Source organism: Sciurus vulgaris (genome assembly GCF_902686455.1).
Source record: "Sciurus vulgaris genome assembly, chromosome: 5".
Lineage (NCBI taxonomy): Eukaryota > Metazoa > Chordata > Mammalia > Rodentia > Sciuridae > Sciurus > Sciurus vulgaris.
The window spans coordinates 156446777-156690569 of NC_136465.1; the positions used below are offsets into that span (position 1 = coordinate 156446777).

Sequence of the window (243793 nt, forward strand, 5' to 3'; positions counted from 1 at the left end):
TGGACTTCATAAAAATTAAAAACTTTTGTGCTTCAGTGGACACCATCAAGGAAATGAGACAGTCCACAGAGGGGAAGAAAATACTTGCCAATCACGTATCTGATAAGGGTCTAGTCTACACACTGTATAAAGAACCTTAAGACTCAACAACAGAAGAAAAACAACCCGCCTTCAAAACAGGCAAAGGATCTGGATAGACATTGCTCCAAACAATGTCCAAAGGTCCAATGAGCACAAGAAAATAAGGGCAACTTTGGGGAGATTCCAATCAAAATGCAAGCAGATACCATTTCACACCCACTAGCATAACTCTAATTAAAACAACAGGTATTGGACTGGGGATATAGCTCAGTTGGTAGAGTGCTTGCCTCACATGCCCAAGGCCCTGGGTTCAATCCCCAGCAACACACACACACACACACACACACACACACACACACACATACAAACAAGTATATGAGTTTTAACCAGCATATAGACAAAACCGGAACCCTCACATGTGGGTGGGGACATAAAATGGAGCAACCACTTTGAGAAAGAGTCCAGCAGTCCCTGAAAATGTTTGGATTATCATATGATCCAGAAATTCTACTCCTAAATATTTACCAAGGAGAACTGAAAACACGTGTCTACTCAAAAACTTAGGCAGAGATGTTCATAGCAACATTATTCGTAAAAATCACAAGTGGAAACAATCCAAAGGCCTACCAGCTGGTGGATGGATCAACAGGTAGTACCATAAGATGAAATATTATTGAGCTATGAAAAGGAAAAATGTACTGATATAGGCTATAACATGAATGAGCTATAAAAACAGCATGCTAAGTAAAAGAAGTTAGACATCAAAGACCATATATACTGTATGGTTCCCTTTATGAGGAATATCCAGAATAAGCAAACCTGTAAAGATAGGAAGCGGATCCCTGGGAAGGGTTGGGGGTGAATACAGTGACTATCAATGGGCACAGACTTTCTTTTCAGAGTGGTGGGAAGGTTCTAAAGTTGATGGTGGCACACTGGCTGCACAACTATGAGTGTACTAAAACCCACTGCCTTGCACACGAGACTCGTGTGAATTAAATGGGATGCGAGTGAAACCTCAATAAAGCTAATAAAGAAAGGAAGATGGGGGAGCCAGGGTGGGCAGGAAGGTAAGAAGGGGCGGGAAGGACCAAGAGAGGGAGAAGAGGAGGCTCAAGTGTGAGCAGGCCTGGGACACGGGTCCCAGGGGACCAAGCTAACCCAAGCCGTGGTCCTGCTGTGGAAGGCCACAACGGCTCTGGTTTTCGTTCTTTTTCTCTTTATTGTAGTACTGGGATTGAACCCAGGGGCGCTCTACCTTTCAGCTACTTTTCACTTTTTTCACGCCGGGATCTCTTCATTTTGAGACAGAGTCTCGCTAAATTGCGGAGTCTGACCTCAAGTTGGCGATCCTTCTGCCTCAGCCTCCTGAGTGGCTGGAATCACACGTGTGCGTCTCCATGCGGCCTTTGATTTTCACTTTGATGGCAAAGGGCAGCCATTGGAGTGTTCTAAGCGAAGGGTGATGGGATCTGCTTATCAGAAAGGACTGTGGCTCTGTGAGGAGACTAGCCTGATGCAGGAGCAGGCCTGGGCCGGAGAAACTCAAGTTGTCCTGAATTTCCAGTGAGAGGCTCTGGGGCCTGGGCCCGCGCAGCAGGCATGGCCACCCCAGCAGGTTCATGTTCTCCCCGCCTGTGGCCCAGTCTCCCCTCCTCCACCCTCTCCAGCTTCTTTTCTAAGGGAAGGAGATGTGATCAGGTTAGCCCGGATCGCACCCGATACACAGCCTGCCCTCCTGGCTTGGTTAGAAGCCCGGCTGCTCTGCGCCTTCCGTCCACCCGGGCGTGGGGCGCAGCGAGAAGGGCACTCCCGGGAGGGGATCGCGACGCCCCAGCGAGTCTCTGCCTCCAGCTGAGGCTTTGAGGCCAGAAAGGCCCAAAGTGAAAGGTTTCTGTCCTGACTTGGGAGTCACAGTTAGGCAGGAAGGAACGGGGCGGCTCCATGATATTTAGAAAGGGAACTGCCAGGGAACCGAAGGAAGAGCCAGTTCCCTCCAGCACTTCTCGGAGATGAATCTTGAAACTCGCCGGGCACCTTCGGTCCTGCGCGCACAGGCTGCTGCTCCCCCGACCGACAGATCTCCTGGTTCTGGGGGCTGGTTAATGACCTTACCTAGGAACGGCCACTGGCCACCAGCAGCCCATCTTCATCTAACATGCCAACAGAGAGGCCTCCTCACCCAAGGAGGCTCGACTCTTTTCTGGGGGAAGATGCAGGTATTGTGGGTCCTGAGGCTGACACCATTTTGGAGAAGCTCTTTCAGGAAAAGAGTGCAAAATTACAAGTGTACGTGTGGAACAAACACGTAAAAAGTAGACAGAAACTGCACTATCCATTCTAATAATAATATTTTATTTGCTAATTACCTACCTGCAAGCCCTCAAGAAAACGACTTTCCCCTATAATTTTGATAATCCTGACTTTCCCCTTGCAAGGTTTTTATTTTCATTTTTTTCTGCTAACATCGGTGGATTAGAAAAGTTTCTTTGTACTTTAGAACCCTTTCATGGCACAGCTTCTCCTTCAATGCCCGCTATGATTTCTTGCTCCAATGATGTCTGGACAGCAGCTGGTGCACCTTGGTCAGCTCCTTGTTGTTCCCATGTTCCTGCCAGTCCTGGGGTAGCTGCCGGAGCCTGGGTGTAACCTCTGAGAAGGCAGCAGAGCAGCATCTCATTTAAATCTTTCTCTTTGGGATCAAAGGTAGCATTGGAATGTTCCATGAGGTTCCCCAGGCTGGGTGGATGTGAACATGGTATGTGCAGCCTGCCCACCCGGCCCAACTGGCTGCATGCCACTCCCAGCAGGCTCTGCAACTCTGGAGGGAACCCTTGGAACTTTAGAAGGAGCCCAAGTAAATGGGGGGTGGTCTTCAGCTTCCTTGTCATCCATTAAACCCCCCTCTCCAAGCCCCCATCACCATAAGTAGAGAGGACAGTGGCCAGGAGAGAGGATAATTGAAACCCATTACAGCCTTGTCCACAGCAAAGAGAACCCAGAGAGGAAGGTTCTAGGGAGAGAGACAGAGGGCCTCAACTATTTCTAGAATTTTATTGTCATGCAAACTTCCTTTAGAAATCACTTTACAGAAATACAATAATGAAGTACATCAGATACCACTTGGAGTGTGCACATAGACCAAGAAGAGGAGTCACCAGTAAGGGACTCCAGACAAGCAGACAATTTTGATTAGGCATTTTGAATAAGATCGTGTATGGTGCATCCAAGCAGATGAGAAGCAGCCTAGATGATCCCATTGGCCACAGTTCTACAGCCTCACCCCAGTTAGTAAAGAGAAACCCGTAACAGTGACAGGAGCTAATATTTCTCTGGTGCTGAGCACGTGCCAGGCTCTGAGGCCGGCTTCTAATCACCTTACCCGTATGATCTCACGTCACCCTCACGACATCCAGTGAGGCAGGAACGGTCATTGCCCCTTACACAGAGCGGGCGTGCGGACCCTTGGAGGTTGAGCACCTGGATCCGGGCCCTTTGGTGGTCTGCTGGCTCCAAAGCCTGTGCTCCCACCACCTCCCAGAGCTCAGCACTCTTGATTCTGCCTCCTTAGGCTCATTACATCTGAAACATGAAATGAGTGGTTTATCCTTCCCATTCCAGAGAGTGAGAGAGCAACTGGTTCTGCAGTGATCTTCCCTGAGTCCCCAGTCAACAAATCTCCAGGACAACAAATACCTATTTTACTGAATGAAAAGCATCTAAGGTTCTGGTGCCCCAGGGGCTAATTTGCATTTATTTTTTATTGTTGTGGTTCTTGAACTCAGGTCCTTGAGCATGCTAGGCAAGTGCTCTACAACTGAGTCACATCCCAACCCTGAGGCCTAAAAGGTTAAGATCTTAGTCAGGATGCCAGTCTGGCTACTGTTCTGAAGGTCAAAATAATCATAGCTTAAGAAAATAGAAGTTTGTTTTTCTGTCTGTTAACAGTCAAAACATGAATAGTCCAAGGTCAATGTAGTGGCTCCACAATAACAGAAATCCAAATTTCTCCCATCTTGATTCTCCATGATCCTCAACAAAAGTTTTCCACCTCAGGATAGAAGAATGCTGCTCAGGTCCTGCCATCATGTCTGCATCCCAAACTGCAGGAAGAGGAGAAGGAAGAAGAAGTGCAAGGTGTTATCCTTTCCCTTCAAGGTCATCACCCAGAAAAGGCATTGCTTTTTCCTAAATCATTTCTGCCCACATTCCATCGTTCAAAATTTTGTCCTCATGTCTCCAAAGTGCAAGGAAGGCTGGAGAGCACAGTCTTCAGTGGGTCAATCTTGAGACTGGCTAAGCATCAGAGGCTCTATTACCAAAGGAAGAAGTGGAGACTGGCTGTTAGGGGACAGGCAGCTCTAGTGGCACAGGGACAAAGCCAGGTAAGGTCAGGTATAGCATTCTGCCTTGATGAGGTCTCTTTACCTCTGAATGTGTGCCGTTTCCTTTCCCTATTAGTGACTTTACTAAATTTATGTACCTTTTAAGAACTCCAGGGAATCAGTGGCTGCTGGTGCTTTAACATGAACATTTGCAGAGGAACATTTTTTTTTTTAAACCAAAATAGTTCAACCAACACTTGATGGATGGCGAAGTCCATCTATGCTTCTTCTCCCATTTGGGGTGAGAGCAGAGAAGTTCAGGCGTACACACAACAGAGTCTGCAACACACAGAAGCTGGGTGTGCATACAGTATAGGACTTGAGGTTCCAAGGGCTTGGTCCTTTCCTGTCAGCAATTCTCTAAATTCACCTGAAAATGGAACGGATCTATTACTGTGCAACACTTAAAATTCCTTTCCCAACCCCCACTTCCATATTCAAACTCAGATGTTTGGCTTCAATATTAACATCATAATGCACTCAATACAAAGAGCACACCCTAGGAGCCAATTGAATGCCTGGGACCATTTCCTCGAGTTGTTTACTCTGGTCTGAATGACTGGTTCATATGACATCAAGGGTGTACTGCTATCAATCAGCTCATAAAAGTGAGCTGTTTCACAGTGTGATCAATACAGGCCTACTCAATGACCCACACGCATAATATAATTTATAGGTTCATGTCCATGCTCCATGGAGTGAAATGTCATAAAATGACAGGTTATGTCAACATGACCCTAAAACACCAGTCAATTTAATAAACCAATAGATGCAAATTCATCCAATGGGTTGTTTAGAAAACTAGCTGACATAGGCCATACTGCAGAACAACTGGAGTTTCCATTCATCAGCTAATTAACCAGGCCTTGTGAAGACATTGGCAAAAAGAATTTTAAAATGAGGGGGACCAAGAAGTCATCACATCCAGTCCCCGGTGTGTGGTCAGGTCAATACTTTGTGTATTTTTAACAAACTTGAGTAACAGGAATTGAACTATCTTTCTCTGAAGTCTGTTCTAGGGTCCAATTAGGATTGCTTTTGTGTTCATAATCACCCTTACACTGCAATCTCAGTCGATTTTCTGTAATTTGCTCTTCCATGGAGATGGAAAACAGCTGGCCATTTTTCTACTTGTGATAATCTTTCTAATGTTCAAATCCGGGCACTCTCAAACTTCTCTTTTTCATGTTAAATAACCCAAGCTCATTTTGCCTGTTTTCAGTACATCTTTTTTATTTTCCAACTATTATTGTGGCTTTTCTGTGACCTTTTCCATATCTTCTTTTTAAGTGCAAAACTCAACATTGAATAGTTCGAAAATGACCAGCTCAGTCTGAGGGATGCTGTAAGATTTCCTTCTGTACACTCCCTCATCTTGACCACCGACCATGTTCATCCGTGGTGGCCTTCAGGCTATTTCCATGACCCTTAACTCTTACCAGTTTCTCCCCAATGAAGATTTCATTCTGTTTTTGGAAAACTACTTCTCTTGTTGGTCAAGGGGTTTTAGGACATGATTTCCCTTCTCCAATATGTTAATACAGCCACCAACCTTTGCATCCTCCAGGACCAATAAACATAAGAAGCAATTACTCCAATCTCAGATAAAGATTGTTAATAGCCTAAACTAACACTTGGGTCACCAACTAGCATTTCTCCTCACTGTCTGCTTCAGAACATGAGCCCTTTCCCCCTTGCAGTTGGGTGAACTTGACTTATACATACTGTGTAAAGAACAACAGAGAACAGATCTGGGCCAGATCAGGGTTTCTCAACTTCGTCACTGTTCAGAGTTGGAGCCTGGTAATTCTGTGTTGTAGGAGGTTGCTCTGTGCATCGTAGAACATTTGGCAGCATCCGTGAACTCTACCCTCTCAACACAGTAGGACCTGCCCCCAAATGTGACAGATAAAACTGTTTCCAGACATTGTCAAATGTCCCCTGGGGGACAAGATCACCCCAGCCTAGAACTTCTGCTCCAGATAGATGACTGCCCTCTGATCTTGTTTTTTCAAAGAAAAATTAGATTGTTCAGAAAACATGTGCTCATCCCGCCTCTATCTTCCCTACCCAGCATCCCAAGAACGTTGGTCTGAGCACTCATTACCCTGAGGAACTTCGTTCCTTCGAGATCAACAGGATCACTGCCATTTTACAGGTTTAGAGCGGTGAGCTGTGACTTCAGTCCCACAGAGCCACTGAGGGGTACATTCAAGGGTACATTCGAAGCCAGACCATCCAGGATCCAAAGCCTGTGTTCCTTCCCTCTTCTGTGTAGCCTCTTCTCTAGACCGGCAGACCACCAGTACTTACCTGATCCACCCTCCCCCTTGACAAGAAGTAAGAACTCTGTAAGCTTTAAATAAAATCTAACATTGGTTGGAAAGCCCCGGTGGAGAGCCCCTGCCAGGCTTAACCCTGAAAACTCTGGGTTGACATTATTAAAGCAGTTGACAGCTGTTTCCTGCATCTTTTTTTTTTTTTTTTTTTTTTTTTTTTGTGGTGCTGGGGATTGAACCCAGAACCCAGGATCTTGCGCTTGCAAGGCAAGCGCTCTACCCACTGAGCCATCTCCCCAGCCCTGTCTCCTGCATCTTTAAAAAGCTGTTCCTTTTTTCTCCCTCTGCCTTCGGACTTTCACTTCCCCTTGGTGTCATCTCTGCTTGCCTGGTCCTCATACCCAGGCCCACGTGGCCCTGTGGAATCCAGTGCAGAAGCTCCCCTTCCCCGGTCCACTGCCAGCAGCGGGGGTGACGGTCATTTCCAAAGCACTTTCCCAGGCGCTGTCACATCTGATTTCTGCCACAAGAAGGGAGCCTGGGAGGAAAGATTATGGAAATGAAGAAGTGGGTGGGGCGTGGGGAAGCTCCAGAGTGCCCAGGAGGGAGATGCCCAGGAAGGCCTGTGAGAAGGGCGAAGCCTGCCAGACTCACCTCCAGAACCTTTCAAGAGGGACACCTGCTCAGCTCTTCACGTGAAGTCCTGTGGTTGTTCACACGGTCCTTCTGTTGCAATCTTTCTCTGAGAGCCCTGGTTCCCTGGCTCCTCTCTTTTAATCTGATAGTCTGAAGACTGCTTTTTCCCTTGGTTGTCACACAAATTGTTTGCAAATAGCATCCCTTCTTCCTCCAGTGCTCCTCATCCTTGAGCTGAGTCCACGTCCACAGACATTCCCCGTCTGCAGAAACCTGCGTGGGCTGCATTCTGTCCTGGCAAATCATCTCTCCCGGCGGCAGCAACAGCAGCCGCCCACTGGCTGCAGTCATTAGGGGCTTTTCTTCCCCTTCTTTCTTGGGGTGCATGTCAAACTCAGCCTAGCTTGGTGCCACACTACCTGGAGCCCCCCAAGCCTCTCCTTACCCACCTAGTCTCACCCAGACCAACTCGCTGGGCTTGACGGGAAATGGAAGCGAGGTTACAGTGAGCTGCGAAGTTCTGTGTACAAGAAGGGCCTCGTGAGGAATTCAGACTGGATGTGAAAGGGCATCCTGTTCGCTGAGATCCTTTGTCCCTCGGATTTGGTTCCCATTGGCTTTTTCTTGCCAAGATCCTGAGCTCATGGAAATGTACCTTCCTGCAGCTCATTTTCTTTATCTTGCTGATTTCTCTCCTTCCTTCCCGAAAACTCTGAATGTTATCATTTTGTGGTCATTTCCATTGAAATTCTTGGGCACTTTTCTTCAAAGATGGGAGAGATGTGGATTTGTTCAGGGTCTGAGTAGTACTTGAGCGAGCCGGCAACGTTGAAGATGCAGGAGGCAGAAAGGATTATTGAAAGAGCAAAATCCCAGAAGAGACTGTGGAAGTCTATGGTTCCCAAGACTAGGAGCAAGGATCTTCTGAGATGAGACAGGCAGACATAAGATGCGTGTGTTGTAGGCAAGTTGGAGACAAGATAGAGGGAGCATTGTAGGGTCCTAATGGGATTGCAGAGGGACGCTGAGGGACCCTGGATGTTGAGTCAGACCTTCGTTGGCTTAGCCACACTCAGTGACCCAGTTGTTGGTTGGGTGGAGGCTGGAGGCTGGGAGGGCAGGTGTCAGGGGAGAGACTGTAGGAGCGGAGAACACACATTCACCTATTAACTGTCAAAGCAAAGGAATTTGGTAGACATGGGTCACGGCTTCAGAAAGAAAGCAGAAAGGCTAGACATTTGTGGTCTGAAACCTCGAGATTAAGATTCCTGACTGTCACATGAGCAAAGCCTTCCTTGCAAGCTGTCCCGGGAATAAATCTTGAATGACTTATTCTTCAGGTTTCTTTTCTTCTTGGAACCAGGGATTGAACCCAGGGGTGCTTAATCCCCAGCCCTTTTGCATATTTTATTTAGAGACAGTGTCTCCCTGAGTTGCTTAGGTCCTCACTAAACTGCTGAGGCTGACATTGAACTTGCAGTTCTCCTGTCTCAGCCTCCTGAGCTGTTGGGATTGCAAGCGTGTGCCACTGTGCCCGGTGCTTCTTGGGTTTCTTACATGTTTCTTCTGCTCCACTTCCAAGTAATGGCTTTCACTGTTCCCAACAATGATCCCCCCTGAGATGACCGACATTGTAAGATTCCTCAGATATCCCTTCTTCCCAAGCACCTTTCTTCCTGGACATCACCCCAAGTAGACTGCTCTTACCCTGCTGACCTTGGCAGGTGGGAGAAGACAAACCTTATGGAGAGGAAACCACTAGAAGGTGGTGGCCATCAGGGCGGGGAGCAAGATAGGGAGGCAGAGAGTGTGGGGAGCTGATAGCATAGAACTTGTTTCTTCATTTGGAACACAATTCCTGCAGGACCCAGCAGGTGTAATAAGTGAGGCCACCCAATGCCATATGCTAGAGACCAGTGGAGCCAAGGCTTCCTGGTGGACAGATGACCCACATACGTGGGGCAAAACCTGCTCAGCTCCAAAATTATTGCCATACGGGACTGTGGCTCAGTGTTGACAGAGCTCTTCATCACCCAGGAAAAGTTAGAAGTGTACATCAAACCCCCTGGATCTTAAATGATGACACCTTACTGGCCAAACCACTGCTCATGGGTAAATTTTGCCTCAAGTTTGCCAGTTTGCCTGATGGTGTGGACACAGTCAAGCAAAACTAGGGAAAGCTTGTTGTCTAGCCAGGTGATGGGCAGGAGGTTGACTGGGATCTGCCTGCAAAGGGACGTCCTGTTGGGGAAGGGTGTACCTTCTCACCCACCCACTTGGATTCAAACTGAGTTAACAACACATTTTAAGGGATTTTTGTTGTTGTTGTTTTCCCACACACCCCAACACACAATATTTTAATTCTCTTATTTTTAACTCTTTGGAAATCCTGTTAAACACACACAGCCCTGGTTGATACTGTTTTGCAAAATGGGGAGACAGGCAATTAAAGGAAGTTACGTTTCCCTGCCTGAGCCCTCCTCGGGGTCAGGGCAGTGTGGCTCACCACTGAGGGGTCTGTAGGCCTAGAGAAATAGGAAGAGGGCAGCAGAGGGCAGCCACTGAGCTCTGGTCTTCCTCTGCTGAGGCCCAGGCAAGCCCTCAGAGAGGACGACCATGACCCCTGAAGTTGGCAGAGGCTGATGAATGGGAAGATCTTCACCGTGTGCTGCTAGGTGGAAGAGCAGATCATAAGCAAAGGTTAGGCTAATCCCTTTTAAATTCTGGTATACATACACAATGGAATACTATTCAGCTATAAAGAAGGATAATATTATGGCATTTGCAAATAAATGGATGGAAATGGAGAATATCATGTGAAGTGAAATAAGCCAAGCCCAAAAAACCAAAGGCTGAATATTTTCCCTGATAAGTGGAGAATGATATATAATGGGGGTGAGGGGATTGGGAATGAGAGAATAGTGGGGGAACTTTAGAATATGTAGAAGGAAATGAGAGGGAGGGGGTATGAAAAATGGTGGAATGAGACAGACATCATTACCCTATGTACATGTATGATTATACAAATGGTATTAATCGACATCATGCACAACCACAGAAATGAAATGATGTACCCCATTTGTGTACAATGAATCAAAATTCATCTATAAAAAATTAAAAGCTAAATAAAAAAATAATAAAAAAAAGAAAAGAAAGAAGTGAAGAAAGTAAACATTTATATGACTACACTGCAGTCCCACCTTATCTGGTTTTTTTCTTTCCACAGTTTTAGTGACCCACAGCCAGTCATGGTCTGAAAATGCTAACTGGGACATTAGAGAAATCAGCAATTCATAGTTTTGAATTGCCCACCACTCTTTGTAGTGTGAGGAAATCTTGTACCATCCCCATCTGTACCGCCCAGAATACAAATCATCCCTTTATATAGAGTATCCACACTGTATATGCTACCTGCCTGTTAACCACTTAGTAGCTGTCTCGGTTATCAGACTGACTATTATGGTATTTATGTTCAAGGAACTCTTTTGTAGAAGCCTAACACTCCATCACAATACCTACAGCATTCACCTCACTTCATCTTATCATTTAGGTTCTATGTCACATCACATGGTCATCATATCATCTTACATCATCACAAGAAAAAATAAGGGAAGAGTTCAACATTTTAAAAAATGTTTTTATTAGTTGCTGATTTGTATGCTATGCTGAAAATCAAGCCCAGTGCTTTGCACATGCTAAGCAAGTGCTCTACCACTGAGCCACAACCCCAGCCTAAGAACAACACAACATTTTGAAAGAGAAACCACATTCACATACCTTTTATTATAATATGTTGTTATAATTATTCTATATTATTATTGCTATTAATCTCTTACTGTGCTTAATTTATAAATGAAAGTTTATCATATATATACGGAAAAAATAATATATATATATATATATATTTTCTAGTACTGTCTACATTTTCAGCATCCATTGGGGGGCCAGGAATATATACCCTGCAGGGAGACCTCTCCAGCTGCAGATGGAGACCTTAGGCAGGGCCTCCCAGGGTGCCTTAGCCAGGGGAACACACTGGTGACAAGGGCCCAGGCTCAGATGACCTGGTCACCTTTCTGCGTTCTGAATCTGCCTACACTGAATCTCTGCTGCATGCTCCCCCTTTTGCTTTGATGTCTCAGTGTCCTCACCCTGTCCCCCTCCTCCTGCCTGGGAGACGATGGGAAGAACATATACGAAGTATCAAAGGTGCCTGTTACGAGGTAAGAAGGTATTGGGTAATATTTGCAAAATCCATAGAGATTGCTTTGTGACATTGTGTAAAAGAAGTTATCCCTCTGTGCTTGCCACTTTTCTAAGAGCTTTATACATATTGATACATAATCAATTATGAAAAAATTCAACCTTAGGAAGTTGGTATGATTATTGACCTCCATTTTTTTTCTTCTTTTTTTTTTTCTTTTGGGTGCTGGGGATCAAACCCAGGGCCTTATGCTTACAAAGCAAGCACTCTACCGACTGAGGTATCTCCCCAGCCCCTTGACCTCCATTTTTATTATCCATGAGGAAGAGACGTGAAGAACATCAATAACTTGCCTCAGATCACACGGTAAGTGGCATAGCCCTTTCTGGAGTCCTATTTTAAACGTTACTTTTTTTTTTTTTTTTTTTTTTTTTTTTTTTTTTTTTTTTTTTAGTTTTACAGACTGCATTTTGATTCATTGTACACAAATGGGGTATATCTTTTCATTTCTGCGGTTGTTACATTTTGCTTTTTAAAAATGATCTCAAGCCTGTATTTGGAAGTCTGTGTTACATGGTGTCTTTATTTTATTATTTTTTTTCAGGTAGTAGTTTTTTTTGTTGTTGTTTTGTTTTTTGTTTTTTTTTTTTTAATGCATCAAACACATTCACTTTTCTCTTTTTTTTTTTTTTTTTTCTTAAAGCAAATGACAAAGACCCAGTTTACCAGCTTTTCAAACCTAAGTTTAACGTTACATATTTAACAATTGCAAAACTTTACTAAGTTGCCTGCAGGTAGTAGTTTAGAGGTTCAACATTTCTCACCTGAAATCTGACTTAACACAAATCAAACACTCCCTTTATGAAATTATTCAAGAAAGCTCCTTCTGCTTCCTCTGACTGGTGGTCTAGCTCCACTCCCTAGTCCTTATGTCTTTCTCATTCACTCACTCAACACAATTTTTTTTTATTGTACATAAAAATGTGTTGACTACTCTCCTATTTCTATTAGTTTTTTTTCCTGCTTTGTCCCGTTATTTACTTTAATATAAAAAAGAAGAGGCAAAGATTGTGCTCTAGGTGTGTCCTGGGCATTAGGTTAAGCACCCTTTAGATCATGTCTCACTTAGTTCTCACAACCATCTTATCATTGGGTGCTATGATCAGCCTACAGATGAAATTTATGAGGTACAGAGAGGTTAAGTTCCTTGCTCACTGTCACACAGCAAGTAAGTGGTGGAGCCAGGATTTGAATTCCAGTCTGTCTGACTCCAGATCTTGTGTGCTCAAGTGCTGCTAGCTCTATTCATTGACCAACACCATAAGGGAATGAACAAGACTCCTTTGTCCTGGGCCTCAGAGTATGCATTGACACCCTTGAGGCACACGGCTGCCTCTTTCCTTGCCGGCCCTATTACTTTTGGCTGAAAACCATGGCAACCTGGAATAACCCAGGCCCCTCCGGCCCACATTCTTGGCATGCTTGCCCGACCACTGTGTCTCACTTACGCTGATTACATCATCGCCCTGGTCCTGAGCGGAGCTGTCAGAATCACCTTCTCTTCACATTTCTGTATGAACCTTTCAGTCCGTCAGTCTGTCAACACAAGCTTTCCTTTTGTTTCTTTGCCCTCCTCCATTCCATTCTGACTCTCCATGAATCTTCTGAAGCTGGGTTCCCCGTTGGGCTTGGAAGACCTCGGGCTGCCTTTGACTTGACAACCTCTGCCTGCTGGGTCTTCCAGACTCTGGCTGAAGACACTCTTCCTTCCCTTTGGGACCCAAGACCCTTTTTCTGAGATCGGCTGCCACCTGAGGCCTTGGAAACATTCTCCAAACCACACATACAGGGAGACATGAAGGATGCCTACCTCTTCTCCTTTCTACTCAAAGATCCAAAGTCCTTGGAGGGGTTAAGTCTGATCACCATCACTTAGTCAAACACGGAACATCCGACAGTGAGTATTCTGGACAAATACAAGGTCAGTCCATGGAGTTGGACCCTGGTAGCCACCTTCCAGATCCACCCATTTATTCCACAAACCCTTGTTTTCCATTCTTCTTCTCTGGTGGCAAATGACTTATGTGCTCCAAAAGCAGTTTTTAATGGAGGAATGGCCCTTCTTAGCTACGCTGTTCTAGATCTTAAAGACCTTATCTTTAGACTGAGAACCACTTAATGCAGGGGAGAGAGTAATTGTCAAGAGGCCAGGGTAGTAGAGCTGACTCTGTCCCTTAGCTGTGTGTTTTGTGCAGTCTCTTAAACCCTCTGAGCCCAAATTCTTGTTTTTGTTACATGTTAGTGAGAATCCAGTGTTGTGAGGTCGAGTGATTTGGAGTACCTCAGTGACGATGCTCTCGAATGTCATATTATTCTCTCAAGTTTCCAGTCCTGGAGACCCATGCTATAAACCCCCAAAATGGATACCTTGGCTTCCAGGAGGGATGTTACAAAGCTTAGTTAGAAGCAGTGAAGGTGACCAGGTCGGGGTAGGGGCCCCTGGGCTGCCACGGCTCCTCCCCCATCCCACCACAAGGGCAGTAGCAGGCCTCTCAATCTCAGAAGAATCATGCAAATGCAGTTTCGACCCCTGGTTTCCGCTTCCCACTGAATTGCCATTTTTAACTCTCTTCCGTATAGAAATTCTAAAATCACACCAGACCAGCCTATAAGCTTGTACCATGAATATTTTTTTAATTAGATTATATGTTAATTACTATATATATGACATTTGTAGGATTAGTCATAGTATTTTTTCTCATAATGATCACTTTGTTAGAAGCAGACATCAGTAGTGAAGGGCTGTTAGAATGGAGCACAGTGAATTTCCAGATTCTCTCTCAGAACTACTCTCACTGAACACTTATTACCAGGCAACAGAAGCATCTCCAGCATGCTAAAGGCAAGGAGTGAGACTTAAGATCAAGGAGTTGCTCTTCACAGGGCACCTCCCCTCCCCAGCAGGACCCCTTGTGACTAGAACACAGAGTAAAACTGACAGAGAGCAGGCCGCATGGACTCCCCTCATTTCCTTAGGACAATCCAGAGTTGCTTTACACTTCAAAATATCATCAGGAACCTGGATCTTTATATTCTTACACGCAACCACCTTCTGAATGTTGACTTTTGTCCTTATATTTATCACCTCATATTTGCAAGATGACTGCCACAATTCCAATGCAGTACCTTCTGACACTGGCAGCTCACCAACAAGGAAAAAAGGAGGACAAAACCCCTCTCCCCCAACTCTCTAATCAGTGAGGAAAGTCCTTCCAGAAGCTCTAAGTAGACTCTGCATTATTTTTTATAACCTAGGACCAGGTTACATGTCACCTCTACTCCAATCATAAGCAAAGAAGGAAGAGTTCCCATAAGGATTCATCTCCAGGGCCAAGTGAACTGCAGTCCTGAGTGGCTGCTGGATAGAAAACCAACAGTGTTAGCCACAACAAAGTAATCCAAACGTGGGTTTACAGAAAACAAGGAATTTGGGTTAAGTGAAAACACACATTCTTCAAATGTAAAGTAGATGTATGTTTTATTCATAAGTTAGAAAATAAGAAACAAATGTATAAAAAGATGTACAAGAATTTGCTAGGCAGGGAGCACATGAATCACCTCTGCAGACCCTGAGTGTGTCTGTCTTACTTTGAGTAGGTGAGAGGTAGGTGAAGCCCACTCTGCCAATTGGTGGAAAGTTTTATGGAGATTTTACCATAGAGCAGAATTGTTGTGTCCGAATGACAGGTCTCTAGGAAAAGCAGCAACTATGGTGGGATGCAGGAGGGGTGTGCCTGGGAGTCTTTTTTGATGATCCACCTACTCTCCTTTCTTCCATATGAGGCTCAGCCCTACAGCAATCCAAAATCATGGTCTCCAGCGTGGGCACATGATCCTCATTTGAGCCAACTTTTTCTCTCCTCTAAGCATGTGAACCTGGAGCAGAAACAAACAGGGACAAATCAGTTAAAGTCATGATGTGGCAATGCCTAAAAAGGAGGTTTAGAAGTTCCTGCTACTGGAACGTTGAGAGAGTGAGGAGGAAGGAGAGAAAATGGCGACCATGGATTACAGTACCTACAGCCAAGCTGCAGCCCAGCAGGGCCACAGTGCTTACACCGCCCAGCCAACTCAAGGATATGCACAGACCACCAGGCATGTGGGCAACAAAGCTATGGAACTTATGGACAGCCTACTGATGTCAGCTATACCCAGGCTCAGACCAGGGTCACCTATGGGCACAACGCATATTCAACTCCTATGGACAGCCTCCCACTGGTTATACTACCCCAAGTGCTCCCCAGGCATACAGCCAGCCTGTCCAAGGGTATGGTACTGGTGCTTATGTCACCACCACTGTTATGGTCACCACCACCCAAGCCTCCTATGCAGCCCAGACTGCATGTGGCAATCAGCCTGCTTACCTGGCTATGGGCAGCAGCCAGCAGCCACCACACCTGCAAGACCACAGGAAGGTAACAAGCCTACTGAGACTAGTCAACCTCAGTCTCACACAGGGGGTGATTACCAGCCCAGCCTAGGATACGGACAGAGTAACTACAGTTATCCCCAGGTTCCTGGGAGCTACCCCATGCAGCTAGTTACCATGCCTCCATCCTATCCTCCTACCAGTTATTCCTCCACACAGCGGACTAGTCATGATCAGAACAGTTACTCTCAGCAGAACACCTATGGGCAACCGAGCAGCTATGGACAGCAGAGTAGCTATGGTCAACAAAGCAGCTATGGGCAGCAGCCTCCCACTAGTTACCCTCCCCCAGACTGGATCCTACAGCCAGACTCCAAGTCAACATAGCCAACAGAGCAGCAGCTACAGGCAGGTCTGAGGGGACCACCCAGTAGCATGGGTGTTTATGGGCAGGAGTGGCCCGGATAACTGGGGCAGGAGAAGAGGGAGACTTGATTGTGGAGGCATGAGCAGGGGTGGGCGGGGAGGAAGACAAGGTGGAATAGGCAGCACTGGGGAGCTAGGTGGCTTCAATAAGCCTGGTGGACCCACAAGTGAAGGACCAGAGCTTGATCCAGCCCTCCAGTAGATCCTAAGATTCTGACAACAGTGCAGTTTGTATGCAAGGATTAAATGACAATGTGACCTTTGATGATCTGGCAGACTTCTTTAAGCAGTGTGGGATTGTTCAGATGAACTGGGCAACCCATGATCCACATCTACTTGGACAAGGAAACAGGAAAACCCAAAAGTGATGCCGCAGTGTCTTATGAAGACCCGCCCACTGCCAAGGCTGCTGTGGAGTGGTTTGATGGAAAAGATTGTCAAGGAAGCAAACTAAAATTCTCTCTTGCTGGAAAGAAGCCACCAACGAACAGCATGTGGGGTGGCAAGCCACCCCGTGAGGGCAGAGGTATGCTATCACCACTCCATGGAGGTCCAGGTGGCCCAGGAGGTCCTGGGAGACCCATGAGTCGCATGGGAGGCCTTGGAGGAGACAGAGGAGGCTTCCCCCCAAGAGGGCCACGGGTTCCTGAGGGAATCCCCCTGGAGGAGGAATCCTCCAGCACCGATTGGGGGACTAGCAAATGTCCCAATCTGGGTTGTGGAAACCAGAACTTCTCCTGGGGAACAGAATGCAGCCAGTGTGAGGCCCTGAAAATCGAGGACTTTCTCCCACCACCTTCCCACCACAGGTGGCGACTGTGGCAGAGGTGGCCCTGTTGGCATGCGGGGAGGAAGAGGTGGCCTCATGGACTGCGGCCGTCCTGGTGGAATGTTCAGAGGTGACCATGGTGGAGACGTAGGTGGCTTCTGTGGTGGCATGGACCAGTGTGGCTTTGTGAGGAAGACGAGGTGATCCACGGGGACCCCTGGACATTTGATGGAATAGATGGGAGGAAGAAGAGGTGGACGTGGAGGACCTGGAGAAACGGATGAAGGCAAGCACTTTCAGGAGCTCAGAGATGGGCCTGCTAGACACACAGGCCCCGCAAGAGCTGCATTGACTAACAGATTTTTTTTTTAAATAGTGTTGAGAACTTTATTTTATGTATTTGATTTTTTTTAATATTATACAATACATTTTGACAAAGTAGGTATATTGTAAATCTGTAAATATTTGCATCCAAATCAAATATAATTTTTTAACTTACATTCATGAACACTTGGACAAAAATATCTTATATTTTTTCTGAATCATTGGTAATGAGTGTTTAAAGCACATATTGAGACTCTTATCACAATGAGAAACTAGAAGGAAGTCTGAAAAACAATCACATAAAGGCAGCAGATTATGTAGCGACACTGCGAGTATTATTTAACTTGTAATTACTATCTATATTTATGAGTTAAAAGCTAGTTTATCTCAAGTGCAGAGGACAAGAATTTGAGTCAGTCATCTTTTGGATTTCTTTGTAAATCTTTCGCCGGCATTAGTTTTCTATGTAATCACCTACGTGGAAAGGGATGGTTGTAAATTATGTTTACACATCCTACGGTTGGCAGCCAACATCAAAGCCAACAAGGGAAGATGGTAAATGTTCACAGATGATATGGTAACACACACATTTTTTTATTTTGGTTTTTCTTTGCTCTGGAAAGGGGTTGTGTCCTGACTATCCTATTATTTTTATCTCATTGTCTAACATGATTAAATACATAAACAATTTCATTCTTTGTTTGCACATTTGTGAACAACTTTCGGGAGTCCAGAAAAATAAGAGTTTCAGACAACCAAAAATTAATAGCTCCCTAAAAAAACACTTGGATGACCTATAGATGGGTTGAAGATATTACAGACTTGAGTTTTCAATTTATAGCAGCAATTAGCCTTGCTTTTCTCTAAAACTTGAACTAGGTGTTGACAAACCTTACCTTGCTTACACAACCTTGACAGTGTAAGGTGCCTGTATCCTCCATTTTCATCCAGTAAGACAAGTACGCATCTTACAAGGAAAGCTTTTGGTTCCTAACTTTACATTTGGGTGCTTTTCTCCGCTTTCAGAACATTTACCATCTTCCCTTGTTGTCTGATGTTGGCTGCCAACCATAGGACATGCAAACATAATTTACAACCAGATTTGTTTTTTAAACCAGAAAATGTTTTAAATTTATAACTCTATATTTATAATGTTGGCCACAACAATACGATTATTCCTTGTCTGTACTTTAGTATTTTTCACCATTTGTGAAGAAACAGTAAAACAAATTAAATGGTAGTATGCTATGCTGGGTTTTTTTTTTTTTCCCTTCCTCCTTTTAAAAATGGATGTTTAAGATTTAACAATGGGAACCCCTGTGAGCATGCTCAGTATTAGCTTGGATAACCAAGAGGGCCTCTAACTGCAACAAATGTTCATGGTTGTGATTTTTTTTTTCTTAAATAAAATTCCAAATGTTTATAAACAGTAAAATAAATAAATAAAATTAAAAAAAGAAATTCCTGCCACGGATCCTCCCTATCTCCCATCATTCCCTGGGCTTAAATTTTCAGCTTTTTTTTTTCTATTCGTTTGTTCATTCCATAAATATCTTTGAGCACACCCTGTGATCTGGGCATTGTCCTAAGTTCCAGAGATAGAGTGACAATCCAGAATGACAATGTCGTTGGCCCCATGGAGTGTGTGGTCTGATGAGGAAGATTGATGGCACACCAGTAAACAAGGCCATGACAGACGGCTCAAGTGCTACGTAAGAAACAAGCAGGAGGTGAGATGGAGCCCAGCGGGGGAGGCCACTTCAGACAGAGCTACCTGCCATCCTTCAGGTAGTCCTCCCTCCTTGCTCTATGCAGCCAGGGTTGGTTTCTGTTGTTTTTAACCCCATCCTCCTAAAAGACATATGGAACAAAGGAAAATCCATCAGACCCTATCCACGGCCTGGAAACAATAACCTCTGGATCCTGAGACCCTACTTGTTTTGAATCCATTTGCCCAGCTCTCTCTGGATAACAATTTAATTTGCCAAGAAGAACATCTAGAGAATGTATTAACATGGCTAGACCACTAATCTAGAGAAAAGGTATTCTGGAGAGCAGATGGAAGTTTGCTTGCTACTGCCTACTAATAAAAGAGCTTTCCGGTACAAACCAGGCTTGTCTGAGTCTGGGCGGTATGAGTCAGTTCTCCCAGGGTCTGATGTCATCCTGGATGAGATGATGGCTCCAGACAGACACGACGGAGAGGCCAGAGCTCACACTGGGATGATGCAGCAAGGTACCACAGCCTATGACAGATGGCTTGGGGATTCTGTACATCTTATTCATCATCTTCTAATGCTGAGGCAAATTCTGAAGTCATTGAAACCTCGTGGTATTAATGAAGAAAACTAGGCTTGAAGAACTGAAGTGACCCCAGAGGCTGGCCAGAGGTCACACAGCTAGCTGGTATCTGATACCTGTCTAGGACTCTGTTGACAACTCAGAAGACACAGCCTGGGCCAATAACCTGTGTATTTTCAATTGGGGATCATGGTGACAAACCCCAGCTACTAAAACCACAGAACAAAACATCTTCAGACCAAGCATTTGTTTGTTCCATGCATGGTGGCTGAGAACCTAACACGTAGTGGGGCAGGAGAAGTAGGTCTGAGCAGAATGGTGAAGAGCCTGGCCTGTCTTGCTGTGGGGTGTGGACTTGCTCTTAGGAACTTGGAGTCCTTTAGGGTTTGGAAGCAAGGGAAGTGAGGCAATCGGATCAGTGTTCAAGAGAGCCACGTCTGGTGGGAGAGAGAGGAACCAAAGGCACTAGAGCATGGGCAGGAGGTATAAAAACAGTCCCAGGTGAGAAATGATAAGAATCTGAACTAGGGCAATGGGGAGAGAAGTGCAGAAAAGCATTTAAAAGACTTCCAGGGACTGGGCTTGAGGCTCAGTGGTGGAGCACTTGCCTAGCACATGTGAGGCCCTGGGTTCGATCCTCAGCACCACCTAAAAATAAATAAGTAAAAATCAAGTTATTGTGTCCATCTATGAATAAAAAAAAATTAAAGAAAAAAAGACTTCCAGTGGTATCAATAGGTCTGGGGGAAGAAGAAGGAGGAAAAATCTAGTTGGGGGGTAACCAGGTGGATGAAGAAAAGGAGGACCACAGAAGCCACAGTGGGAGGGAGAGGAATTGGGGATGAAGGTGATGCATGTAATTTAGCCTAGTTTAGTCCTAGGTGTCAGTGGGACATTCACCTAGATGGGTAACACTGGGACCTATTAAACCACAACTGGTAAGGCCACCTCTAACACCACACACCAGAAAGAAATGCCGGTTCTCAAAATCCTACTGCGAATCAATTATAGAAATGAAAGAAGTGGGAAGAGGTGGTCTAATTAAAGAGGAGTTGATCATTTGAGGGATGCCTGATGGGGCAGAGCAGAAGGAGGAAGGAGGCCACAAGAATTGCAGGAGGCAGTGGGTCAAAGTTAGCCAGAAATATGTGGTGGGTAGGAGCAACCAGACAGGAAGAGGGGGAAAGGCATGTGGAGGAGGAAGACAAGAGGGAAGACCTGAGTGTGGAAGGACAGAACTCTTCCATGTCGTCCCTCACCTCTGTCTTGAAAGGACTCGCCTTACTTATGTCTGTGTGCAGAAGGGATCTTATAGACAAGGAGGCTGCCTGGTTGGGGGTGATGGGGGTCTCCCAGCTCGCTGGTGCTCCCCCACAGGTTTTCAAAAGACGGCTTCCATCTGCAAATGTGGACATCTGTGGGGGAAATGTGGAAGGTGTATAAGAGGCACACAAACCTCCTCCTGGTATTTTTCTTTATCATCTTCCTCCTCACCTTCCTTTTGGTTTTCCGGGTCAAAAGGTCAGAACTTCCTGTCTGAATTTTAAAGCCTCTGTCGCCTTGATTTTGTTCCTGGCTCAACGGAGATGAATTCTGAGTTGAAAACAAACAGTCACAGAGTGTTGAAAAGACCCTGAGTGCTTTTACGGAAACCTATCTTGGGGAAAATTCCCAGTGGGGGAGGAAAAGAGGGTCAACTGCATCTTGGAAGGAGGAATTCCCATTGCTCTAAAAAATCTCATGTTCTAAGTGCATTCATAAGAGTGAAAACATGTCTAACAAGATGGGGAAGCAAAGGTGATTGCCAAGGGAGAAATAGCACACTACAACAGATTCCCTAAGCAGCAAAAAAAATTTTTTTTATATTAGAAAAGCTGCTCACATATACTCTCAGCCTCCTGGCTGTCAATTTGCACCTGTGATTACTGAGTTCGTCTGAATCCTGAAAGCTGGAAACTGAGAACTTCCTGGAAATCTGATGTACAATACTGCCCAGGTGTGCTATGTGTCTTGTCTTAGATGTGTCGCCTGGGTGAAAAAAACACTTCTATTCCCCCTCTCCTGATTCTTAAATTACTATGGAAAAGCACAGGTTCTAAATCTGAGAAAGGAAAACAAAGATCTCTTGAAATTCCATTTCAGGACAGCATTTATCTCTCCTAACAGAAGGATCGATGCACAACAAGAAACATCCAGACAGCGTCAGTCATGTTGGACCCACCCCCCCACCTTGCCTTTGGTTGGCTCTGGAGAAATATTTTGTGGACATTGAGATGCTCTCTTCCCCTTGGTTCCTGCCCCCAAACAGACACAAAATATTGTATTCAGCATCAACAACAAATATTTTCAGAGCACCTGTTGTATGCCATTCAATTGGGCTAGCCACTGGCCGGAAATTATTTTTTCCAAGCCACTTAACTTTTGGAGACTCAGTTTTCTCATCTCTAGGTTGAGAATAACACCCCTAATATGAAGTACATATGAGCTGGTGTGTGTGAATTTGTGGACTCTGAGACCCTGCCCACCTCAGGGATTGTGTCATTAATTGCTTCTGTGCACAAGGTTGACCCACAAGGCTGCCTGCCTCCCAGCCTGAATGAGCTGCCATTGTTTTGGCAAATCTCCTCAAGGGATTACAGAGGCCAGAGCAGTCCAGCTCTGTGCGAGGCCAGGCTGAGACCCTCCAGTCCCCTTCATTTGAGCTATGGCGGGGAGGCTATAGGAGATTCATCAGAGGCAATATTCTGCTCACACAGAAACACTTTTCCATGGAAAGAGGAGCTATATTCAAAGACGTTCAAAATGCAAAATAATTAAAGTTGAACTGTCTGCTTTCCCCTAGTGAATACTCACATTTTAACAAATGGTCCACAGATTAGTACAAATCAGAGGAAGTTTTTCGACAGCATCCATATGGAACTGAGAAGTGTTTTTGTCAATCTTAACAGCATGACATTCATCGGAGATGACAGGAATAACCCTGGTAACCTATTAAGGACCTAGAGGGCAGAGAACTTTCTCCCCCACTCAAATCTCTATGCATTTTAATAAAACCAGTCATACACTGAAAATTGGAATTCACATCAAAAAGTGTTTTGCCATTCTTCTATGGTCTTAAAAATCATTTCGATGCCAAGAAAAGATGAAAAAGTATAATTGTCTAAGTTGAGCAGACTGGGTTTGAATCCTCGTTCTCCATTTTCTAGCTGTGTGTGACAGACAAGTTGCACACCTCCCTGAGCCTCAGCTTCCTCATCTGTGAAATGGAGAAACAATATTTACATTGCAAAGTTGTCAAGAGGATTTGAGATGAAATATGTAAAGAACTCAGAGCCGTGACTAATGAGTGTTCAATAAACAATAACTATTTCCAGCTTTAATTTCCCCCTCTAGATACACCAAATTAGGTCTGGGCTGTTTCTGTCGGGTTCCAGCTGCCTGCAGCTCATACCAAGTTTTGTAGCACAGTACAAGTTTTTCTGCACTTGAGTAAAGTCTGGGCATATTTAAAAGGAAAAAAATAGAAACATTTAGAGACTGATTTAAATTATATGTTATCCCTATGTAAGCATACAATTACATCCGAACTCCTATGCAACAATGAAACCAAACTGAATTTTAAAAACAAAACAAAACCCTCTGCATAACTAGTAAGACTGAGAATAGCAGCAAATATGTGAACAACGGTGTTTGGATGAACGCTGACCACAGCAACACTATGTTGCTGACCTCCCTGGTGCCATCTCTTCTGCGTGTGGCCCCCCACTTTCTTGGTATATCCAGCATTTCACGATGTCACTTGGCCTTCACAGGCATCGCTTGTGAATTACGGCCACTCTTATTCATTTCTCATTAGCCTGAAATGATGGCAGTAGCACTGTTTTGGGCCAATGGAATGATAAATGCGAACACAGACTTGGGCCTGGAAATCTTGCCCTCTCCCTGTCTATGGAATGGGTGATGATACGTGATCCAGAACAGGCTAGTGGCAACTTTTTAGGACTATCACTGACATGTCTACACAAAAATCACCAAATTTAAGGTTTCATTTTGTTTCACAATGTTGGGGGTCAAACACATGATAGGCAAAAACATTCTACCACTGAACTGCATCCCTGGCCCCTAAATCACCAAATTTCAGAATGATTTTGCCAAACTCTAAGAACTCAGCTTAGGAATACCGGCGCAAGCAGGCCCGTGAGCTTTGCCGTCACACAGTCTGGGTTTGAATCTGGTACCACGCTGTGTACCTGTGTGATCTTGGAGGAGTTCACTCATTCACCAATCAACAAAGTCAGAGTGAGCACCTACTGTGTTCCAGGTGCCATTCTAGGCACCGGGGATGTAACTGGGATACAAGATAAACAAGGTGACAGCCCTCATGGAGCTCATATTCTAGAATGTAGTGAGAAATCCCTTAAATCTCCTCCCCAAAACTTTGCTTCCCTACCTATTAAATGGGGATAGTATTTGACCTGACTAGAGGAAGCTGGGAGACTGGATGAAAGGATCCATGTTTAGAAGGAGTGCTGGAATGTCCTGCTTGCTCTCCACTCTTCTCACCCTGCTGTGGTCTGGGAGGCTGATTTGTGTGGATGGCATGACCCAGGCTTGCCGCCTTCTGGCTTTTGCTTGGTTCAGCTGTTAGACTCTCATGGTAGACATCAGAAGGTGGGAGAGCAGGATTGGGGCAGGGCCTCCCCAGGCTCCTAGACTTCTGGGGAACACTTCACTCCTCCAGTGGTCACAGCTCCTGCCATGCAACCATCTCCTGCAGCTGCAGCTCTTCCTGGAAGCCTTTGGATAGAGGGGTGTCACCATGCCTGCTGCTGCTGGCCCTGAGTTTCCTCATCATCTCTTCCTGGGTACTCTTCACCCCACCCACATCTTTGCAAATAGTCACCTTCATCTCTCTCCAGTTCCATTTGAATCCATCACTGATTTGCTGCTGAAACTCTGCTCCTGAATGACACATAAAACACTTATCTCATTTCAAAAACTTAAATGTGCAAGAAAGGTCATAGCATCTGTTTTAGTCAGCTATTTTGCTGCTGCAACTGAAAGACCCAATCAGAACAACTGTAAAGGAGGAAAAGTTTATTTAGGGGCTCACAGTGTTGGAAGTTTCAATCCATAGACAGTTGTCTCCATTCCTTAGGGCTCAAGGTGAGGCAGGACATCATGGCGGAACAGTGCTGCAGAGGGAAGCAGCTCACACGATGATCAGCAAGCAGAGAGAGAGGTCTCCACTTGCCAGATGCAAGCATGTACCCAAAGCCATGCCCCAATGCCCACCTCCTCCAGCCACACCTCACCACTTCAGTTACCACTCAGTTAATCCCAATCAGGGGATTAATTTACTGATTGGTTAAGACTCTCACAACCCAATCATTTCTCCTCTGAACCTTCTTGCACTGTCTAATATGTGAGCTTTGAGGTTCAAATCATAACAGAATCTGGTTTTGTTGAACAAAACTAGATTTGCCCCATCTTCCAGCCCATTGGATTGGCAGGAAATCCTGAGCCCATTTTCTTCTCTGGGGTCTTGCTAGACTATGGACCTGTGCTCTTTTCCTCTATGACTCACTGCTGCTGACTCTTTCATCTTTGTTCAAGTTCATCTGAGGTCAGGTTGTGCTATCACACAACGGTCTCCTCTAAAGGAGTGACATTCACTTAGGCTAAGGTTTATGGGAGTGTGTGGGTGAGCACAAAAATTCCAGGCTTCTCGGCCAAGTCCTGTACGAAGAGCAATACAAAACTCTGTACGCTCACAGTAGAATTGACACTTGCTCACCAATGGGACCAGGCCCTGGCCACCCTACTCCAGTGGTTGCTTTCTTCCCCCATTCACAGCTCTGGAGGCCTCATTCCCATGTGTCGCACCTTCTAAACCTGACACGGTCTCCTTACCTACCAGTACTACATGGCCAGGTAGAAAGTGCGTCTTGACGTGTGAGCATGCAGTCAGGCTGCAGCCAGTCAAAGGCTCTGGAAAGATCAACCAGGGAGAGCTGATCAGATCAAACAGCAAGTGCATCAGGCTTCTCTGGCCACTACAACAAAGACCAGGGGGCTTCAACAACAGAAACTTATTTTCTCACAGTTCCAGAGGTTACAAGTCCAAGATCAAGGTGTTACTGAGGTTGGTTTCTCCCCCACCCCTCCTCCTTCTTCTCCTTCTTCTTTCTTCTTCTTCCTCTTTGTTTTTTTTCTGGGTGTGTTACTGGAAATTGAGCTACCACTGAGCTACATTCCCAGTCCTTTTTAGTTTTTATTTTGAGACAGGGTCTTGCTAAATTGCACAGGCTGGCCTTGAACTTGTGATCCCCTGCCTCAGCCTCCTGAGAAGCTGGGATCATAGGTAAACAACATCACGCCTGGACAGGTGGGTCTATCCTAAGGTCTCTGTCCTTGGTTTGTAGTGGCTGCTGGTTTGCCTCCTCCTCAGATGGTCTTTCCTCTACACATGCCACCCCTTGATGTCTCTCTATGCAGTTCTTCCTCTTAGAAGAACATCAGTCAGATTGAATTAGGGCCCACTCTATTAATTGGTTTCATTTTAACTTAATTTTCTCTTTAAAGGTCCTACCTCCAAAACTAGTCACATTCTAAGGAACCAGGGGCTAGAGCTTCAACATATTAATTTGGGGAAAATAAACTAGAGCCCCTCTCCAGTGTTGGGAGGTGGGCCCAATGGGTTGTATTTACATCATGAGGGCTCTCTCTTCATTTATGACTGAATGTCATTATCATGGGAGTGGGTCAGTTACCATGGGAAAGATGTGCTATCAAGCAGGCCAGTCCCTTGTGTTTTTCTTGTCACACATGCTTGCTTGTCCTTCATCTTTCCAAATGGGCTAATGCAGCCGGAAGGCTCCCATAAGATGATGGTACCATGCTCTTGCCCTTCTTAACCTCCAGACTTGTAAGTGATAAGCTTTTTTTTTTTTCATTAAAAATTACATAATTGCAGGTATTTTGTTATAGTAACAGAAACCAGACTAAGCCATCAACAAACATCCCCTTCTGGGAATTTCATTGGGAGTCTAACTGTCAGAGATCAGGAAACAGGGCCTTATTTCCTCTCATATTTACATTCTGTATGAATCTACCCCAAAGTCTTTCTGACCTTGGCCTCTTCTTTGGTGTGGAGGACTTGCCTAGTTCTCCCTTTCTCCTGCTTTTTCCTTCCATGTCCCCTTCATGAGACCAGAACAATCTCATCCACAAGCTTAACTTTTGTACAGAAAACAGGCAGATAGGTTGCCTTCATCGACTTTGACTTTTGACTCTGCAACACCAACCTCTCCTCACACAAGGACTGAGGCCATCTCCCTCCTGGCTTTTGGGCTGGGCAGGAAGGAAATGCAATGGGAAAATCAAGTTCTTGATGCATTAACCCGCCGGACACAAGAAGACGGTAGCACAGTGCCAGAAGGGGTGAGAGCTCAAGGGTGCGGGTTGTCATCACGATCTTCATTTTAATTATCACTGGCATTGCAATCATATAAGAAGCAGCATCAGAGTCTTTGGTCTGAGGAAAAGCACTGAGGAGCCAGTGGGTAAAATACCCTGTCCCACAGAACAGTGAACCATGATGGAGTTGTTCTGAGTGTGTTGTCCAACAGGAGAGCCAACAGTCAGAGCTAGCCATTGACCAATTCTAAAAGAGCTACAACACTTCACAGCAGGCCAGTGGGCACTTGCAATGTGGCAAAGTGTGAAACAGAATTTTAAGTTTCATTTAACTTTACTTCACTTACATTGAAATAAAAATGCCTTTTTACAAGATCATTGGGCAACACGGAGTTATAGAATGTCTGTAACAGCTGGCAATAGTGATGAGGAGTTTTCATTCCAAATAGTAAAGAAATTCCCACTTAGTTTTCTAGCCCTGACCCAGGCCTGGTTTTGCTTGTCTACCCATGGCAAAGGCCAGGGATGCACCTTTACAGCGTCTACACACAATTCAGAGGCAACAGCACAACTCCAAAGGCTTGGGTGGATATTTACTTCAATATTCCTGGTTCATTCTGCACAGGAGAATCATCCCACAGTGATGCCATTCTCTCTCTTATGACATTAGTTTGCAATAGTCTCTTTACTGACTTCTATGTGGTAAATATAATTCACATATATTCATATATGTATTCATATATATTTATAAATAAATCATGCAAATATGAGTGAGAATTAGCACTGCTTTTTTACATTGGTGCAGACTTTCATGCCATCCCCACCCCACCCCCACACCAGACCCTCTGAGACACAGCCAGCCTGGGAACTGCACATTCCACTCCGTGTCCAAGCTGCCAAGCCCTATGAAAGTCCTCTGAGCACAATTAGGATTTTTTTTACTGGATGCCTTAATGTGTGCCCACTGGAAATGTATACCTTGGCACAACTGGGCCTCCAGGCTCCTGTCACCTTCTTACTGCAACTGGAATTGGCATTGCAGCTCCTGGAAAATGGGCACCTCTCATCTTTACATTCTGCATGAATCGCCCGTTCTGTGGAGGCGTAGGGCTTGCCTCAGACGCCTTGCAGACATAACAGACAGGCTGCTTTTCCCCTGTTGGACTTTTCCCAGGGGCTGGAAGGGGGCCGAGAATCCCTCCTTGAGCTGCTGTAATTTTTCCTCTCCTCATCCTCTGCCTATTCCAAATTATGCAATTTCTTTGGACTCGGGTGTTTTTAAAGTCTCTTATTCTCACACCTTCCCAAATATTCCCAAGTTACCTGTGTGTGTTTTAAAGGTATGCCTGGCAAATGCTGAGAGTTGATGAAACCTGATGGTCTCTCTGTTTTAAACACTTCTGTGACTCCCTGTCTCTCCCAGGATCCAGCAGAGGCTCATTCATAATAATCAAGGAGGCCTTTGTGGTCCAGGACCCGCTGACAGTGACAGGCTCATCCTCTTCCCTGTTCCATCCCTCCAGCAATACTGAGCAGCCTGCTGTCCCTCAAATACTCCAGGCCCTTCACTCCTCCATATATATGCCTGTGTGGTTCCTGTCCAGAAGGCCCTTCCCTGCCTTGTCCATCAGGGAACTGTTCCTTCCCGGACACCCAGGCCAGCAGGTGCTCAGGGTAGCTTCCTCCTCTGCTCTCTCTGAGAGCTACTCTCTTTCCAGAGCTCCTTAGGTGTCTTCTATCTTACATACTTCTTGGATTTCATGAGTCTTCCTATATTCCATTTTGTTTCCCTGCTCATTTTTCTCCATTGTTGGTCCTTGACATCGTTGAGAAATGGGGCTGTGTCTTTTTCATCCAAACTTCCAGAACCAGCCATAGTGCTGGGCTCAGAACCACCAGTCAAAACTCATTAAATTTAATTTGTTAAATTAAATTGAACCCAGTAGAAAGAGTATCTGACATGGAAGGTTGGACATTTCCCATCCTACATATTCTCTTCTCAACAAAGTTCTGTGGTGCTCACCTGCCACAGGCACTGACAAGGCACAGGTCTGTGGCTTTGGATAAAATTAAGAAAACATGTAGATTACCTAAGAAATACCTTATGCCAACAATAAAGCTCAGCAAATAAAGCATGGAGGTAGCAAGGGAGGACAGGATGAAAGGAAGAGAAGTAAACATGTGAAAAAGTTTACAGGGGGCCTGTTCTACAGCCTCTGAATCCAAAGGACAACCTGGAGCAGCCTGTCTCTCCACTGAGTTACATCCAGCCTGGTCTTTCATCTGGGCCTCTGCAGCACCTCCTCTCCCTGTTCCCACCTGCCTTGTTAACAGACTGAATGTTTGTGTCCCCTCAAAATTCATAGGTCGAGGGGCTAGGGATGTAGCAGTGTGGTAGATTGATTGCCTAGCATGTGTGAGGCCCTGGGTTTGATTCCCAGCACAAAAAAAAAAAAAAAAAAAAAAAAAAAAAAATCATTGGTTGAATCCCTAATCTCAGTGAGATGGTATTAGGAGGTGGGGCCTTCCTGAGGTAATTAGGTTTCCATGAGGTCATAAGGGCAGGGCCTGCATGATGAAATTAGTGTCTTTATAAGAAAAGGAAGAGACACCACAGTTCTCAAGTGCTCTCTCTCTTTTCTTCTGTCTCTTTCTCTGAGCTCATGTGCACAACAGAGAAGTCAAGTTGAACATGCAACAACATGGCGGCTTGCTTCAAACCCGGAAGAGAACCCTCACCAAGAACAGAGTCTGCCAGCACCCTGATCTTGAATTTCCCAGCCTGCAGAACTATGAGAGTTAAATAATTGCTGTTCAAGCCACCCATGCTAAAGCAGCATGCTGTAGCCAACCAAGCCGACTGGGACATGCTCCCCTACACTATACTCCCCACCCAGCAACCAGTCATCTGTTACAACAGTTGCATCTAGCTGTTTTGCCTTAACCTTCCTACTGAGTTCCCATCATAGTTAACTATAACCCAGCCTTCTTTCCTGCCTACAAAGACCTTCTGTGATCTGACTGCCACCTCCTTTCTAGAAATCTGTCTTAACCCTCTCCCACTTAGTCACGTTCCAGTCACATTACCTTTTTCAGTCTCTAATAAGCTAAGTGTGCTGTTGCCCAAATGACTTTCCTGCATCTCTTTATATGGCTGACCCTTCAATGATGCCTCCTTGAGACATTCCTTGACCACCATGTCTGAAGTCACTCCACAGTCACTGCCTATCATGTCACCTGTTTTGTCTTCTTCATAGCACTGTTCGGAACCTGATACAACTTCTTGTCTATTTACTCATGTATTCTCTGTCTCCTTGCTCTTGACTGGACACGCTGGACACTGGCTAGACATGTTCACAAACAGTGTTTTCATGCAATCATGTCCATTCAGTTGCAATCGGTAGGGAATTGTCAATGATTTCCAGGATTTTGACATACCTGGGGTGAGATCATAGTTTCTTTGAAGTAGAAGTGAGTCAGAGAGCATGTGACTTCATACCCAAGTCCACATCAAAGTGTTTATGGATGAACGCAAGGGCAGCAAAATATAATGCAGCCTTAAAATGGAAGGTGACAGCATCCCATGGGGTCTACACTCCGGCTCTTGTTGACTTCACTCTGACACACTGATAAACTGTGCTAAGGTTAAACACCTGAAAAGCAGGGTCAAACCTGCCTGCCTACCCACTTATAATCTGAAAAGATGGGTGGAATTTCTGAAATACTGAGTTTCTCAAAAACAATGTTGAACACAAAGGTTAGATTGTGCTTGTGGGAGAATATTGTCTTAGGAAATCTGGAATTTTCTCCAGCTTTAGAAAGAACATCAGACTTGGAATCAGAAACCTGGGCTTAAGCCCAGATTTGAGAGCTCAGGACATTTAACCTCACTTTATGGGTTTTCTCCTCTGAAAAAATAATGCTGTTCTACCTACTGTAGAAGGTCGTTTAAAAGTCAGAATTGGAATGGCTCTGTGGAAAGCATAAAATTGTAAGTGCCATACATTGTAGTTTGTTACTATAAATGTCATGATCCACTACCTATGGAATTGGAAAAAGAAAGAACATTAGGAATTATTAATTCAAACCCTTTTACCTGCTATGTGTGGGGGGTGGAGAGAGAGAGAGAGAGAGAGAGAGAATCCTGATTTGATCCTTTCTCATCCTCTTAGGAGAGAACACAAATAACACAAATACACAGTGAAAAGCTAAGAGTCAAACGAAGGATCAAATGAGTTCTTTGGAGAAAACGCTGTGGGAGGTTGGCACGGTCACCTGGAGTATTACAATAGCCTTAAGACATAGCTCCAACAAAAGGTAGTGTAGCTCAGTGGGTTAAGAGGCAGACCTTGGAGACAGACTGCTTGGGATCAGACTCATCTGTGCTACCCAGCTAGCAGTTATTTCAGCTCTTTGTTGACTTAGGGACATGCCGTTTCCTCCCTTATACTTGTTGTGAGGATTGAGCAGGTTAGTATATAGATAAAAGTGCTTCGTGTCCTGAATGGAACCTTTTGTGTCTTTCCTATTGGTATTAAGTTGCTTTTCTGCTCCTATCACTGGTCTACTCAGTAATTTTTCATGGAGCCTCACTTCCCACCAGAGTAGGAAAGACCTCAGCAGGTTGCCCAGCCCTTCCCCACCCCTCCTGGCAGCTGTGTCTGCGACTCCCTTTGCTCCCGCCTAACGGAGTGATGGGCCGCCCTGAAGGCTCCCGTGCTTCAAAGCTTGACTCCGCTACGCAGGGCTGGAAGTACCTTCTCTCTTCTCTGAACCCTTATCAGATTTTGTCACCATCTTTGGGCACATTCTGGGTTTGGAGGTCACTTAGTTCTCCCCTGCTAGACTGTCCACCAGCTCTTGGATGGTGATGATGGTGAGCTACTTGACTAGTATTCATTGTAATAGCCACCCCCCCAAAAAAAGCCTTTTGCCCATATTTAAGTTTAAGTAAATGTTTTTTGTTTTTTTTTTTTTAATGAATGATATGGTCAGAAATAGCATCATAGGAACGAGAGTTGAGCTGTGTTGTGAAAGAAAAATGTTTTTAAAAATCATTATTTATTTTGATTATACTCCAATGATTAAGTGCTTGCGTCCTGTAGCTAAACAACCTGGGTTCAAATTCCAGTTCTCACATTTACTAGTTCTATGACTTTGGGCACATGACCTGACCTCTGTCCCTCAGTCCTCCTACCCATTGAATAGGGATCATAAAATCTTTCTTCACAGCATTATATTGTGAAGATTATTACATGAACTTCAGGACATCCTTGGTACTTAGGAAGTACTAAGTGAACAGTAACCATCATTACTATTATCACAGAGGTAATAAATGCTTCCTGCATGAAGTTCAACAAAATGGTACAAGTGGAAGAGCCCCCCGACTGGACCCCCAGCAATCTTACCCGCAGACAGAGCTGCTGCTTTTGGCTTAGTAAATATATGCCTGGAAGTTTTATAAATACAAAATATTTTATGTAACATCAATTAAATCATATCACATATGCTATTTTGCAAGTCCTTTTTGTTTCACACAACCATATATTACACTTAACTATTGGTGTCGACACATGTCATTCTACTTCATCCCTTTTATCACCTGCCTAGTAACTGTAGTGTAAAGATTCATGATAATTGATTTACTCTGTACCATATTGGGGTTGACTTAGATTTTTCCAGTTGTCCATTATAAACACTGTGCAGTGTCTGTCTCAGACATGCAATGTTACACACTTGTGATAGTGATGCCACAGGATGAGTCCTGCATGGGACCCTGAGACCACATCTATGAAAAACATTCATCTCCAAGTGCAAGGACCTCAGTTACACATCATAACCTTTGGTCCTTCCCATGCTGTTGCTATTGGTCCCATATGGCTCTCTTATATTTCATTTATCTGTGTATCAATTAATGAGCACAACAATCATGTTGTAAGGTTTCATAGATGTTTCTTTTTTTTTAAATACTTTTAGTTATAGAGGGACACAATACTTTATTTATTTATTTTTATGTGGTGCTGAGGATCAAACCCAGTGCCTTACATATGCTAGGTATTTGCTCTACCATTGAGTTATGACCCCGGCCCTCAAAGATGTTTCTTAGTTGTCCTCTGAAAAGATAGTAATTGTTACACTCAAATGATATGATTTAAGTGGACAGGAATAGTATAAAGAACTGAAGAACTGCTCTTGTTAGGAAACAGTTGGAGCACTGTGGAAGGTGATAATAAGCTTGTTGAGGTCCATGGTAAAGAGCCCAGTTTAACTTGCAAAGAGGGTTTTGCTACTCAAATTGTGGGTGTGATAGAAAGCCAAGTTTGAGCAAAACTAAGGAGCTGGGATCTTACAACAGACCATATTATAATCATGTTGCACAAAAAGTATTTCATAAAGACTTACCCATGGACAGTAGAATTACCCTGTGATTCACTGCTTCCATTTGCAAGTAGCATCTTACACTAGAGATACCACATATCAGTTAGGAGAGGCCAACTTGTGCTACAATAACCAATGACTCTCCTCCCCCCCGAATGGTGACTTTAACCAATAAAAGTTTATTTCTCATTCATGCTGCCTATCTATTGGAGATTGATTGGAAAAGGGTCTGGAAATGAAGTGGTTCTGCTTATAATTTATGAGAATCATTGAGGGACGCAAGCTGATGGAAGAGTTTTCATATCCAGTGTCGCTGGCTTCCATGCCAGAAGGAAGGATAGCATTGTTAGGTCTTGCTTAACTAGTAAATGTGTCAGCCTGCAAGTGACACTCTTCATGCACACAACTAGTATGAATGAGCAAGTACTTCATTGGCCAGAATGATTTAATTTTTATTTTATTATTTTATTTTTATTGATTTTTGACTCCATTTAATCGGGGCAGAAAAGTAATCTTATCTGCCAAAAGGAAGAGAGCTAAAAATAATTGGCAAGTATCAATACAATCCATCTCCTTTTATCTAAAATCTGTTTCTCAGAAAATCCCATGGAGACAGAAGGGCCTGATGACATTCTTGTGGCCAATACCACTTCAAAATACTGGGCTAAGGCAGGGCTCGGATATGCTTAGAAGCTGCAAGTTCAATCATTAAATCTTATTTTGATAATGGCTTTAGGTTGGGTGGAATGAGGTGGAGTATTGGGAAGAAGCTTTTGGAACAGGTGAAAACCTGTGCAAGAAAATCTTTGTAATAGCTCCACTTTCCTTCCACCTCTTCTCAGTGTCCCATTCCCTGAATTCCTAGACCTGCCGTGGTACTTGGGCAGGGCTCATTCAGGTGCCAGAGCATTTCCTGTTCAAAAAGTCTCCAAAGACAGAATAAAATGCTAATTATGACGATAACAGTAATAATGATACTGAACCCTTGAATAGTACTTTCCATTGACAGTGCTTTTCACTTATTTATGAACTCCTTTATCTTTATACCAACCCCATAAGGTTGGCAGGTTCACTATTTACGTTGACAAATGAAGAAACTGAGGCACAAATGGTTAGATACCTTACCCCAAGTTTACTTGGGATTAGAAGCCAGGCAGTGATTTAGCAAAGATGGATGTCTCTGCTCAGGCAATCTATAGAATAAATGGTCTAGAATATGCCTTTCCCCAGCCTGAACCCCCTGGCTACCATCATTTACCACAGAATTCTCTGTATTCTAATAAACACTTCCCAGCCTTATTAATTAATGCATATTAATTAAGGCATAACCCATGCCTCATTAATTTTAGCCAGTCTTCAATTCAGAGAAATGGCATCACAGTGAAAGCTCATAGACCCAACAGTTCTTTAAAAGACTTGACCTGAAAACATTCCATAAAAATCAGTCATGCTGTCACCTGGTTGCGGGCCTGCTTTGTTTCTGCTAACTAGTATGCTTTCATTGTCACTTATAATCCCTTGATGTTTGCTTTTTTTTTTTTTTTTTTTTAACTCTGAATACTTTTGTAATTTCGCCATGAAAAAAAGAAAAAAGAAAAATCTCCTTTCGTGGTACATTCCTTTCCCCAGGTAGTGGCCACCTTTGAAACACACACCAACATTCCTGTACCTGTATATAGTTAATACGCACTTCAAGCAGAACAGAATTTCTCATCAAATTAGGGTTCTGTGATGATGATCACTCTTGTCCTGTTGTAGTAACTTCTTTCTGAGACCTGCAGAACACTTTGTAAACATTAATTAAGCCTCACGAGGTCTCTGCAAAACAGAGAAGGGCAAGGAGAAGGGGAAAAGATGAAAATAAGCAATAGGTCAAGTATGGGACAGAAGCCAGATGTGACACTTCTACTGGATGCTTCCCATCTTTGTCTTTTCAGTGCAGACTAGATCAGAGAACATGAGTATTGGAGCGCAATCTGGTTTCTCTGCACCCTTTCATCTCAGTTGAAAGCCTCAGCTCCTGTTCCCATAACTCTCTTGAGCCTCCTTTGAATCCATGCCCCATCCACCACCTTCTGCTATTGAGGAGGAGGGCCAGCATGTCCCCTGGGACAGTCTAACTGCACCAGTCACATGGGAGGAAAGAGAATAAAGAGTCTCCCCGTGTATGAGAAGGGATCTCAGCCAGCCATGGACCCGAGCTGCTTCTCTTACAGGATCAGAATCCCCAGTCCAACAAACCAAAATCTGAAAAGCTCCAAAACCATAAGTTTTTTGGAGTGCCAACATGATACCATGTTGGGAAATTTCACGCCTGCCCCCAAGTGACAAATTACAATCAAAACGTGATGATCAGTGCAAGCATATGATGGCTTATTAGTAGCCTCAGGAATGACGGCGATGCCCAAGAACCACCATCATCCTGTGGGTGGCTGAGATGGTGGTGCTTTTGTTTTCTGATGGTTCAATTATACAAACTTGGTTGCAGGTACAAAATCACCAAAAATATTGAATAAAATTGCCTTCAGGATATGTGTATAAGAGGTGTATGAGACATTTTGAATAAGGGTTACTCCATCTGTCAAATAATGTGCTGACCCAGCCCAGGTAGAAGATTCTCCTTCTGGTATTTATGGTGTGGCCCCTGAGGACGTCATTTAATCTGTAACACAATTCATCTCAGTAAAATGGGTGGTGCAATTTGAGAATTCCTTGAAGGTTAGGAACTTTAAATATGGGACTTGGCAAGTCCATGAGAAGGAGGGTGACTGAGACTGGGACTGACAGCCCAGTGAAGGAGAGGTGAAGTTACTACACACTCTGGCCTGGGAGCTGGAGACATCAGGGTTCTCTGGTGAGGGACATGAGAATCTGGAAAACCAGGCAAGAACCCAAGATGAGGGCCAAGGTTAAGGTTAGGTCAGAGGCTAGAAGTTCAACATGGGCCACTGGAAAGGCTCTGTGGGAAACAGTCTAAGTCTTCTCAACATGGAAGGGCAATATGGCTCCCTGCAGAAGGCCAAAGAGTCATATAATCAGGAGGGATTATGGGAGGATGAGGCTTAATCACTGTGGTATGGGGAACATCTCAAGTGGGTTCCATTCAGCCTTCAACTGTGGACACAAAGGACTTTTCCTTCCATGGCACTTGCCAGGTGCCCTGCCACCCTTCTGGGGCTTAGAAGCTCCATGAGATATTGCATCTTGGGTGGACTACATATGAAGGAAATCCAACCATAACATACCAAGTCTGGGGTCATGGATAGTTGTCATTTCTGCTAAATGGCCAGCAAGAAAAATGCCAACTGCTGTAGGAAGTCCCCTCCAGATGCCAATAGACAAAGGAGCACTGCAGCCCCTGGCACAGGTGGTGTGTGGGCTCTCTAAGCAAGTCACAAGTGGTCTGTGGGTGCCGACTATGCCTGTGCCCGTGGAGGCCCCTTAGATCTCACCTTCCACCAATTTTTCTTTCCTTTTGATTCTTCCTAATTCTTGAAGCTCAGGGTGTGACTGATAAGAGATTTTGCTCTTACTCTTGATATTTCTGCCAAATGTTTTGTCCCTTCTGTGGGTCTTTTCCATTTCCCTGAAGGACTAAGCTTTTGAAACTCAAAGTCAGGAAAAGACTCTTCCTGGCTATGTTTTCTATTGTAACATCCTTTCTCGGAGTCAGTCAGCACAGAAGAACCCAATGGGTGGGGACAGGGGAGCCACCAGAGAAAGGAAATGCTGGGTTTGGGGAAAGCATTAGCTAACATGCTGTAGGAATGTTAAAATGGCCTGCTCTCAAGGATCTAACTCCAAGAGGCTGCCCAGGTTGCTTGTCTTGCTGCAGTGGGGACTCTCTAACCAGGTGACTTTTGGCAGGTCTATTGGGCTCAAGTATATGGAACATCATCTGGGTACTTGAGGGTGAACACCAGGGTGGAGGTGGCTCTCATTAAATATAGCTTGGCGGGTGGAGTTTCAGGGAGGTCTGGGAGCATCAACCACCCCTGAGGATGCCCACTGCGGAGGGAGGCTGAGGAGTTTCTCCCGGTCTGCAAATATTCTCTGAAGCAGAAAAGCACAAAGAGGCAAACAGGTGGAGCCATACCAAGTTGAGGCACAAGGACCACCTCTTTGGTCCTAGGCAGGGTCCTGGATTGAGCATGATGGCCTAGGGAAACCAGGATCCCCATGGAGTTGGTTCCATTCAGACTTCAAAAGGTTTTTTCGAATTCTTGTACTCTTGAGGGTAGTTAGAAATTGTGTCATGACTCTGTCTAGTAACTTCCCAGGTTCTGAATCTAAGCTCTAAGATGGAGCATTAACACAGAATAGAAAGGTCCCTCTGCTTATGGAGAACTGTGGTTTACACAATTCCTTTATCTAGGCTTTGTCTGAAAGCAGAAAACAGCTGCCTCCCTCAAACCATAATCATCTGGATTGCTTTAATATGCAATGAAGCATCTAGACCCTGATTCTCGTCCAAATGCACTGAACTGGCTTGATCAGGTGAAGTGGAAAATACGGGTTGACCACAGACACACTAGGATTCTGGAGACGTTGACTTAGCTTCCATCATAGCCTACACACCACCTCAAATGTATGCTCTCAGGCAGCTGTGAGTGGGAACTGTTTTGATTTCTGTGAAATCTTAGGTGAAGCATTTTAATTCAGAGTGTCTATGTCATTGAACACACATGCATGCACTTTTTCTATCACACACACACACACACACACATACACAAATTTGTTGGAACTGGTCAAGGTCCCACAGTCTCAATATGCACTCTACAAAGGGTGAATGAGATTTTGTGAGACAACATACAGCAGTTGCCGATCCCAAAGATCTCCATTTAGGTTTGATTTATTTCCAATTCTGAAAGATGTCATTTGTGTAAATGCAGGACACACTCGTTGGGGGTGAGCGGAAATGTCCCCAACTTCTGGTGGTAGCGGATACATCTGAAAAATGGAACCGAATCAATTTTGTTCCCAAGAGGGACAGGTGGAGGACTCCCATTTCCTGCCAATTCAGTTGGAAACAATGAGGAGAGAGAGAGAAAAAAATGGAGCCCTCCCTTCTCTTTCTGGCCTTAGACATGAACTCCTGATAAGATCCTGGAAAACAAGCAGCATTTTTAACAGCCATTTGCCCTCTTCAGCTGAGAAAACAGCAAGAGCCAAAACTAGGAACTGGGGCCACCGCTATTGTAAATGTGGCCAGGCGAACTTATTGTCACCGAACTGCAAAGCCCAAAATGACTGAGATAAGGAATATAATAACATTTTCACATGAACCTTGCATTCTTACCTCTTCTATAGGAAAGGATATCCCTGCAGGAAAGAGGAAGGTGGGGCCCCGCCCATGTCCTACGGCAGTGCTGGGACTGCATTGTCCAGGCCTTTGTGGGACTCAGGAAGAGGGTACGGAAGTTTCTACAGGAAAAAAGAGAAAAGTTCAAACGTAAACAGCATCCAAAAAAAATTTACCAATAGCAAACTAGATTTCCTCTTTGGGCCTTCCATGCTTCCACGCATCACTGGGCTGGCAGATTTTAATCTCGGGTTCTGTTCACCTTGGTAACCTCCAGCGGGTGTGATCATGCTGTTTCCCTCCTTAATAAGTTGAGAGGATGTGTTTTCTATGGCAATGGAGACAAAAACAACCTCTTTCCAGAGACTGTATCCTGGCTTGGCCAGAGTCTGCTCTGTCTTTTCCATTTGTCATTTCTGGGGAGGGTACGAGCTTCTCTGAGGTCCTCTGTGGGGCAGGGCGGCTCCCTTTTAGGAGGATTTGAACAAAAGCTGAAAGCAGCTAAAGCAAGGGTTTAGTTTGACTGCCTAGTTTTGGCCAGAGATGCACTCTGAGAATCTCATTCCTAAGGATGGGGGGAGAGTTGCCCCCCATTACTCCCAACTAACTAGTGAGGACTGGGTTCCCCTCCTAACTAATCTTCCCCTGCTGTGTGGGCTCCTCTCACCCCACCTACCACCCAGGGCTCAGGAAGGGCTTCCTTAAGAATCTCTGCTACCCACCCTGAGGCCTGGTAGCTCTGATTTTAGGGATGAGAAGACCATGGCTCTAACAGGGAGAGACAATTCCATGTTGGAATTTGAAAGAAAAAAAGGCCAAGATGAGAAAAGTGATCCCCTTTGGGCAGCTTTGGGGGCGAGCTCTTCCCCTGTCTAATCTTTGTGTACAATGTCAAAATGGCTGCCTTTGGGGACCTGCAAAGATGGGTGGCAAAAAATGGTAGAAAAATGTGGAAAAATGGCAGAAAAATGTGATCAGCTTCCCTGCTGGGGGGCTTGAAGGGCCAAGTCTTCTCAAGGGCAACCTCTGAAATGTAAGGAGCTGCTCTCCATGTTTCGCACTGATTGAAAGCTGTATGGCTCTGGCTAAGAATTGCAGAAGCCACTTCCACACTGGGTCTAATGGGGGCGGCCAGGCACTGAAAGGAGCATCCCTTACTTCTCAGATGGGGCCAATCACACATTTCAGGAGCGAACAGTTACAGCTAAGAGACAGACTTCCTAGATGCTGCTGCCATTATGGGAAATCAAAGCCCTCCCTGCCCCGCTCAGATCAGCTCTTAAACCCAAGTATCTTTCTCAGCCCATCTGAGGAGGGAGCTCCGAGTGGACTGCTCGAGCTTTTTAGGGGGTATCTTTTTTGAATTGCTATTTCCAGAACAAATGACTTCCATTATGTTCAGCCAGGGACCAATTCTTCACTTAAGCATGTAGAGCAAAATATGGCTTGTTCTCCGGATGTGTTACTCACAACAGAAAGCTTTTGTGCTGACTGCCCCAGACGGGTGATTGAAACATGTTATAGAAAAGTCCAGGTACAATTAAGAGGGCTACCTTGAATTCAAAACCAGTTTAAATTGCTGTTCAAGATGCATCCAGAAAGTTCTGCTGTATGTAAGGCAGATCTGCATTTTCAGAAAATAGGAGATGAAGAACTCATTCATGTGATTTTTGTGTTTCAAACAACTGTTGTTTCCATCCACACATTCCTCCATTTATATATTCATTCACTCATAATAGGTATCAGGTCCCATTTTAAGGACAATCAAAGGCGGGGGGCGGCTTGAATGTACTCACAGCAAGGCATGGTCCTAACTTATCAAGAAGGACACTTCTGGGGCTGGGGAGATAGCTCAGTGGGTAAAATGCTTGCCTTGCAAGCACAAGGCTGTGGGTTCAATTCCCAGCACCACAAAAAAAAACAAAACAAAAAAAAAAAAAAAAAAAACAAAACACTTCTGCTGGAGGTTGCCCACTCCTGTGACCCTTGAGTCACCTGGTGTATTTTAATACTTTAGTAACCACTACATGTGTGCAGAGCATCCAGGTAGCCAGCAGCCCTGAATACAGTGATATGCAAAACATAGTCCCCCTTCCCCAGAAGCCAACCATCTAGAGCCTGCTGCTCTTAATTAGGAGCTACTTCCGGAGAGATATACATCTCTGAGTATCCAGCTGACTTGAGCCTAAAGTCCTGCCTAGGCCCCAGGAGATTCTCAGCTCCCACAAAAGGGAAGCTGGGAAGACAGGTGTAGTGATGCAGGCCTGTAATCCCAGTGACTGAGGCAGGAGAATCACAAGTTCAAGGTCAGCCTCTGCAACTTAGTAAGATCCTTCTCAAAATAAAAGATAAAAAGGACTGAAGGACTTGGGATGCAGGGCAGAGTTCAGTCCCCAGTATCAGAAAAATAAAGGTTAGGGGAGCAGCCAGTGAGTGAGGAACGTGCAAAGACTGAGTGTTGGATGGAGCTTGAACAAGAAGGTGAGTCAAGAGTTATGTTAAGGATGAAGAACCAGGCAAGATGAGCTCTTCTTGCCAGCAGAGGTGTCCCTCAGCAGGTTGACTCAGGCCTGCCAAACACACTGAGACCAGCAGGTCCAGCAGTCTTCTTAGTTCTAAGCTCCCAGTCCAATGCTCCTTGGGCATCTCACCCAAGGAGAGGTCCTGTTCTCTTTTGTCTCCATGGAGACTCCTGGACTTGACTGTCCATCTTTCTTCCCCACTTTGCCTTCCCAGAAGTCCTGGAACCATGGTACCTTCCAGTCAGCTCCTGGGTGCTGCACACCCAGCTCCAGTCTTGGGCACTAACATTCTGCACCTGCTTTCGCCCCAGCCTTTATTGTCATCATTCATTCAGTAAGTACTTAGTAAACACCATAACCAGGCACTGCGCCAGATCCTGAGAATACAGCAGTACCCAAGAGGAATATGACTCTGCCTTCAGGGAGATAATGGTCTGACCAAATGACAGAAAGACATCAAATTGTTCTTGATTCACTTGAAAGTTCCTTCTTAAATACTCATATTTTAAAATGATAGTTAGAAGCTGAAATAGAATATAACTTAATTGTTTTTTTTTTTTTTTTTTTTTTTTTTTGGTACCAGGGATTGAACCCAAGGGCACTTAACCACTGAGCCACATTTCCAGCCCTTTTAACTTTTTATTTTGAGACAGGGTCTCACTAGGTTGCTTCCAGCCCTGCTAAGTTGCTAAGGCCAAGCTTCAAACATGTGATCCCCCTGTCTCAGCCTCCCAAGCCTCTGGGATTATAGGGTTGTACCACCATGCCCAACTAACTTTATTGATTTTTAAATATTTATTTAATGAAGTTTTATGGTTAAAAAATGTAAACATATATAGTTATAAGTTCACAGACCTTGAATAATAAGCATCTGAGGCAGATTAAGTCTTCCTGAGGATAAAAGATAATCAAGACACATATCCTTCACCCATGGCAGAATATCCAAATTAATATCCATACTATTATTTATGGGGACAGGTAGGAGAAGTCACGGTGATTCAGGCACTGTGCTAAGTATTTCACATGGATTCTCTCACTTGCCACAACTTAAAAGGTAGTTATTAATATTATCCCCACTTTACAGAGATGGAAATGAAGGCTTAGAAAGGTAACAAGTTTAGGAAACCAAATCTTTTTGTGGTTGAATCTGCCACTTATTTGGCTTTGTTGCCCCTAAGTGCAGGAATGGTAAACAAAATATTTAACACTTGGCACGTTGTGGGAACTAACCAATCAGAGCAGATGCCAGACCAGGGAGCTGATGCAGGATCCAAGCTCAGGGCTCTCAGGGAGACTGGGGTGGCTGAGTCACGGATGGGGCTGGCTAAGTCTGCATCTATTTATGGACCAGTACAGAAAATTTCAATCTGTTAACAGACAGTCATGCCTGTGCAGCCCTGTACAGATGAACTGAAAAAGCCACCTTCCTGTTGGCTTAATGAGTGACAAGGTGCCCAGTCATGTTCATGATGAAATTGAAGAGTTACTAAGGGATGGCTTGACCCTTTACAGACTATTACAAGTCTTAGTGTGCATTGGAATAAGCTGAGATGAATTTAATTTTACACCAACTATCTTAGGTTACTGTATTAGTCAGGTTTTCATTGCTGTGACCAAAATACTTCAGAGAAGGAAAAGCTTATTTTGGCTCATGGTTTCAGGGGTTCAGCCCATGGTTGGCTAACTCCATTGCTCTGGGCCCAAGATGAAGCAGCACGTCATAGCTGAAGGGCATGGCAGAGGAAAGCTGCTCAGTTCATGACAGCTAGGGAGCAAAGAGAGGGGAGGAAGGGGCCGCAGGGCATGCACCCTTTCAGGGCATGCCCCAGTGACCCACCTTCTCCAACCATGCCCCACCTGCCTTTAGTTACCAACCAGTTAGTACATTCAAACTCATATGAACTGATAAAGGTTATGGCTGTCATAATCTAATTATCTTATCTCTTGCATTAACCTAGCAGCTTTTTGGAGATAGCTCATATCCAAATTATAACAGTTATTAAAAGTTTTCTTTCCTGATTCTATTCTAGAGTACTGCTATTGTGTTTTATTTAGCCCATATAATGATTTCTCATTTTAAATCATAACAAGTCAAACAAACATATGCTGAATATACATTCACTTGCCTAATCTTCATGCCAAACCTATGAGGCAGGTACTATTATGTCCATCTCCATTTTACAGATGAGAAAGCAAAGGCACAGGGAAGTTGAGTAACTGACCCTAAAATAACAATGTTAATTAATAAATGGCACAGGCAGAATTTGAACCTACCAGTCTGGCTCCAGAGTACTAGCTCTTAGCCATAAGTCCTCTTTGTCTTTCTTGTATGTTTGAATTATTTCCTGATATTTAAAAATCAAGAGAGGTAGGATAAAAACCTAATTGCCATCTTATCAGAATAAAAAATCACAAGCTCTCATAACAATGAGCCTGCACTGCCCATGGCAAAAGTCAGCCACCTTTACGTGAGTGTGTGTTCTTTGACTTACCCCAGTCCCCACCCCACCCCACCTGACCCTCGTTGTCCTGCTGTTTTTCTAAAAGCCAGCTCTTTTCACTTATGTATGCTACTGCCTGGCCCCTGGAGACATTTGCAATTTCTCAACAAGACTTTTTCTAAAAACAGGATGCACTTAGGGCCAAAAGTCAGAAGTTACACATGTAGGTCTGAGACCATCTAATTTTTTTTCCCTTAAATGAGTATGGATGGTCATCACTGATATCCTGACAACACTTATATACGAGGGGCTCACTTCTCTAAAAAATTGTTACTAAGAACCAGATCAAAGAACAGTGAGAAGATAAATAAAGCAATGGTGGGTAAATTCAAAGCAACTCCTGGAGAAAGTTTGTAACAATTGTGGAGAAAGATCCTTGATCCGACAAACCCAAATCATATAAGACCTCAAATTTCTACTTGAAAACAGAATGATCTGATCGTTAGATGACATTCCTTACGATAACAAATAGTTTCCGATAAAAGTCCAACATTGAACAATTACTGTACCCAAAATGATTGTCTTTGTTGGAACTTGCGCAGTTGCTGCTCTCTGAGTAGTCCCCTCAGAAGACCTGCCCCCTTTCCTGGGATTCCCTTGCCGGAAACAGGTGGCACTCGTTGTGGGAGCCCATCTTCAAAGCCAGTTTGTGAATTATTTAGGAAAATTTTTTCACGTTATTTTATATTCACATCTTGGTTTCGATCAAGAATCTAACAGCCATCTTTCCAAACAATATTCCTGTTGAAAAATAAAACCAACCAAAGGAGGAATATTTGTTCTTACTGAGAAAATAATTAGCAACAGTCTCAGAAGACAATTCCACAAGTGCAGTAGCAGTGATAAATCTTGGCAATAAGGACACAGCTTCTCAACAGGGGTCTCCTTCAGCGAGCCATAACTTGTTTGGACATTTCAATGTGCTTGTTTAAAGAATTTGGAAAGAGAATAATAAGTATATAATCCTCTTTTTAAAAGAATTGTGTGTGTGTGCACGCATGCGCATATGCATGTGGTGTGTGTGTGTGTGTGTGTGTGTGCACATTGAAAGCATATGCACTGAAGCCTGAGTTATAGTTGTTTCCAGATAGTACGATACCATATGATTTTTATTTTCTTCATTAATATTTATTCAATGAGAATTCAGTGCTTACTGGTACTGTGCTGAGTGCCAAGAAGACAGTATAAGGATTTCTTCACGGTTTTGTTTTACAGTGAGAAGGTGTAATTTTTGTAATCATAAAAATTAAGCTGTTTCCATTCTGAAAAGGGCATTTCTATGTATCTATCTGTCAGGTGAAGAAAATGAGAAGGGAGGGGGAGTCTATCTCACATGGATCAATCTACTGAGGCAACCAGTTTTCTATGAAAGGACATCATTTGGCTTAGAAAACAGGCTAATGAGATCCCACACGAACTGCACTTCACAGCCTGGGTGAATCAGGAAACTAATAAAAAAAATTATGGGTAGAAAGATTTGGGGGTTTTGTTTTTAATATTTTAAGAAGTTAATGGACACAATATCTTTGTTTATTTTTTTATGTGGTGCTGAGAATGGAACCCAATGCCTCACATGCTAGGCAAGTGCTCTACCACTGAGCCCCAGCCCAAAGGATGGGATATCTTTAAGATAACCTGTGAGATAAGGGTATTTAGGTAAACTGGGTTTGAGTGTGTCTGAGAATGGTTCAGAATGATTAGAGCTAAGGGTAAGTAGTTACCTAGAACTATCATTGAACCTCTACTGGAACCTTGGTAGGATGCACTCATTGTTGAAAAGATGTTTGAAGAGCTATTAAAACAGGTCAGAAAGATTTTACATGTTGGATTGTATGTTGCAAAGTGTTATAATTTGAATAAATGAAAATTAATTTTACAAAGTTATTGGTAAGTAGTTTTAGGCTACTGAACTGTAAACAGTACTTTACATGTGATCTTATTCGGTTTGAGAGTGTGGTTAAACCTTTCATTGAAAATACCTGGTAAGCCAGGCACAGTGGTGCATGCCTGCAATCTCAGTGACAGGAGGATTGCAAGTTCAAAACCAGCCTCAGTAATTTAGTAAGATCCTAAAAATTTAGTGAGACCTGTCTCAAAAAGGACTAGGGATATGGCTCAGCAGTTAAGCACTTAGTCAATTTTGTGCTGCTATAACAGAGTACCATGGATTGGGTAATTTATAAACCATAGAAGTCTATTTTTCATGGTTCTGCAAGCTGGGAAAACCAATACCTAGGTGCCAGCATCTGGGGGACTCTCCGCACTGCTCCATCCCATAGTGGAAGGTGGAAGGGAAAAAGAGAGGGAGGGAGGGAGGGTACGAGAGAGAGAGAGGCAGAAAGAGATATGAACTCATCCTTTTATCTGGAACCCACTCCTGCGATCCTGAGATAAGGGCATTAATCCGTCTGTGAAGGCACAATCCTCACCACCCAGTCACGCCTTAAAGGTCTCACCTCAGCACTTGCTTTGAGGTCTTAACAGGTGAACTTTAAGGAACACATTAGAACCATAGCAGGTTCTGTCTCCTAAAATAAAGGAATTGGACAAAGCGGTCCCTGGCAGTTTTGACATTTTATGATTATAAAATGACCATCTACTTAAATCTTGAGACAAAATATACATGTTAGTCACAAAGTATAAAATCCTGAGCAAAGGAGATCTATGGGTAGACCTGATGTGAAGAGTCATACAAATTGCTTAATAGGAAGCTACTTTTAAAAACATTAAGCGAAGGTGTTTTTTTGTTTTCCCCTTTGTTTCCTGACAACCACATAGTCCCTGCTCACTGAAGGGGTAGGTTCAGAGAGGGTGTGCATGCCAGGTAGGAAGAAGAGGTCATTACTCAGCTTGGGTGGGGGCGGGGGTCGATCTTAAAAGGCATCCCCAGGAAGGGGGGAGATGGTGTGTGTGTGTGTGTGTGTGTGTGTGTGTTGTGTGTAGGTGGCAGTGGCTAATTTCCAGAAGCTTGCCTTTATTTGGGGACAGGCAAACTAGGACTTGGCTTCATGCAACACTGGGAGCCAGAGAGGGCGACAGAGGGAGAGAAAGGCTGGGGGAAGGAGTATCTCCTGTCCAGCTCTCCACCCTGAGCAAGCAAGAGGACGGGGATGGTGAAGAGTCCCGGTGGTGGAGGAGAGATTCAGCTCAGAGGAGACTGAGATCTTCTTTCTGTTGGAACTCAGAGGAAATTCTCTCTCAGGGCACCCCACAAACCACAGGACAGCCACAGCAGAGTCAGTGTTTCCACTGAAAGGAATCTGAGATGTCTTCTGCTTCCTCTGGCCTATGTGTAGACTGTAGGGGACAAAGAAGTTCCCCCAAGACATTCTCCCAAGACAGCTGACAATGCAGGATTGTTAGCTGGTGGGGCAGTGGTTGGGGCCACAGCAAGGTCAGGTATAACCTTGTAGCCACGGGTTGGTGGGAGGAGGTGTCCCTCACATCCAGGGAGAAATAATGGTGGCTTCGGGTGGCCACAGGTGGTTCCCAGGGTCAGCAAGTTCTGGGCTGCATAGAGGTGAGCAGGAGGATTTGCTGGGCTCTCCCAGAGCAAAGGCTGTACAGGCCAGCATTGGAGGTGATGCTCAGGTAGCGAGGAAGTGTGGTTAATTCACCTGAGCCCTGCCCAATGCCCTGAGGGCCCCTGACCCTATAGCCAATGTTCCTTCCCTGCACTCAGCCGCCATATTGAGAGGAAGGACCAGCAGGGAAAGCACACTGAAGAGAGAAGGAAGTCCTGGCATTCATGAGGTCCTGGGTTCGATCCCCAGCACTGAAGAAAAAAAAAAAAAGGAAGGAAACAACCCTGATAGGGAATTTCAGCTTTGACTTAGCCGATTATTTGGGGGGAAACAGATTGTTTTAAACCGGAAGAGGCTGTTACCCTTCAAAAGGAAGTTTAAGTTCCCCCCACCACATTATCAGCTGGAATGGAAGCAGATGAGGCCCAATTATAAAAAAATTAGTCTATCTTTTAAAAAGCTTAATTGTAAACTTTTCTACCCTGCTGGGTAGGTATGTAATGATGGTTATCCTGAGCCCTATGTAGAAAAAGGCCCTAGTGCTTTGAATGCATTTAATCAGGGCACAGAACATAGACTGGCAGGTAGCCTCAGGACAGCCTCTAGGAGGAAGTGATATTAGAGCTGAGTTGAAGGAGGGAATAGATAAGCAGGTGAGGGTACAACAAGGCCCTCAGGAGGAAGAAGGCTGGTTCACTAAAGGAGCAGGGAGAAGGTTAGCTGGTTGGAGGAGCAGGAAGGGCCAGAGAGTGGTTGCAGGTGAAGAGGGAGACAGAGGCCAGGTGCCACAGGGCACAATTTGATTCCTGTTAACAGAATCTACTTCATTCACCTCAGTTTAATCGATTTGAAAACAATAATAATAACAGCATGTATAATAATAACAGGTCAGGGCCACAATGAAGCATTCAGAGATGTCTGAGGATAAATAAAGACAGAGACAACTGACCTAGAGAAATAGGGTGGGGTCCTGCTACTGGTGGTCAGGTAGGAGCCTGACCACCACCATCAGTGCCCAGAGCTCCCACCCCCTGCAGCCCTCTTGGTTTTTAGACTCTCCTGTGCTGAACCAATCTCCCTGCACATCTAGAGGGCTGGCCCAGAGGCTGGGCTCTACTTGTGAGGCTGAGCCAAGAGAAAAGGGACAAGGAGACAGTGAGAGATAAGAGGATGGCTGGCTCCTGTCCAATGCTGGGGATCTCTCATTGGTGACAACTGAATTTCTGATGGGCGCCCGACATGCAATGGCATCTCTGAGGGCTTGCCTTGCGGGACTGATGGATGGAATGGTATCCAGAGGGGACAGAATGTAGAACAGCCATGACTTCTCTCTGCAGTCAGCACCTTGCTCTGAGTCCCAGTACACTTGCCCAGACTATTATAACAATCTTTTAACTAGTCTTTCTGCTCCCACTTCAGCCTCCCTACATTGTTGTGTTGTGTTTGTTTGTTTGTTTGTTTTGTTTTTTGTACCAGGGATTAAACCCAGGGGTGCTTAACCACTGAGCCATATCCCCAACCCTTTTTTATCTTTTATTTGGAGAAAGGGTCTCACTAGGTTGCTGAGGGCTTGCTAAATTGCTGAGTCCAGCACTGAACTTTCCATCCTCCTGCCTCAGCCCCCTGAGCCATTGGGATTACAGGTGTGTGCCACTGAACCTGGCCCTACATACTTTTTAAAGAGCTATATTTACCAAAGAAATCAGCTTGTGTCTCTCCTCTGCATAAACTCTTTAATGGATCTCTGTTTTGCTTTTAATAAAATCAAAAGCCCTTACATGGCCACATGCACCCTCAACCAGGTCCCTGCTTACTTCTTCAAGGTCATCTTGCCCCATGTGTTCATTGCAGTCAATGTGTGTCACCCTCCTCTGATGTTTTACATGTGTCCCCTTTTCCCCTGGAGTCTCGTCTGGGCTTTCTTGTGTTTGGTTCCTTCTGTTTCTCAGGCCTCCGCCAAAATGTTGCTTCCCCAGGGAGCCCTAACCTGAAATTCCAGCTACAATGGCAGCCCTCCCAGTCACATTCTATCCTACCAACCTGTTTTTCCTTCCACAGTTCTTATTCAGTCAGATATTTTCTTGTGCATACATTTATTTTTTGCTTATTGTCCATGTTCTTCTCTTGAATTTTAAATTCCTTCAGGGCAGGGACTTTGTCTTGAATGATGCCTGTCAAAAAGAAAGCACCCAGTTAACACCTGTGGAATAAGTACACGAACACATGATGAAAGAACAGATCGCTTTCTTCCCAGGGATGGACCAACCTCACAGAGTGACGGCAGACTATGAGAATTTCCATTACAGGATGGGTGTTGGGGGTGTCGCTAAATAAAAAGAATGTGAGAGAAGGTATTTTGCCCCCAAGGAGGTTATTTGCCTACAGTCATGTGACTAACACAATCAGTTATCTTTAATAGAAACTCTAAAAGAAGCATCACAATCTCATTAAAACACACTCCTTTTGACTGGGAAAATGAAAATGTTTCCTAGACCCAAATGGAGTCCAGTGGATTTTGAGTATACCCCAAAAGCTCATGTGGTTAAGTCGTGGTCAACTAGGTGGCTGATGCTGGGGGACAGTAGAACTTTTAAGAGATGGAACCTAGCAGCAGGTCTTTAGGTCATTGGGGCTATACCCTCAAAGGGGAATTGGGACACCAACCTCCACCTCTTCCTCTCTTTTGCATCCTGGTCATGAGGTAAGCTGTTTTGCTTGGCCACATGATCCTACCATAATGTGGTGCCTATTGCCACATGCCCAAAAGCAATAGGGCCAATTGATTATGGACTAGATCCTCCAAAACTGTGAGCCCAAATAAACCTTTCCTCTTTATAATGTGATTATCTCAGGTATTTTGTTATAATGACATAAAGCTGACTAATGCAAGTTCAATGAATAATAAACTTGAGCATTTACTGTTGTGCAACACATGGGGAATACAAAGATGAACATCACTTGGTCCTTGCCCTCAGAGCATTCAGTCTAGCAGAGCCAACCACAGAAAAATTTGATTAGTCAATACAGTGATTAAGTACGGGAGAAGCCAGAAGGCAATGTGCAGAAGAGTTCAGAGGAGGAAGGTACTAACTTCACCTGAAGAGGGTGAGGCAGACTTTTCTGAGGAGCTGAAATATCAACTGTGCCCGGAAGGTGAAGAGGATTTTATCAGGATGAAAAGGCTGGGGTAAAGGGCAGAAATAAAATTATCATCCAGGAGATTTGAATGGCCAAAATGTGATTCTCTCTATATATATTGATTATAATATCTTATATGAAATTGGAAATATGGACTAGAGAGCAAGTTTGGGAATCCTCAGCAGGTGTTGAAGCCATGGAGCAGGGAAGGGCTCCCAGGTAAAGCTTATCAAGCCAGAAGAAAGAAGACAAGATGCACACACTGGGTGGAGACAAGGGTGATGGCCCAAGCTGGAGGACTGGCTGAGTTCACCAACAGGAAGAGAAGAGAGAAGATAGAGCTTTGAGCACAAATCCTTGGGAATTCCAGGATTTAAAGGGCATATGAAGGAAAAGGAATAAGCAAAGGAGTACTCAGAGAAACAGGAGCTAGCATCTAAAAGGATTCAACTCCCAGAAACCAGGGGAAGAGGAACTGGCCTTTTCAGAGGGCTTCCCCAGTTCCCTTCATTATTCCCACCCTGTTGGCTCTTACGGACTGGACACCTGTCTGTCCCACTATACAGGAAGGCCCACAGGGACAAGAAATGTTTCTGGTTTGTTTTTGCTATATTCCCCACTCCTAGAACAGGTCTTGCCACCTAGTACAATGAATGTGTAAACAAATGAATAAATATGTATTTTCAAATGATGCAGAGTTGAAAAGGTCAAAGGTGGTGAAAAATCTTTGGCTCTTGCAATTGGACACAAAGGTCATGTGTGAGAGATCCCTTTTAGGAATGGTGATATCTTACCTGTGTCACATGGTTGTTTTATAGGATTGAATGAGCTACTATATGTAAACGTACCCAGTGCCTGGATGTAGTTTAAGCTTAATAAATATTTAGGTAACTATTATTATTCCCTCTAGCATTCCCTTCCTGAAGATAGTATGATAAAATAATTCTTTAGGGTGGTACTGTGTCTAATGGATTTACTTAAAACCTGCTCAAGATGTACTAGAGACATATTACCTCAAAAACAATCACAGCTACAAAAGCACTATTTGATGAAATGGCTTTTATAGAACCCAGTAAAATGAGATTTGTCTGTCAGGTGTAGATATAGCTTGGTAGGTTTCCAAGGAATGAGAAGATGGAGTGGAATCTCCTTTCCATTAAGGACACTCAGAACGAAGGCGGCTATACCCAGCCTTGGGAACAGGGCTCTGGTGTTCTGTTCCTAAATCTGTAAGTGTATCAGCTGCCTACGAAGAGGAAGACTGAGAAGTAGGTGTCAGGGAAGGTCAGAGAGACCTTGAGACTGTTCCTTCAGTTCAGCATGTCATAGTGCTACACTTCAGGGTACCATTTTCTGAACCCCTTTATTCTTGATCCTATTTCTCTCCCAAAGCACAAGAAGCGGCTTTCCTTGAAGTTCCCTTATCCATCAAATGACCAGGTCCGCCAAAGAGGAACATAATTGTCTTCAGTCTTTTTACTGAAATTTCATTCACCAAGGAAGATTAAACTCAAATCATAAAGGAAGAAACTGAGTGAATATCACCCAGAGCCACTTTGTCCTGGGACATTTTCTGTTTTCCAGGTACATTCATTACTTCAAAAAATCACTTACTACCCCCCTAAAATTACCTACAGATCTTCACTTTCTTCTCTCCTATGTAGAAAGGTATTTAAACCTTGACTACCTGGCTCCTTGAGTTTTGCATTTTGTGTGGCTCTAGTGAGTACACACATTAATACACTTATTATGTTTTTCCTCTTAATTGTTCTATTGTCAGTTTCATTTCATAGACTATAATTTTCACACCTTTGAAGGAAAAGTCTGAACTTCCCATAGTGAGTGGGAAGGTGGCAATGGGTCCATACAACAGTGTCATGAGGAGATGCCCTCTAGGTAGAGGCACTTAACCTTCCTTCCATTCCCTGCAACAAACCCTCACACTCAATGAAAAGGTCATACAGTCCGATTTCTTAAGAGTAATAAAATTGGTTTTTAGAATGTCAGCTATAAAAGGTGCTGTATCAGCTATTTCTGTGTGATGAATCACCACTGGGGGGGTTAAAGCAATAACCATTTTCTTTGTTCACAATTCTACCTGTCAGCACTTTGGGCGGGGCTCAGCTGAGTGGTTCTTCTGCTGATCCTGTGGGGATCACTCATGTAACTGTTCATCTGGCAATGTGACTGGGCTGGAGGACCCAAGATGGCTTCGCTCACATGTCTAGTGGTTTTTACTGGATGCTGGCTGAAACTCTTTCCCCACAGGCTTTCCTATCCCTGGAGACCAGTTCCGGTTTGCTCACATGGCCACATTGCTCTTAAAAAGGGATGAAACTGTGTGATCACTTAGTTGGGCATTGGGGCAGCTGTTGTGTGCCAGCCTCTGCTTAGGATGTGATGTGAGGGTGGGAGGTCTGTCCGTGGAGTGGATGATAACAGGTCAGAGAGGCTCATTCATTGGTCCCTTCTCAGCAGCTTTCCTGTGGCATCTCACACACATACTTCAACTCACACACATACTTCATCTCACACACATACTTCATACCCAGAGGTGGCTCCATTTTAAAATTATGGAATTTCAGAGATGAGGTCACCTTTTTCTCTACCTCAGTGGTGTCTTTACAAATGGCAGAGGAGGACACCATTCCCCATGCAGACAGAAGCCCACAAGTGACACCAGTCCTTCTGTCCTCACCTTGTTCTTGGCCCATATCTTATTCAAGCCCTTCTTTTTGTGCTTCTTAGCAGAATGCATATTCTTCAGAAACTTGGAGTCACCCCCATAGGCAGTTCAGATCTGTGTGATAGGGACTTCTTACTACCATTCTGTGTCATTTTCAGGGCTGGTTGTGTGTGGAGTGATCCTTAGACTTGGCCATGTCTGCACCATAACCCATGCTCCCGAAACACCTGAAATCAGAAGAGGAGTGAGGGAACATTTAAGGCGTGGTTTGTTTAACCTTTTAAAAATTGTATGTATGAGAAACTAAGGTTGGAGAAACTAAGAAACAGCTACCTCTTGGTAAAATTAGGCCCAGAATTCAGACCTCTTTGCTCCAAATCTGGAACTCTTTCTACTGTAATTTTCTCTAGATCCCCAAACTTGTCCACATCCTTCCATATTTGTTTATACTTCAGGCATGAACCAGTTTCCTCTTCTGGTTCAAGGTTCATACATCACCTGAGAACTAGACCCTCAGATACATTTCAACCACTGATTGGCAATGGTACTTATATCAACACTACACATTCAAAAATATTTATCAAGCACCTATCATATGCCAGGCTTTGCTTCCGTTTTGAGGGGAAATAGTGAATAAGAGAGACAAAGAATTGACCTATGAAGGGCAGATAATAAAATATATAAGAAAACATATATAATATATAAATAAGAAAACACATAACACCAGGTTTTAGAAAGCAAGGAGGATAATGGGATAGAGATTACTGGGCTGGTGATGCCTTGACATTTGAGCTGAATCCTGATTGGCAGGTAACCAATAACTCTTCAGGAAGAGAGTGTGTTAGTCATATTTCCATCACTATAACAAAATACCCAAGAAAAATGGCTTAAAGAAGGAAAAATTGATTCTAGCTGTTTCAGAAGTTTCAGTCCATGTTCAACTGACTCCATTGCTCTGGGCCTGAGTGAGGCAAAACATCTTGATGGAAGTCAAGGCAGCCAGGCAGTAAGGGGTGAGGAAGGGTCAGGGACAAGATAAACTCTTCAAGGACACACACCTAGTGATCTACCTTCTCCATCCAGGTCCCACCTCCCAAAGTTTCCACCACCTCCCAATTGTGCCACAGTCTTGCCAGCAAGCTTTTAGCACATGGCCTTTGGGGGACATTTTAGATTCAAACCATAACAGAGTACAATGGCCCCAAAGAAGGGACAAATGTATTCAAGAAAGAGAGGGAAGGAACAACAGAGAGAATGGAGACAGGACAGGGGGAAACGGAGACTAACTACCTCACCTTGTATTAGAAGACCCCAAGGAATCCACACATCTGAGGGGGTACGTGGGAGAGTTCTAAGCAATATGACAGATTTTACATTTTCTTAAAAGAGCAATCTGGCTGCATGGCTAGAGCATGGATATGGAAGGCTGAGAAGATGATTTACTGAATGCTAACCATCTGTGGGGTATTTTAACTATAAGCCTCTCAGCATTTCATAGTAGATCTTATTTTGCCCTTGCTATGGACAAGGAAATGGAGATTGGAAGGGATGAGGGAACTTGGCCAAGTCACAGAACTGAATTTGAAGCCAGGATCATTGACTCCATTGATGGCAGTCTTTTCCATGTACTACGTGGTCGCCCCATCCCTGTGCCAATAACATTTTCTGATTATCATCATATTTTGAAGCATAAAATATTAGAACTGGAAGCTTTAGATGAGAAATTCCTTGAAAGCAGAAATCACATCTTATTCATCTTGCCTTTTAGTTGTGGCAGAGGCCCTAATGCATAGTAGGCACTCATACAATTTCTGTAGAAGAGAGAGAGGGACAGGCTCTGGTCATGAGAGATTTTCTAAATCCTTACCTCAGGGATACCATTTTCAAGGCAATAGTTAAGTGTCTTTCTCAAAATCACAGACAGGGCTGAAGAGACAGATTGGCTGTTGAATCTGTGGTTCTCACCGCCTTATTACCCTGCCTTAAGCTTATGTGTATATAGGGTAGATTTCTCCTTTAAACTTCCCTTTTAGTTTGGTAAACTTCTCAAGATCAGAGTTAGTGTCTGTTTTGTACTATGTCATGTTGGGATGGTTTGGCCTTGTGTGTTAGGCAGTTTTCCATAACTGTAACAAATACCAGAAATAAATCAATTTAATAAGATAAAAGGTTTATTTTGGCTCACAGTTTCAGAGATTTTGGTCCACATTTGGTGGTTCAATTGCTTTAGGGCCTGTAGTAAGGTGATAAATCATGGCAGCAGTGCAAGGTGAAAGAAGCTGCTCACTTCATGACAAACAGGAAACAAAGAGAGAGAGACAGAAAGGTTCCAGGGTCCCAATATTTCCTTCAGGGGCCTGCTCCCAGTGACCTAACTTCCTCCCACTAGCCCTACCATTTAAAGGTTCAATCACCTCTCAATAGTGCCACAGGCTGGTGACAAGGCCTTTAGCATGGGGGCCATTGGGGATCACCTATTCAAACTATATCAGCTTGTAAGTTTTCTCTTCAAAAATGAAATGAAACATGTTAAATCTGCATGTGATGGGGGTGAATATCTGACACCTTCCAGGACTCCTGGAATAGTTCCTCGAAGAGTTTAATGTTTAAAGAAAGAACAGGGTGTGGTTAGGAAAGGACCACAAAGAGAAAAGTCATCTTTTCTTGACTGTTCACAGATGTAGAGGGGGGACATGGTAAGTGGGGAATGGGCTTTTCTGGTTTGCAGAGAGGACCCTCTAATGGGGCAGAACAGTTGATTCATTAAACCTCACCATGGTCTGCAGGAAATGGCCCTCACCATAATCCCATCATGGCACTTGCATTGTTGATGCCTGAGATACAAACTCAGATGTAAAGTCGGCTTCCTGGTTACACTGGAGGTCCACTGGACGGGACAGGAGCTGCAAGCATTTCAGTCACTTTGTGAATAGTCTCTTCTTATTTCTGAGTGAATTCACTCATTGCTGATGTTCCCAGAAAACTCTGTCTCCAAGAACCTGGTCTTCTCTGAGGACGCGGCCTCTTAAAGTGGCTCAGACCACTGTCATTTTAAAGTCGTGAAAATAGTAAGAGTTGACCAAAAATAAAGAACAAGTATATGATATGTGATGTATTTTACATGTTTATGTTGAATCAATCGATGCTCTTAGTATACAAAATACAATGTAGTATTATTGTGCTAGTGACAATATAATTAGAGGAGCTACAAAAATATTAGTCCTGATGCACTTTACGCAGTGTGTTAGAGGATGGTAATACAAGCTTAAAAATGTGTGATGAACGCCTTCTATTTCCAATCTCCCCAACTACAGCTACTATGCAACTGCATGAATAAGATCATTTGGAGATAATTTTAGAGATGAATAGGAGGCCTTGTGTGATGAGGACCAAGGCCAAATGGGCATGCTCAGTGTAAATCAATCCACCTTCTGAATCTGTCAGCTAAGCCTCTACAATCATCAGGGTAATGCTATCCACAGGCCCCCAGTCAAACTGAGCTTCCTCTGCTTATACCTTGACATTGTCATGTGACCCCCCCTTAAACAAACCCTGCTCATCTTGTTGTATATACCAGCCCACTAGGGACATATTGAGTGCTTCTCAAGAAACCTGTGGGCTGACTGGCTGATAAATCAAGCCAGTGACTAACAAAGCTCAAGTTCAAGGTATCATCCAAACACTTCAGTTTAGAAGATACTTACAGGACAGATGTGGGGACTTGCTTGGTGAGATGGCAGGCCATGAGAGAGTGGGGGCCATGGTAAGAAGGACCCTGAATCATACACACACAGCTATATACTCTACTTTGTCTAGCTTTAGGGATCTCAGGTCTTCCCAGGCCTGTCCCTTCACAACCTTAATTGCCAGCTTTTCAAACGATGCATCTCAAATCATTCATGGGTGATGAAATCAAATTGGGGGGGGGGTTATTTTCTAAACAAATAAAACAGAGTAGGAAATATCCAAATATATCACACATCATAAATGTAAAATAAAAGTAAAAAAAGCTATTGTTTTGTGAAATTTCAATTGCATATATGTGTGTATTGAGTTTTGATGTACATTTCCAACTGTAGGTTAAAAGATAAAGTTTTAAATCCCAGTGCTCTGGGTGTCTGGTTAAAATGTCCCAGTCTTTTGCAGTCTTTTGTGACCATGTGTTTTTAAGCAGAATTGCTGTGAATAATGTCACAGGAGTTACTACTATGTTCGGAAGATTCAGTGTGGAAATGCTAGCCCACAGGTGATGGTGTTAGGAAGTGAGGCCTCTGGGAGGTGATTCGGTCATGAGATTAGAGCCCTCACGATGGCATTAGTGCCCTTACAAAAGATGCCTTAGGAAGACCACTCTCAACATCTTCCATGCGAGGACATATTCAGCCATCACCAAACACCAAATCTACCAGCAAGGCCTTGATCAGCCTTCACAACCGTAAGAAAACTTCTGCATTTTATAAGCTACCCAGTTTATGGCGTTTTATGACAGCATCCTGTATGGAGTAAGACGCTGACCTAACGCTGAGAACCATCCTGGACCTTCTCAGCACCTCAGCATCTTAGGCATTCTCTAAAGACCTCGGTTTACAATTTTACAAGTGAAAAAGCTAAATTGAGAAAGGCAATGTGACAAATTCATAATAGAACTGGCACCCTGATTATACAGTTTCCCTGACTCCCCTTTCCTGGGCTCTTTCTCTTAATAATTTTGTGGTCCTTGATGATTATATAGCAAAGGACTTCAGGAAAAATTTAAATCAGAAAATTGAGAATTTAGTGCCAACCTCATCCTTGTTCACTAAGTAAACATGAGCTAAAAAATCTTGATGTCTGCTCTTCAGCTGAATGAAATGAAAAGCAGAGTTCATAATATTAGCGATCAATGGAGTTCATCTATTTAATGGAACTTTTTAGAATGGGAGGCATGGTACATATTTTCTAGTAATGCTTACCTTTGCTCCTTGAGTATCAATAGCATTTATTGAAGAAATATGTATTGCAAAGGGTAGAAAGAGGTTTGGATATATTATCAATCTCACCCTCGAAGAGTATTTTCTGACATTTTTCAGGAGGAGGATGTCTCTCCCCTTCATTTCATCTCGGCTGCTCCTTCTGTCCCCAGAGCCCTCACAGTGGCCTATAGAGGTTGGTTAATTTAAACTAATTCAATAGCATGTCATCGCCCAGCATCCTGTACCTCAAACCACAGTGGACAGCTCCTAAAAGCAGCTGGCAGAAGGGTGTTTCTCTTTTGCTCCCTCTAGCTTACACCAGGCTACTTGGGTACGCAGTGTGCCCTAAGACAACGATGACCCAATTATGCTATCAACTTCTACCTGCTTGTGTGGGGACTCAGTGCCTGCTATCCACCCCAACATAGTCTTCTCCAGTTATTTCTGAGTTCTGAGGAATACCAGGTTCCATGCCAGTGTGGGGAAATCCCCTCTCCTCTGCGTGCTGGGCCCCAAAGTGAGGAAGTGCTTGGGTTCGGAATATCCTAAAGTTTCACAGGAAACAACTTCTTTCTCTTCTGATTTTACACCAAAATTCCCCCTTAGCTTCAGCCTGCACAAACAAAGCCAATCAACCTGCACAAATAGATCATTGAGGAGGAATTTAATCATCACTCATGTGCTTGGGAGCTCTGAAGACCCTACTCTGTGGTCATCCCTGTCGTGGCCCCAGGCCTTCCTAGGCTGCTCTCAGATGACTATTCTTATTTGAGCATCAGGGATTTTTTTTTAATGTGACAATCGAACTCCATTCCTTAGGCTTTTCCCACCATTAAGGTGTTGGTATTGAAACCCCTATCACACCTTCCCCATCTTTACCATTAACGGACAGCATGACATCCTGCCCTTCGTGGTATTTTCTGAGCTTCTGCTTATTGTCAGATCCTGTCTGGTTAAGAGAAAGACTACAGCTTCCTCCCAAGCCTTGTTCAACACCTTCTACGATCAAACAAAAGATAAAATTCTCCATTTTCTTGATCTACACATTTAAAATCCAAAGCAGTTGTGTGCCCAGGAACTCAGGGCATGACTGAAAAGGCCCAGGACCATTGGTACTTAGCTGGACTTACAAACGTGTATCATGCAGGAAGCGATTTCACCAGTGACTGGCTGGTCAGCGCAGGTTTTCAATTGTACTCGTCCTGGAAGTCTCAGTGACTTCCAGTGTTTGGAGTTATGACACCCTGTCACCATTCATTCCTCTCTCTTCCCTTCTAATGGTGCAATGTGGATTGGGGACGGCTCTGACAGTACAGGGTGTTAATGAATTTCAATCAATTCTTTGATCTGAATTTTGGAATTGGTTCCAATTCTCCAAAATATTTATTAATATTCTCCCTCCTGGCAATTGTTCATGTCTCAATTATTTCCATACAAGATCATTCACTTTGTTGCACATCATTCCTTTAATAGATGACTGACTAATCCAACGAAAATTTTTAGCATTTTTTGGGCAGGTGATTTGGGATTCATGGAAGAGTAACTCATATAAATAAATCCAAGTCATAAAGGGATCAGTTGAACAATTTGTCCCTCAGATGTAGTCAATTGAAGAATATACCCCTGGATATTTGTACTAAAATATACTAAAAGTCAACATATCATAATAGTTAACAGAAATTGTTCTCATATATGTAGTCAGAGGAAGCCTTGAGGAGTTAACATAAAATTGTTCTAATAAGTACAGTAAAATGTAATTGAGACTATTATTTCCAAAATCAATCATGCCACATAAGTTTGGCCAAATATGAATCCAACATATTGTGATATGATGACTCCTCTCATGGTCTTGCACTTGGCTTTATGTTTGTTTCAACAGGATTCTACGCAACAGGAGGTGACCTGCAATGAAGGTTGGGGTCATCATGGTTAACCTGAGCATGGTGGAAACAAAGGAAAGGCTGATTGTTATTATTCACGGGCCACAAATCAGAGTGAATGGTAGGACCAGGCTGAATTATGCATTGCAAAACAGGCAGCAAAATTTGAGCCGAATCTTTTCCAACAATTTCAAAATAACTGATGGCCGGTTGATGGGTAATATCTAAAGTACCAAAAAACCATATACCCTCTCCAAGAATTTGACCGATAAGACAGAGACAAATTGTTTAATTGGGGAACATCAAATGGAGAGAATTTGACCTGTAAGAACAGAGTGTTCAATTTATCCCCATAAAGTTCAAACACAATATTGTAAGGATAAGGAGAAAATGTGTCACGCAGTCTATCAGACAGATCTCAGAAGACTCTCAGCAGGAAGCCAGGGCTTAAGGGAGTCTAAAAGATGGGCAAGATATTTATAAGGGCTTCATGAGAAGAGAGGTCATCTGGATGGAACTTGGGAGATTTCTGGGGTCAGCATGACTCCCAGGGATGAGGCACTGGTACACGTGGTTCTTATGTGCAAACAGAATTGGGAACCATCAGGAATAAGGGTCCAGGTCTGTTCAGAGACCAGAAGCAAAGAAAGTACTGAGAGGCCATCTTTGGGGCTCAGACTGTGAGAGCCAACTACTTCTCATCTTTTCAGGAGACCAAATAAGATGAATTAGAGGGGAAAAAAAGAGGGCTTGGTTTTCTTTGAAGATGAAATTCCTGAATGTAAAATTTTTTCACAAACATTAAAGTCTTCACCCAACGTGACAAGAAAGGGTCTTCTCTGGAACAAGGAAGAAAATGCAGTTAAAAATTCACACCAAAAAAATAAGTGTGGAATCTCATTTGTCTATGCCAGAAGTTGACAAACTTTTTCTGTAAAGAGCCAGAAAGCAAATATTTTCAGCTTTAAAGACCATATGGTCTCTATCACAACTATTCAACCATGCCATTATAGGACAAAAGCAGCATTAGACAATATGTAAATGAATGAGCATGGCTGTGTTCCAATAAAACTTTATGGACTCTGAAATTTGAATCTCACATGTTACAAAATATCTTCTTTTGATTTGTTTTTAACTTTGAAAAATGTAAATTCTTTTTTTTTTTTTTTTTTTTCTGGTACCAGTGATTGAGCCCAGGAGTGCTTAACCACTGAGTCACATCCCCAGCCCTTTTTTATATTTTATTTGGAGACAGGGTCTTGCTAAATTGCTGAGGTTGGGTTTGAATTTGCGATCCTCCTACCTTAGCCTCCTGAGTCACTGGGATTACGGGTGGGCACCACCGCACCCAGCTAAAAATGTAAATGATTATTATTCACAAAAGCCAAGAAGTAGCAACAATCCAAATGTCCATCAATGTGGCATGTACATGGAATATTATTCAGCTTTAAACCTCAAGGTCATTATGCTAAGTGAATTAAACCAGTCACAAAAAGAGAAATATTGTCTGACTCCACTTAAAATGAAATATCCAGTCAAATTCATAGTAGAATGAGGAGCACCAGAGGTTGGGGGTGAGGAAACAGGCTGTGAGTTTAATGGGTTTCAGTTTTACAAGATGAATAAGTTCTGAAGATGAGTTTCATGAGGCGAATACACCCAACACCACCAACCCATACACTCAAAACTGGTTAAGATGGTAATTTTTTTTTAAACTACAATTACAAATAAAAAGAGAACAGTAAACCCTTGTTCAATCTAGAGCCATGTGGAAATAGGCAGTGGACCTGGGGTAGTTGTGCCTACCTCTAGTTTATTGGTGGCCAGTCTCAGGGCAAAAAAAGATGGCCCAAATCAATGTTCTTGAACGTTCCCAGTGAAATACCTCTAATGACATTAAGAGGAGACCTCCCACAGGGGGCTGCCTGCAAGTCTTTAAAATACTTTTAAATGCTCCTTGGCATGAAATTCATGAACATTTTAAAATCCCAGTCCATAATGCATGTCGTTTTAATATAACATTGGCATTCACAGGAAACACCGGTAAAAACTGTGCTCATTCGGGCTCCTTGAGGGTGAATGAATTAGTAAAGGCCACGTAGCTACAACAAGGCAGGTGTGAGACCGGATCCCCAAATTCCTGATTTTAGACATGCACTTTCCACCAGCCAGGGCTACCTTCCCGTCAGACTCCGGCTGTCCATTCCCAAGCCCCAACTACTATTGAAAGCAGTCTCCAAAGTAACGATGGCAAGTCACTTTTGAGTTTCTACCCCAAATCATCAATTCATAAGTTTCAAATATTAATATTTGGCAGTGTTCTAGAATATTTTTTAAATGAATCTTAGTCTAAAACTCATTTTCTTCTCCTGTTCTAACTATGCTTTCTCATCTATCTACTCTTTCTAAAAAAATAATGCATTGTTTTACATTACAGGATATTAAATTATGAGGCTCCCGAAAGATCTGTGGTTTTTGAAATCCCCCCCTCACATCCATTTTCTCTTGTGGTAGACTGTATTGTTCAGAATTCTTCCTTCAGAATTCTCCCTCTCCTCCTTCCTGTCCTGTGACTTTAGACTCGGCCATATGATTTGCTTTTCCCAGTGGAATGTGAGTAGAATGAGAGTGTGTGAGTCCTAAGCTGAGGGTTTAATAAGCATCACGTGCTAACAGGTGTCACTTCTCTTGAGCTCCTTATTCCCCTGGAGAACCGCGTGTCCCCAGTAGAGCCTGTTCCTTTAGCCTGGGTCCCACAATGAGAAGACATGGGAAGCAGACATGCACTTATTCTGCAGACTGGAGCAAAGCCCAGCCAAGCTGGACTCACGTGTTACTATAAACTACTGTCAACCAGAATCCACTAAGAAAGAGTTCAAGAGAAAAAAGAAGACTTTTGTTAAAGAAAAAAAAAAAACAAAAAACAAAAAAACTGTTTGCAAACTCACAGCTGCTCTGAAGAACAAAGAGAGGGCCTAGCTTGTAGAGAGGAATTTCCCACCCAGGTTCTCACTCTGGTCTGCTCATGCAAATGTGGGTTGCAACCATGCCCATTCCTGACAGGCTGATATTTACATATGGCTTTAGGTCATAGTTCCTTGGTCAGGTTCAGGGAGCAAAATGAGACTTTCGAGAAATGTTCATCTTGGCACAAGAACTTCCAGGGCCCAAAGGTTCAGGTTTTGGCCCCTCCAGGTACACAGACTACATGTATGACTCCCAGCCAGCAAGTGGCTACCAGACTTCATTCTGAATTGAGTTCCAATTAACCACCTGGGACTCTCCTGAGAGATTCAGATTTTCTTCAAGCTCACACTACTAAGTCTTGGAGTTGTTTGTCACACAGTGTTATCCCAGCATAAGCTCACTAATACATTCCTTCTTTTGTCACCAGGGTTTCGATTTTCTTTTGAGAACCAACCCTCTAAAACTCTTCATCCTCAGGATTAGTATGTATGCCCTGTGTATACCAACTCCGACTTCTCATACTCTCAGATCTTGTGGATCATCTCTGGTGAACTCAGCTGTTCTCATCAAAGCTGAGAGAGCATCTCTCTGGGCCAGCAGAAATGTATGACTTTAGGCTCTGCCACCAGCTATAAAGGGCTCCGAAGAAATCTCATAACCCATATAATCCTAACCCTCACTGTTCTACAACAAAGGAGCATGGATCATGCACTACAAGTTTCCACACTTCTTGTCTACTTTTTGATTGTGAGAAGGAAATCATGGGAACGAACAGCAGTTTTCTCGTAGAATTCAGAGGACAGAAACTGCAGACACCTGGAAGCACAAGCTATTCCTTGGGCTTCGAGAAAGACTGGAATAGGCTCTGAATTATTCATTTATATGAAGAGCTGGGAGTAATGGTGCAAATTATCCAAAGAATCAGAGAAAATTAAGTCTTCCTATGGGCAGGGAAGCTCTAGGGCTGCCCCAAAAGTGTTTCGGAAATGCTTTAGCCCCAGAGGTAATTTGTTCACAACTAAATTGCTTGATGAAAACATTGCTTGATGAAAACCCTGCTTCCTTACATATTAGGGTTCCAAAGATTTATTGGGGAAAAAATAAAATAAAAAGCATAAAAGCCACCAACTTAAGATATATTTTGACTATGGCATATACTTTCAAAAATTCAGACTTTTATTATTTCTTTCTTTATTTTTCTGGCACTGGGGATTGAACCTAGGGGCACTTTACCACTGAACTTACATGCCCAGCCCTTCTTAATTTTTTGTCTCAACAGGATCTTGCTAAATTGCTGTGACTGGTCTTGAACTTGCAATATTCCTGAGACCTCCAAAGTCTTGATTTTTTTTTTTTTAACACTATTAGGTTCACAACAAATCTCAGCAGAAAGCACAAAGATTTCCATATACCTACTGCCCCACAAATGAACAGTCTCCCCCATTACTAACATTCCCCACCGTTTGTTACCAATGATAAACTTACATTGGCACGTTATCACCTGAAATCCACCAAATCCATCTTAGGGTTTGCTCCGATATACATTCTGTGAATTCTGACAAATGCATAATAACATGTATCCATCATTACGGCATCCCATGGAGTAGTTTTACTGCCCTAAGAATCCTGTACCCAGCCTATTCCTCTCTTCCCATCCCACCCCTGGCAACCACTGATCTTTCTACTGTCTCCATGGATTTTGCCTTTCCCAGACGACCATATAGTTAGAATCATATAAGTAGTTGTTTCAGACTGGTTTCTTTCAGGCATTTACTTTCTAAAATAAAGCAACATGGGTTCTTAATTGTGTGTGTGTATGTGTTTCTGAGAAGGATAATAAGTTTACATTCTCTCAGTCCACAGACAGCTGGATCATATAGGAACACAGTACGAGTTCTGCTGAGTGACAGGAGAAGCCAACTAGGGATTTAAAACGATAATCCCCAAAGTGGAAAATTAGCTGTGGAGAATCAGGGGTTGATAAACAGTCCTCTTTCCCATACCTTCTCTTCCCCGCTCTACTCTTCTATCCTAACCTCCCACCCCAACACACCAAAATTTTCTCCTGCCTTTTAGAGGTCTGGGGAACTTTGTCCCACCCAAGAGGGTCTATCTGCATTAGTGACAAAGCAAAAATGCTGGACCGGCTGGTACTCTGATAGGCACTTTGGGGTGGGGGTAGTAATAACTTCCACAAAAATACAGGACTGTCATTTAGAAGCTCACACTTAGTAGTGAGAGCTCTGTAAACAAGTAATTTTTCAGAGAAGTTGCAAAAATAGAAACAAATAAAGTGGAGGAAATGTTAGAATGTGGTCCTTTTGAAAGGACTCAAGCCCTGCCCTCAGAACATTTGGTTTAATTGGTCTGGGTTGAGTACCTTGTTGGATAGTTTTCAAAGCGCTCCCCAGGTGACTCGAATGTTAGCCAGGACTGAGAAACACCCCAGACACAGAATCAGGGACTCCCAGGGTGAGGCCCAGCAACCAGTGTTTTAACGAGACCCCAGGTCAAGCTGTTGCACAGTGGTGCTTGGAAATCATGGCTCTGCACTGCTAAGGAGCACAGGCACGGGACTGGAAGGTTCTGGAAGGTTTGCAGTTGGAGCACAAGGGTGGGAGTAAGGGGCTCTTCAACAGGCATCCTTCTTCCTTGTCATAGACTCAGGGCAGTGTAAAAGCTTTCTCAGAGCTTAGCCTGGGCCCTCACGGGTGGGAGTCTAGTCCGGGGCCACAGAGGCTCCTCAGATGCTTCAGTCACTGGGGCCTGGTGGTCACTGCTCTTTACCACCTGGAGCAGGCTGGAAAGTTGGGGCCTGCATCAGGCTACAGTGAATAGCCAGAAAGTTCTCTGACTGGAGAATTGTGGCTTCCTTCAACTTTTTCCCCAAGTTGGGCCCCCCACTTAGAGGCTGGCTTGGTTTTTTCTCTTTTAAAAAATTAAACCCCAGACAAGAACACTGTCCACCCCCAGACAAGATCTGCCTCCCTTTCTGTACACCCTACATCTTCTCATACTAAACAATCATGTCCCGCCCACAATAAAAGCAGCCCTTTGCCCAGAGCAACAAACCCTGAACCCCACTCCTCATGCCCTACTGTACCCCGCCATCTCTTCTAGCTGACATAAAATAGCGAGTCCAGCGGCCTCCCCACTTTGGGCCTCCACTCCCTGGCCAACAGGACAGGACCTCACAGTGCTGCCCCACGCTGCCACAGCACAGGGACCCCCCCATCCCTCGGGAGAGGAGGGATCCCCGTTCCTGCCGCTGCCCAGAGTCACTGCTCCGTGCGCCCGGGGTAGCTTCTCCGGGTCGCTGGCCGAGCCCCCACTGGCCCGTGGGGAGGGGCTGCGGCCACTCGGAGTCGCGGCGGGTCTGCAGGCTCCTCCCCTGGGGTGGCCGAGCAGGAAGCGGGAGGGCGGCGGGCGGGGGCGCGGCGCGGGGGCGCGCGGGGCGTGCGGGCGTGCGGGCGGGCGCGCGGGGCCCGGCGGCGGAGTATGCGCGGGTCTCGGCGGGCAGCCCCGGCTCACAGCCGCGGCCGGGGCGCGCGGCGCGGGGCGGAAAAGCCTGTTTACACAGACTGCACACCGCCTGGGGAATAATGCAGTAAAGGAAGTGAGCCGGCTCGGCCTGACTGCTCCAACTTCCTGCTCTCACACACACCAGAGGGGGAAAAAAAAAGAAAGAGGAGCGAGAGAAAGAAAAAAAAGGGGGAAAAATCAGGATCTCATTACAGGAGCAACAGACCGTCTGCAGACGCCTGTCAGCATGGAAAGTCGGGGGCTTTCGCCCGGGTCCTCCTAGAAATTCCCCCGGAGAAGGATCTTGAAAGCTCCCCCACATCTGGGTAGGTAACAGGGCTTCTGCCTGTTGCTGGGACACTTGCAAAGTTTCATTTGGGGTGTTTTTTCCACCCTTTTCTTTGACGTGGTGGGGGTGGGGCGGTGGGCGCCACGGAGTGGCTGCGGGCCAGGGTGGGTAGGTGGTGGGAGTGTGTCCGCGCGGGAGGGGGCGCAGCCGGGATGCTGCTGCGCCCGCGCCGCCGCCACTGCCACCGCGGGAGCTTGCGCGCCGGGCCAGGGGCTGCGGGGACCCTCCGTCGGTGTCTCCCAGCCCTGGGGCTGCGCTGCGAGCTCAGAGGAGTGGGCGCCGGGTGTGCAAGCTAGGGCACCGGCGCAGGCGGCGGGCGGAGTTGGGGACGGCGAGACTTCAGGTCCTTGAAATGAAGGAACCGTGACTGGAGGAGGCTGCGAGCCTGTAGGCTGGACCGTCGTTGACCTTCCAGCTGGAGCTGCGGTCGGGCTCCCCTCGGGGTGGGCAGAGGGCACCAGTGCTCGGATCCAGGGAGGGAGACTCGAGTGGAGAGGGAGGTGGAGGACATATGCAGCGAGGATGTGGGGCTGGGGGCTGCGTCCACTCTCGCTGGCCAGGTGACCCCCGCCCAGGTCACCGCCCCAGGCACACACCCCATCAATCGGACATTTAAAAGCCGGTGGAGTCTGCTGGGCCGGGTCTGGGAGATGGACCCGACAAGAGATGATCTGGGCGCTCCCAGCTCTTTAGCGTCGTACCGAATGCTGGCCTGTGATGTTACTGTAACTTTTCTTTTGGAGGGTGGATTAAAATTTGGAGGGTTAAAAAAGAAAAATAAAAGGTCTCGGTTTTGTTGTTTTCTGAACCCGACTGGGGACAAGCTGCAGTTAGGCTGCGGGTGGGGGTGGGAGCAAGAAATGCTATTTCAGAAACTGCAAAACTGCAAAAGGGGCTTTAAAAAAAAAAAAAAAAAAAAAAAAAAACGAGTGTCGGGAGAGTTTCTGGCTTGTCTGGAAACGGCAAGACTAATTGCCATGCGCTTCCGCTTTGAAACTGGCAGCAGACAGCATCTTGAAAATGACTCACTAGAGGAGCTCACAAAGAAACTGTGGTTTGCTCCTTCTCAGGTTTATGTATTTGTGCCTTTTACAGTTTCCTTTGTAGTGTTGGAGGGTCCCCCGCCCCTTCCCCGCCAGCCCCCTCCGGCCCTCGCGTCTTTGAAAGCCCCTGGCGGGTCTTTAACTCGCCCCCAGTCTCCCAGCCCAGGGTGGGGGCAGACAGGGGGAGGCCGAGTTGTTTTTGGAGTTGGCTAGGGAGAGGGTTAAAGGGATTCTGCTGCTGCAGGGGGAAAAAGTTCCCTGAATTTTCCACTGGCTGCTGCAGGAAGAGAGAGCCCCTTTAGTCATTGCTAAGTAATGTCTGCACACACACCAACTAATCTCATTAGGAGTTTCCGCTGCTCGACACAGGACGGGTTTTGTGCAGCCACTGTGAGCCTGGGGAGCCCAGCGCTGGAGACAGAGACAAGTTACTGCCTTATTTACTTAGAGGTGCCTTTTCTGCCCCGTGAGCCTTTCAGGGCAGTGTCTGAAAAACTGTGAAGTCACTTTGGCCATTTTGGATCTTAGACTTACAGGTTTTTCTTGTGTGTGTGTGTGTGTGTGTGCGTGTGTGTGTGTGTGTGTGTGTTGTTGTTGTTGTTGTTGCCCAAGCAGCTCACACACACACACCCATCCTCTCCAATCTATGCTTGGTCTTTGTTGGGGGCTGAGGTGGGGGGAGTCTGAGAAACCCAGCATGTTCCGGGCATCTATTAATGAGCTTAAATGGATTTCTGAGCCTTATTGCCCAACAAAATACCCTCTGATCTCTCTCTTTTTCTCTCTGTCTCTGTGGCACACATTTATTTGGAAAAGGTCAGTATGAGTTTGAATTTATGAGGATTATAAAATTACAAATTGTGTTAGGAGGGCATGTGGGTCAGTTAAGGAAAGTGTCCATAAGTGTTCTTAGAGTTTCCAGTAAGGATCTTGCCTGCAAAACCCCTTGAGTATGAAAAGCAGTGGCCTTTCTGTGCCAAATATAGCACAGGCCTTCTGGCCTTTTTTCTTTTTTAAGCCTGTACATGTTGCCTAGAAATGGGTAGAGTTACTAAAAAGGGCAAAGAATTTTAAGGAACCCCATTGGAGCCATGGCACCCCTATATTGACAAGGACACATTGCCCTGTCTTGAGGATTTTTAAGGTGTTGGTGTTTCTGTTACCCAGCAAAGCCTGCCCTAAAAACAGCCCAGCCAGCCAGACCAGGCTGTGAGTCAGTGGCCATCAGTACAGGATGTCCCTCATACCATGCCTGGCACAGAGTAGGTGCTCCATAAATTGTTGTATTGCAGCTGTGAGTAGGGTGACAACATTTATCATAGGTGAAAAATATATAATATATTATCATAGATTAAAAAAAGTCTTTCAAGAGCTCACATCGTTCTGCAGGAGAGTGCCCTAAGGTCGGAGGTTGTGGATACTTCTCCTAGACCTCTCCTTTGAATAAAAAGGAGGCACTTAGATCTCCTCATTCCAGCAAATTGTTATTGGGGATGTGTAAGGTTCATTTATATCTGTGGTTCTCAACCAGGACTCATTTTGCCTCCCAGGAGACATTTTGGGTTGTCATAACCAGAGGGGGTGCTACTGGCATCTAGTGGGCAGAGGCCAGGGATGCTACCAGTCATCTAGCAATGCCCAGAAAAGCCCCTGCAAAGGATTTTCTCGCCCCAAATGTCAGTAATGCCCTGATTGAGAAACTCTTGTTTCCCTTAAAAAATAATGACGGTGATAAAAAACTCACATGCATTCATTCAACAACTAGGGCTTTTGAAAGTGGTCAGTTAGTTTTTCGGTTTTTTTTTTTTTTTTTCTGTTCATGAATTTCCTCTCAGGTGAAGTAGAATGACTTGCACATGGTGACATTGTGATTATGTACACATTGTGAGCTGAATCGGATCATTTCTGAGCCTCCATGAGCATAGCCTCTCCACACACTTGGTACCAGGCTTTTTAGAACAGTATCAGCCCAGATGGGCAGAGCAGCAGTTTTTTAGCCCAGTTTGAATTTCAAAGTTACCTAAACATTTATTTAAAACCTCTTTTTTCTTATATAAGAAATTAAATAATTCACAATTGCTAATATACAGTAAATGTAACTCTGAGATCATATATTACAATTTATATTTGTAATAACTTTTTGGAACTTGAATCTTTTCCTGAAATTGGTTTTATAGGACTTCCAGGCAGTGTAGATAAATTAAAATATTCCTGCTTAGCTGTCAGATATTGGATTTTCTGTGTTCTGTGCCACCCAATTACATTTATATCACTGATTCAGAAGACTGATAAAGTTGTAAAACGTGACCTATTGACAAACTCAAAATATTTAATGAACATTTATCTGAGGATGTGGCTTCCTGGAGTCGTCTTCTTTCTTGAGTGAGGTACTGGTTACTCATTGCTAGCTTTGTTTCCTTTCAGGCCTGGGGAATGACAGAGTCATCTCCGTGTTTCCTAGATCTGAGGTTCCTCATCACATCTTAAAAGAAATGGGCTCTCAGTCCATTTTGCTTTTGCCCTGGCGACTGACTCCTCACGCCCTCCTGAGGGTCTGCCTTTATACCTGCACCTGAGTGGCATGGGTGATCGCATGAGGGACTCCACTCTTGGCAGGTTTTCTTGTTTGTTTTAGGCAAAAGGTTTTCAAGTCTCAGATATTCATAACTCCTCTTTGCCTTTATAGATTGATTTATAGCATACTTGGGACAGCATGCTAGCCTAAAGGTATTTTCTAAAGGTTAGTTATTTTTTCCTGTTGTGAAAAATATTAGCACAAATTACCTTAGGAAAATATGGAAAACCACAACGAGAAAAAAAAAAAAATCTAACATAATCCCACTGTTAACATTTTGCTGTGTATTTTCCAGTCTTTAAAATGTGTGTGTATGTGTGTACACACAAACATGTGCCCACATAAAATTTTTTATTTGAAATCACACTGTACTTACTGTTTTGTAACTTATTTTCACTTAACATATCATGTAACACATTTCAGTAAGGAGTACTGAGACTGAAATTACCGCACATAAAGCTTGTATTTATTGATCTCATAAATGTGTTGACTCAGTGATGAATTTACATAATTTCTACATGGTCTTGTCCAGTGTCTTTGTCCTCTGTGGCTCCAGTAATGTCCTAAGAATGCTGTCCTCTTGAAAGACTGAGTTCCTGTGTGCTGTGAAATTTGGGATTTTGATGAGTTTCTCTATGATTTAAGAGTGAGTCATGATTTGCAGGAGAATATCAAGATGTAGTAACAGGAAGTACAGGGCACTACACATTAAAATAGAATGTTAAGTGAGGAAAGAAGAAAAACGAGGTTAGACCAAAGTGCACCTTGAAACTACCTAGTTATGAAGGGGCGGAGGCTGCATTTTGTACATTAGACACCTCTTTTTCATTACTGTTTGGTTTTATATCAGTAGAATTTCCAAACTTTGAAATTGTTTTAAATTGATTTTTAGCTCAAGGTTACTCTTGCCCCTGGCCAGTTCAAATTGAGGTTATTTAGCTTTGTGATCAAACCATGGTAGAGAGTCTGTGAAAACTGTTTTTGCCATGTATAACGCACCCTGTTAAATTGAATTCTCTCTGTGTGTATGTTTAACCTCTGTTTAACGAATCCTAAAGGGCTTCAAATAGAGCATTCCATTTTTGAAGTAACTACTCTTTGCAGAAATGTGAATCTCCATGATTCGCACTCACAACTGGCTTCCATTATACATGTCAGCAGTTTTCAAATAAACTTTGAACTGGTCATTTTAATAAGTTGTGATAAGTTGTGATTTGGTTTGAATTGCCACTAGAAATGGACTCTTTGACTACTTTATTGATGTCTATCAATTTACATTTCCTGGAAAGTAATTACTAAATCATTCTAAGGATTATTTTACAATTTGACTGAGAGATTTATTTATATATATTTAAAGAAATGAAGATGATAGTTCTCTTAGTGTATTCTAATTTGGACTGAGATGTCCAGCCTAAAAAGAAGATCAAAATTTCCTAGTATCATACGTTTCTCTGCCCCCTCTGGAACTTGGGATGAACCTAGGAAGAGGAACCCCTCTTCCTCTGAGCTGCATCCCCAACCCTTTTTATTTGAGGCAGGTTCTTACTGAGTGGTTCCTGCTGACCTGTAACTTGCAATCCTCCTGCCTCAGCCTCCTGAGTTAATGGGATAATAGGTGTGTATCACCATGCCTGGCCATCATAGTATTTTAAAAACTCTTATATCTAAGAACAGTTCCTAATTATCCAAGCAGAATGCGGAAGTGATGAGGTTTAAAACACACATATCTGATATCTTTTCTAAAGCCTGATGAGATTAGGGCTTCAAGCAACAGAATAAAAAAAAAAAAAAAAAAAAAAAGACTCGACAGCTTTCATCCTTTTTATTAAAAAATTTAGGCATAATTACATATATTAGAATAACAGATCTTAAGTGTTATTGTATGTATCCATATGTCCCTAAGCTATTTTTAAATATATTCCTTGTCTACTTTTTATTCCATTATGGTAATTTCATGATTCCACCAAGTATATTCTTAAACCCCAGAACACCTTCTTAAACACCAGAAACCTTTAATCTGTGTGGTTCAAAATAAATCACCAGGCTAGGCATGGTGGTGCATGCCTGTAATCCGAGCAGCTCAGGAGGCAGAGGCAGAAGGATCACAAGTTCAAAGTCAGCCTCAGCAACTTAGTGAGGCCCCCAAGCAACTTAGACCCTATCTCTACATAAAATATTTAAAAGGGCTGGGGATGGGGCTCAGTGGTTAAGTGCCCCTAGGTTTAATCCCCAGTACCAAAAATTTAAAAATTAAAAAAAATTAAAAATCACCAGAATGTGTGGATTTCTTCATCATACAGTGAAATGAAAAACCTCTTCCACATCTTAACATCCAGGATACATTTAACCAAAAGTCATCTGTATGCTGTAAATAACAACAGATTCCCTTAAAACTAACTGGGTGGAGAAGGTGTCATTTAATCTTCCCAGGCCTCTGTTTCCTGGGCTAGATGGGGATGTATTGAAGTGGAGGCTCTCAAGTCAGAAGTCTGTTTGTATAACACTTTTTTGGAGCAAAACTTGACTTCTACAAATTGTGAAAGTGTGAAGTGAATCCCCAAACAACCGACTTGGAAACACACAGGAGTTTGAACACACTGTGATTTCACAGTGGGAAAGAAGCTCCCCTGGCAGTGTCCCCTTGGATTCCCTGTTGGCCCTTTATTGAATAGGGAAGACCCCAAGGACCACCTGCTGTCCTTGCTTGTGACAGGCAGCACTATTCCTAGTGACCCTTGGCACCGTCATTCTTGAGACAGCAGTGACTGCCTCTGGGTTGGGTGCTGAGTGGGCCCAGGTAGGGTTTGGATCACCAGATGGAGTTCCGGCTCCTTCCCACTGGTGGTCTTTGAGGATGCTCTCCCTCTGCCACCCAGTGTCTTGAGGGCTCCCACATTCCCTCTCACCCCTTCTTCTTAGGAGCTGGAGCACTGGCCCTGTCCCTCCCCTCCCGAAATTCCTTCAGTGGCTTTAGTGTAGCTTGAAGACCTGAACGCTTACCCGGAGCTGCAGGCTGTGACTTGGGCCAGCCACCCTGGCCTGTCCTCAATTCCTCAAACGCTCACTGTGCCCCCCTGGCCTCTGGGCCTTCCTACGTGCCCTCCTCTCTCCTGAGAATCCCTCCCTTCACCACGTCTAGCCAATGAGTAGTCACCCCTTAGCTCCCTCTCAGCTCAGCCATCACTTTGTGGGGGAGGCCTCTGCTGTCCCCCCCCACCCCCGTCCACAACTCCCTCCCTCGTCCCCTCCTGGCCTTCAGAGCCCTTGCCACAGGACAGTTTTAGATACATATTTCTGGAGACAGGGCTGTGATCCCTCTTTCTTCATTAACTGTTCTCTCTCCAACCCTCACGAACCAAGTGCGTGTGGTGGCACGGTGGCCCTGTTTTCTGAGGTCACTGTCCAAACCCTGAACCCGTTCACTTCATATAGCAGGGGATCCCTGGATACCTACTGATGAGTCCCACACCTGGGTGCCGGTCAGGCTGTGTGACCCTCCGGCCTGTGTCCATTTTGGTCCTCCTGTCCATCCCAGCACTTTGTGCCATAGCTGGCCCTCAGTGGAGGGGACGCTTGTCTGGGCAGTCACCCTCCTTTTGCCGTCGGACATGGTAAGGCACTTTGTTTCTCTGCGTGACTCTAATGCTTCCCTAGACAGTGAACTTCCTGGATTAACAACAGGCAAATCTCTTGGTGAACCATAGACAGTCCCGAAGACCTTCTGTGCTTCTTCCATCATGTTGAAGAATGGGAGATGTCGGGCCATTGGGTTAGTTTGTTGATATCTAAGGGGACACAGTTCTGTGGTTGGAGCCAGGGTTGTGGTGCCAAGAAGGGCTGGTGAGCAGCAAGTAATTCACAGGACGGCACAGCCTGGAAGAATCTCAGTGGGAAGTTCTGTCCGTGTCACTGAATCATTCTGAAGTAACCCTTACTCCTTCACAGAAGGCTTCAGTGAGGCAAGTTCTCCTCCTGAGTTTGGATGATCAGGTTTGAGTTCCAGAATATTCATAGTTCTTTTCTTCACTTATGAAAAAAAAATGTGTAGCTTTTGTCCTTCACTGTTTGAGGTTAATGATGTTTCTGATTCAGTTTTAAAATAAAGTCTCTGCTTGTGTGATGATGGGAAGATCAAGGACTAATACCCCAATTGGTTTTGGTGGAAGAGTGCTAGTTCTGCTGATTAATTTCACCAGGGTTTTGCCAAGGAGTGGTCACACCTCAATTAACCGGAATGTATTGGGCAGCAGATTTCTCCCCCTACACAGAACTAGAAGAAAGTGACCAACACAGCAGAAACAGCAAGATAAGCCCAGGGATTCACTCCAAGGCTCCTGGCTGAGTCAGGGATTCTGCATCATCCTCAGAGTGATAAAACCGGGCCCAGAACCATGGAACCCTGTTAAGAGTACCCTAAGCAAGAAAAGGGGGTGTTGATTTGAGGATCGTTTCCTAACACTAGGAAAGTACATCCAAAAGCTGGAGAGTGTGAAAAAGTGAAAGACATTGGCGTGGAAGGAGTGTGTGTGTGCACATGGGGGGCCTGTGTTTGCCTGAGGATAAAGGCTGCAGAAGGGTCTGAATATGGACAGCATGTGGCCTTGGTCTCTGCTGCTGCTCTGTGCAGAGCCACTCTGCCCATGTAGATCTGAGCCCTAGTTCAGAGGTGGGTGCCTATGAGTGTTTACTGAGCTTCTCCACCCGGAAGGATCATTGTTTCATTGTGAGAAGTCAGGCGAGAACCTGGATTTACTATATAATTTTCAGGAAAGGAGAAAGTTTAGATTCCTGATAATTTCAACAAGTCCTATTATGAACATACAAAGAAGAGACTTAAAGCCATTTGGCACTATTCCGAAGACTATGAGTTGCCCTGCCTTGGTTTTCTTGTGTGATCTTGAACTTGAAATCCCCTGGAATCCAGAATTCATGAGCATTAGTAGGAAAGTGATTTCTCCCAGTATCCCTGCCTCTTTTCCAAGCCAAGACCCAGATACCCATCATTTAGACCAGAAGGCATTGGATGGCATCTTTTTCTATTTAAAAACACCTTAGAAGAGTGCCTCTAAACCTCTGCTCCAAGGCAGAGGTGTGTTCGCATCTGTGCTGGATGCCTGGTCTGTGCACAGCTGGATGGACTGCATCTTTAATGGTGAAGGTAAAAAACAGACGCCAGCCTCTTAACATACTTGCTAAGTTCACTTAATTAGTTGACTTACTGTTAATCCTTAGCTCTGCAGTTTTGATAGGTGGGTAAATGGAAAAATGTTAAAAATTTCTTAAAATAAAGATGATATTTGAGGATATCACGAATCAAACAAAATGACTCAAGTGTACGGTGGTTCTCAAAAGCTCTCAATGAAGGCCATTGCCTTGCTTTGATTTAAATCAGAGCTGAACCGCAAGAGCAGTATCCTTTGGCCTTTGCCACTTCCTGTGTTGTTTTTAACCTAAATATTAAGACCTAGTAATTTGTCTTGAAGAAAGTAGAAACTTTAAGACCTTGGTGTAGAATATCATACATGCACTTCATGATTTGAATACTTTACCTAATATTTGCTTTAACAAGCTGGAGAGGAAGTCCTCTAAATCAAAATATCTGGTTGTTATTTTGTGAATGTAGTCATGCTGAATAATTAGGAAAGAGGGAAGAAAGTTGTATGTGGCATTTCAAAAAGGGCCTGGCCAAGTCAGTAGATGGCAGATTCCTGTGTAAGGGCAGTGAGGTCGCTAGGGCCCGGGCCTGATGTTCCACACTCATGCGTTCTTCTCTCAGCTGTTTTGTGTGACTGCATTCATCTCACATGTGTGAAGGAACCACTGGCAACCACTTGGAAATAGTTTTAACATTCTTTCCTTCACTTATTCCATGCATCTTGGTGATTCATGAAAAAGGAGATTTTAAGTAAGAAGCACTGGAGAAGATAGTTTAGTTTTGAAATCATTCACTGTGTATTTTTGCAGCAGATTTCTTAGAAATAACAGCATCTACCAGAACACCAAGAAATTTTAAACGTGTTCCACTCACTGTGATTTGTCTACAAGTCAGGCGTGGTTTCAAATAGACATTCAGTGAAACACGAGAGGTCTTTTGCCTGCTCTCTTATCTTAACCATTGTATTTTCACTTCATGTGCAAAAGGACTTAATGAGAAGTTACTTAGATTTAGAAGGAAGAGCCCTCTGCATTTGGCACCAGAGCTGTCATCTGTAGCTAGACCTCATATTGATGTATGAAAATGTGAGGAGCATCTGCATCTGGGGAGAGCAGCACTAACGAGGGCAGTTGCCACCTTGTGACTTCAGATGCAGCAGAGATCCCCACACGTGTCTTCCACATGAGCAGGTGATGATACATTGAAGACTGCAGACTCTGTTTTTTTATAGATCTCTCCCAAAGTGAATATATTATCATACCAGATTTATGGATACATGTTCGTGCCTAGAATTTGCATTACCTAAATCACACAAGTTTTGCTGTGAGAACACCAAAGAAAAGGCACAGACTTCTATGGCACAGAAGTGACCACAGCCTTGGGCTCAAAAGAGCCCAGTTCCTGGCATAGGTAACCACCTCTGCCACAGGTTCTTTGTGCCTCTCAAAAATCTCTAAATGTGATGTCACTGGTGGCCCCTTGTTCACAAATACCAGTAGTCATAATTTTTCTGAGAATACTATATGTAGCAGTATCCAAAGACCAGTAAATATCCGTATTAACCAGCGAAATCTTGACATTATCAGGAACCAGGATCATGTTTTGGCAAATGTCTAGTTTCAGAAAAAGAAACATTTATAATTCTAATAGCCCTTTGTAAATTATCGGCATTGAAATACACCATATTATGAATTTTTAACCCTGATCAGACACCTCTATACCATGTTAAGATCAACTAATGGACATCCTTTTCTCTATCTCTGTACCATTTTAAAAAATAAATTTAAAATGGGTTCAGGAAATTTACTCCAGGAAGAGGGAAAGATGTAAATTTTCCAGGAGGGTTGATTTCCTAGTGATTTGGCCATCCAGAAATGATTGAAGAAGTGAAACTATTATTTTAAGTTCTATGGAGAAGCAAGAAAGTTCCAGGTTTCTCTGGGAGGAATGTGTCTTTTCTCCCTTGCCAGGACTTTCTGTGAAGCAAAGCTGGAAGGAGAAGGTCAGGGGTTCCTATTGCTCCATCCATTCCCCTAGAAATTGTAGCCTAATGTGTCATGTAGGCATTTGGTGAAGAGAGATGTGTTTTGGTGGTGACAGTAAATGAAGAGGAGGCAAACAGCCAACCTGTGGGTTGACCCACAGTGGCCTTGGAAGGACAGGGGCAGAAGTGATTCTCATACTGGAGGGAAGCTTGGGGGCAACTGGAGGTCTGGGCCATGGGGATGGAGTTGGGGGAGTTCTGTAATTCTCCCTCCTGGGGTAGTCTACAGTCACTGTGCAGATGTTGGAGGTGGCCCAGACCAGGTGCAGCTGGACCAGGGGAAGAGGAAGGCGCACAGATGTTTGGGTACCTCTGCCAGGAAACCCTCGCCTATTGCTGCAGCAGGACTCGGGTGCTGAGCACAGCTGTGCAGACTTCCCGGTCCCCAGGGTCCCTCGGGGATCCTGAGAGGAAGGGATGGTGTCACAGCTCACACCTGACCCCACCTGGGACTTCCTCCCCCCAGGGTGGCACCATCCTTCCCGACCCAGGTGTGGCCTGGCGTGTGTCCACATGTAGGCAAAACACTCACAGCTCACCAGGAATGCAGAGCAGCCGTGACCCACTCCACAAGAGGAGCAAAGACATGACTTTCCTTTCTTGAAACATACTTTATCTTTTTTTTTTCCCCTTTCTTCTAATGTTTCCACTGGGTGGTGCTGCAGGAATTCCTACCTTTTGCCTTGGATCTACCCTTCCCAGAAAGACGCCTCTGAAGCATAATAGGAGGAAGTCCTGATTTAGAAAGATTTTACAGTTTCCACACAATAGAGAGTTTGGAGGATGCTCTGGCAGGAAATGTCTCAGTTGCTGAATGTGGAAAAACCACCATCATTCTGTATCCTACAAAAGTATTCTGGTTGCACTGCGTGTGTATTTTGAGCTTTACCAGCTTCTTTAGTACAGAAAAGCTTTCAAGTTTATCTAAAAGATTATGATTTCCTTCTTGTGGAAGTGGGTCTTGAGATTGCCTTTATTTTGATTTTTGTAAAGCCATCTTAAAATATCTAAGTAAATACCTTTTCAATGGTAAGATAACCATAGATGTTAAGAAAATCTCTGTGAAGGCTTTATTGGAGCTGAAGACAGTATTCCACTCTTATTTCAAATATCCGTTCCACAATGTGTAGATCAAAAGGATTCCTGTTTATCTGCTTTGTGGAACCCAGGGTATCATGCTAGGCCAGCCCACTACCAGTCCTACGTCCCTAGCTTAGATTACATATTTTAACTTTCAAAATACTTTTAATCTTAAAAACTATTTGTTTGCTAGCACTCACGTAAGGAGAGGATTGGGGCTGGCCTACTCGACCTTTCACAAGCGAGAAGACCGGAGGAGAAGAGTTGACCTCCCTGCTTCAGATCCCTCAAATGCCAAGGCTTGGGCTCCATGAGCATTTGTATGTCCTGGCTTCCCGCTTTACCCCTGAGCGCACAGGATTCAGTTTTATTAATTACTAGTAGAGAAAATTGGGCGAAAGATTTTCCATTCAAGCAAAGGCCTCCAAAACATAGGAGTCAAGAGTATTATGGGGTGGGAGGAGCAGTGCTGGAGATTGGGGAGCTCATTAAATTAAAGCTCAGATTTCAGGACAGTAGGCAAGATTTTAATAAGTCTCACTGGCTGCCAGGCAGCCTGGTTTCTTGGGATAAATCCTGGTCTTCAGTGCAATCCCAGAGACCACTTTCTTAGAACCTGGGACATGCCTTTGTTCTAGGTGTTTCTTTTCCCAGGAAAGTTGCCTTGGTTCCGCTGGTGACTGGGTACTATCCAGGTGCCCTTGCCGATTCAGCGAGGTTCCCAGCATGGCCTTCTTCACACGTGGGGTGGTTGCCATGGTTCATTTCAGAGTGGCAGGAGATGCACATGTGTTTCAGGCCCTTCTCTGGGGTCAGGCTCACTCACTTAGGTGTCCTGCGACTTCCATGCTGATTCTACTGTCCTGTGTGCACACGCCCCATGAAAGGACCACTCTCCCTGTGTCTGAGGAGGAACTGAGTTCTAGAATCCATAGCACCTCTTGTCCTCCTTTGTCCTCAAGAGCCAACATCGCTCATTTCATGTGGGGTGCACCTGGCCTGTCTAAACCGGTATACACATCTTTTAACAGAGGAAATTGGTTAGAAAGAAATGGCGGGGGATGAGTTCAAAGCTTCTTTCTTGAAACAACTTAGCCAGAATAATTGGAGTCACAGATGAGGCAAACCTAGAAAGGAACAAGGATACTTCCTGTCTTGATCCCTAGTGGGAATGTTGCATTGGCCTTGAAATTAGCAGGAGACTTCTCCAAGTAGCAGTGGGTGTGCATATAGGAAGGGAATCCTCCACAGGGGTCTGTGTAGTGATCATTAACCTGAACTTGGGAGTCAGATGCTCCTGGATGTGTGTCTGTCTGTCCTCGTTCCTGGGGCCCAGTGTCTGCTTTTACATTTTAAGTCCTGCTTCTCATGGCATAGTGAACTAAGAGCATGAAATTTAGGTGGCATGTATAAAGCATTCAGCACCATGCCTGGTACATACATGGTCATTACATGTTAGCCTTACAAGGAAAAGCATGTATGGGAGTGGGGTTTTTTGTTTGTTTGTTTGTTTCGTCTGAGCCTTACTCTTGAGAATTCCACAAAATCTCAGTATTGGATGGTGGTGGAGGATATAACTAACATTTCCTTAGAACAAGGCTCTTGATTGATAAATTAATTGTGTTTGTGTGTATACACACATTTTCTTATTTTCTCCCCCCTCTTAGTCTTACATTCTCAAAAGGATCCATGAACCAAATACATGAAGAAGACCCTGCTCTGGGTTTGTGACTGTGAATGCACACACACATCTGTTTTATGTGTGTGATTATACATTTTAGGTTAAGTGGGTCAAAAAGAGTTGAATACCAACTCTTTTTGACCCATTAAAAACTATAATTTCATATAGTTCAACTTAATTGTTGTGATAGGAAACAATTTGAAATAGTATCATAATGAGATTGATGATAATGATGAATGATCCCAGCTTATTTTCATGTTATTTATCCAAGTGTAGCAAATTAGAATTCATCAGGCAACCTTGGACAACTAGTAGTTTTATATTTATATATATAATGCTTTCTAAAGTAACATTTTTAGATACATTTAACTATGTGTAATAACACATCTAATGAATCCTTTTTCTAGTTCCATCCTCTCTTGATCCAAGTGACTTTAGGAGAATCTGCTTAGGATTTTTTCCCCCCATTGAATTCATGTGGTTAATTCCTTTGAGGAGGCCACAAATTCTCAGGGCGTTTTCTCGGGTGGTAAGCACATCAGTGTTCTTTCAGAAAGCAGAGTTTGGCCGTCATGTTGAGGGTTAAAACAGCTGACACACAAGACCAGATGAAACCAGAGCTGCAGTTACAAAGTGGGACAGATGTGGGAGGCCAGGTTTCCTGTGGCCCATTTTCCAGTTTCCTGCCTGCAACCTGCAGAAGAAGAGGAAGCTGAATGTTACCAAGTACGAGAACTGGAGGGGGATGTGCTGCAGGCCAGAAAAGATTCATGCCAACAACACGGACAACAAAAGCCACTGCAAAGAAAGTGAATGTTCAGGATTTCGTCCAAAAAACAGCTGGGAAGTTACAGCCCATCTGTTTAAAGACAAAGCCTGATCCACAGGCCTGCTCTTCCACGTGAGACCCCAGAACAGGGCTGACCCAGCTTTTTACAGCCCGACTCATCTTTCAAGACAGGGTCTGCTATTTTAATACAGTTGGTCACCTGAAGAGATTTTCCCTGCATTGCCCAGTGCTTCTAAATCTGTTTCCTGGGCATGATGGTGAATGGGGGCAGTGGGTGTGGTTACCCACGTGGCTATAATGGACTGCGGGTCCACTGGCAAAGTCTGGGTGACCTGTAGGCTGCTTTGATCTGGCAGGCTTGTGTTCCTTTAACTGCCCAATAAAATTTTTGTCTGATATTTTCAAATAAGAGATTAAATGGAGGTGTGTATGTTCAAGGCAACACCTGTCATGTTCTGTGTGACTACCTCGCAAGCCAAGTGGGGACATGCAGGGCCCCAGCCTTCAGAGCTGGTGGAGATGTGGGCGAGTTCATCTTTGTTCTGGAGAGGGGAAATTATTAAGCTCTTTAGTTCATTTTAGGAGTCAGATAGTACAGTCCCACCATAAGAGTAAAGAAGTTGAGATCCCAAGTAGCTGCCTCATTGAACACCTTTTAATTGGGTACATGCTGGATGTTAGGTATCATGTTGGAATTGCTGATGGATAAAAATAAATAGCTCCGGCTGTGGAACCTAGTTGGAGGCTGCCCTGAGGCAGATAAGAAGGCAACATGATGGTACATGTTGTCTGCGGCACTGTTCTCACTTTTCCCATACACCATCTCATTTAAATGGCTTCTTTGAGGCACAGAGAATAGGTGTAGGATTTGAGGACAACCAGTTGTTTATTGGTTCTGTAGGTGGAGTATCTCTTCTTCTCCAAGCCCAGAAAGAATAAACTCTATACCAGGAACCTGAAGAAGTTTGGGGAACCTGCCAAATTAGAGATAAAGAGGTGCCCGGTGAGGCAGCCTGGACTGAGAATAGGCCCCTTCCCATCCTGATGTGAGCCTTCTCTGAAGATGTGGGATAAGATAGGGTTGGGTCGTGCAGGGGTGGGGAGGGAAATGGCATGAATTTAAGGATGTGGGAGGAAGTCAGAATGGCCCAGAGATACTTTCCCAGCAGGAATCAGTGTAACCATCCATTTACTTTTCCAGAGAAAACTCACCCATATGAAAGTCAGCAGTGAACCAACTGAGCTAATTCTAATTTATCCAGAAAGAACCCAGTTTCAGAAGGAAAGAGAGGTGGTTCATACACAAAGTAAATTATATATTTGGGGGAATGCTGTTGTGGCTCAGTCGTAGAGTGCTCACCTAACATGCATGAGGCCCTGGAATTAATCCTCAGCACCACATAAAAAATAAAATAAAATAAATATATTGTGTCCTCCTATAACTAAAACAAAATATTTTTTTAATTATTTATTTTGTTAAGACAGTTGTTGTCAGTGATTCTTCTAAGAAGTCTCTCTTTCCTCAGTTGGAAGTGTTATTTAAAAGACAATGCAAATTGTAAAGGGTAAGTCAATAGAATGAGCAGCATCTACCTCTCTTTTCCTATTTAAAAATGAACAATCTTAGATATTTATGGAACAGATGAGAATACAAACATTTTTTAATCAATGGAAAGCTTCCGTGGACTTGAACTTGGTCTCGTGCATTTTTTTACATGTGATCATTGACAATAATTAAAATGCTTTTTGAAAATAAATTTTAATATCAGCTTCACCTCATAAAAATAACAAAAAGATATCAGAATTTATAAGGGCTGCATATTTATTGAGTTATCCTTATTGACTTAATGCCTTAAGGTTTTTCTGTGCTCAGTTATTGCAGATTCCACATAATACAGAATATTGTCTTCCAGTTCTATAGCTTCAGTGTGGTTTGTTTTATATAATGAAGTGGTTTCTGCCCTTTTTCTTGGACAGTGATAATGTAGTGGGACTGAGACATGCAGATGATACTCTAAACACATTTTCAGGGGGAGAGCTCAGACTCCCTCATTTTACTAACTGAGCAAGTTTTCCTTTTTTTTCCCCCCTCCCATCTGACGGGCCAGGGATTCGAACTGGGGTCCTTGTGCATGCTAGGCAAGCGCTCTCCAACACGAGCTATTTCTTCAGCTCCTAACTGTGCAAGTTTTAACAAAGAGAAACACACATTCTTACTGAGCACCTACACTGTGTATTTGTGCAGGAATATTCTTCCTTTCTGAGGGTTTGCATTCCTAATTTTTTAATTAGTTGATTAGTTTAGTTTTCACAGCATAAAAGTTTAAGAAAATCAAAGATGATCATTCTGCCCCTTTAGCTCCCTAGTGCAACACGAAACACGAAACCCAGAACATGCAAAGAGAAGTGCTAGGTTGCCATCAATAGAAAAACAAATAGGTGGGTATTTCGATGTCTGAGAATGGAAGCAAAACCTGACTTCGCCTGAGGAAACTGCGTCCCGCTCACGTTAGGACGTCTGGCGCCACCTTGTGGCCGACTGGAGGCAGACCCGCCTCCATGGAGAGCATCGCGGCTCTGAGCGGGAGGCGGCGGCGGAGGCCGGCCACCGAGGATGAGCAGTGTCAGGTGACCCGGCAGCGCTCCGGTGCGCCGAGGGGCACTGGGACCAAACAGTAGGTTCCATCTATAGCATCTTGCACTCTGATACTCTGTCCAGATTAACGAATGAATCCAGGAGCTTTTCTTTTTTAAAAGCAAGAGAAAGGACTAAGGGATACAAAGCTTTTGTTTTGTTTTGTTTTCATATTAGTTGCATTTTAAAAACAAAGAAGTTTAAACACAGAACGGAGACAGAAAACAATCACTTAGAAGCTGCTGAAGTGCCCCCCTCAGGGGCCAGCTCCTGACCAGGGGCCACCTCTGTCCTCTTCTGCTGCCCTGACAGCTGGCGTATTGGGCCCTGTCCCCCATCATCCCTGGCCCTTGTCATCGCAGAATGTTTACCATTTTCTGCCCCCACAGTCTCAGCCACGTGGCTCCCTGGCCCCCTCTAGGGAGCGAGATGGATGGGAGCAGAGTGTGCCCACCCCCACCCCGGGCCTGCTGCCCCACCCTCACCAGCGCTTCCTGGGCCGGTGTCAGAACAGGCGCTCAGGGATCTGTGTTACCTGCAGGGATGTGCAACTGTTTGTGTTTCCGTTTCTGTTGACAGTCTGAAAAAATAAACACAAGCGCGTGCCAAGGCCCCTTATACACAAACGGCAGGCACCGTGCTGCTCAAAGTTCTCGTGGGCGTTTGGTGCCTGTAGCGGGGTCATTGCCCAGTGAACAAAGAACCACACTGGATACAGTTTCTGAATAATGCTTGCAAGGCAAGTGAAGGCCCGGTGATGTCACAGCCGGCTCTAGGAAGAGGTCCCCTTGTTTCTTAAAAAGTAGTAGCACTTAACATCTCAGTAGCACTTGCCGTGTACCAGGTACAGAATATCAGTAACTCCTGTGATCCCTACAGCAACATTGTAAGGGAGATACTTTCTTCGTCATTCCCATTTGCTCTTGGCACATCCCCATTGGCTACTGAGGCACAGAGAGGTTAAGTACCTTACCCAAAGACCCACAGCCAGATAGGGCTAGCGCTTGCATCTGAGCCATACAGTCTGGCTCCAGAACCTGTTCTTACCTACTAAGTAGCCTTTCAAATAGGTGAAAGTAGTTCCTTCTCTCACCTTCCAGGTATAGAAAATAATCATATTTTAGTTTAAAAGAGGAAAAAAACCTATGCATTGTCTAGACTCTAGAGAAGACCCCTGATATAATTCTGATTTTATGGAAGCTATTTTACAAACCTTGTTAATTATAGAGAACTGGGAGCAAAATAGTTCTTGTCTATAGATATGCAAATTCTGTTCTGTCTCCCAGTGTTTCATTGACTCTCCTCCCAGCCTCCGTTTTGTCTCCATTTGCATATTTTTCAGTAATTCTAATCTATAAATGCCTCTATTATTCAAATTCTTTCCTGAATCCATTATAACATCTGCCTGGTTCTCTTGTTGGTTAATGGGTAAAATACCATTTTTGACATGTGTTCATTTTTCTATCTGTACAGCAGTCGTGCTTTTACAACCTTTTGAAAAAAATTTTTTAACACAGGGAATGTTTCCTCTCTCACCTTCTCCGAGGGCCTTTGATGACCATCTTGATACCCCTGCCACCCCCTGCAGGCATGCCCTGGTCTCCTGGCCCCTTACCTGGCTCTGGTTTCATTTCTCCATAACTGTTATCTTCCAACACATGGAGTTTAGTTCATCAGGTTTGCTGCTCATGGCCTGTTTCCTTTCACCAGACTGTGAACACTAGAGGGACAGAAGCCCTTGTCCTTTCTATTCACTGATGTGCCCCAAATACTCAGTATTGGTATACAATATGAACTCAAAAAAAGGAAGAAAGAAAAAGCAGCAGAGGGAATTGCTCTTGAACTGGGTACAGTGTATAATACACTGACTCCAAAAGAATCTGCATTGGATTAGTCATTGCTATTACTTTTTGTTGAGAAGCGATTGGGTTTCAGCAAAATCTCATCTCTCATATGTAAAGTTAGTCATTAATTTGGGACAGCGGAGGAATGTGTTTTATTGCATAAGAATCATACAGTCGGACATGGTGGCACACACCTATAATCCCAGTGGTTGGGGAGGCTGAGGCAGGAGGATTGCAAGTTCAAGGCCCGCTTCGGCAGCTTAGCAAGGCCCTAAGCAACTTAGTGAGACCCTGTCTCAAAATTACAAAACAAAAAGGCCTGGGGATGTGGCTCAGTGGTTTAGTGCTCTTGAGTTCAATCCCTGATGCCAAAAAAAAAAAAACCAAAAAACAAACAAACAAACAAAAAAAAGCAATCACACATTTTGAGAAGCTTCATATCTAGTTTGTTGCTTATCTTTAAGGGAGTTTATAATAAAAATTATAATAAGGAGAACTTGTCAGCACTGTAAATCTATTCATCTTTTCCCTGCTCTTTTAAAGGTGGTATGTATATGATTCAAATTTGGCAAGTTACTTTATTATTTTAATTATTTAATTGACATCATAATTGTCCATATTTATGAGGTACAACATGATGTTTTGATACAGGTGTCCCTGCGTGATGATCAAATCAGGATAATTAGTATATGCATCACATCAAACATTTACCATTTCTTTGTGGTAAAACATTCAACATCCCCTCCCAGCTACTTGGAAATATACAATGCATTGCTATTGGCTGTAGTCCCCCTGCTGGGTAGTAGAGCACCAGAATTTGTCCCTCCTGTCTAACTGAAACTGAGCGACCCTCCCTGCCCCTGTTCTCCCCAGCTTCTGCTCCCCACCATGCTACGTCACCTCTGTGAGACGGACTGTGCTTAGGTTTCTCATATGAATAGGATCATGCAGTGTTGGTCCTTCTGCACCTGGCTTATTTCACCGGACAGGATGTGCTCCAGGTCTGTCCTTGATGTCACACATGACAGGGTTTCACTTTTTTAGGATTGCATAATACTCTGTTGTGTACATATACCACACTGTCTCTGTCTGTTCATCTGCAGACTGGCATTTAGGGTGATTGCAAATCTTGGCTGTCACAGTGCTGCAATAAGCCAGCAAGTGCAGATGTCCTTTTGACACATTCATTCCATTTCCCTCGGGTCTGTGCCCAGTGGTGGGGCTGCTGGGTCATACGTAGTACTATTTTAATTTTTTGAGGATCCTCCATAGGACCCCCATGGCAGTTGTGCTCATTTGCATTCCCACCAACAGTGTGTCAAGGTCCCCATGTTTCCGTACTTTGTCCAGCACTGGACAAGCCATGTGAAATTATGTAAGGTCCACCACCACAGCTGTGGGGGCGGGTGACTGGATCGTGGGCCTTTACCTCATCAGTGGATTAATCCATTGAAAGCTGAACGGAGGAGACTTGCTAGGTGGGGCATGGTTGGGGAAGTAGGTCACTGCGGATATGCCCTTAGGAACCATATCTTGTCCCTGGCCTGCCACTCTGCACCCCACCCCCTTTCTCTTTGTCTCCATGCTTCCCAGCTGTCCTTAGCTGAGCTCCTTCCTCCACCATGTCTTTCCATCATGAGGTGTCTGCCTTGGAACCAGGCTCAAACCACTGAAATCATGGGCCAAAATTAATTTTTCCTCCTCTAAGTCGTTTTCCTCTGGCATTTGTCATAGTGACGGAAAGCCAACTGACACAAAGGAAAAGGAACAGTGAGGCCTATAGCAGCAGCTTTGCTCTTTGGGGAGGGCAGTGGCAGGGAGAGGGGGGTCCAAGCCAAGTGCTGTGCCCGTCTGTCATCTCTGGTCAGCTCCAGCAGAAATGGTGAGAGACCATCCAGAGATGGGAAGGCCCTGCAGGAAACAAGGTGGAGGTGGGGCCAGAGGAAGAGGGAGAGTGGAGGGCTTCTCTTCCTGTAAGAGCTGTGAGCCTTTAAAAGTGGACCGATGCTCCCTAATAGGAAAGCACAGTGCTCAAGGTCCCGTAAAGAATGGCATTAGGACACTGAATAAAATTTCACGCACTCCAAGTAAGGTCCGGACAGGGGAAGGGGAAAGAAAAACATTTTCTAATTAGAAAGGAAGATTGATTTGGACGGGGGGTGTGGATCAGGGAGGCTGGAAACATGGATGGAGGGAGGGAATAAATTTGGGTGCTCTGCAGCCCAGAGGTGACCATCGTCCACAGCAACCTAGCGTGTGTTTTATGAAGACCTACGCAAGAGGTGCCCAAACTCTGCCCCCATAAAAAGAGATAAGGAGGGGGAAACACCAGTGACCCCGTTGATCAGTGCGTGCTGTGTGCATGTGGTGAAATGTACTGCACCCCTTTAATGTGCAAGTTAAACAGGTTAATTTTAAAAAATGATTTGGGAAACATTTTTAAGAGCTTTCTGGCATTTCTTTCGTGTGTTCTACAGATTTTAAGCTGGGCATTGTGGGTAGTGAACTAAATGAATTTAAGCTGATGAAATCTCTTAACTTCAGGCCTCCGTTGACATAATAATGTGTCACATGGAAATCTCAAGTATCAACAGCTTTCTTGGACGGTTTATTCATCAGCGCCACAGGGGGCCGTCTGAATTATGGTGGCTTCCAGATAAATGCGACTTTATTCTACTCGTGTGTTAAGGTATCAGAGTTCGTTAAGGATTCTAGGTGTCGAGGAATTAATTTAGGAAAAACATCCTTTTATTCAGAAGGATTTGCTCACGTGGACAGCCGTCAGCTGAGGAGAAGGGCATCCTCTCCCGTCACGATGTCGAAACTTTTTTCTTCTCCAACAACCCAGAGGGCAGAATTTGCAGCTGGCAGAGGTGTGATAGAACATAATGCCTGATTATGTATGAAAACAACAGTAAATTATGAAACTCGATTTCATCATAATTAGGATAAACAGTGGAACTAAACTAAACATCAAAGAAACACAGTCCACGCCCTCAAAGGGAGGGACAGGAGTCAGGTAGTCAGCTGGTGGCCCACTGCCCGCTATGCCCTGTCCTGCTAGCACCCATTTTTAATCACAGGTGGCTCCGGCCAGGGGCATGTAGGGGCAGAGCTGCCCAGGGCCACCGCGGCCTCCCAGAATCACTTCTGCTGAGAGGAAGAAGGAGTGCCCCATCTTTGCAGAGAGGATTATGAGCTTGAGGGGAACGCTGGAGATTCATCGCTGAGCAATGCGTGGCTGGATTTTCCGCAGTGGAGCTTTATGTGACCGCAGTCATCGCATCTGGCAGGCTCAAGGAGAGGCGGAAGATAGTGCAGGAGGAGAACGGGCCCAGAACGGGCCCTGCGCACTTGAGGCCTGATCCCTGAGTCAGCTCCTCTGAATAATCCTCCCGCGCACCCCCAGGCCCCCAGCCACGGCACCAGCCCTGCTGGGCCTCAGAGTTGTCAGGGCAGCTCCGTGACTCCTGGTTCCCACTCCTTGCCTCCTCTGGGCCCACTTCCTCTCTTGCAGAAAACAGGGAGCCCCTGAAGCAGGGGGTCCTCATGCCCACCATTCCCTCCCCTCTCTGTCCCTCTTCTGCTCGTTGCCATCTCCTTTTTCCTTCCCCACTTCCCTTCTTCTGTCTTTGCCTCAGGTCGTGGCCTTAGCATCCATGGATGCCACCCAGCCCACTTGTGGCCTCTGAGTCACAAGACAGAGTCACAGTGCCCCCCACATCCGGTAGCCTGCTTTTTTGAGTCTAGACACACTTCAGCATTATGAACGTGCCCCAGTGAAGAGAGAAACAAATACGCCAGGTATTGTAACAGTCAGCTTTTGCTCTCACAGTACTGGGTAACAAACTGTCCCAAGAATCATTGGCTTATGGTGACATTGACTTTTCTCACAAGTCAGCTTCAGGGGTACAGCTTTAGTTGGTGGAACTTGGCTCCAGGCTTTGGGTTGAGCTCAGGCTGGCTCCTGGTCTCATTCTGGGATAGCTGCTTCACAGCAGTAATAGAAACTCAGGAGAAAAAGTGTAGATGAGACACTTTCAGACCATGGTTCAGAATAAACACATCTACCCAGCAGTCCACTGGCCAAATGAAGGCATGTGGCCAAGTCCAGATGTCAGCGTGGTGAGAATAAAGTATCGTGTCCACTGTCCTGTGGTACTGCACAGCCACTTGACCCCAGGGAGGAGGGGAGAGTTGAGGACATTCGGGGCCTCTAATACACAGTGTTGGAATACCATGAAAGATTATTCCCAGGAGCTCCGAGGAGGCCTGGTGGGTAGAAGCACAGTGTAAAACATTTGCATGGATGTTTCTGTTGCCTCTGTCCCATTGGGAACAGGATGATCCTTGTCAGTTAAAGGTGGAGAGGGAGGTGGTGGCTGACCACTTTCCCACCTGGCTTGTGAGCCAGAGGCCTAGAACCTCCTTCCCCACAGACCCCAAGCTCACTGGCAGCCTTCTGCCCTTTCAGGCAAGTTCCTCTGAACATCCCCTAAATGTGTTTGGCCAAGACGACACCAGGAATTTGACACAATGGTTAGCGGTTCTTAGTACCAGTGACGGACGGTTTGTCGCTCCCTTGCACATCATCAGGAGGGTGACCCGCACGGGCAGTTGGGCCCACGAGGTGCCACGGAGCCCGGCAGTCAGCCTGACGGGCCGTTGTATGGACTGCATGACCATCATGGTGAACACTGACTTGTGTAAGGAATGTCCCCTTTAAAGAACCATGAGTGAAACGCCCCTGGGTACTTGGAGTGCGTTCCTGACTCTTTCCTTCCACTGTGTTGCACCCTCACCCTGGGAGACAATGAGATGCTTTCTTCTGGCGAGACACATAAGAGGAAGTAAGGAAATGCATCCTTGTGGGATGGCTGGATATTGTCACATCCATCCCTGTGTGCGAAGGGAGAAGGATGACTGTCGTCAGGGTCTGACGGCCGCTCCAGCAAGAGCTGGCAGGTGGGGGGTTGTGAAGTGACGATGGATGTAAGTAACCCTCCCCGTGCTGGGGGATGGAAGGGACCCCATTTTATTGTGAGCACGTGCAAACATGTCACACTGCATCTCACTATTATGTATAATTATAATGCACCTGTAAAAATCAATTAGAACAAACAACCCTTCCAGGGCCAATTTTCTGGCTTCCAGAGTTGTGCATCTTTGTTTCCGCTGCCCGTTACTGTCCCCTGGGCTGTCCCAAGGACTTCACTGTCTCCTTGCTGTGGGAGAGGACGATCCCTTGTTCTATCAGGCTTGACTCCCTCTCTGGTGCATTTTCCATACCAGAAGCTAGATTTCTGCCCTCTGGTCTTGTCCTGGCTTCCTTGGCCCAGCGTCCAAACCTCAATCCATCCTTCCCAGATCCAAAGTGAGGGCTCTTGAGGAATCCGCTCAGGACAGCTGATCTACATACAGCAAGTCCTTGAGGCCAGCCCAGCCATTTCCTACTTCTTAATTAAGCAAACAATGATCAAACAAATGGGTAATTATTATTGTTGTTGTTACTGTTTTAGAATCAGCGCTCGTTAACGAATATCCTCCAGTGACTAAAGTAGAGAGACTAGCAGGTTCTGCAGGAGCTGGGTTGGGATGGACAAGTAGGATCTCACCAGGCTCTCAAGCAAGGGAATAGCATCTTAGGAAGAAGGAACAGCACTTACAAACTCTACTCCATAGTCAAAGGAAAGCCTTCTGTAGTATCTCCTCTCCCAGTGGGAGAAAGTGCTTCTTCCCTGGGTGCACCTGCCATGGGATAAGTGCCTGGGAAGGGCTTCTGCTGGCCATGACTGGTCCTTTGGTTCCCGTGGGATCTACTGATGGCCCCTGCCACACTCGGGCCTTGTGCTACGTCAGGTTACTGCTGGCAATGCAAGGAGTAGCCTGACTGAGTCCCTTCCCCCTCTCAAAGCTCAGCATGCTGTGGGAAGGGACAGTCATGCCCAGGGACGTGACAGAGGACCCGGAGACCCCTGTATAAATGCACTTAGCACGTGCACCGCATTTGTTGGTTCGAGACTGACCAACAAAGGATTGGGCAGTGTGTGCGGGAATAGCCACTGGCGTTCAATCAGGAAGACTTGGGGATGGATTCCATGAGTGGTCATGTCATTCATCCTTTTCCCAGTGCCGGGCTAGCCCTTGCTGAGATGTGCGTAGTGAATTCCAGGATCACAGGGTTTCCCTGTACTTCTGGATCGAAGTCGCTTACAAAAAATGCAGAGATGATATTCCATGTTTGTAGAAATATATCGAAAGTGATTCTACTCTTGTGTATAACTAAAAAGAACAACAAAAAGAATTTCCCAGTTCCGAGTGGCCCGCCGAGATGGGAGCCTTGTGGGAGGAGCAGGCATCCTGCAGCCCCCTCCCCGGCAGGCTGGGCGGCTCCTGACCTGGCTCCTCTCCCTCCAGGTATGGAGAGTGCAATCACGCTGTGGCAGTTCCTGTTGCAGTTGCTGCTGGACCAGAAACACGAGCATCTGATCTGCTGGACCTCGAACGATGGTGAATTCAAGCTCCTCAAAGCAGAAGAAGTGGCCAAGCTGTGGGGACTCCGCAAAAACAAGACAAATATGAACTATGACAAGCTGAGCAGAGCGTTGCGATACTACTATGACAAGGTAAGCCTTGACCTTGTGGGAGCCTGCCTGGGGAGGGTCCCCTTCCCTATTCCTAGCAAAACCCCCTGGGAGGATCGTTCTTCCTCCTCTGGAACCCCGTGGATGTCACTGTGGATTTTGTTTTCTCCGTTTCATCTGCAGTTTGCCGAAGGACAAGTCAGGAGGTGGCGGGGCTTTCCTAATGCTGACTTGCTCCAGGGACAGGAGCGTTCAAGTCTAGAAAGTCTGTCGCTCCTTTCTGGTTTACAGTTGAGTCAGGAGGGCCTTTCCTGAGCGGTGGAGGCATGGACACCTGATTTTTAAGGCTCCATTGTTTCAGCGTCCCCACTTACAAAATAGGGATCCCTCGAGTGCCCATCTCAGGCCAGGTGTGGAGACCGACCGAGCCACTTCAGGTCAGGTCCTTTGAACAGTGCTCGGTACGTGGTGTTTGCAGTGTGGTGGGAAACTTCCCTAATTCCAAGAAAGTTCATTTCCATTTCTGAGTCACCGAGATGAAACAGGACGCTTGGTTAAGTGACAATCTAGTGTAATTGCCGAGACACTTGGGGTGAGTTTTAGTGCATTCCTGGACAAGTAGTTGATATGCTGCTGGGGCAGAACCACTCAGGCCCGTAATTGTTGACCATTTCTATGCCAGTGTTCTGTTGCCGAGTATTTAGTCACATAGATGTAAAAACTTACAATCATAGTAACGATAGGCTTTTGTTCTGGTTTTACTGTTCATATTGAAAGGTGAATTAAAAACTGATTTAAATATTAGATCCTGATCTATATTTAGTGCTTTCTGTCTGCCAACCTCTTTGGAATTAAAGACATAAGGATTACACATTTCAGGAAGTGAAGACATCTTTAATTATAAAGTGTTCCTTTATGTGATCGTAATTGCATATGATTATGTCATTGAAATGCTAAAGGTGCTTTCCTTTAATGCGGCAATTAATTAACCCTGACTTAATGCAGAGTCCCACTAAGAGGGAAGACACTTCTTGCTAATTGCACCGTCTGAAGGCGGCAGATGGTGTGTTGCTTCGCATTTTCCCTGGGTTCTAAGTCGTACCCTGGGAATCGCGGCGCCCTGAAAGGAAAAGAGTCCAGCTTGCATGCTGGCCGCGTGCCTAAAAGCTTGGCGTTCTCTTTGTTTTAAATCAAGGTGTCAAAGAAAAGAAGATCTCTGCCTGGGACTCCCTTCACCTCTTCCTGAGTGTGGGGCCGAGGTGTGTCTCTGCAGCCGGCAGGGATCTCCTGGCTGGAAACGACTGCTCGCAGTTGGCAAAGCCACCGTCGTTTCCACTGTCCCCATCCCTGTGGCAGATTTTCTCATCTGGAGAGAAAGCGTTTATTGTGGTCTTCGAGTACATTTGGTACTTTCTGTTAGGTGTACAAGGCTCCGTGCTGAGCACTTCCTTCCCCTGTCGCTTTAAACCAGGCAACACCCCGTGAGACCCGTGCTGCCGAAGCCTCCTGCTTGTACAGATGAGAACCTGGGGCTTTGATTGAAAAACCTGCCCCCGCTCAGGCAGCCTGTGCGAGGCAGGGCCCAGATCTGAGCCCAGCTGGTGTTCGAGGGTTCCTCGCCAAAGGCGCAGGCACGTGATGCCTTCTGGGACATTCTCTTCCTTTGTACATGTGAATTCCAGGTAGGCAGTCAGGCTGCCCAGGGCTTATTATAACCTAGAAATTACAAGAACATTTGCTTTGTCGTCAAGATCTCCAGTATTTAAAATCCCAGCAGATGCTGTGTAGAATGTTGAGCCCAAGGTTTGGGGCCCAGGTGGCCACTGGGGGTTGCTTGCCAGCCTTGTCTATTTCCTCTCCTGCTGGGGCAGAGCAGGGGTCTGGCCATGGGACTTTGGAGCAGCCTCTGAGCAGCATCTGGACCTCATGGTGTGGGCAGGAGAAGCCTGTTGTCCTACTGTGTCATTGTGGGCTTGGTCACCAGAAGAGGATGCAGCATGTCTTTCCTTCCACATCCCACATGCATCCACACAAGCATGCTGACATGGCAGTTTGACTCTTCCACAGGAAGTGCTTTCAAGGGATGGGTAAGATGGAAAGTTAGATTTTTATTAGTCCATTTTGTATTGCTGTAACAAAATACCTGAGACTGATGCCTTGTAAAGAAAAAGTTTATTTAGTTCATAGTTTTAGAGAGCATGGTACTTGCTCTGGTGAGGGGCCCCCTGACTGCATCCCAACATGGAGGATGACACTGTGGTGGGAGCGCGAGTGAGAGAAAGAGATGACATGATGAGACGGGAAGCCTAAAATATTTGGGTTCAGTCTCACTCTTCTGTAACAGCCCACTCTCACAGGACCGAGGTCCCACAAGAAGATTGACCTCCCCTGAGGGCAGTCTTCCCAGTTACCTGGTACCTCACACTGAGCCAAAGCTCTTAAAGTTCCTCTGACCCAACATCGCCACACTGAGGACCGAGCTTGCAACTCACGAACTCGTGGGGGACACCTCAAGCCATAGCAGACTCTTAAAGCAGTTTAAAAAAAAGAAGAAGCAGCAGAGGGAGGAGAGGGGAAGGAAGATGAAAGGGAAGAAAGGAGGCGAGTGAAAGGGGGTGGGAGGGAGAAGTAAAGAGGGCAGGGCGAGATAGGAAAAAAGAAGGTGACGTTAGTGATGCTTTATTTTACATTTTATGGTGAACGCTTTCAATTTTGCCAGCAAGACTGATGATCTGTGTGAACTCAACTGGAGCAAACTGACATTTTCCACCTGCAGTAACGGCAGTCTTAAATGGTTCCCCCTCCAACCTGAGGGACATGATGGTGCAGGGTCCTTGTGAATGTGAAGCCCGGGCCGTGTGGGCACCCTTGGTGTCCTCAGGCTGACGCTGTCAGCTTGTCAGTGTGGTGGTCATTCTCCTCCCCCTCCCCCTCCCCCTCTTCCCCCTCCTCTCCCTCCTCCCCCTCCTCTCCCTCCTCTCCCTCCTCCTCCCCCCTTCCCTTCTTTTCCCTCCCCTCCCCATCTCCCCTTCCCCTTCCCACCTCCTCCTTCCCCACCTCCCCCTCCCCCTCTCCACTCCTCCATTTCCTCCTCCCCTCTTTCCTCCTCTCCATCATCCCTTCTCCCCTCCCCTTTCTCCTCTTTCTTCTCCCCTCCCCCTCTCTCTCCTTCCCCCTCTTTCCTCCTTTTCCTCATCTCCCTTCTCCTCCCTACTCCCCTTTCTCCTGTCCCTCCTACCCCTCCTCTTCCTCCTCCTTCCCTCTTCCTCCTCTCCCTCCTCCTCTTCCTGCCCCTCCGTTCCCCCTTCTCCTCTTCCTCCTCCTCCCCCTCCTCCTCCTTCCTCCTCTCTCTCATCCCCCTCCTCTCTCCTCTTCCCCCTCCTCCTCCTCCATCTCCCTCACACTTCCCAGAGCCTGCAAGGGACACAGGGGGTGACTCCCTAGCCCGGCAGCCAGTTCTCTTTCCCTGTCTTCTCCTTCTGTCCTTTGCTAGCTCTCATCTTTTCACTCTTGGCTGAAATGGCAATGCCTTGGTTTGTCCTAATAGGGAAGTTTCCCTGCCAGAGTTGACAAGCATGAGAATATCATTATTTTTATATGTTATATGTTATATTTTTAGCTCATTCCAGAATATTAAAAATGGGCAGAGGAGAAAACAGTGCAAGTGTGTACAGAACTGTGCCAGGTCACTGGAGGACACACGCACGCGCTCCCGAGTCGCGCTGGCCGAGCCCTTTAATCATGGTTCCAGTAACTCGCATCAGCACCCAGGTTATTATGGCGAGGTGCTCCCAGCTCAGGGCTGGCGGGCCGGGCTTGAGTCCAGCTCTGGTGGAGGTAGTTTGTCCATCTCTCTGGGTCTCAGTGAAGACTACCCCCTGGGTGGCAGGGGATTAGCTGCATTGACACCTGGGCAGTGATGAGAACAGTGACCTGGACACCCTCGGGTGACTGGCGGGTGGACAAAGCCTTAGCCGGGGTAACAAGGTGGATGATATTTTCTATCAGTAATTTGCGAAATTCAGACGAGCGTAGAGAAGAAAGTGAAAACCTTTCCGCCACCTTCCTGCACAGGTGCGCAGAGGTGGGTGCCGGGTCCTGGAACAGCGGCCATGTTCGCTTTAGAGCTTTCGGGAGCTCCTTCGTGCTTGATGCCTGCTGATGGGCACAGGTGGTTTCTCTATCGGTCGCCTCTGTTTTTATGTCAAGACTGCTGCGGAAACTCCAGAGGCATCTTCGAATTTAGCTGACCCTTCCTGCCCTCTGCATCAAGCTTCTGTGCACCTGAGCTGTCAAAGGCTCCCTGTGCCCTTAGTGCCTTTGTGGGCTGTGAATTTGGTGCCCTGGTTAGAGCCCAGCCTTCTCTGTTCCCCCAGGGGAAGTGGGGGCAGTCTCAGTGCCTCCCCCATTGCCTGGCTTGTGGGTTAAGAGAGAGGATGTGTGCAAGGCGCTCAGCACAGCGTCAGACACCCAGTAGGTCCACGCTCCACAAGAGCATGCCTGTAAGCCTGCTGCTTTATGTCACAGTCTTGTTTACACAGGTGTCCTTCTCGCAGCACCTCTCTTGTTGCCCCAGTACCTTACACAGCCTCTGGCACATATTAGCTGCTCAGTAAATGCTAAACAAAGGTGCCTATGTGTCCTACTCAGATACAGATCACTCACATCATAGAAGTTGCATCAATTTAAAAAAAAAACAAACTTGCTTCCTTTGGATGATTGGGCTGCATTAGTCAGCTCAGGCTGCTGTAACAGACTACCACAAGCTCTGGGTAGATTCAGACACCAGAAATGAATTCTCCCACAGTTCTAGAGGCTAGATGTCCAAAGTCAAGGTGTCAGCAGCAGGCTGGGCTGCTCTGACTGTCTGGAGGCTCCTTCCTTGCCTCTTCTTTGCTTCTGTGTGCCCGTCAGACTTGGACACGCCTTGGCTCGTAGCCTCCTTACTCTTTCCTCCTCTGTTGTCACATGGTGTTCTCCTTCTGTGTCTCCGTGTCTCTCCTTGTAAGGACACAGTCAATGGATGAAGACCCATCCTAATGCAGTACGAATGCATCTTAACTTGGTCACATCTGCAAAGATCCTGTTTCTAAATAGGGACACAGCCACAGGTACCAGCAGTCAGGATCTTTGGGGGCAACACACTTCCTATAACATGTACCTATTTTTCAGACACTACTGGACTTTTATTCAGATTTTCAAAATTACATAATAAAGGGAAAGCCTTAGAGATGAGGGTTCAGATTCAGGAAATTCTAAAAACTGCTTCCCAGGGTGTGAACAGCTGCTCGGCCCAACAGCAGGTGTAATGGTAGACTCAGTGACAGGTGTGACACTCAGTTCAACAGCAGGTGCATCACACTGCGCCAGCACCTGCTGTAGGTGCCCCGGGCGAGGACATGGTAGAGGAGACCAGTCCCACCTTGGAGGGAGTCAGAGTCTCTGGGAATTTGGCTGATCTGGAGCAGCAGAAGACCTTAAGAGAAGGCTGAAATGGGAAGAAAAGCCAGCTCTGCGGGATTCTGTCCTGGGTCAGCAGTGGCTGAGATCTAGTGCCAGCCTCTGCAGCTCCTCCCTCCGCCCGTGACTCTGTGGACTCCCTAACACATGCAGGTTTTGCTGCCAAAGATGACCTTCCCCAAGTGCAGCTTTTGACAAGTCCATTGGACAAACCCAGCTAGCACCGCAGAGTAGAGATGCCCGGGCCAGGAGCAGCATGCTGTATCCCCTGGGGCTGGGGACTGAAGGACCCCTGGCCAGCTGGAGGGACAGGCGGGCACAGAGGCACCTGTGGCTGTGCATTGAGGTGCAGAAGCCCGAGCTGGTGGAGAGTGAACTGAGCGTTTACTTGGAGCCTGAGCATTTCACGGTCACCACTACCACACAGCCTGATTTCCTCAGTGTCACTTTAAGTCCTGGGAGATGGGTTTGTTCATGTAGCCATGATGATTGGCAGTTTGGGGTGGGGTTGTTCTTTCCCCCTCTTAGGTTTAAACTGAGTTTTCCGGGAGGTAAACTTACTGATGTAATTATAAGAATTTCTTCCAGAGATTGTATTTATTAACAGGCTAACAACTCTATTTTTGTTGCTTAACAACAATGGGCAGGATCAGTTTTTCTATCTTTCATTTCCGGGTGAGATGGGAGACTGCCTGTAAGTGGCCCTCACAACCACCACGCACCTGTGGGCCAGATCCAAGGGGCAGGAGGGACTGCGGGGATTCATGGCATCTCTGCACTCCTTAAATAAGTTCTGGGTGGCTTTTAGCTTGCTTCTGCCTCCAGTTGGTGGACAGGGCTCTTTGTTCAGTGATTCCTTTGACAAAATCTCTCGCTCCCCTGGGGTTGTTCAGAAGCTGATGGGGGATACAGACATGCAAATCAAAAATTTCCCCTGGTGCTGGGGATGTGGCTCAGTGGTAGAGTGCTTGCCTTGCCTGGTGAGGAACTGGGTTCCATCCTCAGCACCACATAAAAATAAATAAATAAAATAAAGGTATTGCGTCCCTCTATAACTAAAAATATTTAAAGAAAAAAATTTCCCCCCCAAATCATGGGAAGTGCTATGGATATGATACCCAATCCTCCCGGGATAGGGGACAAAGCAGATGAAGGCTTCCTGAGGTTAGGACACTTGGCCTGTCTCCAGGTCTGAGAATGAATTTACCCAGCTGGGAAAAGTTGGGAAGGAATATACCCAAAGGGACAGCCTATGCCAAGGCAGGGAGTGTGAACAAGTGTGACTTTTCCAAGCGCGGAGTTTTTATTTAGGGACCCAGGAAGAAAGGAGGTTGGAATGTGAGTGGGGAGTGGAACAGGGGGTACCGCCTGCTACAGTTGGTGCTTTCCCCAGAGACCCAATGGAGGGGTGAAAGCAAGAGAGTGCCCCACGATCACATTACATATTTTAGAAATAAAAAGCTCTTCCTCTTCTTGGCATTGGCCATTGCACATCAGATCCCACTGTTCTGATCTTTTTGGCCAGTTGTCATGAATCTGTTTGTCCCCACTGGGTGAGTTGGCCCCACCTGCAGTGCCAGGGTCCTTGGGCCCTGCTCCAGAAACCCCAGGGGGGAGAGGAAGATGGTGGAGTCTGGCATCACATGAGGTGAGCAGCTGTCTTCTGTTCATGAGGAGCCAGAGACAGGCTCTCTAGGTTGCTGCAGAAAGACCTGGAAACTTAGACAATCCCACATCCTTTTCTGTCCAACAGACCATTTGTCCTGGTTGTCGGTGGTGAATGCCCCTCCCGGGGGGCGGGGGTGCTGGATGATCTGTCAGTTCCCTTCTTATCAGCAGAGGAAAGTGGTGACAGAATGAGAAATCCTGTGTCCGCGGCAGCACCAGCTTAGCCTCACAGTGTACTGGGTCTCCTTTATTAATTGGAAGAGGTTTAGAGAGAGCCGTGGAGACAAAGTCGTTGGCAACATCCTCCTGGAAGTAGAACTCCTCGCCTTCTTAACGTAATCGGGTAATTCATTATACATTGGGTGTGCGACCAGGATGAAGAACATTCGTACTAATGATAACACGTCTGAGGTCCACTGCCAAGAAGCCCAGCCCTGGTGGAATTCTTAAATCCCCAAAATAAATTTTGTGAAGATAAAAAGATATATTGTCACAGCAGAGGAAGCACAGAAGTCCAGAAAATGTTCATAGCACAGAACTTTCTAGAACACCTTTGTTAGCTGTGGAATTCCACGGAAGACCCATCTCCTGACTCCATTGTGGTGTCCTGTGCCTGTGCATGGAAGGAACTTTCTTGCCTAGCCATGGGACCAAGTGTTGAGAGCCTGTGTGTTTTGTTGGGTATCTTTTTTTTTTTTCCCCTTCATCCCATTTCAGTTGCTCAGATGGTTCAGGGAACAACAGATGGCAACTGGGCTTTTGTCTGGGGGCCAGGGGGATAGCCAGGGCCTCTCTGCAGCATTTGGCCCCAGAAGCTGCCTGAGACCTGTGGAGTGGCTGAACTGCCTCCTGGAGGTCTTCCAATCTGGTCACCTTGCCCCGGGAGATAGCAGCCGGCAGAAGGGGACCGGGCTGCAGGGGGAGGGGACCAACACTGCATGTACCTGGGGGTGCTTCCTGTCTTGCCCAGGCTTCCAAGCCAGCTTCCTGTGGCACTAAGCATTCCCCCAAATAGGGCAGTTGCTAAGGAACAAGGATGAGCCAGAGTCTTGGGAGCACCGTCAACACCGCATTGATGAGGATGCTCCTGCGCTCGGCGCTCGCTGCCAGAGCTCCTGCAGCCTGCCAAATCCACTTGCGTCAGGCTGTTGCCCAAGCCCACACCGAGTCTGCATGTGCCAGCACCAACGGTCCTGCTTCTAGGCTTTTAGCTGCAGGAAAATTGAGGGGTTGTGTAGACAAACCGACAGAACCCTCACATTCCCATCCCACCACCCCCTAGCCGCCATCTGCCAGCGGCTCCTCTGCGCAGCCTCTTCCCACCTCCTGCCTGTGCTCAGTTCCTACCCCAAATTGGTGACATAAGAAGGGAAGCTCACGTGTGTTGAGCACTCTGTTTTTGGTCAGGCACTGCGCTAGGTATTTTTACTTTTATTAACTCATTTTCTAAATCCTAACGTACCTGTCCTCATGGTCAGTAGTGGATCATGAGAGTGGGGAATCTGAGTCTCCAGGAGTTTTATAATGAATCCATGATGAAGCAGCTGACCACCAACAGCTCTCGGCCTATGAGTCTTTTTTTGTGGGGGAGGGGGTTACTGGGGATTGAACCTAGGGGCGTTTTACCACTGAGCCACAACCCCTTTTTATGTTTTATTTTGAGATAGGGTCTCACTCAGTGCTTAGGGCCTTGCTCATTTGCTGAGTCTGTCCTCGAACTTGCGAACCTCCTGCCTCAGCCTCCCAAACCGATGGGATTACAGGTCTGTGCCACTGTGCCCAGCGGCCTAGGAGTCTTACCCCTAAATTCCACACTTAGGATTATGATGCTGCAGGATCATGTTACAGGTCCCTGGGCCCAGACTGGAATGTATGCTCCTCACATTGCTGGTTTACCACCCCAAGACCCACAGAAGGGAGAGACGCCCCTCCCACATGTTTTGACTAAGACAGAGGAAGGACTGCTGGCAGGATTCTGAGCCAGCTGAGCCCTGGAGGTGCTGGTTCAAGTGGCCCCCCCCATCACCCCTGCCTCCAGGAGATGCCTCCTAAAGAAAGCCAGATTGGCACTGGGCACACTGCTGCTTGTACACCACCCCCCAGCACCCTATGTTCCCCCAATAGACTCCAAAGTCCCTTTACCCTCCAGCCCCAGTCCCACTGCCTCGGATCCTCTCCCAGCTGCCTGCCCAGCATGGCCTCTTCATCCCTTCTGCCTTTTCTGCCTGCTCCTCTCCAGGTTGCCTGTACCTCTCCAGGTTGCCTGTACTCAGTGACCACCCTGCCTGCTCTGTGTCCCCTTCCTTCTCCTGCTGTCACTCTGTCTACCTCGCTGGACCAGATACAGGTAGAATGGGTGAGGAGCCAGCAGCTGCCTGTCCTTCTGTCACAGGAATCTGTCATCTCAAGAGCAGGAAAGGACCCAGGAAACCACTCCACACTCCCTATTGCCTCTTCCTCTTGAGCGAGTGAGGACCCTAGAGGGCAGGCGATTTTTCTTTCGTTTTATTTTTATTCTTTACTTTTTGTATGTGGTGCTGGTGATTGAATCCGGAGCTTTACCACTGAGCACCATCTCTAGCCTGGGAGGCGATTTTTAAGTGAACAGGTGGCAGAGCCAGGAGAGCATACACCCAGAACACCTGTGGGCCCTCAAGCTCCCACAGGGGCTGCCAGGACCGGAGGAGGGCAGTGCAGCCACAGAGGAAGGTCACCGCAGCAACCCCCTCACCCAGCGGGGGCAATGGGAATATTTCCACGATTTACCGATGCAGACACCGTTGAGTGTTAGGAGCCAGCAGAGTCAGGGCTCGGGTCTGGTGAGAAGCAGCATCTAGCCAAAAAGTGGGAAGGGGTAGACCAGTGTCCAGTCGGAGGCTTCAGGTCCAGTGTCAGGCCAGCAAGATGGCTCTTCTCACTGGCAGCGCCTTGGGGACCACGGATGCCCAGGCAGCAAGACCAAGGAGCCCTCCCACCCACAACCTCAGGCCCACCGAATTTGGTGAGACAGTTCACACTGCAGCTCACCAGTGCCGGGAAAGAAAGAAATCTCAACCGAAACCCCCAGAAAACCTCCCCCAGGAGGCGGCGGAGTTGGCCACTTCAGAGGTGGAGTTAGAGCCCTTTATTGGCAGCACTGTATTCTTAGAAGTTCGAAGCAGGGTGTGGGTGGGTGGGTGTGAGTGTACGTGTTCCAAACTTGAGCTTTCGACAAAGGGCAGCCAGGCCCCGCCTAGCCCAGGGCCTAGGACAGCCACGTGCTTCCTTAGCATGGAGCTGGTTTCCAGGCGCTCCCAGGTCTGAGCTGCGGAGCTCCGGGCACAGGGTGGATTCACTTCAGCTGCAGCCTGTGGGCCTTCTGGAAGAGGGTGAGCTGATGGAACAGCAGCGGCTCAGGGCTCTGCTCTGGAACAGCTGGGTTCAGGCTTCAGCCCCGCTGCTTACCAGCTGTACGATCCTGGGCTGTCTTCATTTGCCAAGTGATACATAATACAGAGTAGTGTTTTTTAAACGTGAAAATGCAGCCAAGCCAAAAGAAATAGGAAAGTCATTTAAATCCTATATACATCTTATAAGATTAATTTTTTTCTTTCTTTTTTCATTTAAACATATATCTATAAAGAAAATAATTTCATTAAAATCACAGGGTCCTTCCACACAGGCTATCCTTTTTCACCTAATGTATATTTAAAGACACGAGGAAATGTGAACACTGTGCGTTTCTCTGAGATGGCGAGAAGTTTCCATTATATGGCTCTTCCTCCCTGCATCTAACTCAACCCTCTGTGGTAGAAAATGGGTTTAACCTCACTGGCCAAGAAAGAGCAGTGACCCTTGACCGCTTCATCTTTAGAACAGGGCAGCAGGGTGCATCTTGCAAGGTGTGTGCGCAGCCAGAGGAGGGTCGTTGGGAGTGCTTGCCATTTTCCTCTGTCCTTCCCACCCGTGGGCTCCCTTCTCAGAGGAGATCTATCATGATAGAGGTGGACCTGCCCTGGTGAATCCAGGGTCTGCTAGTTCAAACTCCTGGTTCTCTGTGCAGGGACCTTAGTGGCAGCATTTAGGGCTAGAGGTCTCTAGTGGCCTCCGCCAGAAGCCATAGCAGAGTCCCTGACCGCAGCTGACACCGTGAAGCCAGGCTGCTCCTCAGAGGCAGTGGACAACAGTTGTGATCAGCTGGTGTCTGATTAGTGTCTGGGCCACCTTCTAGGTCCTGGTATTACCTCTCTGCTGTAGGATGACATTGGCATCAGCGTGACTCACCTGGATAAAGCGGTTGCCCCCTGTGGGCTGCCCTCTCCTCCCCCATCCTGGAATTAGTTGGATTGTGCGACATTTTCTCCCTGGTGAATATCCAGTGCTGGCCATGTTAGGCATGAGGTACTGTAAGCCTTGCATCTATTTCTTGTCTGAACCCAATAAATAAGGCATCATGTTTCCTCAGTGTGGTTGAGGGACGTGAAGCACATGTAACTGCCTGCCCTGCCATGGATCATGTTGCCCAGAACTGTGGATAAAGCAAGTAGAATGTTCGCAGCCGCCTAAGAGGGTTCATGTTGACTATTACATTGTCATCAGGGCTGACAGAGGGTGGTGTTTGTTTTGTTTTTGCTTAAATGGAAGAGTAAAAATAATAGCAATAACAGTAATAGCTAAATGTACGTTATGAACTTAGGACGCGTGGATATATTAGGCATTCTGATACAACTTTAGGTAGATAGATTTGTTCCCATTTTACAGGTGAGGAAACTGAGGCACATGGCTAGTATGAGACAGGAGTGGTGTTTGAACTTAATCCTAGCAGCAGCCCTTGTGATATGGTCTACTGGGTGTTTATTGGAAAGGTCTCTTTCACTGTCCCTGTTACCCATCTCTACTATCAGTGTGGAGTAACAGGCCCAGGTGGCATTCGGAAGAGTTTTCTAAACAGTTTTTCCTACTTGCTGAGTGAGCTGCTGGCTTTTTTCACTTTTGAGTACAAGGTGGCAAACTTGCAAAGCTCTCAGTGTGGCCCAGCAGGGTCGTCAGAGCATGTCTAGGGGAAGCCCATCATGGGTCTGAATCTCCCTGGGGAGGAAATGGGAGACTGGGTGACAAGTCAGAGCACGAGACAGACAGATGCATGACCTTAGATCAAGATCAGGGAGCTAGGTCGGCACAGATGGACTGGCACATCCAGCAGGTATTTGCAGAGTCGATGGATGGATGAAATTACAGTTTATTAAGCTCTCAAGGGAGATGTGAGGTTGTAGGTGTGCATATGGCCTCAGCGCCTGGGAGTTTCCAGCTTTAAAACATAGTCAAAAATCATGCAGAGGTGGGGCACGGCAACCAGCCTGGTGGTGGGCCTCAGAAGGTCGCGTCTGATCTGGGGTTTTGAGCCTCTGGCTTCAGCCTTTTTTCATTTCTCCTACAGAGTTAAGGAGCCCTGTATCCAATAAACATTAGTCAACCTATTTTAATATTATCCTAACAACATCATAATTAAGCAGGTAAGTTCAATTCCAAAAGCATCTCTTCATTACTGTCTTCGGAATATAATTTTTTTTAATTACAAAACTTAATAGAAATATTCCTTATCTATCCACTATGATTGTGGAAAATATTTGAGGAAAAAATTACATCTGCACTGAACATAGACAGACTTTTATTCCTTGTTATTATTCCCTAAACCATACAGTGTAACAGCTCTGTATGCAGCATTTACATTGTATCAGGGATTGTCTAGAGATGTCTCATAATACAAGGAGCAGTGCACAGGTGATATGCAAACACCATGCTGTTGTATGTGCAGGACTTTGAGCATCTGAGGAACGGGACGACTCTATTTGGGATTATTTACATGGGCTCCTTTTTCCTCTTTGAGGGGAGGAGAAGGCCGAGTATGCTTGTGTGTTTATGTGCCTGTGCATATTTAAGCACACCCATGGACACACCTGTTCCTGCAGGTGAGCCTGTAACCTGTCAGGGCAGCAGGCAGCGCTGAGGGGAGCCAACTCTGTCTTCTGCCCTGGTAGGGCAAGATGACAGAGATCCTGTCACCGGAAGTGAGCTGGGAAGCGTTCCCTGGGGTGCCAGGGCCCCACCCCTTGAACTCTAGGCTCCTGCTTTGCCTGATGACGCTGTGGCTACCGGGATGGTGGCAGTCATTCCCCGTCTGCTTTTCTTTCACTCCTGTTGTAGAGACTGCTGCTTCGCCCTTTCCGAACCGGCCCGCCCTTGCTGCCTTTGGCTGACCTGCGGCGGGCGGGGAGACTTGGCCCTGGTAGCCAGTGCACACTTCATGGGAGATTACCAAGAGGCTGGTCCCACGCGTAAAGGAGGCAGATGTGCAGCCCTCTCTCTCAAACCGCACTGAGAGTCCCTTGGTCTAGCTGGACACACACCAGATCTGTCAAGTTGCTAGGCAGCCAGAAGCAACAAATACTTGTGAGGCTGGGATGGAAGGGGTGAAAACCAGACTTTTTCTAAAGGTCTTCATCACTTGACATAATAAGAACCCTACCCAAGCACTTTGGCATCCTGGGCTAACTTGCGTCACCCTCCGTCGTGGCCAAGTGCTCAGGAATCAGGATGCCTGGGTGCCCTCTGTCTTCCCCAAGTGGCTGCTTGTAACCATGCATAATTTATACTCCTGCAGCCTTGGTTTGCTCATCTCTCAAATGGGCATAATAAGGTTCCAGTCTCCCAGAGAGTTAAATGAAATGTTGGACATCAGCTTCTTAGAGCAGAGCCTGGCAGATAATCCGTGCTTAGCAGCTGCTAGCTGTTGTTATTGCTTGTGCTGTGAGCTTTCTCAGCAGGCTGTCTGTCTTGGAAAGACACTTCCCTTTGGAAACCACAGAGGCCTTCCAACATACATGCCCCACCTTCCCTACATTCCCAGGGTCTGTCCAGGAAGATAAGTAAAAAGAAGCTATCATTTCAGCTGCCAGGACACACACCTCCGCCCACCTCCTTCCTCATTCCCCAGCCACAGGCATCCTCACTGATGTGACAGGACTTTCCTTACCAGCTGCTGTCATGGGAGCAGACATCCCTGGGGCTGCGCGACCTCTGTAGTCTGTCTGAGCCTACTGTCCTCCTACCCAGGTCCAATCTCAGCCTTCAGCCCCTGCGGAGGCTTTCAAGTGTTTTGGGAGCCACCCGCCCTGCTTATTTCCAAAGGCCATGCTTCTTCCTTCTGGCCAGCTCATTACATCGGCTCCACGCCCATCGCCACATGAACTTGCTCTGGAAACCCTCCCTGCAGAGCAGTAGCTCCTGACGTGGACCCTTCCCTTCCCTTGTCTCATCTCCTTATCTGCAGAGTCAGGGTGAGCTCATGGCAGCAGTCACCATCCAGCTGGAGAAGGCTCACTGCCTTCCACTTAAGTGTGTAAAATTCTTTGTGTTCTTTCTTAAAAACAACTTTATTGAGATATAATTCATCTGCCATACAGTTCACTCATTTCAAGTATAGAGTTCAGTGGTTTTGACTGTTGTGAATTGTGCATCCATCACCATAATCAATTTAGAACATCTTCATCACCCCAAACAAAAACCCCCATGCCCTTTAAGCCATACTCCCCCATTCCTTCATTCCTCTGAGCCCTAGGTAATCATGATCTACTTTATGACTATGGATTTTGCTATTCTGAGCATTTAAGTAGAATTGTAATATATGACCTTTATAATTATTTAGTATCTTCTTTCATTTAGCATAATGAATCCTCAGTCATATAACATGCATTGATACTCTGTTCCTTTTTGTGACTGAATAATATTCCATAGATATACCACATTCATTTATTCAGTTGGCAGTCATGTGGGATATTTGTCATATCCTTTAACTTGGATTTCTAACTTTTTTCAGTACTGGGGATTGAATCCAGGGGTGTTTACCACTGAGCTACATCCCCAGCCCTTTTATTTTTTGTTTTGAGATTGGGGCTCACTAAGTTGCTGAGAGTCTCACTGAATAGTTGAAGCTGGCCTCAAACTTGCAAATCCTCCTGTTTCAGCCTCCAGAGTCACTGGTATTACAGGTGTGCACCACCACACTCAGCTTCCTACCATTTTTTGACAAGGAGAGACTTTAAAATCATTCTTATCATAGCCCTTAATTATCTCTTAGTTTGCTCATGAATATAATCCCTCCTCCAGACATGTTCTGAGCCTGTAAGAAAATGAAAGTGTTTTTGTTTTAAACAATTATATTCGCTAAAAGAAAGAATTCAGATGTATAGTTTCTCTTTTGCTTTCTTCTGTATAATTATTTAGGCTCAAAAAACTCAATTTAGATGAGGGTTCAAACTGGCTGAGGAAAAAATAGAGTGTTTCCCTAGAGAGGAAAATATTATGAGTAAAACAAAAAATACCCCAGAATTCTTGCAGAGGAAGCCACTCCAGGCCCGCATGCCTACTTTATAATAGGAAGCGACTCTGGGTCAGGTGGGGTCTGGGTCGCCCGTGTCTAATCTCTTCCTGCTGGGAGCCGGTGTTCCTGGCACGTTCTCTCCCCAGGCTGCTGCTGAGCTCTGCAGAGCTGCCAGCTGGGCCCAGGTGGAACTTCTCAGTTCCCTGGTTCTCTGACGGTGTCCCAGTCTGAGTGTGAGCTTGAGGTCAGCTGGAACTGTGGGATCGAGTGGGGTAGGTAGCAGGCCAGGGCCAGGATGCGGGGACCACGCAGCTTCGAATTCTGTCCCGTGTGTCCCTTGAAGAGGACAAACCTCCTGCGTGCTGGTGCTGGGCCAGGCGTCATGGGACGCAAGGGAGTGGGATTTCCTGTCCCTCCCTTAGACACCTGCCCCAAGGAGTTCTTCCTTGAAAATCTCGGTGGAGTGGTAAATGCGCCTTTCTCTCTTTCACTCAAGGGAGGGAAAGGCAGATCAGATGCCACAATGTAGCAAGAGGGCAGGCGAGACCCCAGCAGGCTTATATCAAACCATATTTGGGAAAGAAATAAACTTAATTCAATCTCATTTCTCCATGAGGATTGAACCCAGGGCCTCACACGTGCTAGGCAAGCGCTCTGCCACTGAGCCCCAACCCCAGCCCCTCCTTGGGGCTGTTCGATGCTCTCCTCCATATTTGTAGGGAATGTGAAGACTCAGGCTTTAGAACCAGTAGATCTTAGTGGTTTGGGGCAGATGAGTCCCTGTCTGGGAGCTTGTGATGTCTTGGAGGTGGAAGGGTGATACCTCACACCCTCCAAGAAGGCTGTGACCCTAGTGGCCTGCACATGGGATGGCTGGCACAGCAGGGCAGTCCATAGGAGCTGCTTCTAAAGCTCTTTTTCCCCAGATGATTTTATTTTTTCTCAAACTGGTACCCAAGTTTCAGGAGGAACAGTTTATAAGAAAACATTCAGAGTCCTTTCCCCATAGAATTGCACTAGCTCTTTGTGCTGGAGGGACGCCATCTTTGTCCCCCCGACCCCCAGCACCAGGATCCCTTGAGTGAACCACAGAGTGGGGCACACAGCAAGCATCTGATAAGATGTGAAATCTGGGAAGTCTGCAGGGAATTCACCTGTCGATTTAATGAATCTCAAACAGTACAGCCTTTACTACTAATAGCTCTAAACTTCGCAGCAATTGTTGTTTTATGTTTATATCCTAATGTTTGAGGGTTCATAAACAGAAGAGCCAGAAGCAGATACGAGAAACTTAGAACACTATAGGAATGTCACAGATATCCAAGTAGGCGATTGGTGTTTCCTCCAGGGGCAACAATGGCTCTGACTTAAGAAAGCATGGCAGCGTTTGGTGATGCCTTCCCTTCCCGTACAGCTCTTTTCTCCATTACCATCTCACCCCATTCTCTCGACTTCCAGTAAGATAGTGCCACATCACAGCTCTGCAGAGGTGCCTCCCACCTCCCTGCTGGGTGGCTGTGCAGTTAAGTGGGCTAAGCTTATTTCCTAATTATTTGGGGGGGGTACCAGGGATTGAACCCAGGGGCACCTGACCACTGAGCCACATCCCTGCCCTGTTTTGTATTTTATTTAGAGACAGGGTCTCACTGAGTTGCTTAGCACCTCACTGTTACTGAGGCTGGCTTTGAACTCACGATCCTCCGGCCTCAGCCTCCCGGGCGGCTGGGATTACAGGTGTGCGCCACCTTGCCTGGCTCATCTCCTGATTTTTCATCCATTTACTTTTCACAGTGCTGGAGTGGAACCCGGGGTCTCACACGTGCTAGGCAAGCACTCCCACACGGGCACATCCCCAGCCCTCCTAGAGTTTAAAACGGGGATACTAACGCCTTCCTCTGGGATCGCTCTTTGTATTATATGAGATTAGGTATGAACAGTCCTGTAGTAAGTGCCTATTAAATAGCCACTGTTACTGTATTATTGGGAATAGTCATCCTCACTTTCGAGACGAGGAACCACACATGGTGGTTTGGAGAGGTTGGCAGAACGGGAAAGATGGTCCAGTCCTTCGGCCTCTGACGTCTCCTGTCCTCCTCCTTAGCCGACATGTGCTCATCAGGGGTGTCTGGGTGTGTCCGTGGGCAACATTGGCCACGACAGTGTGCCCCTGTGCCGTGTCTCAGGTGCACTCAGGTTTTAAATGTCTACTTTTATATTCGCAGAACATCATCAAGAAGGTGATTGGGCAGAAGTTTGTGTACAAGTTCGTCTCTTTCCCAGAGATCCTGAAAATGGATCCTCACGCGGTGGAGATCAGCCGGGAGAGCCTTTTGCTGCAGGACAGTGACTGTAAGGTCCCTCCCGAGGGCCGCGAGGCCCACAAGCACGGCTTGTCCGCCCTCAAAAGCACAAGCCGCAACGAATACATCCACTCAGGCCTGTACTCGTCCTTCACCATTAACTCCCTGCAGAACCCCCCAGAGACCTTCAAGGCCATCAAGACAGAGAAGCTGGAGGATTCGCCCGAGGACAGTCCCCCGGTGGAAGAAGTCAGGACTGTGATCAGGTTTGTGACCAATAAAACCGAGAAGCACATCACCAGGCCGGTGGTGTCCCTGCCTTCCACGCCCGAGGCTGCGGCAGCGTCCGCCTTCCTGGCCTCCTCTGTCTCAGCCAAGATCTCCTCTTTAATGTTGCCAAATGCTGCCAGCATCTCATCAGCCTCGCCCTCCTCCTCTCGGTCCCCATCCCTGTCTCCCAACTCACCGCTCCCGTCTGAACACAGAAGCCTCTTCCTGGAGGCTGCCTGCCATGACTCGGATTCCCTGGAGCCCTTGAACCTGTCGTCAGGCTCCAAGACCAAGTCTCCATCTCTTCCCCCAAAGGGCAAAAAGCCCAAAGGCTTGGAAATCTCTGCGCCCCCACTGGTGCTCTCAGGCACCGATCTTGGCTCCATCGCCCTCAACAGCCCAGCCCTGCCCTCGGGATCCCTCACCCCAGCCTTCTTCACTGCACAGGTAAGAGCTTTTCCTGAGGTCCCGGCCACACACAGACTCACGGCTTAGCAAATGGAGAAAGGGCAAGCAAAGCCACTTCCCTCCCTCCTTTGAGAGAGAATCCCAGAGCCGGTGTCTGGGAGCCACTGTGTAATGGGAAGGGAAGGTGCTTTTCTACCCTGAGGCTGAGGCTCACACACTAGAAAAGGAGTAGTATATGGACGACAGAGGGATGCCTGATTGGGTTCTTGCTTTTAGTAGTCTAAAGTGTCCAACAGGTGGAACATGCACACTGGCCGTCAAGGCAGATGTACGGAATGATTTCCCATGGAAAATTGAGGGGGCAGATTTCTACTTCAGGAGCCTTTGGGCCTGGGGGACTTAGTAGCCATTTTTCCTGTTAATAAGAAAGTCCGTGTTCACGGATACCATCGTTGCATTTGTGAGTGTTGATCTCTCTCATGTTGGTCTCTAATAAGAAACGCAAGGCCTACCTTGAGCAGGAGTCGATTGTTGGAAGCACTGGGGAGAGGAGTGCACAGTGGGGCACGGACATCCTGGTTGCAGTTAACCTGGGAGAAGGCAGCCTTTTCCTTTAAAGAAAACATCAGCCAACTGGATTTCTACTTCCCCTTGAACACTGGCAGTTTGGTGGCTGAGTTTGAGTACTGCTTTGGGGGTCACCAACCCTGGATCCCCATGGATTCGGTTCCTGGCCTCCCGGCTTCCTAGGAGTGGGACCCTACACGATTTTTCTCTAAGTGAAATGGATTACCATGAGGAGGAGCTGGTAGTGGCCCTGCTTCGTGAGCTAGCTCCCGCTAACCCGTGGATGCTCCTGTCCTGGCGCTCTGTGGCCCGTGGTGGGGGCCTGTGTGAGCTGAGTAGTTGTCCACAGGTCGTCCCTGGTGGCAGCAGCAGCGGATGTGGCGTCTGCCCAGGCCCTCTCCTGCACACTTGTCTCACGTTGCTGGCTTCCCTAGCAGCCCCATGGTGTAGATGCCACCGCCGGGCTGAGGTGAGCGGAAGTGGTGACGCCCTTGTCCAGCATCACCCACTAGGAGGTGGAAGTGTATGTGTGTGCCCTGAAGTGAAATGCTCTTCCGACCCTGGGGGCGAAGCCAGCTGTCCCATCCCGGCAATCTATGGGAGTCTGCAGAGCAGCTTGAAAGCACCTCCTGGCCACTTCCCTCCTGGCTCCCCACAGCTTTGCTCATAACTCAAGCTTATACGAGAGCTGGAAATACTGGTTCTGCCCTGAGGCGGGGTCCTGGCCTCACTGGCAGGTTGGAGGGCGTGGTCCTAAACCAGGCCTCCTTCAACAAAGTGAGAGCCCTGGCAGGGAGGGCCTGCTGCTTACCTGCTCCCGTGGCAGCTCAGGGAAGGAACTAGGGAAGCAGCCCAGGTGGACCACCCAGCCGACTCCTTCCCTGGCCTTTGTGTTTGCAGCTGTAAGGCTGAGAGGGTCTAGAGCCAGGCCAGGCCATGGATTCCAGTGTCTCATTCTCTCAGCCTGTACCACCATGCCCGCCCCGTCTGAGGAGGTCAGCTGAGGTTCGCCCTGGGGTTTTAGACTTGTGTGCTGTGAACACAGGGATAGCTCCCCATGGTGGGGCTGGCTGTGGAGAGGAGGGAGAGGGGGATCTCAGGGGTGCAGGCACATTAATGGACACAGCGCAGTTTGAAGGGACAGCACTCACTGTTGCGGCCCAAGCAGGGAGGAGAGTGTGTGAAAGGCAGACTGTCATGAAGGACCCTGGCAGCTGCAGCTGGGAGCCAGCGCTGGGTCAGGAATGTTGAGTTAGTGCCAGGAAGTCCAGAAATTAGGCCAGGGCTTCCCAAGGAATGGAGGCAAAGGTGGGGAGAGTGGAAGCAGGACCCAGGCTGAGGCTGGGCCTCCAATTCCCAGGGGAGGCATGAGGTAGTGTTGGAAACCACGTAGAACTAAAGGAGTCACCTGCTGCTTTGAGGAGGGTGCAGGTAGCAGAGCCGCTGGACCCCAACCCCACCTTGAAGTTCCTTGAGGCTCTGCACCTGGTGAGGCTGTGGGTGGCCGACAGGGAGGGAGAGAGGCAGAGACAGGGCAGGACCCAGCCATGTGGTATCCAAAGCTGAACTCTGCCTGGTTACCTGAGATCAGAAAGGCTGTTCATGGGTTTTCTTTTGACTTGATGAGCTTGGGTCCTTTATATAATTAGGGCAGCTTGAAGTCAGTGTAAGTCCTGGATCCTTAGAGGAGCCCTCCCGACACACTGCTCCCAGGGGTATCCCAGAAACTGGTCCCGCTGCCCTTAGCTCTCCCTCTGGGGGGCAGTCAGAAGCAACAGGACAGTCGCAAAGCTGGGCATCCTGTTCATCCCCCTGGGCCTCGGCCTGAAGTCCGTTCCCCAATGGCTTACCTCCAACCTTAGCACCTTCTGCCCATCACAAAAACTCTCCTTTCTTCCGGGGCTCATGCTGGGTGCAGTCTGTGGGCACGTGGCATTTGGTGATCCATGGGAACCTCCTGTAAACTTTTCCCAAGAGTTAGCTTTTGAAGAGAAGAAACTTGATGCCATTCAGGGTTGATCATGTCCAGCTAGAAACATGGCTGGAAGAAGGGTGGAGGAGCCTAGGCCTCGCTGTGGCATGTGGGTACAGTTCTCTGCAGGGACCTTATGGAACCACATGCCTCGTGTCGGCCCAAATACAGATGTGAAACTGGGATTCAGCACAGTGTGCGTAAGGAATCAGCCTCATTCCGCTGCTCCCCCAACCACGGCTTGCTTCAGAAATATCTGGTGCATCATCTGGTAGCTATTCAAAGTGCAGTCGAGATTACTCTTGGTTTTGAGTTTGTAATGAAGATTATTAATGTAGATAGGGCAATCAGCCAAAGCCTCTTCAAACATGGGATTACCAAAGGCTGAAAAACTTAAACACAAAAGCCAACTAGGTACCATGGAGCAATGACCTCAGAGCTCAGCTACCGAGGTCATAGTTGAGGGTTGGTGAAAAGCAAGGCTGATGTCTCTGTTGGCACAGGTCCTGAAACTGAGACGGGGGATGAGCCAGGATGTGAAGCCCTCCTGGTCCCTGGCCAGGCACCCTGGTAGCCAAAGAGGTGCCAGCTGGAACTTCTGATTCAGTCTTTTGTATCATCCCTCCCTCTTCTTACCGTCTGCCTTTTTGTTCAGTTTCTCCCACATCATATCTTAACAAGGTGAAGTTAACTCAGAACCCAAGGCTGGTACGTTTCATTTCCCCTCATGTATGCCAAGAGCCGTGTTAATCTCACTTGTGCTGTGTTAAGATGCTGAACTCAGATATGTGGGGCAGCGGCATGCCTTCACCATCGGGCATGCCCCGGGATGTTTTATTAGCAGTGGCCCAGGATTAGCACTAATGGAGTAGAGACAGTCTACTGAGGTCTGAAATGCTAAAACCCCCTTCCTTTGCTACTGGTGGGCAAAACAACTGTGAGCCAAAGTCAGCAAGTGGGAATTTGGAGCAGCATGGATGTGGGTGGTGAGGAGCAGTCAGGGAAAAGGGCAGCCTGTCCCTGGGTAGGGGCCTCCCCTCCCTAGCCTACGGATCTGGGCTTTGCTGCTCATCTTACTGTCTCTTTTGCCACTGTTATCAAAAGGGGAAAGTTGGTTTTTCCCTCCCCAGGGGACCGCGTTCTTCCTACCCTACAGCACTTCCCCAGCTCAGCCTGAGCTCTCTCCACAGCCAGAGGGCGGAGGAGGTCCCTGCAGGAAGGAGCTCTCTGCAGGGCCGGTGTCGCTCCAGGAGAAGGGTCTTGACGTCTCCAGCTCTGGATTGCATGGACAACCTTTGATTGATTGATTGATTGATTGATTGATTGATTGATTGATTGATTTTTTAATTCCTGAGGTGGAAGTCATGGATTCTCTTGGCATCTGTTATGTTTAATAAGACATCAATAGACATCTCGATTTCTTTTTTCCACCCTGGGCTCTGGGCTCTGCCTCCTCGCCCCTCTCCTTGCCTCTTCTGTCCGTCCTTCCTGATTCTACTGCCTTATCCTGTTTTTTCTCCTCCAACTTTCTATTATCTACTCTAGACCCGTATGAGCTTCTCCATTTGTCCCCTTTTTCTTAAGATCAGTGCCTCACAAACTTCTGTGGGAAGTTTGGATAAAGTTCTTAAAACCATGTTTTAATTTGAATCAAGTAGGTTTCTAGAGACTCACAGTCCCCTTTGAGATTTTGTTTTTTAATACTGAGGTGGTGGTCATGGATTCTCTTGGCATCAGTGTTAATATAAGATTCGAGATGTTTGTGCAGCCTGCTCAATAGACATTTTTTTCTCCTTCAGTTTCCCACAACCTGATTTACTAGTTTCCTAAATTACCAATCATCAGCAAATAGTTCTTGCTTAGCAGCTCATCCATATCCTCTTTAGTTGATCAGGTTAACAGATGCCTACCATTTTTATTTAATTCATTTGGGAGATAATCCCTGAAGCCCTAGGCACTTGTAACTACCTGAGGATACGGAGGACAGCAAGATAGACACAGGTCTGTTCTCAGGGGCTTACTGTCCAACAGGTAAAGAATATGGGACAATATATAATTTAGGGTGGTGTAAATTTATGGGGACCCTGAAAACTGAGGAATTCAGATTTGTTTCGACAGGAAATTAACAGTTTCAAATGAATCAAAAATTCCTTATCAGAATTGATCAACAAATAATTGTTGAGTGTCCATTTTTTGCAAGACATAGAAAAGACACCAGAAGTACAAGAGTCTGTTTTGATGGCCTTAGGACCTATCATAACGAGGCACGTACATGCAAGATAGCACATGGCAAGAATCAAATATACCATGCAGAGAAGCGCCTCGGCTCAAAGACACGGATCAATAGTCCCTGGTAGGCACCCATAACTTAGCTCAAGTAGCTTAATATAGCATCTCAGATGCAACACAGAGGCATACCGAGGCACACAAGGAACACTAAGAAGAAGGCATTAACTTCACTGGAGGAAGGACTTTGTGGAGGGGTGTGATTGCGCCTGGACTAGGATCAGGAGGAATTTTTCTGGTAGACAGGGTGAGGAGAGCCTGTGGGCAGGAGCAGCTAGGGGCAAGGCACACGGATGTGAACTAGCTTTGTGCATGGGGGAGGTGCAGCAGCTCAGTAAGATGAGAGAATAAATCAAAAGGGAAGGGGAGTGGCGGGAAATAAGGAGGTGGCCAATGCCGAGGGGGCACACGCCGACACTGTTTTAGAAATCACCTGATGGCATGGACCGGGAAGGGGGAGGCCGGATCCAGTTAGGGTGCTAGAGTATTACTGCAGGTGAGAGGCAGCGAGGACGTGAGGCTGTGCACAGGGGGACAGGGTCAGAGGAGATGGGTCTGAGAGACTCAGGGAATGCTATGGACAGGACATGGGGCCTAACTTGGGGGTGGGAGAAAGCCGGAAGTTGAGTATGAAGACGGTGAGGGACAGAGTCAGCTCCTGGGTAAAGAGTCAAGAGTTCATTTGGAGCCATGTTGGGTTTGAGGAGGCTGTAGGACATTTGGGTGGAAATATCCAGCTGGAGCCGGAGCGAAGGAGAGTTTGGGGCTGAAGAGAAATTAGGGAGTCATCAATATGTGAGGGGCGGTTAAAACGATGGAAATGGGTAAGGTCACTCTTGGAGAGGGTCTGGAGCCCAGGGAACTAGGGGCTGGGTGGCCAGGAAGCTGCGGGATGAGTGTTGAGAGACTAGTAGGTCGGAACTCCGTGGCTCTCGGTATGTTAGTGGGCTCAGGATACATCAGGCAAAGCGATGCTCACACAGGGACGTTAGGGAGTATCTGAAACCAGATTAAGGGGGAACCTAGAACTGATGCTAAGCATGCTGCCTTTTTTTCTCCCCGAAACTGTGACTTTTGAATGAATATGCCATTTTAAGGTAACAATTTGGTGGCAGTGTGCAGAACCGATGGGGAAGGGGGACCTGAGACAGGTGGCCTGGGTTAGGTAGTCGCGTAGGATACCTTCTGTAGAGTGATAGGACTGAACGCAGAAGGAATGGAAAGGAGGGGTACCTGGGAGTGTGGATTCCAGGAAGGCTCCAGAGGCCCTGGGGTTATGCATCTTGGCAACTGGGACATGGGGTAGTGGACGGGGCCATGAGTGGAGCGACCTTGTTTCTGGCACCTGAAACATACTTGTACTCTCAGCCAGTGTTCGAGGAGGGGATAAATGGTACAGTTGACAGAAAACAAAGAGTTTTAAGAAGCAGTGGATGTAGAAAGATGATGATGAGCTCAGGTTTGAAGATGGGCATTGCAAGCGGAGGTGGCAGTGAAGAGTGAAAGGACGGGATGGGACACGGCCAGGGTTGCAGATGGCTTCAACCCATCAAGTATCGAGGGGCTGAACACTTCAGGAGGAAGAAAGATGAGCAAATACCTTTTAAAGACTACAGAAAGAGGGAGCAGAAAGATATGCAAATTACCAGAAGATGAGGCAGCACATGCTAAATGTTAAGGAAAAAAGTGGTTACGCTGTGTTCTAAAGATACAACAGGGAGAGAGAGCCCATCTGGTCGAGGGAAGATGAGGAAAGTCTCCTTTGAGGAGGTGGCATTTTGATAGGCAAAGGGAGGGAGGAGTAGAAAAGAGGGCATTGGAGGGCATGATCCAGGCAAAGGGCTGTGGGCAAGGGCCCAGCTGGCACAGGCCCAGGTGGGCATCTCTGGACAAGGCCAACTCACCTTGTTTGGCGAACGTGTGGGCTTTTTAGTTGACTCAGTTATGCTAAGTAGAAAATTGAGTGGAGACAAAAAGGGAGATCTTGGCAGGAGGGTCCTTCCCCTTGCAAGTTAATGCCCAGGCGCTTCCGTCCCTGGCAGCCTAGGGGATCAGGAGCTCCCTGTGGCCACTTGTTAAAAGAAGCATTTGGGGTGGAGGAAGAGAAAGCATAGGTTTTGCTTGTGGCTTCTTTCTTTAGTGCTTTCCCTCAGTCACCTGTGCCTGCCCGGCTCCGCAAGCATGCAGAGAGATGGTAAAGGCTCACGCTGCTCCAGAGATTACTTAGGGCAGGATTTACAGGAACTTTCCTTTAAAAAAAAAAAAAAGCCAAATAGCTCTTTAAGGCCACAGGGTCTTTAGGGAGAATAGGGATGCGTGGGAGGAGTGGGTGATGTCATTTCACAGTGTTTATTTGCATACATTATAGAAGGCATTTCAAACCTATCCAACAAGGCAGTGGATTCCCTTGGAAACCAATGTGCAAATATCTTACGTCCAGACAGTTATGAGTACCCATTTTAGACTACAGAAATATAAATTCTAAATCTTAAGTATCACCTAAAGGATTAGAAAGTAATAGGTCTGTATTTCTGACCTTGAGAGAAATGTAGCTGTTTTGTGCTTTTTTAAAAACTGTCCCCCCTTTTTTTTTTTGTACTGGGCATTGAACCCAGGGGCACTTTACCACTGAGAGCTACATTCCTTGTTCATTATTATAATAATTATTATCATTATTATTAGTATTGAGACAGGGTCTCATTAAATTGCTTAGGGCCCTTGTAAATTTCTGAGGTTGGCCTCAATCTTGTGATCCTCCTGTCTCAGCCTCCCAGGTCACTGAGATTACAGTCATGTGTACCACCCTGCCAGGCTGAAGACTGTCTTTTTAGGCTTTGAGAAGCTTTCATTGATGGATAAACCAGGAGGCCCTAAATACTCTGGTTATTAAATGTTAATGTAATATACTGTGGTTGGCACCTGGCTCTGGAGTAAAATGCAAATACTAGTTCTCTGGTCACCTGAGCCTGTGGATTTGAGCCTGAAAGCACAGCTAACTCAGTTTTGTCCGTCTGTTTCAGAGCATTAAGTACTTTTCAATGTACAGTTGAGAATTTCACCCACAGATGAAATACATTTAGTAAGGTCCACTTTTAATTACTGATCCATTTATTCATTCATACACATTTACTAAGCCCTGGGTGTGATTATAGTCACTACAGCTTGCTCAACGTTCCTGTGTGCTGGACACATACTAAGAGGTTCAGATGGATCATCTTATTTAATCTTCCCAGCAACCTTGTAATGTAGGTATTTTTTATTCTCCCCTCCCCTTTTTACAGATGTGGAAGTTGAGGCACAGAGAGGTTAGGTAGCTTGCCTGAGGTTTCCTAGCTGGTATGGTTCTGAGATTGGAACCCTGGCAGAGCTCACGCTGAGCTGTTAATTCTCAGCAGTTTGGCCAGATGGTCCTGGCATACTTGCAAAACTGCCTTGACTAAAACAAATGAGGAGCTTATTCAAAACATGTATTTATCCTAGTAACCTCGTAGGTCATTGAATATGTAGGAAATGCCAGAGTCAAATAATTTGGTATAAACTTGTTTACCTTTCAGCACCGCATGGTTTGAAGACCTTTAGATGTTTGTCTCTGTTCCACTGAACAGAGCAGACCTTTCAATTCAGGTTTAAGCCCGAATGCTCTTGATAATTAATGAAGCTGCCGAGGCCAATTCTAGGGAAAAATAACACGTTAGCGTCCAGTGTGATGCAGTCTGAAACGCTGGCGCCTTTGCTGTGGTTCTTACACAAAGCACTGTATTGACACCACAGATCCACAGAGGGACTTCTAGTCACCAGAGGTGCAAAACCACCCTGGGCTGGGGAGTTTGCCGCTGCTGAGAATAAAAGCCCTGCAGATTTACCAGCCAGAGAAGGCTGTTTCTTGTCCTCTTTCTGGCTTGTGGGCCAGGACTCCTGCTGCCCATGTGAAAGCAGATGCCAGCGTGGCTCTCCTGAGAGACTCAAGAGTGTTGGCTCTACATCCAACCTGACAAGAATCGCCCCGCACGCCCTCACCATTGCCAGGGTAATGGATTCTCACCAATTCCACTTCCAGAGTGAAATCTGGAAAACCCAGCTCAGAGCTTTTTAAGCAGTCACAGGGTATTTTAACAGCAGATTCTAAGCTATTAAAGGGCTGGTCAATAATGGAAGGTGTGAGGAAATAATTTTAAAATGACTGTGTGTACTTGTGTGTTTATAACCTAGGTAGAGTGTCCACTATAAAAAAATAATTCGAAAAAAAAAAATTAAGCCCCTTCCTAGGACCCTATTTTGCCTGTACACTTCATTTTCTTTAATTTAGGAGGGGGAGCAAATTGAAGAGACCTTTTGGGCAGAAGTTGCTACAAGCTTTTGAGTTTTCCACCAGAATATCAATACCTCTTTCCTTTATAAATTGCTAATAACATTAGCCTGGTTGAATTTATTGAAGAAAAACTGTTCATGGCCTTGCAGAAATCAAGTTTCCTAAGGTTTCCTAAGATGATGAGGACTGCTTCTTGGTCCATGGGAGTGAACCTAACCACTGTGCTGCTGTTGATCACCCTAGAGTCAGGTGGACTGCTATCAAGGACTATCTATGTGCTCTATTTCCCAGACACCAAATGGACTGCTTCTGACCCCGAGTCCACTGCTCTCCAGCATACACTTCTGGAGCAGCCTTAGTCCAGTTGCTCCACTGAGTCCTGCCAGGCTGCAAGGGCCAAACACGCTGTTCCAGGTGAGTGTTTGGAAATGAACTTGTAAGCATCGAACTTCTAAGGGACGTCCTTTCTCTCAATCCTGCAGAGGCTTAAGATGGTGGTTTCTACTTCATATTTGGTAAATATGTTGTTTACAAAGGTGTTTACAGGCACTGGGCTGCACACCCTTTTAGAGGTAGGCATTTTTATTGAGGCAGAAATGGTGTTCTTATGTCAGCTGTCCATAAGTGCACCAATTAGTTCTTGAAGTGTTTTGTATATTTTGACTACAAAAACTGGACATTTTTTTAGGGAAGTATAAAACTTTAAAAAAATGATAATACAGTTTTTCATGCACTGATTTACTTGAAATAAATTAAAAACTAAAAATATCAAAGAGTTTCCCCCTACTGGGATAGAAAAGTTACCTGCATACTTCTGAATCATAATCAAGTTCTTCTTGTTCTGTGATTTAAAAAAAAAAGAGTATCCAGGGCATTGGGTTAAAAAACAATTAGTTGTTTTATCTTGCAGAACACTCTGGATTAGGAAAGCATTATTTATTATTCACTTACATGCTAGAATCTTGCAGTAGTATCACTTTCTATCATCTGGATATTGGTAATTTTTTTCTTTGATACCAAAAGATTGTTACTCACCCACCCAGGTTGTTATTATTTGGATGTTTGAGTATAGGTAGACAGATCCTAGGGACAGGAATGAAGCAGGGGTAGACACAGTGCAAACTCCCCCTACCTAATTCTAGCCTTGTCTCATCCGCCCTGCATCCCGTGTCCCCCACTGTGGTTCCTTTCAAGCAGTTCTTTGGCGCCCACGCCATTTAGCACTCAGCATTTTGCCTGTTGATGTGGCAAACTTCAGAAGACTGTGGGCCCTCAAGACTGGAACTGTCCTGTTCCCTATGTGTCTCCCAGCATCTAGCATGTTGCTTGGTATACAAATGATGTCGGTAATTATCAGTGACTGTCTAAATGAAAAGATGACAAGGAATTCATAAAGAGAGTCAACAAAAGGTAAGTGTTAACAAAAAGATCAGGTCTCTTTACCTTCAGAGTTGGTCATTTTTCTTGTCAAATCAATATATGCCAAGTACCTTCTCTGTGCCAGAAGCATGATGTACAAAATGAGATTTAGGGTCTCATTGGAAGAATGGTGAGCTAAAGAGATTCTAATTGCTATCTTGCTTCTTTGGCTTACTACTGGAGTTAAGATTGGGTATCATGATGTGACCACATCCTGGAAGCAACTGGGTTTCTTCTTACCCTGGCTTTTATTCCTATCACATGAAATCAAGCTTCGGTCATGCACAGCAATACATTGATTTTTTTTTTAACCATTTTAACTTAGGGAAGCAAAAACTAGTAATTTTAAGTAAAATTAGCAGTGAGGAAATCTAGTACTTTAAAAAAAGCTTTAGCCTGGGCATCCTAATCTTTTGATAGGGAGATAAAAGTCCTCATTGTCTGAAGGCTTAAGGTTAGAACAGCAGTATTCTGGGAATGAATAGAGCAGAAAGGAGTTATGTGGCTACAGTGAGCTCCTGGGGGCAGGACCCAGAGTTTCTGTGGAGTTTAGCAAGTATTTGTAAACAATGAATGGCCTCTCTTTTCCCTCCTTATTGGGAATTCTGCCAGGATTGGAATACGGCTTGGTGACATCATAGGAAAGCCTTGGGGAATGACTGGAACTATGCTAATTTTCTAGTCCAGTATTCCCAACAAGTACTGCTCATGTCCATGGTGATTTGATACATTATCAGGACCTCTGGGAGTTGGGATGTATATATATGATGGTTCTCAAAATTAGCATCCAGTCACCTGGATAGTGTGTTGAAGTAAAGATTGCTGAGTCCTCAAGTCTTGGATAGGGTTTGACATAAACGTATCATTCAAGTTCCTAATAATGCTCTTGGTCCAGGGGTGATACTTTGAGAACCACTGGAGGCTAGTGGAGATTCCTAGGTTACATTTGGAAATCTGAAGAATAAATTGCATTGTGTGTGGCGAGGGGTAGTACTGATGATTGGCTCAGGGGCACTCTACCACTGAGCTGCATCCTCAGCCCTTTTTGAGACAGAGTCTTGTTAAATTGCTGAGGCTGGCCTTGAACCTGTGATCCTCTTGCCTCAGCCCTGAGTTACTAGGATTACAGCCCAGGTCCACTGTACTTGGCTTTATTACTGCATTTAAAGGCTACTTGCATAATAGTTCCAATTTTAATTTCACCAAATAGACCCCTAGGTGCCATTGAAAAGGCAGCCGCCCCCCAAATAATACAGTCCAGTCTGGTTGGGCCCTCTTTTTTTGGTTGGATCCATGAAACTAAGGGAAAACAATTTTGCATCTTTTAAAATATTATTATGCTTCCTATGAAAACAGTAGCTGAACATAGCAATTTTTAAAATGGTAAACAACAAAACATGGTAAGAGGAAGATTTTCTGAAACCAGACATTACAATTGATGGATATTCAGCATTCATATTATGATTATGTCCCTTCTAAACTAATGAAAATAATCTCCTTTTAAAATAACAAACTTCTTTCACATATGCTGTTAATGTATTGGCAAAGGAAAAAAAATACTCAGCCTACAACAAAGTTTAAGTGATGCTGGCAGGTTTCCTGTTGTGATCTTTGCAAACGTAGGCTGGAATCCTGAGGGTGACAGCTGACACAGCTGAGGAGTTTCTGCACACGATCGTTCTTGCACATTCATTGTTCATTCATGTACAATCATTATAGCTAAAGAATTTCAAAGAAGGAGAAAGGCACTAACCATTCTGGAAGAGGTAGGCTTTCTAACTGAGAAACAATTTTTAGTAAAGAGATAGATGCCAAAGACACTGTGCTAAGTGTTGAATGTCAAGGACCTGGATTTACAAATAAAGTAAAATGTCTCTTTCAATTGGATAGTTTGCATTTTAAGCTTACTTGTCTGTTCCACTCCAACTTTTTAAACAGATTTTTATCAAATTTGAAATGCACCCAGTAGGTACAGATACATGTTGAAACCAGGTGGAGCTAGTTAAATTTGCATTTGAGACTCTGCTGAAATTTTTAGTTCAACAAATCTAACCCAGCAAATATTTGCAATGCTCTGCAGCAGGGACTGTAAGAGATGAATAACAGGAGAGTAAACAAAGTGTTGCAGGGACAGAGGGACTGAGTGGTTCTTTGCTTCCAAGGACCAGAGAAACTCTGAGGAAGAAGTACTGTCTGAGCTGAGCTGGGAGAAGGGACAGGATTTTGATAGAGAGGCAAAGCATAGTTTAGCACTTAATAGATCTGCCTGGTTTGGATATAGACAGTTTATTCAGGAAGAGACTTGGTGATAGATGAAGTCTGAAAGGAGGCATGGGCCTTGAACAGTTCCACCTTAATCTGTTGTTATACCTTCACGCGTGATATCCATGTGAAGGAAGAATTCAATAGGAAGTGGAAGAACAGGAAGATAGGAGAAAATTACACTACTTCAAATACTGAAGGGGCAGTCATCTTTTAGGGTAGAACAGTGGACATAGTAATCAATTTGGAAGACATTTCAGAGGCAAGATTGAAAGGACCTTGAGTTTGGTTTGAGGAGTAAGTAGGTAGTAATAATGAGGAAGAGGCAATGTTTTAGCAACAATAGCTAAAATGTATTGAAGGCTTCCTGTGTGCCAGTTTGGGCCATTCTTCATGGCTTCTCATTTAATGCTATCAGTAGTTCTATTTTAAAGATGAGGAAACTAAGGCACAGAGATGCTGCCCTGTTTACCAGATCATACACTATTAAGTGGCAGAACCCCGATTCAAATTTAGTTTGTATTCTTAACCACTACTCTCACTGACTTAGAGCACCAGAGCAGAGCAGCTTTCTCAGAAAAGAAGCATTGGCTGACTTCTAAAATGGAAATGGTTGTCAAGTTCAGGTAGGGCTATGGAGAAAAGTAGGCTGAGGATAAAAGATTGGCATATGCTGCAACTTAAGGACTGTGATCTGCCCCCAGGCCCTCTCCCCAACACACTGTCCTCAGGCAGGAACTGATCTGCCTATCTATCAAGCACATTTTCCTTTTGATTCTTTAAAGCTGCCCCAGGTTATCTCAGGTCAGCCATCCCAAACATCCTTCTGATGCTACAGGGCTGATCTGTCCATTCCTACTCTACAGATTAGATGCTGAAGGACAGGAAATGGAAGGGAATAAAAGTAGAGGGACAAATGGGGTCCAGACATGGGAGTACTGGGCTCCAGCTTTGCTGTCAGCTTCTGCCAGATGTGTCCCCAACATTAGCTACTTTCTGGACCACCTGTAGGATCTCTTATATTCAATATAATTTGTGCTTTTATTACTCCCATTTCTATTAAATACTCATTCTGTGAAGGAAAAGGGGGGCTGTAATAAAGACCTAATAAAAAGAACTAAGAAACATGTCAGTAAAGCCAGGCTAATTGAGAACTGTGACAATTGAGTGTACAGAAATAAAGAGGGGCAGAAATCAGTGATCTCTTTTTAAAACAACAGACAAGACTAATAAAACCAAAGGGGATTCTTTTGAAAATATCAACAAGATGGACAAAAACCCAAAACACAAGATTAAAAAAATACCAACAATGAAAATTCAAGACCTGCTCTTCTTTCAGTGTTCACTCCAAGTCAATGAGAACAGTGGTTAGGAGCATAAATAGAAGAGTATAAAGTATATGTGAAGAGTTTGAAAAAACAGTTGAAGTGGACAACATTTTAGGAAAAAATTAAAAATTCAAAGCACCGGGAAAGAAACAGAACCTTGAATATACCAATATCCATTGAAGAAACTGAAACAGTAATTAGACACCTCCTAACCCCTACCAAATAAGAAGTTGGACAATTTAGTACAAATTCCAATCAGAGCTTAAAATTAGGTGTTGCTGCTTATTAGCTGTGACCTTTAGGTAATAAGAACTTTAATTGTTGTTCTCATTTGTAAAATGGAGATAATAAAACTTACTTCATATCCCCTAGATATTAAATCAAATGACAGCACTTGATAAGCAAGAAGGCACAGACGTAAATAAGTTACTGAAATAGTCTGAAAATTGCAAAAATATATTTACTTGTTCTACAAATATTTATTGTACTCTAACAGATGCCAGGCTCTGTGTTTGATATTTAGTGCTGAAGTTTAATATTTAAACTTACTCTGGACTAAATAGGAATTAAGCTACAAGACAGTATAGGAGATCATTTTGACACAAATCATCCTAGGCAATAAAATATCTAGGTGCAGACAATCAAGTATTAACAGGAGACCTTTACTTCTGCTTGTTCAGTTGGGAGCACAGATGATGCATTTGCTTCAAACCTGACACTTGCCACTAAAACATATACCTTTGTACCCTATTTATCATCTTAGTTGCTAGCAATACAGAAATTTTTAGGTTTTTTTTTTAACATGTCATCTTTCTAATAAGTTTGACATTATTTATTAGGGAAAATACTTTTTCAGGGGCTGGGGTTAGAGCTCAGTGGTAGAGGGCTTGCCTAGCATGTGTGGGGCACTGGGTTTGATTCTCAGCACCACATTTAAAGGTCCATTGACAACTAAAACAAAAAAATAAACTCCCATTTGTGTTCAATGAACTGAAATGCATTCTGCTGTCATGTATAACTAGATAGAAAAAATAAAATTTAAAAAAAGAAAATACTTTTTCAACTCTAAAAGAGATACTTCTAAATCTTTCAAGATAAACAATCTTCATTTTTTGGTTACTGAGAAACATCTTTGAAGTACTCAGGAAAAATGATGACAAATTCCAAAATATAGTATTAGAAATTACTGATTTATAGAGTCTGGTTGAAAAAAAATTTTTTTCTCAATATTTAAAGCAGATCAGTATTCCTAGATAGCTTAGAATCTTTTAAATAAAACTATTTGAATATGCTTTTGGAACATCTAAATTATGAATTTTTTTCTAGTAGCCTATCATATAGAACAATTAAGGACATTTTATGGGCCTTATTCTTCTTTGGCTCTAGGTAATTTTGCAATTGTCATCTTTAAATTACTCTATAAAATAGATTGGCAATTGTTCCATCTCAGGGGTGATGAGAGAACCAAACTACTATGGTCTGTTTAGGAATGTAAGGAACCCAAGTTTTTCCCAGTGGATTTGTAATAATTATTTAAAATGTTTTTGTCCCCTGCAGTTCCCCACACTGCTTAACAGCCACATGCCAGTGCCAATCCCCAGTCTGGACAGAGCTGCTTCTCCAGTACTGCTTTCTTCAAGCTCTCAGAAATCCTGATGACGTCTGGCTGCAATTAAGGACTCATTAACTGATCAAATTTGTCCCCATGGGCTAGTTTACCTGTGTCATGAGAAGGACATTGTGAAACCCTCTGTCAATTTGGTTTGCACTTTTCATAACATGGACAGTCTACATTTATGTTAGCATTTTAAAAACTGTTTTTTATATATTCAAGTATATATGAAAATCCGTTTTGCATTAAGTGACTTTTAATGTTTTGTTTTTATATCCTCTTAGCTCTTAAGTGTTGAACACTGTTGACAGTGAAGAACTTTTCTTAATGTTTTCAATATAACTAATAAGGATGTGAACCTTTTTTCTCTTTAATTCTGCATATGCTGTGCTTGTATACACACTATAACCAGCTGTGCCTTCCTTTGCATTTAGTTTTATGTAAATGATTTATATATTTTTAGTATTAAGAGAAAATGTTTGAAAGACAAAAATTAGTATCAAACAGTTCTCTAATAGAATTTCATTATTTTTCACAAGTAGGCAAAATATGAAAGCATATTCATATCACTTTTTCCTTTTTGCTTTCAATTGTATAAGAACTGCCTTAGAATCTTTTGAATTGAAATCCAGTAAATGTAATGTCCAAGTAACATTTTTATAAGAATAAGCCATATTTAGACAATAAACATTCATAAAAGAAAATGTTCTAAAGTGCATTTTTTAAACTGAAGCCTCTTAGATGTTCATCTTTTCTCCTCCCTAACAAAAATCTGAAATGGAAAGTTACCAGTCCATACCAACAAACTGCTATACTTTCTAGATGAGTATATTCTTATTTCAAAAGATTAGACCTGGTTCTTTCTATGGAAAAAAATCACACCCACCTGACATATTTACTGTATTAATAGGAATTGGGCTTCTCTAAATACCTGGAACCATGTTTAACATTTAAAAATCTAATGTTTTTAAAGCTCACTGGTGATGAACTCAAACAGCAAAGAAGCAATTTTGTAGCACTTTTGTGAGAATAGTCACAATTTTTGATGGATCAAAAAATGTACTGTAATGCAAATATAGAACTGTAGGTATTGAAGGCATTGCTTAAGGAAACTGAGACATAGGATAAACTGCTTTATATTTTACTAAATTTATGGTGACAATGGAAGAAAACAAAAATTCTTCAGGAATCTCATCACTGTGGAACTAACTGCACACACAACAAAGAAATTCTTTTGTGTAGTATAGTTTAGAACAGTGATAAAAGAAACATTTTCTGTTCTGTTTAAAAAAAAAAAAAAATCAGTAGGCACCATTCCAGTGGCACCACACCTATACACGAAGTAGGAATGTTCCAAAGTAGATAAAGAGAACTAGAAAGTTTAAGATTAGGTTAGCTGTAATCCTTAACTACAAAGTAACAGAAACCAACTTGAAATGTGACTAAACAGCTGATCCAAACCAGGCATTATATGGCAGGGATTGTGAAAAGGTTAAAAAATTAACTTTATAAAAACATATTTCTTGAATTTTCAAAAACTGAAATTATGTTTAGTTAGAAATTCAGATTTTCAATTGGAATCAAGTTTCTCTATAATGTGAGGCGATACGTGCTTTTAGGGAAAAAAAAAAATTCAACCACTTCAATAGGCCTCTAACTACAAAGTAATGGGACTGGCTCCAAAATCCACAAATAGACACTACTGTTACTCTCTCATAGGCTAATTCTTTACTAAAATAAAAGGAGCTGGTTCAGGGAACTGACAATTACTGAAAGTAAAATGTGTGAGCTAGAAAAGCTGAAAGGGGCCTTTGAGAATGCTTCTAGATCGGACAGGTATACAGAAGAAGCTGAGAGTTGCCTGGGGCCACTGAACTCATTGAAGATAGAACAGTGATTGGCGTTCCAATTTCTTTTCCCCAAGGTCTAGCTGTACTACTGGTCCAAAACTGGGAAGTAAAGAAATAGCATTAAAAATTGTAGGATAAGGGCTGGGGTTATAGCTCAGTGGTAGAGCACTTGCCTAGCATGTGTGAGGCACTGGGTTTGATTCTCAGTATCACATATAACTAAACTGCTAAAACTATTTTTTAAATTGTAGGATAAAAGAACACAAAATGCAAAGATTCTTATAGAGAAACTAATCGAAGTCAATGGGCAAGTATGTCAACTAAAAAAATTTAATATACTTTTAAAATTAAATGCTGATTGGAAATATTCAAACGACCAGCAATCTGATTCTTGATATTTTTCCTCCTCAAAATACTGCATTTAACTATACTCTAGATCAACTTACTAGAAATGGAAAGATACCATTTTTGATGGATCAAGTGCTCTAATGCAGGGAAAACTGTAGTTATGAAGAATAACTGTCAGAGCACTGCCTCATGCTGTGTGTTCTTAAAATACTTTAGTCAGAAAACATGTTCCAAAGAACAGCAAACCCCCTACTCTTTTTTAATGTTTGCTTAATCAGTGTTAACTGCTATGGCTAAAGTTTGTTAGACTATACAACCTGAACATTGGTCTGTTTGTACACATCTTTTCTATGATTGCAAATCTTCATTCACCTTCATATATGTATCATTTTTACTGCAATATTATTTTTGTTGAATAAATACTTTGTGATAAAAGGTGTTTATAGAGGTAGTGGGCTGGTTTTCTTCCATTTACTTGCAATAACCCAAACTTCACTTTTTCCCTAGGAAAACCAAGTTGGGAAATTATCTTACTTACCCTTAAATATGGAACATCAAGAAACACCTTACATACAGATATATAAAGTACATATAATTGAAGTTGAATTCAGGAGAGTGGAATGGGTTTGAAAAATGGTCCCTTGATCTTTTAAATCTTAAATTCTACAATTGCTCTATACGGAGAAGGGAGAAGTGATGAAGGAGGAAAAAACCCAAACCACTGCTCTTCCTTTAGGCTACTTTATTGATAAAGGAGAATGTGAACTGCTAGGTTTGGTGATAGAGGTTATTATTCTACCCAGCCTTCCTTCCAGACTGAGCTAGCTCTGGCGTTCATGGGTGAGTTCAAACAAGTCTCCATCTGTATCTGATATAGGAAGATTGGTGTGCATGTAGGAGGGGAGGAGAGAAAGGAGAAAATGATAAATTCATGGAGACCCAGACCAACACGTTTAGTACCTCTACTGTGCAAAAGGGTCACAGAGAACTGCTAGCCCTACATTTTATAACATTCTTGCCCGTAGAGAAGGAACTCATTCACATTTGAAAATAACCGTGTTACAGGCACCTCTTCTCAAGAAGGGAACAGATTTGTTTAGTCCAGTTTATACATAAAATAGTTCACCTCAATCATCAGATTTACAAAATGCCCTTTTATGCTTAAATACAGACACCTTTCCCCCACATGCACACTCCCTTTCTTAACATTACCTAGGACTGTAGGACTCTGCCCACAGCGTTGACACTGGAGAGCACACCATATTCAACTACCCTCTCCCAGATGAGTCAGGTCCCTAAGACTGACTTTTATTTCACTAGATAACATGATTTCAGTTAGGGACAGCAACTATAAGCTACTTATGATGCACAAGCATTGTTTTAAGCTTTTTACAGGGCTTACTTTATTCTGTCCTCCCAATAACCCTAGGAGGGAGGGAACTACCATCATACAGCATTATGTAGATAATTGGAGGCCCAGAGTGGCTGCCTGATTGGTTCAAGGACACTGAGTTGGTTGGATTTCAAAATCTGCCTTTTGATTACGTACTTCAATTTAAACTTACAATCTATATCTTTGCACAGAACTGTGCCTGACATAAATAAATCTTAAACACGTTTGTTATATCATTGTTTTCTGGGAGAGCAGATTACTGGTCCTTATAAAGCTGGCCCTACCTAGACTTCTCCCATACTGACTTATTCCCAGTCCTGCACCCCCAGTGGTGAGTGTGTGCTGAGAATATCTTGATCATGGGTTAGTTCTTAAGTTTCTGAAGTCACATGTTTCAGCCCGTTAGGAAGAAGTTTATCTTCTAGTTCTACAGGGTTAAGCATGAGAATTCTAATGGAAATGAAGGTAGTAAAATGGCATATAACTCAGTCTATGATAAAGTATAGAGTCAGGGAAGGCTTTCTGGAATAAATGATTAAATTAAGACCTGAGGAATGCGAGAGTAGTAAAGAAAAGGACAGAAAAGACCAAGCAGAAAAAAGAGAAAGGTTAAAGAACAGGTAAGACAAGAAACATTTTAAGAACACAAAAATCAGTATGGTTGGATTTACCTTCACCCAGAACACAGCCTATAAATCACCACCACATGGGACAGTAATGTAGAGATAGTGTCAACAAAGTATAAATTCAAAGGAATTAGGGAGCTTCCAGATAATGGAAGAAAGAAGGAGTGACCAGGGCTAGGAGTCTTAAAAGAGCAAGATGGCTGTAGTGGGCCCAAAGCAATCTTTTGCTGATTTTCAGTGTTTCTACAAAAATGATGTACAAACATCATCCAGAGATGGAATATAGGGTCTACCTTGACATATCATCCACTCATTATTTGACAACCTCAGCTGCATATATACCCAGGGAAGGATATAGGATGAAAACTAGACAAATGGAACTAGTGTCAATACAGCAGGGGGAAATGACTGAAGCGTTTGTGGCTCTTTTAATTAGCACTGTTCTAGGAAAGCCTCAAGAGTCTTGTACAAGTCTCAAGTCTGTAGTCACTAGAATTTCATGTTCCAACCAGAGCTCAATGGAGCCATCCTTTTCTAAACATCCAAAACTGTTGACAGATGCCAAGCTTTCCTTAGCACCTCCAAAGTGCCACATTATCATCCAGTCACCAGATACATCTTCATGCCCCTCTTCATCTGTCCAAGCATCTTAACTGCAGTAGGGCTAAGGTGGAAGTAGTGGGAGCAGCCATCATTATTCCTATCCCAGTCCTTCCTATTTCTCTCTGCCTCCCTCTCACAAATGTGTATCTGTACACCTACCTCCTACATATAGTGTCTGAAGTAGTAACATGCCAGAAATTTTTTCCAGTAAGTTAATTTTCCCACTTCTCTTAGAAGCCACCAATGAAAGTTTTCCCTAACATCAAAGATCAAAAATTCAGCCAGGCACGGTGGCACATGCCCCAAATCCCAGCAGCTCAGGAGGCTGAGGCAATAGGATTTTGAGTTGAAAGCCAGCCTCAGCAAAGCAAGGCACAAAGCAACTCAGTGAGACCCTGTCTCTAAATAAAATACAAAAAAAAGTGGGGGGGAGGGGTGGCGCTGGGGATGTGGCTCAGTGGTCAAGTGCCCCTGAGTTCAATTCCCAGTACCCAAAAGTAAAAAATAAGTAAATTTAAAAAGATAAAAAATTCAAGCAGCTTTATAATCACTAAGATGGTTATTAGTCTTTGTGAGGGAAATTCCTATCTAACTAAACCCAGAATTTAAACTTAATATAATAAGTTCCAATTGTAAACTGAATAGGAAAGAGGGGAAAACACTGTAATGTTCCTTAAGTCTAAAGTAATGCACTAAAAACTTTGGAGATTTCAAGTTTGCTATATATATTTGCTAATATATATTGCAAACAAACTCATATATACATAATTTTCTCGTAGCCTGCTCATGGGCTTCTATTGCCTCTTACCGTTTTGATATGGATGATCTTGTTAATGAAAAAGAAAATTAATTTAAGAATCTATGTTAAAATATTTAAAAAACAGAACTAATATATTAGAACTAATAAATTAACATAAATCTTTTAAAACCACGGAAACTGAAAATAACTACAAAATAAACAGAAAAGAAGCAGAGAATCAAAATGGTTCACTACAAAAAAACTAACTACAGGGCAGTATCGGGGGATTCAAAGCACAAAAGCCATCTGAGACAAAACAAATAGCTAATTGGCAGAACTAAGTCCTTCCTTATCAGTAATTATTTTAAACTGGAATCATGCAAATGTCTTTCCTATCACAATGGAACAGAACTAGAAATCAATAAAGAAGGAAAAGGAAAACTCACAAATATACAGAACTCAGGGACATTTGACCACTGAGTGACACATCCCAAGCCCTATTTTTGTATTTGACTTAGAGACAGGGTCTCACTGAGTTGCTTTGTGCGTCACTTTTGCTGAGGCTGGCTTTGAACTCACAATCCTCCTGCCTCAGTCTCCCGAGCCACTGGGATTATAGGCATTAGGCATGTACCACCTTGCCTGGCTGCAACATACTCTTAACCAAGAGTTACAGAAGAAATCATAGCAGGCATTAGAAAATTCTTTGAGTAAAAAAAAAAAAAAAAAAAAAAAACCCACAATATATTTACACCAATGCAATAGTCAGAAAACAGTGGTGGGAGAGACAATTATAGCTTCAAATGCCTACATTGAAAGAGAAAGATATCAAATCAACCACCTAACTGTACATTTCAAGGAACACAAAAAAAAAACTAAACCCAAAGCTAGCAGAAGGAAGAAAATAATAAAGATTACTGATAAAGAAGACTCAACAAAACCAAAAGTTGGTTCTTTTTATTAGATTAAAAACAAAAGTGATAAAACTAAGTTGGACTGAAGAGATTCAAATTACTAAAATCAGAAATGAAAGAGAAATGTTACTATTGAATGTACAGAAATTAAAGAATTATGGAAGAATACCATGAACAACTGTTTGCCAACAAACAGTTTAACAAAGATAAAATGGTAAATTCTTAGAAATACAAGCTACCAAAACTGATTCAAGAAGAAAAAAAAATCTGAAAAGAACTATTACAAGAAAGGGGATTATATTATTAACAGAACACACCAACAAAAAAATGCCTAGGACCAGATCACTTCACTGGTATTCTAACAAACATTTAAAGAAGAATTAACGTAAACCCTCAAACTATTCCAAATAATTGGAGAAAACACTTCCTTAATTCATTCTATAATGCCTGCAATACCCTGATACCAAAGCTAGACAGATTCTAAAAGAAAAGAAAACTACAGGTCATAATCCTTATAAAGAAAGGCAAAAATCCTTAATAAAATAACAGCAAAGTGAATTTAACAGCATTTCAAAATTAGGGATGGTCAACTAGTAAAGCTTACAAAAATATTACAAAATTCAAACAGCTCTGAAATCTGAAACACTTCCATCATGAGCATTTTGGGATATTCAACCTGTATATATCATAAACAAGTGGGATTTTCTTCATGAATGCAAGAGTGACAACATATGAAAATCAATCAAGGTAATACACATCAATAATTAAGAAAACATGACCACTTCAACTGATGGAGAAAAGCATTTGAAAAAGCTCAATACTCTTTGACAATAAAAGTATCCAGTACATTAGGAACAGAAGGAAACTTCCTCAACATGTTAAAGGCCATATATAGAAAGCCACAGCTAATGGCATAATCAATGATGAAAAGTGAAAGCTCTTTCCCTAAGATCAGGAACAAGTCAAGGAAAACCTCTTTTTTAAGTCCTAGACAGAGTAATTAGGCAAGAAAAAGAAAAGGAATCCATATTAGAACATAAGAAGTTACCTATCTCTCCTTGCAGATGACATAATCTTCAATGTACCAAATCCTAAAGAATCCACAAAAAGTCTGTTAAAGCTGTTAAAGCTAACAAACAAATACAGCAAAACTGGAAGATATAAAGTCAAAACACAAAAACATTTGCTTTTTTTTTTTTTTTTTTTTTGGCGGTGCTGGGGATCGAACCCAGGGCCTTAGTGCTTGCAAGGCAAGCCCTCTACCATCTGAGCTATCTCCCCAGCCCTAAAAACATTTGCATTTCTATATGCAAGCAATAAAAAATTCCAAAAACAAATTAAGAAAACAATTCCACCTACAATAGCAACGAAACCAATAACATACTTAGGAATAAATTCAATGAGGCAGAAAATGTGTTCACTGAAAATTGTAAAATGTTGCTGAAAGAAATAATACTAAAATGGAAAGACAGACAGGTCAAGTTCATGGCCTGGAAAACTTAGTATTGTTAAGATAATAATACTACCCAAAGTGATCTACAGATTCAAATTCAGTGCAATTCTTATCAAAATCTCAATGGTATTTTCTGTCATTTTTACTTTTTGAGGAATAGAAAAATTCATTCCAATATTCTCATGAAATTTCAAGGGACCCAGAATAACTGAAACCCTGAAAAGAACAAATTTGGAGAACCCATACTTTCTGATTTCAAAACTTGATACAAAGCTGCTGTAATCAACACACTGGTACTATCTGTATAGACAGACATACAGGCACATAAGACTAATGCAATAGAAGTGAGAGCCCATAAATAAACCCTTACAACTGTGGTCAACTATTTTTGACAAATACTTGACTTATATCCATGGTCAACTATTTTTGACAAGAATGTTAACATTATTCAATGGAAAAGGACAGTCTTTTCAACAAATGGTTCTTAAAAAAATGGATATTCATGTGCAAAATAATGAAGCTGGGCTGGTCACAATGGTGCATGCCTGTAATCCCAGTAGCTAGGGAAGCTGAGGCAGGATTGTGAATTTAAAGCCAGCCTCAGCAGCTTAGCAAGGCCCTCAGCAATTCAGTGAGACCCTGTCTCTGTATAAAAGATTTTTTTTAAAAAAAAGGGCTCAGCTGGGGATGAGGCTCAGTGGTGAAGCACCCCCGGGTTCGATTCCTAGTACAAAAATAAATGAATAAATAAAAAAGAATGAAGCTGGACTCTAACTTTACACCACAAACAAAAATTAACTCAAAATGGATTAAGACCCTAAATATGAGCTAAAACTATAAACACCTTAAAAGAAAATACAGGGACAACTATTTATGATCTGGGGAAACTGGCAATAATTTCTTAAATATGACACCAAAATCACGCCAAAAAAAAAAAAAAAAAAAGATAAATTAGACTTCTTTAAAGTTTGTAACTTTTGTGCATCACAAGGATACCTTCAAAAAAGTGAAAGAAAACCCAAAGAATAAGAGGAAATATACCAGTTTCTTTATCCATTCATCTGTTGAAGGGCATCTAGGTTGGTTCCACAATCTAGCTATTGTGAACTAAGCTGTTATAAACAATGATGTAGCTGTGTTATTGTAGTATGCTAATTTTAAGTCCTTTGGGTAAACGGAGGAGATAACTGGGTCAAATGGTGGGTCCTTTCCAAATGTTCTGTGGAATCTCCATACTGCTTTCCAGAGTGGCTGCACCAATTTGCAACTCCACCAGCAATGCACACAAAGGAATATTATTCAGCCATAAAGAAGAATAAAATTATGGCATATGCAGGAAAATGGATGGAATTGGAGAATATCATGCTAAGTGAAATAAGCCAATCCCAAAATATCAAAGGTTGAATGTTTTCCCTGATAAGTGGATGACAATACATAATGGGGGTTGGGAGTGGGGGGGGTGAGAGAAAAATGGAGAAACTTTAGACTGAGTAGAGGGAAATGAGAGGGGGGAGAGGTGGGGGTATGAAAGATGGTGGAATGAGACAGACATCATTACCCTATGTACATCTTTCATAATACATGAATGGTGTGAATCTATATCGTGTACAACCACAGAAATGAAAAACTGTATCCCATTTGTGTACAATAAATCAAAATGCAATCTGTAAAAATTAAAATTAAAAAGAGTAAATAATTACAAATAATATCCCTTATAATGATGTGTGATGTCCAGAATTCATAAAGAATTCTAACAACTCAACAACAAAAAGACAACCTTACTTTTAAAACAGGCAAAGTACTTAAACATACTTCTTTAAAGCAGATATACGAATGGCCAAAAACCACATGAAAAGATGCTCAACATCATTAGTCATTAGGTGAATGTATACCAAAGTTACAATGAGATACCATTTCACACCTATTTGGATGAATTTAATAATAAAGGGACAATTACGAGTATAGTGAGGATGAAGAGAAACTGAAAACCTTATACATTACAACTGGGAATGTAAAACAGTACAGGTTCTATAGAAAACAGTTTGGTGACTCCACAAAAAGTTAAACATAGAATGGTATTCCACTTCTGGGTGTATATATTATACACCAAAGAATTTAAAACAGGGACTTAAATAGATATTTAAGTCATATCAGCATTATGCAGAACAGCTAAAAGGCAGAAATGATCCAGTGTCCATCAACAGATGAATGGATAAAGAAAATGTATATATTCATAACAGAGCATTATTCAGTCACAAAAAGAAAGGAAGTCTGGATTTATGCTAAACATGAATGAGTTACAAAAATATGCCAAATAAAATAAGCCAGACATGGAAGATAAATATGGTATGATTTCTCTTACATGAACTACACCAAGAATAAGCAAAGTCATAGAAATAGAAAGTAGATTAAAGTTATCAGGACTGGAGAATTTTTAAAAATGACTTCAATTTCTGTTTGGAATGATGAAAAATTGTGGAAATAGTGGCAAATGTTGTACAACTTCATGAATGTAATTAATGCCACTGAACTGTATACTTGCTAGCTGTTAAAATATTGTCACTTAAACATCATAAGAAAGTAAAGAAAAATACCCATATGAATTGTTCCAATTCTGAAAGATAGATAATTATGACATAATAAGTAATCTTTCAAACCTAAGTTGATAAAGCATCAGAGTACAGCCACTGTATTCACCTAGAGTGACACATTTAGTGTGTGTTACCACCACTTGGAAAGAAAACAGAGGAGACTTCTTCTCTTACCTTTAAGAACCTTGTCAGTTTAAGAGGATTCGTAAGTATTCAAGGTTCAATATTTCTGAGTTTGAATTCTCTTCACTGCAGTTTTCAGGACCTGAATGATGCTCAAGTATCAATAAATGAATAAAAACAACTCCACAAACACTTGTTTGACTGCCAAATTCCTCAACAAAATGAAGAAACATCCCTAGAACTTCCTAGGAACAAGAATTTTATGTAACAACTGGATGTATTTCTTCACCTTTAGTATGTAAGGATCAAACTTACAGATAACTATAGGTCAAAATTGCAACAAACCAAATACATATCCTATGAAATGGCAAATTTTAGAGTGCTGCTATATAAAATTACAGTAGATATTACTAAACAAATGGTCAGCTTTCGACACAGTGAAACTTCATGATCGTACAAAGGAACAATAAAAGAAAATTTATCCCACTTTGTACAATCTTCTTCCCCCCAAAAGAACTATGACTCAACAAAATCACATTTTATACAACATGGAGATTTTGTTATTACAAATTTCAAAACAAAATGGAGGAATTTCCACATAATATTTATAACCTGCAAAGTACAATATTAATACATGTCTGTCAGTTAGAAATAACAGCAGTTTGTTAGGCTACAGGGTTTAACATAAAACCAATTTACAAATGTGAAAAGCAGTAGTGGTCCAATATTCACCATTACACATGAATCTGTTTCTTCCAGAAATTTTTTTAAATGAAAATTTCAGTATCATAAAATATTAAAATAACAACCCCAAACATGCCACAATCACTATTCACAAATAAAGTTAAAATGAAATATACAAAACTCACTTAATACTGTTAAATAACAACAATAAACTACAAGATTTCCTGAACAGAAATGGTAGGACCCCTGAATGTTTTACAGTGAATGTCAGGAAAAAATTAAGTTATGACTATTTTCATGATCTATAAGGCAAAAATTTACATGACCATTTCAAAATATAACAATTAAGATTTAGTTTGTAAGATGCACTAAACAATAGTCCTTAAAAGTGAACACAAAGATTTAAAAACACTGTTACCAACACCAAAGTGTGTTTATGATGTTCAAGGAGATGCATAATTAAAACTGTGGTATCTCTGATAAACAGATAATTCCTTAACAATGCTTTTTAATGCAATCCTCTAATGCAAGTTCTCATTTCTCTCATTTGTAGTTTCTCATTGCTCATTTCAAAGACAAAACAATTTTCAGCTGATTCCAAGTGAATGTTATTGAAACACACAGCCCCCAAATGAAACAAATTGTTTCCCAATGAAGTATCATCCTAGTTTCTAATAAATGTATTTTTAAGACAAGCAAGACCTTTCATCTTTAAATGGACTCATATGGTTAAGTTTTAACTAAATTGAAGCACAATGTAAAGTAGTTAATTGTATTAGTATACAAATATCCAGTAAAATGTAGCAGACATTTCTAAAATGAGAAATAGGTAAAAATAAATAATTTTGGTGCTTTATTTATTGGTGTTTAATGTGAGAACCCAAAAATGTCAGGTATTCACTTGATTGAATCAACTTCTGTCACATGCTCTCCTAAACATAATGTGCTTATCAATCTCTTAGCTACTCTATTTGCCAATGTTCAGTAAGAAATTATGTAGCACGAACTTAAGAGTGTTCAACATGGCTCACTTATTTTACTGTTAAGCAAAGCTAAATATACATTCCAGGAAACACTGCAGTTTAATTTTAAAAACAAACAAACAAAAAATGCAGCAGTAAAACAACTTGTGAGGAGAAACAGATGCATTCACATATAATAAAGCCACTGCAACTTCTTCAGGCATTCAACTGTTGTGTTAAATAAACAGACAGTAGTTATTTAGCAGCAATGATTCCGCAATAAATAATGCACTGTGTTTCTCAGTCCTGCACAAAAATTGCAGCTACAGTTACATCAATAGCTGTAACCTACTGGCTCTAATGGCAGAGAAGACCTTAAAACCAACTGTACAAAAAAATTGTCACACTGTGACAACAAATATAAAAACAATCTGTAGGTCTGAAATAAAAAGACTCCACTGTGAAGACGACAGTGTAGACAAACGGAGATTCCAAGTCCACCAAAAGAAATAACTGCCTTCAGATCTGAGTCCTTGATTGGTAAGAAAGGCTGGGGGCTGGGCTTGAAACCATGTTATCAGACTTAAAAGAGCATGCTCTGTCTTCTGTTCTTCCCATGTCCTAAAATATAAATTCATTTTATGAGGCAGTTCAAGGTTCAGTTTTATCCCACATACAGTATTTGGTGACTCTAGGAAGCTAATGTTCCCACCAGCAAAAGCTAATATTCCATGGTAAGAGTGATCAGCACTGTCTTAAATGACCCTTTTGTTGATGGGGTCAGTCTACAGCTTCTATGCTTCGAAGCGATGAACCTGATGACTAAGGAAGCACAAGATGTGTCTTCTGCCTCAGGTACCAGGATGGCGTGTGCAGTGATCAAGCCAGGTCACTTGTAAAAGGTCTTGTGCCATCTGCAGCTTTCAGGATCCCTGACTTGAGTGAGTCAGATTTCTCTCTGAAGATTTACTGAGCTGCCCACATCATACAGAAAAGTGAGTACGTGCAATGCTAAACATACACAGTTGTGGAATGCACTGTACATTGGTTTTTACATCAATAATTTTACTGATCAATTTATAAACCAAAAGCTTGGTTCCACGCAAAAATTCATGATCGACACGTGAAATGGTTTATGACAAACACACCTGTCTCTGGGTAAGAAGAATTTCGAAAACCCGGGTCCTTTTGCAACTGAATCTCTTTCAAACTGAATATTGACACGCCTAAAATGCACAGACAAAAGTCATTAGGTGAAGGTCAACATTATTAAAAACATACAATCCAACTATAGAAAAGCACTTAAAAAGTATATAGTGATTCAACATAAATATTTATACTGCACTGACAAGGTATATAGCCCTGCTCAAAGATTTGCCTTTTTTGTCCATTTTCAGGAGGAAACAAAAGGAAGTAATCCCTTTTCAGAACCCTTTCCCCAACCCTGCTTTAAAGCACCATCCAAGCAGATGTCTCTGAGAAAAACATATGCTGTTTGTTCCAGAACTTACTGAGTTGGAAGACCTCATCAAATGCCTAACCAGGTTCTTATTCTCTCTGTCCTTTATCGCTATCTCATGATGGCATAAAGGTATCAGGTCCTCAAACTACCATCAGATTTTTAGTAAAGAACACGGAACAGGTTTGTACTACCTATCTCAAACTGAAATTTGGTATTAATAAGGAAATGTAAGTATTTTTTTAAAAAGCACCTGTAATTCATATCTCATTTCCAATCTCCGTCAGAAGGTAGTCTTATGTTAAAAAATATCTTAAGGATTTCTTATTCAACTAGCTTGTTACTGATTGCTATATAAATCTCAATGAATCACTCTTGTCAGTAAGTGAAAATGGGAATTAATGAAAGCTTTTCATAGCTCAGTTCCCAAATATTCTCCTAATTCCTCACTTACCTTATTATATTTTAAAGTAAAATACTAGGCTAATTTTTAAAAAGAATGTCACAAATAAAATTGAGTTACTTCGGGCTTGGAAATGTGTTATTTTAATGACTCTGATAATACACTGACTCCTGTCACAGGGACAGTAAAGTCAGAGTGATCCCCAGAAAGGAAAATCATCTTTATCTTAAGGTAAGGTACTTCCACAAGGAAACTATCTTATGTTTCAACTGTGCCTCATTAATCTTTATAGAGATCCACCCTTCACAACTGAATTGAAGCTACATTAGGCCTATGGATGCCATCACAGATGGTATATTTCAAATTAAATTCAGTGAGATTGATGACCCATACTTAAGTATTATTGGTTTCTTACAAAGTAGTGGCAATATATATTAAAAATGTATACAGAAAGGAAAATTATGATTGATTTGAAAAACTGTACAGTGGTTCCTTCTTTAAGAAATGTTGATCTAATTATGAAAATGACCAATGTTTCAGATTTGAAAATCAGAATCATGTCTTTCTAAACCTCTAATCCATCTCATTCCCCAACACTGGACAAATGAATATAAAGGGGGGGGGGGCACTTTGGATTTTCTTACTTTCTGGTAAAGCATGTATTCTTGGACCCAGACTTCGAAAGTATACATGCTTCATGGCCTCTTCTGCTGAAACCCTTTTCTTAGATTCATACTGTGAAAAAGCAAAGAACTGCTTCATTAACTTTTACTCTTAATTACTGCAAAAGTTGGAAAAGGACAAATTAGTATTTAGAGTTTTTTTTATAATTTTGGTTGTTTAATATGGTGACTATTTTCAAGTACTGATTTGGAGTACTCCAGATATACTCAAATTTGAATTGCTGTTGAGATTATATAGTAATAATTATATCTTAGTTCCACATTTTCAAGATAAGTCTGGATCTTAAATAAAACTTTAGATTCCTATATTTTCTTAAGTGATAAAAAGTTATTCAACTTTTTGCTTTCATTTTTCTTCATGAATAACCAAGGACTGGGGAATATACTCAATGTCTTTATGGCAGACATTCTTAATAACCTATCCAATACCCACTGTCCCTTTTTCCTTGTTACACATGGATCATGAATCATGACTGTTTCTAAGTTTAGGCTAAGTATGACATTCCCCAATTCCCAGCCTCTCTTACAATTAATGTTCTGGCCAATGAGACTTGGGAAGAAGCCTTTCAGGAGTTTCTACTTGAAAGCCTTTGCTTTCAAGATATAAGAGGGTAAATGTGGCTGGTACCACCCTTATCCTCTTCTTCCTGCTTTGGAGGAAATATGAATGGTATCTGGAGCTGCAGCATCCTGAAAGGCAGTTAAGTATAAGGCAAAAGAGAACATAAGAGATCATAAATTTTTAAGAACATGGCCTTGACATAGTTGATCAATGCCAGCAGCTGTTCTTGGTCACAATGAGAGACCCAGATCATTAAGAAAAACTATGTAATAAATATAATATATATTGTATTATATATTGTATATAATATATATGTAAATATACACACAAATATATATGTTTAACTTAAGCATGCTCCTAAAACATGCTAGACACTACCACAAATAATCATTATATCATTCTACATATGAGGAAACTGAAGCTCAACTACTCATTATCAATTACAAAACAAGATGTAACTTACCTGTAGAAATTTTGTTATCAACTCAATTCCTTCAGAGTCTAACCTAGATAGAACAATAAAAAACGTGGTAATTTTTTTATCTTAACTGATAGAAACCTTTCAGCTAAAACTATTTCCTAAGTGTCTTTGTTTGCTAAGTTTAAGTGCCCTAAAACGGATACTCTTGTTGAGTTCAAAAAGACTCAAACCTATTTTAGTCTAAAGAGGCTTATCTTGTCATTTGCTTAGGAAGAAACCATAAATAACTTCAATTCAAATTTTCGATGTTCAAGAAAAAATTATTAAAGCTGTTGAATTATTTTAGTCATCATTCTGTCTAAAAGCAAAGTAGCCTCATTATATAATAAGGACAGTTTAAGGACTATATCAATTTTCACAGTATTGAAATGAAGGCAAGTGTACAAAAACATCATTTTCCTATCATATGGTGTGGGAAGCTGCCTTATTTAGCAGAATCAGACTAGGATGAGCCATGGGACGCAGAGGCCTGGCTTCTAGGAACTGCTGGGAAGCATATGGTGCTGCATGGGAGTGGTTCTCTGTCTCCTTCTAGAATTTTCCCCTCTAAGAGAATGGCTTCCCTAACTCCACCCTATCCTGTCCATCACAGAAGAAGCTCCTCACGATCCTGGCCCCCTTTACCTGTATATTTTAAATAAAGCAGAGTTGGGTGATTCCATGTTGTTTAAGAGGCCAGAATTGGTATGGCCAGACCCACCACACCTGCTTCTCATATGAAGAGTAGTGGCTCTTGTGTGTTCATTGAGTAGACATGTTTCTGGATAATAGATAGAAAAACCAACAACATCCTCCTCCTGCAGTTAACCCTTTACTCCTCCACGCAGGATGTGGCAGAGAGGACCCCCACAATATGGGTAAAAACACATACCCAAACACAGAAACAGGGACCTCCGAATATATCAGTGTGGTTCAAGATAAACACAGAGACAATCCATCCAATAAATTTTCACAGCAATGGGTACTAGAATTATTAAGCTCAACTTAAATGTGCCATAATAACTTTATAAGACTTCATTAATCAAGACCACCAAGCTAACAGTCAATAAAGAAAGCTAATTGTAGTTATGAGATTAATATAACCGGGATTAGTAGATTAGGGATTTTTTAATGGGATTATCTCTTGATAAGAAATCACAGGTTCTAGCTTTCACTACCTTTCACTGACAAAACTACCATTACAAGTAAAGAAATATTCTTCCCTTAGTGTTCTAAGTGGGTCCTATGGATACTGCAAGCCTCAACATTCTCCAGACTCTTACAGTCCTCAGCAGTTTGCCATTCTGGCACATATCCAGAGGACCCTAAGCACAGACAAGCTAGGTGCTAAGTTCATGAACAATCTGCTTCACAGGACTTCAGCCTTCTACACTGAACATTACCATAGGCTAGGTATACATAACAAAAATAGGATTTATACTACTTTGGAGAGACACGAAAAAGCCCAGCATATATTGTTATTCTTCCTAAGAAAGTGTAGCTGAAAATATCAGGTGCTATATCAACAATAAGAATATCAGTACATATAAATACTTAAAAATATTTCTGGTATCAGAAATGTTTTGCTATTGCTTCCCTAGTTTGAGAAGAAATGGAAGTAACAAGAAGTGTTTTATGTTATAAGCAATGTGAATTTTTTTTATTAAAATAGACAATGTCCTTATTTGATATTTTGATGACAAAAATTTTTCAATGGAAAATGAAGTGAAGGGGTTATTCTATGTTACTGCAAATATAATACATTCCACAAGTCAAAATATTCAAATAAATTTTAATAGGAGTTCTGGACTAATCTGGAGGTTGGTGTGAGAAGAAACTTGAACTGAACTGCTGACATTCAGGACATTACATCTTGCTGATGAGTCAGAAACAGTTTATATTCTTCAAATACAAATTATGCCACTAATACTGAACAAAATACTGATAGGTTATCTGATGTAAGCATCAGAGTCAAGATTTTACTTATAACACTTAGGTGTTTTGTGAGTAGAGAACAATTCTGTAGAAAGCAAAACATAAATTTTATCATGATCTTTACAGTACCAAAAAAGGCATTAATCAATGATTTCTTTCTGGGAAAAGGAACTATCCAGATAAACTCTAGAATTGTAATACATATATTCTACACTCATTTTATTTATAGCTCAATGCTACTTCATACTTTACTAATTTTTGGTTACTGATTTATAAAATTAACATGGCAAAGAAAGAGAAAAATTTAATTAAATTAGATCCCAAAATATTTAAGAATTGTGTGTATTATTATTGTATGGAATCTTTATTATGGCAAATACTTTAAGAGATTAAAAAGAATCATATAGTTCCTCCCCTTTTCACTAAAAATGTACCTGGGTGCATGATTAATTAGAGGCTGTGGTTTATATTTTGGAAAGTTGTAGTTCTTGAATTCATCACTTGAAGAAACACCTGGCCAAGTTTCCTGAGATGGAGTTCCTGAATTAAAAAAAAAATAAATAAATATACATAGAAATTTATACATATAAATTATACTAGGCATATATATATGTGTGTGTACACACAAACACACACACACACACACACAAACATAGGCAAAACTAAGAAAGTACCTTAGAGAACATTTTATATTTATTAGAAAATTTATTTCAAATGAAATTAAAATGATGGAAATAGTAAATACTTAGGGGCTTATTTTTGGACTGTGTAATGATGCTATGAATATGAGGTCTTGCCCTTTTTCTATCCAGATGACACCACCTAAGCTAGAAGTATTCCTTAATAATACACTGAAGGTCAATTTCCAATAATATTTTTCTTCTCTTCTTTCATAAAATCTTTATTGCAAAGATGAAACTCTGTAAATGTAAAGAAGTTACCAAGATTTCTTTATAATAATTAAGCTAACTGTAATTCTTAAACATAACAGCTATTTACATGAGTTTCAGAAATAAATTTTTAAAAATACTTTTTAAGAGATATAGCTTAATCCAGCTAGTCAACTGCAGGTATAAACCACTGGAAAAAGATTTTTCCTGTTACCTAGTAGTCGGAAAATTAAGTGCAATTCATCTTCCACAGTTGATCCTGGAAACAGAGGTCTTCCAGAAGCCATTTCAAAGAAAATGCATCCAACACCCCTTTAAAATACATCACAGGGGGAAAAAAATGAACGATCCATTTACATACTATGAAGCACAAGATTTTTTCCTTAAAGAGTGTGTCTCTAGAGGATTTTGTATTAGGCTCCTAGAAAAACCTCCTGCAGAGATATTTTTAGATCCAATTAATTTGTTAACTTTTACCCTATTCATCTCAAATTCCATATGGCTCATAAGGCTAATACGTTTTTTCCACTTTTTGTCTAGCTCTCCTGTGCCAGGAAGGAATAATAAAATAGCTAATAATGAATGAATGCTTACTATGTGTTTTAAACTTTAAGTGCTTGAACTATTTTCTCATTGAATCCTTGTAAGTGTGACCATGCACTGAAAGGGGAGAGAATGAAAGAAGGAAAAACAAAGAGATTGTTATGGTAATCTGGGTGATGATGGTGGCCTGAGCTAAGGCATAAGGTAATAGGAATAAAGGGAAGCAAATAATTCAAGATTTTTTAATGCAGAAAGCAGAGACAAGATATGTAGATACAGAGTGGTATGTGTATGTGTGTAGGAGAAGAAAAAGAGGGAGGCTCAATGTACAGACACTATTGCAGGGGTTGTGTGAATACACATGAGCTTATGGCAACACAGTCCTTCCATTAAAATCTCACAATCTAGTAAATAATAAAAGTATGTAAAATTTAATTTTAAATATTAAAATATTATACAGAATAAAATGATTGCTATATAGAAAACTGTACAGAGATTCCTCAAAAAGTTAAAAACAGAATTACTATATGATCCAGCAATTTCACTCCCAGATGTATACCCAAAAGTAAAAGCAGGATCTTGAACAGATACTTGTACACCCACATTCATAGTGGCATTTTTTTACAGAAGTTAAAATATGGAAGCAACTATGTCCTTTGATGGATGAATCAGATAAACAAAATGTGGCACATATGTACACTGTTTGAAAAGAAAGTGCTTGACACATGCTGCAACATGGATGAACTTTAAAGACATTATACTAAATGAAATAAGTTGAAATAAGTCAGTCACAAAAAGACAAATATTATATAATTCCATTCCTATGAGGTACTCAGTCAATTTTTTTCAGACAAAGAATGGTAATTTTCAGGAACTGGAGAAAGGGATGGAATAGGAAGTTGCTTAATGGGTACAGAGTTTCAGTTTTGCAAGACAGGTAAAAGTTCTGGAGACAGGGATAGTTGGACAACGATGTGAACGTATTTAATGTCTAAAAACTGTACACTTAAAACTGATTAAAATGGAAAATTTTATGTTATGTACATTTTACTAGAATTTTAAAAAGAGAAAAATGTTATACGAAACAAGATTTTATAAACTTGCTCAAGATGACGACAGATGTACATGACCTAGTACATAAAGAATACAGAAAATAAATGCAACCACGAGTCAGAGGAAGGAATTGAACCAAAAGACTAGGTTGTATTCAGGAAAGGATTTATGAAAAGCTGTGGTTTGAAGGTTACAAGGCACAGGCCCCCGTTAGAGCAGCAGAGTTGGCAATTGGGATGGGTGAACAGATATGAACACAAAGAGCAAAGATGGGGAAACCCAAGTTATTTTGAGGTATAGTGAGTAGGCCATTTAGCTAAAAGGGAATATCTGCATTGAGAAACAGTTTGAAATAGTTGGAATAGGTAGTTTACAGACATCTTATGGAAATCCCTAAGTACCGGGTCAGCTTAATCAGTGCCCAGGCCACAAAGGTACTTGAATAGAGAAGTGTCATGATCAAGGTGATCACGTAAGAAAGATGACTACAATATTTTGATTATTGCATTTAGAACAACTTAAAACTGGTAGACTTTGATGAATATTAGATGATGGTTAAAAACAATTTTGTATTAAATTACTATGTGTCAATCAATACTCTTCTGAATTTTTTTAAATGTGCTAATTTGGCCTTAACATTATGTACAGAACTTAAAAGTAGTTATGGTTAACTATTCCCATTTACTTAAATGTGGAATCTAAGGCATAAGTCAGTAATTTAGATAAGGTTATATAGTTGTAAGTGGAAACATTGGTATTTAGACTTAGATACTATCTTGCTACCATGTCAGAACTTTTATTCACTGCTTATGCTATGGCTCTTTAAAATAATACCTCTTTTAAAATCACTACTAGTATGCCCTGTGTTATCAGCTACATGATTTCAAAATTATAAATGGCAATAATTTTTTATCTGTATATATTTACCACATGTCAATCTGTGTTGAGTACTCTGAGGAGCCAAGAAGCACATCAGGTGGCCGATACCATAGTGTGACAACTTCATTTGAGTAGGTCTTTGTGGGAACTGACTTGGCTCTGGCTAGTCCTTCACACGGAAAAGAAAACAAAGAATTAAATATACTGAAACTCATTAAAAATATATAATAGATTTCTTAGTCCCTATCCTCACCATGACTCCATTCATAGGGACATTGAGATGGCTATTCTATAGCTTCTTGAAGCTTCAACAAAATTGGTTTTATGAATTCTGCTGAGTACATGTGGTCTTGAGCCAGTATATCATTATATAATTAGACGAAATATAATAATTTTGAGACCACACATTTTTACTTACTTTTATGTGCTGAATGTACTTGGTATAATGTCTAGATGTTTAGCTTATCTTAATATAAGCTAAAGATGTTTTCCTTTTATCCATGAGTCATGGTGCCAAAATATATTTTCTAGTTGAAATTAAATTAATCCAAAATAGGTCAATGACACTGAGATACCCAATTTTACTTGCCACAATTATAAGCTTTTATCACCTTTTAACCTAATTCTAACATTCATTTGCGATACCATTGTTTATTAAAAATCCTGAAGTCATTACTCTATAATCTAGTTGAGTTTTACTGACAATTTCCTTAAAGAAATACATTCAGAAAAGGTTTCCATGGAATAAATTACAATGCATTCTGTACTCATTATGTTATATGGATAATTTTAGACTAAGAGAGACCTCATTGCTTTTGTGTATTACTAACTGCTGTAAATGATGCAAAACATTTGCCACTCCTTTGCCAATTTAATACAGAATACTCTAATTATCCAGAAATGAAGACTAGAGTTCCCAATTTTATCTGTCATTAGCACTAGAGTTATTTCATCTCTAAGCCTCTAAATTCTGATCACTTGAAGAAGCAGCAATTTTGAAAGGTAGCTTAAGAAAATAAATTTATTTTTACCATATATTTTATGTCAAAAAACAAGAGAGAATTCTATTTAGGCTGAGATTACTATTACATATAACTTTATATATCTGCTTAAAATATCAAATATGAAAAATATCAAAAAGGTTAATTCAATACTTTATTAAATTGGATAAAAATCACATCAGTAATATTAGAAATTTAAGTAACTAGGCAACACACTGTTTTGGTTTAGAATAATGGCTAACAGGTATAACTGGAACAATGCTGACGCCATTTTATTTATTATAAATTTTACTATTAATCTCCCAACTTTGAGAAATAAGTCCAACAAATAATTTTTCTATAATTTTGGTAATTAATAAGATGGAGGGCAGCTCTCTGATTTATCTTTCATATGCTTAGACTGTGTTATTAAGGAGGAAAAGGACAGAGCTATAAATTTTATCCTATAGCATACCAATTTGGCAAGTTGCCATTCTCCCAATACTTTACTCGCCTGCTCCTAAGAAGATCATGAACTAGCATGCTTGTCCAAACAGGTTCCCTGGTTTACCATAAAATTTCAATATTGGTATGAAATGAAATGAAATAAATCTCTCAAACTCAACTAACTAAATGTCCAATTATATTACACAAGCCACTTTTTGTCATTATTGAAAATGACTATATTATAATTCCTAGACCTCTGAATTGCACTGGTCATAAAAAACGGGAAGAATTTTCAGAAGAATCAAGAACAACTTATGGTAAAAATATTCAAACTTAATTGGCCCTCCCTTACTTGAAGCCCCAAGTGTATTTACTATGCAATAAAATAAATAAATAACAAAAAGAACAAAGTTGATTGTATTATCTCATGGAATAATCAGAACTTCTTCCCTCTCTCTCTCTCTCTCTCTCTCTCTCTCTCTCTCTCTCTCTCTCTCTCTCTCTTTCTGTCTCTTTTTGTTTCTTTCTTTTCTTCTTCTCTTTTTGGTATTAGAGATTTAACCCAGGGGCACTTTACAACTCAGCTATTATTTTGAGACAGGGTCTTGCTAAATACTTAAGGGCTTCGCTAACTTGCTGAGGCTAGTCTTGAACTTGCAATCTTCCTGTCTCAGTCTCCCAAACCAGTGGGATTACAGGCATGCATCACTGTGCCTGGCAATAATCAGAATTTCTTACTGGCCTGTGAGAAGATAAAATTTGCAGTTGCTTGCTTTGAAGAAGTCTCTGAGGCAATATTTAAAGCACTCAGAGTATTCCCAGATAAAAGTAGATTTTTGATGGTCCTTCACATTCCTTTTGCATTTCAAATATTCAAGCATGGTTTCTCTGTCACTGCCATTCATTTTGGGATTAAGGACAAAGAGCATAAGGGCAGTTTGCCAAAGAGAGAAGGAGGAAGGAGGGGTGGGAACAATTAAAAGGGAAAAAGCAACACAAACTGTTCAAAAAGAGACTATGCAAGTATATGCAAATAACGCAATTTTTTGTTTAAACATAGGACACTGTCCCACTCATTTCCTTTTTAAGGAAGGAAATACAAATAGAAATTTACCTTTCAAACAAATAGATAAATACTAAGTAAGTAAAAGTACAGAAATTGCCAAAAAAAATTTCATCATTTAAAAAGTAAATTCTTAATCTGTTAACTGAGTAAGAATCTGAAATATTCATACTTATAAAATTTAATGAAATTTTCCAAAACTGAAACTATTGTAATAATGTATGAAAAATTAAAAATGCAATTTTGGAAAACTGCACAGGTTTTTAAAAACTAAGTTCTAGCAAAGTATTCTGAGAGTAACAAAAATTTCAAAGCTACTCTACAAAATTCTTTTTTCTTCTAGTAGAAACAATTTACTCAAAGCAAAAAGAACATGTAATTTTGTTTTACTTTCAAATCCCTTAAAATCAGATTAGCTAAAATGATATAAGTAAATAACTACCAATTAAATTACTAAGCATATAATAAATGCAGTCATAGTGGCAGGCTTATAAAGGGACTCCCCTTCAGAGGTAGTTCTTAGTTCTTGGAACTCATTCTATACTCTTAAAAATTATTAAGGACCCCAAGTATTTTTACTTATATGGATTACTGCTGGTATTTGCCATAAAAGATGAGAAAAATTAAAACACTTATTTACCCATTAAAAATACCTCTGTTAGCAAAATAACGTTTTTATGAAAATTTTTTCCATAACAAAAATTAGTTAAGAATCTTTTTTCCACATTTCTATAAATCTCTTCAGTCTATTTTGATAGAAGACAACTGGATTCTATATTTGCTTTCTATCTGTTGTGATGTTGCTTTACTATGTATCGTAATATATCATAATATATATAGCTATATGAAGAAAATCAAATCTCACACAGATATGAAATTGGAAAAGAGGAGGAACATTTTAATAGTCTTTTCTGGTCATTGTGGATATTGTTCTTTGACACATTAGAATTAGATTGCTTCTTCAAGGTTATATAGTAACTGAAATTATATCAATAAACTATTCATACTTTGTTAAAATTCACTGATCTATCTTGTACTTTAAATGAATCTTTTACTATGCATTATTCTATAACATGAGGTGCTGATAACTGGAAAAAAATGATTCTTGAGTTATAGATTAAGATGTTTATATATTTCTTCAAAATAAAAAAATCCTATTTGTTAATATCACCACTGATCTCATCAGAAAAGTTTCTAAGTAGTGGGAAGCTATTAAGCTTAAAGTAGCAGAACCAAATTTTCAAAATCTAATTTTTATTTGAAAACCTGAATTTTACTATTGGCAAGAAATACATGCAGTTTATTTCCTTGAAGTGTTAGGCTTACTTCATTAATCTTCAAGAAAAAGTCTGCCAAATATCTAAGTCTGAATAACCACAGTTTGTTGGTCATTTTTCCAAGTAAAAATGATGTTCCTTGAAAACAAGAGCTAGTTCAGCTTGTACCCAAATAATCACACAAAAACTTTTCCTTGAGATAACTATAGTATTTCTGTGTGCAGTACATGTTTTTTTTATATAATTCCTATTTCATCATACATATACAACACAAAAAAATAGTCATGTACTCAAGGATGGAAATTTAATAAAATTAATGAATTTTACTGCTTGGCAAAATATTTTAAGTGTAACTGATACTTTTTCTCTAAGAATGTGCAGTGGTAAAAAATACAATGATATACTTTGATGGCACTGCCTGAAAGGAAACAGCAGTTTTATCCTTATTGCTTCTGGATCAAAAGTACAAATATTAACCCAAGGGAAAAAAGCAAATAACATTTAGTGTACTTTTGATAATATATTTTACCTTTGGATATCCCAAAGGGTTTCAGGAACCTGGGGTCCATGGGTCAGACCTGAGAACCCACTCCTTTAAATGTTGCTAACAACCACTGTAAACCACCCACAAAATTCTGTCAAATATCGTTCAGTGGGTTTCAGAGGAAAATTTCCAAACTCACATGAAAGTGATAATACATTGTGACAATGGCTGTTCTAACCACCTGGAAGTATTTATAAATATTTCATCATTCCATACCAAAATCTGCTAGCTTTAATTCTCCTTTTTCATTAATGAGAAGGTTCTGTGGTTTCAAGTCTCGATGCAACACCTTTCTTCTGTGGCAATATGCTAACCCACGTAGAATTTGGTATAGGAACAGCTACAAAAGCAAATAAGTAAACATTAGTCTTACAGATATTGAGACATACTTTGGTATTAGCATAGGCTATGGTAAGTAGAAAAGCAACTGGTCTAGAATAGTAAAAGAAAAAAACAAGAAATTATATCATTTTAAGGACAATGCCTTTTCCATTGATTTGTTTTCTGAATTTTAGTTTATTGTTCAATTTGAAGCATCTATCATTTTTGTCAACAGTATCTATGAAAATAAATATTATAAATACAATAAAATTTTGTCTTCATAGTAATAGTTCATTTATTAGAGAAAGCAGCCTAAACAAACATATTCTCATAAACTTATACTACTAAAGCTTATAGTTTGATTAGAAAATTCTGATATGTCAATCAGCCACAGGCACTTATTCCAATACTTCCTTAAAAAAAATATCTGATCTGGGTCAGTGCCTTTAAATAAGGCATTGGAATTGGTGGCTTTATGTAAAGTCTCAGGTATGACAGAGAATGGGGCTTCGAAACTCTGGCAAATTACTGGTTATAAAAATAACTTAATCAGCTTTTAGCACCCACCTCCCGGGTACTTCACTTTTATAGTGCCTCCTCCTCAGTTTCAAAATCGGCTGTGATTCAAAAAGGGGTAATGCACTCCAGTGCTCTAGATGACTGAAAAAAGCAATTCCTATAAAGCTAATGGTAGAGGTTTTGTTGTGGATTTTGATGAAAAGAGAGATGTGGAACACATCTTGATTTTCTGGGGTTAGAAAAAAGAACCTTAAGTACAGAAGATTCAAGAGGTACCTTCAGTTCACTTGTAGATGAAAACAGGGCATCTGAATACCAAGAACAAGCCAAGGCAGCGGGTGAATAATGACATGAATGCCTTTGGTGGTTTTTTGTTTTTTGGAGGTGGTGTACTAGGGATTGAACTCAGGGCACCCTACCACAGGGCTATGCCCCTAACTCTTTCGGATTTTAATTCTGAGACAAGGTCTCATTAAATTGCTCAGGCTGGCCTCAAATTTGTGATCCTCCTACCTCAGTTTCCCAAGTAGCGGGGTTGTAGGCATGTACCACCATGCCTGGATTGAATAAATCCTAAGCCCCAAAGTCCTCAGACTCCACATATTTACTTATGTGTTTTGAAAACTCTAAAATTACTATTTTATATATGCTCCTGGTGGGTTACATTGGGGTTATAGTGGTGAACATTGCTACCTTTCAATATATTCCTGTTAATATATATTAACATTAAATGCAATTTATGTTGGAAAACATTAAATGCAATTTTAATAAACAATAAAATACTTTCCAACTATTTAGACCTGACTTAAAAGATAGACTCCTCAAACCTCTGTCAAATTATGATTATAGACAATTTTCTTTCCAAATCAGTGCTAATATAAAGCAAAAAAACCCAAAATTTTAAAAACTGAGGAGATCTACAAATAGCCTTCACAACACCTTGCAAAGCAAAATGTAAACTAAGATGAAAACAATCCTCATAGAATGTATATGGAAATACTTTTAAAGCCTTGTTCTAAAATTCTTAGCAATGTGCTAGCCATATGCTCAGAGCTCTCTTTTAGTAACAGAAAGTGGCTTTCCTTTATATTTACCAAATTCACTATTTAAAAAAAAGCATGTAAGTTCGAAGTTACTAAGTTACTATCCACAGAATTAGAAAGGTCTCAAACATACAAGCTGAGATAGTCTGTTTTCAAAATAGGTTCCTATAAACTGTTGACGAAGTTTGGACAAATAAATCTTTGCCAATTTAAAATATATCACATGGAACAAAGAAGTCTGTAAGAACACAAGTATGTCAAGTGCTTTTATTTATCTAGTAATTTCGGGGTTTCTTCTGGATCTGATTATATAGCAAACTTCTCTTAGCATTATTTGAAGTCTTAGTTGTACTAAAAAACAAATTATCTTACTATTCCTTCTGACAAAAGATAGTTATTTCTAGCAAAACAATCACAATACCTACATGTTTCTGGCCTTACTTATAACCCTTACTCATAATGCATAACTCTAAAATCATCATTATTTTATAATTTAAAACCATTTTAAATATATTAGGAGAGTTCATCACTTAAAGGTGGCCTTTTACAGAATGTACCCATCATTTGGATTTTTTTTCAGAAAGCAAAATATACCTGCAGATATAGTCTCCATGTAGGACAATCAGTTGTTATGTGAAATAAAGTACCAAAAATATTTTAGAAGATTTTTAAAATAAAGCAGTCTTATAAAAAAGGTATGATCTTAAGAAAGCTATAATATAGTAAACAGAAGTTGAATAAATAAGACAAACAGAAAATTCTGAATATTGGTTATAAAGTTGGTATATTTCACTGTACAGACTAGCTCATCTTTCCTTACACTTTAACATTACACATTAAACATACCTTTACATTGTGCATACTCATGATGTTCCCACAGTCATCCATGTACTGTTTTAGGTCTTTATCCTGAAAGCACAGCATTTTACTACATGACAACACAGTTTTCAGAATGCATGGCTGATTCACTTAATAGTATTTAATTTTTTAAAGAAAATTTGTTTTTCAAGAAATGATACAGAATGCACTAATAAAATTAAATATCAATAAATAAACAACAATGTCCTTGAGGCTGTTAAAAAAGTCTAATTTTCTATTACTAAAGCAAAATAAAATACTGAGTTTTTATTAAATGCTTACCAGATACTCAAAGACCAGAGTCAAAGATTTATCTGTGTGAACAATGTCATGTAAGGTTACTATATTTGCATGTTTTAAATCCTTTAAGAGTGAAACTGTAAAACAGAAAAGAAAGCCAATTATTTAGTCTGTGGAAGGCCAGTCTTTATAAAAACTTTAAGTTAAACTTATGAAGTTTAAAACAGTAATTTGCCATGGAGATTAGTGGCAGAAAAACTGAAGGTATCAACTTTTTTGTGATTCTGAGTTTGATATTATAGTACCTAAAGTTGTCTCTAATATTAAAACTCTCCATCTTCTGTTTTTTTCTTTAATGTTAACTTTTTGACCCTTTGGGATTAATTTAGATAAAATAAAAGGTACACTTTCTTCCTCCATGTTGCTAACTAGTTGCCTCAAACATTATTTATCTATTTATTTATTTGTTTTCGTACCTGAGCCACATCCCCAGCCCCTCTCCTTCTGTTTTTTTTAATTTTTATTTTGAGACAGGGTCTTGCTAAGTTGCTTAGGTCCTTGCTGAGCTGCTGAGGCTGGCTTCAAACCTGCGATCCTGTCTCAGCCTCCTGAGTCACCAGGATTAAAGGCATTTACCGCCATGCCTGGCTCAAACCAATTTTGAAAAATTCACTTTTTTAAAAAAATGGTATCATGACATGTTTATACACAGTTCATTTACTTCTTATACTAATATATGCAGCTAATTTACAGTTACCATGTTTCCTATGCATCAATATATAAAATTCCCGTCAGATATTTCTCTGTCAGTGTTTTAATGACTTCATAGTATTTCATTATACAATAAGATAATTAATTTCTTTCTATTGAATATGTTTTAGAAATAACGTTTTAAAGGTCTGATTATTTCATCCAGTCACCTATTATTTCTATATCTGCTTTTATTTATTAAAAATATATTCTTATACAGCTTTGGTTTTAAAATATTCTATGTAAATATACCTTCTCTTATAGCTGTACAGGGTGCGCCTTCTTCGTGTTCCAAACGGATCTCTTTTAGTGCCACCAAATTCTCTGTCAGTTTACTTCTTCCTTTATATACTGTTGCATATGTACCCTATAGAACATATTTTTGAAGAACAAGTCAAGAATATCATGAGTCTAATGATAAAGAATAAAGAATCCTGAATTTTTAATTTCTAAACATGCTGAATTCCATCTTGCAAAGAAAACTCCACAAGGTACAGTATTATAGCAAAGATGACTTTCAGTTCCTTACACACAGCCTCCATGTTTTTATAACACTACAAAGTATCTCAAAAGTATAAAAACATAGGAATTTAATTTACTTTTTGTGCTTTATTTCAAATTAATATTTGGATCAATAGTTTTAAAATCAAAGGTGCTTTCCCTATAATGGTATATGAAGACTTAGGGACACTGAGCACATTAAATGAAAATATAATTGTACTATTGAATCAAAAAGGTTTTACCCAGGTTTCCAAACTTTTAAAAATCTTTGCACATTAATTCTTCTTTAAAAAAGAAAAGAAGTTTCCCTATCAACTAAGTCTGTTATTTTCCTTCTTGCTGTTTATTATTTCTTACTTCTTTATTATTTCTTACTGTTTATTACTTTTTACTTATTACTTTCTTGCCCGTTAGTTACTATGGAAGATAGAATGTTTCTAAATTAGTAGCATTACAGGTACTGACAAGTTCAAGAAAACCACATTTTAAAGAATTTCTTACACTTCACTGAAATGTTTTTATTTCTAAAGTTATTTTTCAGAAATATGAACTCATTCAATTTTCCATGATAGCACAGACAGGAGACTGCTAGGAGGCTAACAAATAGATGCTGATTTTGTTACCAGGAAAGCACAATACTTTGTGTTTCAAGAAAATATTTTAAGCCTATTAAAAATACTCATTTCTTCTCATACTGATAGAATACTTTGAAGAATTCTAAGTTTTATTCCTCCTCATTTTCTGGTTACCTTTTCAAGCAAGATATAATCTTTTAGACAATCATGTTCATAATTTTCCAGGTTGGCAAATCATACACTTAGATGATGAACAAAAGGAGCTTAGATGATGAATAAGAAAGTTTTACATTTTTAAAACAAAAATTTACTTACCTCTCCAAGCTTTTCCAATTTGATGTAGGTTTCCATTTTCCCAAACCCAATTTCTGACTGAAAGTAAGACAATTATAAATTGAGTATTTATTCTTAAAATTTCATCTCTTCCTCAACATCTAAAACTCTCCAATACAGTTTGGAATAGAAAAGGTTGGTTATAGTCAAACTGTTGAACATCTAATCAAGTTTCAAAATATACTTGATGTTGGAATGTTGAAAGGGTCAAAAGCATCAGTATTCATATTGAAATAGTCAACCTACCTTATATAAGGATTGGATAATGGTCTGCTGTGAACATCTTGCTTTATTTTAAAAACCCAAATTTTAAAATACTTAAATTTTAAGATACTAAAGAATCTTATAAAAAATTACTATTTGATTTTCCTTTTAACAAAAATCACAAAATAACTTTCCGACTAATCTTTGAATTCCTATGTAGATTTGAAAAGAAGATGCTATTTGTTTCAGGTTCTCCAATCAAAATACAATGAAAAAGAAAACAAATTTATGTTCTACTCTAGATCAGGAAACATGCAAACACAAAAGCAGCAATAGAAGTCTCATTTTGCCCCCACTCAAAAGCTTTAAAAGTATGTTCTCAAACCCCTGCTTTTAAACCTTAAACTCACTTGCTTATTTTGTATGGAGTCAATAAATGGGGCAGATGGAATATACCCAAATATATCATAGAAACCCAATATACCCATTACATATTCTAAAAGAATATAAGCAAACTTAACACTAAAGATTTGGGAAAACAATATAGACAGGTAGAAAATAGGGACTGAGAGATCAAAATTTAAAAAAAGAAAAAAGGTAAACAGAAGCCAAGAATAAGAATTTCCTAGAATCCCTTTGCAATAGTAGAAAAGACAATAAAAATCTAAAGAAAGATTCACTTCTTGCATAGATGATGCTAATGTCCTTAAATAAAAAGCAAACGAAAGGGAAATAATGCATAACTTCAGTTTTCATTGGTATTAAATTATATTAAATCATTAAATATTACATTGTACTCAAACCCTAGAGAATCAAATATGCAATTTTTCTGGAGTTGTCAAAATAAAAATGATACTTGATGATTAGACTTGGCATTACTTACCACTTTATAGACAAAACGATAAACTATTCTATGTTGAATTGCCAAAAGTAGAAGAGGTCCCTCAAAGGAATTGTTTTTATCCTTTTGTTACAATGACATATACCAAGTTAAAATGATGTAGAACTAAGAAGTACTTAATTCAATTTTGATAAAGTAAAACTCTGGTCATAGGTAGTATATTACTACAAGACTGAAGAACTGTTTCTTTTTGCTTTTCTGTTACCTTTTTTTCTGTATATATTTTTTCATGAAAAACATTAAGTTAGAAAAATGAAGTTTTTTTGGAACTATCATATACTACCGACCCAGGTACTGTTTTATATGTAACTCAGTATTTACTAAGTTCTTGCTTTCTACTACCAATAGCTATGCAGAATAATGAAGTAAAACTATAAGATACAACTTTTCCAGAAACAAATGAAGTTTTTTAGGTCAGTATGGAAAACTCGGCCAACAGTCCACTCTCTGGTACATGACAGCCTGATTCCAATAATTTTTCACTTTAAATAAAAAGGCTAATTGCCAAGGTTAACAAAACTATGACAGAATGAAATTTTTTTACACCTATCTTTGGAATTCAGATGTTTAACTTTACAAACATGGAACTACTGTACTTTCACCTTGAATTTTAAGTCTTGGGTCATCTTTTACTGAGGGGAAAAAATACTATATTGAGAACAAACATAAGCCAATATGAACAAACAATGAGCATCCCTGAAAAATACATAAATATATATATATATAAAGTCACTGTCTATAAGTACATGAGAAAATATGACTGCAAGTTAGAATCTTTTTCTTCTCAGTAGTAGGGAAATTTTCTTATTCTTTCCTGTATCTTAAATGAACACTAGTATGCCCTTAACATGAAATACACTTTGGTCTAGGGGTGATCGTGACAGAAACAATGGAGTTTGCTTTAAAGATTATGTAAGTGAAAGAAAAAAAAAAGATTACGTAAGTGTACTAACTATAAATTAATGGTTTTAAAGATGAAAATGTTTTAGAGGTCACTATATAATGTAAAGAATAACTTGTAAAGGATTCATGAAAAATTTAAGACTACAATGAACCACTCTTCAGAGAATAAAATTTAATGACATTAGAATATGCTGAAAATCTGTTTTTTAAAAAGAAAGTATCTGGTTGACAATAATTACTGTGTATTTCAGCTAGTAGAGAGGATATGTAAGGTGACAGATACGCCAATTACGCTCATACGATCATCACATATTTATACATGTACTGAAATACCCCACATATATATAAAATTATGTGCCAATTAAAAATAAAAGTATATATCTAAAAAAGAACATAAAGATATTATAATTATGAAGTTAAATTTGAATAATCAGTCTATAATATAAATAGCACTACTGAATTCCACCCATGCAAGCAGGTGGAGAATTCAAACAAAAGGCAGTTACATTAGTGAACTATCAGATCCTAATGCAAAGAGTAAAGCATACCACAATATCTCCCCATTTTAATAATTTCCAACCTTAAGGATTTAATGATCACACCTGAATAGTAATTACTGTAATTACTGAATTTTTAAATGGAATTTTTAGAAAAATTTGCTTGCATTTTTATCTGCTGAACATGACAAGATTAACAATAGATATAATGACTAGCTTGTTTACAAGCTCTCCTACGGAAATTATTCAGAGGACAGAGGACAAAGCTCATTTATTCAACATTTACCAAGCACAATGTTAGGTGCTGGGCATACAGTGAAGAAGACAAATATGATCTCTGCTTTCGTGAGTTCACAATCTAGAATGAGTTGCACCTTATTTAGAATATTTTAAACCTTTAAAAGTTGCATAAAAACAAATAATAGCTAAAAAAGGTACAGTAAGCTTTTTATTTTAATATAATTCAAAAACTCCCTTAATTCTGCTTTCCTGACAAATAAAGATCATTTTTCTGATACTTCATTGTTCTCAGAAAGTACTTCACTTTTTGGCAGCCCAAAGAAAATTCCTATTCAGATGACTTACAGAAAAAACATATACATAAGATAAATTACAACTTATAATAGGTCTTCCTATAATTCAGTGTAATTTGTGAGCAGTAGCAAGTGAAATGAGAGCTTTCTAGGTGGCTTTGTTTCTAGCAACATAATTCATGCATCACAGTAATAAAGGTGTATTAATAAGCTGGAGATGCAGGTCCAATTTAGCTTTAGAATAAGTGAAGTATATGCTGAGGTTCTACAGATGCCACGTTAAAAGTGAGTACATACTGAAAAACACTGGGGACAGCAGGAGGTTTTTTTCAAACACCCATTTCCCTTCCTGTGAGAATTAATGAACTGCTATATTTGATAGCAATGGGTTTTACTCTTTGATATGTGGGGACAGAAAAGAGACTGAAAAACATTAATTCTATTTGGTCATTTTTTTCTTACAAAAATTAGCAGTTTGGGGCTGGGGATATAGCTCAGTTGGTAGAGTGCTTGCCTTGCAAGCACGAGGCCCTGGGTTCAATCCCCAGCACTGCAAAAAAATAAAAAATAAAAAAATAAAATAAAAATTATCAGTATAGGAATGAGGAATCCACACAGTGGAAAACACTTCAACTGTGCCTAATCTATAATTTTAATATAATGACACAAGTTTTCATATATAGACTTTCATTCTATTGATGTTACACTTAAAAATCTCATAAAACTTCTACTGGGTACGCCATTATGGTAAATGCAAGAAAACATAAATTCTGACTATCAGCATATAAGATTTCCTATTAGTCTAATATTAACTGTGTTAAGAGAATACTTCATTTCTTATAACCATAAACGAGCATCAAATAGCACTTCCCAATCCAGTAACCAGTATCTTTAATATGATATATGATTATTAAATATAACATGGTATCCTGGATAGGATTCTGGGACACAAAAAAGTTGGTAGTAAAAAACTAATGAAATCTGAATAAAATGTGGAGTTTAGTAAATAGTAATATACCAATATTGGTTCCTTAGTTGTAAGAAATGTATTAAAGTAACATTCTATTAATAATAAGAATAACGGTATGTGGTAGAATCACTGTATTCTCTGTAATTTCTCTGTGAATCTAAAACTAAAATAGTTTAAATAGAAAGTCAATGGGAAGGTTCAAGGTAAAAAAATGGAGACTGAATATAAAAAAGAGTATAACAGATATTACAAGAATCCTGAGAAGATGAGATAGGAAAAAAGGACAACCTGATTTAAAAAAAAAAAAAAAAAAAAAAAAACAGAGTAAGTGTAGACAGATTTTCATGATTGTTATTCAGAAAATGGGGGACAGTTTCAGGTTTACAGCATTTGTTTCATCTACTATGTAGAAGAGACCAGCTCCTTGCTTAGAGTAAGTGCAACAGGCAAAATGAGGGTCCACTTGAGATAGATGATCACGAATTTATAGTAAATCCAATCAGCCATTCCCTATCATTCCCTCCAGCAAAACTGAATTCTATGACTCATTTTCTTAATGCCCACCTAAGTAAGATAAAGGGTATATTATCCATGGAAACTTGAACTCTTAATACATGTGAAGAATTTTCCCCCCAACCACTTTCCATCCACTCCTAACCTCACCATTTTTCTTTATACATAGACTCTAAAGTTCAGATTTCTATACTGAAGAATAGACCTCACTGAGGGAAAAAAAAAAAAAATCTAATTTTTAGATACATAATGAATACAGCATCTGTGTAAGCTTATATTCTATTGTGAAAAATACTTTCCTTTTTCTCATGCCTTTTCCATTATCCCTTTCATATGCCTCTCTACTTCCTACCTTCAAATATAAACACAAAGATTTTTAATTTTGAAGAATAATTTTCAAATATATATCAAAACAATCTGCTTATTAGCAAGGTAAATGATAATGAAAGGTATGCATGGATAGAAACCAAAATACAGGTGGCATGATTAATCTGAAACTTACAAGTCATTTCAAAATCAAAAAGCATGGGAAATGGGTAGGAACAGGTGACAATAATAAAAACCCCAATCACTTAACATTCAAAAGAGGGTTTCACGTAGACTGCAAAAGACAACTCTTTTTAAATGACAGTTTTAAGAACTGCATGGTAAGGGATGGGGACGAAGCTCACTGGTAGAGCACCTACCTAGTATGCTGGAGACCCTGGGTTATACCCCCCCAAAAAAGGAATTGCATAGTATTAAATCATACTTTCACTCCCAATCAGAACAAACATAACTTCAAACTTTATCATAAGTACAAATCTTTTATAAAAATTGATAGCCAAAGAAAACTTTTGACCAGAAAATAAAGTGACAAAAATACATTTTAAAATGTTTTAAGCAGTGATGTGCAAAACTATGATAATCACAAACATATACCAAAATCGAGTTGGTTACACTTTGTCAGTGTGCTCAGAGTATACAGACTAAAGTAATTATACTCTTTAGAATATATAATCAAAACAGAAGCTTTTGTGAATAAAAAAAATTTCATGATATAATATATGGAAAGGAAATGAAACAACTGTGAGAAACTCAGAAGTCATCATCAATTGTTCCTCCCTCGAACACAAAGTTCAACTGGGTACCAGGTCCTATTTTCTCTCTACATGATTCCTAGGGGCTGTGTTCTACTTTCTATTTCCATATGACTGCCACATCATCCCTAATTTTGAATAAATTCTGTCTCTCCCTCTAGTTCATTGTTTGTACTTCTCCTAAAGCTATTATTTGAAACAAAAATGTGATCATGTCAGTCCTTGTTTAAATAAATACTTTTGATAACATGGGATGAAGTTCAGACTCCTTGACTTGACATCTAATGCTTTTATAATGTGGTTCATTCTAGTCTTTCAAACCCTATTTTAAAAACAAATTATTACATATTGACCCTTCTTATCTGTTACAATTTCCCTCCCATTTTATTCTTTACAACACTTTATATGTATCCCTAGTAGAGGACTCTAGTCATCTAAGAGACATAAAACACAATCACCTGAACTTATGTCAAAGATCAAAGTGCAACAGGAAAAGCTGTCCTTTCAATAACCAGGGCTAGGACAATTGCTACATTCTAGAAGAAGTTTATAAGACATAAAGTTGACAAAGTTCCTTTATGTAGAATGTGAAGAATTCCTATAAATCAGTAAGGAAAAGGTAGAAAAACTAGTAGAAAATAGACAAAAGATTTGGGCAATTAATCTCCAAAAGAGAATACCTAAATGACCAAAAACATATTTAAAAGTGTTCAACTTAGTCAATGAAATGCAAAATAAAACCACAATGAGAGATCAGTGGTTTACCAGAAAAGTTAAAATTAAAAAAGAAAAAGACAGCATCAAAAATTGGCAAGAAGAGCAATCAGAACTATCATACATTGATGATGGAAGTATAAATCAGTACAACTACTCTGGAAAACTGTTTTTATGTTTTCTAGGAAGGCAGAACATATATATATATATATATATATATATATATATATATATATATATACACACACACACACAATATGATCCAATAATTCCACTCCTAGGTATGAAGTGCTTACATATGTTAAACAACAAACATGCACAGGAATGGTTATAGCACTATTTAATAATCGTAAAAAACTGAATAAAAGCAAAATGCCCATCAACGGAATGGAGAAAGTATAATACACTAAAAAAAATACAATATACTTATACAGTAAAACACCATGCAACAAAAACAAACGAACTATAACTATATGCAACAACATAGATAAAACTCACAAACTTAACACAGCAAAAGGAACCAACCACAAAAAAATGCATATTATATACTTTCATACATATGTAGATATGAAGTATATAGTAGTGTGTGTGTGTGTGTGTGTGTATATATATATATATACACAAACTATACAAATATACATTTCCATGTTTATGTAAAATTTATTTTAATATATTTCTATATTCAATTACATAAAGTTCAGTAGTTTAAATAAGAATAATCAGAAAAGAATTAAGCATTTTAAAAATAATCAAGAATGAGTACCTATGAGAATAAGAAAGTTCCTGATATTAAAACATACTATAAAAATAATATGATCAAAACAGTATGACACATATGGGTAAAACTAATCTTTGGTATTAAAAGGCAGGGATCATGGCTAGGTTGAGAGGTATTAAGTGAAAAGAAAGATAAAAGAAGGGGCTTTCTGGGATTTTTAAAATTTTATTCAACTGCATACTACTTATACAGATATGTTAACATTGCAAATATTCATTGACTTGTAGGGTGATAGTTTGGGTGCTCCAGTGAATATATATTAATATATGTTTATTGTATCTACTACAGTACATCTATCAAGGTGTATGAGTAATATATTCTGCATATCTAGCATATATCAATAAAATTTATCAAAAATAAAATATAACATAGCTTAAATCCTATTCCAATATGCATGCATGTTAAGGATTCCAATAAGCCCTAAAAAATGGAAAAAGATAAAACTCAGAAGGTAATATAATATTATATTAAGGGCTGGGGTTTTAGCTCATTGACAGAGTTTGTCTAGCATGTGCAAATTTTAGGGTTCAATTCTTGTAACTGCCAAAAAAATTTTTTAAATGTTTACATTCAGAGAATAGAAACAGCAGATCTGAAGGTTTAGGTATAGGAGACCAAAAACTTACTAAGGAAGCTCTACGAGACCTTCGGCTCATTGGTTGATCAAATGGTGGACTGTTGATCTGCAACTTTTCCAGATATCCATCAGGTATTCTGATATCTGCAGGTAGGGATAACCGTTTATTTAAATCCTACAAAAAAAAAAGAAAAAGTAGGTAATCAAAACCAAAAAAGACAAGGCATTTTGACTTTTGATTCATGTGCTTTAGTGTATTACTTTTTAGCAATAATTAACTAAAGATAACTGCAGTTGCAAAGTTACCTACATTGATTATATATAATATACTGAAGGCAAAAATATTTACTACTACTGTAAGCAAAGGTATATGATGCAGTTTTACAGAAATGATTTAAAACAAAATGGACTCAGTTATTTTGGACTCATTTCATTAGTAAATTTATCTTGGATTTACTTTGAAATTATTATGCCATATGGTAAGAATAGGCAGACACCACAATGTGATCAATTTAAATAAACAAGTAGATATTATGATTTTACATACAATATGGTGAAAGAAAATTAAAATATTTTCTTATTGCTGTTAATAGAAGTAAAAGCATTCTACTTCATTTAACTGTAGAATGTGAGCTGAGACAAACTTCAAAGAGAAACTTGCCTTTAACATCACATGGAGAAATAAATATTCTATAAAAAGAAATCCTTTTATCATAAAATCATGAAAAACAAAAGAGATGTAAAGAAACTGTCTAAATATTTACTGAGAGATAAAAGATTTAAATATAGACATATACCATATTCCAAATGGTTAGACTAAACAATAACACAATTTTGGTTCTCACAATATTAATTTTAATATTTTATATAACCAAAAACAAATCCCAAGATTATTTTTGCAACAAAATGAAATGCCTAAAACTCATTTAGAAAAAAAAAAAACAAAAACATCTTCAAAAATATTCTTGAATTAGAGTACATGCTCTTCAACTTACCATGGGGTTTTTGTCCTGATAAACCAATTCTAAGTTGAAAATATTAAGTTGTAAATGCATTTAAATATACCTAAATTCACTAAACATCACTGTTTAGCAACACAGAACACGGTATAGTAGTTTAATCATGTGACTGCATGGCTAACTGGGAGCTGTGATACTGCATCACAAAATAGTATTATACTGCATATTGCTAGCCAGGGAAAAGATCAAAATTCAAAATCCAAAATCTGAAGTATGGGTACTACTAAATGTATATTGATTTTTCACCATTGTAAAGATGAAATCATCAGTTGACCCATGAGAAATCAGAAACAGATCATGTGTATATATGTGCAAGGGGAGGAATAAAGAAATTTTTCTAGATACTAAAATGAATTAAACTAAAAAAAAAAAAAATATATATATATATATATAATCTATAGCGTGTCACCTCTGGGAGGAAAAATATATAACTCAATGAAAGAATAAGACAATCAGATATAGACCCTAATGCTAACATATTTTAAACGATAAAGAAAATCACATATATTATGAAGAAAAATAAGGAATAATATTATTGTGATATGCCTACATAATTATACAAATATCGAGTTGATCTCAAGAGTTGAAAGTATTAATTTATCACAGAGAAAACTGATACTGTTTTCCTTAACTCACTCAGAAACCATCTTTTAACAATAAAAACATAACCAACCAGCAGGACAGATATTCTAATCATCATTGTCTCAACAGCTATGAGAAAAGAAACAAAACCTATTTTAAAACATTTCACTTTTTTGCAGAAAAAAAATCTCAATATACAGTACATACTGAAATGATAAGTCATAACTTGTCTTCGATGTTATAACATTGATAAGAAAAGGAAATGGGTTGTATAACTTACACGGAGAAATAATTTACTATGTACTATAGGGATTTGTAAATGTGATGAACCACAAAGGATATGATACTGATACTTATAAAGAAAGGGGAAAAAAAGCTGGGGTCTATTTTATTTTTCTCTCTTAAAATCTGAATATGAAGTATCCAAATCAATCTCAAAGAGATATAATTGAAATCATATTTTCTGAAAAGATGACTTTGCAAAGTCATCTAGAATGACATCAGTCTAGGTTAATGGAATTTAAAAAAAAAATTTCACTTTTCCTTAACAGGGAACCAAAAATGAATGCTTTGTAGAGCATAGAATACTATTATTGATGTGTACTTGGCATTGGGATAGTAATTAAATATTCAGAATACAACTCACTGATATAAAGAAAGAGCTCTCTTACAGATGTCATTTGCCTTCATGAAAATTTTCAAATGGACATTTATGTACTTGATATATATGTGTTTATTTATATATGAACACACATACAGAGGTATATTTATATATTTTTAAAATGTTACCTCCATTGAGATCCGTCTATGTATACGATTTCTGAGACAAACACCTGTAGGTGACTGGACTTCATCAGATGATGTCCCAGAAGCTTGGTCACTCTCACCATCTGATCCCATTTTCAGATTTTCGTGAACAATATCTGTATCAGAAAATGAGACAATATTTACCTTAAAGAAGATTTATTTTATCCCACTATGTAACTAATTATCATTACGGGTAAAATGTAGACAACCAACATAAAAAAATCAGAGAATTAAATACAGTCGAGTGCATAGGTGTGCAGTTAAGAGATCAAAATATTAACTCAAATGTTTTCAAATAGTAAGTACTCAGAAATCCTTTTACACTCTTGGATTATAAAAAATTATGAAAGAACTTGCATTCAAATCATTATCAAGAGTTGAATGAAAATTACAGACTGAAAATATACATTTAAACTTTTAATGAATAATAGTTACTTAAAAATAGGACTTTAAAAAATTGAACTCAAGGGTTTCATACCAAATCAATATCAGAATTTACTTCATTTCTATATTTTTGTCTTGGTAACTCAATTCTAAAAACATTCTAATTCATATTCATAAGCAGTTGCAAATAACAGTGGAATAGACTTCTATTATAAAGAGACTTTGAAGAAATTTTATGTTGCCATCTGAACAAAAAAATTAACTTGGCAAAAATCAATGTATTGGTGATTGATTCCTAATCTCTTAAAATTGGATACCAGATACATCTGAAGTCATAAATTCTTTTCTGTCATACTTTAAAAATATTAAAGAACTTAACCATGCCTTATATTTTAAGCAAAATCTGAAAATTTTCCTACCTCAAGGAAATGTAGATCAAAATGTAATGCTTAAATATGTACAGCTGGGTTTGTAAGAATGTATAGGTAATGCCCAGGAACAAATTTAACAAAGAGGGAACTTAAAGTCTAAAGCTCTCAGGCATAAACTGTCACTTTCTTGAGGGGTTGCTGGGACTGGTAGGAAAGTACTTGGGTTCAGGTGCACACCAGAATAAAAGGTGAAGCCTTGGGTGTCTAAACTGCAATTGAGACTTCATAGAAATATCCATCTCTTGCAAAAGAAATACAAAGTAAGTCTGGTAATCTCAGATTATGAATAAAAACTTGAGTACTATCTGACTCAACCAAGAAATTATGTCATTAACAAACAAATATAATGCAAACACAGCTGTTGATTGGTAGTTTTGATTCCATCAAGACAAAAGTAAAACAATGAAGTCTTATGTCAAAACTTTACTAATTTGTCAGTGTGGTAAGAGACTTCTTTGCTGAATCAGGTAGCAGTTTTCGAGAACGAGAAGAACACTTACTTGCTCAATTTTGGGGCCATTCACTACATAATAGCCTCAGAACCAGTAAACTTAAAATTTCATCTGCACTGCTAATACTTTAAACATTACTTTCTTAAATCTAGACCAAGAATCTAGAAGAAGAATGGATGTTTTCATCGATTCTTAAACTAAAAATGTTTTTGTTTTGTTTTGTTTTCTTTTTGCAATTTAAAGGTTACTAATCAAAGAAAAAGAATATGCAACAGAGACTACAGTCCACAAAATGTACTAACAAGCCCCTGATTTAGATAATCAACAAACAATAAGCCAAGCCCTGACCTGTAGTGTTTTCTGATTTCCTGGGGCAAACAATCTCCATAGCAGACTTTAAGCTACCAACATGACACTGAATGTGTAACAATGAGAAGAAATGTGAAGTGGCATACCATTACATAGTATTTTCACCATAAGCTACAATAGAAGTAACTCTTACAACATAGATAATAATAGTAAAAAGTAGCAGAAAAATCAGAAAGTAATGACTTTTGAGTATTCATTACTTTTGTTAATTTACCCTAATTGTAAGTTCATATAATTAAAAATTAAATTAATAATAGCCATGCTTAACAGACAAAATTGCTGAAAATTTAAGAATCATCTCTCATGAGCTGACTGAAGCACACCATCCTGTAGGGTTACACCTATACAGATAAATGCTGCTATATATATTACCCATAAATAAAAACTGTAGGTAAGTTCATATTCCCAAAATTCATGAAACACATCAGGAAATAATCTGCCATGGCAAGAAATAAAGCAAGCTCAGGAACTTCAGTAAGTATAATTATCTAATAAAATCATAAAATTGTTATGTTTAGGCAGGTGCAGTGGTGCACGCCTGTAATCCCAGTGGCTTGGAGGCTGATGGAGGAGGATTATTGTGAGTTCAAAGCCAGCCTCAGCAAAAGAGAGGCGCTAAGCAACTCAGTGAGACCCTGTCTCTAAATAAAATACAAAATAGGGCTGGAGATGTGGCTCAGTGGTTGAGTATCCATGAGTTCAATCCTGGTACCCCTCAATTTTTTTTTTTTTAAATTTTAAATTGTTATGTTTAAAAACATAACGTTGTAAAAATCAAATCAAACGTGAATTTTAAAAAAGAAACCACCAAGGCTGTGGATGTAGCTCAGTGGTAATGTGCGCACCTAGCACATGTGAGGCACTGTGTTCGATCCTCAGCGCCACATAAAAATAAATAAATAAAATAAAGGCATTGTGTCCATCTACAACTAAAAAAAGTTTTTTAAAAATTAAAAAAAAAAGACACCACCAAAATTGATCAGGGAAGTAGACTTTCAGATATACATAGTTAAATAGAAACTTTCAGATATACATTTTCCCTGGATATTTAAAAGGATACAGTAATAAAAGAGTAACAACTCAGGTGATAATCTATTGTACAAGTCTATAGTGATTATTTCAAGAGTTACTGAGGTATGATCCTAAATTAAGCACTACCCTAAGTTGCCATTCATTTCAAAATTCTAATTTCCTTCTTATGAGATTTGTTTCCTTCTGATGAACAGGTATTCAAATATTACTTCTCTGTAGTGTCAATAATCCTCTCTCTAGAACCCTCCATCTGTCTGTTGTCCTTCTTACTCTTAACTTGTTTTTTTAACTGGCAAAGAGAAATCTGATAATAAAGGTTGGCTGACTAAAACCTAACAACATACAAGTTCTACAATCAGAAAGTTAGATATAATAGACAAATAATCAAATTACCCAATCTGCTTCCATTTCTGGGCATTGCCATGAAGGAGCCAAGGCTTCCTCCAATAACACTGTGGGGTCTCCGCAATGGGGGTTTCTTGAAAGACCCTGTGTACTGGTGGAGGAAGGAATGCATGCTGTGAGATGTTGGAGGCCTTCCATTCTTCACTATAGGCTCTGTGGTTCCCAGTATTTGAAAATTATTCCATCATCAGCCCAAGATTCAGGAGCACACGAGAAGGATTGAGAAAGCAAAGCAGAAAATAAAAGTTGTAACAGAGATCATTACATTTAACTTCATGTCTATGACTATCCATACAAAACGGTAGAGCTAAAATAATGTCCATGAAAAAGTATTTATAAAAAATATTTTTTAATATTTTAAATTGGCTAATAACTTACCTATCCCTCTCTCATGTAATAAAAATTGGTTAATAATCACAAAACTAACATAACCATTTTATTTACTTGCTGATTTTAACATATCATGATTGTTTACATTCACTCCTCCATGTATTAACTACCTAGTATGTATTTTATGATTAAGCATGATACAGAATATAAGATATAATCTTCACCTAAAATGAACTTATATCCCTATTGCTAGACATCTAAAAAAGTGTCAATTAGTGAATTAAATAAAAGTACTTAAGTATCGTCAATTATTGCCCCAAATTTGAGATTTTAATATAAAGAATCTTTACATAATCACAGGTCTATTACCAAGTAGAAACATTCCTAAAATATAATACTTAAAAGTTATTTAGGACAGGTACTGTGGCACATGCCTGTAATCCCAGTGGTTCAAGAGGCTGAGGCAGGAGGATCGCAAGTTCAAAGTCAGCCACAGCAACTTAGCAAGGCCCTAAGTAACTCAGCAATTTTAAACAAAATATAATAAAAGGCTGGGGATGTGACTTAGTGGATAAGCACCCCTGGGTTCAATTCCTGATACCAAAAAAAAAAAAAAAAAGTTGTTCAGTTATAAGTGACAAATGATGTGAACACAACTTTGAAAACCTGTTTCAAGTTTTTTGAGTATAACCCTAAGAATTGTTGGTTCATGTGATAATTATATTTAATTTTTTGAGAAAATGGTATGAACTAATTTTTGCCAATTTTTAAAAAATTAAACATTTAAAAAATTTGATGTGCTCTGAATTCTCTATTCTTGCAGGTACTTTATAAAAAATATTCTACACTTCTGTTTAGCATAAAATAATTTTGTATGCTAACAACAACAAACCTAAACTCCATAAGGAAAGAATGTGATGGAAGCAATTATCAGACACTGACCCAAAGGTGAGGAATTTCTGTCCAAGTTACTAATGAAAGCAAGGGACTAAGCAATATCAGACTGTGGTAGTCCATGCTACCTGCAATCTCTGCAATGTCTATTATGATGCCTTCAAACATTATTTTAAGTAAGTCTGGTCAAGAAGAAATTCAACACTTTCCATTTTTTCTTCTTTACTACCTGTCAAAAATTACTATTGTAAAAGGGAATTTTAATAAGGGAAACAATATGTACTACTTGAAAACAATTAGATATTGTAAACATTTTACCAGGTTACAAACTAAGCATGTTTTAATAAATAATACTAAAATATTTCAGAAAACATGCAATTAGTCTAAAATATTACTTAGGTCTCAAAAAAAGTAGGTTCATTTTCTTTGATTCACAAGTTTTTTTTTTTTTTTTTAAAAAGTGGTATGTCTTATAGTCAAATACTCATTAAAAATATGTTTTAGCTGAGCGCTATAGTGCATGCTTATAATCCCAGAGGCTTGAGAGGCTGAGGCAAGAGGATAATGAATTCAAAGCCAGCCTCAGCAACTTAGCGAGTCCCTGAGCAACTTAGTAAGACCCTTTCTCAAAAATAAAAAATAAAAGGGCTGGGGATGTGGCTCAGTTGTTAAGCATCCCTGGGTTCAATCTCTGGCACACACACACAAAAAAGTGTCTTAGTCAGGTGCAGTGACTCATGCTTATAATCCTTCCTACCTAGGCAATTGAAGTAGGAGGATCACCAAGTCGACAGCCAGCAATTTACCAAGACTGTTTCAAAATAAAAAGTAAAAAGAGTAGGTATACAGCCCAGTGGTAGAGTAGCCCCTGGGTTCAGTCACCAGCACTACTCCTCCCCATGACACACAAAAGTGTTCCAGAAACCCCCATGAAGATGCATACTGTGCTTATTTTATTTCTGTGTATCACTGGCAAACATAATGGCAAGACTCTTCTATCATAAAAATGAACACACTGAGCTGGACATGCTGACTTAGGAGGATCACAAGTTCAAAGGTATTTTCAGCAATTTAGCCAGGTCCTAAGCAATTAGCAAGTCACTGTCTCAAAATTTTAAAAAGGGCTAGAGATGTGACTCAGTGGTGAAGCACCCCTGGGTTCAATCCCTGCTACCAAAAAAATTAACAACCCCCCCCCCCCCGCCCCCCGCACAACACACTGGATTTAATTAATACCAAGAATTCAATGGCTTTCTGAAAGAATATTAGGATTTTGCTTCAGGTATCTAGCAAATATCATCTTACAAGAAAAATAGAAGATTTGGGATTTGATACAAAGGCAAAATTTTCCCCTCCTACATGTAACTATATCCAAATTATTATTTTAAATTTCCTACTAGCCCACCTTTCCTATCCCACATTAAAAACAAAAGAGTAGAAATCAAGGAAGTCTCAGCAGAACCTAGGAGGTCTGGGAAAATAGATACAACGCAGACTTTGAAGCAAAGAAATCTAGGTTGTAAAGTATTTGCTCTGCCAACAAAATGGGTGTCCTTGAGTAAATAATGACCCTTCAGAGGAAAGGAAATAAGATATCTGAAGCCTTGGTAGAATAAATTACTTACCTGAAGTTATCCAACCAAGTGTTTCAGCATATTAAATCCCAACCCATGACTTCTAACATAAAAACACAGATCCCTTTCCACTGTATATTTCCTGCTCTCGCAGAACAAGCATTTACGTGCAATGGGAGGGGTAATGCTGTTTATGTTTTTTACCTACAGCCACAAATCTCAGCAAAATTTCTGGCACAGCGAAGGAAGGCTTGCCAGATAATCTGTGTATCATGACACGCTGGCAGCCATTCATGTAAGCTCCCTTCTGGTAATTACAGCATTCCTACAGTTATTTTCATTTTGACTATGTAGCCTTGTTCCAAAAATGTCACTGAGTTTATGTTTTAATTCATTCACTTTAACAAGCTCTTTATTTTATATTTGTATCTGTGTATTACTACTCTGAATTATAAAAAAGACTGTCAAATGCATGAAACATTATATGCCTACCTGCTATATGTGCTCTCAATACTATGGAGAGTCTCTGTGGTAAACATAAAATTTAAAAACAATAAAATTTACTCATTATGAACCTTAGACTTTATAGGTGGTCAAAATCCATATAGAATGTTATAAAACTATGATGAGACCACAAATTTCACAAATGTTCTATGCATTTTTAAGCTGCATTAATTCAGGTCATAAGAACAGCAAAAATATTTAAATGTCAATTTAAAAAGAGTTATTTAACAATTAGGATAATATTATATAATATATTTTTATTTATGAACTAGTAAAAAATAGAAATACGGGATGGAATAATTCATTATGGCTTGAGATAGGCATAGGTAACAATGTTGGAGTGAAAGTGGAATATTCCAGTAAGCAAGCACGAGAAAGTTACGCAATCTTCTGATTCCTAAAACACCAGGGAATGAGACAGAGAAATAAAAGGACATGATTATGACTTTAGACAGTAAATTCACTTTGTTTATAAAGTAATTAAATGGAGGAAGCATCTCCTCCATCCCAAATATTTACCATTATCCTTGCTGCTGTTTTCTTCAATAGTCATTTGTTCAGCTAATTCAGATAAAGATTCATCAATAGTCTGGCTTCCTCGAAGAGTGAGGGATAGCCTTCTCTTAAACTTTTTCATCCTATCAATTGAATGAGGCTTGAAAAATCCTGAAAGAATGAACACAAAAGAAAAATCATCAATATTTTACTGCTCAAGAAAAAATACCATTCTGGGTTTACTGGGAATCTTCAAAATAGGAATATAATGAATATAATGAGGAATTTCTAACTTCACCAATCATCATAAAATCCAACCTTTTGTTAAAAAGATGCAACTGCTAATTAATGCTATATTTATTTGGTATTATTAGAAAAGCAGAAATTCTACATAATTAAAGAAAATTCAAACATAATAATGAAATTTAGAAGAATTGGTAATTTTCTTAAAATGTACTTTCTACAATTCAACAATGAAAATATCAATACTATTTTGATGCTTCGGTTCTATCCCTACAAATCACAATCATATAGGAACCAGTCAGTAGATATATTCAGGAGATATCTTAGGAGAGGTATGTTAGAAGAGGTAAAGAGGGAAGGATAAAGAATAATGTTTGACATTTTACTATTCCATTGTCATATATTAGGAAAAATTCTCAAAGAAGTTCCCTGGTCCAAGTCAGACAAATAACAAATAATTAAGACTTATAAACAGGATTGCCATTGACTTTATCTTCCACATTATAACATCCCTGAAATCAGGATGTATTTCATAATTAATAGGATGTCAAAATGTATTGAAATCATATTTTCTTTCTCATAGGTACATAAATGAATGACACAATTCATGGTGGAATCTTACAAATGATGAAACAAGGTACTTGCTGCCATAGCCAATTCTCCAACAATTTACCTATCACTTCTTTTCTGATTTACTTTCTGACTTGCAATTTGCAGGATTACCAGATCACCATTAAACTATAAGCATTATCCTAAAAGGAGTAAGGGCCTCATAAACTCCTTTATGCTTGGGCTGGGGTTGTGGCTCAGTGGTACAGAGTTTGTCTGGCATGTGTGAGGCAGTGGGTTCAATCCTCAGCACCAAATAAAAATAAACAAAATAAAGGAACTGTATCAATCAACAACTAAAAAAAAAAAAAAATTAAAAATACCTACTTTATGCTGAAATACATGTTTTACCATCCACCTCTGTTTATCTATTTCTGACTGTGTTTTGCTTATTCTCTCCTTCTAAGGCTCTATTCTAAGTAGCTGAGTTTGCTGAACAGGTGACCTCTGCATAAGATACTAGTTATGTAATAATTTTTGTTTGCTCAGAGGCTGAATGGAGGGTATCAAGTACAAATTTATAAGTAGTAACAATTTTGTACCTTACCACCTCCATGTTATACATTTGCTATATTTTTAAAAATAAACACTACAATAAAAATATAAAATCACACACATTGAAAGAGCAAGAATTGCAATTACACTATAATAAAAATTATTTTCACTCCTAAGCTCTAAAATAGGAGATGGACTTTGGTGAATTATTGAAAAGCTTCCATGCCTTAGCTTGGTTTGATTATAACACCAAAATGACAAATACATTCTCCTGAATATTTTCTATTAATTTATCTTTTAGGTTACTATTCCTCTTTTCAACTGTATAACCTGCAATTAAACCTATCTATTGGATTCTCAATTTTAGTTACATTTTGTCAGTCTCAAAATTTCCATCTAATTCTTTTCTATAGATCCCAAATCTCTAGTGAAATTCTCAATTTCAGTATGTACTTTCATAACTAGATTTTCATGCCTCTGTAACTCCCAAGTCTGTGTAATCTATATGAATACTATTTTGATGCTTTGATCTGTTCCTGTTCTTTATTTTTTTCTCTTATCCTGTACACCTAGCAATTGTTTACTGACTGACAAGAACTATATGTGAATGATTTTATGAAATGCCTATGGGAAAAAAAAATGTAGAGGTTCTGGATGCTGTTACCTTCCTCCAAAGAAAATTTAAATCTTTTCTAGCAGGCAGTAAAAGTAGATCAACTCAATACAATCAGGAACAGAGATTACTTGAGACTGAGCTTTAATGCTATTATAAAGATTGACCTACCTGTGGTTTGTCCTCACTCTTTATGATACAGCCCTTTAACAGATTCCAACTGTAAACCTAAGCCAGAACAAACTATCAAAAGCTCCATGCAACTTCTCCAATTGTTTTTGCTTATCTTTTATGCCCTAATCAGCTTTTATCCTTTTTCTCTACACAGCATAAGAGTTAGAAAACACAGGAGAAAACCCAGTACAGAATGTGTCTGTCTCCTCTCCTGAATCTTAACTGACTCAGCAACCTTCAAAATGTTAGTTCCCTGGCACTTCTGGTAGTTTCAGCAGAAGTTTTAGTCCTCTACAAGTTACTCTATCACAGGCAAAAATAACACAGGTATTTTACCAAGCAAGGAGGTAGTCAATGAAATCAGAAGTTGAATCCAACAAAGAAACCTGTTTAGTGTAAGGCTGTCCTAAATGCTATCTCATGTCTGACTGTCAACCTTTATAGCACCACCTTGACAGTGAGTTGTCAACGCCATTCATTTAAACATACTAAATATTTAAGATGAACTGAGCTATGTCACTCTCCTCTCTCTAGATGAGTCTAATATAAAACTTTACACTACAGACACTAGAGAGAGTCCCCCTAGCAAGTCATCAAGCATGGTAATTGCGCTGACCCCAACACACTCTTCAGGAAATCTGTATTTCCCCAAACTCCCAAGAGCTGGTAGCTCATAACCACCAACTTTTTACATAGCAACCTTTTCATATACAGTCATATGGTTACTGATGTCTACATCAACTATACAGACATCATTTCAGAACATGGGCACACACTTTTTTAAAAATTGGGACCTATTTCAAAATTTTTGAAAACTGGAACCTGCCTATTGTTCTAGATAACAAATAAGAATAAAATTAACAAAGTATAACAGAAATGTTATTACAGAATTGATTCATATAACATACTAACAGATCAATTATATATGGATTCAGTATACATTATAGCATAGAGTTTGGCTATTTGAAACAGTAGCCAATAGTCAAATGTGGTTAATGAACATCTGAAAAGTGGTTAGTACAAAGTGAGTTGTGCCATAAATGTAAAATATACAAGAAATTTTAAAGACAGTAGGAAAAAAAGAATATAAAAATAATTCAATCAAAATCAAAATCACAAAAAAAGAAAGCAGAAATGGCAGCTGCTGGGGGAAGGAAAGGAATGAGAATTATTGATTACCCAGTATAGATCTTCAGTTTTACAAGATAAAAAGAATTCTAAGAGACAGACAAAGGTGATGATTGCAAAACAACATGAATTATTTTAATATGAACTAAACACAAAAATGATTAAGATAATACATGTTAAACGTATTAAAAAAAAAAAAACTAAAAACCCTTAGTGGCCTAGGACAGTAGTAAGCATTTATTATCTCACAAAATTTTAACTTTAACTGTATTACTGATAATACTGAAAAGATACTTTAGATATTTTTAAGTGAAATATATTACTAAATTAAATCCATCTTTAAAAAAAACTTTTTAAAAATACATGTTCAAAAACTTAAATTATATGTGGGGTGCACATTACATTTCTAGTAAACATGCTGATACAGAGCATCAAGTATATATTAGTGTTTTAAGTGGATACCAAAAAAAAAAAAAAACTTTAACCTTTGCTTAATGCAGTGCATTTGAACAACTGTGTATACTAGGAATTATTCTATTTACTCATAACTCAGAATGGTACACATTTATCAATAAAGGGCATAAGAAATTCTGATCTACAGAATAACTTTTAAAATACTTTCACTGTCAGAAATAAGAAACTTTTAATTCATAAAAAGACAGAAATATTTCATTATAAAGCTACAAACTGACTACAAAATTTTCTAAAAGCACATATTAAAAAGGTCCTATTTTTATCTTACATGATCTTTTTAAATAACAATGATTAATAAACACGGTAAATAAAACACTTTTTGTGAAGTAGCTATTTATATTATTTTTAAGGTTAAACTTTGTCATTTATTACTTTTAGAAGGCAGTGCTAAATTATTGCTTTCCTAAAATAAAAACCCTTAAGAGTTTGGTTAAAATATTTTATCTAGTTGAATAGAAAAAAAATTTGATATTGTTAGACTCTTTATACTATGATTCTATGCATTAGTAAGACAGGTTAACAAGGTGATTTGTGGTGAACATTTAATTTTAAGTTAGTTTTATGTTTAATTCATGCCACTTAAAAAACTATTTTCACATTTAAAATTAACATGTTGAAATTTTAATTGAACCCTAAAGAAAAGCTCCACAATTATTTTGCTTTAATATTTTAAAGACTTATACATAATACACTACTATAAATGTTCATATTTTAGCATAAATGTCCTTCCCTCTTTTCCTCAAGTTTTTACTCATAGCAATATATATATGTATTTTATATATATATATAATATATATATTTAAAATATCCTACGTGTATATATAAACTCCACATATATACATACACCTATGTGTATCTACACATAGGAGAGGTAGGGTGGGTGGGTGTGTGTGTACACAGCAAGTTGTGTGGGTATTTACTGAAAAAACACATTTAAACACCTCTAGGTTTTCTTTTTCTTAACCATAGCAAGATCAAATTAAAAAAGTTAAAGGATAAAGGATTCAGGATGACAGCCTGTGAGTCATATTCATATATATACATACATATATGATAGCTAGAGATATATTTTTTGTACTAGGGATTGAACTGAGGGGCAATTACCACTGAGTCACATCCCCAGCGCTTTAAAAAAAAATTTATTATGGGATAGGTCTTTGCTAAGTTGCTGAGGCTGGTTTTGAACCTGCAACCTTCCTGCCTCAGCCTCCTGAGTTGCTGGGATTACATGCATGTGCCACTGCAGCTGGCAAGATATAGTTATTGATACCCATATAGATAATACATGTTAGACATAGATATCTGATAATGTTCAAAATCAGTTCCCAACCACAACTGCATAAAAAGAATTTGTAAATGTAATGTATTAACTTGTTCTAGGATTATCTGTCACACAATTAACAAAATTTTTCTTTTCTCTTTTGGTACTGGGGATTGAACTCAGGGGTACTTGATCACTGAGCCACATCCCTAGACCTATTTTGTATTTTATTTAGAGACAGGTCTCACTGAGTTGCTTAGCACCTCACTTTTGCTGAGGCTGGCTTTGAACTCACGATCCTCCTGCCTTAGCCTCCCAAGCCACTGGGATTACAGGCTTTTGTCACCGCACTCAGCTAAAAATGTTCATGTTTTCTTTTATCTTATTTATTTACAATATATAGATAACTATTCTGGAATGCCAACTGAGTTGAGGTAGAAAAAACACATACACTGGCACATACTGTTTTTTAAAAAGAGAGCTGCCAACAGTTCCAAACTATAGCCTCTATTATGGATTTTCACTTTAAAATAGGTGTTTATTTTGGCCCTCCTGGTACTTCCAAAACAAAACTCTTTGAACATAAATTTGTTATATTCAAACTCTCATAATAGAAGACATATTAGAGTATCAATCCACTGCTTGTCTTTGAAATATTTTTAAAACAATTTTTTTGCTAATTCTTGAAGGAAAAAAATAAATGGCTAAATATTATTTGTTTTAAATGTCTCAATGATGTTCCTTTTCATAAATAAGCAAAATTCACATGTAGAACAAATGAAACATTTTAAAGTTAAGGTTAAAATCTGAAACTAAAAAGGTAAATTAATGTTTCCACTTAATCTTGCTGTTGTTAGTCTTCCTGAAATATCAAGTGGAGTAATAAGATTTTACAATGAAAATAGCTTTATTTATTTTGTTATAACATTTCTGCAGCAACTCTGGCTTTAAATAAAACTTGTAAATGAGCTGAACTCATTAAATGCTATGTAAATAAATATTCTATTACCTTTCCCACAATGATAAAACCGTAACATTCAATACTCCCCTAGGACACTCAAGCTAACCATATAGAATAAGGAATAACTAATAAAAAATTAGCTTTCTTCACTAGAGACACATCTTTTTATTTGTATAAAATACACAGTGATTATACAAAACACAGAGCACTAAATTAAAATCTCAATCATGCTTATAGGTTTTTCCCTACATTTAGAAATTGTAATCCTTTATTTGTTCAAATCTGATGCTGATTCTTCTTCTTTGATGTGTGAAGCAAACACAAACCAGAAAAAAAGAAAACGTACCAAAGATTTTCCTCTATTCATAAACACGACATGAGAAAGACAACTTAAGACTACTGTTAACACTTGAGATGCAAAATGTTAGAGAAAGAAGTGCTATGGTTGGTCCCTCCACCAATAACAACCAGTAAACTGGGGAAATGACCAGGATCAACTATCGTGGAACTCTAGAAACTGAACACTTAAAACATCTAGGAGACTACTTGATAAAAAGGGAGTCAGTTGATCTTGACAGGAGAACCACATATGCAACCAGCAGCCCTCATTCCCCATTTTCAGTCCTGCCACTGCAGCAGAGGTTGGCAGCCTGCATTCCTAGAACAGTTAGTGTCAGAGCAGGCAATAGGGAACTTTGTACTTCAAAAAAATCCAGCTGCATGTTTTGGTCAGTCTGGCAGATCCCTGAGAGACAGAGACAGATGCAAATGCTTGCCTTTTTTAAGGTCCACTAAGGATTGTTGGTGGCAGAAAGGGGTAGTGGTGAATGGTTTACCCACTCACATCTACTACAAATTTTAAAGAAAAATGCACCTTTTTTTCACCAAATATTTTAATACCTTTGTCAGGTCACTGGCTGACTACAAAGATAATGCAATAGAAACTTTAGTAATCACACAAGAAATAAACAATTTGCAAAAATAGTTTGAGAAAGTCACAAATGGACAGCAGTAGCCCTCAACTTGCAACCAATCCCTAAGAGATGGGAAAATCCTACTTCTATAGTTACTAGATTTTAATATTCCAATAAACAGGTCTCAAAAATAATTACAAAGCACACAAGTAAGAAACAAGTAAGAAAGCAGGTCCACTTTAAGGAAAAAAGTATTTGGCAGAAACCATTCCTGATGAAGCTCTGAATTTGAAATTAATATTTAAAGATATTAAGTCAATTGTCCTAAATATGCTCAAAGAGCTAGAGGAACTCCATGAACAGGCTGAAAAAAAGGGGAAAACAATATATGAACAAAATATCAATAAAAGGCAAATTATAAAAAGGAGCCAAACAAAATGTTCAGAACTAAAAAGTTAAGTTACTGAAATGAAAAATTCACTAGAGGGATTCAACACAGATTTGAGCAGGCAGAAAAAAAGGTCAGCAAATTTGAAAATAAGACAGTCAAAATTCTCAACTCTGAGGAATAAAAAAAAAAAAAGAATGTAGAAAAACAAATAAAGCCTGAAACACCTTTAGGATACCATCAAGTGTACCATCATACGCATCACAGTAGTTCCAAAACAAAGATGAGAAAAATGGGGACAAAAAAATTTTTTTAAAGAAATAATGGCCCCCAAACTTTCCAACTCCAATAGAAGACATGAATAAGCACCTCCAAGACGCTCAAAGAAATCCAGGAAGAATAAACACAAAAAGATCCATAATGAAACACTCTGAATAAATTGGAGAAACCCAGGTATTGACAGCAGCAAGAAGCATCTTAACACATCCAAGGGCCTCTCAATAAGATTAATAGTTAATTCTCATCAGAAACTATGGCAGTAGGAATGTAAAGAAAAACAAAATGAAATGTCCAATGGAAATGAAAATGTCTATATTCAGCAAAAGCAACTTCTAAAAAAATGATAAAGAAAAAGTCATTGCCAAATAAAGGCTAAGGAGGTTTACTACCAGCAGACCCTCCCCCTACAAGAAATGAAGGCTTTGGGGCCAAAATGAAAGAACATAAGAAAAAATATCAATAGTAAAGATAACTGCATTGGTAGTTATAAAAAATAGTATTATTATACTTTTGCTATTTAACTCTTATTTTTTTAAATATATGATTTAAAAGGCAAACGTACCCAACAAATATAAATGTGAATGGGCACACAAGGTAGAAAGAGAGAATCTATGACAATAATATAGAGAAAAGATGGAAATATATAGGGTAGAGTGTTTATGTACTATTGAACTAAAGTGCTTTATTCAAACAGTTGCTACAATTATAATATTGTAATTGTAATCTCCAGGGTAACCAGTAAAAAAATTAATTAAAATTTTATAGAAAAGGAAAAAACAAGGTAATCAGAATGGCGTACTGCCAAAAATAAATAAATAAACCTAAATGCATAGAAGGAATAATGAAGAACTGAGGCATAAGAAACAAATAAGACACGAAAAAAATAGCTAAAATGGAAGACATAAGTCCTTTCTTATTGGCAATCACTAAGTATAAGTGGATTAAACTCTTTAATCAAAGGAAGATTGGAATACTGGATTTTAAACAATAATTGAATCACATAAATACTGTATTTAAGAGATGCACTTCAGATACAAAGACATGAGGAAATTGAAAATAAAATATAAAAAGGTGTGTCATAAAACTAGTAACCAAAAGAGCTGGGTCAGCTATGTTTTTGTCAGATAAAATAGATGAATTATCTTTAAAAGGTAAGAGGAAATAAAGACATTCTATATTGATAAGAGGTTCAGTACATTTAGAATATACAAATTATAAGATATGATATCTAGTAACAGAAACTGAAAATATGTTAAGCAAAAACTAACAGAATTGAAGACTAGATTGTTCTACAATTATAATTGGACTCTTCAATACCCCATTTCAATACTGGGGAGAAGACCCAAACAGAAGATCTATAAGGAAACAGAAGACTTGAACAACACTATATACCTAGTGTATTAGAGCTAGCATATATACACAGAACACTATCTAACAACAGCAGAATACACTTTCTTCTTAAGTGCATACAGAACATTCTCCAGGACTAAAGGTAAATAAGGCCATGACAAATTTTAATAGTTTCTTAAAAAGAGAAAATCATACATAGTATCTTGGAATCCAATCACAACAGACTGAAGGTAGAAATAAGTAACAGAAGAAAAATTGGAAAATTCACAAATACGTAGTAAATTAAATGACAGACTTAACCAATGGGCCAAAGAAGAAATCACAATAGATATTATAATATACCCCAAGACAAATAAAAACAATACCATAGCATGTGAAATACAACTAAAGAACTGCTAAGAGGAAATTCACAGACATAAAACCTGCATTAAAATAAGATCTCAAATTAATAGCCTAACTATATCTGATAGAGTTAGAAAATAAACAGTAAATTAAACCCAAAGTTAGCACAATGAAGGCTAAACAAACAACAGAGTAGAGGCAGACACAGTGGTGCATGCCTAAAATCCCAGCTGAATGAGGCTGAGGTAGGAGGATTACAAGTTTGAGGTCAGCTTTGGCAACTTAACTAGACTCTGCCCTAAATTAAAAAAAAAAAAAAAAAAAAAAGTTTTGTTTTTGTTGTTGTTGTTTTTAAGATAAGGGCTGGAGATTGATGTAGCTCAGTGATGAGGTGCTTACCTAGCCATGTGCAAGCCTCTAGGTTCAATCACCAACACTAAGGGGGAAAAAATGAGTGGAGATACACTAAACAGAGAATTTAAAAAATACCAAAAAAACAAAAAACCAAAACTAGAAGCTGGTTCTTTGAAAATAATCAAATTTAACAAACCAATTGCTAGATCAACAAAGAAAAAACAGTAGGGACATTGCTACCAATTATATAGAAATAGAATTGCGAGAGAATGCTATGAACAACTGTATACCAACAAATTGAATGATCTAATAAAATGGACAAACTCCTAGAAACACAAACTATGCAAACTGACTAATGAAAAAACAGACAATCTAAATAGACCTATAATAAGTAAGGAGAATGAATCAGTACAAAACACTTCCAACAAAGAAAAAATCCAGGACCAGAAGATTTCATTGGTGCAGACTACCAAGCATTTAAAGAATCAACACCAATCCTTCTCAAATTATACCAAAAATACTTCCTAACTCATTTTATAAGGCCAGCATTACCCTGAAAACAAAGTCTGACATAGACATTACAAGATGATGATTAAAACAAAACAAAACAAAACAAAAAAACTACAGGACAATATCTTTTATAAATACAGATGCAAAATTCCTTAAGAAAATACTAGCAGATATAGTCGGGTGCAGTGGTGCACACTGGAATCCCAGCAGCTTGGGAGGCTGAGGCAGGACGATCATGAGTTCAAAGCGAGCCTCAGCAAAAGCAAAGTGCTAAGCAAATCAGTGAGACCCTGTCTCTAAATAAAATACAAAAAAGGGGCTGGGGATATGGCTCAGTGGTCTAGTGCCCCTGACTTCAATTCTCTAGTACCAAAAGAGAAAAAGAAAATACTAGCAGATCAAAATTTAGCAGCCTTCAAAAGAAGTACACCCTGAGGTATAGGACCAAGTGGGATTTCTTCCAAGAATGCAAAAGTAGTTCAATAAGAAAATTCAATGTAATATATGTAATATGCCACATTAACAAAATGAAGATACAGTGCACATAATAAATTCAACACCATTTTGTGATTCAATCACTCAACAAATCAGTAATACATGGGAACTTCCTCAACATGATAAAACTCACAATTAACATCATATTCAATGATGAAAGATTGAAAGTCTTTCCCTTAAGATTAGGGGACAAGACAATGATGAACACTTTCACCACTTCTATTCACATACTACTGAAAATCTAGCCAGAAAACTTAGGCAAGAAACTGGAAAGGAAGAAGTTAAACAACCTATATTCACAGATGAAGATAATTTTATATGTAGAAAATCCTGGGCTGGGGAGATAGCTCAGTTGGTAGAGTGCTTGCCTCACAAGCACAAGGCCCTGGGTTCAATCCCCAGCACCGGAAAAAAAAAAAAAAAAAAAAAAAAATCCTACAGAATCTGCAAATAAAGATCTGTTATAACTAATAAGAAAATTTAATGAAGTTGTAGGGTGCAAAATCAACAGTCAAAAATAAGTTGTATTTCTATAGGTCAGCAATGGTTTTAAAAGGAATCGATTTAAATAGAATGAAAAATAATGCAAAATACTTAGGAAATGAGGTCATAGACTTATATGCTGAAAACCATAAAGTAATTTTGAATGAAGTTAAAGAAGACCTAACTAAATGGAAACATACTCTGTATTCACAGACTACAACAATGTTAAGGTGACAATATTACCCAAAGTGACCTACAGATTCAACATAATCCCTACCAAAATCCTAAAGGTATTTTTTCCCCCCAAAACAGAAGAACACATCCTAAAATTCATATAGAATTCCAAGGGACCTTGTAGAGTCAAACCAATCCTGAAATACACAAAGTTGAAAGACACACATTTCCTCATTACAAAACTTAACTAAAAAGCTACTATAATCAAAACATTATGGTACTGTCATGAGAAATGACTATATATAGACCAAGGAAACAGAACTGAGTGCATCAACATAAACCTTCCTATTTGATTTCTGATATGGGTGTCATGTTCATTCTATGCAGAAATGGCAGTCTTTTAAATAAATGGTGCTGGGAAAATTGCAAATTCTAATGCAAAAAAGTGAAGTTAAGATTCTTACCTTATGCTGTATGCAAGAATTAACTAAAATGGATCAAAGACCTAAACCTAAAAACTATAAAACTCTTAAAAACAAAAACACAGGGAGTAACACCAGCGGTCTGAGAGGTCAAGGCAGGAGGATTATGAGTTCAAGGCCAGCCTCAGCAACTTAGTGAGGTCCTAAGCAACTCAGTGAGACCCTGTCTCAAAATAAAATACAAAATATGGCTGGGGATGTGGCTTAGTGGTCAAGTGCCTCTGAGTTCAATCCCCAGTACCTGCCCCCCCCCCAAAAAAAAAAGGGGAAAAAAAGGGGGGGGGATATTTCTTGCACAGGACTTGGCAATGATTTCTTAAAAATGACACCAAAAGTAGGCAAGAAAGAGAGGGAGAGAAAGACAGACAAACTGAACTTTAAATTTAAAACTTCTGTGCATTTAGGGACAATAAAGAGTGAAACAACAACTCAAAAAACTGGAGAAAGTATTTGTGAATCAGGTATCTGGTAAGGATTTACTAACGAGAAAGAACTACAATTCAACCAAGAAACCAAACACCCAGTTTAAGAGTGGGCAAAGGTCTAAATATATGTTGCACCAAAGACTATTATACAAATGTCCAATAAGCACAGGAAAAGATGCTCATCGTGATTACTATTAGAGAAATGCAAATCAAAACCACAATGAGATGCCACTCTGCATCTCCTAATAAGGATTTTATTTTTTAGAAAATCAAGAGCAGCAGTCAATGAAAATGTGGACAAATCAGAACAGTTACACTGATGAAGAGAATATAAAATAGTGCAGCCACTGTGAAAAAGTAGTGGTTCCCTGAAAAGTTAAACACAGGATAACCATATGACCCAACAATTTCATTCCTAAGGATTTATTTAAAAGAACTAAAAAAAGGACTCAAACAGATACTCATACACCAGTGTTACCTGCAGCATTATTCATTATAGACAAAGGGTGGAAATAATCTATTGATCAACAAATGAATGGATAAATAAAATGTGGCATCCAAATACAATGGAATATGGTTCCACAATAAAAAAAAAAAAAAAAATGAAGTCCTGACATGCTAGATCATGAGTGAGCCTTGAGGACATTATGTTAAATGAAGTAAGTCAGACACAAAAGGACAAATATTTTATGAGTTTACTTATATGAAATATCTACAATAGGCAAATTAATAGAAACAAAGTAGACTAGCAATTAACTAAGGGCTGGGGAGAGAGGAGAATGGAAAGTGAATGTCTAACTTGGTATAGCATTTTGCTAGGGATGATGCAAAAGTTCTGAAAATAGTAGTGATAGTTAAAAAACATTTTAATTTTATTTAATATCAGAATTATATACTTTAAAACATTTAAAAGGGTAATTCTTTATACATATTTAACCACAATTTTAAAAATTGTGCAGTTTTCCTTAAGCCTAAATACGGCAAATACCTCATTTTAAGAAGACTTTATTGAAAGACTTGGTTAATTTCAATGAAACAGCCAATCTGTAACAAGTATATTAAACACAACACAGTAAATATTAGAGCTGCTGCTTATGGTCATGATGCAGAAACTTGGAGAACACTGTTGCTGCCCCCACCTCAACCATAAGAACATATAAGAGACTACAAAATAATAGACTCAGCTAGGGATGCAAAGAAACATAAATGAAATCAATTCTAGACAGAACAAGCCCTTTCTAGAAAAAAGGGTTTAGGTCATGGTAAAAGAAGTGAGGGATAAAAGGAGGAAAGCAGCCCCACTTTTAACAAAATTGAAGGAGTACATGGGGACTGGCAAACCCTGAGTAGCCTCATTCACAAAGCAAAGCTGTTCTTTTCCCAAAAGAACCCTTTCCAAGCATGGGAGCTACTCGGCAGGTGGGAAGTAAAGAGAGAGGCCCACAAATGCTGGGGACAGGACTGGAGAGATCTAAGAGAAATCCCTGTTCAAGGGGTCCACCACTTCACCAAGGGCAAGGTCATGTTCACCAAAGGAAGGTAGCAAGGTATTTATTACATTAGGTCAATGCTTTCTCCAGGTGAAAAAAAGGTGAAGCCTGAGAGAAAAGAGAACGTCCCAGCCAATCAAAAAAAAAAAAAAAAAAAAAAAAAAAACCAGCAGACAGGTAGAGAGAGGGTGGAGGATTAGTGGAGAGAGATATATCATAGTTCAACAAACTACTGGTTGGGCAATAATAGAGATTCCCTGAGTCTCACACGTGGCTCAGATGCGGAACCCTGATTAAGGGAAAGTCCTGATTCTGCCCTCAAAACATACTAGTGGTGAACTAAACACTGAAACGCAAGCCACAATAGTTTCAATCCAAATTAGATTGACTTAGCCCCTAACATTAATGGGCTGACAGAATACTTCAGTCTTTACTCTTCTTCAAATAATGTCTGGCATAAAATAAAAAATTAGAAGATGACCCATCATCAAAAGCAAAAATGTAATAAAGTTTCAGTGACAACACATCAATTGATGGCTTTTATTTTACTACTCAGATAGATGATAAATTTTTAAGTATTAGAGGTTATGGAGCAGTTTGGATTAGGCACAGGGTTTTCATAATAAATAGTATTTGATTTCCATATAAAATGTTAGAAGGGATGTTAAAAATTCATACAATACAGAAATAAAAAGAAAGCAATGCCATCACATGGCCTGCTACTATCAATAGTTTGATCAAAAAAATAATGGATCTTTCTTTTTGTTAGTGACACTTGTACAATTATCTGTGGAATGAGTACTCTTCAAGACAATAAAATATTATTTGAAAAAGTACTCCGTGGTCAAATAAATGTTGGAAAGATAAATAAAAAAAAAAGAAAACTGTGTGCACAGAGACTCTGCAGAGACTTAACATATTTGGCCACATAATATCACTGACAATTTTAACTCTTTATAAAATCATTAACATTGTATAAAACAGACAAACATATTCATGTAAACTGCATCAGGCCCTGTCTGCTGTTTCATAAGCTGTTTTCCCATCAAATATTTTATTTCAGTTTTTCTCTCTGAACTAAATCATAGAGATCTACTTGCATAAATGAATTTAGCTATATATCATCCTTTTACGTAGATGTTTACTAGTCCCTTATGTGGCTATATCATGAAGCAGAAATGTTTTGTGCATACATAATAGTAAGAAAGACATGATAAGCTATTAATTAAGAAGTAGAGAGATTTAATACAATTAATAAATTTTACTGCTTTGTCAAGAGAATTTTAAGTGGAATTATTTCTTTCTTTTCCTGTAAGTGCATGAAGAAGAATGCCACTGCCACAATTTGATGTAAGGAGCCAGTAGTTTTACATACACTTCAAATGCATTATCAAAGCAAATGTCAACACAGTCAAAAAAAAAAAAAGATAAGTAACATTTTAGTATATGAAAATAAAGTTTTGGCCTTGCAAGCTACCTGAAATGATCTCAGGATCACAGATCACACTGCAAGACTACACTGTGGGATAGTTATCTCAGGATCACAGATCACACTGCAAGACTACACTGTGGGATAGTTTCTCTAACTTACTTCTAACTAACCTATCTCACAAACTGAACATTAAGAATTTAATACAAAGGTTAATTGTCTAGCAATAATCATAATCAAAATTATCAATTGTTGAGCACAGGAAGAAAAGCAAAGTGGTGGGGGGGATGAAAATAGGATTAAACCTACTGGAAGAAATTTAAATTAACCCAGAGCTCAGGAAGAGAGTCAATGTTTAAAGTATGAGTTTGAGAGTTACACTCATAAAACTGACAGAAGCCAGCAAGAATATGTGTAGTAAAAGCAAAAGTCAGAAACTTTAGAAATGTATGCAGATAAGTGAATAAAGGAGAAGTTTGAAATCAGTTACAAAAAGAATGAAGAGAGACACAAATTTTGACAACTGAAGTGACAAAAGGAGTCAAAGTGGGCCAGACAATTTACTTCATGATTAAGTAAGCAAAGCCCTCTGAAGAGGTTCAAAAACTTTAAGCAAGTTGGCCAAGTCTCTGAAAGTGAGAGATTCAGGTCTTAAAATCCCACCCCTTCTTTTCTTCCCTCCCTCACCACCCAGGGTATACTTTCTGTACAGCAGCCAGAGCAGAATATTAGATCATAAATAACATCATCTCTCTTCTTCAAAGCTCTACAATGTTGAGGTTTTACCCATTTGGGGCTGTAAAGCCTCTCTGCTTTTCTTGCCTTTGCACTCTCTTCCTCCATCTGGAATGCACTTCTCCCAGGTATATTAATGGCCCACCACATCTTCACTTCCTTTTAGAGTCTTCTCAAATATCACTTCACTGGTCCCCTTGAACTAGGGTAACAACCCTACACCTAGGTTGCACCCTGTCCCGCTTAACGTTTTAAAATGTCTCCATAGCCTTGCTGCCTCACATTCTAAATACTGGTCTATTGCTGATTCCCTCTACTTGAATGTGACCTAAAGAGCAGGGACTGGGACTTCATGTCTTGTTCATTGTCCTATCCTTAGCATTTAGGACAAAACCTACATTCAATAAGTAATCAGAAATACCTACTGAATCAATGAATCAAAGAGATTAGTCATCTTCTATAACGTTTAAGTTTCCTCCCTAACTAAAGTCAATTTATTAACTGGCAAAGTTTCTAATCACTTTCAAGCTGACTGCTCTGCTTAGGATTTCAGGACACGTTACAAAGTTTCACTTCACAGAGAGGCCCCAATACTTCTCAGGCTACACAGGAAGTATTATGGGGAGAAAGAAAATAAGACACTAAACTTTAAAAAAAATGCATTTTATGAAAATTATACCTCAATACAATTGACTAAAAGGACTGCATATGAAAAAAAAAAGAAAAGAAGATATGAACTCTATAGATAAGAAACAGCCTTGCAAAGACATTATTTCTAGAATGATGAAGTTATACTATTGGAAGTGAAAGGAATTCTAGGTTATACATTATATTCTTTACAATTATTACAAAGGCCAAAATTCATTCACTGTTCAAATGCATTTTTTGGTGAAAATTGTTTCATTGGTGTAATAACATACACAAAATTTAATTGGCTGACTATTTAAGATTGAAGAAATCAAGCCAGGCACAGTGGCTCACACCTGTAATCCCAGCAGCTCAGGAGGCTGAGGCAGGAGAATAGGGAGTTCAAAGCCGCCTCAGCAAAAGTGAGGGACTAAGCAACTCAGTGAGACCCTGTCTCTAAATACAATACAAAACAGGTCTGGGGATGTGGCTCAGTAGTCCAGTGACCCTGAGTTCAATACCCAGTATTCAAAAATAGCAAACAAACAAACAGAAAGATTGGAGAAATCAAGATATGCAGTTCATTACACTGGAACCTCTACAGGTTTATAAGGACATTGCCATGTATTACCAAGAACTTACAAAATCTAACCTGCTCACAGAGACGCTTCCAACAAACTTATAAGCATTTTTTCAATATATCTATTTGTACAAATTACATACCAAATTTTCCAGCTTTTAAAAGACAATGTTTTTTTCCACTAAAAGTTGCCTTAATTATTTTCTTTAAACATATTTTTGCATACACTGTCAGGCAATAGGTTAAAATTGAAAATCAATTAAAGTCTGATTTACAAATGACTCAAAATGTAGATCTTTTTGTCATGAATAACCATTTGATTTTCAGACTACAAATCCCCACAGAAAGGGCATTTGTTTTAAACAGCTGTTCAGTCTCAGTGAATTCAGAAAGTCATCTATTAGAAATGTCATCTGATGCTTTTGATAATAATGGTCTCACAACAGAACCAAGAGAACAACTGTAAGCACTTGAGGTAGTGCCTCATTTTAATACACAAATAGTTACAGACAAAAAGGAAAAAAGCCCTTTAAAAAAGAACCATAAAGAGAAACAAAATGGTATCTGAAAAATTTAAGACTTCATTAACTTTTATCTATTCTTTTATAAATAAAGCAAACCCCCTTTTTATTTTTAAATTTGTTCTATTTAGTTGTACATGACAGTAAAATGCATTTCAATTCAATGTACACAAGTGGAGTAGAACTTTTCATTTCCCTGGTTGTACAGATGTAGAGTCACACCATTCATACAATCATATATGTACATAGGGTATGTTGTCCATCTGATTCCACCATCTTTCCCACTCCCTCAAATTCTTTTAAATTATTTACTCCAGTTAAGATTTATTTTAGCAAATTCTCTTTGATTAAGAAGAAAAAAAGCTTTAAATTGTAAAACCAGAAGTTCAGTGAAAGATACAAAGAGTTGTTTTTAAAATACTTGCTCTGGCAATTATCTTCTACTTGAAAATCAATCATCTGTGGTAGCTTCTGAAACATTTCTGCTCTATAAAAATTTAGATTCCCCTAATGTCATTCAAAACTTTTTGGCTGGGGGTGGGGGCGGTACCAGGGATTAAACACAGGGCCTTGAGTCTGCAAAACTTGTACTCTACCACTCCATCCTCCTAGAATAATAATCTTTTTACAAAAATAAAAACAAGTGGGAAAAATCCAATATATCATCTAAGTTATAATACATACATGTATATGTATTATGATAATAAACATTATAACAATATACAAAGGACTGAAAATTCATGATGATAGTTAGCAATCAGGAAGAGGCAAAGAGAAGAACACACAGGAAGTAAGTTATTGGCAATGTTTAAGAAGCTAGATTTATGAAAAGAAGTAAATTCAGCATACTGTAGTGACACATGTATAACAATGTTTATAGCACTGTGATTCATAATAGCCGACTTGTGGAACCAGCCTAGGTGCCCATCAATAGACAAATGGACAAAGAAAATGAGGTATACATACACAATGGAGTTTTACTCAGCCATAAAGAAGAATGATGTTATGTCATTTGCTGATAAATGGGTGGAACTTGGAGAAAATCATGCCACAGTGAAATAAGTCCGACTCAGAAAGTCATGGATCAAATGTTTTCTTCCATATGAAGAAACTGGAGAGGGGGGAAAAAAGGATATAACAAAAATAAAAGAGAGACCAACAGAGAAAAGGAGGGGGGAATTAAGGAGGAGAGAGGGAATGGTAAGGGGAAGTAGTGGGAAATGAAAATGCCCAAATTATGTGCATGAATAAAAATATCATAGTGAATCTCAATTTTAATGATAATGTACCAATTTAAAAAACAGGAGACCAAGAGAGTAGAGGAAGGGAATCAGGGGGAGGAAGGAGGAAAGGGAAAGGAAGGAACTGGGAAATGAAATTGTTCAAATTATATTATGTGCATGAACAAAAGTCACAAGGAATCTCATTGTTATGTGTAATTATAAAGCACCAATAAAATTATTTTAAAAAGAAGTTGGGTTTATGGTATTTATTTTATTGATGTATAAATACATGGATATGCAGACCATGCAGGGATCAGTAAGGTTAATATGTCACGAGCTAATAAGAATTATGATTTAACATAAGTCTGTGCAAATTGGTGGAAAGGATTAATATGTTTAGAAAAAATTAAAACTGAAAAAGTAGGCATAATGAAAAATAAAGAGTGGATTAAAAAATCTTAAGGGAATAAGTGAAATACTTGAATTTAAAAAAGGACTGAGGGATAGGGTCAAAACAACTGATTTCTTTTTCTCAGTTCTGTCACTAAGTAGCTGTGTAATTTCAGGCTAGTCACTTAACAGATGAGTTTCCAAACCTATGGTCAGATGAAGTTTTTGCCCTTGAAACAAAAGGCCTACATACTGTCATCAAGTACAGAATTTGGTGTCTTTTGAAAGATATATCATTCCATTCTTGGTTTCCCTTTTTTCATGACATACCAAGGTATCTATTACTTGTCAATGTTTTGCCCACAAATAAGGCAATGTTTGCCAAAGTCCCTACTCTTCCCCACCCCCCCAGGAGGTCATGAGATGAATGAACGGGCTTCCTCTACCAGGTACTCCTGCCATGATGTACTGCCTCACCATAAGCCCAAAAGCAACAGGGGTAAATGATCACAGATAAAACCTCCAAAATTGAGAATCAAAATAAACCTTTTGACAATTAAATAAGTTGATTATCTTCAGCATTTTGTTATAGGAACTGCAAGGTGACTAACAGTAATTATAGATTTGTTTGTTTAATTATACTTAGAGGCAGTCTATACTAAAGGGTATTATGACGGGAATAACATGAAAACCTGTAACATATATAACGATGGGCAATGGTTCTGGAAGTGGAATATAGGTGAGCCAGCGTGACTCTACTAAATACTAGAAAGGAATGTGTATTGAAATCAATGTAATCAAAAGACTAGGAAAGTCTCTGTGTAACCTTGAATCCATCAGATTCTTAAGTACTAATGATAAAAGTACAACAAAGAAAATAAGGTTTACTTGGTGGGCATAATGGGGATGGAAGGAAAAGCAAAGCTTGAAGATTTAATTAAAAGTAAGTTATGATAAGCAAAGACTAAAAAAGATATCATGAAAGCCTAAAAGATATCATGGCAGATGGATCTGGATTCTTCTCTGGAACAATCTTATAAGAGTTAGTGTAGACATGCTGGTAAGAATGAACATATTAAATCTCAGGAACAATGGAACTGGAAAGGTTCAACCAAGCCTCAGGTATATGACTTTTGGAGGAATATCTTATCGCTGATGCTCTCCTGAGATCTGGTTTAAACATCTCAGTTTCTGAAGCACTTTAAATGCCAAAAATTATTAAAATAAGATCCTTCCCTTCATCAGATAATTTTTATCATGACTTTGCCCTTTACAATTATCTATAAGCATGTTCATTAATTAAAATACTCACTGAGCACCTAGTATACACAAATCTTATGTTAAGAACTGAAGACAGTCAAAAAAAGCACCATCACAGGCCTGAGATAAGAAATACAGAAAAGCAGATATGAGTGCATATGATAATGATGTAAGTCCAAACAGCTCTGGCACTACAGAGGAGGCCACTGGATAGGATTCAGAAAACAAAAAGGGCTATCACACTGCAGAAATTGAATAACCAGCAAATGAAGATGGCCTAGGTGATCTCCAAAGGGCAAAGGCATATGATTTTTACCAGTATACTAGGCAGGGTTCAGTCAAAAGATCAAAACCAGAACCACAATTTTAACAGAGAGAATCTAATAGGAGGTGCTAATCAGGATCCGGTGAACTGAAAAGGCAAAATGGAAAATATGGATTATCACAAAAGCAGTACTTCAAGAAGCCACTATCAGACCCAAAGAAGAGGGAAACAAAAGGAAGTGGTTGAAATTATTACTTGAAGGGGAAACCTTCTCAAACTAGGTCACAGACCTCTCTGAAAAGGAGGCACAATTAGAAGGACATGAGTGCCAAGAGCTTGGAGAAGGATCCCTGTAAAGCCTAGACCCAGATCTCTGGAACAGGGGAAATGATTTTTAGCCGATCCTGGTGTCTCTGAAGGGATGTAAAGAATATAGTTCTATGAGCATGTAACAACTACACATTGGAACCAGTTTCCTCTACTGTTCCTGCCAGGGTAAACTCTTGCTGCCATGGAGATACTGAAAAGAAGAGGAAGTAAATGTGAAGGAGAAAAATCTCTTGTCTCTCTATGCCATACCTTTTATTGGTAGAGGGTATCAGGAAATCAGCAGTAAAAGAGAATAATAGTTTAAATCAAGTTTCGAAGGGTGAGTTTGACTCTGAAGGAAAATAGCTTAACAGCCAGAACCCCCCTGTATGATTTTATTTCTCCATTTTAGATACTTAATGTAATATTTTACAAAACTTTAGGGTTATAAAATGCTACATAATCTGGGATATTTAATTTTTCTAATGAATTCTGAGGAAATTATATAAATAATTAGTATCAAAAAAAAGAGTACCTATTTTAAACCTCCAAACTTGGAAAGGATAACCCCTTTGTAATTCATAATAAAACAAAGTGCCGATCTTACCAAACAAAAATGGAAACTCAAGAAAATTTATTAAGCCCAAATTTGGTATCTACATGAAAACTTTCAATTATCAACTATTCAAAAATCCTCAGAGGAAAAGATTAATGTGGATTAGTGAAAGGTCTGAATTGTTAAAATTTTAGATGAATGTTATTTCATTACTTTCAAACTTAAGTCACTTCATCCACCTAGACTAAACCTAACATTTTTTTGTCTGATATGTTCTGAATCTTTCTCTGCTCATATTTGTTTACTATTTCAAAGATACCACATCTCACCAAACCTAAGATGCCATTAGATGCCATAATATTATTGCATAACCACTTAAAAATGTTATAAATTAAACTATGACTTAATGTATCCTTTCATGGACTTTTCTAAAATTAATGAAAGAGCTCTCTTACATTAATAACCTACTGTACTGCTAAAATAATATTATCTCAGGGCATGCTTTAATAGGTTTTCACTGGTTTTTGAAATGTATATAAATATTTTGGCTTCTTAAACTTCTATTTTTATTTTTCTTATAGTTTTGATAATTTATTATTTACTCAACTTTTCCCCGAAAAAGCATAAAGATTAATCTTAGTCAATTCCAGTTAAATTCAAAAGAATGGGGCTGAATAGAATCGTCCCATGGTATCTTTGGCAGATTAGTTACAGGAACCCCTCTGCAGATGCCCAAATTCATGGATGCTCAAGTTCATTCTATAAAATAGTATGGTATTTGCATAAAACCTATACACATCCAAATAACCTTATGCTTTACAAATAATACTTAATATTTATAATACATAATTATTCTGTATTGTTTAAAATTAATTATAAGAAAAAATCTGTATGTATTCATTACATTTTTTTCATAAATACTTTCTATCCATCATTGGTTGAACCACAAGTGCAGAATCCACAAATAATGAGGACCAACTGTAATCTTATTCAGGACTTGCAAAGTTAAAAGGTTGGAAGAAATGTTAGGACTATGGGAGGAATTAATACAAGGTTTCTTTTGAGGAGATAAAAATTTTCTTTGATAATGGTGATGATTATCCAACTGTAAATATATTAAAAACATTACACTGTACACATTAAAGGAGTGAGCTATATAAATAATACCTCAAAAAAGATGTTCAAATAATTGTATTTAATAAACTCTGCCTTCCCACAGACACTGGGATATACTCAGATATACACTCCATATATCTAAACACATCACTTTCAGTTTTGAAAGGAAATAAATAAAATATCACCAATTTGCATTATCAAAATTAGAAATTCCAGTACAGTTTTCAAGTGGGGTTCCACAGAAGTCTAGAGTTCCACAGAGTGCAACTCATTCAAGAGATTGACTTAAAAAATACTTACTCAATTTTATACATCTCAATATGCTAGAGCTCAGTGTTAGAAAGTGATCAAGTGACCCCTGAAGACTTCTTTAGAATTTCATATAAACTGAACCATCTAAGAATATGCACTCTTTTATGTGTAACTTCTTTACCCAATATAAGGATTCTGAGATTCATGTTGTTGCGTATATCAGTGTTTTTGTTTTTTTTTTAACTCCCTCAGAGTATTTTCTCTGGATATGCCACATTTTATTCATCTGAATTATTTCTAGTTTTTGAATATCATAATTAAATATGCTATGAACATTCTTATATAAGTCTTTTTATGGACATATGACTTTATTTTGTTGGTCAAATACCTAAGCAAAATTGCTGGAACACACAGTAGATATATATTTAACTTTCTAAAAGATGTCCAGTTTTCCAAAGTAACTACACCTTTTTTATATTACCACCTGCAAGTTATGTGTTCCAGTTGCTTCAGATCCTCATAAACATTGGTATTATGTGTATTTTAAATTCTAGCCATTTTAATAAATGGTATCATTCTGATTTGCATTTTTTGATTGATTAATAATGTTGGTCATGTGCTCCATTCATTATACTTCCTCTTTCCATCTTTTGTCCATTAGTTATTAATTAAACTAATTATTAATAATTATATCTATTAAGATTCTTTAAACAAGTTCTTCAGATGTTGTACACTGTATGTTCTTTGTCAGATATGTATTATAAATTTTCTTATATTCTGTGGCTTGACATTCTGTTCTTTTAATGGTGTATTTCAAAGAACAAGTATTTTTAATTCTTAAGAAATCCAACATCAATATTTTTTTAAAGATGTCGATATCATTTATTTATGTGGTGCTGAGAATCAAACCCAATGCCTCACATATGCTAGGCAAGTGTCTACTATTGAGCCACAACCCCAGCCCCCAATATCAGTTTTTAAGTTAATGTTTGGTATTCTTTCTGTCCTAAGTTGTTTTCTTTTGTTGTTGTTGTTGTTGTTGTTTTTAATGGCAGTGCTTTTATGCACTAGGAGCACCTGCACAAGGGTACAGCAGCCTTACACTGCGGCTCCTGAGATCAAGAGTTTCCCACAGCAGTGGAAGACTGGGTGCCCATGTGCCAAACCTACTGACAGTGCAGTTTGAATTGTAGGCCACAACAGTCACATATCCTGGATTCTGTTTCTTTGTCCAAGTTTATATACAAATTGGGGTCATCCAGCATACCCCTGCTGTCCTGGTCCACCTCACTTACAGACTGCTTGCTATCAAATCAAGACAAAGAGGTAAAAGTTTTCATTCACCTTTTCTGGCAACCTACAAACCAACTTTTCCAATAGTCTTTATCATCATAAACCTGGCTGGTGTGCTTTCTCCCCTGTTGGTGACACGTGCACCACGGAGCCCCATGCGGCCCTAGGGCATGACCAGCAATGAAATGTCACCACCACCACCATCTTGACAGCCTGTCCTAAGAAACATCTGATATCAGTAGGACACAAATTTCTTTTTATATTTTCTTCTACAAGTGTTATAGGTTTACCCTTTAGGACTGAATCTATTGTCCACTTTCAATTATTTTTGCCTTTGGTTTGAGATAATGGTAAATGTTCATTTTCTTTTTCTTTTTTTTTGGTACGACTGGTCTATCAGAGAGAACTGTGAGAGAACTCTTATTAAACCCAAAAGTATAACTGTGGACTTGTTTTTAACCTTTCAGTTTGATCTATTTCTGCACTATGTATTTTGGAGCTATGCAATTAGGTACATACAAATTAGATATATGTTCCTAACAAACTGACCCTGTAGCATTTTCCCTTTTCATTTCTTTTTTATTTTTTTAAGTTGTAAATGGACAAAATCTTTTATTTTATTTATTTATTTTCATGTGGTGCTGAGGATTAAACCCAGTGCTTCACACATGTGAGGCAAGAGGTCTACCACTGAGCCACAAACCCAGCATGGAGAGTAAAATCTTTTAACACTTTGAACAGTTAAGTTTTATAAAACAAAAGCAAAACCCAAAGATGATAAAATGGGGTCTGGGAAGCAGAGCTCAGTGAGAAAGTATTTGGCCTGGCCTGGGTTTATTCCCTTTTTATTTCTTAACTTAAAGATATTGTCTCTTATTAGTATAGCCACACCAGCGTGGTACTGTTTTGCATCTTTTAACTATGAACCTCTCTTGTACTATTAGTAGCATACAGTTGGGGCTTTGCTTTTTTCATCCATCCGGACAGCTAGCCAGTCTGATAATCCTTTCTGTGTGTGTGTGTGTGTGCACACGTGTGTATGCAAGCACTCACACGCTTGTGCACAATTGAACCCAGAAATTCAAACATCCTGAGCAACTGTTCCCAGTCCTAAAGTTTTTTTTTTTTTAATTTATTTTTATTTTTACAGATTGCATTTTGATTCACTGTACACAAATGGGGTGCACCTTTTCATTTCTATGGTTGTACACAATGTAGATTTACACCATTCATGTAATCATACTGGTACATGGTATAGTGATGTCTGTCTCATTCCACTATCTTTCCTTCCCTCGCCCCTTCCCTACTTCATTTCCCTCTAACACAACCCAAAGTTCCTCCATTTTTCTCTTACTGCCACCCCCAAATTATGTATCATCATTCACTTATCAATGAAAATATTCAGCCTTTTGTTTTTTGGGATTGGCTTATTTCACTTAGCATGATATTCTCTGACTCCACCCATTTATCTGTAAATGCCATAATTTTATTCTTCTTTAAGGCTGAATAATAAATATTCCATTGTGTATGTATACCACAGTTTCTTTATCCATTCATCTATTAACATGCATCAGGTTGGTTTCACAGTTTAGCTATTGTGCTTTGAGCTACTATAAACATTGATGTGGCTGCATAACTATAGTATGCTGATTTTAAGTCCTTTGGGTATAAACCAAGAAGTGGGATAACTGGGTCAAATGGAGGGTCCATTCCAAGTTTTCTGAAGAATCTCCATACTGCTTTCCAGAGTGGCTACACCAATTTACATCTCCACCAGCAATATACAACTGTGCCTTTTTCCCCACATCCATGCCAACACTTATTATTGCTTGTGTTCTTGATAATAGCCATTCTAATTGGAGTGAGATGAAATCTTGGGGTGCTTTTGGTTTTGATTTGCATTTCTCTAATCAACAGAGATGATGAACACTTTTTCATATATTTGTTGATCCCTGTATATCTTCTTCTGTGAAGTGTCTGCTCAGTTCCTTAGCCCATTTATTGATTCAGTTCTTTGTATTTTTGGTATAAAGTTTTTTAAATTCTTTATAAATTTTGGAGAATAGTGCTTTACCTCAAGTGCTTATGGAAAAAGACTTTCTCCCACTCTGTAGGCTCTCTTTTCACATTATTGATTGTTTCCTATGCTGAGAAAAAAAAAAAAAAAACAACTTTTTAGTTTGAATCTATCCCATTTATTGATTCTTGCTTTCATTTCTTGTGCTCTGGGAGTCTTGTTAAGGAAGTCTGGTCCTAAGTCAACATGATGAAGATTCAGGCCCACTTTTTCTTCTGTTTGGTGTAGGGTAATCTATTTTTTAATGAAAGTATTTAATCCATTTGCATTTAATTGGTGCTATACCTGGGTTTAGGTCTACCATTTTCCTATTTGTTGCCCTTTTTAGCTTCCTTTCCTTCCATTTTTTATATGTTTTTATTATCCTATTATAAATTTTATAGGCTTATATATCTTTTAGCCTCATTACTTCGGTGGTTACTGTAGAAGATACAAAAAATATTTTTATTTTCCATCTTTAATTAGTACTTATACCATGTTCTAAACAATAATAGATTCTTATAGTTTAACTTCATTTATGTCCTTTTCCCTAATGTAACATATTTATTTCCAGATAGGTTATAAAGCTCATAAGACACTGTTAATACTGTTGCTTTAAGTAGTTAATAGCCTTGCCCATTATAATTAGCTTTCTACTAGGGCTTTATTCCTTCATTCATGCTTCCATTTGTGAATTTTTTGTTCAGCTAGCCTGGTGAACTTAATATTTCTCTAAGTGCAGATCTGACAATGATAGCTCCTTTTTCTACCTAAGAATATCTTTATTTCATCTGGACTTTCAAGGATATTTTCTTTGAGTAAAGAATTATAGTTTTTTTTTTTTTTTTTTCTTTCACTATGTTAAAGACATCATTCCACTGTCTCCTGGCTTCCAGGTCTGTTGAGAAATCAGCTTTCATACTTATTGTTATTTACTATGAAGTAACATATTTCACCTGATGCCTGCCATTGCCATTAAGATTTTTCTGTAATGTTTCTTTCCATCTATGCTTTAAACATATCCTCCTTAAAACAATCCTCTCAGGTAAGTACTATCAATAAAGATGGTAAGTAGTACAGGAAATCACTCCAGTATGTTTGGTTTTCTACTCTAACCCTAAAAAAGGAAAAATGAAATCATTTTCTTCTATGTTTCACAAATTAACTTCTAAAACTGCCTTGAAATAAAAAATTTAAGGTTAGTAAATCACTCCTCCCTTTTAAGGAGAGGGCTGGGAATTCAGTCCTACATCAGTCTCATCAAGTACTACGAAAAAGCTATAAAATATGTCCAAGAACTTATGATATAATCATGAATATGAAACAGGAACAAGGTACAAGGAAGGGACTGAACTTGCAAAGGCATTACTTGGTTATGAGGAAATCTTTTTCAGACAACAAACCTTCTATTTATGTATCACTGACATATTTGCCAATTTAGTAACCTCTAATAGACCATAATACTGTACTGTTATATATTTATCCATAAAAATAAAGTTTCAAAATTGTCCTTAAATATATTATTCAATGTTAAATAAGAACAATTCATTACCCTTAAAGGCAAGATATATGACAATGGTATATTACCTTCCCTGAGCTGACCTTAAAATAATATACGCTGCAATACAGATACTCACTTGCCAAATTTACTGTTAAAATAACATGACTAGCCAAGCGTGGTGGCACATGCCTATAATCCCAGTAACCTGAGAGGCTGAAGCAGGAAGATCACAAGTTCAAGACCACCATGAGCAACTTAGTGAGATCCTATTCAAAATAAAAATAAAGTGGTAGAGCACCCACATATACAACCCCAGGACTACAAAAACTAAAAATTCAAAGAAAAAAAAAAAAAACATGAATAATACCACTAAGCACCTAGCCCTAGAGTTTACAGAGTTTTTATTTGACTCTTAGAACAATTGTGAGGTAACTATTCACCATTCCTATTACATAAATGAAAAAAACAAAACCCAAACTTAAGTGATTAACTCAAGTCATTAAGCTATTTAGTAAATACGATAAAGCCAAAATGCAAACTCTAATGAGCTCATTTATTAACTTATGCACAAATAAGTTGGCTGATACGTGGAATATGAGTAAAACACAAACCTTTTAATATGTGTGAAACTGGATGTTACTGAATACAGTATAACTGTTAACAAGAGAAAACCCACACCTTAAAGCAATTTTAGCAATATCAAATTATCTAAAAGTAAACAAATTTCACTTACTATACTACTAAAATGTGTTTGTGTTTTATGATTTTTATAAGAAAGTTTATATGAAGCAAATAATACCATGAATAGAATTTATTCATGAGACTTGTAAGCATTCCTCCTTCCTTCTTTGGTAGACCTATGAACATTTTTCCTAGTGCAGAATTAAAAAGACAAATGCTAGACTCAATTCCACAAGTAGAAAAATGTTCAACTACTCCTGATTACATTTAAACTCTTCTGAGATGAGAGTTTGGACACAGCAAAAGCCAAAAGGCCTCTAACAAATACCTTCTACTACCACCTGGTCTTCCTAGATTGGCCAATGCATTTTTAAATGAATCCAGGTTACTTAAAATTATTAATAAACTATTTTTGAGGACAGTACTGACAAGTGTAAGACATTTCACAGGAGAACTAGGCCACTTACATATATTATATGAGCACAGATGTTATCCTTCCTACACAGCAAGCAATTTTAGTCATTTCTTTTAGAAGCAGTATGATCCAGTCCTTCATAAAAGGGAAAGTAAAAAGCAAATCCACATGAAAAGTTCCCTTCATTCTAAATCTTAGCCACTACCATATACAGGTTCCTTAGCCAAAATCCTTGGAACCAGAGTGTTACAAGTTTTAAGAATTCTGGAGAGAGAGAGAGAAAAAGAGAGAGAGAGAGAGAGAGAGAGGAAGAGAGAGAGAGAGAGAGAGAGAGAGAGTGTGTGTATGTGTGTATGTGTGTGTGTGTGTGTGTGTGTGTGTGTGTGTGTGTGTGCATTCCAGAATGTATATTCCAGAATAAATATAGATAGGCAGGCCGGTAGAGAGACATCCTGGGAAAGGGACACAAGTCTAAATATGAAATTTATATACACCTTATACAAACAGGCTGAAGGTAATTTATACCATAGTTTTAATAATGGTATAGAATCTTCCATTTGTGGTGTCCTGGCAGTACTTAGAAGGTTTCAGATTTTGGAGCATTTTAGATTTCAGATTCTGTATCTGATATATTATTAAATCTAGTGTATTTCAATATCTAGGATAAAAAGATAAAGTATTCTCTGAAAAACAAAATTATAAGCTGCTAACTAAGTTGCACTGTTCAGAAAAACAAATACTTGATCCAAGTATTTGGTTAAGGCTAAGACCCACCATTTGATCCTTATTAAAAAAAAAAACAGCGAGATTTTCAACCAGGATATAGCATACTCATGATTCTGCACAATGAGAAAATTTAAATATCTATCAGTAGTCTTATGAGGAATTAGTCAAGATTATAGGTGGCTCAATATCATCAATTATCAGGGAAGGTACACAGCTCAATCATATGTGACGTTAAATACCTGGATTCTTTTCTTTTTTCTGAGTAGAAAGATACCACATAAGGTCAATAAAATTTTAATATCAACAAATTTTTTAGTTGTGATGGACTTTTATTTTATTCATTTATTTATATGTGGTACTGAGACTCAAACCCAGTGCCTCTCACATGCTAGGCAAGCACTCCACCACCGAGTCACAATCCCAGACCTGTAATTCTTAACCTTTTTATTTCTTCATGACATTTTTAATGATTTCTATTCTTCATTTTTTGTTCTAACTTAATATGTTCTCTAAGAGTCAAGGACACAGACCTTTAGCATGATGGTAGTAATAAGAACACTTGCCAAAGTAAAATAACAGTTCTCAACTGTGGTTAATTCCTTCTATTAATATTTGGGCTCACATTGTGAGTACTTGAATTTGTTGCTAACAACTGAAACAAAATATAAAATGTTAACTGGAACAGATTCAGGGTTTTCCTACAATAATGTATAGTTAATTGGAGCAGACTCAGGGTTGTTCTATAATAATGTCATTCTCAATGAACAGAAGAATGAATTTACAACTTATAAGTTGAAAACTGATCACCATACCAGTCCTATCAACATAACAACTTGTGTTCCATATGTGAAATTATCTATCCTGTCAAGTGAGTCATAGAGGAAACAAAATTGAAATATCTAGAAAATAAAGTTCAGTAAAACCTTTATGAATGGAGTGCTACACAGAGAATAACAGGAGATCCAGATGTATCAAAAGAAAGCTTAAGTTTAAAAATGTGTATATCAGGGCTGGGGATATAGCTCAGTTGGTAGAGTGCTGGGGAGGCAAGGCTGTGAGTTCAATCCCAGCACGGCTAAATAAATAAATATTCATATAATATATACATAAATAAAATGTATATATCAAGAAACACTGGACTGTTATCTAACACAGAAGAGTTGTCATTCACTGGTACATCTTTTTAGGAAAAGGATGAGATTACAGAGTCCTGGGTCTATTTTATTTATCCTGCATGGAAGTCTAGGAAGAGTCCAATTGGAAGAAAAGTGAATTGGGATGGAATTATTTCTCTATTCAACACAGAACAGTAGGTTAAGAAAACTAATACTCCTTTTATGCCAAAGGAAAATGGAAAGATCCCATTCTGAATCTACCTGTATAAGGCATAAAGAAAGTCAAGAGGTCACAACTTTTAGAGGTGGCTATGTGTTCCCCACGCATCTTTATGCCTACGAGTTAGGAAGTGACTAGAATTGTTCCCCCTTTCAAAGAAAGGAAAAGAGGTTATCCTGAGGTCAGAACTTCTAAAATGGCTCTTGATTTAATTGTTGTTAACTTGCTCTTCTCTAGGATGAAAGCAATCATGACCAGATCAATGTGCTCTGCGGTTAGCTGCTCCAGAAGCCAGCAAAAAAATAGAGCCCTCTCTGCGCAATATGCTTCCTAAAATTTGAGTGCATTCCAATCCCATTGCACTCATTCTTAAAAGGTATTTTCAGCATCCCAACATAATAAAATAAATGTAAATAGTAAAAATCCTCACTTTAATATTCATATTGCAGAAATATTCTACAAATTTGTATAATATTCACTAGAAAATGAAATTATCTGGCATCTTTATATGAAACTATTATAGTGTTCAAGCATCTGCTTTGGAAGAATCAGGGAAAGGAAATTTAAAAGGAAATCTATTAAAAATAAATAAATAAATAAATAGAGTCTAATAAAGCTGGAAAGAAACATTAGAGGGTTCCAAATTCTAGGTAATGACAAAATCTTCTTAAAAGAAATAGTATGAATGTAAAATTTTATGATGGTGCTAGAAACTACACAGTATGAAATCAATGTGTTACTACAATTTTACTACAAAATTCATGTTTAAAAGTTTGAAAAGGAGCTTCAGTACTAACTATTAACTTTCTTTCAAGTTAGAGTTCAAGAAAAATATGCTTGAGATAGAAGGTATATTCACTAAAAATCAGAATTTGGTGAATTAACTTAGTACCAGTCCATTAATGAAGATGGTAATTCAGGGAAATATGGAAATATTCACACACAAATGATACCCATGTACTTTTTTAAAAATGATACTACTGTTTGAGTTTATTGCTCTGTAAGTCAAAGATCCCAGCATCTTTCTATCTCTGGGACCCAGCAGCACATTCACTGTACTGGCTCAAGGAGAAAAAAGCTTGACATAGGCTAGGGTGGGGAGGGAGACTGTGACACAAACTCACCAAGTTTTCTATGTGGTAGGAGATAGGATTACATCTCAGAGAGGAATGGAAGGTGCTTTCCTTTGAAATTGGTGGGTCAGCAGTCCAATCAAAGGAATTGACTGGGAGTGAGCATGAAGCATGAATGCATGCAAGAGCTGGAGCTGGAGTTGGGAAGATTAAAATCGTGGGCAGTGTATAGCAGGGGCCCACAGTCACTCCCTTCCCCCATTTGCAGGTCTTTGACACCATAGCCTTCCTGTGTCTTCAGGGGCATAAAGGGGTCAGACTGCAGAGCCAATGTTACCCTTGCTCTGAATGTGCAGGACACAAAACAAAAGAGAATTTTTGGAGAGTTCCACATTCTGCCCTAGCTCACCGACATACCGAGGCATCAGGGTCTACCCTGCTCTCTTAATGTGCACTCTGAAATGCTTTGGAGAGGATCCTTATGTGGGAAACTCTGCATTCCACCCTAGCAAGTTTCAGCAAAGCAGCTAAGAAGTATTCCAACTGATTCCAGTCACAAATAGCTCCCACCAGTTACCTCACAGGCACCACAAGGCAAACAAGATGGGGTGAAGAGTCCCTAGCCTTTACTCATTGCAAGGGGTGCAGAACCTAAGAGGACAGAGAGAAGCTCTGATTGGCACAGGTTGCAAATATCTACTCCTGCCCCCTAGTACCAGCATCTCCAGAATGAGGAAATTTTCATTTATTAATACTTTTCTGTTGCTGCTGTTATCTGTCTTTTAATTTCTCTCCCCTCTTGTTTTTAATATTTAATTTCTTTTCCTCTCTCCTTTATAATTTTTTCTTGTTTCTTCTTTCCCCCTTTTGTTTTTCTCCTAATTTTACTTTCATTATTTCTTGACTCCACATTATTTTCCCCTTTCTTTTGATAGTGTTGCTACTGTTGTTCTTATTTGGTTTTATTTATTCCTTTTTTCTCCCTCTTCTTTCTTTATCAAGCCACTTTGGGTGGTGCTGTTACTAGGGCTATAGTTCCAGTCCAGCTGAGGGTAACTGTACCTGGTTCCAGTCACGACCTATTCCCATTCAAATCTCAGCAGATACTTCAACTTAAAGAACAAAGGGGATAAAAAGACCCCAACTGACAACTCATCCCCAAGAAGGCACAGGTCACAGGGAGAAGGGGAGGCCCCCCTCCTGGATACTCACCCTTACAGCAACAGCTGAGAAAAATAACAAAAACGCTACAGGCACCACACCTACAGAAATATTGGCATCAGTTGTACCCTGTCATACTGCATATGGCTGACAAGACTGGAGGTGAGTGCCAGAGAGAGGGAGCTGTGATCCTGGCTCCTGCATTCCCAATGAAATAACTGAAGTTGCAATAGTTTCTTTTTTCTAATTTTATTTATTCTGGTGTTAGGGAGAGAACCCAGGGCCTCTTGCATGCTAAGTGTACATTCAGGGCTTCTCACATGCCAAGTACACACTTTGCCACTGAGCTACACCCCTGCCCCCGCCAGAACTTTGGATTTTGGTTTTGTTTTGTTTTGTTTTGTTTTGTTTTTTTTGGTTGTTGTTGTTGTTTTGTTTTTGCAGTGCTGGGAATTGAACTCAGGGCCTTAAACATGCTAGGCAAGTATTCTGCCACTGAGCCACATCCCCAACCAGTGTTGTACCAGTTTCTAAATAGAGGATACAAGCACCAGGTTCATCATCATGACAGGAATAAGCAGCAGCAGAACTACTCTCAAGTACCAGGACAAATGACCACAGAGACCAAAAAAAAAAAAAACAACTTCTAATAGGGATTTCCAATTCCACTGCAGAAGTAACTACAAAGGGTGCACCCCACGTGCTGTACTGTCTACACCACACCTGCCTATAAAAACAGAGGGACCCCATTCTGTGAGACCTTCAGAGAAGTGGATCCTCAGGCCCCAACACAGTGTGCTTTATGTCAACATCCATTAATCACACCAAGGAAGTCAAAAGGAAATTAGACTATGAGGCCTGATTACAATTAAACGACACTATATAACAAACTGATATCCCACAACACATTGTTTTTTGGTTGTTGTTGAGAAGAGAAAGCACAAACAAAAGGGAAAGACATGCCCATCCCACCAGATGCACAAATCTCAATAAAAAACGTTTAAGAAATGGGGAAATGACAAGGTAATACTGACACCTTCTAAAATAGCTCTCTCGTAATGAATACCAAAGATATCAAAGTGGATAAAATGCCAAATAATTCTTTAAAAGCTCTATGAAATCCAAGAGAATACAAATAAACAGCTAAATGAATTAAGGAAGACAATGCAGGACATGAATGAGTACTTCAGTAAAGAGATTCTGAAAAACAATGAACTAGAAAACTTGGAAGTGAAAAGCTCAGTAAGTCAGGGAAAAAAATTCAGTTGACAGCCTCTATAACAGATAGATAAAGCAGAAGAAAGAACATCAGAATTCTGAGGACAACTCTGTCAAAATAGTATATTTAGACGGCAATAAAGAAAAAAATGAGAATGAAAATATACAAGATCTCTGGGATACCACCAAAAGCTACTGAATAATCAACATACAGAAATTTTCCCAGTGTTGGGAAAATCATTGACATCCATGTACAGGATGCATTTAGAACACCAAATGGACATGATCAGAAAAGAATCTCTCTACAGATAATTACAGTTATATTGCAAAAACTACTGGAAATGAAATAAAATTAGAAGCTGCAAAGAGAAGTGCCAAGACACATTCAAAGGCAAACCCATCAATAAAACAGCAGATTTCGAAGCAGAAACTCTAAAGGTCAGGAGGGCACAGAACCATGAATATATTTCAAGTTCTGAAAGGGGGAAAAACAAAAGACAAAACAAAACTACACATCATGTACAAACACAAGAATGGAAACTTACACTCCATGTATGTAAAATATGTCAAAATACACTCTATGGGCTGGGGATATAGCTCAGTTGGTAGAGTGCTTGCCTTACAAGCACAAGGCCCTGGGTTCAATCCCCAGCACGGAAAAAAAAAAAAAAGAACAACAACAACAAAAATACACTCTAATGTATATCTAAAAAGAACAAATTTTTAAAAAATTAAAATATATTTAAGGAAAAACAAATCTGCCATGCAAGGTTATCAAATCAGGATCCTCCAGAATCAAGAGAATTAGGGACCTTTTAATATAAGTATAACCTAAAGGAGTTTATAACCACAAGACCAGCATTACAGAAGATACTTCAGGAACTCTTACACCCAGAAGAGGAAGAAAGGTTAACACAATCATGCAAGCATGAGAAGAATAAATCTCACTAGACAAGTAGACAAACAAGTGAGAAATTTATCAATATAGTAAACCATCAAACATCTAAGATGACATATTTTCAGAATAAGAAAAAAAATCAACAAAATGACAGGAACTACATTCCTTTCAGTAATAACCCAGAATACAAGTGGTCTTAGTTCTTCAACTAAAAGACACATACTATCTCACTGAATAAAAAAACCAGACCTGATAAAACGCTGCCTAAAAGAAACTTACCTCACTTGCAAAGATGTGCACAGGCTTAAAGGATGGAAAATGACATAGTAGATGAATTTTGACAGTTAGCAAGAGTGGCTATACTTTTATCTGACAAAATAGGCTTTATGTCCAAATTGGTTAGCAGACACACAAAGATCACACTATACAGCGACAAAGGCAACACTTCATCAAGAAAAAATAACAATTATATATGTACCAAATGCTGAGCACTCAATTTTATAAAAACAAACATTACTAGACATTAAAGGAAGAGACAGACACACACATAATAATAATGGGTTACTTTACTACCCCACTCTCAACGATAGATCATCCAAACCCCCCACTCAAAAAAAAACAAAAAAACAAAAAACAAGAAACATCAGGGTTGAATTACATTACATATTGGATGCACTTAACAGACATTTACAGAATATTCCATCCAATGGCTACAGAATACACATTCTTTTCATCAGCCATGGAACTTTTTTCCAAAACAGATATATTAAACTATAAAGCAAATCTTAACAAAACACATAATTTCTTGCATCTTAACAGATCACAATAAAATGAAACTACAAGTCAATAGCAAGAGAGAAATACAGAAATTAAACAAATGTATGGAGACTCAACAGTGCACAGCTGAACAAACAGTGGATCATTCAAGAAATTGGGGGGATATTTAAAAATTCCTAGAATTAAACAAAAACAGAAACACAACATAGCAGAACCTGTGGGATTCAACAAAAGCAGTACTAAGGTTAAGTTTATATCAATGAGTTCAAACAAACAAACAAAGCCTGCCGATCTCAAATAAATAACCTAATGATATATCTCAAGGTCCTAGAAAAAATAAGAAATCAAACCCCAAATCACTAGCAGGGAAGAAATAATAATGATCAGAGCAGAAGTAAATGAAATAGAGACTAAAGGATCAATGAAACAAAGAACAAATTATTTGAAAAGATAAAACTGGCAAACCTTAAGCTAAACTAACCAAAAGAAAGAGTAAAGACCCAAATAAATAAAATTAAGGGTTGAAAGGAGAAATTACAACAGATGCCACTGAAATTCAAAGGACCATTAGGGAATGTTTTGAAAAAAATATCAAATAAATTGGAAAACCTAGAAGAAATAGAAAATTTTGACCTACCAAAAAAAAAAAAAAACCTAAATAGAGCAATAACAAGTAATGAAACTGAAGCAGTAACTAAAGTCTCTCAACAAGGAAAAGCCCAGGTCTAAAATTTTAAAGAACAAACAACAATGCTCTGCAAACTATTTCACAGAACAGGGAAGAAACCCTTCCAAACTCATTCTATTAAGCCATTATTACCCTGCTTCTGAAACTTGGTAAGGAAACAATTTTTTAAAAAAAAGAAAGAAAACCATAGCCCAACATCCCTGATGAATACAAATGCAAAATCCTCAGTAAAATACTTGCAAATCAAATTTAATAGCACATTAAAATGATCATACTCCATGATAAAACTGGTTTCATTCCAGAGACACAAAGATGGTCCAATATATGAACACCTAAGATAGCACATAAACAGAATTAAGAACAAAAATCACATGATCATCTCAAAAATATAGAAAAAGTCCTTGGTAAAATTCAACATCCCTTCATGATAAAAGTCCTGAGTGAATTAGATATAGAAGGATCATATCTCAATATAATAAAGGTATGTAAGACAAACCCATAGCCAACATCATCCTGAAAGGGGACAAACTGATAAGCATTTCCTCTAAGATCAGGAACAAAAAAAAAAGGATGTGGGCTTTCGCCACTCTTATTCAATACAGTACAAGAAACTTAAGCCAGAGCAACTAGGCAAGAAAAAGAAATAAAAGGTATATATGTAGCAAAGGAGGAAATCCAATTATTCCTATTTGCTGACAATATGATTCTATACTTCGAAAATCCTAAAGACTACACCAAAAGACTCGTAGAACTGATGAACACAAACAAATTCAGCAAAGTAACAGGATATAAAAAATCAACATATGGGCTGGGGTTGTGGCTCAGTGGTAGAGCTCTTGCCTGGCACGTGTGAGGCACTGGGTTCGATCCTCAGTACCACAGAAGAATAAACAAACAAACAAAGGTATTAAAAAAAACCAACATACAAAAATCAGTAGCTTTTATGTACACTAATAACGAACTCAGAGCGAAATAAGTGAAGCAGTTCCGTTAGCAATAGCCTCAAAAATTTTATCCTATAATATACCTAAGGAGGTGAAAGACCTCTATAACAAAAATTATAAAATCTGAAGGAAGAAACTGCAGACAACACTAGAAGATGGAAAGAACTCCCTTATTCTAGAATTTGTAAATATGGTCATACTACCCAAAATGATCTATAGATTCAATGCAATTTCCAACAAAACACTGATGACATCCTTCACAGAACTAGAAAAAAATAAACCTATTCATATGGAGACACAAATAATCCCAAATAGCTAAAGAAATTGCAAGCAAAAAGAGTAATGCTGGTAGCATCGCAATACCTGATTGTAAAATATACTACAGAGCCACAGTGACACAAAACAGCATGGTCCTAGCATTAAAAACAGATCCAAAGACCAACAGAACAGAGGAGAGGAACCAGAAATAAATAAACATATCTACAACCAACTGATTCTTGACAAATGTGCTAAAAACATACAATGGGGAAATGATGTCCTCTAAACAAATGGGCTGGGGAAACTGAGTATCTGCATACAGAAAATCGAAACTAGACTCCTATCTCTCACCCTGTACAAAAATCAAATCGATATTGATCAAAGACCTTAATGAAGACATAAAACATGGAAACTACTAAAACACACACACACACACACCCACACACACAGAAAACACTCCAAGATTTTGGTAAAGGCAACAATTTATGAGTACTCCAGGAGCTCAGGAAACAAAAGCAAGGATTGACAAATGGGAATACATCAAATTAAAAATTTCTGTACCACAAACAATCAGTTAATAGAAATCTACAGAATGGGAGAAAATGTTTGCCATCTATTCATCTGACAGAGGATTAATATTCAGAATATATTTTAAAACTCAAAAAAATTTTAACGAATTTTTAAAATTTTTAAAAAACAAGTAATTTGATCAAAACATGGACAACTGATCTGAACAGAGGCTTCTCAAAAGAAATACAAATAGCCTATACACACACACACACATATATGTATATATATATATGAACACATCTTTAGTCATCTGGGAAATGCAAATCAAAACTATATTGAGCAGGACGTGGTGGTGTCTACCTTAATCCCAGCAGTTTGTGAGGCGTAAGTAAGAGGATTACAAGTTCTAAACCAGCCTCAGCAATGTAGCGAGGAGGCCCCCATGCAACTTATGGAGACCCTGTCTCTAAATGAAATAGAAAAAAAGGCTGGGGAGGTAGTTCAGTGTTAAGCACCCAGTACCAAAACAACAACAACAACAACAGAAACATATTGAAATGGGCAAGGTGGCACACACCTGTAATTCCAGCAACTCAGGAGGCTGAAGCAGGAGGATCATAAGTTCAAAGACAGCCTCAATAATTTACCAAGGTCCTAGGCAACAAAGGGAGACCCTGTCTCAAAACAAAAAACATTTTTTAAAAAGGGTTAGGGATGCGGTTCAGTAGTTAAGTGCTCCTGGGTTCAATCCCTGGTACCAAAAAATAAAAAATAATAATTTAAAAAAAACTATATTGAGATTCCATCTCACCAGTCAAAATGGCCATTATCTAAAAAAAAATAAAAAATAAAAAAATAACATGCTGGCAAGAATGTAAATAACTGAACCCTCGTACACTGTTGCTGGGGAAAGTAAACTAGTATAGCCACTATGGAAAACAGTACAAGTCTTCTCAAAAAATTAAAAATAGAACTATCATATGATCCAGCCATGTAACTCCTGGTATATATCAAAAGGAAATGAAGTCAGCATACAAAAGAGATACATGTATACTCATGTTTATTGTGGGATTACTTGCAATAGCTATGATATGTAATCAGTCTAGGTACCCATCAACAGAAGAATGGATAAATACAGTAGAAATACACAAGTATTATCCATAAATAAGAATGAAATCCCATCATTTTCAGGAAAATGGATAGAACTGAAAGACATCAAGTTAAGTGAAATAAGCCAGACACAGAAAGAGGAGTATCACATAATTTCTCTCTTATATGAACCCTATAAAAAGAAAGGGAAAGAAAAAAAAACCCTGAAAGCAGAAGAAAGGCCATCAGGGAAAGGGAAGGAAAAGTAGGGAGGGGAGCAATAGAGGGTAGAAGGAAGGTGCACATGATCAAGGCAGGATATATGAATGTACACAAATGTTTCAGTGAAACCCATTAATCTGTATAATTAATGATTAATAATAATAAAAATAACAGAAAAGATCATATCAAACTTTAAAACAATATTTTTGTGAAAAAACAAAATATATGCTGTACACAGCAGTCTTTGCAAGCATCCAACAATCTATGTCATCTAAAATACTTGAAGCAAACTTGAGTCACACAATAAAAACTTTGAAATATGTGGGTATCAGCTAAGATTTACATCATATTTTATTCAGAAATTTAAAATATTTATTAGAGGATTAGACCTATTAATTTCTGTCCTCATTATGCTTTGGAGACAACATTTATAGTGAGCTCCTAGGCATCTAAGTTCATTTATGTGAATGTTTTTATAACAACATACTTCAAATTTGATTAAAATATAAGTCATTAGGTGTGCAATCAATAGGAAAGAAAATCTAATAGTATACACCAAGAACTCATGAGTAGTAAGAAAGTAAAATCAGAAAAAAAGTAACCATTATTCAATCCAGAATTAATTTACTCTCATTAATTTTACTCAACTATTGGAGAAAGAGCAATCATCATTTAATTGCAATAGGGCTGTTCAATTAAACAGACAAAAAAAAAAAAAGGTGCTTGGAGTATAAAAATGTTTATAAAGGAGTCCAAAGTAGATGCTCTTTTGTACTTTCAATTGCTTCCCAAAATATATGGATTCTTTAACCTAGAAGAAAACAGGACTTTGTTTTCTGATGCATAGACTTGAATTTTTAACCCAGAAATGAAACAATGGCTACACAAGTCTCTCGTTTTAGGCATATCGCTCCAACTAAATTTTTCTAAGAGCCTTGATAGGTTACCTTCTGTGTACATATTTCACAAGCATTACCATTTATCCAATATCCTCAGTGACATAAAGGACAAAGAAAAGTTTTCATTCTTTTCCTATTCTTTCTATAAGCAAAAGGATTAACTTTAACGATGCCATTCCCTACTTCTTCAAAAGGCAACAAATACTGCCCTAGAATGCAATTATATTTATGACTTAACTATCCTAGTTTTGACACAAAACGTAATATAACCAAGGACAACCTGAAAGATGTGTTCAAACAAATGTCTCAACATTGAAATGTGAGCAACTATCTGTTTTTAAGATTAACCAGACAATTCACAAGGTATAGCCAGAATATCCTTCAAGAATGATTAAAAATGTACAGAAAATGATTAGTATTACTGATGCCAACGACAAGTTTTCTCTCAATAAGTGAGACTTAAGTTTAAATAAGCCCTATGCATCAGTTTTTCTCACAACATGCACCTAAAAAGGTACTTAGAAACTCAAGGGGGGAACGTACTTCAAAAAATTACTAATATGGGTTGGTGACATGGCTCAGCTGTAGTGCACTTGAATAGCGTGCGCAAGACCTGGGTTTGACCCCCAGCATCACTCCCCACCCCCAAAAAAATCAACTAATATGATTTTAGATAAAACACATTCTAACTACTAAAAGGCCCAGTCTTTTATCAATTTTCTTCTCTGTGTAAGTAAAGGGGGAAAAGTGCTTTAAATAACAGGAATTTAAAAAAAAAAAAAACTTTTCACATGTAATTTTTCAGCAATCATTTTAAAATACAGGATCTGTGGGAGTACTAGAAGTTAACATTGTCAAAGAAATTATGTCTTATTCTTTTTTTAATGTATTAGGAAAATTTAAGCAGTATTAAGTACCAATCTGTTCTAGAACATCATATGCATTAACTCGTTTAACCATAATATTAACTCTATAAGATTACTAAAATTATCCCCATTTTATGTATGGAAAAATTTAGACAGTGAAATTAAAACACACACACACACACAGACACACACACACATGGATTATAGCAAGTAAGCAGAGGAGTCACTTAGAACTGAAGCAGTAAAACACCCTGATCCATATTCTCAAACACTACATAATAGCACATATCTTCCCTCAGTAAATATGAACTGGATGGATGCTTGGTAGTTTTTCTTTCTTCTAGGAGTTACAAAAATCAGTGTTTGAGAAGGCACAACCTTTTGTATTTATCTAGACAAAACTGATATTTCCTATACTAATGATCTCACAGCCTTCACATCTCTTTAATAAACATAGTATTAATTGTTTCCAATTAATTTAAGCACAAGGTTATGAACACCTTAGAGAAGAAATGATATCTCGCTGTTTGTGTTTTTTAAAATACCCACTCCCTATGAAGACCCTAGTGGGCCCAAATAAGTGCTAGACAATAGGACAGAAAAAGGAAGGTGGCTTAAAAAAATTTAAAAAGCCACTCTATATTATTCACAAGGATGAACAAATCTTTTTTTTTTTTTTGAAACACAAATCTTATTAAGTACTTAGTATATTTTACAACTGTAATTAAACAATTCAAAATGTATGTGACAAAAATGGAACACAGCTCAGGTAGTGTTTTCAACTAACCTCTTTTAAGAGTAAAATTTGATTAGAAACTGTAATTGCTATACTTGTCTTATTTGATGCCCAGGAAAGTCTCATGAACTGTTACCTCTCTATCCATTTTATAGGAGGAAACAGATTCCAAAATGTTAATGAATATGCCTGACATCATACAGCTAGCTAGGCTTGCCATTTCCAATCAAAGCCTATGGAATTAACGCTATTTATCCATAGCTTTCTCCTGAGAGTAGATGTAGGAAATGAATTTGGTTTAAGTTTAAAAGGTTGGACAAAGATAGCCATAAAAATATCCAATCCAGACAGTAAGATCAAAGACAGGATCAGGATCCAATTTCATTTTGCTCCAAAGCAGACTCTCCAAATGTGCTCTGAGAAATCTTTACAGTCGGTCTTGAGGTCAAAATAATTTTTACAAGACTAAAATGTTATCTGATTTTTTAACACTTATCTCCCAAGAGTATAGTTTTTACACAGACTAAACTCCAACAGAGTCTAAACTCCATTGAATACTTCAATAGAATAAAATGTATAAGTGTGCATTAAGATGTGAGAATTCTCTTTCAAGTAAGCTAGACATTAAAGATCTGCAAGTATGTAATATAATGCATCTCTTCTCATATTTTTTAGTTAGATAAATTATAGACTTTAATGATACACCCAATATTTTCACATAAATGCAAAGGGGAAAGATCTTTAATCTACAAAGAACATTTATATATTAACAAGAAATCTAAGAAATGAGCAAACATGGACAGGTAATTCACAGAATAATAATAAATAATTAGTAAACATCTTTTAGTTTATAAAGTAATGAAAAGATAAAATTAATATCTATTCCTAATCTTACATTGGAAAATATGCGATATTACCTGCATATTATTATTATGCAAGAACAGTAACATTATTCTTCTTAAAATTTTTTAAATTTGTTTTAATCAGTTGTACAGACAAGTAGAATACAAGCAACAATAAATGTTGGTGAGGATGTGGGGAAAAGGTTCACTTATACATTGCTAGTGGGAATGCAAAATGGTGCGACCATTATGGAAAGCAGTATGGTGATTTCTCAGAAAATTTGGAATGGAACTAACATTTAACCCAGTTATTCCACTCCTCAGTTTATACCCAAAGGACATAAATCTTCATACTACAGTGACAAAACCACATCAATGTTTATAGCAGCTAAACTCACAATAGGTAAACTACGGGACCAACTTAGGTGCCCTTCAAAAGATGAAAGGATAAAGAAAATGTGGTACATATATACAGTGGAATACTACTCATATATATAGTTTTTATTTTATCTTTACTTTTGGTGGTGCTGAGGATTGAACCCAGGGCCTTGTGCATGCAAGGCAGGCACTCTATCAGCTGAGCTATATTCCCAGCCCCTCATATTATTTTGAAGTTATTTTTTTCACTTAAAAATGTGTTAACATGTTTTCTATTTTTAAATAAATTACAATGTCTTACCATTTGAAATTTTTTCACATATATATATAACACAATACATACAAATATAACCCACATAAATTGAAAGAGGCTCTTAAGAGTCTTCAATTAATATTTGAGTATAAAAAGAAGACTGAAAACTCACTCTCCTAAAGCTATTCCCAACCAGTCTTCAAATCTACAATCTGGCCTCCCAAATTGATTTACTCTATGGGATTAAGTGGCCTATGTAAATCAAAACTGTCTGGGTTTTACCATATCATAAATTCCTTAAGGACACCTTTTTTAAAAAATGTCGAGGTTTTCAAGATGGTGGACTAGAGGGTAGCTGCGTTTCAGGTTACTCCAGGACTCAGGATTCAAAAGAGGAGATATTGAGAGACTTGGGACCAACTCAAAGCAGTCGGGTGAGTCTCTCCCATTGGGGAGGCGTCCCGGATAGGGCGGTAATCCCAGAACGCAGGGAACTTTGTGAAGTAGAGAAGCCCGGCGAGATGCCCCTCCCCCCGCTGAAGCAGTGAACTCGGACAACTGGGAGCATCGTAGAGGAGGCCGCTCAGCACAGCGCTTGGACTCGGAGCAAACACTGGGGCTCTGGGTGGCTGCCCAGAGGAGGAGCTGTACAGCGAGCTGTTTGGACTCAGAGCAACCACTCCTGAACACCAGGGGGCTGCCCAGAGGAGGAGGAGGAGCGTGGCGGTGGCTGGAACTCGGAGTGACTGCATCAGAGCTCCGAGCAGCTGCTCAGAGGAGGAGGCGAGGGGTGAGTTGTTTGGACTCACAAAGCTACTGCTACTGAACACGGGGGGGGGGGGGGCTGCCCGGGGGAGGAGCGCGGTGGGTCACTGGGTCTCGGAGCGGCCGCACCAGAGCTCCGGGCGCCTGCCCGGAGGAGGCGTGCGGCGGGTCACTTGGACTCAGAGCGACCACTCCTAAACACCCGGGGGGGCTACCTGGAGGAGGAGGAGAAACGGGGCAGGTCGCTGGGACTTGGAGCGACTATACGGGGCTCAAAGTGGTTGCTCAGAGGAGGGGATGCATAGCCAGTCGATTAGGTGCAGAGCAGGGTCCCAGGACCTAGGAGGCTTCTTGGTGGAAGAGCCGCAGGGAGACATGCTTAAGGGCAGAGCGAAGGTTCCAGGACTGCGGGCAGATTCTCTAAGAAGTAGCCTAAGGAGACTCGTCTGCGAAGGGTGAGGCTCCCAGGCCCAGGAGGTAGGTCCGGGCCCCTGGGAATGTTGCAGAGGAAGGCAGCCCAGCCCAGGCGGTAGTTGTAGATTGAGGGGAACATCTAGGAGGGGAACTGACCAGCGAGACCTCCACACCAGGTGAGTCTTCCCTGCCGGGTGAGGTTTTCCCACAAGGACAGTAAAACCAAAGACACAGGCCCAAACAGGCCTTGCCTCACCCCGCAGCCTAGTACCCCTTTGGATGACCATTGGTCAACAAGTGGAGGCACCTCTGCCCACTAGCAGGGAATATACCCCTCCTGAAGGCCGCCACCCCTAGAGAGGCAGCTTCCTTGTGGAACACAGCATTATCAACTTCCTCCAAGACTTCAGGCTACTGAAGGCTAAGAGGGGATATACTAGAAATCTTCAGGGACATTATAAGTCAATAGAGGAAATCTGCAATATCTTAGCAGTCCACTGATACCTGAACAATATGAGAAAACAAGAGAAGAAAATGACCCAAACAAATCCAGATGGTACATCAATAAAATCCAATGACAGCATGGCAGAAGAAATGACAGAAAGGGAGTTCAGAATGTTCATAATTAAAATGATCAGGGAAGCAAACGATGAGATGAAAGTGTAAATGCAGGCATTGAATGATGAGATGAAAGAGCAAATACAGGCATTGAATGATCACACCAATCAACAGTTAAAAGAGCAAATACAGGAAGCAAAAGATCATTTCAATAAAGAGTTAGAGATATTGAAAGAAAAACAAACAAATCCTTGAAATGAAGGAAACAATAAACCAAATTAAGAACTCCATAGAAAGCATAACCAATAGGATAGAACACCTGGAAGACAGAACCTAAGATATTGAAGACAAAATATTTAACCTTGAAAACAAAGTTGACCAAACAGAAAAGATGGTATCATGAACAGAATCTCCAAGAACTATGGGATATCATGAAAAGGCCAAATTTAAGAATTATTGGGATTGAGGAAGGCTTAGAGAAACAAACCAAAGGAATGAACAATCTATTCAATGAAATAATATCAGAAAATTTCCCAAATATGAAGAATGAAATGGAAAATCAAGTTCAAGAGGCTTATAGGACTCCAAATATACAAAATTACAACAGACCCATACCAAGGCACATTATAATGAAATACCTAACATACAAAATAAAGACAGAATTTTAAAGGCTGTGAGAGAAAAGAACCAAATTACATTCAGGGGGAAACCAATTCGGGTATCAGCAGATTTTTCAATCCAGACCCTAAAAGCTAGAAGGGCTTGGAACAACATTTTTCAAGCCCTGAAAGAAAATGGATGCCAACCAAGAATCTTATACCCAGCAAAACTTACCTTAAAATTTGACAATGAAATAAAATCCTTCCATGATAAACAAAAGCTAAAAGAATATACAAAAAGAAAGCCAGCATTACAGAACATTCTCAGCAAAATATTCCATGAGGAAGAGATGAAAAACAAAGAAGCAAATCAGCAAAGGGAGGAATTATCCTAAAGGAATTATCAAATAAAGGAGGAACCAAGTGGTGTCAAAAAATTAAATAAATAAATAAAATTTTAAAAATGAACCAAATGACCGGGAAACCAAATCATATCTCTATAATAACCCTGAATGTTAATGGCCTGAATTCATCAATCAAAAGACATAGACTGGCAGACTGGATTAAAAAGAAAGATCCAACAATATGTTGCCTGCAAGAGACTCACCTCATAGAAAAAGATACCCATAGACTAAAGGTGAAAGGATGGGGAAAAACATACCATGCACATGGACTTCAGCAAAAAAGCTGGAGTATCCATCCTCATTTCAGATAATGTGGACTTCAAGCCAAAACTAGTCAGAAGGGATAAAGAAGGACATTTCATACTGCTTAAGGGAAGCATAAATCAGCAAGACATAACAATCATAAACATCTATGCCCCAAACAGTGGTTCATCCATGTACGTCAAACAAATCCTTCTCAATTTCAGAAACCAAATAGACCATAACACAATAATACTAGGTGATTTTAACATGCCTCTCTCACCACTAGACAGATCTTCCAAACAAAAATTGAACAAAGAAACCATAGATCTCAATAACACAATCAATAATTTAGACTTAACGGACATTTATAGAATATATCATTCAACCAAGAGCAAATACACTTTCTTCTCAGCAGCACATGGATCCTTCTCTAAAATAGACCATATATTATGCCACAAAGCTAATGTTAGCAAATACAAGAAGATAGAGACACTACCTTGTATTCTATCAGATCATAATGGATTGAAGTTAGAAATAAATGAAAGAGCAAAAAACAGAAACTACTCCAACACCTGGAGATTAAACAATATGCTATTATATGCTGAATGGATAACAGAAGATATTAGGAAGGAAATTAAAAAATTCTTAGAGGTAAATGAGAACAAAGAAACATATCAAAATCTCTGGGACACTATGAAAGCAGTACTTAGAGGAAAATTTATTTCATGGAGCGCATTCAATAAAAGAAGTAAAACTCAACAAATAAACGACCTAACACTGCAGCTCAAAGCCCTAGAAAAAGAAGAACAGACCAACACCAAAAGTAGTAGAAGACAGGAAATAGTTAAACTCAGAGCTGAAATCAACGAAATTGAAACAAAAGAAACAATACAAAAAATTGACAAAATAAAGTTGGTTCTTCGAAAAAATAAACAAAATTGATAAACCTTTAGCCACACTAACAAAGAGAAGACAAGAGAAAACCCAAAAGTCCACCAAAAGTAACTAACCAACTCCTCCCATGACCTAGACCTGCTAAGCCCTATAAAACTCAGACCTTGTTGTAGCCAGTCACCATTTTCCCTTCTTGAAAATGTGCCCTCCTGCTTCTTAATAAAAGGATCATTGATCCATTAAAAAAAATATATATAGCATTTATTATTCTCTGCTGAACCAGGTAATGTGATTGGACCCACAGAGATTAAGCTTCAAAATGAAAGAAGATATTCCAAATTTTAAGGCAAACAATCTTCTATTTCTTTCCTTTTCCTTTTAACAAGTCATTTCAAAAATTAACATCTTAAAGCAACAACAATTTATTATTTCTCACAAAGCGTAAGTTGGCTATGTTGCTTTGCTGATCTTGATTGGGCCTCCTCAGGGGCTTGCAGTCAACTTCCTGCTCAGAGATTGCTCTAGGTTGACCTTAAATAGAATGATCCAGCTCAATAGGTATGTCTCATCTTCCAGCAGCTACCTCTCTATGTTCTTAGAGCAGAGGCAGAGTTCTTTAATTCTCAGGAGGTCAAGACTCAGCCGGCACATAGTTGCTTTCCTTGTATTGATGAATTAAGTCCCAAGATCAGTTCAGATTTAAGGGGAAAGAAAATAGACTTTATGGGAGGAGTTACAAAATTGCATTGCAAAAGGGAAGGTGAAAAATTTAGAAAATCAAACTGTTTCTACTATCGAATACCATCATACAGTTGGCCCTCTGTTTGGGTGGGTTCCTTATCTGCAGATTTAATCAACCTTGTATTATATCAAAATGAAAAAAAATTTTTCTCTGAACAGAGTATCTACAGACTTTTGCCATATTCTTTAATGCAGTATAACAACTATCTAAAATACACACTATTATGTATTATAAGTAATGTAGTCTATAGGAGGATATGTATAGGTTATGTGAAAATAACAACACTATTTCATATACAGGACTTGAGCCTACATGGGTTTTGTTATCTGCAATGACTCTGTAATCAATTTTCCACAGATACTGAGAAATAACTGTATAGTAAATGTTCTTGTTTCCACCCTATCCCCAAATTTTATTTTGACATTTCCAAAGATACAGCAAAAATGAAAGTTTCAACCTACCAACCTACTAACTATATTCTATATATTATCATGCTTGTTTTATCACATAACTATTCATGAACCCATCACTATCTATTCATTGTTATATCCTATTTTTGACACATTTTAAATAAACTGTGGATATAAAAAAAAAGTCTCTCCCCTACCCCACCACATCACTAATATCCAAATAATTTTTGTTACATCAAGTCAATTATTTCTCATTCTATACTTTTAAATTAACACTGTACCTTAGTCTCTAATCAGCAGAATTGTTTCTACAGTTCTACATCACCTCAAAATAAACTGAAGTGGTATATCAAATCTACAAAGCTGAAGCCTCTGCCTGACTCATGATGATCCCACTGATGTAAAGACAGCCTATCAAGTAAAGATAATCATTTGCCCTTTTTTAATATGTGAAACTTTTTTATTTTAAAATTTGCATTGGTGCATTAAAATCATACATAATAGTAGCATTCACTATTACATATTGTACAGGTGAACAATAGAACAATATTCCTTGGTTAATTTCATTTCTCAGTACCTCCTTTTTTCCTTCCTCATTTATGCTCTTTTCAATCCTAATTCCAACAATAAAAAATTAAAACAGCACTTGGAGATCTTATTTAAGTAAGAAAAATTAAGTAATAACATAAATTTACATATTTAAAAGGCAACTTCATTCCCTTCAAAAATATCAACTCCATATCATAAGACACATTTTTCAAGTATGACCAACTAATATTAGGAATTGTTTTTATATTTTTTTAAAACACAAGTCTCACAAAATCTCCTACTTTCTAAATAGTCATGTACATTTCAATGAGAATGTTCTTAGCATACTTGGCACAAGGTAAACATAAATTTTCTCAGCATGTTAAAAAGAAAAAAAGAAGAATGTGTATAAGTAACTTCATAGCCTTTGTCTTCAAGACACATCTGATCTGAACAACTAAACATACTATTTGTCATTCTACAATTTATGACACAATAATAATTTATTATATTTTTAGAAAACTAATACTATTAAAGTTTTTATAAGACCAATTCTACTGGATAGTGGCCAACTTGCCTTGGCAACAGTAGAAGACCTGGCAACATATTAAAAATACCAGCACTCTTCAACCTGGTAAAGTTTTTCTCTAAGCAAAGGAAAGGCTATTAAGAAAAAAAATCACTCTTACATGGTCAATTCCGAAGACACTGGAAATAAACCCCCAAGAATATCTTTCCAAGACTAACCTTAAAACTATAAAATTACCATCACCTGAAGAAAAACTTTATGGTGATTTTATTTGTCTGTGTGGCGGGGGGGGCATCTTAATCCTCTACCACATTAGTTGCTAAGTGGAAAATTAGAGATTGCTCACATACCAATCCTAACATGAAGGAACAAAGCAACAGTCAATTAACAAAGCATATTCCACTTTCTTTATAAGATCTACAGTAATTAAAACAGTAAGATGAAAATTTATACCTAAACTCAACAGCCACAAATTTGGTTTTTTCCAAAACTTTTCATTTTTCTTGTAGGATTTTTCTATTGTACTAATTCCACCTATTTAGGAAATCTCAGCATATTACAAATAGAAAATTAAAGTACTGAGTTAAATTAATATAAAATAAAAAGATGATAAAATATGCAATATATGCATTACAAATGACAAGATTTTTTTAAATTTTCAAAGATAGGTTTCCCATGAGAATACAGAAAGACATTTAAAAACAGTGATGCTTGAATGAACTAGAATTCTTAATCAACAGGATACTTTTGGCTATCTGAATTCTCGACAAGAGAATGAAAGGCTAGCTATCTGGGACTAGATTCTCTCTTTTCTCCACTATTACTCACTACCTGTTCAGTCTTGATCCTCAAAAGCTGAGAGGTAACATATTTCCACATTTAATTAACACCTATGGGGAAATGTTAATTATATACTACTTTGGCACTAGTGATGAAGGGTTTACAGCCTACAGAAAGTCCACTTTGTATAACAAAAATTGAGAGTAAGTTTTAGGGTAAGCCTAAACTAGGTTCAAATCCTGATTCCCTCATTTGGACACTTGCGAGAGTGAGAAGTATGACACTGAGAAAGCCATGTTCAGTGTCTTTTTTCAAGAAAGGGATTAATGGACTGGAGATATAGCTCAGCTGGTAGAGCAAGCACAAGGTCCTGGGTTCAATCCCCAGCACTGTTAACTATCTCAAAAGAATGTAATTAGAATTGATGTACTGTGGCTAGCATGAGATAAGCATCCAACAGATGTTACTTCCTCTACCATACTTTCAACTAATGAACATCAAATAATATGTACTGTATATAAAACTGCAAGCTACATACCACAGACCACTTCCCCTCCCCATCATAGCCAAAATGAGATCAACTTTTGTGGGATAACATATAAGCCAAGTTGGTAAAATTATTACCACAAAAATATTCTCAATTTTAAATAACTTCTATGCTAAAGTGCTAAATGCATTTATGAATGTCAAAATTAACCCATTATGTATAAACTATAATGAACTAAAAATAAATTTTAAAAAATATCCTACAATTTCCCAATATAAAATACCTATGCTAGTATAACATCATAACATGGAATATTGTACACACTGAAAAATTCATCACTGGAGCCAATAGCTCTTTCTCCACCTAGGCATATAAGGCCTATGTGCTGACCCTGTTACTTTTCAGCCCCATCTTTAGAGATCACATTCCCAGTAAGCATTTTCATTGACTCAGTGAAATTATTCATAATTTCCATCCCCTTAAGGTGTTTTGCTCAGGCCTCTCTGCTTTACACAAGCATATCCCTCTACCTGGAACCACTAGGTTCTCCTGTTCTTCGTCCCGTGATCTGTCCTCTTGGCAAATTCTTATTTTCTTTATAATTCCATTTTAAAATCCCTTCTTTCCCCCCACCAAAAAAAAAAAAAAAAAAATACCACTATAGACCTCAAAGCCCTGAGAAAACCAGGTGGAGGAAAAAACAATTTACTTCTCCACAGAAGTAAAAGTAACTTCAGACAGGCTAAATACTAGTCAAGTAGTAAGTTTATGGGTAAGTAAGCAGGACATGTAAGAATATTCATCAGAAAGGAAGGAAGTGGCACAACAAAGCAGCTTTGCTACAGTCACTCCACAGGCAGTGAGCGGGAGGACAGTACACATACTTCTGACTATGCTGATGTATAAACAGTCAAAACATTTTGGTTAATGATCAGATTGCATATCCAACAATGATCCCATAAGATTACAATGGAGCTGAAAAATTCCTATCACCTAGGACGTCAAAATATAATCCATCTCTCATGTTTGTGGTAATGCTGGTGTGAGAAAATCTATTGTACTACCAGACATATAAAACCAAGTGTATACAATTATGAATAGTACATAGTACTTGATTTTGAACAACTGTTACTGGTTTATGTATTTACTATACTGTACGTTTCACTGTTAAGAGTATATTCCTTCTACATTTATGGAAAATGCTTACTATAAAATAATATGCCACATTTATGGTAACAGCAACCTCAAACATCTTGTGTTTGCCATGCCTCTTGACTGTGTGGCAAAAAGCCCATGTTGAGTGACTGACCTATGCTATTCAGACTTGTATAAACACACTATAATATCTGCATAATGAAAGCTCCTAATGATACATTTCTCAGAATGTGTCCCTATCATTTACTGAGGCAAAACTGCATATGCTTATCTATCCCAATCTTGATTTACCTAAGGCTTTCTCCACAACTGTACACTGACATCAGCGCTGCTGAAGTCACATAATAAAGCAGTTTTAATCAACGAACCTAAATTAGTGTCAACAGTGATCAACAATTGTACTCTATTTCTAGGTTGAGCTTGATCTCTCACTCTGGCCAATGCTCACTTCAAACTGTATACATTGTAATACATAATGACCTCTTCCTCACCTATCACAACTGCATCTGCACACATTTGTAAACAGTTGACATTAAAGACAGAAACCTGCAAGCAGCAATTTCCTCAACTAACCTACACCTATGTAGCTAAATAACATATCCTTACCTCTCCTTCCAATTTTATAGGAGTTAGACCACTACCACATCAGTCTTAAAAACGTTTTCCTTGACTTCCCTATAATAATATCCTGGTTTTCTTTCAATCTCTCTGACCACTCCTTTTCAGGTTTATTCCCTTGCCCCACTCCCAGATATCCCCCCACAACACACACACACCAGTGTGACCATTAAGAACTTAAGTCCCAAGCATTTTTCATATTATCTGTTTCCTTCATAGGCAAGCTCATTCAGGGACATGACTTCAGTGTTCTGTCTCCCAAATTTCTCTCTCTGATCCTGATCTCTTCACTGAGCTACAGACTCATACTCAACTGTCTGAGTGTTTCAGATGCCTTAACTGTTAATGTTAGACCTGATTCTTCAGGGAAAAAAATCCAAAGTCCAAACCAATCACTGAGAAAGTGTACTGTCTTTGTAGATATGCCCATGAATTAGACTTTTTATGAATACATTTTGAGTTTACTGTGGTTCTCGATGGGCACTGAGAACTGAAACTGTCTATACTGAGTTTACCAGTCTTTAATAACTATCACTATTCAGCTATCTTCAACAAATGACTTTACTATTCCAGGAAAGTCTTGTGAAGTAGATAAGAGTTCCACATAACTTCACTGTTCATTTTAGGAACTTCCAGAAAAACCGATACAAACCAAATTAGAATGTTCAATTTTTCAATAAACAACAGTAAATAATGTTCACTTTCTGGGACTCTGAAAATCTTACCTTAAAACCTCTGCCTTGCTAAGTCTGTCAATCCTAAACTATTACATTGTGAATCTTACCCTAATTCTGAATGTCATGATTTGGATTTGGAAAGTCTCATATGTTCTGAAGTAGGACTTTGGAAAATGACTGGATCATGAGGGCTCTGATTTATCAGTGGATTAATCCACTGATAGCTGAATGGACTCCTGGTAGGTTGTACCTAGTTGAAGGAAATAGGTTAATGGGAGGAAAGTGTTCTCTGAGGGTTTATCTTCTCTCCAGTCCCTCCCCTTCCCCTTCTTCCCAGTTTCCTGGCTGCCATAAGCTGAACAACTTTCCTCTGCCATACACTTCTGTCATGAGGTTCTGTCTCATCTTAGGTCCAAAGCGATGGAGCCAGCAGACCATATTCTGAAACTATGTCAAAATAAACATACACTTCTGTCATGAGGTTCTGTCTCATCTTAGGTCCAAAGCGATGGAGCCAGCAGACCATATTCTGAAACTATGTCAAAATAAACATTCCTCCTTTAAGTTGTTTATATCCGATATTTTGGTCGCAGATGAAAAGTTAACACTAATCCAGTCTTACACTGAAATACTCATCTGAAGCCAGATTCCAAACCCTCAATACCCCAACTTTGTTGTCCCTTTCTACTTCACTATACTTTCCACTACGCCATCCTTTACTCCCTGAAGATGCTACCAACTCTAGAAAGGTGATATTCTCCTTTAGTGGTAGAAGCTGGAAACCCAACAGGTGATTTCTGGTGGTCATTCCATAACCCTACCAGATACCTTACTAAATGTCTATTAAAAATTCAATTCAACAATACCAGACTCATCACAGTGTAGAGGACAATCGAATCCTTTTAAAAAAGGTTATAATAATTCATTCTATAGTAGGCAGCATCCACTGACACTACTGATCCCAGATTCTCAATAAAACTAACTGGCTCACTCATTAAATTTCTAAATACCAAATACAGAGGTTACCAATATCAGACAGATCGAAGTATCAGTGAGGAGTTCTAAGGAAGGTAAGAAATAAATCACTGATAAACTTAATAATCTAAACAAGAATCATGTGATAAACAGAATGTGGAAAACTGAATGTATGAACAATCCACAATTGTTCTACTATTTAACAGTAAAAAGAAACTTTTGTCAAGAGAAAATGTCATGCACAGTGGCATGCCTGTAATCCCTGTGGCTCGGGAAGCTGAGGCAAGGATTGTGAGTTCAAAGTCAGCCTTGGCAACTAGTGAGGACCTAAGCAACTCAGTGAGAACCTGTCTAAACAAAATACAAAATAGGGCTTGGGATGTGGCTAGTGTTGGAGTGCCCAAGTTCAATCCTCAGTACCCACCCCCCCCAAAAAAGAGAAAATTTGTAGACATCTCTTTTACTATGAATCACTTAAAGCACAAAGACCCAGGTATCCTTATGTAAGAGTAATTTTGAAAGAAAAGGTAAAACATTTAAAATACCCCAAAGATTGGGAGGATTAAAGCATCTCAACTTTAAAATTTAAAAGTAAAAAGGAAACCACATGTACTATAAGAAAATATGGATGCATTCCCTTAATACCTTACTGTGATGAAGTCTTTCCTAACTGTATTTCAAAATCTAGAAACATAAAAGGGAAAATTATACAATCATATAAAAGTAAAAAGTTTGCATGGAAACAAAGTTTTGAATTTAAAAAAATCATAAATAATCTTTAAAAAAATGCAATCCACATCATGAACTCCTGAAACCAAGAAGAAAAAGATCAATGACCTATTTAGAAAAAACAAAGGTCACAAGAGTTCAAAGGGATAGACCTTAAAGGCCCCTGGGACATGTGAAAAAATACCCAACATCACTGATAAAGTGAAAAACTCAACAGCCTGAATTATACCAGTTCTCATATATCAAACTGACAAAATTTTGAGTCTGACCATACATTCAGCAGGTAACACTAAGGAAAAAATACTTTCAGGTAATAGTACAAAATGGCAATCTAGCAGTATCTACCACAATGACAGAGGCATTTATCTTATCTTAAATAAGCTTTTATTTTAGAATGTTTTAGATTTACAGAAAAATCGTAAATTGTACCAGAGTTCTATTTCACACATCCAGCTTCTACTATTAAGATATTACAATAGTATGGTACCTTTGTTATAATTAATGAACAAATACTAATGCATTATTATTTATTAATGTTCGTTCTTTGTTTAGATTTCCTTCGTTTTTACCTAAAGCACTATATCTGTTTCCAGGCCCTATCCAGTTTACCTTATTATATTATAATACTCATCTCTTCTTAGGTTACTCTTGGCTGTAACAGTCTCTCTGACTTCCCTATTTTTGATGACCTTGACAGTTTTGAGAAGTACTACTCAAGTATTTTGTAGAAAGTCCCTCAGTTGGGATTTGTTTCATGTTTTTTTCATGATTAGACTGAGGTTAAGGTTTTGGAAGAGGAAGATCACAGAGGTGAAGTGTCATTCTCATCACATCATGTTATCAATATGATTTATAAATGTTAATGCTAAATTTGATCACATGATTGAAGTGGTGTTAGTCAGGTTTCTCCTATGTCAAGTTATTCTTTTCCCAGTTTTCCATACTGTACTACTTGGAAAGAAGTTACATAGTATAACCCACACTTAGAGAATCAGGAGTATACCTCCTTGAGAACTGAATAGCTACGTGAATCATTTGGAATTATTCTGCACCAGAGATTCATCTACTCTTCCCCATTTATTTAGATGACCACTTATTTTTATCAGTATGAACTCATGGATAATATTTTACACTTTGGTTGTAATTCAAAACTACTTTATTTTGTGCAAAAATTTTCCCAGTATTGGTCATTGGGAGTTCTTTCAGTGAGCTGTGTCCTTTGAAGAAAGGCGACTTACTGTTCTTGTTTGGTATTCCCTACATTTTGGCATTACAAGATGCTCTAAGTTTGTCTTTTTTTTATCTTCCCCCCTAGACCTAGAATCAGTCATTTCTCCAGGGAAGCCTGGTTCCTTTTATAGGAAAATGGCATTAGAAACTAAGATCTGAGTACTAGGTAAGCTTAATGCTACTAAATCACTGCTTGTAGGTCCTTTCAAATTAACAGAGCAAGGAAATTCATGACCTAGTGACCCTTGTTCTCAAAATCAAAACCACACATTTACTTGTACAAGTAGAAAAAAAAATACACACACACACACACATATACATAGTTTGTTTCATATTCATTTGGCACTGTAGAGGCAAAATATAGGAAACAACAAAAGTGTTCACATAGGATCAAGTGACTAAATCATGCTACATCCACATAATACTATACAGATCTTTAAAAATAAAAATCTTTGTCTAGTTATGGAAAAAGCTCCAAAATAAAATATACATTTGTTTATATTTGCAAAAAAAAACAGGAAAGACAAATAAGATAATAAAAGTAATGAGAGCAAAAGAGGAAAGAAGACTTTTCTGTATGTACTTTTTTATTGATTTTAAAATATATTTTTATTTTTAAAACTTAGGTTTAATTTTTTTGTATTTTATTTAGAGACAGGGTCTCACTGAGCTGCTCAGCACCTCACTTTTCCTGAAGCTGGCTTTGAACTCAACAATCCTCCTGCCTCAGCCTCCTGAGCCACTGGGATTACAGGTGTGCACCACTGTGCCCAGCATGGTTAACTTTTTAAAAGAACTTAAAATGCCTACCAAAGTGGAAGAATCTGAAGAGTTCAAATACTAAGAAGGGAAAAAAATTCATTTCTGAAGAGTAAACACTATGAGACAAGGTAGCTCTGACTCAAGGAGTATTATGTACCAAAAAGTTATTTGTAAATTTTAGTACAACAGAGGTATTTCAAGTCAAACTCAGTTGTTAATGTACTGAGCTGCACTACAGTTGCTAAAATTAGCCTATTCATAGAACCTGTACCTAACTAACTATTTAAATGGATAGTGTTGTATGACCACATATATTAGCAGGGATGTAAAGTTAAAGGAACTGCAAAGTCCTTTCTAAAGGTATAATTAATATTTGTATTCTTGATTATAAAATGTGCTGACATAATTAAATATAACGGTTTATCATTTCTACATTTTGTAAATCACCTATTTATATTTCTGATTTCCCCCAACAAATTCTAACATATACAATTTCTAACATATACAAACATTTCCTTATTGGGAGATAAAAATGACAAGGGTTCTGCAAATTAAAAACATTTTTCCAAGAGCTCCTAAGAGACATTAAGACAATTTTCCTCTCTCTGAGTTGAACCAAATTAGAAAAAAAGGGGGTGGGGGGTAGGGAGTGTGCTCTTCTTAGCATTCTCAACATGGGGAAGCAACCCTTAAGGCTACTTCTGAAATGTAAATATATCACAAAAGGCCATCCATTCAAATTTCAGGAATAGCTCATTTGCAATTATGCACAAAACTTTCCCAAACCGTTCATTATAGAAAAATGATATTCTGCCTAAAAAATATTCAATATGTAGCTCAATTCTTTAGATTAATAAAATCCAAACTCCTTAATTGGGATATCTCCTTTTTCAACCTCATCTCCTGCCACTACCTACACAACCTTTATTTCTTTACACGTACCACATCGAACTATTCATTAGGCAGATGGAGAATAACAAACGATATATTAAAAGAAACGTAAAATCTTTTTTCATATCCCCTTTTTACAGTTTTTTCATCCTAGGAAGTGCTTGTCTACTCACAAAGCTTTAGCATTACCTCCTCTAAGAAATGCACCTATTATCTTAGGCAAAATGCCATTTCCTCCTTTCTTCATAACCACAAGTTCATCTTTAATGGGTAACACAAACTGATAAAAATCTCTGATAAGCTACCTAATCTTTTACTGAGATGCTCTAACTGGTACAATCTGAACAATGGTTAAGAGCAAATCTATTCCAACTCTTGATGCAACTCCTACAGATATGCTGACATATCTAAGGTTCAAGTTTTATAGTACAGAGGTAGTATTGAAGATAAAATATCAAACAGCTGAAAGAGCCAACTGCAATTTTCCTTCCATAACTTTATCATTTTAAGTCTACGTTTTTTTGCACGCCACTTATAAAAGTAGAATAAACACATAAATAAGGATTTCAAAACTACTGGTGGAAAAAACTGAGTGTATTGCCATATCAGATAATAATACATATTATAAGGCACAAATAATTTTAAAAAAACCTGAACATAGTATGTAAAGACAAATCAACAAAATTATGATTTTTAATAAAATTTTACATAACTATTTGATATAAAACAAAGAAAACACCATTCAATAATTTTTTTGAAAAGAAGTGTAAGGATCCAAAGAATGGTAACATTCTCCTTAGCAATTTGGAAGGAAAATACAACGGTGGTAGAACCAAAGAAATTCAAATACAAGTTATGACATCTTTCTACAAACCAATTATCAAAACCAAGAATTTTAAATACATGTATACTAAAAATACATGTGGTGTATTACTAGTGATATCAGGACAGCAGGCAATCCCAGAAAAAGGTTCACAGACTTTGAATTGAAAATGGCACTTCTGGGTGTCTACCCTAAGGAAATGTCAAAGTGGAGAGACAGGGAGAAAGGTGTCACATACTAAAATTGTCATAGAACAATTTAAAATAGCAAAATATGAAAATAATAATTTATATCAAATGCTATGCAACAAACTTTTGATGGACAAAAAAAAAAAACTAAAATGATAGCCAAAAGATTTGGTACTTTTAAAAAATTCTTATATTAAATCATAAAAAGCATCTTAAACAAGGAAATATTTAACGATAATAACTGCATTGAGGAATTCAGATTCGCTAATTTCCACATTGCTATATATTTTTAAAATAACTTTCAAAACATAACAGAGGCAGACAGAAAACAGTTTAAGTACTGATAAGAAACTAAAAGACTATGACAAAACCATCCACTAAAAGGATAAAAATGAATAAAATAAATGGAACAGAAGACTTATATATAAGTTCCCGACCGAAAAAAATACCTCATAAAATTAGAAAGTTCAAAGTAAAATTAAAAAGGGAGGAAAAAACAGATGGTAATGTGGAATGAAGGAAAGTTTAAATTGCTTTGCCTTTACTTTAAATTTAATTTATGTGAATGGATCCTTCCTTAACACTGCACTAAATCCTAAGAACAGTTTTTCTAAAACTCTAGAACCCATTAAGAATTGCACATAGCATTAAGAAACCCAAACCCAGAGACTGATTCAGTTGTTCTGTGACAGAGCTTGAAATTACACAGACAGACACACACACCCCCACACACACACCCTTTTAACTTTTGTTATTGTTGTTTTTAATCACAATTTTGAAGTTCAGGGTAGCGCCACTCACTGACTTAGAAGAGCAAAAGATCATAAATGATAATATAAGATAATGAATAGTAAACATCCAGGCAGGTTTTTAGACAAAGAATAAAATGCAACATCAGTTTATTCTTTTGATAGGTAAGTTTTATGACCAGTTATTTTGCTCCGATTTTTAAAAACCTGAGAGATATACATTAGAGTCATTAACAGAATGAATATTCTCTAGACTTTTGAGATGTCAAACAATGGTAGACTCACAGACCTAAAGAAGGGAAACAGAACATGGGCAAATGGTTAAGAGAAAAATTTCGTTAGCCCTAAGAAAAAGCTTATCAATGTACTTATTTAAAGAGTAAGGCCTCTTTATCCCTAATGGCTTATAGTTAAGAAAACAAGAATGAGGGAGTCAGGGGTATAGCTCAGTGAAAGCATACTTTTCTAGAATACATAAAGCCCTGGGTTAAATCCCCAGCACCGCCAAAAATAAAGAAAGAAAAGACAATGAAATTCTAGATTATTTTGTCCCCACCCCCACCTTTTCCCCCAATATACATGAAGGATTACCATATATCTATTAGTAATACCAGTTCACTACAGGAGTGATTTCTCAAATTGGGTGTGAATGAAGAGGCCTATTTGAAAATCCAGGAGGTATGAATAGTTTAAAAAGTCAAAAGCGATGATTCTAATTAACAGTCCTTGTGAATCACTGATTTAAACATTCGTCAACCTAAACTACCATTACCAATATTTTTTCCTCATTATATGAAGAATAACAAAAATAACTGCTGTGAGTGCTCACTAGGTGCAATACACTTTGCAAATTGCTTTACATGCATTATTTCAAATTCCCAGAACACTATCAAATAGGTTCTCGGTTCTTTCCCAGTCTGACCCTTAAAGAGTTTAAGTAACTAACTCATAATCCCATGGTCATGTTATTGCCGAAGCAGTCTTTATGATATAAACAATGAAGACATATGACCAATTGTAGACTTTATTAAATAGGAACTTGAGTTGTAGATTTTTACCAAAAAAAAAAAAAAGATACCTAACATAAATGTTTCAATCATTTTATAGCTTCCTGGGGGGTGAAGGTGGAAATCAGAGGGAAAAGGAAGTTTAAATAATAATAATATATATCGAAAAGGGGGGGTCAGCAAAAATTATTACAAAATACACAAAAATTATTACAAAATACAATGCTGATTCCACTCTTTCTGAAAAGATAAATGTAGGTACGTAAATCATGATTTCAAAAATTTAACTATTATAAAAACAATACATGTATTTTGACCATATAATAAGTTGAAGAATTTGAAAAAGCACCAAATCTCATAAACCATGAAAATTCATTTTTAAAAGTCACATTTCAAATGTGTTGTTATAGTTTATATATTAGGTATCACCTAAAAACTCATGCGTGAGACAAAGCATGAAAGTTTAGAGGCAAAATAATTGGGTTGGGACAGTCTTAACCCACATTAACCTGCTGATAGGGGTTAACTAGGTAGTAACTACTAGGCAGTAAGGATATAGCTGAACAAGGTCACTGGGGACAGGCCTTTGGGGTACATATGCTGTTCTTGGTTTGCAGACATCTCTCTCTGCTTCTTGGTATGATGTTCTGAGCTACTTTGCCACACACTTCCACCATGATGTTCTGCCTCACCTCCAACTCAGAAGAAAGGAGTCAGCCATATAGGGTCTGAGACCTCTGAAACTGTGATCCCCCAAGTAAATTTTTCCTCCTCTAATTATTCTTGTCAGGTCTTTTGGTCAAAACAATGAAAAAGCTAACAAAAACACTCTTACCAAGTCATAATCTCTGATTTCTAAAATAAGTCTATTAACATATCTACTAAGGCAAAGGTAAAATTTAAAACTCAATTTTTAATAAGTCTCATTTTAAATGTAAACCATAAATAGTTTTGAATTAAGTACAGTTTGTCTATTGGAAAACAATGTTCTAGTAAACTTTATACATAAACCATCAGAGTAGTAGAAATAACATTAAATGTACCATTCAATCCTTTGAGTACAATTCTGTACTTTATTAAGTGTATTTAAGTCTTGTACTGCGAAAACACCTGAATTTTATTAAAGATAAAATTTTCTCATTTAAACCAAATTTTACTACTGATATTGACCAATGGTTAACCTACAAACAAGCATTTTCTTTACATATAATAGATACTGGAATGCTATATTTCAATCTATTTAAAAGACAATAATCTTTGAGGCCTACATCCCTTTCCTATTTTCACTTAACAAGTTAGTACAGATCATACGTAATTAACAAGTCTCAATAATGCCAAATTACTGCCCAAACTGGCCTAAATTTAAACTGTTTCTAGATTACTCTCACTCAACTATCACTAACATTGTATAGCTCACCTTTGTTGGCTTTCAATTTTCTACTATATCAAATTTACGTTTGAGTCAGGCACAGTGGTGCACCCATACAATCCCAGCAGCCGTGGAGGCTGAGGCAGGAGGACTATGAGTTCAAAGCCAGCCTTAGCAACTTAGCGAAATCCTTTCTCTAAATAAAATATAAAAAAGGGATGGGGATGTGGCTCAGGGTTAAGTGCCCCTGGGTTTAATCCCTGGTACTAAAAATAAATATTTACTTATGACTGCTTCTAGGCTATGACTACTCTGACCCTAATGTACTAATTCAATGTTGTTTCTCCTAATCCCAGTATTAAACAATATGTAATATGGGGAGACTGCAGGAAAAACCATAGTCCCTCTGGAGCACAATGTCAGCCAAAAGAGGGAGAATCCTGTAAAGGACATTTGGACTCAAAAATGAGAATTTCTCTCCAAGGAAATGTCACAGCATTGTAATATCAACATATCTCTCCATCTCTGAATGGTAGGAGGTAGGTACAGTACACATTTCCATTCTCCTCTGATCCTTTTCTTTAGTAATACATATTAACTTAAGAAGGATGTCTCAATTTGGAATAATAAGAGCTTCGATGTTGTTAAAATTGGTAATTTCTCACAAGTTTATTAACTTTTATCAACTTTTATATTATTAAACATTAACACATACTAAAAACAATAAAAGTCCATCAGTTGAAAATATAGATGGACTAAATATATGACATGGAAAAGATAAAGTTAATAACTAACCTAGAATATAGTGAAAAAATAATTATCTTTGGATCATTTTCCTATATTTTACAAACATACAAACAAAATTTAGAAAATTCTTGAAAGTATTTACACTACCTATAAAAAGAAACAATGTTATTAAAATGTAGGCAAAACATTTTTATTAAATTAATGTTTATGGCAACAAAAGAAAGCAAGTTTCTTTTCACTCTTTTTCACTTTAATGAACCATCTTCAGGAAATAATATTTTCTGTTCTTTAAATGTGCTCAAGAGATAAGATATACATTAACAATACTAATTTGCTATTTTTATGTCACAAGGATCAGTTTTCAATATAAAAAGTGATGACGAAAAATGAATAATCTGGTCTCATTTCAATTTAATGTACACAGTCACATACGAATACAAATGTAAGTTCAAAATAAGAATAAGCAATACCAATACTAAAAGCCAACAGGTGCTCATGTGTATATATATAAAATTTATCTGCCTTTCCTTAAAGAATTTATCTTTCCTTAAGGAAAAATTGTTACCACTAGTGGAGCAACCTATGTAGCATATGTATCTGGATTGCCTTTCCTTTGGTGGCACATACTCAAATACTAAAAGCTAACTTAAACACATATAAAATTAAAAAAAAAAAAAGTAAAACATATAAGTAAAATATAGGGCTGAGGTTCTTCTGGCTCAGTGGTAGAGCACTTGTCTAGCATGTGTGAGGCACCGGGTTCAATTCTCAGCACCACATATAAATAAATGAATAAAATAAGGTCCATCAACATCTAAAAAAATTTTTTTAAATCAAAATATAAACAAAATCAAAGTAAAAATACTTAAGTCACAATGCCAAGTATTTTTTTGTTTCTAACATTCATATTCATTTTATGCATAAAGAACTGATAAATTCATGACTTTAATTAAGTACACAAATATTTTAAATATCTTTTTTAGCACCTGATTTGGATTCACTAAGTAATAAACATGTTCCATGCTATACATTTTATATGGCTCCATTTTTTAAGTAGTAAAACTACTTAAGTTTAAATCTAATTTTGAGTGGATTTTCCAATTTACCACAGTTAATAAAGAACAAACATTAACACTCAACCAATTTTTCAGCATTCCATCCCATTCCATACCACTGAAGCGTAGTGGTCTGAATGCTAAAATGGGATCTCAGGATCACTACAGTGGTAGGACCCTGGAGACAATTATTTAACCTTAGGTCTTTTATTTCATCATCTGAAAACAGGTATAAAACCTATATGATGGACTTTTTGTGAATAATTAACACAACAATATAGTACCTAGCAGAGGATATCATTAATGTTAATTTCTTTCACAGAGTTCATGTTATGCACTGAATGTTCAAGTGACCCCCAAATTTCTATGTTGAGGTTCTAATCTCCCAGGGTGATAGTTATGGGTATGAGCCTCTGGGAAGTAATTAGGTTTAGATTAGGTCCTGCAGGTGGGCACTCATAACAAGATTTGAGCCATTATAGGAGGAAGAGAAAAACAGCTCTCCCTCTCTCTCTCATTCCTCCCCTCCACTTGCAGGCACCAGAGGAAAAGTTCAGGAGACCACACATTGGGAAGGTAGTGCTCTACAAAGCAGAAAGTAGGCCCTCACTAGAATTCTAAGCTGGCACCCTCATATCAAACTTCTGAACTCCAGATCTGTGAGAAAATATGTTTGTTTTTTAAGTCACCCACTGTATGGCATCCTGTTATGGCAGCTTGAGTAGACTAAGTTAGATTATATTTTAAAATATATTTTTAAAAGGAGACTTTGGAAAGCAAGTTAATTTTCATGTCATCCCAATATGCCATGGATTTACAAGTCTACTTCCTCAAATACAGTACCCACTACCCTAAGTTACTGCAGAATACAATAACAACATTATTACTGGTAGATGTCTATTGATTTTCCAAGTTGGCCAACAGGGAGAGAAAATAGGGTAGGAACAGAAACTATACTCAATACATTTTTCTGGCCCTTGGCAATTCTTTTCAGGTCAATATTTCGCAGACATCAAAAGTAAACACCAACGAACTATACTGTGAGCAAAATAATGACAAAGGATCCACCAATGACAATAAGAATTCTTAAAAGTTAGTCTAATCCCATTTTCTCTCCACTAGTTCAAAGAAAATGGCAACATTACAGAGTGAACACTAGTGAACTGTACAAGTTTTCTGGTATAGAGTTTTTTACTTCACAAATGCTATGTAAAGCACGTTTTAAATACCATAAACTTGTTGCTTATCTTCAGCGTTTAAAATGCAAAATGCCATGGTCTTTATAACATGTATTCTAAATAACTATTTCCTATTTAAAAGATCAAGCTGAAATTACTTAAAAGTCAAAAGAACCTAAAATTATTTTTCCTTTCCATGTAGAAAAGGAGTGAGAATTTATAAAATATTTTTCAAAAAACCCTAGAGAATATTTTTATAAGTTGGATTTAACATTTAATAGCTTTTTCCCCAATGAAGCAACAAATTCATTAAGTAATTATCACCCTGGAAGTATAAAAGCTATGTAGAAGAATGCCAGGACATGATGCTATAATTTTATAAAGACAAGGAAAATAGCAATAAATGTTTAAAATGTAACATAAATATTCAGCATTAATAGACAATAACAAAGAAAATGGGCAAAAACTAGTGTTCACAGGTACTTTAATATTAAGGGACATCATTATGTTCACTTTTGAATCACTTCCTCAGTTGCTATTATAGCTTCTACTGTTCACAATAAAATATTTGCACTGCTTTTCAGTTAGTACTACTTCATCAATGAAGAGAATGAAGGAAAATATTATTACTAAAAATAGGCGAAAAAAACAAGCCTTGACAGAGCAAATCAAATAAAAAACATTTTATGTCAGCTCTTGCCACCAAAACTATAGGACTAAATCAGTATCTGAAAATTAAATGTATCAACAGACATACATAAAAATCTGCTTAGTCAACACAGCTATCCTGTGCTTCAGAGTAAAAAGAAATTATATTTTCTGTATTTTATGAAACTAATGACTTATTAGAAAAAGATTAGGTATACAGAGGTATCACAAACATTGAATCAATTATTCTAGTTTCATCTTTCCTTACTAAGCATCTCTTTCTTTTGTCCTTCTGGTAAACAACATGAGAGTCTACACTATTTTAAATATCTACCACTGAAAGTTACTTTGTTGGGCCTGAACCAAGGGTGAGAGTAAATTACACACCTTACAAAAGCTTATTTTAGTCATAGGCAAATTAAGACATTAACAAGGCTTTAATTTTACATTTACTCTTTTTCTAATTATAAAAGTAACGTGAAAATTTGTAAAAATACAGAGAAAAAAATTAATGGCCAATAAACTCTACCACGCAGAAACCTTTCTTGTCTTTTTGGTATATTTCCTTCCAGTGATGTAAATTTTGATTCTCTAACCAAGCACTAATAAACATCAAGTAAAAAAAGAAAGAAAAAAATTAGTGGATCCTTAGTATGGCCTTTTGATGTGTTGTTAAAAAAAAAATCATTCATGATTATGAATATGAGTAGTTAATTTCACAAACATCTCTAACATAGATAGGCCAGAGTGGGATAGTGAGTCCCATAATTCAGAGACAGGTCCCTGAACTGAAATCTCTTAATTTTTATAGTGTCAATACTTCCCTGGCAGCAAGCAACAAGATCTGACTCTTCTCACAGTGGTATCAATGTCAATGTTCCTACATTAAACAGGCTTTACTTTGATAACCTTTCCATTCATGTGTCAATAATTTTAATAATTTTAATTTTTAAATTTAATAATTTTAAAGCCAAATAATTTCAAATTCAAAGACTAATTTTTGAAGCACAGCATTCAAACTGTTAGTGCTTCTGGCCTTTAAGATGGTTTGCCAGATAAAAGGATAACACCCTTTACATTCCTAAATTCTCATAACGTTAAAAAAAAAATAGTATATATCTTAAATATAGTCAGATTTCTTCTTTTGTTCCAACCCATTGTTGATGCAAGTATGCAGATGCTAGAATTACAAAGACTGAAATGACTTCATTAACAAAGCAACATCCCAACGTTAAGTCAACTCCTCAGATTCAAAACAAAACCAATGATATTACCACTAGCAATTATTTTTTCTGAAAATTTAGTTTTCAGCCTTATTTTTAGCTTCAAGGAAGATTTTTAGATCAACTCAGGGGATCAGAAGTCATAAAATCCCATTCATTTTCTTCTGTCAAATGTGTTAACAAAGTCGGTCTAAAACACAGTAACTGGGATTTGTTACTCTGATCATTTTGCACCAACCCTTTTTTAAAGAAATCCTTCAACAAAGACTCTCCCCCCACCCCCACCCCCAAAAAAAATAAAGTTTGGAGAGAGAATTATCCATCTTTAAGTCAAGCATTTCCTGATAAGTGACCGAAGGTCCGGCTGACTACACTTTGCTGAGCCTAGAAATAGCCAAGGCTCAAAACAAAATCTGCTACTTCTGCCTAGAAAATTAAGACACAGGCTAAGAGGCGATGAAAACATAACCCACGACGTGTCTTCGGTGGACATATTAACATAGAAGAGAGGCGCCACGTATTTCAACTAAATGTTTTTGCCATTTTTACAGAAGAAAAGCTAATTGTTAATGGCCATGTGACACTCTAGGTCCCAGAAAGGAAAGGGTGGGAGGAAGAGAGGAGTTCAAGGCAGTTCAGGGTCAGAACAAGCTCAGGCATCCTGTCATTAGCAAACGTTCCCCAAGCTGAAGGCAAAATACTGCTTACCCAAAAAAGGACTGGGTGAAAAGTGGGGGGGAGGAGAGAGGGAAACCACAGAAGAGTCAATGTGGCAGTGTGGGGGTGACGGGAGGGAGTGAACCTGGAGCTATCCAGCTGAGTTGGGGAGCAAAAGAATCCGGCACAAAAACGCCGACGAAAACGACTGCGACCCAACACTTCGCACCCCTCCACTGGTTCTTTGGGTTTCCCACATTCCCTCCACCTCCGCTCTTGACCAACACTCAGGGGTGTGACCCGCCAGCAGGAGGCTGCCCTGATCTTTGTCTCGGCCCGCTCCCCACGCGAGGGCTCCTCCTCCTCCTCCGCGCTCCCACCCGCGCACAGCCTCCGCGTCTCCAAGGAGCTGGAAGCGTCGCGGCCACCGCCTCCTCGCCCACCTCCTGCGGACCCGCGCCCCTTCCTTCCCCGCCCGGGGGCGGCGGAGCAGCGCCGCCCGCGCCTCCAGCCCCACCCCCGCCGAGGGGACCTTTGTGTCTCAGGGGACTTTCCGCCTCTTCCCCTCCTCCGCCTCGCAGGGAGACCGGCCTCCCCTGGAGACCAAAGCCGCAGCCAGCAACGGAGAGGGCGGCCAGAGGCGCCTCCCGGGAAGGAGCGGGACAGACACCCACCCACACCCTACCCCACCCCGGAAATGCCCGGGCGACCCGAGGTCCGCGCCCGACCCGACGGGTGACAGGCACGCGCGAGCCCCCCGCGCCGCGCCGCCGCCCTCAACTTCCCGGCCGGGCCTGAGCCCCCGGCGCCCCCGCCCGCCCCTCCTTCCCACGCACCCTCTCGGCCCCCGGGCAGCAGGGACAGCACCGCCAACTCACCAGCAAGTGCGGGACCGCGTCCCGAGGCGAGGCGCGAAGGGAAAGCGGCTCCGCCGACGTCCGCGGCGACCGGATGCAGGTCCGGGTCCCAGCGGTCGGCAGCCCCGAGGCGCCTCCGCGGTGCAGGCCTCCGCCGCCGCCTTCCGGCTCTGGCAGAGGGCGCGGAGCTCCGGGAGGGCCCGCGGGTGCCTCACGCGTCGCCAAGCCCCCCGGTCAACATGGCTCCCCGGCCGCCGAGCCGCGCGGCCGGCCCACTAATCCCTGCCGAGAAGCCGCGGCGAGAGCCGAACGGGCGGGAGGCGCGACGCCTGGCTGAGGCTGCCCGGCCGGGCGCGGGCTCCTTCTTCTCCTCGGCTATGGGGCTGGACGGCGGGGAGGTGAAGAGAACGCGGGCGGCCGCTTTCGCTCGCTGCGTGTGCGTCGCTTTCTCCCTCGGCGGCTGCGGATTGACGCCTCCGCCTGTTCCCTGGAGGAGAGCGAGCGAGCGAGCGAGAAAAAAGACTTTTATTGAAACGATCCAACCAGCGGCGGCGGCGGAGAAAGGCGGCCGGCCGCGGGAGCTTCCCCCACCCCCGCCTGGGCTGCACGCCGGGGGCAGCGCGACCCCTGCCGGCGGCGGCGGCGGCGGGGGCGGGGCGGCGAGGCGGGGGCGGGGCCTGCGGGGCGGGGTACCCCAGAATCCCGCGCCCCGGGCCGGGGGGCCTGGCTTTCCACCCCCGCCTCGCTCCTGGAACCGCCTGGGGCGCGAGGAGACCCCTCGCGGGCGAGAAAGCCAGGCGGTGACCCCCACAGGGACTGCGGAAGAAATTCTCCGAGTATTTCAGCCTCTTCATCTCTCCGCCGTCCCCAAACAAAACCAAAACACTTGCTTCAGTTATCCAAGTAACTACTGTGCAAAGGATCAGTGCCACCGTTCTCCACTGGCCTTCTAGAGTTGATGTCACGGGACCCACACTGAAGCCTGTTGACCGCTGCAACT

At 40.0% G+C, this 243793-nt stretch overlaps 2 protein-coding genes and 1 pseudogene across 5 annotated transcripts; 2 read left to right on the forward strand and 1 right to left on the reverse strand.

Moving 5' to 3' along the window:
• The first annotated feature begins 15639 nt into the window (after window positions 1–15639).
• LOC306662293 (RNA-binding protein EWS-like) lies at window positions 15640–17413 on the forward strand (annotated as a pseudogene). Its single transcript has one exon. The product of its transcript is annotated as an RNA-binding protein EWS-like (transcript).
• Window positions 17414–66552: 49139 nt separating this feature from the next.
• On the forward strand, window positions 66553–127984 carry ELK3 (ETS transcription factor ELK3). The gene is made up of 5 exons (XM_079142876.1): window positions 66553–66951; window positions 92239–92447; window positions 110115–110909; window positions 120296–120418; window positions 126571–127984. The coding sequence occupies exons 2-5, from the start codon at window positions 92241–92243 to the stop codon at window positions 126667–126669; spliced, it is 1224 nt and encodes a 407-aa protein (XP_078999002.1). The 5' UTR covers window positions 66553–66951; window positions 92239–92240; the 3' UTR covers window positions 126670–127984.
• Window positions 127985–137719: 9735 nt separating this feature from the next.
• Window positions 137720–243153, reverse strand: CDK17 (cyclin dependent kinase 17). 3 transcript variants are annotated; one of them, XM_079142870.1, is made up of 17 exons: window positions 242815–243153; window positions 174201–174347; window positions 170368–170532; window positions 167289–167422; window positions 164948–165073; window positions 157212–157268; window positions 156073–156187; window positions 155113–155207; window positions 154819–154881; window positions 152306–152429; window positions 147827–147947; window positions 145518–145615; window positions 144848–144953; window positions 142482–142524; window positions 141418–141508; window positions 140060–140137; window positions 137720–139532 (listed from the first exon to the last, which is right to left on the reverse strand). In XM_079142870.1, exons 2-17 carry the CDS (start codon window positions 174316–174318, stop codon window positions 139495–139497), a joined length of 1572 nt encoding a protein of 523 aa, XP_078998996.1. In that variant the 5' UTR covers window positions 174319–174347; window positions 242815–243153; the 3' UTR covers window positions 137720–139494. The 3 variants fall into 3 exon arrangements, with proteins under 3 accessions (XP_078998996.1, XP_078998997.1, XP_078998998.1); XM_079142871.1 differs by having other exon boundaries at window positions 137720–139885; XM_079142872.1 differs by lacking the exons at window positions 137720–139532; window positions 140060–140137 and having other exon boundaries at window positions 141432–142146; window positions 242815–243152.
• Window positions 243154–243793: the final 640 nt, after the last annotated feature.

Bases quoted from the DNA above. Each gene is read 5' to 3' on its own strand.
- ELK3 (XM_079142876.1), top strand. From the start codon at position 92,241: ATGGAGAGTGCAATCACGCTGTGGCAGTTCCTGTTGCAGTTGCTGCTG. The intron at 92,448-110,114 runs GTAAGCCTTGAC...TTATATTCGCAG, and splicing joins TGCGATACTACTATGACAAG to AACATCATCAAGAAGGTGAT. The intron at 120,419-126,570 runs GTGAGTGTTTGG...TGTCCCCTGCAG, and splicing joins GGCCAAACACGCTGTTCCAG to TTCCCCACACTGCTTAACAG.
- CDK17 (XM_079142870.1), bottom strand. From the start codon at position 174,318: ATGAAAAAGTTTAAGAGAAGGCTATCCCTCACTCTTCGAGGAAGCCAG. The intron at 170,533-174,200 runs GTAAATATTTGG...TGGGAACCACAG, and splicing joins AAACAGCAGCAAGGATAATG to AGCCTATAGTGAAGAATGGA. The intron at 145,616-147,826 runs GTAAATATATAC...TGTATTTTAAAG, and splicing joins TCAACACAGATTGACATGTG to GGGTGTTGGATGCATTTTCT.